This window comes from Microdochium trichocladiopsis (assembly GCF_020744255.1).
Source record: "Microdochium trichocladiopsis strain MPI-CAGE-CH-0230 chromosome Unknown B0I36scaffold_4, whole genome shotgun sequence".
Classification (NCBI taxonomy): domain Eukaryota; kingdom Fungi; phylum Ascomycota; class Sordariomycetes; order Xylariales; family Microdochiaceae; genus Microdochium; species Microdochium trichocladiopsis.
Window position 1 is genome coordinate 1032913 of NW_025763547.1, and position 230075 is coordinate 1262987.

At 56.2% G+C, this 230075-nt stretch overlaps 66 protein-coding genes and 1 non-coding gene across 67 annotated transcripts; 27 read left to right on the plus strand and 40 right to left on the minus strand.

The window, feature by feature from the left end:
* Window positions 1-1738: 1738 nt before the first annotated feature.
* B0I36DRAFT_361622 (Metallo-dependent phosphatase-like protein) lies at window positions 1739-3371 on the minus strand (the record flags this gene model as incomplete). The annotated part of the gene is made up of 2 exons (XM_046158508.1): window positions 1739-1768; window positions 2532-3371. 2 exons carry the CDS (start codon window positions 3369-3371, stop codon window positions 1739-1741), a joined length of 870 nt encoding a protein of 289 aa, XP_046013702.1.
* Window positions 3372-5472: 2101 nt separating this feature from the next.
* B0I36DRAFT_348024 (uncharacterized protein) lies at window positions 5473-6954 on the plus strand (the record flags this gene model as incomplete). The annotated part of the gene is made up of 2 exons (XM_046156638.1): window positions 5473-5593; window positions 5699-6954. 2 exons carry the CDS (start codon window positions 5473-5475, stop codon window positions 6952-6954), a joined length of 1377 nt encoding a protein of 458 aa, XP_046013703.1.
* Window positions 6955-8306: 1352 nt separating this feature from the next.
* B0I36DRAFT_240546 (MBOAT, membrane-bound O-acyltransferase family-domain-containing protein) lies at window positions 8307-10151 on the minus strand (the record flags this gene model as incomplete). Its single annotated transcript, XM_046149768.1, has 3 exons — window positions 8307-8333; window positions 8402-9878; window positions 9973-10151. 3 exons carry the CDS (start codon window positions 10149-10151, stop codon window positions 8307-8309), a joined length of 1683 nt encoding a protein of 560 aa, XP_046013704.1.
* Window positions 10152-11750: 1599 nt separating this feature from the next.
* B0I36DRAFT_101655 (uncharacterized protein) lies at window positions 11751-13971 on the minus strand. The gene is made up of 2 exons (XM_046147727.1): window positions 13487-13971; window positions 11751-13398 (listed from the first exon to the last, which is right to left on the minus strand). The coding sequence occupies exons 1-2, from the start codon at window positions 13549-13551 to the stop codon at window positions 11883-11885; spliced, it is 1581 nt and encodes a 526-aa protein (XP_046013705.1). The 5' UTR covers window positions 13552-13971; the 3' UTR covers window positions 11751-11882.
* On the minus strand, window positions 13497-14229 carry B0I36DRAFT_101660 (uncharacterized protein). The gene has a single exon (XM_046147728.1). It carries the CDS (start codon window positions 14063-14065, stop codon window positions 13586-13588), a length of 480 nt encoding a protein of 159 aa, XP_046013706.1. The 5' UTR covers window positions 14066-14229; the 3' UTR covers window positions 13497-13585.
* Window positions 14230-17141: 2912 nt separating this feature from the next.
* On the minus strand, window positions 17142-19251 carry B0I36DRAFT_320219 (Clp protease-domain-containing protein). The gene is made up of 4 exons (XM_046153524.1): window positions 18546-19251; window positions 18409-18427; window positions 18258-18283; window positions 17142-18171 (listed from the first exon to the last, which is right to left on the minus strand). Exons 1-4 carry the CDS (start codon window positions 18822-18824, stop codon window positions 17578-17580), a joined length of 918 nt encoding a protein of 305 aa, XP_046013707.1. The 5' UTR covers window positions 18825-19251; the 3' UTR covers window positions 17142-17577.
* Window positions 19252-19323: 72 nt separating this feature from the next.
* Window positions 19324-21245, plus strand: B0I36DRAFT_320221 (uncharacterized protein). The gene has a single exon (XM_046153525.1). The coding sequence runs from the start codon at window positions 19419-19421 to the stop codon at window positions 20979-20981; it is 1563 nt and encodes a 520-aa protein (XP_046013708.1). The 5' UTR covers window positions 19324-19418; the 3' UTR covers window positions 20982-21245.
* A 1679-nt stretch (window positions 21246-22924) lies between these two features.
* Window positions 22925-25596, plus strand: B0I36DRAFT_373433 (nucleotide-diphospho-sugar transferase; the record flags this gene model as incomplete). The annotated part of the gene is made up of 7 exons (XM_046160198.1): window positions 22925-22966; window positions 23031-23058; window positions 23124-23230; window positions 23310-23897; window positions 23950-24464; window positions 24531-25284; window positions 25360-25596. 7 exons carry the CDS (start codon window positions 22925-22927, stop codon window positions 25594-25596), a joined length of 2271 nt encoding a protein of 756 aa, XP_046013709.1.
* An 833-nt stretch (window positions 25597-26429) lies between these two features.
* On the minus strand, window positions 26430-28411 carry B0I36DRAFT_101722 (uncharacterized protein). Its single transcript, XM_046147729.1, has one exon. It carries the CDS (start codon window positions 28285-28287, stop codon window positions 26539-26541), a length of 1749 nt encoding a protein of 582 aa, XP_046013710.1. The 5' UTR covers window positions 28288-28411; the 3' UTR covers window positions 26430-26538.
* A 2284-nt stretch (window positions 28412-30695) lies between these two features.
* On the minus strand, window positions 30696-32567 carry B0I36DRAFT_240513 (uncharacterized protein; the record flags this gene model as incomplete). The annotated part of the gene is made up of 2 exons (XM_046149767.1): window positions 30696-32050; window positions 32129-32567. 2 exons carry the CDS (start codon window positions 32565-32567, stop codon window positions 30696-30698), a joined length of 1794 nt encoding a protein of 597 aa, XP_046013711.1.
* Window positions 32568-37448: 4881 nt separating this feature from the next.
* B0I36DRAFT_320239 (uncharacterized protein) lies at window positions 37449-38235 on the minus strand (the record flags this gene model as incomplete). The annotated part of the gene is made up of 2 exons (XM_046153527.1): window positions 38042-38235; window positions 37449-37943 (listed from the first exon to the last, which is right to left on the minus strand). A coding segment is annotated over exon 2 (268 nt), but the record flags the coding sequence as incomplete, so codon positions are not given.
* Window positions 38236-48410: 10175 nt separating this feature from the next.
* B0I36DRAFT_320244 (uncharacterized protein) lies at window positions 48411-49272 on the plus strand (the record flags this gene model as incomplete). Its single annotated transcript, XM_046153528.1, has 1 exon — window positions 48411-49272. A coding segment is annotated over one exon (398 nt), but the record flags the coding sequence as incomplete, so codon positions are not given.
* A 1041-nt stretch (window positions 49273-50313) lies between these two features.
* Window positions 50314-50830, minus strand: B0I36DRAFT_101828 (uncharacterized protein). Its single transcript, XM_046147730.1, has one exon. The coding sequence runs from the start codon at window positions 50722-50724 to the stop codon at window positions 50410-50412; it is 315 nt and encodes a 104-aa protein (XP_046013714.1). The 5' UTR covers window positions 50725-50830; the 3' UTR covers window positions 50314-50409.
* A 4128-nt stretch (window positions 50831-54958) lies between these two features.
* On the plus strand, window positions 54959-55930 carry B0I36DRAFT_101841 (uncharacterized protein). Its single transcript, XM_046147731.1, has 2 exons — window positions 54959-55098; window positions 55150-55930. Exons 1-2 carry the CDS (start codon window positions 55062-55064, stop codon window positions 55605-55607), a joined length of 495 nt encoding a protein of 164 aa, XP_046013715.1. The 5' UTR covers window positions 54959-55061; the 3' UTR covers window positions 55608-55930.
* A 641-nt stretch (window positions 55931-56571) lies between these two features.
* B0I36DRAFT_320254 (AhpD-like protein) lies at window positions 56572-58540 on the minus strand. The gene is made up of 5 exons (XM_046153529.1): window positions 58491-58540; window positions 58072-58434; window positions 57825-58002; window positions 57255-57394; window positions 56572-57186 (listed from the first exon to the last, which is right to left on the minus strand). Exons 2-5 carry the CDS (start codon window positions 58351-58353, stop codon window positions 57007-57009), a joined length of 780 nt encoding a protein of 259 aa, XP_046013716.1. The 5' UTR covers window positions 58354-58434; window positions 58491-58540; the 3' UTR covers window positions 56572-57006.
* A 402-nt stretch (window positions 58541-58942) lies between these two features.
* Window positions 58943-62031, plus strand: B0I36DRAFT_101876 (uncharacterized protein). Its single transcript, XM_046147732.1, has 4 exons — window positions 58943-59076; window positions 59202-59306; window positions 59376-60072; window positions 60136-62031. Exons 1-4 carry the CDS (start codon window positions 59053-59055, stop codon window positions 61767-61769), a joined length of 2460 nt encoding a protein of 819 aa, XP_046013717.1. The 5' UTR covers window positions 58943-59052; the 3' UTR covers window positions 61770-62031.
* A 1434-nt stretch (window positions 62032-63465) lies between these two features.
* Window positions 63466-65631, plus strand: B0I36DRAFT_241839 (hsp90-like protein; the record flags this gene model as incomplete). Its single annotated transcript, XM_046149866.1, has 2 exons — window positions 63466-63723; window positions 63790-65631. The coding sequence occupies 2 exons, from the start codon at window positions 63466-63468 to the stop codon at window positions 65629-65631; spliced, it is 2100 nt and encodes a 699-aa protein (XP_046013718.1).
* A 225-nt stretch (window positions 65632-65856) lies between these two features.
* On the minus strand, window positions 65857-68171 carry B0I36DRAFT_101902 (organic solute transporter Ostalpha-domain-containing protein). Its single transcript, XM_046147733.1, has 5 exons — window positions 67984-68171; window positions 67688-67835; window positions 67018-67570; window positions 66459-66878; window positions 65857-66265 (listed from the first exon to the last, which is right to left on the minus strand). Exons 1-5 carry the CDS (start codon window positions 68036-68038, stop codon window positions 66083-66085), a joined length of 1359 nt encoding a protein of 452 aa, XP_046013719.1. The 5' UTR covers window positions 68039-68171; the 3' UTR covers window positions 65857-66082.
* Window positions 68172-69078: 907 nt separating this feature from the next.
* Window positions 69079-72681, minus strand: B0I36DRAFT_320264 (uncharacterized protein). The gene is made up of 3 exons (XM_046153530.1): window positions 71910-72681; window positions 70924-71841; window positions 69079-70863 (listed from the first exon to the last, which is right to left on the minus strand). The coding sequence occupies exons 1-3, from the start codon at window positions 72413-72415 to the stop codon at window positions 69363-69365; spliced, it is 2925 nt and encodes a 974-aa protein (XP_046013720.1). The 5' UTR covers window positions 72416-72681; the 3' UTR covers window positions 69079-69362.
* A 1884-nt stretch (window positions 72682-74565) lies between these two features.
* B0I36DRAFT_101937 (uncharacterized protein) lies at window positions 74566-75677 on the minus strand. Its single transcript, XM_046147734.1, has 3 exons — window positions 75439-75677; window positions 75144-75354; window positions 74566-75077 (listed from the first exon to the last, which is right to left on the minus strand). Exons 1-3 carry the CDS (start codon window positions 75596-75598, stop codon window positions 74663-74665), a joined length of 786 nt encoding a protein of 261 aa, XP_046013721.1. The 5' UTR covers window positions 75599-75677; the 3' UTR covers window positions 74566-74662.
* Window positions 75678-75768: 91 nt separating this feature from the next.
* On the minus strand, window positions 75769-77319 carry B0I36DRAFT_320268 (glutathione S-transferase). The gene is made up of 5 exons (XM_046153531.1): window positions 77022-77319; window positions 76729-76953; window positions 76604-76661; window positions 76371-76538; window positions 75769-76305 (listed from the first exon to the last, which is right to left on the minus strand). Exons 1-5 carry the CDS (start codon window positions 77163-77165, stop codon window positions 76097-76099), a joined length of 804 nt encoding a protein of 267 aa, XP_046013722.1. The 5' UTR covers window positions 77166-77319; the 3' UTR covers window positions 75769-76096.
* Window positions 77320-77941: 622 nt separating this feature from the next.
* Window positions 77942-80056, plus strand: B0I36DRAFT_101969 (trimethyllysine dioxygenase). The gene is made up of 9 exons (XM_046147735.1): window positions 77942-78098; window positions 78187-78193; window positions 78299-78365; window positions 78442-78502; window positions 78576-78666; window positions 78729-78855; window positions 78954-79605; window positions 79674-79745; window positions 79808-80056. Coding segments are annotated over exons 2-9 (1152 nt in total). The 5' UTR covers window positions 77942-78098; window positions 78187-78191; the 3' UTR covers window positions 79888-80056.
* A 1049-nt stretch (window positions 80057-81105) lies between these two features.
* On the plus strand, window positions 81106-83107 carry B0I36DRAFT_348040 (Metallo-dependent phosphatase-like protein; the record flags this gene model as incomplete). Its single annotated transcript, XM_046156639.1, has 3 exons — window positions 81106-81280; window positions 81517-82106; window positions 82172-83107. 3 exons carry the CDS (start codon window positions 81106-81108, stop codon window positions 83105-83107), a joined length of 1701 nt encoding a protein of 566 aa, XP_046013724.1.
* Window positions 83108-84286: 1179 nt separating this feature from the next.
* Window positions 84287-84386, minus strand: B0I36DRAFT_t70. The gene has a single exon. It is a non-coding gene; the product is annotated as a tRNA-Leu (tRNA).
* A 579-nt stretch (window positions 84387-84965) lies between these two features.
* On the minus strand, window positions 84966-86845 carry B0I36DRAFT_320287 (ubiquitin carboxyl-terminal hydrolase). The gene has a single exon (XM_046153532.1). It carries the CDS (start codon window positions 86684-86686, stop codon window positions 85043-85045), a length of 1644 nt encoding a protein of 547 aa, XP_046013725.1. The 5' UTR covers window positions 86687-86845; the 3' UTR covers window positions 84966-85042.
* A 138-nt stretch (window positions 86846-86983) lies between these two features.
* On the minus strand, window positions 86984-88628 carry B0I36DRAFT_320288 (nuclear protein DGCR14). The gene has a single exon (XM_046153533.1). It carries the CDS (start codon window positions 88519-88521, stop codon window positions 87112-87114), a length of 1410 nt encoding a protein of 469 aa, XP_046013726.1. The 5' UTR covers window positions 88522-88628; the 3' UTR covers window positions 86984-87111.
* Window positions 88629-89704: 1076 nt separating this feature from the next.
* B0I36DRAFT_361643 (uncharacterized protein) lies at window positions 89705-90871 on the minus strand (the record flags this gene model as incomplete). The annotated part of the gene is made up of 1 exon (XM_046158509.1): window positions 89705-90871. The coding sequence occupies one exon, from the start codon at window positions 90869-90871 to the stop codon at window positions 89705-89707; it is 1167 nt and encodes a 388-aa protein (XP_046013727.1).
* A 919-nt stretch (window positions 90872-91790) lies between these two features.
* B0I36DRAFT_348044 (uncharacterized protein) lies at window positions 91791-92156 on the plus strand (the record flags this gene model as incomplete). Its single annotated transcript, XM_046156640.1, has 1 exon — window positions 91791-92156. One exon carries the CDS (start codon window positions 91791-91793, stop codon window positions 92154-92156), a length of 366 nt encoding a protein of 121 aa, XP_046013728.1.
* Window positions 92157-96383: 4227 nt separating this feature from the next.
* On the minus strand, window positions 96384-97769 carry B0I36DRAFT_320295 (uncharacterized protein). The gene is made up of 5 exons (XM_046153534.1): window positions 97568-97769; window positions 97514-97521; window positions 97289-97401; window positions 97044-97166; window positions 96384-96930 (listed from the first exon to the last, which is right to left on the minus strand). Exons 1-5 carry the CDS (start codon window positions 97602-97604, stop codon window positions 96654-96656), a joined length of 558 nt encoding a protein of 185 aa, XP_046013729.1. The 5' UTR covers window positions 97605-97769; the 3' UTR covers window positions 96384-96653.
* Window positions 97770-99239: 1470 nt separating this feature from the next.
* B0I36DRAFT_361645 (uncharacterized protein) lies at window positions 99240-111163 on the plus strand (the record flags this gene model as incomplete). The annotated part of the gene is made up of 5 exons (XM_046158510.1): window positions 99240-99294; window positions 99416-99573; window positions 99632-102406; window positions 102470-110422; window positions 110477-111163. The coding sequence occupies 5 exons, from the start codon at window positions 99240-99242 to the stop codon at window positions 111161-111163; spliced, it is 11628 nt and encodes a 3875-aa protein (XP_046013730.1).
* A 608-nt stretch (window positions 111164-111771) lies between these two features.
* On the minus strand, window positions 111772-113535 carry B0I36DRAFT_361646 (uncharacterized protein; the record flags this gene model as incomplete). Its single annotated transcript, XM_046158511.1, has 4 exons — window positions 111772-112064; window positions 112202-113177; window positions 113302-113339; window positions 113472-113535. 4 exons carry the CDS (start codon window positions 113533-113535, stop codon window positions 111772-111774), a joined length of 1371 nt encoding a protein of 456 aa, XP_046013731.1.
* Window positions 113536-114348: 813 nt separating this feature from the next.
* B0I36DRAFT_320307 (uncharacterized protein) lies at window positions 114349-120268 on the minus strand. The gene is made up of 3 exons (XM_046153535.1): window positions 116888-120268; window positions 114704-116826; window positions 114349-114633 (listed from the first exon to the last, which is right to left on the minus strand). Exons 1-3 carry the CDS (start codon window positions 119909-119911, stop codon window positions 114495-114497), a joined length of 5286 nt encoding a protein of 1761 aa, XP_046013732.1. The 5' UTR covers window positions 119912-120268; the 3' UTR covers window positions 114349-114494.
* Window positions 120269-120451: 183 nt separating this feature from the next.
* Window positions 120452-121666, minus strand: B0I36DRAFT_320308 (kinase phosphorylation protein-domain-containing protein). The gene has a single exon (XM_046153536.1). The coding sequence runs from the start codon at window positions 121546-121548 to the stop codon at window positions 120829-120831; it is 720 nt and encodes a 239-aa protein (XP_046013733.1). The 5' UTR covers window positions 121549-121666; the 3' UTR covers window positions 120452-120828.
* A 157-nt stretch (window positions 121667-121823) lies between these two features.
* Window positions 121824-123378, plus strand: B0I36DRAFT_320309 (MED6 mediator sub complex component-domain-containing protein). The gene has a single exon (XM_046153537.1). It carries the CDS (start codon window positions 122040-122042, stop codon window positions 123009-123011), a length of 972 nt encoding a protein of 323 aa, XP_046013734.1. The 5' UTR covers window positions 121824-122039; the 3' UTR covers window positions 123012-123378.
* On the minus strand, window positions 123376-124082 carry B0I36DRAFT_320310 (uncharacterized protein). The gene is made up of 3 exons (XM_046153538.1): window positions 123776-124082; window positions 123692-123716; window positions 123376-123632 (listed from the first exon to the last, which is right to left on the minus strand). Exons 1-3 carry the CDS (start codon window positions 123869-123871, stop codon window positions 123592-123594), a joined length of 162 nt encoding a protein of 53 aa, XP_046013735.1. The 5' UTR covers window positions 123872-124082; the 3' UTR covers window positions 123376-123591.
* A 194-nt stretch (window positions 124083-124276) lies between these two features.
* Window positions 124277-126705, plus strand: B0I36DRAFT_320314 (kinase-like domain-containing protein). The gene is made up of 5 exons (XM_046153539.1): window positions 124277-124774; window positions 124842-124923; window positions 124985-125087; window positions 125158-125554; window positions 125609-126705. Exons 1-5 carry the CDS (start codon window positions 124635-124637, stop codon window positions 126630-126632), a joined length of 1746 nt encoding a protein of 581 aa, XP_046013736.1. The 5' UTR covers window positions 124277-124634; the 3' UTR covers window positions 126633-126705.
* B0I36DRAFT_320316 (uncharacterized protein) lies at window positions 126706-128782 on the minus strand. The gene is made up of 3 exons (XM_046153540.1): window positions 128081-128782; window positions 127987-128001; window positions 126706-127885 (listed from the first exon to the last, which is right to left on the minus strand). Exons 1-3 carry the CDS (start codon window positions 128297-128299, stop codon window positions 126932-126934), a joined length of 1188 nt encoding a protein of 395 aa, XP_046013737.1. The 5' UTR covers window positions 128300-128782; the 3' UTR covers window positions 126706-126931.
* Window positions 128783-129218: 436 nt separating this feature from the next.
* Window positions 129219-131410, plus strand: B0I36DRAFT_265937 (uncharacterized protein). The gene is made up of 3 exons (XM_046151205.1): window positions 129219-130237; window positions 130306-130900; window positions 130982-131410. The coding sequence occupies exons 1-3, from the start codon at window positions 129444-129446 to the stop codon at window positions 131015-131017; spliced, it is 1425 nt and encodes a 474-aa protein (XP_046013738.1). The 5' UTR covers window positions 129219-129443; the 3' UTR covers window positions 131018-131410.
* Window positions 131411-132322: 912 nt separating this feature from the next.
* On the minus strand, window positions 132323-133396 carry B0I36DRAFT_241064 (Gcp-like domain-containing protein; the record flags this gene model as incomplete). The annotated part of the gene is made up of 1 exon (XM_046149817.1): window positions 132323-133396. One exon carries the CDS (start codon window positions 133394-133396, stop codon window positions 132323-132325), a length of 1074 nt encoding a protein of 357 aa, XP_046013739.1.
* A 2759-nt stretch (window positions 133397-136155) lies between these two features.
* B0I36DRAFT_361655 (enhancer of polycomb-like-domain-containing protein) lies at window positions 136156-138128 on the minus strand (the record flags this gene model as incomplete). Its single annotated transcript, XM_046158512.1, has 2 exons — window positions 136156-137802; window positions 137967-138128. The coding sequence occupies 2 exons, from the start codon at window positions 138126-138128 to the stop codon at window positions 136156-136158; spliced, it is 1809 nt and encodes a 602-aa protein (XP_046013740.1).
* A 2231-nt stretch (window positions 138129-140359) lies between these two features.
* On the plus strand, window positions 140360-141128 carry B0I36DRAFT_348056 (calcineurin regulatory beta sub-unit; the record flags this gene model as incomplete). Its single annotated transcript, XM_046156641.1, has 4 exons — window positions 140360-140387; window positions 140441-140493; window positions 140565-140638; window positions 140720-141128. 4 exons carry the CDS (start codon window positions 140360-140362, stop codon window positions 141126-141128), a joined length of 564 nt encoding a protein of 187 aa, XP_046013741.1.
* Window positions 141129-141470: 342 nt separating this feature from the next.
* B0I36DRAFT_240655 (HAD-like domain-containing protein) lies at window positions 141471-142295 on the minus strand (the record flags this gene model as incomplete). The annotated part of the gene is made up of 1 exon (XM_046149776.1): window positions 141471-142295. The coding sequence occupies one exon, from the start codon at window positions 142293-142295 to the stop codon at window positions 141471-141473; it is 825 nt and encodes a 274-aa protein (XP_046013742.1).
* A 600-nt stretch (window positions 142296-142895) lies between these two features.
* Window positions 142896-144293, plus strand: B0I36DRAFT_102300 (uncharacterized protein). Its single transcript, XM_046147736.1, has 2 exons — window positions 142896-143993; window positions 144072-144293. The coding sequence occupies exons 1-2, from the start codon at window positions 143190-143192 to the stop codon at window positions 144255-144257; spliced, it is 990 nt and encodes a 329-aa protein (XP_046013743.1). The 5' UTR covers window positions 142896-143189; the 3' UTR covers window positions 144258-144293.
* Window positions 144294-144731: 438 nt separating this feature from the next.
* B0I36DRAFT_361659 (uncharacterized protein) lies at window positions 144732-145241 on the minus strand (the record flags this gene model as incomplete). The annotated part of the gene is made up of 2 exons (XM_046158513.1): window positions 144732-145019; window positions 145089-145241. 2 exons carry the CDS (start codon window positions 145239-145241, stop codon window positions 144732-144734), a joined length of 441 nt encoding a protein of 146 aa, XP_046013744.1.
* A 610-nt stretch (window positions 145242-145851) lies between these two features.
* Window positions 145852-149607, plus strand: B0I36DRAFT_240759 (P-loop containing nucleoside triphosphate hydrolase protein; the record flags this gene model as incomplete). Its single annotated transcript, XM_046149789.1, has 2 exons — window positions 145852-146625; window positions 146659-149607. 2 exons carry the CDS (start codon window positions 145852-145854, stop codon window positions 149605-149607), a joined length of 3723 nt encoding a protein of 1240 aa, XP_046013745.1.
* A 1222-nt stretch (window positions 149608-150829) lies between these two features.
* Window positions 150830-151270, minus strand: B0I36DRAFT_320336 (uncharacterized protein). The gene has a single exon (XM_046153541.1). It carries the CDS (start codon window positions 151123-151125, stop codon window positions 150850-150852), a length of 276 nt encoding a protein of 91 aa, XP_046013746.1. The 5' UTR covers window positions 151126-151270; the 3' UTR covers window positions 150830-150849.
* Window positions 151271-152120, plus strand: B0I36DRAFT_102338 (uncharacterized protein). The gene has a single exon (XM_046147737.1). The coding sequence runs from the start codon at window positions 151479-151481 to the stop codon at window positions 151953-151955; it is 477 nt and encodes a 158-aa protein (XP_046013747.1). The 5' UTR covers window positions 151271-151478; the 3' UTR covers window positions 151956-152120.
* On the minus strand, window positions 151812-155228 carry B0I36DRAFT_320339 (uncharacterized protein). Its single transcript, XM_046153542.1, has one exon. The coding sequence runs from the start codon at window positions 154764-154766 to the stop codon at window positions 152244-152246; it is 2523 nt and encodes an 840-aa protein (XP_046013748.1). The 5' UTR covers window positions 154767-155228; the 3' UTR covers window positions 151812-152243.
* A 1350-nt stretch (window positions 155229-156578) lies between these two features.
* B0I36DRAFT_102353 (uncharacterized protein) lies at window positions 156579-157146 on the minus strand. Its single transcript, XM_046147738.1, has one exon. It carries the CDS (start codon window positions 156988-156990, stop codon window positions 156640-156642), a length of 351 nt encoding a protein of 116 aa, XP_046013749.1. The 5' UTR covers window positions 156991-157146; the 3' UTR covers window positions 156579-156639.
* A 2024-nt stretch (window positions 157147-159170) lies between these two features.
* B0I36DRAFT_320343 (timeless protein-domain-containing protein) lies at window positions 159171-163400 on the minus strand. The gene is made up of 3 exons (XM_046153543.1): window positions 163219-163400; window positions 160759-163162; window positions 159171-160706 (listed from the first exon to the last, which is right to left on the minus strand). The coding sequence occupies exons 1-3, from the start codon at window positions 163282-163284 to the stop codon at window positions 159484-159486; spliced, it is 3693 nt and encodes a 1230-aa protein (XP_046013750.1). The 5' UTR covers window positions 163285-163400; the 3' UTR covers window positions 159171-159483.
* A 324-nt stretch (window positions 163401-163724) lies between these two features.
* Window positions 163725-164825, plus strand: B0I36DRAFT_241441 (3-hydroxyacyl-CoA dehydrogenase; the record flags this gene model as incomplete). Its single annotated transcript, XM_046149845.1, has 3 exons — window positions 163725-163850; window positions 163927-164026; window positions 164095-164825. 3 exons carry the CDS (start codon window positions 163725-163727, stop codon window positions 164823-164825), a joined length of 957 nt encoding a protein of 318 aa, XP_046013751.1.
* A 2191-nt stretch (window positions 164826-167016) lies between these two features.
* B0I36DRAFT_102381 (uncharacterized protein) lies at window positions 167017-167829 on the minus strand. The gene has a single exon (XM_046147739.1). The coding sequence runs from the start codon at window positions 167677-167679 to the stop codon at window positions 167101-167103; it is 579 nt and encodes a 192-aa protein (XP_046013752.1). The 5' UTR covers window positions 167680-167829; the 3' UTR covers window positions 167017-167100.
* Window positions 167830-169432, minus strand: B0I36DRAFT_102388 (uncharacterized protein). The gene is made up of 3 exons (XM_046147740.1): window positions 169276-169432; window positions 168540-169213; window positions 167830-168474 (listed from the first exon to the last, which is right to left on the minus strand). Exons 1-3 carry the CDS (start codon window positions 169383-169385, stop codon window positions 167981-167983), a joined length of 1278 nt encoding a protein of 425 aa, XP_046013753.1. The 5' UTR covers window positions 169386-169432; the 3' UTR covers window positions 167830-167980.
* Window positions 169262-170436, minus strand: B0I36DRAFT_102395 (uncharacterized protein). The gene has a single exon (XM_046147741.1). The coding sequence runs from the start codon at window positions 170146-170148 to the stop codon at window positions 169354-169356; it is 795 nt and encodes a 264-aa protein (XP_046013754.1). The 5' UTR covers window positions 170149-170436; the 3' UTR covers window positions 169262-169353.
* A 3209-nt stretch (window positions 170437-173645) lies between these two features.
* On the minus strand, window positions 173646-175938 carry B0I36DRAFT_348064 (uncharacterized protein; the record flags this gene model as incomplete). The annotated part of the gene is made up of 7 exons (XM_046156642.1): window positions 173646-173779; window positions 173968-174060; window positions 174144-174294; window positions 174762-174936; window positions 175449-175466; window positions 175600-175657; window positions 175827-175938. The coding sequence occupies 7 exons, from the start codon at window positions 175936-175938 to the stop codon at window positions 173646-173648; spliced, it is 741 nt and encodes a 246-aa protein (XP_046013755.1).
* B0I36DRAFT_320351 (uncharacterized protein) lies at window positions 175892-176379 on the minus strand. The gene has a single exon (XM_046153544.1). It carries the CDS (start codon window positions 176128-176130, stop codon window positions 175963-175965), a length of 168 nt encoding a protein of 55 aa, XP_046013756.1. The 5' UTR covers window positions 176131-176379; the 3' UTR covers window positions 175892-175962.
* Window positions 176380-178116: 1737 nt separating this feature from the next.
* B0I36DRAFT_407461 (dolichyl pyrophosphate phosphatase) lies at window positions 178117-179766 on the minus strand (the record flags this gene model as incomplete). Its single annotated transcript, XM_046161842.1, has 2 exons — window positions 179144-179766; window positions 178117-178776 (listed from the first exon to the last, which is right to left on the minus strand). The coding sequence occupies exons 1-2, from the start codon at window positions 179291-179293 to the stop codon at window positions 178117-178119; spliced, it is 810 nt and encodes a 269-aa protein (XP_046013757.1). The 5' UTR covers window positions 179294-179766.
* Window positions 179431-182150, plus strand: B0I36DRAFT_287080 (RWD domain-containing protein). Its single transcript, XM_046151616.1, has 2 exons — window positions 179431-180403; window positions 180465-182150. The coding sequence occupies exons 1-2, from the start codon at window positions 179830-179832 to the stop codon at window positions 181967-181969; spliced, it is 2079 nt and encodes a 692-aa protein (XP_046013758.1). The 5' UTR covers window positions 179431-179829; the 3' UTR covers window positions 181970-182150.
* An 8469-nt stretch (window positions 182151-190619) lies between these two features.
* B0I36DRAFT_320360 (uncharacterized protein) lies at window positions 190620-191175 on the plus strand. Its single transcript, XM_046153545.1, has 2 exons — window positions 190620-190967; window positions 191063-191175. The coding sequence occupies exons 1-2, from the start codon at window positions 190674-190676 to the stop codon at window positions 191081-191083; spliced, it is 315 nt and encodes a 104-aa protein (XP_046013759.1). The 5' UTR covers window positions 190620-190673; the 3' UTR covers window positions 191084-191175.
* A 1882-nt stretch (window positions 191176-193057) lies between these two features.
* On the plus strand, window positions 193058-195208 carry B0I36DRAFT_361668 (NDT80/PhoG like DNA-binding family protein; the record flags this gene model as incomplete). The annotated part of the gene is made up of 3 exons (XM_046158514.1): window positions 193058-193917; window positions 193991-194353; window positions 194422-195208. The coding sequence occupies 3 exons, from the start codon at window positions 193058-193060 to the stop codon at window positions 195206-195208; spliced, it is 2010 nt and encodes a 669-aa protein (XP_046013760.1).
* Window positions 195209-196006: 798 nt separating this feature from the next.
* B0I36DRAFT_382898 (uncharacterized protein) lies at window positions 196007-197557 on the plus strand. The gene is made up of 2 exons (XM_046160938.1): window positions 196007-196319; window positions 196405-197557. Exons 1-2 carry the CDS (start codon window positions 196294-196296, stop codon window positions 197333-197335), a joined length of 957 nt encoding a protein of 318 aa, XP_046013761.1. The 5' UTR covers window positions 196007-196293; the 3' UTR covers window positions 197336-197557.
* Window positions 197558-197703: 146 nt separating this feature from the next.
* On the plus strand, window positions 197704-201729 carry B0I36DRAFT_265960 (uncharacterized protein). Its single transcript, XM_046151206.1, has 7 exons — window positions 197704-198694; window positions 198755-198900; window positions 198953-199041; window positions 199100-199942; window positions 200006-200318; window positions 200383-200512; window positions 200566-201729. The coding sequence occupies exons 1-7, from the start codon at window positions 197910-197912 to the stop codon at window positions 201353-201355; spliced, it is 3096 nt and encodes a 1031-aa protein (XP_046013762.1). The 5' UTR covers window positions 197704-197909; the 3' UTR covers window positions 201356-201729.
* Window positions 201730-205308: 3579 nt separating this feature from the next.
* On the minus strand, window positions 205309-207365 carry B0I36DRAFT_361671 (uncharacterized protein; the record flags this gene model as incomplete). The annotated part of the gene is made up of 4 exons (XM_046158515.1): window positions 205309-206364; window positions 206421-206797; window positions 206855-207018; window positions 207088-207365. 4 exons carry the CDS (start codon window positions 207363-207365, stop codon window positions 205309-205311), a joined length of 1875 nt encoding a protein of 624 aa, XP_046013763.1.
* A 683-nt stretch (window positions 207366-208048) lies between these two features.
* On the plus strand, window positions 208049-208720 carry B0I36DRAFT_430278 (uncharacterized protein; the record flags this gene model as incomplete). The annotated part of the gene is made up of 2 exons (XM_046162531.1): window positions 208049-208313; window positions 208401-208720. The coding sequence occupies 2 exons, from the start codon at window positions 208049-208051 to the stop codon at window positions 208583-208585; spliced, it is 450 nt and encodes a 149-aa protein (XP_046013764.1). The 3' UTR covers window positions 208586-208720.
* A 3460-nt stretch (window positions 208721-212180) lies between these two features.
* Window positions 212181-212859, plus strand: B0I36DRAFT_102553 (uncharacterized protein). Its single transcript, XM_046147742.1, has one exon. The coding sequence runs from the start codon at window positions 212280-212282 to the stop codon at window positions 212760-212762; it is 483 nt and encodes a 160-aa protein (XP_046013765.1). The 5' UTR covers window positions 212181-212279; the 3' UTR covers window positions 212763-212859.
* Window positions 212860-214982: 2123 nt separating this feature from the next.
* B0I36DRAFT_241354 (kinase-like domain-containing protein) lies at window positions 214983-216822 on the plus strand (the record flags this gene model as incomplete). The annotated part of the gene is made up of 2 exons (XM_046149836.1): window positions 214983-216472; window positions 216531-216822. 2 exons carry the CDS (start codon window positions 214983-214985, stop codon window positions 216820-216822), a joined length of 1782 nt encoding a protein of 593 aa, XP_046013766.1.
* Window positions 216823-222230: 5408 nt separating this feature from the next.
* Window positions 222231-223349, minus strand: B0I36DRAFT_361673 (uncharacterized protein; the record flags this gene model as incomplete). Its single annotated transcript, XM_046158516.1, has 3 exons — window positions 222231-222313; window positions 222381-222638; window positions 222731-223349. The coding sequence occupies 3 exons, from the start codon at window positions 223347-223349 to the stop codon at window positions 222231-222233; spliced, it is 960 nt and encodes a 319-aa protein (XP_046013767.1).
* Window positions 223350-230075: the final 6726 nt, after the last annotated feature.

Sequence of the window (230075 nt, forward strand, 5' to 3'; positions counted from 1 at the left end):
CATTGCATGGGAAGAAACACTCAACGGTGCTGCATCTTGCTTTGCTGCGTGTCTTGGATTTGCTTTTTGGCTGCTGCTGCTGCTGATGCCTCTGGCTCGAAAATGCTCCTGCTTATGGCAATGTTGGCAATGTTGGCACATTGCCGTCCATGTTCATGCTTTTTCCCCCCCTTTGGCGAGTGGGACTTTTCTCGGATAGTCACGACAGCAGCCGTTTCGCGGCGATCGAGAGAGAGAGACTGGCGAGACTCGAATAATCTCCCTTTGTAATTGTGTCGGACCGTCCCTGGTCATGCGATCGACCAACAAATTCCGGATCAGCCTGTGGATTACAGATAACTATCGCATGGAATAAATTAAGGGATGGCCGGCATTTCTCCCTCCCACGATTTTTTCGGGGTCTGACCCGCGCGTCCTCCTTGGCATAGGACTTGTTTCGAGCCGGGGTTGTCGTTTGAGGATCAGAGAAGGGTTTGGCCTGGAAGTCTTGCGTTTTTTTTTATGGTGAGTGGTGGTGGTTGGGGGCAAGAATCAATCTTGTTGTTCGCACTCTTGTTGTTAGTTTGATTTCAGGCTCTCGAGGGTGACAGAACTCGGAGGTTGAGGGCCAACAGATTGGAGGGCCATGCGCCGAGGAGTTCTCAAATGGGGGGACATCGGCGTTGAACGAGGTCAGGCTCATCAAAGCCCGGCACCACGACGAAGGTCAGGCTTTTTTTCCTTGTTCAAAAAAGTCCGCCAGTGGTGGCATCCACGACGGGAAAAGGCGGCGATCTGCTACGACACGGGATATGGAGAAGGGGGATATTATGGTGGTGTGTGGCCTAGTAGTAATTTTGTATAGAATCAGGAAAACGAGGTGGTGTGTACGTGATAGTAAGTCTGGTTGAGCAAGGGGCTCGGCTGGTCGGACTGGGGATTTTCTTTTTTCTTTTCGTCGTCCAGTCGCAGACAAATTCTTTTCGGGAGTTGTGATATTGGTCCCGCGGGGCAGAGTAGACCGTATTATTGCAAGAGTGTGCTGGTTGTGACCGCTTTGCTTCACCGCGCCAGATGCTGCTGCATGGTGATCATCGGAGATCAGAGAGGCGAACTTGCCAGATCATGGACAATCAACATGACAGGTTAAAAACAGATACCAAAAAAGTAGAATGTGGTATGGCCAAATAGTATACATTATTCGTAACGTGCGCGCTCAACGGACAAAAAAGCGCTCCATGTCAAAGGGGATGCATAGCAGTGAACTAGTTCCGCAATCTGATCATCAATAAATGTGAAGATTCTCACCAGAAGGAAGTTACGAGCTGGGCACTTGCTGATTCAATCAATCAACACTGCCTTGGCCAGCGCAAAGCCGTGTACCTTGACTTGTGCGTGGACTGATTCTTCCAAGGTGTTGTGTTGTAGTCACATCGTGGATATTAGAAGTCATGGCAGAACATCCCTCTATGCTTCTTGCTTGTTATTCCGTGTTCTTGGAGCGTAAATTCTGCTCGTGGACTCGACCAAAAAAGTTCTCGATATATTGCAGGGCCCGCCAGTAGACCGTCGCTGTGCCTTCCACTACGGTCAGATACCATTGTTCCGCCTTGTATACATTAATGTACAAAAATACCCACTGCCTTGGCTGCTTCCTTTCCGGCGCCTCCGTGGTACTTGGACACGATCGACTGCCGTTCCACAGCAGCCAAAGGACTATCTAGAAACGTCTTGAGACCCCCCCAAGGCGGTATGTTTCTTATATGACGTGCTTCCGGACCTCGAACTCCTGTTTTCCTCGTCATTTATCGCATTGGGACTTTGCTGGATGAATCGCCACGTAACAGAACAGAGCTGCCAATAATCCGCTGTTGTGAATATTACCTGGTCTCTGGATGGCCTTAAAAGGGTCATGGGTATTGTATAAACTGACAAATATCTTTCAATTATTTCACAGGGCAGCACGCAACTTGCCAGGCCAATATTGTGAGCTCGCCAGATCGTGGTTGACCGAGGGCTTTGGTTACGAATCATTGTGAGCTGAACGATGCTATAGTATGAGGCCATCCGTCCAGCGTATCGGACTCGTATGCAATTGATGTGAGCCACGCAATATGCAATATCAGGCAACCTTCTCAATTCCAGAACCAGGAGCGGTTACTAAAGGCTCGTCGAGCTTGTTTGAAATTGGCCGGTTTTGCTCTATTCTACTCGCATACAGGCAAATCGATGTCAACCACAATAGGCTTCATCAGCCGCCGTGGGCCTCGATGTGGGTAAGACCCCGACATGACGGCGCAGTTTACGATGCACGTCTCTGCTCGGCCTAACCTTCCTACCAAGGCGGGTTGGTCGCTCCGTGGCGAGGACGGATTCCCACCAAGCCCTTCCACACCGAGACCTGGGACCGCCACGCCACCACCACAACCAACAGCGGCAGCAATATCTTCAGCGGCACATGAACCTGGCTGTCCAGTAGTTTGCGTTCCCGATAGAGTTGCCCGACTTCCATCATTGTCTAAAGGCCTGCCGCCCTTTCTGGTCAGATCGACCAGGCAGATCTTGTTATTGCCAGCCCCCGGATCTTCCCAGAGTTCAGGTGCCGCCTTCTCTTTGAACTTGACGTTTGGGTTGTCCAGGTCCCACCGCACGCGCTCAGCACCACGACCCTCATGGATGTGACCGCAGACAGCGAATCGCGGGCGGACGCGCCACATGGCTTGCCTTAGGGCCTCGCAACCTGCAGGACCACCGCCGGAACCGTCTTGGCGGAGGTACTGCTCGTCTCTGTGGGTGCGCGCTGGGCCATGGGTGATGAGGATGTCCGTGTTGAGGGGAATATCTTGCCATATCCTGCGTCCGAGGTTGATGTCGCCGGCTTGGTACTGGAAGGCCCATTGGCCCGTCGACGTGCTCATCTTGGGCGTGTAGGGCGAGCCAAAGACTGAGAAGGTTGTTCGTGGGCCAGTTGGTGATGTGAGAGTTATCCTTGTGCTTGAGTGGTTGAGATATGTGATTCCAGGGGTGCCAAGAATGAGTCTCTCGCAGTCCTCTGGAGATTGGGGGTTGGTGTTGTGGTGGTAAAGGCCGTGCTCGGCGTAGAAGCCGCCATCTAGGGTCAGATCGTGGTTGCCTGCGACGACAATCTTGCACTCAAAGGTTTGCTTGGCCAGCCAGGCGAGCTGCTTCGACAGCTGGACGACGGGGAATATAGTCAGCGGCAGGCGATGGAACAGCCTCACTCGAGAATAACCAACCTCACTGTAGCTGCCCGTGTTGGTGAGGTCGCCAGAGTGAATGAGGACATCACCACTGGGCAACTTGACGGTAGCGTTGTGTGTATCCGACACGCAGACGAAGCGCGTCCGCCGGGTCCTGGGTGAAGCATCCATCGTGACTCGCCGCAGCAGTGAGTGGTACATATGACGAATTCTGAAGATATTGCTGCTGCTTAAGGCATGTTTGGGTGATGTACTGCTCGAGGCGCCTTACCCGTCCAGGCCACCCTGGAAACACCGCGACACATTGCTCGCTCGAGTGCTCATGTCGAAGTTGTCACGTCTCTACCAACATTTTTGATAGCTGCTGTATCGTCTACCCTGACCTAGCTTCGATAGCAAGGGATGGTGCTGCAGATTTTGGGAGGCAATGGCCAGGTGAGATCTAGGCAGGCAGTGCAAGTTATGGAACCCCCACCTGGCCTGGAAGGAGCTCTCTATCACGGCAAAATGGCAGGCAGGTAGACTGGATCTCCGCTTGGAACGCACGACCCTGTCCGACGTCGTCCGATGTCACCGTCTCTTTCTGCGCACCTGCAAGACACCTCGGCCTCCGCATAAGAGTACGTGCGCGTCCGAATGCATAGATCCAGGCACGTTGTGGGGGTCATGCTAAGCATGAACAAGAGCAAGATGGATGTCCCTGGTCGTTGTACGTGCGTGCGTGCGAGGCGTGGCCAAAGGGTCATACTGGATCGTGCCTCTTGGTGCAATCCGCAGATTCCCATTTCCATTCCCAAGCGACAGCACAGCACACACGAAGCTCACGCTCACGTCCAAGACGACTCGGTCGACGGGCAATCCTTGACCCATCATCCCAGAAGCCACCCAAGTGACTGGTAACCAGGCCGGGAGTTGTCCTGCCTGTGCCAGCCCTGGCCGGGAGGCCGACGCGTGACGAGACTGGGCAGGCCCCACGCGTTGTGCAGGGCCAGGGACATTGCGTTTAATTCAACGGTGGAAAAGAGGGCCAGTAGACGCGGTCGCGGCCCTGTCGAGTGGGCGGGCCGGCCGGGGGTCACCCAGGCTCGAGGCTAACGTGATTGAAGCCTCACCATCCCTGGCCGTGGAAAAAGTGCAGGGCGACGTTGTCAACAGCCAGCGAGTGCAACGCAGCGAAACAAGGCCCACGGCTATACGTGCTATGGCGATGATGAGCAAGTGATGGCAGGACTCGAGTCTATGCCCGAATGCACGACGCCTGCTGTATTTATGTGCCTGCTGGTGATGCGGCTGCGGACTCTTATCATCAGGGCGATTGAATCTCTCTCTCTCTCCAAGACGGAACGGCCAGAGATACGCAAGTGACTGCTCGCCCTGCCAACCCCCTGCCCGCAGGCGCCAGAGACCCTGCATCCAATTAGCCCAGCACACGGCTCGCCTTCACCGGCACACCTGCGCGCTCCCGCTCCACGTCCTCCAAACTTGTCCGCCCCCGTCTGGTCTTGCTGCTTCACGATCCGTCCTCTCCTTTCCTGCCGCCGCCCGCACGCTTGCCCGCGCCGCCTTGCTCCCTCGCCACCACTACTCGACTCCCGCCGTCCGCGACCATCTCCGCCTGCCTCATTGACGTCCTCACGTCCTCTGCACAACAACCTCCCCTTCTGTACCGCAACTGCGCCTCCCTCCCTTCGCTCGGCCCAGCCACCTTCCCTCCGCTGGTCAAGCCTGCCCATCTCGACGCACGACGAGCACCCGCGGGCTTTTCCCCCCTCCCTCTCTCTCTCATCCTCTCTCTCTCTCTCTCTCTCGCCTTAGCTTTCAGGCGAGCCGTGCTGGTCACCACCTAGCCTCTGATATAATTCACCACAACAAAGCCTTCCGCTACATCCGCCGAGACCCTTGTGGCCGCAACAAGAGATTGGCGTGGCACGAAAATCCAATCGTCCACGTGTGCAACCACCAGCTCGGAGCTGACCTCGAAACGGTGCCCACACGGTCGATTCTGTCTCACTTGACTCGATAGACAGTCCCCGCACCGCTCCACGCCCACTGTCTCACCACTTCACCGTCATTGTCGCCAAACACCACCTCGGAACTGACCTCATAACTCGACAGCCCCGTATCCACTGCTCACGGGTCGCGCTTTCTGCCGGCCAATTTATTTGCCGACAGTCTGCGCGGCTAGTCCATGTCTAGACTCCGAATTGAGCGTCTGGCCAAAACTACAGGGCTGTTCTAAGCTGTCAAAACAGTTAGGCGTAGCTAGGGCAAGATGCGCAATGATTATGAGGACGCAGCCCACCTGAACGGGTCGTCTCACGACTCGGCGGTGTACACTGGAGGCCAGGTCGAGTACGATCCGTACCGGGGAAGCGAGTACGGTGCGCTAAAAGGTGCGTAGCTGAGATGATGTTAACGGGCATATTCAAATTCTCGCTCATGTTGAACTCAACCAAGTCCTTTCCACAAGTGGACTGGCCCTTGCTAACGCTGAGTAGAGAACCAACCTCGGACAACACGGTCTGCCTCGGTTGCGGACAGCAAGCGCCCGGCCACGGAGCGTACTCAATCGGGCGACGTAGCAGAGCACTCGAAATGGATTCATCGGGACAAGTTGGCGAAGATCGAGAGCGAAGAGCTGCAGGCAGCTGGAATCGTGTTACCTAGGGTCAGAGCACCCAGTCGGCCTCGACGGGATCGAAGCCAAGACAAGGCAAGCCTCCAGAGGCGCGATACCGACAACTCTCTGCATAGCCACACACGCCCAACCTCTCGCAAGAACTCGGTTCAGTCGGACTGGACGCCGGAGGTCGAGGTGCCAAGCTGGGATCTGCGTCTGCCCGACGAGATCGCAGAGGATGCTAACGAGCAGTACTGGATTCAGGGCGGCACTGGTAAAAGCTCGAAAATCCCTGTTGCGAAACTCAGTCCGGCTCCGATACCAGCGGACTTTCTCGACCGTGACGCTCCCATGTCCCGGAAAGCTAGTCACGGAACACTTCTCGACGACGATCAATCCTTCTCCTTGTCTAAAACACGTACTGCTAGCGGCAGCTCGCACCTCATGGACGATTCTCCCAAGGGACAATCCGCGAAGAAGCAAGCAGGGGAGACCTCGCCAAAGAAGGCCGCCCAACCCCGCAAGTCTTCGGGTCCTGCCAAGCCAGTTGCACAGTCCCGGCCCAAGACTAGGTCCGGTTCGACTTCAAATGAAAAGGGTCGCAGCACTTCGACGACGAGGCCAACCACGAGATCAGGCGAGATCCGAGCCCCCGAAGGCGAACCGCCGTGGATGGTATCGGCTTACAAGCCGGACCCTCGCCTGCCACCGGACCAACAACTCCTACCTACTGTTGCGAAGCGCTTGCAGCAGGAGAAATGGGAGTCTGAGGGCAAGTTCGGCAACGTATACGACACAGACTTCCGGCCCCTGAATGAGCACGAGCTTTTGAAGCCCCCGGAGCTGCAGAAGCCCAAGGTCGCTCCGGAAGAGCCCGAGCAAAATCCAGAATGGCCGCTACGGGGAGAGGCTAAGAGTCCCACAATCGGCAGCCGGCCGGGCACAAGTTCATACTCGACCATGCCAAAGATTCAGGACAAGCCCCAGGTCAGCCCAATGCCAAGTCCGCGGATCGGCGCACCTCCTATCCAGCCTCAGCCTCAGCCAACGGCAGAGCAGCGACCGGAGCCGCTGGAAGTTGCGGAGGAGAAGAAGAAGAAGGAAGCGGGCTGTGGCTGCTGCATCGTCATGTAGTTCTGTCGAACGCCTAGGCGCCGTGATGCATACCTGCACACTGCCGCACTTTCGGGTGAGCTTCTGACGATACCGACTACGATGTTTGCGATACTTCTCTTTGGCCGGCTTGTACACAGCTTTGACCGCAGGCACTTTTCATTCATTTCTCAACCTGGCGTTCACGGAGCCATTTTGGGGGGGAGCACGCCCGACGTGACCAAAACAGCGAGGCGTTCAAAGTTCTTTCTTTCTTATACCTCATAGAAGTTTAACCGTGCCTTTGTGCAAAACTGCCGCATTAAAGTTCCTACCAACCTGCAGCGACGGCCTGCCACCGTCGTCCACCACTTACATCACTTCATAATACTCTTTTCTCGTTTGAGATACCACCGGCATAGCGTGCCCTTCTCCTTAGCATCACGCGCAATTACATGATTCCCCGTTGTTTTTATTCCTTCTCGAACATTTTTGGTCGAACTCAAAACAGCCGGCACGTGTTCACATTCGTCATCTCGCCAACATGGAGGCCGTGGACCGAAGGAAAACGGTGATGCGGCAATATCTTCCTCCCCTGTTCGCGATACCCCGGGCGGAGTCGTATCGACTGACCATCGAGCTTCAAATCATCACCGCAAAGTGTTTGGAAGATTCTTGTCGTTTAACCACAAAACCCCACAACACAAACAACAGAACTCGCTTGAGGAACCATTAGCCTACGTCGCTAGCCCCCAGCAGGCGTTTGGGAGTATGTATTGAATATAGCAAAAGTGACCACTCTGACAATGCGACTGACCTTTTTAAAAAGCAAAAACGTGGTGCACAGTGAAGGTCCGGTCCTGATTGCTTCCCATTCCAGATTATGCCCATCACCTTGAAGGAGTGTGGCCACTTTGTTGATTGTGCCCTGTGTCACGTATTCATGCTTGCACTTGCACAGACAGACAGTCACCAACCGGCAGTGTTTGATACCATGTTTTTGTCTAATCTAGAGGCGGACGACGGGCAGGTAATATAAGTGGAGAGAGGTTGACAATGTAAATGATGGATGGGGTATAATAATGAAAAAGAAAACAGAGAAACACAGTATGTGCTAGGACAGCGGTATGGTGGAGTACCACAAAGGATATCTGCAATGAATGTGAGGCAAGGAGGGAAAAAGAGAGGATGCGATGAAATATGTGCACAGCGTCGCGCCGCGCCGTGCCAAGGGACCACCTCTGATATTAAGAATACCGGCCCACGGCAACATCCATCATCCTTCCTTTCCGCTTCTTAGTTATACTCTCTTTTGTATCTATATTATGTGGAAGATCTGTCGTGATTTGGAGGATCAATCGCATATGCAGATCATGTGAAACCCCCTAACTACACTAGACGAGGACGTACAACGAGCAGATCTGCGAAAATGACAGTAGTGTTAGCATTAGACCGTCGAAAGAGGCAAAATACAACAAAGAATGCTCACCAGACTCAGACCCAAAATCATGCTGCACCAGAACAGCACATTATTGGCCGTCTTGTGCTTCCTGACAAAACGAGTGTTCTGGAGCATGACGATGGGCAGCTGCAGCATCTGGCAGATGAAGCCGTAACCTCTCAACTTCTTGGTGATGCAGGCCATGACAATCTCGTGGCCAAACGCCGAGATGAGGAACGTGATCAGAGTCGCCATGTTGCGCCCGATCTTCGGCCGCGATGTATGGTACACGTGCCGCCGCAGGAACCTGTAAACGGGCACGTTCCACTCGCGGCTGAACTCCATCCAGTCGGTGCTATTCCACCAGTCGCTGTAGAAGTGGCGATCGCCGAAACGCGTGATCTCAGCAAAAGCACCAAGGACGTACTCAAAGATGACCAAGAACACGAGGAGGAAGGTGAGCATAAACGGAAAGAGGAGCCAGGAAATAGACTCGGCGAGGATCAGTAGCGTCTCTCCGGCAGAAGGCTTTGCCTGCAGGCGCAGGTTTGAGTCTTGCAAAACCGGCAGGATGAACTCTTCGGAGATGATGGTCAACAAGAAGATGCAGCCAAACGTCGCGACAATCTTGGCGATGAGCGACGTCCAGTTGATCGACTTGGCGCGTGGGTATTCGAGCTCGTAGCAGAGCGTCGGGCAGAGCAGGTAGTCAATATAGTTGGACCACGTCAGGTTCTGTGGGTAAGTGACATTGCCGATCGGGCTCGTAAGTTCGCGCGCCAGATCCTCGCGGAGCTGCGCAAGGCCCTCACCCTCGTCACTGTCGGTGTCGATATCGAGGTCGGCGTGGGGGTGCCCGCCCTGCGGATTCTCGGCGGTGGGGTAATTATACGCCGGAGCCTTGGATGCCGCAGGGCTCTTTGGGTTGTCGAGGGCATGTAGGCGCTTCTCCGTCTCGGAGAGGTGACCAATGTAGAAGGCGTACGAGTGCATCTTCATGAGCAGGACCATGGTGTGCAGGAGGAAGAAGACCTGCGCCGTCCATGTCCACTCGAGTATAAATGGCAGAGCGACCCACAGCGCGAGCCAGGCAACTTGGTAGATGCTCTGAAACGCCATACCAGCCTTGTTCCAGGTCCAGGCGCTCGTGCTGGAGCTGCGACGAGTGAAGTTGTGGAGGGGCAGGCTGATGGCGGTGCTAGCGACCATGAGGAAGTCGGCAATGGCGAGGTGCCAGAGCTTTATGGGAAAGAGCTGCCAGATCTGTATGCGCAGGAGGCTCCCCGTGTCCTTGTAGTTGCGCAGCATGGTCGTGGTGGCCATGATGGCGAGGCCGATCCAGAAGAGGTTGAAGAAGCCATGGAAGTCGCGGTAGTCGGATTCGGGATCAAAGTGCGACACGCGCGAGGCGTACTCGATCGTTGGGAAGATGCGGCCTCGCCGCTCTGCGCGAACCTGCTTGCGCGCAGACGAGATTGCTTTCGTGGACTCGGGGGCGTTTTCTGGTATCGGCGTCGATCGACCACTGTGGCGCGAGTGAGAAGGAGCCGTGTCAGCCAGGGTACATCACAGCAAGACAAGATCCACGGGTAGGAATTGGGTGCGTAGGAGGTGCGAACCTAGTAAGGCCCGAGGCTGGATCTTCTGCCGTGAGCTGCGACGAGGCCGTAGAGCTGAGCTCCTTGACGAGGCCAGATATCTGGGAGTGCTGGGGCTTGCGCGGGCGGGGACGCAGGACATGGTCGTGATTGTTGGCGCCGTTGGAAGGGCGCAGGTCGACGTCGTTCGAGGTCGCCATGGCAGCGGCAGCAGGTGCAAAGGGAGGAATACAAAAAAAGGAGGAGGAGGAGAAGGGACGAAGCCTCAAAGACCGGGCGTAGGGTGAAAGAGGCCGAGGAGAACGAAGATAAGGGAAAGCGCCCAGAGTCAGGGGAGACGAGAAAGCGCTTAGGGACAAAAGATGGTGGTGTGAAGATGCAGGGTGATTTGAGCAAAGGGGACGGGTCCCAAGCAGCGTACGGCCCACGAACCGGCGGCGGACGGAAGCCGAGAAGAAGAGTCTGGAGAATGGCAGGTCTGGCGAAACGGCAGGGACGGCAGTGGGAGGAAGTCGCGAAGGAGGCAAAGTACACTAACGTAGATGCAGTGACGATGCAGGCCCCCAAAAGCCCCCGAAACTCGAGTGGGGCACTCGGGGGCCAGCCTCGGGTGGGTGCCGTTGCCACAGGAGGAGCTCCGGGAGCCACTCAGAGAGAGTCTCATCCTGGACAACAGCGACCTGGAACCTTGCCCCCTTCACCCTAAGGTAGTAAGTAGTACCTTAGGGTAAGTAGTGTACCTTTCTCTCCGCCAGAGTCTCTCGCAACCATAGAGACTGGACTGCAAGCTCCTCTACGCGGTTCCTATCAACCAGAGACAGCAGCTGCAACATGTGCATCGCCGTTTTGTGCTCGTCATCACTGCACTGACTAAAAGCACCATCATGGTTGTTGCCTGAAATACCACAACGACAGACCCATCCGCGAGTAAGCAACCCCAACCGCGGGGCAGCAGTGGGCACGAAATCGGCTCCGGTCCAGGCTACCGCGATTATCACTCGATGACAATGGATGATGTAGCCGCCCCTGTGACGGCCGCCCTATCCCATCCCAATTCCGCCCAACACAGCAACAGCAATTGCCGGTGCAGCCGTCCGGGTCACCTCCTCCCACTCACTCCACTGACCATCTCTGGTCAGATGGGAGGTACTTCAACGTCTCCCTATCCAGGGCAAATAGAACCCGCCGCAGCCGAGCAAAAGCTGCCCGATCGAGACGATGAGGGCGAAGAAGCTCCGGCGGTTCCTGGCATGTCAAGTGTGGACTGAACCGACCCCCATCTCGCGCCGTTTTCCCATAAAGGAACACTCGCCAGGGGTCCTTACTCGCACTCCTGCCCGCAGCAACATGGGCTAATGGGTTCGGCCGAGCTCCGTGACGTCATCCAACTATTTGGAGCTCTCTTCCCTTCTCGGAAAGCACAACGGTCCAGTCGACATGCCCACCACCACCACCACCACCACCACGACAAACGCCGTTGAAAGAGAGCGACCGCCGTCATGGTCGAGCAACAATGCGACCCAGATTACCCCCACATACGCACATGTAGATACCCATGCTGACAGTTGTCGCAGCCAATCAGAGCCTGGGTGCGGTGGTTTGACGTCAAAGACTAATAGTCGGCCTCTGGTCCAGGATGTCTGTGCGCACACGTCGGATGGCCCGTAATCTGACAACCGGGACAGCCTTGGCATATCCAATGGGGATGCGGCCCGAGGGCCTCGGCTCAAAATGACCTGACTTTTTGAGGATGTACGTACATTTTGGAGGTGCAACCAACCAAAACAAATGCCCGCTACTGAGGAGCTTGGCAACATGATTCACAAAGGGCAGCTATTTGCGCCGACATGGGTTTCATTCTTTGGCTCTCTCCATTTCTTCGACTCATATATTGAAAGATAGTTCAGATGCTGCTCACCGCCGCGGACTTCTTACAAGTTTAGCGATAGAGACTTTTCCAAAAGCGTGCTCACACAGTCCTCCCGCATCCGTTGTGCCTTCGCAACCCTCGCGAGATCTCCGCATTGCCGGCACCATTCTTCCAGCTTGCCGAGGTCTTCGAGGAGCAGTGCCTCCGAGTCTGTCCATCGCTCCAGGATCATGATTGCTTGCTCTAGAAAGGATACCGCGAGCTCGAGCTTCGATGGTGTCGACTGTGGTGAATATTGTTGGCTCGGAGAGCTGGCAATAGAGGCAGCTACAGAACTACTCGTCGGCGATACTGGCGACAACGATACACCATACTCCTGAGGTGCCAGGACCTCGACTATGCGCTCCTGAACCCTTTCCTGGTCCCAGAGTGTCTTGTTGAGAGCGGCTAAGCCCTTGTAGGCGTTGTAGGCGTAGTAGCCGCCCTCGAACTGGGGGTCACTGGCGCGCGCGATGATGGACGCACACAACGACGCCACTTCTGGGCTGAGCCAGTTGCTCTGATCACCAACCATGAGCAACTGTAGTGACTCGAAGAACGCTTCCTCTTCGGCCTGCACGCGTTTCATCATGGCAATCTCAAATGCCATCTCCTCAGTCTTGACGGACGAATCAGCGGGCGTTTCGGACGGGGTGGACAATTTTCTCTGAACTCCTCGAAGCTGTGCTAGCCGGCCAATGTCGCATCGCTGCTGGAGACGCCGATATCGCGGGTCGGTCGAACCATCCAGTACGGGAATCTGGAACAGGAAGGGATATAGTTGCGTGACGGTCGACGGAGGAAAGCCAACCTCATTTTCGTCGGAGATCAGGATGTGGTCGATGCAATCGGTCAGAAATTCTTGCCGCTCCGCCAGCCCGACCTGGTCGCCATCGAAGAGCTTCTCGATATTCTCCAGCAACGGCTTGATGGGCCCCGTGGCCTGGATAGCTCGGGCGTAGCCCGAGAGGTATCTCCAAGTTTCTTTTCCGATACCTGGACTACGCATGCGCTGTAGGTTTGTGACAAGGTGGCAGAAGCCTTCCAAGGTCGGGTCCAGGACCAAGTGGTGTATTGACCGAAATGAGCGCTCGCAGACAGCACCGCCTAATTTGGGAAGCCCCTGGGCGAATAGGCAGTCGGCATCATACATGTCGCGCAGAGCCATCATGGTCGGAGTTCCAACGTAGAGACCCTTTTCCACAATCCACGACACGCCTCGCCCGACTGAGGCTTGCCGTTTCCAGGCAAGATCGCGGAAGCACTGGAACAGCAGTTCTTGCAAACGTGCGTGCCCACTCACAGAGACAGATGGCGGCGGTGTAAGCTGGCGGATATAAGTAGGCAGCTGCCGTTGATCTTCGGGCATGGCGTCTGGAAGGTTGAGGGTATCGATGCCTTTGCGCCGCAAATACGCCTCGATCTGGACAGGCTTTCCGTGCCGTTTAAAGGTCGTCGTCTTGCCTGCAGCACTCCGTTGGCCTTGAACCTGCAGCATCGCCACAATATCCCGTTCACGATTGTTCTTGTTGAATTCCCTGTTCATGGTCAGCACGGATGTACTCTCTCTGCTCCGCCAACCTCAGTCCCAGAGGAGGCTGGCACGTATGGCGGTATGCTTCTTACCACTCAGCCAAACGTAGCTTGTACATTTTCGTCCTGTCACATAGCCGTTGATCAGCTCTGACCATCTCTGCGCAGACGCTCGACCTTTCAGGCGGGTGCTCACGTTGCCTTGAACCCTCGGGATTCCATAATCTTCATCACGTCGCGAAGCGGTCGACCTTCTTCGATGTAAAGCTTGTGGATGACATCTTTACGTGAGTCCCATTCTTGTCGTGAATGTCTCTCATGCTTCGATTTACGCGCTGCCGCCGGTGACACAAACTCCTTGAATGTCAACGGCTTGGGGGCTGGGGCTGTCCCTGAAGGAGAGGCCGAAGGCTGAGTGCTGCCCCTACTGCGAGGCGCGGTTGAATCTGGAGATGGCTGTTGATGATACTCGTGCGAAAACGTCGTCTTCGGACACTGTTCTGGATTGAAGTATGCTATATCGCAGAGTAGCGTTTGGTTCTCAAGAGGCTCGACCTTTGCCTGGCGATAGTCTGGCGATGGCGTTGGCCCGCCATGGGTAGGTCGACTTTGGACATTCATGGGGCCTGTTACTTGAGGTCGGACTGCACCAGGTGCTGGGCAGTCAGCCATAGTCGGGCTAGCCCGTCGGCATAGCACCTAGAGTGCGGGCTGGTCGCAGTTGACAGTTGGGTTCCGGCAGTGGTCAGCACAGCTGAGTCTCGAGACGGCCAAGAATGTTGAACGGCGTGTTGACGGTCGGCACCGACAGGTCCCGCCTGGTGTCTTTGGGGTGGGTGCGAGTCTGCGGCTTCTCGTTGTGGTGGTAGCGTAAAATGTGGAGGCCGAAGGCTTTTGCTGACGCACGTTTGTGCTGCGTTACAACCAGAAAGCCCGGGGAATAAAGACTACTACAAGGTCAGGGCAGAGAAAACCGGTGAGGAAAAGGACAGGGCGAGTATGATGGGCCGGGTGAATCAAGCAAAAGTGGTGGTGTCTGTACTATGTAATGCGAGGAAGTCGCCGGGGTTCTTGCCGCTTCGACAGAAGAAAAGGTTGGAAGCCTCCCTAGCTCCGGGGTTAACTAGCAGCAGCACCAGCAGCCCTGCAGGCTGCACCAGGACTGTATCTACCTTGGACGTGGCGGCCGGCGAAGCACGTGCGAAGAGCGGATGACGCTGCTAGAACAGCAATGGGGAGGTCCTGAAGCGAGATTAGGCCGGGTGTCAGGATGTCAAAATGTCTCTGTGGCTTTGAGTCGCAGTCGGGGTATGCAGGCATGCAGGCATGCAGGGTGGGCCACGATGGCTAATGCCCGCGGGCCCTTGATAGAGAGGAGGAGAGTGCCGCGAGGGCGGGTGGGCAGCACACCTCCTGAGCACCGGGCTAGACAGAGCCTGGGCAATCGTCAGTCATCCCCCCTGAACCTTGCAAGTTAAGACAGGCAGCGCAGATACAAGGGCTTACAGGCGTGAGGACGATCCTGGCGGGCTCTGCACCACGCGGGGGAGCGCTCTACGCGAAGCAGTGCCGGAGGGTGGATACTGTAGCGTAGCGCAGGTGGGCGATATGCTCGTGGGCGGACGCGAGTTATCGTGATGGGCCAGCCCCTGGGCCGCCAGTGCCGGCATCTGGCAGACTGTGTGCGTGTGCTCCGCAGCGCCGCCCATGCAAGTGCGGCTTCTTGTGCATACCATGAGGTACATTGAGAGCAGCCTTTGGAAGAAGCGTTTGGCGAGGGGCCTGGGAATAACAAATCGAGCCCCGAGACACCAGCCAACGCTAAACTCCAGCGGTCCCGCAGCCGACACCCGCCTCCGCAACCCTCTGCTAAGCAGCCAGCCACAGCGTGGTCCTGTCTCGAGCAAGTGCTCGGGTGTGGGGGGTTTTCAGGGGGCCCGAGGGGAACTCTTGCCTGCTCATGTCTCCGGAAGGGATGCCTGCCACGACGCGACCCCGGCGCCCGCTCTAGGGGCTCTCCCGGCGCTGTGGCGTCAGAGCCCTGCCTGTCGTTGGAGGTGCGGTCCTGTCTGTCGGCTTGCTTGCATGCCTGTCTCTCGTTTGGGCATCCCACTGCTCTGTGCTTTGCCCCAAGCCTCCGATGCGCGACACGAGCCTGTACACGGCACCAGAGGGACCAGTTGACGTTGCGCGATTCCCAACCTTGTGCTTCTTGCCTGTCAGCTGGTCGCCAAGTGCGCCTTCCTGATCCAAGGCTGGGCTCCGACAAAGGTCTCGCTCGACATATAAGCCCCTCGTCTCTTTCTCCTCACTCTCGCGCTCTCTCTCTCTCTCTCTCTTTGGCTGCAGGGAGGGCGGCCTGATCGGCCTCACTCTGAAAAAAATCCCCGGCGGATGCTACCAGAGCACGCTACCCCTGGCGCATACGAACGCAACGTTCCAGTCAAGCCTTGGGTCGCCTGCCGCCGGCCGTCGCACTCTGGCGCGGCTCCTGGTCCCCCAGTCCGTCAGTCATGCTTTCCCGTCTACCTTGGCCGGCTTGCCCTGCCCCGCCTAAGCCTGCCGCCTGAGTAGGTCGTCGAGCTTTCGTCCCCCGACGCGGCAACGCTAGCCGACCGACACGAATCACTGATCAAACGACAGGCCGCCCCCCCCCCATGCCTCATATCCCGGACTGCTGGGAGGCACGCGGCGCTTTATGTAATGTCAAGATACGGCGCACAATAGACTGTATCGGTGGCCCTAGCAGCTCCACTCCCAATCCCGTCGTCTACCAGTTGACATCGGCTGATCTCCAAGGCCCAGCCAGGATGACGTCCTCGGCAGGCTTGGCTCGACTTGTGATGAGCTGTTCCCCTCCCAGAGCTCTGCAAATACATCTTGCGAACAGGGCGGGGATGGATGTATGGCGACCTCATGAGCATCGCATAGGGATGATCATCTCTCTGTCTCTTGAGCCTTTGCTGCGCGTCTTGCGGTAACAGAGTGGGTCCTTTTGCCGCCCCTGTCGACGAGCCTCGATATTGAGGTTGAAGATTAAACACCCCTGGTTGCCACTACTGTGTGCAGAGCAATTTCTGGACAGCAGCTCGGGGATCTGTGTGTGAATCTAATAATATCACCAAGGCGCCAGGGGTCGTCTTGGAGGCTTGCGGACAGCGTATCTGGGATCTAGGTAATAGAGCCAGACAGCCGCCCCCTCTATAAGATCTGCGGCATGCATGAAGCCCCCCCCCTCTACATACTACAGCACAACCACTTGCAGGCATTGCCGCATGCACATCGAAACGCACTGGACCAGGCAGCTTCCATTTGCAGCACAAGCGTACCCCGGACTCCGGGTCTGCCGATGCAGTCATTTCCTCGCCGGCGGGGCAGTAGAGGCTCCAGGGCTTTCGTGCTCGGCGGATTGCATATCCCGCGCCGCCCCCGACCCTTGACGGGACCCATGTAGCAAGAGAAGGCCCACAAACTGATCGCCTGCACGGATCCCTGCGCTTACAGCAACGTCCTGCAAAAGACAAGCCCGACTGTGCCAATGCTATGGAATGTGTTGCCCCTTATTCATGCGTGCATCAGAGGAAGCCATCCCCCCTCTCATTCTCTCTCTCTAGGTGCGCGGTCGTGTCCCAAGATCTGCAGTCTTGATCGGTACGGCACAGTCAGATCAGCGTTTCCGCAAACGCCCACCGAGAAGGCCATCTCATCCCTACTGCCAAGCTGGATTGTCTGTGCTGTGCTGCCGAGGACCGGGCCGTCTTTCTCCTCGGCGACCACCTTCTAGAAACTGATGGCCTGCCCGCCGTTTGCTGACACCGCATGCCCTCTCTAGGGGTGGTAACGCCTCGTTTTTCGGCGCCAGGGGAGGATGTTTCATGTCTCTTGTGTGGTGTTACGACTAGCATTTCCTCTGAGCACTAGTGCACGCGCCCTGCATAGCCTTCGGGTCATCGCAAGCGATCAGCCCTCGGTGATGGCAGGCCACAATATGGCCCATTGGTCACAATCACTATTTCTGAATGTGACATGTGTCACGCGGCAAACAAGGGTTTGGCTGAGCTATCAGCACCACATCCATCCACCTGCCTCGCGCCCCGCCACCGTGCAAGAAACCCACACCGATCAGTAGAGATGAGTGCGTCTCATTCCATAATAACAGCCAGAATCAAGGGTAGTCATTTAGGCTAGGAAGTCTTGGCCGCGTCTGAACCAGTCGACCCTTCCGCCGCCTTGTCATCGTCAGGCTTTCTCTCGGGCCTCCGCGTCAGGATCTCGTCCACGATGCCCATCTCCTTGGCCTCGGGCGCCGTGAGGTACCGGTCCCGATCCATCATGTCCTCGACCTCCTTTGCGCCAAATCTCTCCCGCCCGGCCGACTCGTTCAGGTGCTTGCGGTAAATCTCGTTGACCTGCTCCCTCGTGCGCTGGATCTGGTTGGCGTAGATGAGTATGTCACTGGCCTGGCCCTGTGTGCCGCCAAGGGGCTGGTGGATCATGATGCTCGAGTGCGGCAGGGCGTAGCGCTTGCCCTTCTCGCCGCCCGTCAGCAGCAGCGACGCCATCGAGGCCGCCTGGCCCAGGCAGACCGTGGAGACGGGGCTGCGGATGTACGCCATGGTGTCGTAGATTGCGAGCCCCGCGGTGATGGAGCCGCCCGGCGAGTGGATGTACATGGTGATCGGCTTCTCCGGGTTGTCCGACTCGAGCCACAGCAGCTGCGCGACGATCGAGGCCGAGACTGTGTCGTCTATCGCGCCGTTGAGGCATACTATGCGTTCCTGCGTAATTCCCAGGAGCCAGTCAGTCAGTTTATCGTGAACAGTGACGGAGGTCGGTAGACTTTTGGAAGGTAATAACAACACACCTGCAAAAGTTTTGAAAAGATGTCGTCTGCCAGGAAAAAAAGGACAACGCAAATCGAGTCAGTAAAGTAAATCGGATCAAGGTTCTTCTTCTAGCTCGGGAAGACGGCCCAGCTCGTCGCCAAAACGGCGCGTGCCTGAACTAATACTCACATGTCCTCCAGCCACCAGACTACATCGCACGTCAGCAAATCAAGTTCAACACAAAATACCGAGGGAGCTCAAGGAAAACTGCATGCAGCGGGCCGCGGTCAAGTAGGTGTCGCAGGAACTCAAGGAGGATAACTGACTGTGACCTCGGTGATGTACGGCAGCGGCACGGCCCCTCGCGGCGGCGAGGCCGTCGGCGCCTGCTGAGGCTGCCCAGGCAGACCAGGAGGGGAAAACCCTGGGAAGTGTTGTGAGAAGTATCTGGCCGGCTGTGTCTGGAGGGCGCCAACAGTAGCAGCAGCAATCCTCCTCGAGAACGGTGATGGTGTCGGTGTTGGTGTTTGGCGCGAAGCAGTGGTGAGCAGTAGTCTTCTCCGCGCCTGTGCCCACGGAGCTGGGCGAAGCGCTGTGCAACTCATTGCTGTTCGTCGCGATACTCTATGCTCGTAGGGTTGCCTGATTGTCGAAGTGTAGTGTGAGTGCTCTGCAAAGACGGCAGAGAGAACAGCTTGAGGAGGTTTTGGCGGCCAGCTCTTGTGGCGAATGATTGGCTGGTTGTATTTGCTCTTCTTGCTGTCGGTCGTTGAGTAGCTGGTACGAGGCGAGTGTGGCTGGGTCGGAGGCAATGATTTCGGACTTGGATCTATCGCGAAGCACTGTTATTTGGAGGAGACGAGAAGTCTCTCTGTTGGGTGTGTTTCGCAGTAGTGGCGCGCATATGTGTGTGTAGAGGTTCGTGCCATGAAGCTATCCTCTCACTGGAGCTCCTCGTCCTTGCGCGCGCCGAGGCCGAGTTGCGGAGCTGCCAGCCCCCCCGCAATCCACACCACTGCTTATCGATTGTGCCTGTAACCATGACATAGTGCGGCGGGCCAACACTTGCTCGTGGGAATTTTGATCCGTCTGCACCACCCTTTTACAAGTTCACGCGTGCTCTTTCGCTTTTGTATTTTATTTTTCTATTTGGACATACAACACTCTCCGTACACCACAAAACATGCGGTTATGAGATCATGAACGCCCATACCTGCGGACCAACACGCTGTCTGCAGTGGTTAGCTTCTTCCCGACCCCGGCCTGCACGACGGCGACTACGAGCATGGCGCGATCCGCGATCGCCGGACCAGTTTCCGCACGGCGGACCGGCGGGAGTACGGACAAAGGCGACTAACCAGACAATCTCGGGACACGAAAGTAAAGGGGAGGAAGACACGGGCGAACGATCCAAGGCACAGGCACAAGCACAAGCCGACGCCAGCCACGAACACAATGACAGCAATGACATGCCCCTGCACGAATTTGACATCGACCCGAAGGAGCGCGAGATCAGAACCGCTGTAGGTACCATGCCGCTGTCACCGATAATGGACCCGACGTTCTGGGAAGCGAAGCAGCGATTCAAAAAGGCGAAACCGAAACCAGGGCAGGCGAGGGACGAGTCCAAGAAGGAGGGGAACAACTCCGTGGAGCGCCAGTTCCGCAAGAACCCGTACGCGATGGCGTTGGCGACTCCCATGAGGCAGTGCGGCATGACCAAAGTACGCTTGCCAAACTTCTTCCTGCAAGATTTCAACTTGTTGCTACATCCAGTGACGCAGCAGCCGTGGTGGGTGCCGCGGACGCTGTTGCTGCAGCAGGGCATTGCTGATATCCCTGATGGTGCTGCTACTCATACCGCGAATGGCGAGGGCTCGACCACGACGGGAAGAATACCTAAGACTGTGGCGGACGTCCTGGCGGATCCGGTGGATGTCCTCCTGAAGCAGTTCGAGTCTCAGCAAGGACCAGACGAGGGTGACGGAAGCGCGAACGACCTAGATCCTTTCGCGATGACCACCGCCACCACCAAGACCAAGCGAGCAGATAACCTCGAGCCATTGCTCGATAGGCCGGCCGCTCCGCCGGTTGCACAAAACCTGCCCACAATGAGCCCCGAAGGGCAGCTCCCCAATGGACCGAGCGCGTATCTGCTCGCGCGACGGGATCTGGTGCGCGCCGTGGGCGTGCCGAAGTCCGGATTCCATGAGCGGCGGCTGCCGGGCGCGTCGAGTTCACGATACCGTCCATCTAGCAACACAGCCTGGCGCGTCGACATGGATTCGGTCGTACTGGACCTCATGCGCCGCGGCATCCTGGCTGATCTGATCTACCTCGCCCGGCTTAGCGTTGAGGACGAAAGGCACTACATTGTGCGGTGCTTCGGGTGGGACGACGTGCAGTATAAGCACCGAGGGTCAGTCTTGTGGTTTGATCACCCCAAGCCCGAGGGTGCTTCGCCGAAGGATGTAAAAGCTGCGGTCAAAGAGCCACCCGAGCCTGGACCGTTTGCCACGTTCGATATCGAAAGCGTCACTTTCATCGTAAACGATCCAAAGAAAGAGAGCGTCGCGGTGCACAATCTGCCAAGACTGCTTGGCAAAGAGTATACGGAGCGTCTGAAGCGGGAGTCGAAGCCATTTAACGAAGGAGGGGAGATCTTCATGCTCGCCGGGAGGAGGACCCGCGAGGTCCAGAAGAAGCTGTGGAAGCTCCAGGGCTATATGTGTGACTGGCACGGACGACCCATGTGGGAATGAGCCTACAGTCCCTATACGGCCTCAGCCACTTGATACCAGGCTGTGAGCATATCAGTCAGATATATAATGGGGCACACATTCGTAACATGTCAGGCATAATATCCTGGTAGCATGACCTGCGCAGAATCTGCGTGTGCCAGCAGGAGACGTACCGGCGCCATAGTCACTACTGCGCGAGTTGTCAAAGTCGTTCTGAATCTGACATGTATGGTCCCTATAGCAGTCACTGCCACAGAACAAGTGACTGGAATAACATGATGCACGCTCCGCATCTGGGTGGAGCAGCAGACCACAAGCTGCGCAAGCAAGCACGCCCCACAACAAGCAACTAATTCTCGGGTGTAAATCAGATGGAGAGGCATCCTGGAAGGCCGCCGTGTGGAACTCCTTGGGCTTCATCGCTTTTGCTGGATTGTTGAGCTGTCCCTCGCCGAGCCTGGCTCGAGCAGGATCGCCGCCTCGAGTCCCTGCTTGTGGACAGCTGTGCGTGCGGGGAAGCTTTGCCAGAACTCGAACGTTGTCGTCATTTGGCTGATCTGTGCTGGTGGAGGAGGGGAAGATGGCGCACGGCGATGTGACCTTGCCTGTCGTGTATCCTGGTTGGCGATTACTCCCATCGTACGAGCGTGCAATTCTATTGCCGTGATGCCTAACTCGAAGCACCGGCACCACGCCGGGACTTTTCCCAACGACTGGCGTCGCCCGTGCCTGCTCGACGGCTCGGGCGTAATAGCTCGGGCTGCCGAAGGATGGCACGATTTGCCTGCATAAGCGAAATGGATGCAATTTCCCAGCACGAGGCTGGCATGCGGATTTTCAAAAACGTACTTCAAGTAGGCTGCCGTGCTACCGGGCTAGTAATGAGACGAGAAAAGTGGACGGCTTGTTAGCGTGAGATGCAGTGGCCAGGGGTCCTGGCCCGAACCCACTCCTGTGCAGCTTAAACTCGTCATTTGGCTGCATTCCAACGTCTCCAGGCGGCCCTAGTCGCAGAGGCGTTGCCCGCCGGGCACCGCGTGATGTGATCTTGCTGCCGCCAGTGGCACGAACAGTGAGTCTGTTCGGGTCGAGTCCCAACTTCTGGGGTGTGCTGCCGACGGCTTATTCGCAGAAGCCAAGCCGTGCCTTGCGTCGCAGACTCCTCGACTCGACGGGTGCAAGGAGCTGGCCGAGTGCGCGATGGTCCAGCTACAGGGACAACCCGCGCGGACTATCCCGCACTTTGTTTTGTGGGTGCCATCCTTGCCCCGAGAAGTGCCCACGGGCGAACCGGGTCGTGGAGGAACTGTCGGCGAAACTAAGAAAAGGCGTGCCATGGACATGAAGACGCACCAGGGGTCGCTGCCGAGTCGAGCTTGTGTAATCCCCTCATGGGCTTTAAGTGTCCTGACGAGGCGTAGAGCAAGACGCCGCCGCCGCTGGGGCGTGTGTCGTCGTTGGTGCGCTGCTCAGGTAGACGGGAGGGTAGGGAGCCCTGGAGGGGAGGGGAGAAAATACAGGACCAGACCAGGCTCTGCATGTCCCGCGCCATGCAATGCAGGCAAGCTTGGCCGGTCGCGTGCCCCACAGGAGCTCCAGCTCCAGCTCCAGCTCTCGGGCGCGCCTTCCCCAAGCCTAGCCCTGGAGGTGCATGTGCTCCGAACTGTCTCGCATCCCGCAACGGCCCTGCGCACGCGCTAGCAACTTACATCATCTTGCCGCTTCCCGCGGCGGTGGTGCGCCCAAACAACAACAACGGGCAGGCGAAAGTCTGCCACACCTCCTCGACGACACCGTCCTCATTCCTCACCATTTCCTCCACGTGAGACAAGCTGCTCGAGCTTCTCGTCGCCCAGAACCTCCTACGAGCTGCTTCCCCCCATCCCGCAGCTTCCTCTCGTCCTGCTCCGTGTCGCGCCGCGTGGGTCAATCGCATCTTGTGGTGCGAGTCCGTTCTGCTCACAATGGCTGCGCAAATTGGGGACGCCGACGAGGTCTACGCCACCGTATGCGCCCTTTGCCCCAGACTGCCAGACGTTTGGGATTGACTGACTGGTGATTTCTTGCTAGCTTTTGCTCAACGACACATATCTTCCTGGTAAGTTGCCCAATTTGACCACAGCTGTCGCATGCGACAAAATGTTGACAGTACGACTACAAAAGGTGCTCTGGTGCTGGCGCATTCGTTGCGAGATGCCGGCACCACCAAGAAGCTGGCCGTCCTCGTCACGCTCGACACGGTGTCCGCCGGCGTGATAACGCAGTTGCAGGTGGGTTCGCCCAAACTCTTGCACTCGGCCGGAAATGCGGCCTGTGTGCCTTTGCAGAGCTGACGACCAAATGCCTTAGACTGTGTACGACTACATCATCTCTGTACCTCGCATACGAAACTCTCAGCCGGCCAACCTCCACCTCATGAACCGTGCAGATCTGCATTCCGCCTTCACCAAGATCAATCTCTGGAAGCAGACTCAGTTTCGCAAGATTGTGTACATCGATGCCGACGTAGTAGCGTACCGCGCCCCCGATGAGCTCTTCAACATTTCGCATCCTTTCTCGGCCGCCCCCGACATTGGATGGCCAGACTTGTTCAACACCGGCGTCATGGTCCTCACTCCGAACATGGGCGACTTCTACGCCATGTTGGCCATGGCCGAGAGGAACATCTCATTCGACGGCGCCGACCAGGGTTTGATCAACATGCATTTCAAGAACACCTATAATCGTATCAGCTTCACCTATAACGTTACGCCGTCCGCTCATTACCAGTATGTGCCTGCGTATAGGCATTTCCAATCGAGCATCAACATGGTCCATTTCATTGGTGCCGAGAAGCCTTGGTTTCAAGGTCGAAATGTCAATCATGGAGGAGCCTCACCCTTCAACGAGATGACGGGCAGGTGGTGGGCGGTCTATGATAGGCATTACCGCAACACAGTAAGTTCTGAAGACCCTTCACGACGAGACCCTTTCAACTGACAGTCAACAGACACAAACATCGACCGTCCCAACAGCAACTGAAACAACGCCTGACAGATCGCAGCCAACCCCTGAGCTGGTGCAGTATTTTACCAAAGGAGAATGGCGACCGAAAGCCGCTGAGCCCCAGCCCACTGGTGAGCATTACGGTCACAGAGACCATGGACACGAGCCGCGGCAGTATCATGAGCAAGTCCATGGCGACAGTCGCTCAGATCACGATCACCAGAAATCAGATCAGTCCTCATCCCAGCCTGTCCTGGGATCAGCAGAGCCGCCGCGTAGCCACCACGAACACACTGTGGAACCGAGTGACCAGGCGGGCTCTTTTGTGACCGGGATGGGTGTTCCAGCCGTGACTGTGTCCACCTCCTCCTCAAACAACGTCGAGGGCGCTGAAACTGAGGCTCGCGAAGAGCAGATTCCCGAGCAGCAAGGGGCGCCAGCCACCCCAACGCCCGAACCGGAGTCAGAGCCAAAGCCAGCACCATTCCAGCCTACTTATTCCACCTGGGATGCGCAAAGGTCAGTTTACCCGAGTCCGGCGAGTATACCCTACAGAACAGTAATAGCTGACATGATTATCTTCAGACATGCTCCTCCGCCCGATTCGAAGCCCGAAGCTGTCAACTTCCCGGCCATGACATACGAGATGTCATCAGACTCCACGCCGTTCGTTCCGCCGGCACGCTATCCTAGTCCTCCAAAAGACATGTGGTATGAAGTTCCAAAGGAGCCTCCGGCGCCGCCCTCGCAGAAGCCGAGACCGATCTTCCCTTGGGAGGCTAATCAGGCTCCCCCGAGCCGCGTGTTCCCCGATGACGTTTCGCAGCAATCAGAAGAAAAGCCGCAGATGCCGACGTTGGATACATCCACAAGTGAGATATCCGGAACCTCAGCATCACGGCTGTCGACTGAGTCAATCATCACAGGCGCCTCTACTGTCGATCAAGACAGCAAGCCAAGCACTCCGGCCACGCCTACGATCCAGATCACCCCGTCGGATCCGTGGACGTCTTACACCCGATCAAACGCCTGGGACGAGATGCCCGAGATTGAGCGTTATGTCGATGCGATCCAAAAGCACCGCCGTTCGCGCAGTCGCAAGGCCCCAGGCACGATCGCTCTGCCAGGACCTGGCGCTGAAAATGAGCAAGGCCAAGGTCCACGACGCAGTTCGAGGCTGACCGACTTCCCTGGGGAGGACGAGCGGCCGAGTCTGCCCGTGACACCTGCACCTATACGCCGCGCAAAGTTCTGGGGTGTTGATGGCCCAGATCCAGTCGAGGGCGAGGGTGATCCGCTACTGCCAGCCGCAGAAGGCGTCCCCACGCAGACCGACTGGGTATGTTTGCATGGACGCCGTTGGGGGCCCGCAGACTGCCTTTGCGACCTGACTAATGTTCTGCGTTGTCACAAGGACCCTGTGGAGCAACTTCAGAAGCTCGCCAAGCAGCAGTCTGATATGCTGCTACAGAAGCTGGGTGACCAGAGAAGAGACAGCACTGATCTCCCGCCTCGCTTGCTACCTTTTGGGTCAGAAGACCTGACATCACCGACATATGTGTCTCCCGCGCCGCCGGCACCGGCGTCTGTGACGTCACCATCCGACCTTGATACGACCCCGCGAGCAACGCCTCGACAGAAAGTCACATAGCCACAGCCCGGTGCCTAAAACGACTCAGGCAAGCTTGTGCACGAGACAGGAGATCCCCTTAACGTCAGCAAGCCAGAATCTCCTGTGCACAACGAGCGACTAATCTAGGATAATGCAGCAGGTCGGTGAGAAGTCAGTGCGTCAGTGGACTGTGACCAAGGAGAGTCGTGTTTTGTGTTTTGTGTTCCTGCTTTTGGTGTGTAGGGTACTGAGCAGCCGGTGTTTCGGCAGGCCGCCCTTGAGCGGTGTTTATATACAATGTGAGGACCGTCATCCATTCTTGACACAAGCATCTTTCCGGTACCGTTTTCTTGCACTCTTCTCCTCAACTTTTCTGCATCATCATCACCGCTCAGCGCTGCATAAAGTCAGCATCCACATTTCGATTTCCTGTTATTTCTTTTGGTCTCTGCATTTGCACACGAAGCAACACGCATATCTGTCATCTGCATCGTCTGTATTTATCATCGATGAGGCATCGAGGCATCATTTTTATTTTTCATCCCGTGTATGTGGGCTTGTACTTTTCTTTGGGTTGCTTTATCATAATCATGGTTGGTATTGGATGGAACGGGGGGGTGTTTGTAGCCAGTGGGGAGTAGGCATGGGTTGTGTATATCAGTTTTCTTTTGGAAATATAAAAGCATATGTGGGATTTCAAGGCACCATGATCCAAAGGTTGATTGTCCAGTCCATGACAACATGCCTGTTCGGCTTGTGTTGAAAAAACCATGTGTGCCCTGTTTCCATCTGGAGTCTAGGAGGTTCTTGTGTGAAATATCGAGACGCTCCGCAGAGCTGGTCATCGAGGACCAGTTAACTGAGCAAAAGCCGAGGGCCAGCACCAAAGCGGGCGCCGTTCGTCTTCACGCAACGCGTACACATTTGATGGGGATACAAAACCTCAGTTTGTTTGTCAGACCCCCCCCCCCCGGCCCCTCTTTAGATTGTTGTCGTTGTCGTGATGGTCGGCCTCAGCACAGCAACGACGAGCCAGCGCTTCCGCTCCGAGGGGTCCTCGTAGCCCCGGTCCCAGGCCCAGGGGCGGGTGTTGCCGTCGCAGTCGCGCTCGTGGATGGACTCGACCTCGAGGCTGTTGGCCTGCAGGTGGGGCGAGGGTTGCAGCGACGACCAGCTGTTGTTGGTGTTGTTGTTGTTGTCGTCCCTGTGGCTGTCCATGGTGGTGGTGTCGTCGGATGAGGAAGTGGAGGCGGAGGCGGTGGGATCCGAAAAGAGGAACCCGCGCATCCCTTGTCTGCCTGTGTGGAAGCCTGCCACGATGAGCGCACGGCCGCCAGTGTCCTCCTCCTCCTCCTCCTCCTCCTCCTCCTTCTCCTCGTGTTTGTTGGTCTCATGAGAACTGATTGCACTGGCTGCTGCGTCGTCGTTGTTGCTGCTGTCGTCTGCCTTGGTTGACGGGCCTGTTGTGGTGCTAGCGCTGCTGCTGAGGCTACTGACATCGGCGATGACTGCGGATGATGATGAGGAGGAGGAGGACGACGACGACGACAACGAGGATGGATCTGCCGTGCTCTCCTGGTGGTGCAGTAGCAGTGTTCGTCGCGGCCGCGGCGAGCCGGGCCGGCGGAGTAGCCACGCGATGGACGCCGCGAGGTTTGCGTGCTGCGAGGACATCCACAGGCAATCGGCGGCCAGGACGCGGTCGTACGCGTGATGGTGGTGGTACTGCTGCTGCTGCTGCTGATGGCTTGCTGCGAGGTGGGAGAGCCGCGATGACACCTTGGTGGCGGAGGAGCCGCCGCCGCCGCTCCTGTCGTGATCGTGTTCGAGGGGGTCGCCGGCGTTGGCGGTGCCGACATGAGCAGCATGTTCCTCCTCCCCGTCTTTGTGGTGCTCGTCTGTGCCCGGCAAGACCCCCCACTCGTGGGCGAGGACTTGCACCGTCGCTAGTTTACGCTTGCTCTTCTCCCCCGTGTCCTCTGGCTTTGCTTCCGCTGTCGCTGCCGGGGAAGGCGATGCAGGTACATTGACCTGGTCTCCGTCCATCTGCGCGTTCTTGACCACCGGGTCCGGAGCAGCAGCAGCAGCACGATTCGAGCCGCCACCACGCAGCGACGACGACGACGACGACGACGACGTCAAGAGGGGCGAGAACTCGTCGCGGATGTTGTGCTGGACATTGCGACGCACCGTCTCGAGAAACTCGACACTCGGGTAGTCTGTGATGGTGACGGCGCGGGCGCCGAGCAGCGCGGCCATGAGGCTCGGCAGGGCAGTCCCGGCGCCGAGCTCGATGCAGTTGAGCCCCGTGATGTTGAAGGCGGCGAGGAAGTCATCATTGCCAATGCCTCTGTTCCCGACCGGGGCCTCTTCCCTCCGGGGAGCGGCATCACATTGTACTTGTTGTGGTTGAGCTGGTCCTGACGACTTCGACGACGGCGATAGGGGCACGCCGAGGGTGGCGCTCTCGAGGAGCTCGGCGAGCAGCAGGGCCGCGTTCCAGAGGTAGTGGCTGAAGAGGCGGCGGTGCTGCTCGCCCTGGGGGTCGGCGAGCTGGAGGAGCAGCGGCCTGGGCAAGTGCGGGGAAGCGTAGCTGAGGGCGTGGGCGGCGTCGCCGTGGGTGTTGGCGACGTCGTCCGGGTAGATTGCGGCGAGGGAGGAGCTGAGGATGTCCTCCGGGTCGGTCGAGGGATCGCCCAGCACGGCGAGCCGCGCAGTGAGGGCGGCCATCGCGGTGGGCGACGTCAGAAAAAGGAGTATCTCTGGTGGTGGTGGTGATATGATGATGCGGTGATGCGGTGGTGGCGACCGGGAGGCCGGAGCCGGAGACGGAGACGGAGGGGCACCCGGAAGGCGAAGAAAAAACAGCCCCCGGCTGCTGGCGGCGGAGGGAGGGGTTCGTCTCGCTGGGCTGGCGGCACGCTACGGCGGGCCGGACCGACCGAGCCCAGCTCAGGAACACACACAGCACCGTCCGTCATCGCCAGCCCAAGGCAAGCAGGGAAGCAGGCACAGCCTCGCTGCAAGTCAGTAACCAGCTTAGCAGCAGCAGCAGCAGCAGCACAAAGGGGCACCCTGACGCCGGTGGTGGCAGTGCCCCGGCACTTGCCAGACAGACAGACAAGACATAAGACAATGAGAGAACCGACGCCTAAAGAAGGAACCCCTCCTCGGCACCTCCGCGCGCGTCATGTCAGACCACCTCATTGGGTGTCTGGCCATCGTGACATTTCCCCCCGTCTTCACCTACGGTCCAACCAAATAGGACCGACGTCTGCAGGGGGTGGTCATTTGCCTACCTGCAGGTGCTGCCGGCCAGTGGGGAGGGGGTTCCGGGGACGAGGGGTCCCAAGTGGCTGGCTGGCTGCATCCTAAAGGTGCGTAATATTTGGGGGCGGTGCAGGCACGCCAGCGCACGACTGCCCCTGTAATCACCCGATCCGTCTTCCCGACGCTACGTGCTTGCATACCTCTGCATCGGCGGTCAGGCCTGGCAGGGCTGGGCTGCCCGGGAGGGGATGTAGGCCATGAAATGCCGGAGCACCAGCAGGACAAGGATGGCGATGATGATGATGGTGGTGATGCGGCATGTAAGACACCACCCTCACGGCGCATCAGGGATGCGGGGGTGTTCTAGGCCTTGAGCAGATCATTCATGCTGGTGGCCAAGGTGTCAAGGCAGCGAGCCCATACGAGGGAACAAGTCGTGGCCTGGAACTACAAGTCCAAGGGTGTTCTAGTAAAACACGAAAAGAAAAGTAAACCAAAATGGCACCGGGAAATCTTCACGAGGAAAAGCAAGCAGGGAATGGCCGGCCTTCTGTGCGCGTCCTGTAATTTTCCAGGCTCGGGGCACATGTCCAACAAGAAACAGAGGGGGGGGAGAAGAAAAAAGAAAAAGCGCACAGAACAGAAAACCCCCCGCGCACCCCAGGCTTCGAGAAGGAATCCGCAGCGAGGGAAAAAAAAGCAACTTCACCTAATTCCGTCCTCCCCCCTTGGTGGTCCACGTTACGTATTGAGGCATGGACAGTCCCGTTCTCAGGTCACTTGACATCGGCATTTCCGTTGGAGTCTTCTCGCCAAGCATCGTCGTTGTAGTCGTCGTCGTTTGTCGTTTCGTTCTTGACAATGTCATCATCGCTCTCACCTCACCCTCCCCCTGTCCAGCTGCAAGTCTGACATGCATATTAACCAGAATTTTCACCCAACTAACCATACATACCTTGCACTTCATAAAGGCCCTCAGAACTCTGTTTTTTGTTTTTCTCTTTCTTACTTAGCCACCTCCAGGGGTTTGGCAGAATGAAAGAGAAGGATGACCACAGCAAAGCGGCGTCGTCAGACACATCCTCATTGGTTCCTTTGGGAGAAATTATCCCTCGTCCTGAAATCCCACTTTCTACTTTCATGGGTCATGCATAGGGGGGGCTTTTTCGCAGATCAAGGTTGCGTCAGAGTCATCAAAAGGGTAGCACTCTGACAAAGAGCGTGCGTGTGCAACAGGAGGGAGCCCCCAAGTACCAATCACCAGGCATGCCACGAACCCCGTGTGCCATTGTGAAACTGTGACCCTGCCCTCGAACCTCTGGAGAGCTGTCCCGGGTAGAGCATGGCTGAATACTTTCACAAGTAGGCTGCCACTGGTGAATCACATCTGGACAAGCTTGCTAATCGAGCCATGTCACGGGAACCAGAGTAGGGCCAGGAGATGTACAAGCGGTAATGACAATTATAATTGTAACAGGGTATCGTTCACCAAGCCCAAGTGGTGATTTAACAAATGTGACGTAGCAAAAACTCCCAGATGGCTCCAATGCGCTCTCTGCCCCTGATGGTCCTCAGAAATCATGGGTGTGTATCATCCACCTCGAGAATGCCATCTCGAAGAACCAAAACAATGTACAACAAGATCTGATCAATGTTTGGCCGTCGCGGTCATTAAACAATCACCCCCTGCCCTAAACAACCAAGCCCTTTGCGCCAGAATGATGCTTTTCCCTCAGAATAGAAATGGCTCATCGCTCCGTAAAATTCGTCTCTGTGTGCGTTGTTGGGGTTTCTCCCCGTCGAGTCTTTGGTGGTTTGCGCATTATGACCCGTATTAAATGATGTATGGTTTTTTGAGTGCCCACGTATTAGTTCTGGCCAGACATGGCAAGCATGCGAGCCATGTCCTCCTCGGTGGGATCGTCAGAGATCCAAGGACCCTTCTCTTCCTCGGTGGCGGCGTGGAAAGCCTCTGCGCGCTTGAGGGTGTTCATGTCCAGGTCGGTGACGTAGGACTGGCCGTCGGAGAGCTTGATGCGCACCTCGTGTTCGGTAGACAGCATCATGTCGTCCTTGGCCAAGCGCCGAGGACCGTCAAAGACGGTCATGACGCGCTTCTTCATCGTCATCTGGCCCTTGTCGAAGCCCCAAGAGGAAGGGTAGTCGCGGCGGTTCTTGCGGCTCTTGCTCTTGGTGTGCAGAGCAGGGCCACCACCGCGAGAGTGTGTCATGCCGCGCGACTTCTGGACACCGCCGGCAGGGTTTGTGCGCTTGGTAGTTGTGGAGAACTTGCGGTTCTTTGAGTCCTCATCCGACTCGTAGCACATATCCTCATCCTCGTCCTCAGACATCGAGGTCGTCTGGGTTGTTGTGAGCGGCAAATGGTTCTTCTCGAGAGTCTGCACGACCTCGGCATCGTTCTCGACCTCGCCCAGGCGCTTGGCGTTGATGGCCTCAGCAGGGTCCTCCTGCTGCACAATGCGCAGGACACAGTCATCCAAGTGCTCGTAAAAGTCCTGGGCATTGGAGAAGGTGGCCGAGCAGGTAGAACACTTTCCAGTAGCATCGGGAGCGTAGCCGGTAAGCTTCTTGCTGCTGCCGGCAGATGACGAGCTCTTCTTTCGGCTGTTGGGGGGAGTCTGCTCGACGCCGTGCACGGCCGTCAGGTGGCGCTTGAAGACGTCGGCGCGGTTGAACGACTTCTCCGCGGCAGAGCCAGATCCGGGGCAGAAACCGCAGACCATTGTGCCCTTGTAGTGCGTCAAGGTGTGGCGGTTCTTGTCATACTTGCGCGCGAAGCCCTTGACGTGGTAGTCGCAGGTCTGGATGGGGCACTTTTCAGGGCGCTCATTCTGGTGTGTCAGCATGTGCGCCTTGAGATCCTTGAAGATCTTGCCGCAGTCCGGGTGCGGGCATCGCTGCTTGTCCTTGGTCTCGTCGGCGCCGTACATGTATTCGTGAGAGCCGTGGGACTGGTATGAAGAGAGGCTCTGGCGGCGCCCAGCTTGGGGAGGTGCGGTGAAGGGGCTGTATTGCTGGAAGCCTTGCATGTACGGCGATTGCGATCCTGGGCGCATGCCGGGAGCTGGTGACGTGGCGCCAGAGAGGGCGGGAGAGTGAGGGAACATGTTTTGGGGAGAGTGGTAAGCCGCAGCGGCGTCGAAACCCTGCTGCATATGGGGGCCCAAGGGGCCTCTGATCTCTGGGTGGATCAGGGAGGGATCTGTGGTTGCAGCAACAATTCCTAGTCAGCTTCGCATCGCCCCGAAGACATACTCTTGCCTGCTCATGCAGCACTCACCAACAAAGCCAGGCTTGCCCTCGAATTGCGGCACGGCGTATTCCTCCATGCCGGTAGGGTGGTACGCGTAATCCGTACCTGAAGCAAAGTACTCGCCGTGGCCAACGATGCCAGGGGTCAAGCTCAGAACGTGATGCTGAGGCTCGGGGATGTAGGCGATCTGTCCGTGATTTGAGCTTGGGGATCCGAGGGTAGAGGACGGCGCAGACGGGACCGAGGCAGTCGAGAGATTTGAGGAAGGTCCGCGGAGGTCTGCGTCGTCGTGGTAGAGGCCAGGGGACATTTTGTTGTTGTACATGTACTGGGGGGCTGCGTCCGTATATGACGGCGCCTGGTCGTATCTGGGCTGCTGAGTATATGAGTAGGCGTCAGAGTTGATGCTGAGGTCCATCTGGGATGTCGAGAAGTTCTGCTGCATCGCAGGCTCGGGATAGAGCATGAAGTCGCGCTGGTCGTTCTGATTTGGAAACATGTTGAACGAGGGATCTGCAACAACGGCCATTGCTCAAAGGTGCTGGAGGTCCTGAGGAAGGCTTGCTGCTGGTCCAGTGGACGTTGGATATGGGGAAGGGCAGAGGGCCAGTGACCATGAACAGCTGTTCCAGCGTGTTGTCGATGAGATGGTCTGCAGACTCTAGAGTCTCAGGTGTGATGCAAGTCGTTTGTGTGTTTGCGAAGTGTCTTGCTCGTTGGGGGCAGAAAGTGGCATGGCATCCGGGGATGGGGATGGGGGCCTCGAGGACTGATATAGACCTCTTGCATCTGGTGCCCATCGACTTAGAGATGGTGTGGTCCCAGGGATGACAGAGGACCTAGAGCCGCTCCTTGGACAGCACGCACGCAGAGAGGCAGGCGGGGTACGTACCGGCCGGCCTGATGCGTGGATCTCGTACCTGTAAGGCAGACTGGGCCTGCCAGAGGGGCGTGGCGGGATCACACCTACGCCCGCGAGGGCAGGGGAGTGCGAGACCACCGCAACGGAGCAGGGGTCTTGTCCACCTCCGGGGGAGGATGACCCTAAGAAACCTTGCACACACCGGGGGCCTCGCAGTGTGGGCGTGGGCTTTGCGAGGCGGGGGTGTGAGACCTCTGGGAGGGTGTGTCCTGGCGGGAGTGGACCGTGACCCTTTGGCTGGTGTGGTGGATGTGCGGCAGGGTGCTGGAAGAATGGTGGTGGCAGTTCTGCATGTCACTGCCATGCTTCACGGGGCCGGCGTCTTGATCCGTCCTGATCCAGGCTGCAAGGAGATGTCTAGCCCGATGTTGTTGACCGAACGTGAAGCATGCTGCCTGCACCAGGCACGACAGTCCTACAACTTGGTGCCATCCTCTCTGTTGGACAATTGGAGCCAGGGAAGATGGATGTGATGAGCAGGCGTAGCGTATCTGAGTGCGGTGCAGGCAGAGACTCGTGCTCTGCGATGAGCAGCAGGGAATCAGTCATACAGGCGCCCCGAGGAAGGCGCAACATGGCGTTCCTTCCGCGAGCCGCCCATCAAATGAGCACACGTCTTGATTACAGCGGCACTTGCGTCTTTTCACGATCATGGTAATTTGCCAAAGTCGCACGACTCTTGACGCGTGCCTTTCATCGCAAGCTCTATCCAACCAGCAGAGGATGCGTCCCGCATCTACTAACTACGATGGAGCCGTCTCTGCACCTCTTAGTCCCCAGTTCGTGGTAGAGTCGACAGACAGCCAATCACAGCGTTCCGCTCGAGAACAAAAGTACACTGCATGCCTGTCATGGATGCTCTCGATCCGCAGTCGCTCGCACTGCCCAGGTGTCCTAGAGCTAGCTAGACCGCAGGTCGTCAATTGCTAGCTAACGATTAGGCCCAGCATGTTGTCCGTCGTCCTCAGCTATCCGGCACCGCCGCCTTCAGTGCAGTCTCCTGAAGCATACGTTACAGCAGCCTCATCTTCATAGCCACGACTATGGCTGCTGCTAAGAACGCCAGCTCCCAGAATAGTACCGTTGCCATTGGCATATGATACTCTCCGGACGAGCACGTCGGAATGCTTCATCTCATGGCTGCGAATATGGGAGCTCGGCGCTTTGCCGTGGAGTCGACTCCAGCTGGGGGGATAGTTGCCATTGGTCTGACAGGGTCGAGACTCGGCCGGCCATTGCTGGCGTCCCGTTTCCAGCCAAACCGTGAGGTCGGGATCATCATATTGACTAGGTGCTGGACTCGTGGCGCCTCCCGTGAAACGGCAGCAGCCTCCTCTCCCAGGGGGGAGCTCGCCAGCAAATCACCTGCTGCCGGTCCCGAGAGCGTCCAGAGCAGCCGTTGGAGTATACACTCGAAAAGTACTCTGTGGTGCGAGATCCAATTCCATTAATTACAGCAAGACCTGGCGCGCACTGTTGTTGACTTTGGCGCCTGGTATGGTTGCGTCTCACGTTCCGGCAACAACCAAAAGTTTAGTGCCAGGCGGGACGAGCCCTCTCGACACACCATCCGACTCTGCACTGAATTATCGCCGGATCCCCTGATAACCTGCCTCCGCCCAACAGAGCCTGACGGGCTTGCCTGCCAAGAAAATGACAGTGCCCCGACCGCAAGCTGGATATGCCGCAAACTCCATTTGCGGATGATGAGTTATATCGGCGCTGCAGAGCATGGGGTGGTCGAGGCGGACATGACGGCGAAACCTTAGCGTACCTGCCTGCCGGACGGGCAACGTACTAAAACGAACAGCTCAGGGCATCTGTCAAGAGAGTCTAGGAGTGGGGCGAGGGCGGGGGTTCCTGTGGTCTGGACGGGGAGGCTCAGATCGGAGATTACTGGATTCGGTAAAAGCAGACGAGAAACCAACTGCCCAGCGGACCAGAGCGAGGACCCTGGGAAAAACGCCTAGGTGCGGGTCCCGAATCTGCCGGCAACAAAAACAGTCGATGCTCGACATGCTGTCGGACTGCAGGGCCCCCTGGGCCTCTGGACCCCCAGACGCGACTATCGCATCCGCTTAGGCGGCGTCCTCCGCCAGAACTTCCTCCATGTATGCTGCCCAAAGTCCTGTGCCTGTGTGCCCCCCTAGGGGGGATGGAGTCACGCGCGGACCTACTTCCGCCATGGAGACCAGCACAACAGGCATTCCGAGCCTCGGAGGAGCATGGTACTTGCTGCCTCACGCCGGTCAACGGAAATCCAAGGCCTCGGTTTCCCTGGGCCGACCCGACAAGGCCAGGCACAGAGTCATGCGCAGACGCTATCTGTGGTGCCATCGTCACGAACAATATTGAGTCACAAGGTCTCGCGGCAGGTTCTTGTTTGGGGTAGTTGGGCCGTTCCTGTCGTGCTCTCCGGTCGTGCGAGGGCTATGCTGTGTGACGGCAAGACAATGCGCGGGTGGCCATCTTGTTATGGCAATGGGGCTTTCTTGGAGATGCTTCAGGAGCGAACTCTGAATTGGCCATGGCAAACCATGGCAGGCTGTACCTGAAGACGTTGCCGTGGGCTGGGCCAAAACTGGGCTGATACTGGCACCGTAGCTTCGCTCGACTTGACTCGGACACATGCTTCCGGGGAGGCGTCCAGGAAAGGTCTAGCCTTGCCAATCACCCAAAAGCTTCGCCGTCATCGATGATGCTGAACGTACGAAATGCAGCAAAGCTGGCGAGTTTGCCATAACATGGCTAGTAGGTCACTTTGGGATTCAGATTGCCCATGGTCTCATGTATGCACACTTGCACCTAGATAACACGACTAAAGTTGTTTAGTGCAGCCCTGGGAACACGGGAAGAGAAAAAGTCCGCGGGATTGGCCAATCGCATCTTGCTGCTGCAAATGGCGACAGGCGCTATGGCCCAGGAACGAAACCCGTCTCGGTCTGTCTGGCTGGCATGCAAAGTGGTTGTGCGACAGAGCACACCCAAGGAACTCTTGACTGCACACGGGCGCCTTGCTCGTGGTGATCTGCGCTAATGTGTCTTCTAGTATTCCAAGGATGCACATCTATCTACCAGGATGCGGAACATGAGACAGGTCCTCCATAATCTTCTGTGTGTTGTACTCGCGGCCGGGGCAGGCGCCGGCCTGCCGCGAGGGCACCCAACATCATCCCAAACCAAACCATCCGTCATGCGCGTCCCGTTCCCCACGACCCTTTCCGCCCCTCCTCCTCCTCCTCACCTGGGGGCTCGTTCCAGACCACACCCCGACTCTCGGACGACAGCAGGCCCTGGATCAATCTTGGTGGTGACGGCTGCGTAGGACTAGATTGCCCATAGCGTCTGCATCTCGCTGTTGATATTTGTTGATATTGAAGGCCTTCTGCAGGGTGGACAGGGGGAGTGCATGGAGAGGAAACCCATCGAGGCTTCTCGTCTCCCCCCCCCTGCAGATCGCGCTTCTCGCACAAACGCTCACTCGCTTCATACACGAGCACACCATACAACGGTTGGTCACACCACTCGATGAAATGTTAGCATTTTCCACAAAGGGACGATGTCGAGCGTGCTGCAACCAACAGCGGATGGATCGCCCTCTTGTGGTTTCAGGGTTTCCTCTCACTCTCTGCCAAAGCAATAATGCAACTGTGCCACCCTGCAAAATTGCAGTCGAGATCGGAAGGTGCCATGGATGAGGTGACTCTGACCTGCTACACAGAGCAGGCCGTTCGCACGCGTTGAAGGGCAGTCAGGCAGGCCAGCATCCTCAGTCCCCCCCTCAACGAGAGTCATCGTTGAAAGAAAGGGGGAAAAAAAGGGCACATGCCGCTTTTACACTGTCCTGGTGTTTCCGACTTGGAGTCTGACACGAGGGCGCGGCGGGCCTTTGCTCTGCTCTCCTTACTCCTGATTGACACGCCAGAATGCGGGGGGGGTGGTGGTGCCCTTCCACTCTCTCTGGTGCCCCCCCCCCCCTGCGATAATGTGTACCTTTTGCTGCTGCTTATGCACACAGGGCCCTATTTGAACACTGCTGCGTTGTGACCGCGACTGGGCGAATCGCGAAAGACTAAAGCAAGTGCACGGAGCCCATTTCAAGCTGGCCAAAGGCAGCCAGTCGGACATGAGATCCTCAATATGAGCCCCAGAAAGCCAGGCCCAACGACACCCAGGGCCGGATCAGAAAGTATCAGAGCACATTTGCATGGGGGAGGGGGCTAAGCCACACGGGGCTTCTGGCGTGAGGGCAAGTTGCTGCTGTATGATTTGGCAAGTTTAGTCTTGCGGACGAAAACGAAAAGGAGTTGCGGCTAGTCCCCAAAAGAGAGAGGGTGATGGATTTTAGCGCGTGTGAGCCCCTTGGCTGTGGCGCGCGCGCGCTCTAGCCTGCTTGCCCACTTTCTCCTCCTCCTCATCCTAGCAGGCGAGTGAGAGTGAGAGTGGCGGGAGAAACGCCGTTGGGATTTATTAGATTCTAGCGCCGCGCGCCGGCGGCCGGCGGCCGGCGTTTTCTTTTTTGCTAAATTATCTCGAACGAATTTCTTGCTTTTGTGGAACTTCTGGGCGCGGAAATCCGTGGCGGCCGTTTTGTGCCTGGGCCTGGCTGGTCCTTGGATTTACTAGCGTCGCCCCGGCACACGGGAGAAGAGAGAGAGGTGTGACTTTTCTCTTGCGAAATTGCCCTCTCGGCCGAGAAGAAGAGGGGCCGTCCAAGAGCCGTCCATATCAAAGAGGAAAAAATAAGAGAGAGAGAGTGAGAGGGAGACACCGCGTGATGTCTCCAATTCTCCATTGATGAGGAATCAGATTTTGGCACCTTGTCATGATTTCGACATGGTTGACCCTGGCACGGCACAGAGCCATGGGCTGGCCTGGCCTAGCTGGCTGTCTTTGGGCCGAAGGGCTTCGGCCCGCTGACTAAGGGGGCTCGCAAAGCGCGCGGTGTTAGCAACCATGTCAACATCGTCTGCGTTATGGCCTTGAGGGTGGTTTATCATAAAGGAGGCTTGACGCACCACGGAGTTCAGGCCGGACTGAAGATAGGCCCCGGAGACGGGGGATGGCGCTGCTACTTCCGCGATGCGAGATCAGAGATATCAGGGTGGGCAAGGCGATTGCCCGTGGCCAGCCATTGTCGCGTGGTGGAACTTGCTTGCCCAAGGTCCCCCAGGCCCGACAGCTACAGGCGGGCCTGTCCAGGAGAGAGCAATATCGGCTACCCCACCCGCGGGCAGCGGAGATGGGGAACGGTGACGCCTTCTGGGCACATCATCTCGGGACGGCCTTGGTGGGGGGACGGCGGCCAGACCGATGAGCATGGACGGTCGATGATTGGCCCAGGTACGTCTTGGCTTCTCCGTGCTGATTGGTCAGAATTGGGCGGGACCATCGAACTCTGACCAGGTATCCAGGCGGCCAGACCTCAATCTAATTTTAGGCCTAGCCCCCCCCCGACAAGGGGCGGGTATCCAGCAGGGCGGTGCGCTGCAAAGCCGTGCTGTGCTGGGCGATTGCGGCCCTGTGCATGCATGTTGTTGTTGCTCCAAATCTCACAATGCACGCCGTGCACAACAAACAACACATACACACACACAGGCAACACACGGCTCGGATTCGCGCTGTCATGACCGACGCGCTGGCACTCGGGTTGCACGAGCCAAGCTGCTTGCCGCACCGTACCCGAGCGAGTAGCCTATCTCCGCCTGGGAAAGTAATCCAAACCCGAGCCAGGCGAGTTGGACGTCGACAGATGATGGCCCGGCCACGGTGCGCAGAGTCAGAAACCAAAGCACGCACAGCATCGGCGATTTGTATCAGGTGCTCGTATTGCCAATGACGCAGTGCTTCTCACATTGTGGTCCGGATGCTCCAATGATCAGACCAAAAAAGCCCAGCCTCCGCCATGGCTTGTCTGTCTAGCGTCGTCATCTCCAGAATGACACAATTGGGAGGCTCGCCCTGCGCTAGCGTCGTTGGGGCCTCATGGCAAGGCACAGCCTGGCACAGACAGACGGCTGCCGCTTCTCCCCCCATGAACTTGTCTGTCAGGTGGTGCAGTGGTGGTGGTGGTGTGGGAACAGTTGTGCGTAATAGAAGAGACACAGGCCCGACCCTTCAAGCACTGCATCATGGGGGGCGATCATCTTCCTCGCCGGGAAGCGCGCTAGCCACGGCCCAGAGCCGACCCGACGTGCGATCCATTGGATGGAGCCGGTGACCTCCCTGGCGCCTTCCGCCTCCCCGGGGCACGCATCGCGCAGAGAACGGCAAGGTCGATGGCGATCCTTGTGTCAAAGTCCACATAGGGCTGGTTCGTCCAAAACATACAGGACCGGTGTCTCTGCAACTGTTGGCATGCGAGATGACATGCCGTGATCAATTTCTCAGGCGCCACGAAGGCCAACACAGAGCCGGCAAAGAAGAGAGCCAACACCATCGACAGCGCTTACTTACATCATTTGCGAACCCTGCATTCCAGGACCGCATGGCTCTGTGCGCCGTGCAGGCCCTCCTGGCGAATAGCATCCCCGACAGCTTGCATGCTCCAGACACGACGACCGTCTCAACCTCATCAGACCAGTTGGGTACTGATAATTAGAGAAGCCCCCCCTTGCTCGCCACCACTCCTAGGCGAAAGTTTATCATGTTCGTAGGACTTTTTTCTTCTTCGCTTCGGTTAATCAAACGAGAAATGTTGAATAGTCCTCCGTGTGCTGCCATCAAGCTAGGGCGTCTTCCAAGAGAGCCTTGGGACGCTAGGTAGGGCTGGGGTTGGGTTGGAGGTGCACGATCGTCAGGTCCAGCACAGCCTTCAAGGGAAGCCTCCGCTGTCAATAGCGCCCAGTGCTAGACGGCGGCCTCCTTTTCCCCATCTCAGCTCCAGCCAGGCTTTCAGCCCTAAGAGCCATGAGCATTCGTTATCCTCGTAGGGCTGAAGAAGCAGAAAGTTGTGCCTAGGAGGAAAAAAGGCGGAAGCAGATCCTGCCACGCGCCGTCCTCGAAACTCGGTTTTTCGGGCATCAGTCACAGCCTTTCTGTGCGGTTGCACTGTACCGGGCGACCAAAAAGACATCGCGGCCAATGCCGACGGCAGAGAGCCTGAGCTTTTCTTAATTACCCGCCGACTTGAGGCAGGCGGCGGTTCATTTGCCGTCGAGGCTGGCTGGCTACTAACAGTTGACTTCGCCAAAGTCCCTGTTCACTGACTTGCGCCTGTCACGCGCCGAGCTCGTGCATGCACTCTTGGAGTGATGCAGCCTTCTACCTAACACGAAGTGTGTGGCATGCAGTATGGTTGAAAATCTGCCTTGGTGGCTGGCCCCCTTTTGGCTGCCTGCCCCCCTGTGACAGCTAGCCACGTTTTGGCGCAGACAAGCAAAAGTCCGTGCCTTTGGTGTGTGTGCGTGTGCGTGCGATGTGCTGGCTGCTGCTCGCCTGCTTACGTAGTAATACCACGGTGCTTGGAGAAGACGGATTTTGAATTCGGTGAACCTTATCTTTCTCGGTTTTCGGAACACAGAGCCTTTCGAAAGGGGAAGTCACCGCGCTAAACGACCCCCGTCTCTCTTCCCCCCCAGCTCCCCGAGACATACCTTTATGCAAGTGCTTGGTGCTGCGCATGTTAGGGCTGCGGGTTTGGTCATGGGTGCGTTTTTGTGCCTCTTTGTGGCCGCGGTGTTCTGTTGCACTCCTTGTCCGTGGCTGCTCCTTTCTTGGTGTTGGCGTTGCATCCAATGACACCACACCACACGCCATAGCCCTTGCCTGGTGCAAGCCTGGCGGAAAGGCGAAAGGAGGCGATGTAACTGCGGGAGTGAGCATGCCATCGGGCTAAAAGTCTACCCGATTATTGCATGGTGCTTATTTTACAGGGATACATGGGGTGGGCATGGCGGGTGCAGGAGAGTGTGTGTGGTCAAGGCCTGAACGATAGCGACCTAGGTGGTGACTTGACTATGGTGTTCATTGGCCCCCCTGGGTCCCCGGTGGCCTCTTTTGGGTGGTGAAACCCCCAGAGGCTGATCCCTTTCGACATGGACTTTTGTCCATGTCTTTTTGGCCTCCGCAGTCACCGGCGGGGAGATAATCACATCATGGTGCTGGGCGCTCTATCCAATGATCGTGGTGACAAGTGTCACAAGATGCTGTAACAAGGTAGAGGTGTCGTGCGTGACTGCTCACCGCAACCGTGGCTGTGTGCGACCAAAATATGGGACTGTCGGAAGGAAAAGACATGCCATGCTGCAGAAATTCTTGTTGTCGGTCACCACGTCCGGTGAAGATGCTCACCTCTGAAACCTCGTGCTGGGTGGCATTACAATTTTGTGTCCAGTTGTGCTATACAGTAACTATGCACAGTGAGTAGTGTGATTCTCACAGTATGTCGCCTGCTCTGGTGGTCCTGGTAGGGCTGAAGCTGAAAGCGCCAGGGCGACACGTTCGCCGCTCGTCAGCACGTCAAAGCTGTCAGGCCAGCCATTCAGTCAGCCAACACGCGGGTTGGCTGCAGACGTTCCCGTCCCATGCTTGTAGCACACCCAGGAAGGATGCCTGCTCGGGGAAATGAAGACGTCTCCTCTCCCGTCGACTGTGTGAGGCGTGGCCATGCAAGAACCTGTTGTTACCAGTCGGAGGAGAGGGAAAAGCAGACAAACAACAAAGGATACTGACCTACGTGCTGTACAGTGCAGTCCAAGCACCAATCGTCCAAGGTTGACTAACCGCGCGCTGCCAGATCATCTGAATGTCTCACATCCGCGAGCCGGGGTATGCAGGTCCTTTCTCCACCGCCGCCCACTGCCAACCACCACGCACGCGAACGCAAACGCCATAGTCTGCAACGTGCCTGCACCCACACACGCACTCCTCTCTCTCTCACACTTTTACAGGCCACCAGCTCACTTTCCCACCTCCAGCAAGCCAGCGCGCCTAGCGCGAAACTCAATCACGGACAACCCAAGCCACAGCCGCGGAGCAGCAGACCACGGCTTGACGCCATGTAGTAAGGAGGATGAAAAGGTCTTTTCCTCTGTTCAGGGTCCTTAAGCGGGGCGCCTCTAAGGATGTGCTTGACTGAGCCAGCGTCTGACCGAGTGGGCGTGCTGTTGGAGCAATCGTACGACATAGAGCGGGCACGGCAGCTATGCATCTCTTTCCCTTGCCGAAAGCACGTCCAGCAGACAAGCCGGGCAGATCATCTGCGATGCATGCTCGACGTGTGTAGGCGGCCGCCTGGCCAATGCGGGTACAGTACCTCAGAGTGGTGCCCCCCGTACGAGCCTGAATTGGGATTCCCATCGAGAGTAGACCCCCGTCATCGCTGAAGGTCATCTCCAATTTACGCGAGGCACGACGACAAAGGTACCGAAGATCACTGCAAGGACTCAGTCATTACATGAAGACATCACGAAACCCGGCCTGATGTACCCCCCCGCGTGCCCGCCATAGCCCGTTGTACGGCCACAGATCATCATCATCGTCAGAGCCGGGGTACGACTTTGATGGAGGGGCGGGACCTGGGCTGCCGATGAGATGCGGCTAGCACAGATCAGGAAAACAATAGTTGTGGGTAAACCATGGCCTGGCACACCAATCAAGCGATGCGACGCGCTCTCCTGAGCTTAGCTTATCGATAGTCCGACCCCCCCCCCCCTTCTGGCTTGCTGGGATGAGGGAGGGAGAGAGAGCGAGCAAGGATGCCTGACGGCACACGCCTCCACTTTTGTGTCAAGCACGCCTCTTGTGCAAGCCAGTCCATGCACGTCAACGAGAATTACCACACTTGGATCCCCGTCTGGAAGCACCGCAACAATCAACTTCGTGGTTTCTCTGCCAGATGCTACTCTACTTGCGCCCCCAAGGCGGGTTCTTTTTCAACCCCGTTCACAGCGGGATGCTGCAATACATCGCCTCACTATCGGTCACTCCACTCTCTTTTCCTTATCCCCCCGTGTCTCTCTCTCTGACAATTAGGCAAGATTGAGCAGATCGGAAAAGGACCTTGGAGGCAAGCCATGTGGGCTTGCGGGCTATCCACAACGTGGCCGCTGCCGCCAGCCTGGGCGGTATCCTCTGTATGGTACGATTATTATCAGGCGAGCAAGTGACTGGCTCCTAAATCACCGGAGTCCGACCAACAACAGAACCGAAGCCGTCGCTCCGAGAAGGGGGGGGGTTTCACTTCCGCTCCGCCCCCGGGGCGAGCACGCCCACGCCGATAGAGGCCGGCCGATGCCGCAAGTGAAACTGGGGCTCCCCATATCACGGCAGTTGTCTGCCTAAACTGCGGAAATGCGAGCGCGTGCTCGCTCGCGCCCTGTGAGTGACAAGAGTGCCCACAACAAAGACGCACGGAACACGGACACAAGGCCTGTCCCCCGTCCCAAATGACTGATAATAATGGGCAGATGCGGATGGAGCACAGTGGAGGTGGGTTCCAATTGGGGAAACCCCACGATCAACGGGCAGGACAAGGCTCTCACGCATCATCACTCAAAATCCTTCCGCGGTGGGCGGAAGGAAAACGACGCTGTGCCGGGATGGCAGGGGAGGGAGTGCGTTCAAGGAGAGAGAGCGAGAGAGAGAAGTGGGCAGTGTTGTTGGATGAGTGGTCCCCCGTCGCGCGGGAGCATGGATATCATGAAGTTGAGGTTCCGCAGACGGGACCTGGATCTGCCATGATGGGATATTTCGAGAGCAGGGAGATTTGACACGACGATGAACAGGGTCTCGAGGGATTGACGCCAGCAGGTGCAGGGCTTCTACGAACGGGCCAGTCAGAGGAAACAAGCTTGTCCCGATGCAGGCATAGTAGACGAATGTGCAGCTGGGCTAGTCCTCTTCCAGACTGAAGCCATCTCGCTGGCACTGGGAGTCGGACAAGGGTGCCATCTCCGGGACTAGGACAGGGGGATGCGGGAGGGTGACTAAGACGACTCGTACCGTGCAAAGATACAGTGTTGAGGCGGGGGGTGTAAACTGTGTCCTTGGCTTTGGGGGCCGATGGGTGACTAAGCCCCCTGAAACCACCATGCCCGAAAAGGCTCGAGAGATCCCTGTTTGCCACATGTCTGCCTCCCTGCACATCTTTCTCGGCCGACAGCCTAGGCACATCCGCAAGGCAGATTTGCATGGCCGCAGTTACAACCCCCAGCATCAGTCACGATGATCCGAGCGATCGTCGCGCTGCACTTCGGATTCGTCAACAAGACAAGACTGGGGCGCAGAACCGCCCTGACTCGTCGACCAGACCAGGTCCTGGAAGGGGTTCACGATGGCGGAATTGTCCCGACAGGGGATGCTTATGGCCTCCCCGACGGTTGTGTCATGATGATGGGCGGGTGCGATCTGCCCGCCACCGTTTAGAGCCGGGTACCGTTCCCGTCCTTTTACGAGGCCCCTTGTCAGCAACCAAGAAGCAGCATGCACACGCTAGCAGAACGATCTCCATGGGTGAATGTGTGCCCGCGCCGGCCCGGCCTGCATCATCGACATACAGTACAACACGCACCCTTCTGCTTGCCATATCGAGCCGGTCCTCTTTCGGATCCCTGGGCCGCAGCCTGCCGCCGCCCTGGCGCATAGCTCGCACCGCTATGCTTCTGTCCACGAGGCACCGAGAATCCTTCCCGAGCCTTGCAGCTAGGTAGTTCCTCGCCCCTGCCCCTGCCCTGGAGGCATGCATGCGCTGCACCTCCAAACCATAGTTCGCCATGCCTGCCAGTGGCACGCCCCGAGCTTGCCGCATCTCACACAAGGGAAAAGGCCTGCGGGAAATTGACAGCTCATTTTGGTAGGTTGTGTGGGTGTTCTAACCTCCAAGGACTGGTCATTGGCCCAGGATGAGGCCGGACTCTGCGACTCTGCCCAAACAGGAAAGGACGGCGTGCACCGTGGCAGCTGAGCTTATATGAAGGCGGCCAATCACTATCCATAATTGGTTTCACAACGTTTCGCCCGGTAGGTGCCGGTCGAGCGCCAGTCTCGTCTTGGAATCCGAATGTCCTACTGATCCATGCGAGCAGTGTCAATGCGGATGCAGACCCAACGCGGAAGGTTTCTGACGGTCAACAGTCTGGCCAAATCACCCAGCAGATCATGGTAGGTAGGACCCGTGTTGGAGGACTGGACCACCCCATGGTTGCACTTCTCGGACAACTCGTACTCGTGGCATCTCAACCCTCGCCATTATTCGCTTTTACAGGTCAGGCATACAGGCCTTGGCAAGGATTCGTTGGCCTTTCTTCGTCGGCACTCTGCGGGATCCCCAGGTATATGCCATGCCGCCTGTCGCCTTCTTTCCGCAAAGGGGAATTTTAAGAGAATAATCGATGTGCCCACATGTATGCCCTGCCACGATGTCACCGTCCTCCAAGGGTGGCGGCAACGGGGCGCCATTGTCTTTGTCTCAGATGGGGCTCGTGGCCCTTTCAGCCTGTGGAGTCGAAAGTGCACTTTTCCTCCCCCCGTTGATCCCTATTAGGCCAAGGACCCCAACACTCGCACCAGGCTGCATAGGACACGGACGGACAGAGCCCTTCCCGTGCTTGATCCCAACGGTCGGTCAGCCCAGACCGCCGCTGGAGAAGAGCGACGCCGTGGCAATTTTCGGAGTTCTTCGTCTTACCGTTCTCGAAGCGGGCCGCCCTGACCTGAGAGGCACCAACATCCCAAGCCGGCATCGCGCGGGCTGTCGTCGTCAAAGGGCCTTGCATAGTGATCACCTCGACAGGGATATGCGTCCCATATTATCTCGCTGAAGATCTCCTCAATAGGCATTACCGGGTGGCTGGATCCCCTCCGACGATTTGACAGGGCGCTTGCGGTAGGCGCCCACTGCGATGACAACATGCCCATGCCTATAACAAGGGAGCCTCGCCATGCACCAAGACGTCAATGATAGGCGAAGAGCAGGGCCACTCCTTGCGGACTTTTGCAACAAACCTGTGGTGACAACATGGGCTGTGGGCATGCCCCCCCGTGCTGGCAAAGAGCAAGCCCTTGCAACATCACCCCTGCTGGTGCTGGGAAGGCGCTGTGTCCCTCGGCACCGAAGCCGCCCTTCACCCTGGGCTGGATTGGCTAATCACAAATGCTTCCGCAGCCCCCTCAGACGAGATGACGGGCGCCTGGGGCGGGTAGCAGCCGAGCCCCTGGTCTGGTTAGGCGGGTGTGAGCCTGGGCCTGGGGTTTGGCTCAAGTTCCAAGGCTTCGCAGGCTGTGATGACGATGCTGTGTTATTTGAAATCATTTGTTGACTTGCACAAAAGTATGTTTAGCATTTGGCCGTAAATGATGCTGCGACATGAAGCGTCCCGGCGTCTGCAATGGACCGCCAGCACGGCAGCTCGTTTTCAGCCTTATCCTACGCCTCTGGCATCGTTAGGCGTGCAGCTAGCTAGCCCTGGACCAAGCGCTGAATGCACGCAGCACCAGAGAATTCATGAGAAGCTTTGTGTCATCTCAACTTGCAGCAACCCCCCTAACGCATACCGGAGCGTATTCGGGCACTACGAAGAAAAATGAAAAAAGCAACGCTCGGGCAAAAGCCAAGCCAATGCATCCCTAGGATCCCGACCGTCTGGATCACCAGGACATTGGAGCGACACACAAGAGGGGGAGGGAGTGCATCCACTCCTCCCCCCCCCCGTCCCACAGAGGAGGACCCTTAAAGAAAGCAAATATCAAGCCACGGGGGGGCCAGCATTCTTTGTGTAACCAAGTTTCCGGGTCCCGGGAGAGGCGTCACTTAGCTGCCTGTCACTATTGATCTGTGCTTGGTCTGGTACGCTTATGTTGCAAGGGGGGTGGGACGCTTGGAGCAGTCTTAAGCGGTGGCTTATCGAGTCGTCGAGCGAGGGAGGGGTTAAGCGCTTTAGGAATTGGAACCTTTTTTTTTAATATGGGACGATTGGGAAAGACGCGTCGAGAACAAGAGAGATGAGTATTTTAGAGTTTTCCTTAAGCGATGGGATGCAACTCTGTGATGGAACTTTGGCCTTATTACTTTTGCTTTTTCCCCTCACCCCATCGCCGATGACACACTCGCTCTGATATTACCCAGTCGCCTCAGGCGGCTCGCTGTGCCTTTTTGATGATACATGGCCTGTGTTATCCTTGTTCTGGATGACTTCTAGCGGCAATAGGCACGGTATGGCTCTCTCTCACACACTCTCTCTCGCAGGTGGAAATTATTGTGACCTCCGTGCCATGCCAGCCCCCCGCCGTCAAAGGGAGCAGCGCACTGGCACTGCGGCGATCAAAAACTCTTTGTATGAGCAAGGGACGATAAGAAGAAAGTCCTCTCTTTTAATGCCAGGCGAAAGGATCTAACCCCGATACTCTCCCCCCTGCTCTGGTGTTTGCTTCTTCTTCTTCTCCCTGGGCCAGTCCTGAGGATGTTCAAGTGATATGTAACCTCACCGCTGATCATCGTTCATGCCGGACTTTTTGCTGCTGCGATGAGGGGAGGGGGATGCGGACACGACAGGAAGAACCGTGCTCGTCGTCGTCAGCGTCAGCGTCGTCGCCGTCGCCGTCGTCATCCCCCCGGCCCCCCTCCTCCTCTCTCTTCCCTGCAGGGTGAAGGAAAAGAACGAATATGGTGGGCGGTGGAGGGTTTTTGATCCACGACAGGGCTGAAGAACAAGAGGGGGGGGTCTAGGCCCCAAGTCCCGGTGGGGCGCGCGGCGGTGGGCAGGACCCGGGAGACTGGTTTGAGTATGAGTGCTCCCTTCTCCTCCTCCTGCTGGCTGGGGGCTGTCTTTGCATGGTTTCAGTCCAGCCAGGGACGAAGCAAAAAGAAGAAAGCTACTACCTACTTACTTACTGCCCATGCGCCATGACCTCGAGGAGTAGTGAGCTTTCCTCAGGTGGTTTTTTCTTCGCCATGGGGATAGAGAGTTTTGCAAAAGCATAAGCGGTTTGGATCTCCACCGTCGGGGCTTTTCTTTGCTGGCTGCCGCCGCCACGCCACCACATACATGGTCTTGTGGTCCCCCGTGGTGGTAAAATGTGATGAATCGGACAGACCACGAATTAGGGCCATCATCATTAAGGATGGATGCATGGCCTCGTCACGCATTGCCTCTTTGAGTACGACGGGTGGTTATCACATAGACCCGAGAGCCTGGGTCTCGGCTCGGGAAGATGCCGCGCTTGGTATGGCTTTATTGTTTGCTTCCCACGGAACATTTGTTAGCCTTGGCTGGGCGTGCCTGCTGTGTGCATGTGTAATATAATCACGAGGCTTGCAGGCACAGATACACACACACGGACACACACCTACCTGCAAAGTCAGGAACGGTCAATGTCTCGGTCTGCGTGCACAGCGATTAGAACAACGTGTGCAGGCCCAAGCAACGTGGCGCAACACCGTGGTGGCGTGCATGAAGAAACTGCGTCTCTTGTCTCTCTACCTACGTCTGTCTACTCAGGCTATCTTTGTCCGTTTCTTCTTTTCGCTGGGCATGTATGTCTTGACGAACCAGTGCTCTTGCCTTTTGGTCGCCAGAGTGCTTAATGGACTTGGGGCGGCGGGAAGTTCAGATGGACGGGTATATCGTCAACGCAACTACGATTGGCCCCCATCTTCCGCACGCCGGGACGTTTTTCTTCTCAATCAAGCAAAGCCATGCAATGCAAATCATGGCAAGGACACGGCTCGGACTCTGCGGGGCCAAAATAAAACGCCAAAACCAATTGACAGTGCTTGTTTTTGTCTCGCTCCCCCAGTCCCCGCTCGCAGTGCCTCGCCTAAACAAAACTGTCCAAAAAAAAGGTGAGCGGTCCCTCTCTTTGTGTGGTTGGACTATCCGGCTGTCTCTCCGTGACGCTTGAGCGGATGAGGCTTAAGCAATAACTCGTTGCCCTGGCCTTATCATCGCCCATCGAACTTTTGCTCGTCGTATTCGCTGGGGGTGCTTGGAAAAGTCCCCCCCCCCCCTTTTACCAGGCCAGGCCAGGCCAGGCCTACCTGCCGGCCGCCCGCGTCTGCGGACTGGCTTCGAGGTTTCAATAGTCTCCCGGGCTTTTTGTGATTTCCGAAGAGCTGCAGGCATCCCATCGACTGCTCTGGGGAGAGAGCCTGGGCCTGGATGTGTGTGCATACGTGCACGCGGGGGGCGCGCGCGTGGGCGATACTGGGCATGGCCGCTCTGCCTCCCATGGTGATGGTGATGAGGTACTGGCTGCTTTCCCCCTTCGCGCGCGCCTGGACCAGTCACTGCAGTAGGCGAGAGAAGAATGAGGGGGGGGGGGGGTTGATCATGCGGCCGATGGCCGTAGGCTTTGAGTCTAGACAGAGTCGCGGGCCTGATGACGGGGCCGCTCACCATTGGCTGCTGAGGCCATACAAGAGTCTGTCTAGGCTTTTCAAAGACAAGGACCAGGGCCCGACGAAGTTCTGGAAATGTCTGGCCTGCTTGCTAGACGCCCGTGATGACCTGCCTGCTTGCTGCTGGATCCCCAGGACTTGGGGAAGGGGGAAGGGGGAAGGGGGGGCCTCGTGGAGGGGCCTTTCCTCGCTTACAGAGAACCAACCAGCGGCAGGGCGTTTCTGCAAGCCCCCTCCTCGGCGGCCACATTCACTGGGGCGCTCGCAATGGTCGGTTTTGGTGCGACTGGCTGCAACTGCAGGGACTAGAGGACAACAGAGTGTGTGCCTGTGGCGTTTTTTGTCGTGTGGATGGTGGTGGTGGTGGTGGAGGCGTGGCAGGGTCAGTCATGTGTCGTAAGCCAAACCACGCTGCTGGGTCGGGCTGTCAGGCCACGGGCAAGGCAAAAAAGTGAGTCTGGTGGCGTCGTCTTGTCTTTGGGGGCCTCGATGTATGGTTTCATCGCGGGGGAGGCGCGAACACACGACAAATTCCTTGTGATTCACATTCGCTTAAACCTCTTGCTTCTCCTTGCCTGTGGATCATGGGTGCTGTGCTTCATGCACGCGGGTTGGCTACATTGGAAAATGTTTAAACTCGTGGGCTAGACCGGCCTCCCATCCATCCAGATGGCTTGGGGGCTCCAGGCTATGCTTCTTTCCCCTCAAGGAGCAGATATCCAAGATACACAGAATCTCGGCGAGGAGGAGGAGACCACCAAACATGGCGGGGATTTTTGGCTCTCGGGCCGTGATGGAGCTCCCGTCGAGTCGGCTGTGGATTGCTAGTCGCGTCCGGGAGGTTGACGCCATCGCCTGATGTGACCAAGCAGTGAGTTTGGGGGCGGCACTCTGTGCAAGACGTGGGCTCATGTTGGCGCTGTTTGGGTCGTGTAAGTAGTTGGCCCTCGAAGGGGCCTAGACGACTCTGGCTCCTCTTGGTATGTGATTTTTGAGTTGGCTGCCCACTCGGGGGTGTTGCAAGAACGTTGGTGGAGGAGGGAGACGACGCTAGTCTAGGCGCCCGCTAGCCGGGGCAGACAAGACGATGGAGAACGGGAACAATTGGCCGGCAGCACCCAGCAAGACCGGCCGGGCGGCGGCGGCCACGGAGGATTCCCTTGGTGGAGGTTGATTGTGGTGGTGGTGGCTGTCGCTTCCGAGTGGAGTTGCCCTGCGCCGGGCGGCGGACCCTATCGAGGCGTCTCCTCCGCCCGGCTCAGGCGAGAACGGCGTCGGCGAAGACCGATACACTATCGAATGTGGCTTTGGAGGGCGGGGAGCCCACTGGAGCAACCACCTCCTGGTCGTAGTGGTGGTGACCATGATGGGTTTGGTCCGTCTCCGTCATGGCACCACTTGCCCCGAATCTGCGCTTTACTTTGCCAAGGCAAGCTCGACTTGCACATGCGTACCGAGGATATGGTTTTCCTGCTCTGGGACTCTAATCCACGGCGAGATCGTGATGGCATGGTTTTCTGCAGCTGCAGGTGCTATGTACAGTCATAGGGCAACTCGCTCCCACAGTTTCATCTCGATTTCTTCTCGTCAGACAATGAGGCACTTTACACTGTTGTCTGTGTTTGTTTCCCCACCGCCTGGCTGTCGCCAAGCGGCCGAGTCTGCACCATCTCTGATTGCCTCTCCGTCTTCGCTAATGACCTGTGGACGATGCACCGGCCAAACGCCTCTGGCTAGCAAAAGACACTTTGTAATTAGTGCCTGGGCGAGAACTCGTCTTTGCACTAGCCCTGCCCGAAGCTCGCGGCCCGAGATGTGTGGACTCTAAAGTCGGCAGCTAGAGAAGGCCAAGTTCTGCTCACTGGATAGAGGCTTTGCGTGAGCGGAGTGTCTTGTCTGTATATTCACGACGGTGCTCGTCCGTTGCAGAAAGGTAGCGTGGCTTTATTCTCGCCTTGCCCAGACGAGATCGACGCTTTAAAGTTTTGGAGGTTGACGACGCGACAGCCATCTTGAGAGTGCTCGATCATGAGACACTGTTGCGAGGAAGTGGAAGCAAGGACAGTCCCGGCATCGTTTACTGCCGTGTCGCGAGCTACATGTTGGTGGCAGTACTTAGACGCCTCGAAAATGCCTTAAGCGCAGACGAGATAAGGGAGAAATAGTGTACAGTGAGGACACCGATGTTGTGTCGGGCGGTGCCGCTTAGGTGTCAACGAAGCAATAGCTGAAGGGGAGAAATTATCGTGGGCCATAAGCCGTCTGCTTGACAGAAGTCGAAATTTCCAGCAAACCAAGACTCATCCAAAGGAGAAAAGAAGCAAAAGAGCAAACCCAGCCGCGACTTGCCTACAAGTCTTACACCGGCACGAATGCCATCTGAGGGGAATATAATCGTTCTGGCGTAGGTACATATGTCCGGCATTATTATTTAAACATGATTTATTAATTCATGGATAAGTGAAGGTCATACCGAGCGTAGATACAATGGTCCGAGAACTGATTTTCCATGAAATACACAACTACTCGGTGATGTTCGGTGATAGCACGCATGTTGGTAACTGCTGTAATGAGCTTTGTCTTTAAAATGTGTATGGCTTCACTTTTGGCATCTTGCAAATAGTAGACTTCATTGCCCGGAAGCAGACACGGTCGAGCATACCAACTGCATTGCCTTAAAAATGGCACCCAGCTAATAGCCCAGGGCTCAGATCAGACAGACTCCGAATTGTGATATATGTCTGCCAGTAAAACACAGCGCGTGCCACGAGTGGTCAAAAGTCAGCGAGGGAGGGCAGTTCACATTTGTTTGGTAAGTCGGATATTCACCAGTCCGTGGTGCCGCTACGGGTGTAACCACTCCAGCGAGTCTGGTTTTCTTATTCAATTGTTGTATGAATTACTTAGAAAGGATGTCGAGATGAAACCTCACAAGGCTATTTCAACATGGTCACCACAAGATGCCTTGTTCAGGCTCCTGCGCCGAGACAAGACACACCGTGTGGAGGCATGAGATGGCAAGCCATCTCATACTCGAACATACACACGCGCGCCCCGTCTAGCAGCAAGAAGCCATCAATTAGTGATTGGCCGTTCTCGGAGGTCTGTGCGGGAGACGTGGCACTTGCGAGCATGTCTCGTCTCGGCGCTCAAGACCGAAGCCGGCGAGAACTTGGACCGCTCGAACGGGACGCATCCCCGGGGCTGTATGAGACACTTGTCTTGGGATGGCTCACTTCTCTGTGGAAGCATCGTGGTAGTCTGAGACAAAAAGCCGGTAGAGATGCGTGTGGCAGGTCAAGCCAGTGGTGAGTTAGCCTCCCTGTCGTGGAGTGGACACTCTGCGAGGAACGACGAGAGCATGCACAGCAGCATCCTAGTTCAACCCCCTGGACCAGGAATCGAGTGCCGATGAGAGGCAAACAGCGTGGCCCTACGAGCCACTAGGGTCCGAAGGGAAAAGGCATACAAGAGTACATAGATAAGGCGGCCCATTCGTCCAACTTCCTTTTGCTGAGACCCTTCATGCAGTGGAGTTTAGAGGGAGAAGACAGTGAGTTCCTCGACAGTGCCCTGCTAATTAAGCCCCTTCCCGAAAGCATGGCCCCCACAAGCTTACACGTTACTGTCCGTGTGCCCAAAGCTAGGTGCCGCCACAGAAACGACATCTCCCAGTCATGATCTTCAGGGTCCAAAGGCCCAGTAACTTGGCATGCACACCACGCCTCTGGTATTAGGGTTCAGGCCATTGCGAAGGCCGCGGAGCGGAGTTGTCTGCCCGGGCGCAGCCTATCTTGTCTGAGACCGGAGTCTCGCCCGCCAGACAGATCTTTGACACGTTGGGGGCGGTGCTCCGAGACCTGGAGTCTCTCTTGCTTCCCCAAGTGAGACATGATCTCTGCCCTAGAGGGGACGAGACATCAATCAATCTCGCATGGCAGTGGGGAAGTATCGACATCTCCACTTGCTCGGCTCCGAATAGTGGAAACCATCTCCGTGCACAAGTCGCGATCAGGCCTCCTCACCATATTCGAGGAACACAGAGTCATATTAGTGTGTACGGCAAAGCTTTGTCAGTGCGATGCTCCACATCCCGGAGGTGTAGATCTAGGAAGCCATGTTGGATGATGGACGCTCTAGTCAAGAGGGGCAATGCTCCTATTAGCCTTGATCCGACCCCCGGGCCGGAACTCAATTCAGAGCTAGTACTTGGCTTGAGAGCTCCCCTCTCGTGTACAGGAAGAGCCCATTAGTGGTAGTCCAACCACTATACCGAAAATCCGAAGCTTGTTCTCCTCTCGGCATAGTGCTGCGTTAGTCAAGGTCGAACGGGTCATCAGATGGTCTTGCATGTGTTTCGCCAAAATGTGCCTTGTCAGGAGAGCCATGAGCCCTCTCTTGTTTCCTGCGAGGCAAATTGCGGCCGAACAGGGTTTCCTCCTTCCGACCCCGTCGCGAACCTGTTGTGTGTGGTCCTGTCACGGGTGTTTCGACCATCCCAACAGAGAGCCAGGATTTAAAGAGTCAATGCAGGGCCAGCATCAAGCGCGGTATTCCAGTTGCTAGTGTTATCAAGCCCGACCTCCAAGACCGAACACGGACACCCCTTTCCTCTGAGTCCTGTCTGCGAGCCCTATGGACACTGGCTAGTTGACACAAAAGTCTGGCCCAGGCGGAGTGATCGTCAGGCCACAATCCTGTTATGGCAAGGCTCTCCCGCGACTATGCGTCGGCCGAGCTTATTGTCCAACTGCCTCCACATGCCCGAGTGTGATACTTGGCGACCAGCAGTCGCGGCTGTGGCCCCCATGACCACGATTAGGCTTCCGGACTACACTGGCTTTTTATGATTACATCTCGGTACCATGCTCTCCGCGGCCCTTGCGGTTTCGATTCGGAAGCTCAACCCTCATCAATGAGCGAGAAGTCCAATGGACGTCAAATTGGTTTCTTGCCCGTGTGAGGAGCAGCAGCTCTAGCGGGCACAACCGGGCCTCGAGTCGCGAGCCACTCGAACAGTTCTGCGACCCCGAGACGGCCCTGTACCCATAGCCCCCAAAGGCGTGAGCTAAGCCTACGGTGCTCCGCCTGGCTTCGAGGGCACATGCAACAACACGTGCCACTTTCATTGTCAAGGTTTAAACCAAGCCCTGTGACCTCCAGGCTGCTGCCATGAAGAGGGGAGCTGCACAGTGTACGGCCCTGCTCCCCCGCTCCAGCGCCGAGTCCGGCCGTTTAGAGGTGGGAAGCTACTCGCTACCCGTCAATTTTAAATGTTTGGCGTGGTGTGCCAGAGTTGGAGTGCTCCTTGGCATTTCGACTCTTCCCCCGCTAAGCTCCTGTACTGTGCGATCTCTCTCTCAAGCCCCCTCCTGGACCTTCCGGTGTGAAGTCTCTTGTGAAGCCCATGCCGGCAAAACTTGTGGTGTGCTGGATGCGATCCCCGCTCTGCCTTACAAGACACACACCCTCAATCCTTGCAAGCGGTCAATCTGAGGTCAACAGCTTTTTTCTTGTGAGACCCTGGACCCGTCAACCAGAAGAATGAGAGACGGCCTCCTCCACAGTCTGAGACAGCACCGGAGAGACGCCCGCGCGTTTTCTTGGCTATTCTGGAATGGGGGCATGAGTGGAATCTGTCTCGGAGAATTCCCAATCGGTTGGTAGAGCGTGATCCAAGCCCTTGGAGAAAAGCTTGGATAATGAGGCTCGTGAAGAAGGACAAATTACTCTTGCCAAGTGAGAATCATCCCATCCTCGAGCCCCGTCAAGGTCACTAACCTGTCGGAGGCGCTTCTCCATCCACGGCACCCCGTCCAGAGATGCTACAAACGGACCCAGCAAGGTCAAAACTTATAGCAAGCCTTTCGTCTCCGATGCTTGGCGGGAAAGATTCACCGATACAGACGTGCACTAAGCCCTGTACCGAGAAGGTTCATTCGCCTGCACCCAAGTCGGGCACCAAGATAGAAATTATCACGCCAAAGGGACGGACACGGACTCGCAATCAATCATCATTCCCGAAATTCGATGCCGCACCCTTCCTTGACTCGGAGGAAATTGCTGAAAGCCATAGGACACCCTGCAACTGCCAGGGGCTCAGGAGTAGCCCACTCCTCGAATGCCCCATAGACGAAGCACGACATCTACTATTACAGGTTGTCAGACACAAGTCATTTCGACCGTCCCTGGTGTTGAGACTAACGACGCCATACGGTTTGAAGCAGTGTTGTGGCGCAGGCTTGTAGAGACCGTACCCCTGAAATACGGCCATGTTACACAAACGCACCAGGTATGAGGCCAAGCCTACCAAGACTTGAGGCAACCCAGCGCCGGGATCCAGGACCGCGCCACTGGATGCCGTCTCACGTCTGGAGAGCAGTTGAGATTGCTGCTGCAGCTCGTCTCATGCATCCAGTTTTCACTGTGCTCCAACATGCAGGGCCGGCACCAACCCTGATCCAATTTCCCCCCGCTGAGGGAACAGAGTTGGTGCCCGCTGCTTGTCCGTAGGCGTGCAGGTGGAGAACAAGACCTTCCCAACCTCGAAGCAATGGGGAACTTTCACGGGTAACAGGTACTGCAAGCTCGCTGAAGTAGGGGAGCGTATCTTCGATAAATCCGGAATGAAGATGCAGCTGGTTCGCAAGTGTTTTCCCCAACGGAGCTAGGAGGCCGCAAGATGGTCCTGCACTAGCCACGGAAGGCTTTCGCCTTTCGGGAAACACGATCCTGGTGTCTTCAATTCTCACTATCTTTAGCCCTGCATCGTGACCCAGCTTTACTGCTTGACTTCGTGGGGGGTTCAGCAGCTACCGAGGCAGACATTGCTGCCTCGTAGGGCTAGCCACATGCCATTGCCATTAAGGATGGCGGCGGGAGGAGGAGGCGTGGCTATATGGCTGCAGCCACCTCCAACCGCCTCCAAACCGTCACTGCTGTGGTTGCATTGCTCTGCAGGCGGGAGAACAAGTCCATGCATGAGGACCAAGCCCTGTAGAGAGCCATGATACTAGAGAAGCCTCGACCAACCAGGTACTGGCATGTCTGCGCCATGAGCATCCTTCATTTGACCTAGGGCTGTGGCAGTGAGGAATGCTGTGTAGCAAGAGGCGTAACTCTGGTAGAACAACGCTGCTCAGGCATGAGGGCTGCTGCACGGCGCTGCTGGCTAGGTGGCTATGTGAGACCAACAATAAACCGCGGAACGGCGACCCCGAGACTCAAAGTAACGTTCCCGATGCCATCACCATAGCCGACCCCCAAGCTTGTCAAAGTCCCACTCCTTCTAGATGTATTTGTCGAACAACGACCGTGCTCCCTCGTATGCCTCCAGCTATCTTTAGACATGTAAGCAGGATTACGATGGGGTGACCACGCTCCTGCGCCGAGACAATGACACGAGGCCGTAGAGGATACGTTGCTTGGTGTCGTGCTGGTCTCGTAGGCCAGTCCTGCATCTGCATGACGCAGCCCTACAGCCGCAGCTGGCTGCTGCCTCGTGGGGGCTGAGAAAGGGGCCCGTCGACCATGACAATACGATCTGTACGTAAGCGCTGAGCTGGAATAGTGTGACTGCAGGAGACTTTCTCGGTATGACTCGAGGCTCTTTGAGTTGCGTGCATAGTGACGCGGCCTCGGGGGTCGTCAGATGTCGGCAATCTCGTCGCGCCATCCGTGTTTTGCCACTGAGTCGTCGTCACGCAGACGCTTCATGCCGCAGGCCTCGCAGACCTTGATCGATGCTGCCCGCACCGCCCGCACTTGCTCGACGCTTGCCCCGAGGTTTATGGCGCCTCTGAGATGGCCTTTCAGTTGCGGGTTCACCTTGAAAAGTGATGGTTAGCTGGGCTTGGTGCCATTGAATGCTTCTCGCCATGAAAACAAGCCTTTACATCTTGTGGTATGAGACCTGCGATAAGGACAAATGAAGTCTCCATTGGCGTCAAAATGCTCGTGTTACTGAGCACATGGCCGTATGCCAGTCTCGCTATCACGCCGAGATCTCGTGTCCCGCATTGATCCATCTGCCTCACTGGAGGAAAAGCTGCGTCAGTCTCGTGAACGAATATAGAGCTCGACAATCTCCTTGATCCAGTGACTATTCGAGCCAAAGTTCGTGTCAGGTCAGTGCAAGCCTGCAATAAGCTACGGACAGGTCATGCTCTCTTTCTCGATTGCTTGGACTTCCGAGAAGAACTTTCCACATTAGAGGCGTGCTGAGTTGTCAATATCACCTGTGCCACAAAAGATGTTTCCAGATATGGGGGTAAGTCCCAAGCGCTGAAGTATCGCATTCCCCTCCTAGGCAGCCCACGTTCGAAGTGCAATACAGCTTGGGGCAAAGCACTGTCCACAATAGATGAGTAGTCGCCAAGGAGGTTGGACCAAGTTTCCAACTGTCGAGTTGGCGAGAATAAACTGGAGCGATCACTCTCGATCCACACGACGACAGTGGCACTTACTAACTCTTCTTGACAATTTCCCGTACAGCTTGTCAAAGAAAGATTGTCCGCGATACAAGATCTGCTCCTGTGATATCCGGCTGAGATCTTGAAGCCTCGAACCAGATGAGTAGACCGCTTCATCGTCCAGGAGTTGTTGTGGAGTGACTTGTTTGAGGCTCATGAGAGCGTTTATGCTCTGTTGTGGATCATCCAACATCAATATCAAGTTCCAAGCGGATTCATGTATCGCCCGGGGTATGGTCACCTTTGGTAGTCCAGCAATGGCCGAGGTTTTGACAAGACTCTCACGAATCCGCCTTGAGACTTCGAGCTTTTCCTTGTGGGCCCCTGGTCCGTCGCGAGAATGCTCCAGGTCAGATAAAGCATATGTGAACACCTGCTGTATTTCTCGAGGGCGGTTGAGGACGGCCAAGGTAGCGGATGCGACGAGATACCAAGCTCCATGCGGCATCGCCACATCTTTGGCAAGGGACGTCCAAAGTGCTTGCTTCAACATCGGCAGAGCACCCATGGAACTTGTGACCATTTTGGCGTGTCTGAATATCAGCAGGCCATAGTCAAGCCTCGTCTGAGGAGCGTGCGTCTAAAGGTACATCTCTCTCACAACCTAGCGACTAGTCAGGTCGAGACATTCCCAGCTCGGCAATAGATTATACAACCTACAATGATCATGTTCCGAAGTTCTGGGTGTCGTTGGATGTTGTGGTCAGAAGAGCCAATCAGCGCAGGCCGAAAAGTGGCTTGGACGTTGCGTGCAGGGTGGGCCGCCCGGTGGGGCGTCCGGCCGGAACGGGCAACCTTATTAACCTCTGGAAATCTGGCATCAATCACCTACCCTGGCTTACCTAAGGGCCTGCTGCGCAACGCATGGTGATCTACGTCAACTGCCCACCCGAGCTCGCACGACCAGGCCAGCTCCCAGCTTGACACGCCAACAAGCCCTCCTGCTGTGTTTACCATCGATCGCGACACGCCCTGCGAGACGACACCTGTACGGTGTATAGACGAACGATTGCGACAGCTTGTTCGGCCAGAGCAGCTCCGTCCCGGCACGGTTCTGCAGCAAACCACGCTGCGCCTGCCATCATCTACTGCGTCCCCAATCACTCCAAGAACACCCGATCACGGAAGCATGGCAACCTAAGACCACCTCATTCACTCGGCTCCTTCCGAATCGCAAAAACATACTTCAATACCGCACACGAATCGCAGCATTCAGGAAAGGATGAGGCTCATGTGGTATACGGGGGTAAGCTCCACCCTTGCGCCATCGCCGTAGCTCAATCGCTGCGTGTCGATTATGCCTTGGGAACTCGCGGAAGAGAAGCCAAGAGACCCTGCCGGTGCCGAGTACTGACCGAGATGTCATTATAGGCCTCGGCCGCCCTTGCGACAGGCGTGGTCGCCTATGCCTTCAACCAGCGAGCCAACTTTTACTCTGCCATGGTTTACTTGTCGCAGAACAACCTCAGTCTCATGGTATGTCGGTCAGGCTGCTCAACATTATCACTCTACCTCTGACATTCATTTGTTTCTTTCGTGGGCTAGGTGCTCATCAATCTGATCCTCTTGGTCTACGGATCATTCGTATGGGGACTACAACGCCTCTGCTACGGCCGCCTCCGGCCTATCGAGATCGAGCAACTGTACGAAAAGGCCTGGTTCGCCGTCACCGAGACATGCCTGGCGATGACGATCTTCCGTGAAGAAATCGGCGCGTGGTTCCTTGTCATGTTCACATCTCTCGTGACTGGCAAGGTATGGGAGTGGATAGGCGAGGGACGAGTCGAAGTTCTTGAGCAACAACCGCCGACCAACCCGCGGCTCTTCCACATCCGCCTCTGTACCTCGCTCGCGATCAGCATAGTCTACGACCTCTGGCTGCTTCGTTACACTGTCAACTCAGTCATCCAGCAGGCGAAGCCGACAATGATGGTCATGTTTCTCTTCGAATTCGCCATCCTCACCACTTGTACCTGCCGTACAGGATCCCGCTACATATTGTCGCTGGTCGAAGCGTCCATCGTCAAGAAGCAGACAAAGGAAAGGCTAGAGGCTCGACGCTGCGAAGTGAAAGAGCAGCGGATCGATATCCTTCGGCGCCGAGAATCCGATGATCCAACGGTCGCCGAAGCTGCTGCTCAAGAGGAACTCCTCAACGAGGACGACATCGATGAGATGGACATTGAGGTTCCCGGCTGGGAGAACAAGGGCCAATGGGTTCTCGCCCTTGACCTCTTCGCTGGTATGTTCCCGTGTGAGATATTGACTGGAAGGTGCCATCCTCTCACACTGACTTTGTGCATAGATTTCGTCAAGCTTGGCGTGTACTCTGCTTTCTTCGCCATTCTTATGATGTTCTACGGCCTCCCCATACATATCATGCGGGATCTCTTTATGACGGCCCGCTCCTTCATAAAGCGCCTTGGTGCATTGATCAAATACCGCAAGGCCTTGCAGGATATGAACAAGTATCCAGATGCGACGGCGGAGGATCTCCAGAGAGAAGACACCTGCATCATCTGCCGTGAGGAGATGCATCCCTGGGATCCTGCGGGTGGTGCTGTCGAAAGATCTCGACCGAAGAAGTTGCCTTGCGGCCACATTTTGCATCTTGGCTGTCTCAAGGGCTGGCTCGAGAGACAACAAGTATGCCCAACATGCCGACGATCGGTTGTCATAGACGGCCAGCCCCCCAATGGACGAGCTGTGGCGGCACCAAACAACAATAATGGCCCTGCTGCTAACAATGCGGGTGCAAATGCCCCGCAAGCTGCCAGGCCTGCCGGCAGGGACAACATGCGGGTGTTCCAGTTTGGACCTCTGCGGCTTGGCTTTGCGCAAGGCAATCCTCGCGACCTAAACATTCAGGACATGGCACAGCGTATGGCGATGCCACAGAACGCCGCCAACGCCCCCCCAACACCGGCTGCCGGTGCGGTTCCGGTCCAAACGCCAGCCATCACAATTCCAGGACACGAGTCTGCGCAAAGCCTGGCCGGTAGTCTCACCGATGTGCAAGCACAGCTCAACACTATATCGCAACGCTTGCAGCAAGAAGTGCAGTCTCTGCAACACACGCAAGCAGAATTGCAAACGTTGTATGCCTTGACGTCAGAACTTGCGCGCCTCCAGGAAGTCCGGAGGATCTCCCAACAACCGGGCACATCATCGCAAGCAGGCATTGCCATCACGAATCCTGCGGCCTTCCAAATGTCGCAGCAATTGCCCCTCCCAAACGCCTTCCCTCCGACATTTGCCAGTGCTCCGCCACACCTGGGCATGTCTAGCATTGTATCACGACATGGTGGAGCTTCATATTCGGCTGCAATTCCTGCTGGTAGCCCGGAGTTACCGGAAGGTGTCGTCATTCCGGCTGGTTGGTCACTGCTCCCATTACAGCGTCTTGATGGGCAGGCGGCCGCGGGCTCGTCGCAGGATGCACAGCACGGAGTCGGTCCAGTCGACACCCCAACGACCATGAACTCATCTGCAATCTTCCCGTCACATCTCCAGCAGCGTCTAGTAGCTGAAGGTGCTGGAATGCCGAGGAGCAGAGACGCGTCCCCGACTCCGGGCCACTCAGGTGTGTCTCGACAGGCAGAGCCGCCTGTGGTAGCAGCGCCAACGCCGCTGGTGCCAAACTGGGGCGGTGCGGCGCAGCTTTTTGCAAATAACGGTGGTCGGTTTGCCCAACCACCTTCCCGATCACCCTCGCGGTCTGCCTCGGAGCGAGTCCCGGAGAGTCACATTGCACCTGCTCCTGTCTCGCATCCTGTGCCACCTGTACCCGCTACTGCCCCGGCGCCGCAAAGCGAGAGCGAGAGTGAGGAAGACTCGGATGAGGAGAGGGACCAAGCAGGAAGCGGCCGCGAATCCACAAAAGGAGCTGCCAAACCTGTGACGGTCGAGGATGCCGAAGACGATAGTGACGACGAATGAGAAGCAGCCAAGGACATCATGGGTATTCTGTCGTATATGGATTGTAGTATGGTTAAGCAAATAGCATTCAGCAATAAAGGGCGGTTCCACTGTTCTCACGACGATTCACCTATAAATAATCAGGAGCATGTATGGTGAAATGCTCAGAAGGGATCCCTTCATTGCGTGAAGTGGGTGAGCATCACAGAGAGCCAGGCAGCCGAAGCCACGCTTATGTCAGCAGCCGACAGCCCATCGCCGCGATCATGGTGCTTGATGCCGTTCGACAGCCTCTGGCTGATTCGAGCCTCTGGCTGAACATGGCCGGTGCCCGGCAGAACCTATGAACTGTCCGGACTCTGATTTCACGAACTGCATAAGATCCTGAAGATGACCTGCTCCTCGACTCAAAGAGGAGAGACGCTCAGCGACGTCGGGAATCTATTATCGATTAGCGGCGTCGCCACCCTTGGAGGTGCCGTCGAGGGGTCTTCTGTTGGTGGGGTCGTGTAAGTGGCGGTGGGGACAATGGAAGGCAGGCTGATCACATTGATAGAGCACGACTCATTGGCCCAGAGTTCACGACCTCAAGCCTGACGCTGTCAATGGAGATTGCAAGGCGCCAATGCACGACTATGGGGACGCGCCGTGGGATCAGCAGCAGGTTCTGGCTTGGAGATGCCTCAATCTCATGATCTCATGAGAAGGCAGCAGTTGGTTGCTATGGCGGCGGCGCGCGGGATGCAGGAGGGCAGACAAGGCAGACCTCGGGAAGGTACATTGGCGGGCGGGCTGGGGGCGGGCTGTGAGTGGCTGGCTCTGGGCAGTTCCAGCAGGTTCCAGCGGCGGGCCCCTGCAGGCGGGATGTACCTGTCTGCCCAGGCACCCCACACGGCCAGTCCAGTGCCTGCGGAGCCTGAGCCGCCCGTGGAATCGCATCGAATTCCACCTCCTCCAGTCCACCACCAGCCCAGGGCCTGGCCTGTCTGTCTGCCTGCCTGGCCTGCTGCCTCGCCCGCGCCGCCGCTGTCTCATGAGTGCGCTCCCCGCCTTGCCGTGCCCGTTCGACTTACACTGCCTGCACCCCAGCAACCGCCGCAGCCCGGCCCTTCTTTTTCTACTTTTCGAGACCGCGACAGCACAACTTCTCCCCTCTTCCCTCTCCTTCCTCACTCCTCATCCTTAACAGCTTCACTGTCAAAGGCCTCTTGTGCATCTTCAAGAACTCTCTGGTAAGTTCCTGCCCCGTGCCCGCGCCGGGCTTCATCCTCCTCCTCCCGCTCAAGCCACCTCCCAACGCCCGCACAAGGACCAGGACGAGGGCAGCTTCCCCGCCGTCAGCCTTGCTCCTCCAACTGTGCCTGTGTCCCGCAGCCAGTCGCCTTCCACGGCCTTCTACACTAGCACCACGGAATTTTCTGGTCTTCCTCCAGCACCAGCCGAAATTCTCTGCCCGCTCCAAGCTATTTAGCTGTTTGGCCTCTCTTCTACCATCACCCAATCGTCACCTCCTCTCATCATCACCATCAACAATAATAACGACAACAACCATTCCCCTTCTTTGTGATACCCTCCATCCCTTCTCCTTCACATTGTTTTCTCTTTCGTGCCCAGCGACAAGAGACCATCAGGCCACACCCGTCTCGCTCCCTGGCAAGCCACTGACCGAGCGACCATCCCAACCAGGCCCAGATTCACACATATACCCACAGCCAAGATGTCGGAGACCTTCGAGTTTCAGGCTGAGATTTCTCAGCTCCTGTCTCTCATCATCAACACTGTCTACTCCAACAAGGAGATCTTCCTCAGAGAATTGGTGTCCAACGCCTCCGATGCGCTCGACAAGATCCGCTACGAGGCCCTGTCGGACCCCAGCAAGCTGGACTCCGGCAAGGACCTCCGCATCGACATCATCCCCGACAAGGAGAACAAGACCCTCACCATCCGGGATACCGGTATCGGTATGACCAAGGCTGTAAGTTGCCCAATTAGCCTCACGGCTCCCTCACCTGCGTAGCACAACTAACAATTGTTCAAATAGGACCTTGTCAACAACCTGGGTACGATTGCCCGCTCCGGCACCAAGCAGTTCATGGAGGCCCTCAGCGCCGGTGCTGATGTTTCCATGATTGGTCAATTCGGTGTCGGTTTCTACTCGGCGTACCTTGTCGCCGACAGAGTCACTGTCATTTCCAAGCACAACGATGACGAGCAGTACATCTGGGAGTCGTCTGCTGGCGGCACCTTCAGCGTCATTCCCGACACTGAGGGCGAGCCCCTCGGCCGCGGCACCAAGCTGATCCTCCACCTGAAGGAGGAGCAGACCGAGTACCTCAACGAGGCCAAGATCAAGGAGGTCATCAAGAAGCACTCCGAGTTCATCTCGTACCCCATCTACCTCCACGTCACCAAGGAGGTCGAGAAGGAGGTCCCCGATGAGGAGGCCGAGGAGACCACCGAGGAGGGCGACGACAAGAAGCCCAAGGTCGAGGAGGTTGATGATGAGGAGGAGGAGAAGAAGCCCAAGACCAAGAAGGTCAAGGAGACCTCCGTTGAGGAGGAGGAGCTCAACAAGCAGAAGCCCATCTGGACTCGCAACCCCCAGGACATCACCCAGGAGGAGTACGCTGCCTTTTACAAGTCCCTCTCCAACGACTGGGAGGACCACCTCGGTGTCAAGCACTTCTCCGTCGAGGGTCAGCTCGAGTTCCGTGCCATCCTCTTCGTGCCCAAGCGTGCCCCCTTCGACCTCTTCGAGACCAAGAAGACCAAGAACAACATCAAGCTCTACGTCCGCCGCGTCTTCATCACTGATGACGCCACTGACCTCATCCCCGAGTGGCTCAGCTTCGTCAAGGGTGTTGTCGACTCTGAGGATCTCCCCCTCAACTTGTCTCGTGAGACTCTTCAGCAGAACAAGATCATGAAGGTCATCAAGAAGAACATTGTCAAGAAGGCTCTTGAGCTCTTCAACGAGATCGCCGAGGACAAGGAGCAGTTCGACAAGTTCTACAGCGCCTTCAGCAAGAACCTCAAGCTCGGCATCCACGAGGACTCCCAGAACCGCGGCACTCTTGCCAAGCTCCTCCGCTTCAACTCGACCAAGTCTGGCGACGAGATGACCTCGCTCACCGACTACGTCACCCGCATGCCCGAGCACCAGAAGAACATCTACTACATCACTGGCGAGTCCCTCAAGGCCGTCCAGAAGTCTCCCTTCCTTGACGCCCTCAAGGAGAAGAACTTCGAGGTTCTCTTCCTCGTCGACCCCATTGATGAGTACGCCATGACTCAGCTCAAGGAGTTTGAGGGCAAGAAGCTCGTCGACATCACCAAGGACTTCGACCTCGAGGAGACTGACGAGGAGAAGGCTGCCCGTGAGGCCGAGGAGAAGGAGTACGAGGCTGTCGCCAAGGCTCTCAAGAACGTTCTCGGCGACAAGGTCGAGAAGGTCGTCGTCTCCCACAAGCTTGTCGGCTCTCCTTGCGCCATCCGCACTGGCCAGTTCGGTTGGTCTGCCAACATGGAGCGTATCATGAAGGCCCAGGCTCTCCGTGACACCTCCATGTCCAGCTACATGAGCTCCAAGAAGACCTTTGAGATCTCTCCCAAGTCTCCCATCATCAAGGAGCTCAAGAAGAAGATCGAGAGCGACGGCGAGAACGACAAGACTGTCAAGTCGATTGTCCAGCTTCTCTTCGAGACCTCGCTCCTCGTCTCTGGCTTCACCATTGACGAGCCCGCCAGCTTCGCCGAGCGCATCCACAAGCTCGTCTCTCTGGGTCTCAACCTCGACGAGGACATTGAGGCCGAGGAGGCTCCTGCCACCGAGGAGACCGCCGCCGCCGAGACTGGCGACAGCGCCATGGAGGAGGTCGACTAAGCGACTTGATTGAATTGGGCAAGCTTTGGGTCATGACGAAAAGTTCATATGGAGTTGGATGGTTTCGGGTCTCCACCTTTGTTTCCGGTTCACCCGTCTCATGGCATCGCATAATACCTCATACCCTCTAGAGATCAATGAGGTGTGATTGTCTCTTGGGCACTTGCATCTCGCACAGATTTCTCTCTCGTGTATTCTAGTTCTGATGCCTTTATGATTGATACACAAACAGCCAGGTGGTTGTTTAGACGAATGAAATGTTTAGATGAGACAACCCTTTGATTTCTTCCGAGTGTGACTGTTGTCTGAAATGTGACTTCCTAACTGCGACTGACTGCTCTACCTTGGAATGGGCAAGTCGCTGTGACGTGCCTCAATCACGAAGGGTGGTATACCTTGCACCGATCCAATAACTGCTGACTTTGAACGTCATGTCATCCGGGGGACCTTGTTACTTTGCCATATTTCCCAACGATATATCGTGGCCAACCTCTGTGCCGCTTTCGCTGCTGCCGCTGCTAGTGACTGGGCGCTTGCCATTCTCTCTCCTCTTGCCCCAGCAGAACAGCTTCCAGAACCATTTGTATCGCCACTTGTCCTCCCTGGCGCGTGGAGGTTGGCCTGTGTACCCGCCCTATATGTTTTCAATTGTGGTTAGCCAGCCAGCCACATAGCGCGTCATTTCTTTTTCTTTTGCCTGAGCTTTCCGCCCCATGCTGTACATTGTCCTTCGTGGGCGAAATTTTCCGATAAAAGAAAACAGTAAAAAGGAGGAAAAGAAAGGGAGAAAAGAGAGGTCGAAACGGAAAGAATTTTTTTTGACTCACCGAAGCAGCTTCTTCCATGTAGACAAAGGGGAACAGGAAGCCCTTGAGCATGTCGCCGTGGTTGAGCATCATCCACCATGCCTTCAGACCGAAGGGGCCTCCTTGATAATGGCGGCGTTGTTGTTGTTCGTGGTGGTGGTGGTTCGTTCCTTGGTAGGTGGTTGCTTCGATCTTGCCGAATTCTGCTGGTGGTGGTGATGATGATGATGCAGTAGTCGTGGCGGTCGTCGTGGGAGGAGCCGGGGAAGAAGGGATCCTGTACGGCGTCACGCTGTACGCCCAGCAGAAGAAGACGGCGAAGAGGACTAGCTCGCACGACGTCGCCATCAGAGGGACGCCGACCTCGATGTCGGCGGCGCTGAGCAGCGCTGTAGGCTCGAGGGGCGAGGGCCTGACGGCGTCGAGAAACATGTATATCACCTTTTTTTTTGTTGGGCTGACAGTCAGCGGGGGAAGGATCAGGGAATGCTTGATTGAACAAGACAGAAACCACCCAAGGAACGGGGTGAAGGGGGATTGGTTTCTCCGGGACGAACAGAGGAGAAAGACAGACACATACCTCGAGAATGATATAAAGGCCTAGAATGAGCTTGAACGAGAGCATCTTGAACATGGCGCGGTGCGGCCACAGCTCTGAGCGCAGGGTGCCGCAGTGGCGGATGGCCGTCCACATGCTCATGACCATGCTGGCGATGGTGGTGCAGCTGAGGGCCATGCGCAGCGCCCGCTCGTGCCGCAGCTTGCACGTGTAGGCGAGGGGCTCGACAATGTTGGTACACACTGCCACCAGCAGCGTCACCAGGGGCCCCTGCATGATGTACACCCAGTGCCGCCGGTACCGCTTCAGGGTCAGAGGCCGGCGGCGCTGTTTGCGGGAGAGGGCGACCAAGGGTGCAAAGAACAGGTCCCGGGTCTCTTGGGGGTGGTCGTGCCTCTCGCTGTTGCACGGCAGCCGCGCGGTGAAGCGGCAGATGAGGATCCAAAAGTTGGCGAGGGCGTAGCCCTGGCACACCTCGATCCAGGGCTTGACAAAGGGCCAGGCGTTGGCGTCGTAGACGGCCGCGAGGGTGAGGATCGCGTAGCACGGGATCAGGAGGGCTATCCTCATTATGCTGCCGAGTGGGCGTGTCAGTAGGCCTCTGCTCTCATCCAAACGGTTGTTTCTAACTCCACCATTATGAGCCCTTGGGAGAAGGCCCGGGAGACGGAGACGGGCTCTGTGGACGTACTCGAGCTGTTCTTTTGGGTTGCTCATGTGCGTGGCGTGGCACCACATGAGGCCCGACACGAGCAGGAACGCAAAGACGTTGCATGACCCCGAGACCATCAGGTTGAGCCTGTGGAACTGGATGTCGCCAATGATGGGCTCGGTCGGTGCTAGATGAGCGGCAGAACCCGAGGCGTCAGTGTTTGGTTACTGGACAGCGATGATGGCGAGAAGCTCCAACTCGTGGTAGATGATGATATGGTTCTAGAGCATGGCAGCTTTGGGGGCGCGGGATCGATCGAGGCGAGCAAGACTCACTCTGCACATAGCGCACCGTCAGGTTGCACTTTTGGCCCGAGTTGTTACCAAACATTGTGGCGGGCTGCTTCGTTTCAGTGGTTTTTGAGTTCTGCTCAAGATTGTCTCCTCGTCACTTTGACGATGAGTTTCCTGTCATGCCTCGAATCCGTCGTCCGATGCAAAAATCCAGAGTCTCTTCGCTGTCATCAAGGCGGACCCCTGTGGCTCGCGTCGTCGTGCTCGTTGTAGATGTAGTTGTGATCGTGGTGGTGGTGGTGGTGGTGGCCTGCTAAAGCTCAAAACATATATCGGACCGCCGAAATCAGGAAACAGTGGCAAATGGCTAAACGCAAGGAATGCAAGCCGAGACTCGTCCAAGAACGCTGGGCGAGTCGTCCGCTGCTGCTATTGCTTTCTGCTCCCGTGGACAAGAGGGTGTTAGAATGGAGAAGAATAAAACAAAAGAAACCCACAGTCAAGATTCCCAGAGAGACGGGAGGAGCCAACACAATGCCACGCCAAGTCGGCGCAGGCGCACACATCTTACTTGTTCTTCCAACCGGAACCGAAAGCGACAGCCGTATGGCTGCCCTTCACTCGAACGAGGGCGGGCGCTTAATCGCCGGGACCTCAGCCACAGGCACAGACCTGGAGGGGACGCCCAACACAGCCAGCAAACAGAGGCCGTGGCCCTTGAAAGGGGTTGTGCTGCCAACAGGAGAAAATGCTCGGCCAGGGTGGTGACAAGGTCCATCTTACTATCCGCAGCACTGCGAGCATAAGATCGGCTTACAATGGCAAACCCCGTGGCTGACTTGGGCGCTCCTTTGGTCATTAGGTACATACCGGTATATATCACCACGCATACCGAGTGGCGCAGCCACAAGGCACCCCCAACGACTCCTTGCCATTCCCACCAGCCTCGCCTGGGGACAACTTGGAGAACCTTGAGCCAGGCGCTCAACTTGTGCTTGGCTCGCGCGGGTGCGCGGGTGCCCGTTCGGTGTCATAGTAAGCCTGACGCTCGGCCATCCATCATTCCCCGTTTCGGCCATGTGGGCCGCCATTGCAGCCACTCACTCGACGCCCTGCATTCGCCTGTAATGTCTGCCATACAATGCAGAGCAAAGTGCTTGGAAACCACACTCCCTGCTAGAGATGCTTCATCATTTACTAGTACACGCTAACAATCTGTTTCTGCGCCTACCAACACGCGTTGGCTGTCATGCAGGCTAAAGCAGACAGCGGGACAACAACCACAAGTGGGCCAACGAGCCCAACTCAAAAGTCATCAAAGCCAAACCTGATGCGTCCCGCCGTGTCATGCCCGCACCCGGTCCCTCCCCAAAGTCTGCCGCCAGCCGTCGCTCTTTGCCATCGTGTGCAAGAGCATACGCTCATGCTTTGAATGCTTTGCTCCCAGTCACCAGACCCTTGCCAAACTTTGTCAAAGCTGCCCACGTGGGTGCGTACTGCAGCCCCTCATCGTACGCTGGTATAGTACCAGGTGTGTTGACGTCGGCCCAGTAGCATACAAGCCGCCCGTCCATGCCTGTGGTCTCGTCACCCCCCTCACCATCCCATCTCACATCAACCTCCCATGGCGTCTTCCAGTCTCGGCGATACAGGCCAATCGAGTTGACGCCATCCTCGGGCATCGCGGCGAAACGCTCATCGGGCTTGTTCGCACCTTGGATGCGGAATGTGGTAATGCGCTTGTCGAATGTCATGAGGCATGACTTCGTCTCCTTGGCATCCACCACAAAACGCGCTTTCGAGTCGCCCTCCGCTCGCGTAATGTTGACCGAAATCCAGTCGGCAAAGCCTTTCTCCGGAGGAATGCCATCGGACGCTCCAGGCACGACGTTAGGTGGGACGGCAGATCCGTCGTACGCACAGCTCGTGAGTCCGGCTCGCCCGCTTTGCGTGTAGTTGCGTGGCTTGCCCGCAGCAGAGGGCAGCTCGTCCACCACCATATCGACATACTCGCGGATGCCATTGTAAGTAACCTCGGAAGCGCCAGTATCAAGGTCGATGATTTGCTGAAAGTAGATCTTGGCCCGACTGTCCTCCGTGAACGGGAAGACCAGGAGGTTGTAGATCAGGGTTGCCACGAATACGAGGAGAAGTACGAGCGGAACATGATGCGAGATACGGTGGGTGAATGGGGTCACAGGCAGCACTAGCATGATGCTGAAGAACGCTGTCATGACATACGGTACGAGGAGGCTGGATCCGTCAACACCAGTCTGGCTCACCGAAGAAACAAGTAGCAAGCCACTCTGACCGATGATGATCACGAGGAATGGGCCCAGCAGCAGAAATTGCACGAACCACAGCCAGCTCGGGAGATTTGCTGACCAGGGCTGCTCGTGCTCGTACGGCTCCTTGCCATAGGCATTGTGTTCCTCGTCTGCAGCCGAGGGTGTGTGTCGCTGTCTGTACCCACCGCCAAACGTTGTCCCATGGTGGTTGTCGTTGTTGCCTCGAATCAAAGGACTACTTTCCGTGGGCTCGCTGGCATCTTCGGTGTCCTGATTGCCATCGGATGAACGCGGGTAATCACCGGCGTGTGGAACAGACTCCAAATGGTCGTCACTAACGTGATGGTCAGGATGGGATTGTAGTGCCCAGATCAACTTAGTGGGGAGCCCGAGTTGTTCCAGGAGAGCGAGTAGTACAGCCAAGAAAGCCGCTGAGTTCAGGAACACGAAGACGTATCCGCTGCCGATGTTGAACCTGTCCTCAAAGACAGTGTTGACGACCAAGAGCAGCCAGCTGATTGCGTATATCCACATAATGGCGTAACCGCGGGATAGTGCACTGGGTCGTGCAAAGTTGGCTCCAGCCATTATCGTCCAGAAGGCGAAGTAGAAGAGAGAAAGCATCATCGCCCATCTGCAGAGGTTAGCAGATTAGCAGTGGTTCTAACAAACTGTATAATGAGTCTAGACTTACACGGTGTATTCGTTGCTGTATACAACCAATGGATTGATCTTAGCAAGCAAGTACGCAGATGCCACTGTCAAAGCGCTAGCAACAATCAAAGCAAATGGGAACCTGACAATGCCCTTGAGGCCTCCAAGCTTGATCGGATCGGGAACTGAACCCTCATAGGCTAGAATTCGCGAGGAGAAGAAATAATATCTGTCGGAGCGAGCAATGGCATATGTCGTGACCATAAGGATGACAGGCCCCGCCACGAGCAGCGACACCGACCACGCGAAGAACGACTTGAGGTCAAACACTGCGAAAGCCCGACCGAGGATATCGAACCAGACTCCAGTAGTGCCCTGGCCATTGTCGACTTTGCCGGTGCCCTCTTCATTCCGCTCACCAATGAAGGTGTCGCCTGTGTCTCCCGAAAGAGCTTTCATGGTTTCCAGGGCATTGCTCATCATATGCCAAAGGCTGGCCCGCGAAGCGTGCCTGGCATCATCCTGGTTTGTATGATATCTCGCTCTTGGCTTGTAGAATGCCATATCCAGACCTCGAAGTCCGTAAGCGTCGACGAAGATGGAGAAGTCCGTGCCGCTCTTGATGACGCCGAGCCCGAAAGCGTCGGAGGATATGACCGTGCCAAAAGGATGCCGGACATTTTTGTAGGCGCTGGTCACTTCGGCATCTGTGGTCCGGAAAATGGTCGCCCGGCCGCCGGCGCCGGCTCCTTCGAGGTTCAAGAATGTATGGCAGAAGGGCATCATAGGGTGGTAGGCAAAGGCTTGCGCGCCCCACAGCCAATCCTCTTCGTTGTTGTTGAGCAACGCAACAATGCCATGCTGAGGCTGGTTCTCAGGGCGCGAAAAATAGTCGACCAGCGCAAGGACGGTAGCACAGCCCATGCCATCATCAGTCGCTCCAAAGCCAGTAGAAACGCTGCATACATTGTGAGGAGCTGCACATCAGACAATAAAATTGATGTTGTTGAGCGGATCACCACTTACGAGTCATAATGAGCGTTGAGAAGCACGCCACCTTTGCCGATCGTCTTGACCTCGGCAGACCTGGACACCTCCCACCAGGAACCCTCGGGGTCATCCTTGCCGCGAATGTAGACAATGATGTTGGTACCTTCAAAGTATGTCGCGCCACCCACTGTCGAGCCAACAGTGCGTTGGTAGGCCGTTACGTTGGACACGATGTCGTCGAAGATGACGAAGTCGGACTTTGCGGCGCCATTCCTCGCCTGAATAGCCTCGAGCTCCAAGAGGAGCCAATCGTGGAGTCTATCATTCTCGCGGCTATTATAGGGATGATACGCACGGGTCAGTTCGAGCAGGTCAGACCATGCTTTCGTCAGGTTCAGACCAGCGTATGCAACAGTGTCCTCTGGAGGCGAGGGCACTGTCTCATGGACAAAGATGAGCGGCACCAAGGCGGCAATGTAGACAATGGTCGTCCAGAAAGAGACCTGGAAGGGCCTAAAGCTGAGCGGGTTGTGCAATCTCATGGCTGTGTCAGAGGCTGAAGGCCTATGGATGCTGGCGGAAATGCTTCTTGAGAGCGCGCTGATGGACACTACTAGCCTCAACCCAAGAGGAGAGTGCAGGCCGCGTCGGCTGCGCAGTTCCGGCGAAGACTCACAACTGCAGATGAATGCAGAGGTGGATTTCACCTACGTCCATGGGCCGTCTGTGGAGAGGGAAGAGTCCGGACGAGGGCGGAAATGATGAGCAAGGCAGCAGGCCGAGTGATGCAAATGAAGGAGGAGGTGGTGCAGCCTAGGAGCTCAATCTCCAACGCGGGCAGGATTGGGGAAGCTGCATCGCGCCCGCAGGCGCGCTGCAGCTGTGACCAATGACGGCTCGACCCTGCTGCGGAGTCGTAATCCGCATTGTCGCAATGACAGCATTCCTGCCAAGTTCACAACTCACGTGAGATCATGCTGGATGCTCTGCATCAACCGAAGATGCTTCAAATCGAGAATGCACATTACAAATATCAGCCCCGGAGCGTTTTCGGCTGTTAGATAATCGCCAGGGGCAGCCATGTCAGCAGCTTTCGTACATGCGCACCGTCGTGTAGCAAGGACGTGGAGCAATAGTTAGTAAGCACGAGCACCTGAGCGAAATCTCCCTGTCACGAGGCGCCGAACATGTCTGGTATAAGACCTTCAATTTCTGTACACAACTATCTAAGTGCCTAGAAGTAGTAACATATCAATGATGGCATAGCTGCGCAGATAAATCAAATGTACCAGGACACGACCTGGTTATTATGCTACTACAAATGCCTTCGGTTAGTAGCCAGTGGTCAAGATTACCTTTTGTGACAGCCTAACGGCGATATGGTCGTCACAAGCAGTATTTGACATGTTCCCTCCTTTCTTCTGTTAGTGTAGATCCCTGGAGTCAACGTCGGTAGCCGTTGCACGGTCGGAAGTTGTCGCCGGGCTGTCTTCAAGCACCAGGAGGAGGGGGGGGAGGAGGTTGATCGCTCGGAGGCGGAGGAGGCGCGCCGTCGGCTGGCGGAGGTGGCGGCGGGGGCACGGCGCCATATCCGGGAGGCATCATACCGGCCATTGAACCTGGCAGACCGGGCGGTGCACCGAGACCAGGCGCGCCAGGAAGTCCTGGAGGAGCACCCATACCAGGGGGAGCACTGTATCCGCCATAACTGCCGTAGCCTGGATAGCTTGGGTAGGCAGGCTGTGCAGGAGGAGCTTGGTTCCAAGGGGCGCTGCCGGCGCCAGCAGAGGCACCATTGCTGCCGTTGTCGCGACCGCCGTTGTAGCCGCCATTGCCGTAACTCTGGCCACCACCGCCGTAGTAGCTGTCACCGCCGCGGTCGCGATTGCCTCCACCATAGTGGTCATTACCACCACGATTGCGCCAGGGTGCTGGACCGCCGCCGCCGCCGCCACCACCTTCGTTGTTCTGGTCACCGCCTTGATCGTTGTCGCGGCCACGAGTTCTCCAGGGCGCGGCAGCGCCGGTTGGACCACGTTGCCATGGCTTGGCCTCACGGTCACCATTGCTAGGAGCGGAGCCAGGCCCGGCCTCGATACGCGCGGGCGGACCGCCAGAGCCGCCGCCGAGTTCTTGCATGAATTGCTGGGAACATAATTAGTATATGTAAAGAAGGAATGGAGGGGATCCAATGCTACTCACATCGTACTCGCGGTCGGCATCATCGCCAGCACCGATACGGCCGGCGGTGCGCGGTGGACCGTCATTACGCCAGCTGGCACCCTTCTGCCGATCAGGACAGTCCCTCGCCATGTGACCAGCGTTACCGCAGACACGGCAGATGATGTTTGCGGTGAAGTTTTGTCGTTCGGGGCAGTCGTATTTCCTGTGGCCGATCATACCGCAGTTCTGGCAGGCTTGGTTCTCGTCGTCACGGAGCGTACCGTTGAGGGCTGCGAGCTCTCGTAACTGGTTACGCTTGAGTTCGTTCTGGCCTTCGGGGATGGAGGCGGCCTAAAGAGAGCGGATATTAGCAGAATGTTCAGGCAATAAACAGGAAAGGTGCGCTAGACTTACAGTCTCAATGACGTTGTGAATGAGCTTCTTGGCCTTGTTGACCTTCTCCTCAGTGTCCGCCATGATGAGGCAGTGCAGATCCTCCTCCTGGTTGCTAGCATGCGCAGCATCAGACCGGCCTTTACCCTCCTTGACGGAGCCCTTTCCACGAATGGCGATCTTGGCACCCGATTCTGTTTCCATCTTCTTTAGAGTGTTTCCACGGGGTCCGATCAGCAGACCGACTTGATTAGAGAGAGGTTAGTGTTAGTGCACGGCAATTTCATCACGAGCTTGGCAATGGTGGTTAGACAGCTTGCGGCCAGCCTGTTTGCACCATCTATCGCAGAACGACGTTGGTACTTCCCAGCTAGCTTCTGGATGTGGGGAGGGGAGGTGGTTAGAAAGGTTAGAGGGTTAGCAATCTCACTGAAGTTAATCTCCGGGTAGTCGTTCACCGGCACGTAGACCTTCTCCTGGGTCTTGGTCGGTCGGCGGTAGTCCTGAGGAGGGTGGTAGTTAGGAATGGTCTTCATCGCCTTCTCGATCAGTTTGTGGCGTTCGTCTTCAAGGCGCTTGCGGTAGCGGTATTCGCGTGTGTTGACACGTCGGCCGTGGTTATCATATTGGGGTGGCGGCGAAGGCGATCTGGGGGGAAGCACGTTGTGATTAGCATTAATGAGGCGCGAAAGAGGGCAGAACCAAGTCACTCACCTGTCGCCGTCCGCCGGCACAACATCGTTGATCCTCAGCTTCTGGCTGATCTCTTCGATACGCAGGTGGAGCGTGTATGCTTCGAGCTGTTCGCTAGTCATGTTGGCCATGATCGCGGTCGGGAGTCCCATCAGGCCAGCGGCCTTGTTCTCGGAGGCATCGCCCCATCTGTTGCGCTTCTTGCGCTGTCGAGGGCCACTAGAATCAGTGCCTGGATGAGTCGCAGTTGCGCGCGTTAGCGAGAGATCATATGATACACAAGTGTGCTGTTCGCGACGGCGTTCAGGCGACTCACGAGGCTCGGGGCTGCGACCACGCTTGAGGTCGCGGTCCTCGGACGTGAAAGTGCGAGCAGGCGACTCGTCTTTCACGGCTGGCTCATCACCACCAAAGCGGCGCCGGTTGCCGAGTGGGATGTTGTTGGATCCCGTGATCCCCTGGTTTCTCCACGACATGGCGACGGTGTTTGCGCGACTCTTGATGGAATTTGCGCCTGACGTGATGCCACTCAGAAAGGAGTTGTTGGTGTGTTCGTCGCAGGCACTTTTATCGAGTGGAGCGCGACAGGCGGCCCTGCATTTGCAGGTGGGCTCTGGAGTGGGGATCCACTAAAGCGACCTGCGACCTGGTGGCGTCCAAGGCTAGCGTCTAGGCTACAGTTCCAGATGACTCCCTTCGGCCTCTACTTGGGTTTGATTGAAATATCCTTCTGGTTGTCATTCAATCTTGATTTTGAGCCAGATGGTCAACAGCAGCGGTCAAAGTGGCAGACGCTTCAATCAACACAAGACACCAGTACAACGATTCCGTAAGTGCCCTTCATATGCATATGCGCGTTCAACTCCATTCATGCCTGCATGTGCCAAGACGCCAGAGTACTGGGATAGGCATTGGGCAATTCTTGACGGACTAGATCACAGATTCCGGTCTCGCGGTTTGGAACGCTGCTCGTCTCACTTGGCCTCCTCCTTCATCGCAGCCTGAATCCAGTTCCTCGTGGCCGCCGCCTTTGCGTCGAGCTCCTCTTCCGTCAGCTTGTACTGCTCAAGCGCACCATGCTTTGAGGGCACATTGCGGCCCTTTTCGAAACCGGGACGCTTGACGAGGTCGAACAGCCATTTCTTCAGCGTGGGGTACTCCTCGATGTCGACACCAGCCCACTCTAAAGGAAGTGTGTTAGCACAAATGCGTGGCATGATTCCCCGACATGCCCGACGTGAGACTTACTCGAAGCAGCCACCCAGCCCCAGCAAGAGATATCGGCAATTGTGCACCGGTCGCCGACGAGGAAGCCAGTCTTGTTGGCCTGTAGCTGCGTCTCCATGGTGCGGTAGAGGCGGCGGACCTCGCCCTTGTAGCGGTTGATGCCATACTGGATCTTCTCTGGGGCGTAACCTGTGATCGTTTGTCAGCATTCATCTGACCAATTGCAGTTGCTGAGGGCGTGGTCAAGAACTCACGATTAAAGTGGTTGAGCTGGCCCTGCATGGGACCAAGACCGCCCATTTGCCAATGGAGCTTGAGCAATGGTTAGCAATAAGGCCCGGATTATCCGGACCAGGTTTACGGCGTGGCATGAACTCACCCAGTTGTTGACCTCTATGTACTCCCGCGAATCCTTGGGGTAGGAAACCTTGTGTTCCGTGTCATAGCGATCCACCAAGTATTGGAGGATGGAGCCACTCTCAAAGACGCGGATGGGCTTGCCATCAGTGAAAGTGTCAGTCAGCGCCGGGATGCGGCCATTGGGGTTGATCTCCAGGAACCAAGGCTCCTTCTGGGTGTTTTTGCTGATTTCAATGTTTGTCGTCTTTGATCACCACGTCTCGAGTCAGATGCATGCTCGACACAATCAGGACTGCAGGATATGAGACGCACCTCGTACTTGAGGCCAAGCTCCTCCAGCAAGATGGAGACCTTGATGCCGTTGGGGGTCTGCGCCGTGTAGAGGTGGATATTGGAGTTGTCGGCGGCCATGGTTTTCGTTACTTGCGTTGCGATCTGGGCAATTCGATGGGTCATTGGGTGTAATCTGCTCTGTATATTCGAGGACTCCCCATCCAAAGGTGAGGCAGGTCTTAGCGGGGGTTTTTATGTTCGCTGCCGTCCGCGACTGACGCGCACAAGGGTGGGGAACGCGGAGGTGCGCATGCCGGTGGGTGTGTGGCTTAGGAATCAAACGTTAAGGCATCACGATGACAAAACGAGGCTGCGATCTGGCTACAGGTCCCCCTGCAACGGCCGGGGCCTCTATTGCCCCGGCTGATTCTATGCATTAGGGAAGTCACACGCGGTCTCCCCATGCAACGGCCGTCGAGTTGCTTTCATTCCGGAAAGCTGAGGACTTCAAAACGTGGACGTGGCGGGCTGGTTCGACGATGTTCGCTGTACCCACTCCGAGCTTGGAAACTGCGTGCGTGCCCACGCGGAGGTGGGACTTCTTCAGCCGAGGCCAGCTGGAGGCGACGCCCATTGTCCTCGAAAATGGCCTGACCCCAACATTGGCTGGCACGAGGGGGATCGTCATTGACCGAACTCAGTCACCCAACTCACTTGTACAAGTGCACCAAGCCTACAGGCAGATCTCACATCCAGCGTCTCAGTCATGCAACTCTGCGGACTCTCCCGGCACATCTGCCGGTTGCCTGCAAGGTACAGGAGCCACTCACAGCCAGCGCCCGCCATGCGTGTACCGCTATGCGTGTTGATCGTTGAGCGACAGGATATAGACCTCAAGTATAATGGCTGACGGTCCAGAAGAACACGAGTCGCTGCTGGTGCGGCCCGACTACAAACCTGCAGGATCAATATAACCAGCCAGCACTTCCACCGTGCGAGGGGTTTGGCAACTGCCTTCAAATCGGCTCTACCCAAGGCATCAGCAAATAAGCAGGCTGTCGAGTTTGCATTCCCTACATCGACTGCCGCTTCGAAGCCTGTCAAGCGGAACTCCCTGTAAGGACGGATGACGGGACAAATCTCGGTGACCAGATATAAAGAACAGCATGACTGACGAACCAATTCTTTGTTTTCATGGCTGAAGACCAAATGTATGGCTGAGGTATGTGCTCTGGTCATGCCTTAGCATGAAAATGAGCCAGTAACAGAGTGCTTGTCCTTTACATCTGGCTGACACCACGCCACTGGCAATACAGGGACAACTGCCGCTGCAGCTTCTGTATCAACCAAGATACCATGCAGAAGGACCTCGATACATTCGAGGTGCGTCCAATCGGCGAAAATCGTCGAGTGATTTGTCCACGGGACGCCAGACTAACGCAGATGGAAATCAATTCAGATACCACAAGACATCCAAGCTTCAAGCGTCGAGGAGACTGCAGACGGCCTCAAGATACGATGTAAAGCCCCTATAGATTGTACTTCACCAAAGGACACACGCGCAGAGCTGACGAATGGAGCCGAGAACATAAGGGTCTGGCACTGATGGTCATGAGAGTTTCTATCCTTGGGACTTTTTGAACTTCTATCTGGAGAATGACCGACGGCAGCCAGAGGCCGTAAGGTGAGACTCCCGAGCCCACACACTTCCAGTTGATAGACGGGCGTTATTCACATCCACATTAGACTCGAGAACTTCGGCTCCGATGGCCCCAAGAGCGTCAGACTCTCCTACGAGGATTTCTACCCTGGTCACAACGAGCTCAGGGGCGAAGAAGCGGACCGCGTCGTCGGCCGTCTGACTGGTCTCATTGTATGTCTCCACTCGTCGAATCGGCCAAATGGTTGAGCGACCACCTCACAGAAATTGTATTCGCTGATTATCAAACTCGTCATTGTGAATGAGCAAAGGCTCGCCACGGCCTCGCCTTCATCGACAACGTGCCCACCTCGTCAGCTGAGCCAACACAGAAACTCCTTGAGAAAATTGCCTTTATCCGCGAGACGCACTATGGGGGCTTCTACGACTTTATTCCGGACCTGGCCATGGCGGACACGGCGTACACCAACATCGCCCTGCCTGCTCACACGGACAATACGTACTTCAGCGACCCGGCAGGCCTGCAGGCATTCCACATGCTGTCGCACACGGGAGCTCCGGAAGGGTCAGCATCCACTGTCGATCTTGGAGGGCAGTCACTCCTCGTAGACGGATTCCACGCCGCCGAGATACTGAGGCGCGAGGATGCAGAGGCCTTTGAGGTGCTCTGCGCAGTCAAACTCCCGTGGCACGCAAGCGGGAACAGGGGCATCACGATTGCGCCGCACAAGCGGTATCCGGTGTTGGAACTAGCCAGTGAAGAGGATGGAGGGAGTGGTGGTGCAGGGCAGTTGCACCGGGTTAGGTGGAACACGGCAGATCGCGGTGTGGTGCCCTTCTCTGGCGATGGAGATGGCAAGACGTCGCCCGAAGCCTGGTATGCGGCTGCCCGCAAGTTTGATGGCATCTTGAGGAGGAAGGATGTCGAGTACTGGGTCCAACTTAAGCCTGGGACCCTGCTTGGTAAGGCAACCACTCCGTTGCAGCGCCCTGATCAAGTTTCAGCGAGGCTAACACGGGTCTACTCGCAGTCTTCGACAACTGGCGAGTCCTGCATGGCAGAGCCGCATTCACAGGCGTGAGGAGGATGTGCGGCGGGTACAGTAAGTCCCTTCGATAGGCATTGTGGATCTGATCCTGTGCTCACTATCCGTGCTATATACAGTCAACCGCGACGACTATATTTCGAGGTGGCGAAACACCAACTTTTCTCGGCAGGAGATCATGGATAGAATCGTGGGCTGAACGTCGATGCCACACCGCATGAGATGCGGCGACATCATTCTTTCCGCCAGTATTACCATGTCATAACACGTGATGCAGCTGGGTCCGAGTAACCGCAATCTCGGTTTGGCTCCTGACAGCAGAATCAAGAAGGATTTGCGTCCCACTTGGCTTGGGCGATTTGGTGTCGTCATGACTGCCCAGTCTTGAAGCACTGTCCTGACGACATTACTGAGCTTTCGACAGCAACCCTCGGGAGTATTGAGGTTGAAAGAGACTCCCAGGTAAGGCGAATACAGTTCATAGGAACATGCCTTCAACAAAAGATAGTTAGCTCATCATCATCTTCCTGACCTCCCATGGGATGCGCACTGCGTAGAACATTGTTTGATTTCTGGAAGCTCCAAACCGTTGCGGGGCCGCTAGGACGTCGCTGTCGACTTTGGTGGGCGGCCTCCTTTTTCCCATATGGACTTCAACAACGACTGTTTGGAAGCAATCCAGGTCGGCGCCCTGACACATCATCCTCGGGAGGGACAGGGTCTGTATACGAGCGCCTTTCTACTCGAAGCTCATGGCACAAATGCGTCACCGAAATTAGACCCTGCGCGCACATGCGCCAAGCGACGGCAAGCAGGTGAGAAGAAGAGGTACATGGAGGTACAAGATTTCGAGGACGAGCTGCCCCGCGCCAAGGACGTAGGACCTGGCTAGGCCGGGAGGGGCAGCTGGGATGCTGGCAAGAAGCAGGGCCCCTGTGGGGGGGAAGCTCCTCCACTGCCCCTCGCCAGGCCAATCTGGTCCCTCGAGCACAAGGGGCCCGAAGTCGTCCCAAGTACCCTGACCCGACCTGCGGTGTGTTTGATGGCCTGGCGTGAGCAGCGAGCAACCCAGACTGCCTGCAGGCGGCCCCCTGACCAATGGCTGTAGCCACTGTGCCGGTTTGCCTCCAGCGGCCCTTCGAGCGAAGTGCCCGCACTCCTGCACTCATCAGCTCTGCCTCCCATCCCCCATCAACTCTGGCCGCCGCCACCATATCTTTTACCCTGACCTCGTGCCCAACCTGCGCCGCCTTTGCTCCACGACAACCGCCCTGGTGCCAGCACTCCGTAGACAAGGTCCTTTTTCTTCGCAGCACTTTTACCAACGGTACGCTCCGACTTTGCTCCCTCGACTGCGTCGCCGCTTCCTCCCTCGCCCGCTTGACCCCCTCGCGGCTGACCACCGCCCCCCGCCACCATGGACAACGACGAGGGCACCGAGCCTTTCCCCTCAATGGAGGAGCAGACCACCGGCCAGAGCGACAATGCCACCCGCGCGATCAAGCAGAAGAAGCCTCGGCCTGAGATTGACTTTACAATCCACACCATGGAGGACGGCGCTCAGGTTAACACCCAGGAGCGCGTCTGCAAAGGTACATCAATACTTGTTCCTCTAGTTATTGCTTTGGCTTTGCGGACAAGATTCACCAGTCAGAGGCATCATGCTGCGGTGCTGCGTGATCTGTCTAGCTTCTTGCGCAGTGCGAAACTGCTTCAACAAGAGGCGACACTTGCAAAGACAAATTACCACGTTGACCATCCCGACGGGTTGTGCGACAGTCTTCTTACACACCATGCCTGAGCGTGCTGACCATTTCCCACTTCACAGATGTCCAGGCGCCAGCCATGTACAAGCCCACAGATGAACAGTTCTTCACCGACGAGACTCATACCAAGCCCGACATAGCGTTCCTTAAGCAGCACTTCTACCGCGAGGGCCGCCTGACCGAGGAGCAGGCCCTGTGGATCCTCAAGACCGGCACAGAAGTCCTTAGGCAAGAGCCTAACCTGCTTGAGATGGATGCACCCATCACAGTTTGCGGTGACGTGCACGGACAGTACTATGATCTGATGAAGCTCTTCGAGGTCGGCGGCGACCCGGCGGAGACCCGGTACCTCTTCCTCGGTGACTATGTCGACCGCGGTTACTTCAGTATCGAGTGTGTGTTGTACCTGTGGTGTCTCAAGATCCACTACCCCAAGACACTCTGGCTCCTCCGCGGAAACCACGAATGTCGCCACTTGACCGACTACTTCACATTCAAGCTCGAATGCAAGCACAAGTACTCCGAGGCCATCTACGATGCTTGCATGGACTCTTTCTGCTGCCTGCCGCTTGCGGCTGTCATGAACAAGCAGTTCCTATGTATCCATGGAGGCCTGAGCCCTGAGCTTCACACCCTGGACGATATCAGAAATGTACGTGGCGGGGAGTGCTGAGTCTGGTTCGCATGGGGGTACGAGTGACTGATTTGAAACCACAGATTGACCGCTTCCGCGAGCCACCGACGCAGGGTCTCATGTGCGATATTCTTTGGGCCGATCCGCTGGAAGACTTCGGGCAGGAGAAGACAAACGAGTTCTTCATGCACAACCACGTCCGCGGCTGTTCATACTTCTTCTCTTACCCGGCAGCGTGCTCCTTCCTGGAGAAGAACAACCTGCTCTCCATCATCCGAGCTCACGAGGCCCAGGATGCGGGCTACCGTATGTACCGTAAGACGCGGACAACAGGCTTTCCCAGTGTCATGACCATTTTCTCGGCCCCGAACTACCTCGACGTCTACAACAACAAGGCGGCTGTGCTTAAATACGAGAACAACGTTATGAACATCAGACAGTTCAACTGCACACCGCACCCTTACTGGCTGCCCAACTTCATGGACGTCTTCACCTGGTCCCTGCCCTTCGTCTGCGAGAAGATCACGGATATGCTCATCGCCATTCTTCACACATGCTCTGAGGAGGAGCTGCAGCAAGATACTCCGATGACCAACTCACCAGGCCCGGTCTCGCCGCCCCTGAGCAGTCCCAGCTCCACAAACCCACTCAACGACCCAGATTCGATCGAGTATAAGCGCCGGGCGCTCAAGAACAAGATCCTTGCCATCGGTCGCATGTCGCGAGTGTTTGGTGTTCTGCGCGAGGAGTCTGAGAAGATTGCCGAGTTCAAGACAGTTTCTGGTGGCCGTCTGCCCGCCGGCACCCTCATGCTTGGTGCCGAAGGCATTAAGAGCGCCATCACCAACTTTGAGGACGCCAGGAAGGTCGATCTTCAGAACGAGAGGCTGCCGCCCAGCCACGAGGAGGTGCAGCGGCACCGCACAGAGGAGCACCAGCAGGCTCTGGAAAAGGCCACCCGGGAAGCGGAGAACGATAAGAAGCTTCAGACTCTTTCTCGACGGTTGAGCCAGTCGTAAGTTTTGATGCCGAGGTTCACGTCTGCGCAACGTGACGCTGACGCGTGCATGCGATTTAGGGAGCGTGGACCGCGCAAGCCGTAAGAGCTCACAAAAGTGGACAATCTGGGTCTGGCGGGGCGGTGTGAATGGGACGAGTCTGGCGTTCTCTGCTACGGAAATCACAAGCAGTCTGAAGTTAGGCAATGACACCAAAGAGGATGGTGCTCTTGATAATCAGGACTGGCATTAGCGATCCGAATAGACACAGCCGTGACGTTGCGTGGAAGGCACTGCGTGGAGGGAGTAGGACACACGTACCGGAAGGATATACAGCCGTCCTAGGCTAAGCTCATGAAATACACAGGATACCGTCGACATTCTGCTCGACTGCCATGATAAAGGTTCTCTATGCGTGTTTGAATGTTGCTCGCAGGTCGTTGAACAGCGACAACCAGGGGAGCCAAAAGAAATTTCCCCCGTTTTCCAGGCCCGGCTCGATCTGTGCGCATACGTCATTGGCATTCTAAAATGATGCGCTGCTCAGGGTGCCTTGCCTCGTGGAAGGAGCCACAGACACGCCTCGATGTCTGCTTTACCAAGACACGGCTCCGCTTAGAGGAACGACTCCTCCGAACAAGAGGCATTGGAGAATATTTGACGACGCCACGAGTACGACTGTGCTGGATACCAAAGAGTAGACTAGGCGAGGGAAAGCACCGCCAGAGGTCCTCAGAAGTCCCAACATGAAACTGAAATGAGAAACAGCTGATTTAATAATGTCCTCAAAGGGGCGAAATTGTATTCGCCATTGTGTGCTTTCTTCGATTTTGCGCAAGAAAGTTCTAAAAAGAAAACATGTACCTGCGCGGCTGCTCATTGACTCGCAAAAAGTTATATTCCCGACACTCGGGAAAATGAATGTCAGGAGCCGTAGACGAGCGCTGGACCCCGGGGACTACAAGGGCCCGACTGAAAAATGGGAACCGAGGCAGGAATCGCAGCCAACGACCACCATTCATCCCTACGTACTTGGGGTATCCAGACAAGCGACCGAGCATCATCCCGAGAAAAAAAAGTTACAAGCCACCACCCATCATCACAAAAGAATACCAACTCGTCCGTCGTCAGCAGACTCCAAAAAGAACATCTCTCCAAGAGGGAGGGAACCAACAACAAAAAGGAAAAAAGTATCAATGATGATGAGGACGAGACTCGAACTCGCGCGGGTTGCCCCATCAGGAAGTAACTTGTTAAGGTAACCTTAACCTGACGCCATAACCAACTCGGCCACCTCACCCGATTGTTGAAAACGAGATGGCTTATGAAAATACATGTATGCTCTCATCCTCCCTGAATGCTTCCGTGAGTGAAAGTCCGGGACAAGTCAGAGAAGCTTCCCAGTATCCATAGACACAACTGAAGTAGCTATCATAAGTCCCAGAGAATCGGGTACTTTGGAAAGGTCTGCGGGGTTCAGAAGTCTAAATGCCGTCAGAACAAAAAAGCAACAATCCAGAGCTACCACCGACGAGGCTTGGTCAGCCCGACTCATAGAGAAAATATGTGTGAGGCTTGCTTACTTCTATTGGGGGTCTTTGTAGATGCCGGGAGATATCTATAATTCTGAACTCCACGCCACAACATGAACAACTTCTGGCTGCCTTGGTGTTGGAACAACCTGTGCCTACCGCTTCCAGTTCTAAGGAAGCTGGTGCGCGCCCAATAGAGCGGATGACAAGGCGTGGTTCAGGAGACAAGGGCTCGCAACCCAGTCGACCCGTCTCATATGAATGAAGCAACAGGGATCTCGAGGCGATATGACAAGCAAGACCGTGCAGATCATTCAAAAGGAACATCACTCTTTAGCAAAGATAAATGCAGGGTATCTCATTTTATTTCGTTCCATGTGCCGGGCAAAATTTAAATGCCATCTCTGCACTGCCACCGCTGTCATCACGACGCCCTCTTCTTCCCTGCCTTCGGCTCTCTCCGGCGCTCCCATATCTGCAGGTACGACTCGCCGAGGTACAGCAGCTCCTTCTGCGCCTGCTCAACAAACAGGTCCTGGCACACCACCCACGAGTCCGTCCCCTTGTCGCGCAGCTGGACCTTCCACGTCTTGCGCTCCTCGCCAGTGTCGCCGACGTCCTCTTTTGCCCGGACCGCCTCGTGCACCACGTTTGCGACAAGGTCATACATGATCGGCTCTCCGGGGGAGTGTTCCGCCGGGTTGGGCTCCACGTAAGGGGCCATGTCTAGCCCTACGCGCGCGTCAAAGGTGACAATGGTTGGGTTGCGCTCGGCAACAAACTTGTTGGTCGAGAAGCGCTTGATGTGGAAGATAAGGTACGGCGGCAATGGGTGGACGAGGCGATACCGCTTGCGCTGGGCGAGGTGTTCTTGCGCTTTCACGCCGTCGTATTTCGACAAGATCGTGGTCAGCGGGACCTGGGGAATAATGTTGCGCTCGAGCTCGTCCTGAAAGAGGGGCGTGGCCGGCAGGTCGAGTGTCAGCAGGAGAAATCGGCTCATGTCGGTCTTGACCTCGGCGGCTTCTTCAAAGCGCAGGCGGTCGTTGGCGTCGGCTTTGGCTGTGATGGCCTGCGACTCGACCTTGAGCTTGCCCTGGAAGATGCGCTGGACCATGCTAGACCCGGGCTTTGTCTTGCTCCCGCCCAGGCCCAGATGCAGGTTGTTAAGGAACCAGGACAAGAACTCTACAGGGTCTGACTGCGCCGTCAGAGTGAAGCGCTTATTGGACAGAAGTGCAATCTCCTGGAGCAGCTCGTGCGGGGAGACGTGGTTCTTGAACGCGCGCGGGTTCCATATCTTGCGGAACAGGATGCTGCACCGCCGCACCAGCTCCGTCCGCGACGAGAGATCCTCGAGCAGGAGATAGTTCCGCAGCGGCGCCACGTGGGACAGCGCCTGCACCACGACGTTGAGGTAGTCGTTTTCCTTGATGTTGTTCATCCCCACGTACCCGGGCGTGTACTCTTTCCCTTGAAATGTGAACGCCTTGCGCGGCTTGCGGTCGAGCTCCATGACCTCCTCGCGTGTATACCGGGGGTCCGACACGTACTTGATGTCGTCCAGCGATTTGCTCTTGACCTCGTAGCCCTCGGGCAGCACGTACACCTTTTGCGTTTGCATGTTGATGAAGACGTGGTGGCCCTCATCCAGCGCGTGGAAGTAGGCGTGTGATTTCGGCCCGCGCCCCTGGAAGTACTTGCCGCACACGAGGCACGCGTACACGTTGATGTTGGACAGGCTGATGGAGCAAAGCTTCTCAAAGTCAAAGTCGAGCACGTTGCGGTCGATCGTGTCGAGGTACAGGTCGTCGTAGCCCGCCGTGGGCGCGGCTTGTCGTATCGGCGCCTTGGCTGGCTCTAGCTCGTCGTCGTCGTCGTCCAGCATCGCTTCGCCCGAGCCCCCCGGCGCTATCGTGTGGTTGCCTTCGGGCGCGAAGCCATTGCTGAAGTGCCCGTCAGGCGTTGCGGAGCCGTTGAGGCTGTCTTCATATCGTGAGCGCTTCGAGGCCGGGGAGCCTATGCCGTGCAGCTCGTCCAGGGCTTCGGACGCAGGGCGTTTGGACATGGTTGTTTGCTAGTGGTGCCGCCTGCAACCGTCGCGCGTCTCTACACACAGTGCTCTGGTGGTCGATAGGCTCGAGTGGGCGAATTGAGGCTGCTATGGGTCCTGCTTGCTTCGCTGTGCGACCCTGCGTGTGCTGCGTCTGTGGTTGTCGTGAAGGCGTGCGGCTCAAATGACGAAAGTTGAAAAGCTCAGGTCGAAGCTCGACCGAAGCCTACAGCGAAAAGTGGGGCGCATGTGGTGGTGCCTCTTGACAGCAAGGCGAATCTCCCACTAACAATGCTACCACGAGGTTGACTTGATGCATTTCCTGGGCGTTGAACTAGTGTATATTTCATTCGCGAAGCTCGCCGGCCTCGTTGGGTATCATGTATCGCTATCTGTAAATCAAAATCTCGGTCCAGCCACCATTCCAGTCTGCAAGAACCTCACTTGGCTACCTGCTTCAGCTTCGATCCCTTGTGCCTCGGCGTCGTGTCGCCAAAGGGCGTCCTAGGCGTCATTCCACTTTTGCTTCCAATCTTGCCCCAGAGCCTCTGTGCGGCCGGTGTAAAATTACTGCCAACCCGAGGGCTGCTCGGAAACTTGGGCACGGGCGTCTTATCCACCTTGCCCGTCATGCCGGCCGTTGACGCGCTGCGTTTCGACTGGGAAATCCTGTCCACCATGCGGTGATGCAGTGCCTCACGGCGCGGTTGCGCCTTGATCATGAATGGGTTTGGTGTGTCATCGCCCGGTCCAAGATCAATCTTTGGGAGCGGTTTCTGCTCGTGAACAGGCTCCTCGTCGTCTACAAACGAATATCCGTTGACTCTGGGCGTCTCGCTCCCCACTGCCGTAGACGTGTTCCCCCGCGGCTCAGTCCTCTTCCCTGCAATCGCATCTCGCACTGCTGACAGCGACGGCGAGGACGGGACCGACTCCCCCTCTGTACTACTGATGTCTGGCTGCGGTAGCCGCGTATTCTGGTAGTTGATTGCTCGCGGTGGCGCACGAGATTCAGCCTCGGCTTTCTGAAACGTTGTAGTGGCGACAGTGTCCTCTACGCCGGCCGGCGCGAACATGAGCGCATTGTCCGGGGCAGTCTTCCACGTGTCGCACTGCGCAGGGCGATCGTCCCCGTCTTTGATAGCCAGGCGATCTCTCTTGAACCCATCGTCCACGAGACTACCGCGTGCCTCGAGCAACCGGACCTCGACTTCTCGTTGCTTCAGCTGCATCCGGGACGGCAGCTTGTTCCCCATCCACAGCCAGGCATACTTTTCTACCTTTTTCGAGTTTTGCCGGTCGAGCAACTTGTAGAAGCTCTCGTTGTCCTCGCTTGTGTACTTGGCCTGGAATGCCCCTAGGCTCATCGCAGTGTCTACATCAACCTTGTCTGCACTCGTCATCGTGGTTGACGCGGCAGAGACGGCAGACACAACAGACACTGGCGTGTCCCCAACGAATGTCCTCGGCGTCTGCCCAGATATGGGCGTCAGACCCAGCGACGTGCCCCTGCGCCCATGATTGCGCTTCCTGCCAGGTGTCATGACATGTTGCAGCCGCCTCCCCGCGCTGGCGATCCATGCTTCGTCCTTTGACTCGAGCGCGTCAAGATACTCCTGCTGCGTCTCGCTCTCAAGCAGCCCCGGGAAAAAGTCCCGCGCGATGATGTGCGACAGCGCCTCGGTGTAGCTGTCCTCGTCGATGACTGTCTTGGGCCGTTTGATCCGTTTCGTCGGTGGGGGAGGGGGCATCAGTTCGAGATCGGTCGTCCGTTTGCGCACGAGGGATGTCGATACAGCCTGCGGCGGCGCAGGGCCGGTGCTGGGACCTGCGCCAGTGTTTTCCGCCATGATGTGTCGCGGGGAGATGTGGAGTCCGAATGTTGTTCTTGTCGCGGAGCGACTCGAGCTTCTGATAGGGGCAAGGGCGGCCTTCGAAGTTTGAAGTTGGTGGAAGGTCGCTCTGGCAAACCGATGCAGAAGGTCGACGTCAGGCAGATGCAGGGCCTAAGAGACTGGGTCCACTTTTTCTCATACCGGCGACAACGACGCCAACAACCTTATTTGCTCCGGCCTGGTAATATCGCAGGAACTAGCACTTGGAACGCTGGGACCATGAATTGAAGAAGTCAAAAGTGTATTGTCCATGTGTTACAGCAGAGGCCCAAGGACCGTCTTTACGGTTGAAAAATCTGTACGGTGGGCAACCTGATTGTCAGCTCGTCATAACTGTCAATTCCCCTCCGACAATAGGTCAACTTGTCCACCCTGATGCATCTGACACAAGGAATACTTCTTTGTGCTCCGGTACTCGTCCCAGACCAAGCATGTCCGCGTTCTTGAGGAAACTGGAGATCAAATAGTGCATAGTAATGGTCGGCCTTCACAAACCGACCATGGAAAATGACCAGATCATGCTTTCATCAGCACCCGACGTCTGCACGTGCATCAACGTCGCCCAGTACCCAGTCGCTAGTATCCTGTCCTTCCACAGTTAAGCTCACCATAAAGAGGCGAGAGAAAGAATGACTGTGGACTCGAGGTCACGAGCTAAATGAATTTCGAACTTCAATCAATCCATTGTGAGATGCTGCTCTAACTTGTTGGACGGTCCCACCAGCACAAAGGTCCAGTGGATGCACAAGACAAAGAGCATTGTTGGCGGCCTGTACACACCGACACTGTGGACGGTTGAGATTGTGCAGGGAGTGAGATGGACCACAGTTTCTTCACCAACACCCAATCTGCTCATCACTTCACACTCACTTTGAAATCACGGCACAGACACAGACTCGTTTTTGGAAGAAGTTCTTTTTTGAGAATGCCCTTCTTCTCGATGCACAAATACCCAAGATATTTGTACATGGCGATCCACGGGCAAGAATATGTATGTGCATCAAGAAGCGTAACCCGCAGAGCGGTCATACAAAACCCTAAACGCCAGAGGCCGGTCCTCTTATTCCCGGTGAAACCAAATCTTTTGTCCTACGTCAATCCCATTTTGTACAATTGATCATGATGAGTGAAGCACCATCTAAGCACGGAAGGCGCGGACAACGCGCTTGCCATTGATGGCGGCGATCGAGAGTGCTGAGGACTGGCCCGTCTGGCAGGTCGTGCCGCCAGCCACGGCCATGGCAACTGACCAGGTGCCAGAAGCGCACTGCTGGAAGGACTTGCCATCAATGCAGTTCCACTCACCCTCAGTGCTGCAAGCACCAGTGAGAGCAGATCCTGCGGCCGGGGGAAGGAGACCACCAACGGGAGGGTTGGAGGGGGCAGTAGGCGTAGCGGCAGGGGGCTCGACAATGGTCGAAGTCGGGACGGCAGCCGGGGCGGAGGGAGTAGGGGCAGAGGGAGCCGAGGGCTGAGGAGCGGGAGAGCCGGCGCTCGGAGGCACGGTGATGAAGACGCCACCGGGCAGGGTCGCAGTAGGCTGGGAAGCAGCAGGGGAAGACGGCACAGGCGCAGGAGCGCCGCCAGAGCCGCCATCGGTACGCTTGCAGACAGAGTCGCCACAGCCAGCATCGCAGCAAAGCTCGTGGGGGAAGCCGAAAGCGCCAATGTTGTTCTCGACGGACGCACCGGGGTTGGCGAACTCGACATCGTTGCTCTCGACGGTCTTGGCCTTGCCCATGATGTTGAGAACAACCATGTCAGGAAGAGCATCGAAGTTGGCCTGGGAACCGCCAGTGCCGGTCAGAGTGATGGGCGAGCAGAACTGGTAGAACTCGCGGTTGCCGATACGGTTGACCCACGACCAGGAGAAGATGGCATCACCAGCGGGGATGTCGGTCGGGATGGTGAAGTCGTAAGTGTCGGGGTTGGTGGCGGATGCACTGTTGCCTTCGCGGTTGCCGTTGAGGCCACGGGCGGGCATGCCACCCTGAACAGTGTGGATGACCTTCCACTTGGTATCCTTGGAAGGGCTGAGGTCGTAGGTCATGGAGAACTGAGCAGAACCGCCACCGTGGACGGCAGTGCCCGCAGTCTTGAGCGTCTGCTTCGAGCCAAGGGCCCAGGTGGTGCCAGCACCACCAGTGAAGAACTGGGCATTGGTGGCCTGGCAAGGGAAGTTGCTACCAGAGTCCTCAAGCGGAGAGGAGATGGTGCCCGGGAAGGGAGGAGGGTTGACCATGTTCTGGTGGGCCGATGCAAAGGCGACGAGGCCAGCGAAGACGGTAATAGCCTTGGCGAACATGTTGACTGTTTGTGATGAAGAAAGAGTGCAGAGACTTTGAAATCGTTCCAGACGAGATGAAAATCTGAATAGGTGACAAGACCTGGTTTTTGGTGCGCGTTTGCAGTGCAGAAGAAGCCGTCAGAGTCAATCTGAGTGGCTTGTGATGTCGTAGGAGACGGTGGTATGTCTAGGAGTGGTAGTTGGTCAGTTGTGTGTTCAGAATGCTGGAGCGAGACTGGCAGTGCAGTCTTGCAATAGGCCTGATATACGGCGAGCAGCGTGGAAGGCACGGCCTGAGGAACGAAACTCGGAGTGGGAAGGAAGCCAGAGCTCGCTCTGGACTTGGACACTCCGCTCGGAACCATCGCAGTTTGATCATGGACAAGTCCATTCATTCTCTTTCGGACCTCGTTCCTCATGCCGAAAGAATCCAACAGATTTGATCAGACATTTTACTCACCGGATGGCTGGCTTTGATGGGACGAGAGGACAAAGCGAGCTATGCACGACAGCGGTCTGGGACGAGAGTGATTCTTGTCTTTGTGAGGTGAGTGAAGACTCGAAAGATGGTACTGCGCCAGGCGGATGATGGAGCTTGTCAAAAGATTGGAAGCAAGAATGACTGAGAAGGACCAGGCCTTTTTGATGATGATGTTTCAGTGAATGAATGAGATGACTCTTTGTCTTCTTCGTGCAAACGATTGTCGTCGAGACTGAACTGCCGCAGGCGGGTGGAGGAGAGAAGGAGGAGGGCAGGAAACGAAACACCAGCACGACCAGCGACGAGCATCTTATAACCAGACATTCAGACGACAGGCAGCACATGCAGAGACAAGCGTGCCAAGGGGCCTGGTCGAGGGGCCGCCGACAGGCTGGCGAGCGCCCGTCCAGCGCGGGCACCGTCACAAGGGGGGGCTGCTGCAGGGACAGCCGCGCGATGCGGCACCCTCATTGGGCGCAGCCCCTGGGCGCGAGCTGCAGGGCCCTCTTGCTGGGCCCTTGGATGCCTCCAAAACCTCCAAGACAGGGGGAGGTTGGAGGGATGGACAAGGCCGTCCGCGATGGTGAAGCGAGATCGCCTGCTGTGGTCCGTACGCCCTCCCAGGAGCGGGCGCGACAGGGGGGCCAATGGGGAGGCCTAAGCGACGATCTCCCACGCGGTGGCTTTTTCGCTCCTCCGCCCCTTGCCCATTGTCCTCCCGCCTCTCGCCCGGAGCACGAGCCCTGGCGCCCTCCTGGCGCCCTTGTCCCCAGCCAGTCAGGTGCTGGCCCCGGGATGCGCCGCGCGTGGCACGAAGCATAGCGGCTCACTGACATGTTGCCGGACTGGCCTTGGCAGGGATCCTCCGCCAGGCAGGTCGGTGGCCCCGCCATCCGGAGGCGACGCTCGCGACGCTACACTGCTCGTACTCGAGCCTGTCTGCTCGTGGCCTGACCTCCGGGGCACGTCTGACAATAGCCCGTCGCTGAGGTGCCGATACTCAGACGAAAGAAAGGGCTTTCTTTCAGGCTCATGCGTAACCACACCCGGCTCCAGATGATTTGGCATCGGCGACAAAAATACGACATGGTCATACCACCTGAGCACACAGGCATTGTCGGAAGAGGCGCAGCTGTGAGGTGCACGACAAAGTCGCCTTGCGCATTGACTCCATGGATCGTGTTGACGAGCTGGCAGGGAACTCCCCTGCCGCCCACCTACCTAGGCCGTGGGTTCATGCGGAGGCAGCCTCAGCCCTCTGCTCGCCGTGTCATACCGTATTCACAAGTCGATGTCGATCTTCCGTGAAGGACTCCTTCATCACGAGCAAGCCTCGTCTTCGGCAGCGCAGCCGCGCGCTCGGCTGATGGCGTTGGTGTACCGCCACTGGCTCGAAAACCCGGCCAGTGCAACGATCATGCCCTCAACTATCGCATTGATGTGGACTATGCCCTGTCGCCACTTGTACCACCATGGAGCTTTGTGCCTTAGTGCCACCTGCTATACGGTTGCACTGCAAAGAGACTGGGCGGAGCCAGACAATGGCAGCGGGGAGGACCTGCTTTTTCCCCGTTGGCCTCCACCGCCGGTCCACGAAGGTGGTTGGGACAATTGGTGTCCTTGACTGCGAACGAGCCACGTCCCGAGCCCTCATATCGCCAGAAGACAATGGAAATGCCGCATGGGTGCTTGCCTGTGGATTGCACATCATCTCCTGGTCGCGAAGATCACTGCTCGACCCAAGGCCTTTGTCCGAAGCTTGGCCTTGGGCGGAGCCAACCAGACTTCGCAAGGACAGAGTCTCTCTCACGCGGCCCGCCCGTGATCGTCAGGGGGGCCTGGCGGCCGTTTGCGCGTACACAGTCATGGCTGGCCATTGTGCATGAGACCACAGCTGCCGGTCTTGAATCGCTGCACCAAATGCATGGAAAAGAAAGAGTCAGGACCTGAGACCAAAGCATCCGGTCTTCCTGGCGCGCGCATCACTAGTGGGATCTGGCAACTCGCCTATTGTTCTGGCGCCCTTTGTCCACATCAGCTGTCCTCCCCAGATCGCTTGCGCGAGCTAACAACGGGCCTATCCAAGCTGACTTGAGCACTCTGAACTTCCTATTCTCGACGGACGGCGTGGCAGAAGTGGTCTCGGACAGGCCTCCCATTGGCAGCAACGCGAGACCCAATGAGAAGACGTAGACGGGTTCTCCTGCAGGGGCACTCGGGCGCCATCCCTGCTGCGCTGGACGTTCCCCTGCCGCGACGCTCTCTGACGTCCGCGCTTGTGGCTTCGTGGTGGGGTCTCGACTGGCTCTGGCCCTGTGGCCCGGCGCCGTCGAAAGTTCTGAAACGAGCCAAGTCTGAGAACCCATCCAGGGGGTCAGGAGTGCTTTTCCTCATGCGCTGCTCAAAGTGGGTTAACAAAGTGCCTGCCGCTCCGTCTTGTCTTGCCAGCCAACCATGTCTGAACTCTGCAGCTGGTCCAGACGTTCAAGACTCGCCTAGTCGCTTCGTCACGACACTTTCCTCACCCGAAGCGACGCAACACCACGGCCGAATTCGGTGTCCGCTGCTGGCGCGGTCCTCCTCTTTGTGCTGTTTCGAGAAGTAGCCATGTGACGAAACTTTGCGCCAATAGCCTGGCCATCGTCCGAAAGGCGCTGCCGGAAGCTGGGGCTGATCTCCATTGCGCGCTTCCATGTCGCAGGCACACCGTCAGACCGCGCGAGGTTTGTCCCGCAACCAGTTGTCAGTCATATCCACGGGCGTTGTCAAAGTTGAGACCACCAGTTATCGTTGCAAATGCAGTTTAGATTGAGTAAAAACAATCTCCCTGCGCGTGGGATAAGTGATAGTTCATCCCATCGCCAGCACTCGCTAGAAAGATCACAAGACGGGGGGCGGGTTTACGTTGCCTTGCATGCATGAAACGAAACATCCCAAGTCTCTCCGTACGGCCTCCTCCACGCCCATGCAACCCTGCTTCTCTCGTCGTTCCTCGAGGTAAAAATCAGTACCGGGAAGGAGAAGGTGTGAACACCAATAACATATCTTGAAACAAGACCATATTGTCCTTTGTTCCCTGCTTGCTTGTTCTCAGGTCGGGCGCTGGGGAAAGCAGGGGTTGGAGAGATCGCCATCGGCGGCGGCGGCGGCTACAGGACCAGCAGCCCCGTGCACTCGAGTACAGTCTGCGGGGACACTTACGCATGCAGGCATGCCATTCAAGGCAGGCATCCTTCGTGTGCCTTTCCCACTTGTATGAGTCTGGGGGAGGAAGGGGTTTCGAAATCACGAGAAGCTTAGCTCGGTGAGACCTCGCGATTGGACAGACCATTGTCGCTGCCAACAGCCTGTGCCTAGTTTACGCTGGCTACGAGTCTTCCCTTACTGCGCACGCGGGTCCACGGAATCATGCAACTATCAATAAAGCGGACAACAGCGAGGCAAGACGAAGACATGTTGCTAACCCGTCATGGGCGGACTTGGTCTCAGCCTTTGTCGAGAGAGGGCTGCTCTATTAAAGGCCCTGAAAAGACCTGTTTCCTGATCAGGAAATCACATGTTTTGGCACAACTTGTGACATGCTTAATCTCCGAGCCGTCGCCAGATCTCCCAGGATTTCGTTCCTTTCGAGTATTTAGCTATTTGCGGCCACTCTCACATGACGATTTGATTCGGTGAAAATCCCCCCCGCTCTAATATTAAGAAGAATGCGTAATATCCTGATCGGCTACAGAGCGTCTGTGCTGAGTCTCTTAGCGAGGGATGACGACGGAGCAGCAGCTTGGCGACCAGCTCGTCGCAGGTAGATCGCCGTGATCCACTCTTTCCTTCGTGCTGTATATTGCCATGTTCATGATCTTGGCTGAGCCCCTCGAGACCTGAAGAATGGCATGTGACGCTATGCTTGAGGCTCGTTTGTCCTTGCGGCCGTATTGCCTAGGAGCTATTGCTGATGAAGAAAAGCAACTTTTTACTGTCCGGTCCGAGACTTTGGACGGTAATGGCGATGGCTGTTGGTCTATGCTCGGATTTTCTCTGAAAATCTGAGTTGTGTCGAGGATCACGAGAAATTGGGCAAGAACACCTTGGCGGTTGGAGTTCCTGATTCTCATTTTCACCTAGTCATCCAGAATCGTTGTGGCTGGCCCAAGACAATCATTATCTACGGGACAATGGCATAGTTGCACCAAGCCCTTCAGTCAAATAGGCAGGGATAGGCCCCAGAGGATTGTGAAGAAGGCATGCCATTCACGCGACAAGTCCATGTTGATGACAAGTCCAGACTTCTCTCGTTGAAAAGAAATCGAAGTCAAGAACGCAGATGCCGCAGCAAGGCAAACTAGAGCCTCGGCAAAACCCATGGCCTTCTTTCCACGAGACTAGCGTTCCACTTACCCAGTCCAGACCAGGTGCCGCCAACTGAACGAGTTGGCCATTGCAAGAAAGTCGACTCCCATATGAGTCCTTACGGCACCAAGTCCATGGCCACCATAATCGGATGCAACCCGGGACCATCGTGAATTTTCCGTGCAGCGTGCCACTGCGACTCGGGCAGCGTGCCGGAGTAGTGTCAGAGCGTAGTGATATGCGCAGAGTTCAGGCAAAGTCGGATCACGGAGCCTATACAAGACAATACTGTTGGCTCATTGACCATCCTACACTCCTGAACAGTAGTGGCGGGAACACTGTTGCAATCAGGTCGATTTCTGCACCTTTTCGGCCAGAGCGCACACGTCTCGTGATGACTTAGGCACGAGCCGCCCTGTACGCGCGCAGATGGCTGGTTGCTTAGGTCTGTGCCGAGAAGAGCATGGACCTCGGATATATGGTTGTTTCCGTCTTGCTACTAAGCATGGCAAGCTATTGATTTACATGATTATAATTGCCGGTATCACAACAAGCGTAACATCAAATGATGTGCATGTACTGAATGAGTTGATTCAGGAACCATGCAATACAATCGCTCTCATCTAGAACTAGTCTACCGGGAGTGACGAATGGGGATGGTTGCCTGATCATCATGATCTCGGTAGCAAATATTTCTCAATAGCTATTTATACATGCAGGTATGAGGCTGTTCTGTCGACACCTCGATAGCTTCGATATCATTCGAGGTCGACTGACTAGATGGCAGTGATGCCCTGTGTTAAGACTGGGAACCCGCATGCGTTTGTACAACTTATACAGCTAACGGTCGGTGGTGAGTCTCGAGTTTCTATCGTATTCTAAGCAGTAACAAAACATCTAATGACAACCTCTACAGCTGAAGTACCACCGACGAGAAGCTTAGTCTGTGCACTTGATGTGGGTAGCAGCAGGTCAAACAGCCGCGGCCACAGCCTCGTCCTCAACCTCCTTGGGAGCAAAGTGGTCGGTATCCTCAAAGCCGTAGTCCTCGCGCGTCCACAGCTTCATCCGCTGCGTGCGGAACTCTTCAAAATCCCACTCCCGGTCCTCGAGATGCGCAGGGTCCTTGTAGACATATACCTCGGTCTCCACCACCTCATCCTCCGCCTTGCCGTTTGACTCGCCCTCCTGGCCCTTACTGCCACCGGGCTTAGGCAGGAGGCGGACTTTCACGGTCTCACGGACGTATCTGGTTTTCCGAGAACGGCTCGATTAGTGACATGCCGAGCAAACATCATCCTTTTCTAATTGGCAAGAGCATGGGAAGCGATGTTCGGGATGACAAAGACGAAGCAAACTTACTCGTCTCCCTCAAACTGATCGAGCTTGTACATGTTGGCCGCCGTCAGGCCGGTCACGTACATGCCGCGTACCTCGTGATCCGCATCTGCTGTAATGCCAGGGTAGTCGGCATATTTGACTCTCCTACGGTAGCGTGTTAATTGCAGGGTCTCAGGCGATCAGGCCCCGAAACCGCTCTTGATCTAAGCTATAATCACAGCTGTCTTTCCGGTCCGCGGAGAAATGGGCTCATGATAGACACGTACCGTCTGCTGTAGCCGGGCAGTATCGCCGGGTGGAAGTCATGAAGGCTCTTCAGAACGGCGACATCTTGGGTGGCAGAGCGGTAGCACACAGTGAAGAACACCTCGGGTGCCATCTGTAAAGAAGTGAGGTGAGCGGCCTGTCTCACTGAGCCCTTGACAGCGGCCGAGCATGACCGTGTAGGAACGTGGAACGTACCAAAGTACCTGTTGCACTGTCAGGATTGATAAAGTAGTATGTGGACGAGGTCATGCCGGAGCTCCACTGCGAGTAGGACTTACCGTAGAAGAAGGCCGTGTGCGTCTCGTCAGAACCCATTGTGTGTGTGAGTTTCGACAGATGGTCCTTATCGCGGTTGCGTCACACTACCTCAACGACCAGAATACGGGCGGCGTTCAGAATCACCACACGAACAAGCCTGAAGAGATTCGATGCGCTGGGACAGTGGTTGGCATCACGCAAGGCAGACTGACCCAGGGGACCGACCGTTGGGAGGGAGTGACGCCCACCGAGCCGTTATCAGATCGGCCTGACCCCACCTTTAGGGGTGCCCGCTCCGTCTTCGGCTTGGGGGACTTGCAACACACTCAAAGTCTGGAGCCAGGCACATGGCATGTTCTGCTGAGGCTCACAATGGACGTCAAGAACACCTGCCAGGCCGCGCCTCTTTCTTTTTCCATTTAACATGCCAGCTTCACACGGTTGGATGTAAATGTCACCGTATCCGTCCCTTCCCTTTCGCGTGCAGCTACGACGATAAGACGACGGGCTAAAGTAACGACTGGGCGCGTGCGACACTCATGACACCGACAAAACTTCATCATTCACGCACAACTCGCCTCTCGTGGCAAATGATGGGATCTTTGCATCACAGCTATCTGATACGCATCTCAGCCGGAGGCGCGAATGCCCGCCTCTAACTGTCGGGGGCAGACTTGCAGTACTCAACTAGCTGCAAAGAACTTACCATGCGAGTGCTGCTCGTGGAGCTACTTTTTTGGTCGAAACCAAGTGATCTGGATCTGTCGATTGTCTTGCTGCCCCAGTGGAAACGCCAGATGCAGCGATGGCTGACTACAACAGTACGATGCGTGTGACTCCGTAGCTGTCAGGATAGGCGGACGGGGCAGCTCCGATCATGAAAATCCCCGAATGCCACGCGGTATATGCACAGTCGTCGGATGCGACGTCACCTGGGGAAGTCCTTTGGTCGGGAGCGTCTTTCGCGTCAACCACAACGCGCCCAGCACTGGGGGCGGCTCTGCGACAACTGGACACTTAAGCACCAAAAGAGTTTAGCGCAGGGACATGGGCCCGGCCGGGGTGCGGCGGGCCCCTGAGCCAGACAAAGGCTTTGATTGGCCCAGTGGCTGGGGGAAGGCGGCCCTAGAGCTAGACAGATATGGCCTAGCGCCAAATGATTTCGCGACGGCAGGCCCCAGCGACTCGAGCTTTCGAGGTTTCTGTCCGTTCTCTGGTCTTCGAAGGCTTCCCTGTTGGTCGCAGGCTAATTATCTCCATCCCCCCAAAGCACCTGGGTCTACACTTCGACGTCGTCGTCGTTCTTGCCGAATTCCACGATACCCCCAGCAGTTTTTCTGCATTAATCAACCTCGGCTCACCCGGCGACGGCGCTTCCACCCTGCGTGATAACCTCAGCACCACCACGATACCCACCAAGCTGAACGTGTTTCTCCCTGCGTGCCGTGCCCCTTCGAATAATCGCATCGCCATCCCACCTTTCCCCCGGACGCGATTCCCTCCAGACGACTAGACCACACAACCACGTCTACGCAACCGACACAGCGTTTTCGAAGCATCCGCCCGCACCCTCGACACCAGCTTGCGACCGCGACATGCTTTCAAACGGATCGGCACACAGATAGCGCTCCTTCCCGGCACTTCGACTCTTGCTAGTGGTGCTCGTGGCGCGCATGCGCACCCGCCATCGCCATGTCGGGGGCCGCGCTCGAAGATATAGTCAAGCGGCTGACTATATCTGAATTCGGTACGCAACATCCCGCTCGAGCCATGCAAGACCCTCGCTGCGATTCGTGTCCAGCGCTGGCCATCCCTCTTGCTCGAGCTTGTACCGATTTGCTTGGAGGATAAACTGACACCGTTCGCAGAGCCCAAATCGAAACTCGAAGCGGCCATTTCCCTTCGGGACAGCCTCGACCACTACACAAATGGCCCTAATTATGCCATATTCCTGAAGAGGGTGATGCCCACATTCATCAACACTCTAAGAGGGCCATGCGTGTTCCAGAGCACGTCGCCGGAGCAGGTATGTTGGCATCATTGTACGTTTGAGACTTCCTGTGCTGACGAGCGCCTCGCCCTAGAAACTCCGGAACTGCACACTCGAGATCCTCCATAGATTGCCGACACACCAGACACCGACAGAACCCTTCGAGCCGTATGCCGAGGAGATCGTGGAGCTTCTCATGGGTCTCGTGCGCAACGACAACGAGGACAATGCGACGCTATGCGTGAAGATCGTGTCCGACATTATGAGGCACCAGCCCAAGGTCCTCCACACCAAGGTGCAGGCGTTCTTGAACCTGATCCAGGAGCTGTTTGAGCAAATGGAGAAGGTCGTCCGCGAACAGCTCGATAACACGTCGACCACGAATTCTACAGGCCCGCCGTCTACACCAAACAGCACGCAGCCGAACTTCCAGTCTCCGCGCCCAGGGTCGCCGGTGGCATCCGTGACTGAGCTCGGGCAGGATCCGCAACAGCAAAACCGACCTCTTCTCAAAGGCATGCAGTCCTTCAAGGTGCTGTCTGAATGCCCCATCATTGTCGTCTCAGTCTTCCAGACCTACCGCACGATAATACAGACCAATGTCAAGGCGTTTGTACCACTCATCAAATCAGTCCTGTGCCTCCAAGCCAAGGCGCAGGAGCAGGCGCACGCAGAGGCCAAGGCCAAGGGCACGATATTCGCCGGTGTTAGTCCGAACATCAAGAATCGTGCGGCCTTTGGCGAGTTCATCACTGCACAGGTGAAGACGATGAGCTTCCTCGCGTACCTGTTGCGGCAATACTCGAGTCAGCTTGCGGACTTCCTCCCGACCCTGCCGGAAATCGTCGTGAGACTGCTCCAGGACTGTCCTAGGGAAAAATCTGCGGCTCGCAAGGAGCTTCTGGTTGCCATTCGCCACATTATCAATTTCAACTTCAGAAAGATCTTTCTTCCGAAAATCGACGAGCTGCTGGAGGAAAAGACACTGATTGGCGATGGCTTGACTGTGTACGATACTATGCGGCCTCTGGCGTACAGCATGCTCGCTGATCTGATCCACCATGTCCGGGACTCTCTGTCTCCCGAACAGATCCGGAAAACGGTCGAGGTTTACACGAAGAACTTGCAGGACAACTTTCCCGGGACTAGTTTCCAGACGATGAGCGCAAAGCTGTTGCTCAACATGGCCGAGTGCATCGCCAAAATGCAGAACAAGATGGACGCACGCCATTACTTACTAATGATACTTAATGCCATCGGCGACAAGTTCGCGGCCATGAACAGGCAATATCCTAATGCCGTCAAGCTCTCGAAGCTTTACGCTCAACAAGCTGAGAACCAGGTCCAGGAGACTTACTTGGCAGACAAAGAGCACCCACCGGAGTGGGACGAGACCGACATCTTCACGGCGATGCCCATCAAGACGTCGAATCCTAGAGATCGAGGCGCTGATCCCGTGGTGGACAACAAGTTTCTCTTCAAGAACCTCATGAACGGCCTTAAGAACACCTTCTACCAGCTTCGCTCGTGCAATGCGGCGCTTCAGATCGAGCCACAGAACGCGCCACCACACTGGCAGGACGTCTCGTACGGCTTCTCGGCAGAAGAGGTAAAAGTCATAGTCAAGCTTTTCCGCGAAGGTGCCTACGTCTTCCGCTACTACGAGATCGAGAAACCGGCGGCCGAGTCCCAGTACGCCTCGCCCGTTGAGTATATGGCCAACTTCTACATGGTTTCTAGTAGCAAGGAGGAGAAGGACCTGCTCGAGACGTTTGCGACCGTCTTCCACTGCATCGACCCCGCCACCTTCCATGAGGTTTTCCAGCAGGAGATTCCGCGCCTGTATGAGATGATTTTTGAGCACACGGGATTGCTGCACATCCCGCAGTTCTTCTTGGCTAGTGAAGCTACGTCACCCAGCTTCTGCGGCATGCTGCTGAAGTTCTTGATGGAGCGCATCGACGATGTGGGTTCAGCAGATGTCAAGAAGGCCTCCATCCTGCTGCGACTTTTCAAGCTCGCGTTCATGGCCGTCACACTATTTGCCAACCAGAACGAACAGGTCTTGCTCCCACATGTCGTCGATATCGTCACCAAGTCCATTGAGTTGTCTACCAAGGCCGAAGAGCCGATGAACTACTTTCTCCTGCTGCGTTCCTTGTTCAGGAGTATCGGCGGTGGCAAGTTCGAGCATTTGTACAAGCAGATTCTGCCACTCCTCGAGATGCTTCTCGATGTCCTCAACAGTCTGCTCATGGCAGCCAGAAAACCGGCCGAGCGCGACCTGTACGTCGAACTCTGTCTGACAGTACCAGCTCGTCTCAGCAACCTTCTACCACACCTAAACTTCCTCATGCGGCCCCTTGTCGTTGCGCTTCGTGCAGGAACGGATCTGGTGGGCCAGGGCCTGCGGACACTTGAGCTTTGCGTGGACAATCTTACGGCAGACTACCTGGACCCCATCATGGCGCCTGTCATTGAGGAGCTGATGAATGCGCTGTTCGAGCACCTCAAACCACACCCCTACAGCCACTTCCACGCACACACTACGATGCGCATCCTTGGCAAACTGGGAGGGCGCAACCGCAAGTTCATGACCGAGTCTCTACCCGTCAGCTACCAGAAGTATGCCGACGACCCCTCAAGCTTCGATATGCGCTTGATAGGATCGAAGAAGGACCGCGCCTTCCCGGCCGAGCTTGGCATCGATCTGTGCATTCGTAAGCTCATGGAACAGCCTAAGCTCACAAAGCCTAATGCACCAAAGACGCACGACGCCTTCTACAAGAAGCACGCACTGCATTTCATCAAGGCTCAAATCAAGATTCGTATTGGCCTCGACAATCTCCCCGATGACCTGCCTCGTCTTGTCCGTCTGCAATCTCAAGACTTGCTGGCTCGTAAGCCGGCTGCTGACTTCCCATTGTTCGAGAAGTCGATGCGCCAAAAGTCAGTCGTCAAGAAGGACGAGCAGGACGAGATTATGAAGCGCCTACTCAAAGCCATCATGTTTGCACAGTCCATTGAGGAGTTCCGGGACGACGCCGATGTTTTCTTGATGAATATCTGCCGCCACTTCGTGATCCTTGAGATCGGGCGGTCTCTGGTCGACCTCAAGAAAGAGATGAGTCCCTTCGATCCCAAAGCTGGCGAAGGTCCGCTGTTCGTGGATGCTCGCGTCCTCGCAGACGCGATCCTAGAAAGCCTGGCGTCAGACCTGGCCGAAGTTCGAGATGCCGCCTTCCGCGCTATCCGTGCCGTCTACGACTCCACCGCCACGATCTTTGGCTCTGAGACGCATGTTGGCCGTCTCCCTTTCTTCAACCACTTGAGCAAGACGTTCTGCCACGCCTGCCACGAGGAAGAGTGGTTTACCAAGACTGGAGGAAGTCTTGGTATCAACTATCTCCTCAGCGGCGTCGATATGGGCGATGCTTGGGTCACAGCCAAACAGATGGACTTTATGCGCGCTCTCATGTATGTTGTCAAGGACATGCCCCAAGACCTGCCAGAGAAGACGAGGAATGCTGCACAGCAAACACTCGAGTCTCTTTTGAAGCGAGTCACAAAGAACGCGAAGAAGGAAGACGCGCTGTACGTGCCAGCCCCACCTGGTCAACCGCAGGCAAAGGCGCCACGCCTGGCCCAGATCTGCGTCTTCTTCAACGACGAGCTTTCACACATGAACAGGCATGTTCGCATCACGGCGAGACGCTCGTTGGAGATCGTTGCGGGCGCGACCAACGCCGAGATACATGAGCTTCTCGAACCTTACAAGGACAGGCTGCTGTCGCCTATCTACGCCAAGCCGCTGCGTGCTTTGCCGTTCTCTACTCAGATCGGCTACATCGATGCCATCACCTACTACATGGGCCTCAAGGCGGATTTTGTTTCGTTCGATGATCACCTGAACCGTCTGCTTATGGAGTCGCTGGCTCTTGCTGATGCTCAAGACGAATCACTGGCAAACAAGCCAGGCGAGTTCCGGACGCATGAATCCATTGTTAGCCTCAGAGTCGCCTGCATCAAGATCCTGAGCAAGGCGATGAGCTTCGACGATTTCCAGAAGGGTCCGAGCAATCCTACGAGGACGAAAATCGTCTCGGTGTTCTTCAAATGCCTCTACTCCGAATCAAAGCCCACAATCGAGGCCGCCAACGAGTCGCTAAAGGGAGTCTTGTCTCACACCACGAAGTTGCCCAAAGACCTGCTTCAGCAAGGCTTGCGTCCCGTCCTAGCAAATCTTCAGGATGCCAAGCGTCTCAGCACGCACGGCCTCGATAATCTCGCCAGGCTCTTGCGTCTGCTCACCTCCTACTTCAAAGTAGAGATCGGTGCGAGACTGCTTGACCACATCAAAGTCCTCGCAGAGCCAAACCTGCTGCAGCAGTTGTCATTCACATTCTTCGAGCAGAACAGCCAAATGAAGGTTATCGCTGCTGTCTTCAACATCTTTCATTTGTTGCCGCCGCAAGCGGAGCAGTTCAAGGAGCGCCTTATTGACACTTGTCTCGAGCTGGAGGACAAGCTCCGGCGCACTCATCAAAGCCCGTTCCGCCCACCCCTATACAAGTATCTCAACAGGTACCCAGCGGAGGTTTGGACCTTCCTCGTCAGCAAGCTTGAAGACCTGAGATACGGCCGTTTCTTGTCCCAGGTTCTGCTGCACCCAGACAGCAAGGTACTGCGAGATTTTGGTTCCGCCAATGTGGAAGCACTCATCGCTGCCTGCATCCAGATCATCGGTGCTGGCAAAGAGACACGCTTCATTGCTGTGGTCAACACTGTCAACATCCTCAACTCTCTGAGCCAGCATGCGCACTCCCAAGGCTGGATGGAGCGAAAGGACACCGTGGGCTGGCTACGGTCCGTTTCAAAAGACCTGGAGCGTCAGTTGAGGACGGGCCAGATGCCTCCGAACTTGCGTCTAGCTGCCGACCAAGCTGCTGAGCAGATCATGGGCATCTTCACTCGGTCACTCGCCCTTGCACCAAAGGACCTGGACTCCTTCTTCACACTCATCGAAACTGTCTCCCGAGATGAGTTCCGCGCTACTCCCGAGCTTTTCTCATACATCTATGAGCACGTTATCTGCAAGGAGTCCATAGAGGACTGGAAGGCTATCGTGCTTCGCTGCTTTGACGTCTACGTTGCAAAGAATACATCGCAGAAGACCAAGTGCTTCATCCTGCGCTACATTGTCAATCCGATCGTGGCCAAGGACATCATGTGCCACTGGAACCGCCCAGGCAAGACACAGAAGTTGATGGATCGCTCGATAATCGAGGCTATTAACAACAAGATCTGGAAAATCAACTCTGGAGACCAGCAAGAAGATCTCGCTCAGCCTGGTATCGACCACACACGCATGGAAGTTTTGCAGCTGTCTGCAATGCTAGTCAAGTACCACCATGCCATGCTTCAAGATGCCAGGAAGGACATCATCAAGTTTGGCTGGACTAACATCCGACTTGACGACGTGATTAACAAGCATGCGGCTTATGTCGTCCTGGCATACTTTATCGCTCACTACGAGACACCGCCAAAGATCGTCACCCAGGTCTACTACTCGCTACTTCGGACCAGCCAGAATGAAGGACGAGCGCTGGTGACGCAGGCACTTGAGCTCATGGCGCCAGTGCTCCCAATCCGTTGCAATGCTCCTCCTGGAGACCGTAATGCCGTGTGGGCGATCGCACCCCGGCGCATCCTTGCAGAAGAAGGACAGAATGTGCAGCAGATGACAAGCATATTTCACTTCCTTGTTAGGCATCCGGATCTGTTCTTCGAGTCTCGCGATAAATTCGCCCTCCTCATCATCACGTCTCTTAGAAAGGTTTCCTCGCCGACGACGACATCCAACAACGAGAGTAAGAGGCTAGCCTTGAACATGATGTGGCTCATCTGGCGGTGGGAGCAACGACGCGTGGAGGGCAAGCTGGCCAGTTCGCCACGGGCACTTTCAGCGTCACCCAACTCGAAGAAGCGCAGGTTGGACGGCGAGATGGTCACCTCATCACCTCCCGCAGTCCGTCAAGGTGCAGCAGGCGACAAAGCGGAGTTCCAGATTCCTGCTGCGTTCCGCCTTAAGATGATTAAGTACCTAGTCGAGTTCATTGCCCAGTTGAACGAAAGGTATCAGCTGCCCTCGGCAAAGCCGCGCGACAATGCCACGCCTGCTGGTCCAGCCCTGCCAGCTCAGCCCTCTGAACTCTGCAAGAAGGCTATGACTCTCTTCTACAATCTGATCCAGCCTCAGTACTGGGGCGACCTGGACGTTGATCTCTTCCCAAACATCACAGACGTCGTGCTGGCGAGCGAGAAGACCACAAAGATCTTGAACGCCGACCCATCCGATAAGGACAATTATGATGAGAAATTCATCACCAACATCATCAACACTCTCCAGGTCGTGCGTATCGTACTCAACTTCAAGTCAGATGACTGGATTGTAAAGAACATCTCTTCCATCCAGAAGATTTTAGAGAAGTCGCTCAGATCCGAGAACGCCGAGCTGCAGGACTGCCTGCATTACTCGGGTTCTGAGACAGACATCGAACGTGGGCTCAAGTCGACTGTGCAGAGAATTCTGGAGGCTGCACCGGAGGACGTGCCGATGGAGGATGCTGATGCGGAAGGAGAGTCCGAGGTGACGACATCCGAGATTATCACGTTCCTATCGAACGTAGCAACCGAGACACTGGCCGCTTCGAATTATGTCTCTGGAGTCAACATTCTGTGGTCTCTCGGCCAGCGACAACCATCCACAATCGATCCTCATGTCCCTGCTCTCATGAAGGCACTTCAGACAAAGCTCGCACGTGAGCATGTGCAGCACTACACTAGTGTCGCAGCACACCAAATGGCCATGACTGGGGTGAGATCTCAGGATCCCAATGCACAAGCTGGCGAGATGTCTCCATATGACCTCACGGTGCAGACTGATCTCATGATCAAGGCGATCCAAGTCACCGCTATGCGCATGGAGATCCTCGGCGACAACCGCAGGCCCTTCTTGAGCGTGCTCGCCACCCTCGTGGAGAAGTCGCACCACGTCGCACTCTGTGAGAAGATTCTCGAGATGGTGGAGGCATGGGTATTCCGATCCGAAGGCACCTGGCCCACGTTGAAGGAAAAGACGGCAGTGCTCCACAAGATGCTGTCTTTCGAGCACCGCAGCGATCAGACAATGCTTATGAAGTTCCTTGATCTGGTTCTTCGCATCTATGAGGACCCCAAGATCACTCGCACAGAACTCACTGTCCGAATGGAGCATGCGTTCTTGATCGGAACGCGCGCACAGGATGTTGATAGACGCAACCGCTTCCTGGCAATCTTCGACAAGAGTCTCTCCAAGACGGCAGTTGCCCGCCTGCAGTACGTCATTACAGCTCAGAACTGGGACACGCTTGCCGACTCGTTCTGGCTCGCACAGGCCTCGCAGCTTCTTCTTGGAGGAGTCGAGCTCAACGCCAATATATCGCTGCACAAAGAAGACATCCAGACACTCCGTCCCTCGCAGCTCTTTGGCCCATATGCAGAGGACACAAGGGAGCCTGCAGCCATCATTGATGACAAGTACGAGACGTTCATGTCCAATCATCGCCGTTTCGTGGCCGAGCTTGGCGACGTCAAGGTGCGCGACCTGATTGATCCGCTGGTCCAGCTTCAACACGTCGACAACAACCTCGCTCAAGAACTCTGGGTCACACTTTTCCCAATGTACTGGGCTGCGGCAGCCAAGGACGAGAGATCCGAGCTTGAGAAGGGAATGGTCATTCTGCTCACGAAGGACTTCCATTCGCGACAGATTGACAAGCGGCCAAATGTTGTGCAGGCTCTGTTGGCAGGCGCTGCCAAGGCTTGGCCCGAGTGCAAAATACCACCGCATGTGCTCAAGTTCGAAGCTAAGACGTACGATGCTTGGTACACGGCTATGGTGCAACTTGAGAACGCTGCCATCAAACCCGATGTCGACTCTGCGAACGTTCGGGAAAGCAACTTAGATGCCCTTGTCGACCTGTACGCGAGCCTGAAGGAAGACGATCTCTTCTACGGCACGTGGCGCCGTCGGTGCCAGTTCGTCGAAACCAATGCCGGCCTGTCCTATGAGCAGATGGGCATGTGGGACAAGGCGCAGAAGATGTATGAGGCGGCGCAGATCAAGGCCCGCACTGGAGTCATTCCTTTCTCACAGGGCGAGTACATGCTGTGGGAAGACCACTGGGTTCACTGTGCAGAGAAGCTGCAGCAGTGGGACATTCTTCAGGACTTTGCAAAACACGAAAACCTGCAAGATCTTTTGCTCGAGTGCGCCTGGCGCAACATCGAGATGTGGCAGACTGCGGAGCACCGTGAAAGCTTGGACATGCTCATCAAGGGTGTCATGGACGCGCCTACACCTCGCCGCGCTTTCTTCCAGGGCTTCATGTCCCTGCTCAAGTTCCACAACAAGCAAGAAACTCCTCAGGATTTCCAGCGAGTATGCGATGAGGCGATCCAGCTCTCGATCCGGAAGTGGCACCAGCTGCCGAAGCAGCTTACGACCGCCCACATTCCTCTCCTGCACAACTTCCAGCAGCTTGTGGAGCTCCACGATGCCAGCGTGATCTGCCAGAGCCTGGCGACCACGACACAGAACAACCTTGACGTGAAGTCCGGCGAGCTCAAGCTGCTCCTTGGCTCTTGGCGTGACAGGCTCCCCAACACGTGGGACGACATCACCGACTGGCAGGATCTCGTCACGTGGCGCCAGCACATCTTTGGTCTTATCAACTCGACGTACTTGCAACTGCTGCCGCAGCAGGGGCAGAATGCCAATGGTGCCTCTTTCGCATATCGCGGATATCACGAGACTGCCTGGATCATCAACCGATTCGCGCATGTAGCACGCAAGCACAGCCTGCCCGATGTCTGCATTGCTCAACTTAGCAGGATCTACACGCTTCCCAATATTGAGATCCAGGAGGCGTTCTTGAAGCTGCGCGAGCAGGCACGCTGCCACTACGAGAACCCGGATGAGCTGACGAGCGGCCTCGACGTCATCAACAACACCAACTTGAACTACTTCAACAACCAGCAAAAGGCAGAGTTCTATACGCTCAAGGGCATGTTCCTGGAAAAGCTCAAGCAGAACCCTGAAGCCGATTCAGCATTTGGCACCGCGCTGTACTACGACATTAGTAAGGCTAAGGCGTGGGCGGAGTGGGGCTACTTCAACGATCGGAAATTCAAGGAGGATCCGACGGACTGGAACTCTGCTCGCCAGGCCTTGACATCGTATCTGCAAGCCATTGGTAGCTACAAGAGTGGCAAGGCGCGCAAACTGATTGCTCGTGTGCTCTGGCTTCTCAGCTTGGATGACTCTAAGGGCACCATCGCAGCGGGCTTTGATGACTACAAGGGCGAGACGCCCGTCTGGTACTGGATCACCTTCATACCTCAGCTTCTTACGGGACTTGGCCACAAGGAGGCTCCCAAGGTACACGCTATCCTGCTCAAGATCGCCAAGGCCTATCCGCAGTCTTTGTACTTCCAGCTGCGTACCACGCGCGAGGACATGCTGTCTATCAAGAAGAACCAGGAAGCCAAGGAGAAGGCTCGCCAGCAACGAGAGCGGGCACAGTCTGCGGCGTCAGCAAACAAGCCGAGTTCTTCCCCATCCGCGGTCAAGCAAGAGAACCCGCAAGCCGCCAAGTCCGAGTCGAGCTCACGCCCACAGACCGCAAATGGCGAGGCGAGCGCTCAGCCCAAGACCGAAGGCACGGAGGGTGCTGCCAACGGCAGTGCCAATGGCGCATCGGGCATGCCTGCCCCTGCAAATGCCACTACACCGGCAGCTACGGGTGAGGCTGCAACAACGACGCCTGCTCCTGCTGCTGCTGCCGCCACAGCCTCGACCACGACCACGGCCGCGGCAGCTACACCTGCAGCAGCCACCGCCGCCAAGGAAGGCTCCGCTCCAGCTGCTGGGCAGAAGAAGCCGCCGTGGGAGCTATCTGAAGAGATTATGTCTGTCCTGAAGACGGCATTCCCCCTACTGGCCCTGTCCATGGAGACGATGGTTGATCAGATTCAGAAGTACTTCAAGTGCCCACCAGACGAGGATGCTTACAGACTCATCGTCGCTCTGCTCAACGACGGTCTAGCATATGTTAGCAGGATGCCATCCTCTTATGCGAAGGATGTCAAGCTGCCGTCTGCGACCGAGACTAACATTACTCGGTTCGCCGAGACGATACTTCCTGCGCACATCAAGTCCTCGTTTGAGGCCGACTTTGTCGCAGTCAAGCCTACAATGTATGAGTACATTCACAAGCTGAGAAAGTGGCGTGACAAATTCGAGGAGAAGCTCGACCGGCGAAACCCGAGAGCATCACTTGAGACTTACTCTAAGCACCTGAGCGAGTTCCGCTACCAGAAATTTGATGACGTGGAGGTGCCCGGACAGTACCTGCAGCACAAGGACAAGAACCAGGACTTCATCCGCATCGACCGGTTCTTGCCCAACGTGGATCTCGTCCGGACAATCGGCGTGTCGCACAGACGACTGAAGATCCGCGGCCATGACGGCAGCGTGCACAGCTTCGCCATCCAACACCCAGCTGCTCGCCACTGCCGCAGAGAAGAGCGGATTCTGCAGCTGTTCCGCCACCTCAACCAGACACTTGCAAAGAAGAAGGAGAGCCGAAGACGTGATCTGCAGTTCACCCTGCCGCTGATGGTGCCGCTTGCACCGCACATAAGAATCGTGCAAGAGGATACCTCATACATCACGCTCCAGGGGATATACGAAGATCATTGCCGCCGCAACGATTTCCTCAAGGACGAGCCTGTGCTGTTTACTATGGACAAGCTTCGCGGGTTGATTGAGCCTAAGGGATCTGTAAGTAGCATAAGCTCTCTGTCTTCGTGTGCACCAACTAATCGTCGTCCACAGAAACAACCTGATCAGGCAGCCTCGGCGCGCCTTGAGGTCTTTTCCGCCATCCAGGCCAAGTGGGTTCCTCACACCGTGGCACTCGACTACTTCCAAGCCACCTTCCCCGAGTTCTCGGACTTCTGGCTCTTCCGCCGGCGCTTCTCGTACCAGCTGTCGGCACTCACCTTCATGACATACATCCTGTACATGACTGGGCGTTATCCGCACAAGATTAACATTGCCCGAGGTTCCGGCAAGGTTTGGGGCTCAGAGCTCATGTCCTTCATGGCGCCCCAGAAGCCATACTTCCACAACCCGGAGCCGGTGCCCTTCCGCCTGACGCCGAACCTGCAGACCCTCATGGGGCCGCTAGCTACTGAAGGCATCTTCAGCCCGGCTATCATGGCGATTGCGCGGTGCCTCGCGGACCCGGAGTTTGAACTTGAGCACGCTCTGACGCTGTTCGTCCGCGACGAGATGATCTTCTGGTTTACCTCGTCCCACCGCGCCGTGCATCTCAACGAGAATCAGCTCCGCGAATCGGTCCAGATGAACTGCGACATGATTGTGAAGCGCGCCGTCAGCCTCGCACAGAGTCCCGTGGGATACCTGCCTGCGTGCCAGACCGTCATCGATCTCATCGCCAAGGCCGTGAACCCCGTCAACCTGGCACAGTGCGATGCATTATGGATGCCGTATCTGTAGAAAAAGCGTAGGGAAGAAGGACTTGGCAGATCGGAATCCCGCAGGGCCCAGGGTCCTTGCAAAGCGCCGACGCTGAAGTGCGATCTCATGCGGGGGAAGCATCGATGATGCATGTTACAACATCAAGACCAACAGGTTTCACAAAGGAGAACCAAGGCACTGGCTTCGATCTTCATCATAAGGCGGCGTTATCTATATGTGATTCTATCTTTGGAAAGCAGTGTGATGGATCAGAGAGCGGAAGCGGGGGCATTACACGATTTGTTTCCTTCTTTTTTTTTTCTGACACCGCACTGAGGCGCGGCAATTTTTTTGTATCGTTATACCATGCCTGAATATATTCATATGGCTATTTCACATCCCTTGACGATGCAAAAGTTGAATGCCAAGCACGAGGGGAGAAGGACTCGTACGCCACGACGACTGACTAGGGTATGGTCACGTCTATACAACGAATGGTTCTGGATGGGACAGTCGCATGCCGTACACTAGAGTCATGTTTGAAGCCCTGCTTTCACACTTTAATCCAGTGCTGTCCACACGCTTTCATCACGATTGTCCGAGGCGCACCTCTTGTCTTGGGGATGACAGCTTGCTTGGCTCTTCATTCATTTGGACTCGTCCTCCTCCGCCCGAGCCTGCACGACACCCTTCTTGACGAGCGGGCTGTGCTGCACCTTGTCCCAGTCGTGCAGCATGCGCGTGTTCATCTCGCTCAGCCGGACCTCCTCGCCTGCCCGCGTGCGCATCTCGGCTTCGTACGCATCGATCAGTTCTTTCTGCTGCTGCTGCGATCCACCTTCTCCTGCTGCTGCTGCGGTAGCAGACGACGACGACGACGACAGAAGCTTGCACAGCTCAGCTGCATCGGCAATGGCGTGGTTGAGACCTTGGCCACGGTCTGGAGAGAATAAAAAGCCACGTTGGGGGTCCCGAGTCAGCACGTGCCCCCGAAACGACGAATTTGTGAGAAGACGGACAGGGCAAAGCCATAGAAGAAAGTGAAGAGGGAAGATAGAGAGAGAGAGAGAGACTCACGGTAGGTCATAGGATGCGCAGCGTCGCCAACAAGAGTGACGAGGCCGCCACGGTTATCCCAGACGTGGCCCTCGGCGCTGGGGTCCCAGTTGGACACACCGCCGTAGAATACGCCAACGCTGTCGTCGCCCTGCCCGTCCTGCATGCGCTCCTGGAGCCAGTCGAACGCGCTGCGCAGGGGCTGGCCGTACACGGCGCTCTTGGCCATGACCTGCTCCCACCGCGCCTTCTTGGTCGCCATACCCTGCTGGGCCGCCTCGGCGTCCTGCTCTTCAGGGCTCGAGGCCCAGGAGATGTAGAACTGGAACACCCAGTCCTCTGGCTTGTCCGGGTCGGGCGCGTCGAGCAGGGCCAGCATGCCCACCATGCCGTGCGGGTGCAGCACCACGTTGAACAGCGGGTGGTACGAGCGCAGGAAGAGAGCCTGCTCGCGAGTATACGAGGCGGCGATGAAGGTCGCGGCAAAGGGGAGCCGGTTGTTCCTGGAGGCCTGCGGGGAGGAAAGGAGCAGGCTGCCGCGCACGAGGCTCTTGCTGCCGTCGGCGCCGACAAGGAGACGTCCCTCGACAGCTGTGCCGTCGTCAAAGATGGCCGTCACGGTGTTGCTGCTGCTGCTGGTGCCGCTCTGGTCTGCGCTCTTGTCGTTGATGTCGAAGCGCACGAGAGTCTTGCCGTGCTCGACCACGACCGGCTCGGCCAGGAAGGCCCTGAGCTTGCTGCGGAGAAACCGGTAGATGCCGTGGAAGGGGAACTCGTTGACCGTCTCTCCCGTCGCGCCGTCGAGGATCTTGACGTAGTCGGCGCCCGGCACGGGCAGCGTCGGGTCTGCCTGGGCCTTGAGGACGTGCGGCCAGCGGTCGGGGCCGACCAGCTGCTCGAGCATGGGAGCCGCCCAGTGACAGGCTAGCGCCCAGTCACGGCCATGCCGTAGGGTCCCGGGGGCTTCCCTCTCAAAGATACGGTAGGGAATTCCAGCCTGGTTGTATTTGGTCCGTTAGTGGGGGGAGCCTGGCTTGTGGAAATGTATGATGGATAGCAGATCTTGTCTCGAGGAAAGGAAAGAGAGAGCCCTCGGGATGTGGCCTCGCCAGTCCACTCACGTTCTTGAGACCGTTCGCCAGAGCCAGGCCACAGCTGCCTTTGTGTTGTAAGTGGCAGATTGCTTGTCAGATTCACAGGGCCATTATTTTCGAGTGACTGGTGGTGGTGTTGAAGGGGGCCACATGCAGGGTCTGGAAATGCCAAAGAGGGGGGCCTTATTCCAACGTACCTGCACCGATGATGAGGACCGGGAGCTGCTTCCCGTCACGCTGACTGGCGATTGAGCTGCTCATGTTGGCGGGCTGACGCTTAGCACAACTTCTCTCAGGCGATCTCGGTGGTCAACGATCCACCGCCAGGGTCTGAAATGATTGACGGAGAGAGTTCGGGTTGATGTTAATGCTGAATCGTGCCGACCTCCCTTCTTTTTTCAGTGTTGTGCACCTTCTCACGCGCCTCGGATCAAGTCTGGGTTAGAGCTAGGCAGTCAGGGCATGGAAAGCGACGGGAGGCTCGTATCTACAAGTCCGAGAGTTTGGCACTTGGGCAAGGGGTACCAAAGCAACTCAAGGAAAAGTCCCTGAACGCATCGAGCCTATCTGCAGGTGCTGTAGTAGCCCCCGTAGCTGGCTGCCTGGGAAACAGCCCCAAACCTGGAGCCAAAAGCCCCCTCGTCAGAAGATGAGCGCCAACTAGAGGAGTGGCGTTGGGGGAGGCTTGGCCTGGCCTTGACCCTTGCGGGCCGATCCGTGTTCTTCCTGTTCGAAACTCTTAATCAGCCTCTTCCTTTACTTTTCGCTCGACGAGCGGGGCAGCATATGTACAAGTTGTATTAGTCCTCCTGGCTGGGCTGCCACTTGAGCTTCTATCTATTTGCGGATATGTGTAGCCGCAGCGGTTGGTGGCGGTGATTATGGCTCCTTCCAGGGTTGTCTGGGGCTGGTCGTATCATGTCACACGCCCAGCCTGCAGGCCGGCAAGTTACCTGGAGCCACCCCCTCAATTCGCGGCAGGCAATATCGCTCAAGTGGACCACGTGGCTGGGGGCCTTCTCTTTGGGTAACGTCCCGGCAACTCGGTATCCGGGACGGCCCCGACGACCTCAGTTCACATGCCATCAAATCATCCTCTCTCATTGTCAACCACTACGGCGGCTGTGCAATCCCCGTCTATTGTCCAGCTTGCAAGACCAGTGTAAGTACAGGTTTGGGAGTCTCTTCTACAAAACACCTTCCGTCATCGTCTACAGACCTCATCGCTCTCTGTACGGCGGCGGAGCTCCTGCTGCTGCTGGCCCGGCACCTGAGCCGGCCGCAGCCATCCCCGCCGACATCACGTACTCATTCGCCTTGGCCATCATGCGCGGGAAGTACTGCTGCACAAACGACTCACTGTAGTGTCCCATGTTAGTGGTCCGTCTTCGCAAGGATGATCAGGCGTCCAATGGCCAACAAAACTTACGTGTAAAAACTGTGGTCTGAATTGTGCGGCTTGACAATGTTGTGCGAAAGCTCGTGCGCCAGCACAACCCACCAGTACACGGCCGCCTCGGCCCGCCCGGGTCCACTCCCCGCCTTGGGGCCGTGAAGCTGCAGGTAGAAGCGCAGGTTGCAGAATACACTGCCATCACGGTTAAAGGCAATCGTGTTGCCCGTCTCGTCGTAGAAAATATGCAGCGAGGATGCAGGGATCGCGTACACATCGCCCACATCCCGCAGCAGCACAGCAAACGCGTTGATGTCCCGATGGTGCGCCTTGAGCAGCTCGCCAATGCTGATCGTCACATCCCGCGACACAAACACCCGCATGTTGTTGGACGACTCGGCGGCAAACTCGAGATCCTTCCCTGCCGTGTCGTCGCAGTACGTCGCCTGCTCCTTAACCTCTTGCGTCGTCGGCGGCGAAAACAGCTGGGACGAGTCATGTGCTCGTGTCGATTTGATGGCATTGAGGAGGTTTTGTTGCACCACCGCCGGGTTGGTCACCTTACCGTCCGGTGGAGGCTTGATTCCAGAGCCAGAGGGTCCAGCGGGTGGCAGCTTGGCGGGCTCTGGCGCAGAGTCGACAAACTTGTTAAGGCTGTCTTGTGCATCGCTAGAGGTGTCGAAGCCGAAACGTTTCGAAAAGCTCTGAAAAAGCCCTTTTCCTTTCGGCCCCGAGGTAGAAGGTGCTAGCATTGGTGGCGGCGCCGAATGCAACAGGTCGTCTGGTGAATTGTGGAATCCGCCGGGCATGCGAGGGGGCGGCGTCTTGTTCTGCTCCCTTGACACAGGAGGGGCACTTTGGGTCTGCTGTCTGAACTCTTGCTCTCTCTCACGAATACGAGCCTGTTCTTCGTCAAGCGCCTTGCGTCTCTCTTCCTCGGCGATTCTAGCTTCGGCTGCCTTAGCCCGCAGGATACGGTCGACGTTGTATCCACGACTCCGAAGGTCCAGGAGATCGAGCTTCAAAAACGGCTCGAAGAAGAAATAGGCTTGCTGGCCGGGACGATTCAGAATAAGCATGCAGATTGCCTGTCCGACTTGGTACATGTCTGGGCGAGACGTTTCGGCTGCCACGTATAAGACATAGCCATTCTGGCTCTTAGCGCTGGCGGCAGATCGCTTCTCTGTGTGTGTTTGCCCTTGTCCACGAAGCGATCTGCGGAGAGCAATTGACCGCACGACTTCCACGCTCAAGTTCTTCTCAAGCCATTTTGCGTCCCGCCTGATAGCATCGGGCGTGTGTCTGGAATACTCGTGGATGAACAGCTTGGCACGTTCAAGGACGTGCTTACGAAGCCAAACGGCCCCGTCCTGCTTCTGGCTCAGACCACCGATCTTGAGGTCCTCCTGAACTGTGCTTGAAAGAGCAGGACAGCCTAGGGCGGCATAAAATGACTCCAGCTTGTCCTCCTCAGGCGCACACATGAGGTGGTCCTTGAATAAGCGGTAGCTGATGTAGTCGTCGAGGATCACAATCTGCGGTGCAGACGCAAGCTGATAATGACGGATCGGGGCCTCCTCTTCCTCAGCCTCAGCCTCCTTCTCCTTGGACACGACATTGATCTCCTTGAACGCAAGCAAGAATTGAGCCGATTTCATCTTCCTCCACAGGTCCTTGTCTCGCTTGATGGTTGCCATATCCTCAGCCAAGAATCTCAACAAGTTGAGATATTTCTCTGGGCTCTGAAGAACACTGAGCAACTTGGCCGGCTCTTCAGCTGCCAAATGGGCAATCTCTAGCTTGGTCGGCTCCGTCTTCGAACCGCACTTGTAGAGAAAAGTGTTCGCCGTCGATCCAAAGTCCACGAAATCAAAGATCTCGCCATAGACCACGGAATTGCCAAGGTAGCAATTTCGGGGGCTAAGGTGCTGGACATCCGCCGCCTTCGTGGCGGCACCTCCGTCTGAGAGTCGGTTCCGTCGAGCGACGGGGACAATGGGAGCATCACGCAGCCTCACAACGAGGTTGTCACTCAGTTCGTTGAGCCTTGTGGAAAAGTAAGTGAAGAGCACGGTCGCATCTCCCTGGGTCTGCGGGGGGCTTCGCAGTAGTCTGCCACAACATTCGGCAATCGGGGGATCTGTCGCCACCCCGAATTTCTGTTGAACCTGTCAATACGTGTCCATGTGTGGATCACACGGATCTCGATATTCGGCTTACAAGAGCATGGGGTAGTAAGTCCCGCTTTAAAATATCGAAGCCTAGGACAGCCGCATTTGCGTTTGAAAAGCAGGCAGAAGGCGCCGCCACCTTCTTTGGGTTCCCCTCAATAGGTAAGAATGCCTTCGTGCTCGAACCGATGTTGAATGAAGCATAGCCATTCGTGACATGAAATTTGATGAAATAGTTCATCGCTCGCTCGCGAAGTGACAAGTCCGATGACGCCATCATGTCAACGAGTTCCGCAGCTGTGGGATACGGCCGCAGTCCTAGGCGGGTTAGAAACCTCGCCTCGGAAGAGCCTGGTCGTAGACCACCACTCGGCCACTGCAAGATCTTGACGTCCAGCTCTCGCAGGGGCGCACGTGGTTCAAAGAGCTCAGAGACTCTGTAAAGGCGAGCTCCAGGTTTTGCAGACTCGCCACCCACTGCCTCGCCTTCAGCTGGGCAGATGCGCGACTCTGTAAGCTTCTTTAGGTCATCGCTGGGAATGTCGGCTTGCACGGATGCAAGGTATTTGATCAGCTCCACATGACTCCAGCGTGCTTGGCCGGCGCCGTCGGCGTCTTGAGATGGATTAAGCAGCCTTTTGAAGATGGTATCAAGGTCCACTGTCTTGCGAACACCAAGCGCAGTCAGGAACTTGTCCTTCAGGCTTGAACATCCCTCAATAGTGGGAAGATCGTCGAACAGTTTCACCGACTGGAAGAAGGACTCCGTCGGTCTTCTCATGCCGAGCTTGGTCGGCATGACTGTGTTGGCCTGCAGCAAAGACACAACTGTTGCCTTGGAGCTCTGACTTAGGTTGTCCCAGCCTTTGGACAAGACGTTGAGAATCTGGATAGCGAACTTGGGCGATTGCGTGAGATCTTGATCTACTGAACGGCCTGATCTAGTCTCGATGAGAAATCTAAGCCACGGGACCACTTCCAGTGATTCCCAGCCGAGGGCTTGAAGCTCAGTAGTTGTGCATTTGCTTGTAAACTCGTAGGGGATCGTGGTCGGAGGTATTGGGAGCCCTGCAGGGATTTTGGTAGGGCTCAAGTAGTTTCTGATGCTGCCGAGCGCGATGATATCGCCTTGGGAACCTTCACCATCACTTATCACAGCGACAGCAACATCAAGCAATCTGTCTTTGCTCCCCGGATCCAATTCGCCCACGATTGCCTTGCGTGCTGCCCATTGAACAAAGTTGACTAGCTGTGCTCCGTTGAGAGGCTTGTCGGCCAGCTCCAAACGTACATCATCGACTGTGATATGTGTAAGCAGTGCGAATTCGGTCAGCTTGTGCACAAAGCCACTGTCTCTGAGCTCGGTCGGAATGATAGGAATGCCGTCCACAAATGAAGCCAGCTCAGGCGTCCCCAACCGGACCTTTGTGGTATAAAGTACACCTTGAGTACTATAGACTTCAATATAGGGCTTCTTGTATGACGTCCAGAACGCCTCCTCGATGATTTGCGAAACGTGGCCACTTGGTGTAGAGTCCCCAAAGGTGAAAGCATTCAGGATATGCTGCGCTTCAGGCATATACTTGGCGATAATATCTGCGCTGAATTTTGACTTGGTGGTAGCTTTGAGCGCCCTTTGCAGCTTGTGATTGAGCTCATCCATCTCATTCGCGAAGGCAAGACGAGTCATGATTCCAGCTGCACGGAGCATTTCAATATTCCACGTACGAACCCAGCGTGCGTTGAGGTCGATAGCTTCTCTCTCGACTGTAGGGATGACCGAAGGAGCCGAAATGTGCATACCAGCTCCAGTCGTCTGCGTAGTAGGAAATCCGATGAAAATGCGTCCGCCGGGCTTCTTGCTTGGCAATACGGAGGCGAAGACATCAGTAGCTTTAGCCACCGCAACTGAGTTATCAGACTTAGCAGAGGCTTGTGTCTCGTCGTACGAGGACGTCAATATGGACAACTTGGCGACCTTGGGCGGTGGCTTTTTGGTGGCCCGCTCAAGCTCGGCAGAGAAGCTTGATGTTACAGATGTCTTGATGGCTGCAGTAGTCACCCGAAGGAAGATCGTGGCGGTAGAAAGCTTTGTGATGTCTTCTGCAATAGCTTCCTGGACAGCCTTCTCCTCCTTCGCTACTTTGCTCGACTTGGAACTCGCTGAATTCGTAGTCAACCGCGAGAAGAAACTTCTGAGTGATGGCATGTCTGAATTGCCAAAGCCGTAGGATTCGTTGCCCTTCGCAGCAGAAGCCACCTGCGGCTTCCATCCGATCGCGCTCATGTACGATGCATCAATCTGAGCACTCGAGCGACTCACGCTCTGGACCTTCATGAGCCTGTCTTTCGTCGTGGTTTCCACATCTCTCGAAAGTGTCACGTCGCTACTTGGACTGGCCTTCTTGTCGAGCCCAAGGATTTGGTAGTCATCTATCCAGAACTCTATCCTCTCCAACGAAACAAAGGTGAGACTTGTTGCGAGAAACTGGCTGACGGACAGCAGGTTCGGCAAGGTGGTTGTCGTGTTTCTGTAGTCGAGGACAAAGGCTGTGTTCGGCGTGCACTCTTCGGGCGGGAGTTGCAGCTTTCTTGTGAATAGAGCATTGCCCTTCCAGTAGAACGCCATAGCCTCGCTTCCTGAGCTGACAAACGGATCTTCGCAGTCGGCAAACACGCTGTAAAAACCGACACCAAATGCTCCGATCTTGGTCTCATCAGGGTTTCCCTCGGCGATCCTCTTGAGTCGGCCCCAGTCCGTCTTCGTGAACGGCTGGCCATTATTTTGCACGACCAGTCGTCGCAGAGTGTGGTGTGTAAGGATGTGCTTGAGCAGTTCGGACCTTTCTGTCGTGGCCGGGAGAGGAACCTGTGTCGATGGGAGGGTCTCCCACTTGATCTTGACTGTTGTTGCCTGGGCGTCGGCGGCGTTCTGTATGAGCTCTCTGAGAGTAGTCCATTCTCCAGAATAGCGGGCAAGGACCTTGTCGATCAAGGCACGAGTGTCGACTGTCACAGCTTCCTCATCTTCGCCGCTACGGAGGGCCGCAGCCCGGAGCTTGGCGTAGTCCATGGCGGGCTTCCGCAAAAGTACCGTTGCGACTGCGACCGGATGGTAGTCGATTCACTTGACAATCAGACGAGAAGACAAGACTTTCGTTGCTTGAATGGTAGACCAGTTGCTGAGTTGGGCGTTGAGAGAGAGAGGCGATCGCTCTGGCTAATGCACCGACGTGAGTCGAAGGTGATCTTTGGGGATGTCTAGCTGTCGAGCTGTTGGCGGAGCCTGGAGAGGCGTCGAAACAAAACCGAAAACCAGTCGCTTGCAGTATGCCGTGTTGAGAAACCAGAAAGGGAAGCTGTAGGCAGCCGGATGGCGGCGTGTTGTGGCGTGGAAGCCGGTCGACGGCGATGGTTGTCCGTGGGGCGGTGATGGGGGATGATGATGTCGAGCTAGCTCCTAGATGCTGGACCCTGCTCCAGTCCAGGCAGGCACGCCAGGGGTGCTTCAGGGCGGCGTGGTGGCGGCTCAGGGCCGGCTTGATGGGGCCTCCTGCCTTAACTCCGGCAGCAGCCCCGCGATCGGCTCTGAGCAACCTTGGCGGCGCCCACAAGCCACTCCCTGTGGCAAGTGAGGACAATGTGCCTCGCTCGGTGAAACATTTGACATGTGTTGCTGTTGACCTCAAGGTAGTGATTACAAGCCCCCTGCTGGCACGATTCCTCGATCTGGGCTATAGATGTTGCCGTTGGGACTGCATTCGCGCATCCAAGCAATAGCACATGCTGCTATTGAGTCTTCATGCCTTATAAGCTATGCCAAAGTACGAGCACACGTGCGTTTAGGTACTTCTAGGGAGAACCCATCTATTACAGTATCATTATATGGCCGAGACTGCAGCTCGACGTTGTGTTATTTCTCGCGACGATCATGATGACTGTGTCCAGTCCAGGGACTGCTAGCCTGAAAGGAACTCCAGCTTTTCCGTCTTAATCGCGACCGCCTGTTCTATCGCCTGTTCTGCGCTCTGGCCGCTCCCGCTCCCGGTCATGGTCCCTAGGGCCGCGTCGCCTTTCCTCTCCGTGCCGGTGGTTGCGGTCTTCTCGACTTCGGCTTCGTCTTCTTCGGTGATCCCTTCCGTCGTCTCTGTGTCTATGAGAGCCACGCCCATCGCGGTGGTCGCGCCTCCTTGGAGACCGTTCCCGGTCTCGGTCGCGATCTCTGTCCCTACTGCGACTCCTATCCCTATGTCTCCTGCGGTGCCGCCTTTCGCTGTCCTCGTGGTGTCTGCGGGATGGTCGGTCGGCCCGATCGTTCTCCGCCGATTGCGTTTTGGATGTTGCATCCGCAGCTCCAGATGTGTCGCGACTGCCTGGTACACTTATGGCATTGGCGCCCGTTGCGTTCCGCGGTGCTACAGGGAGTCCCAACGCCTTGGCTAGAGCATCCTCCTCGGCTTCTTTGATCCGCTTGATCTCCTCTTTCCGTTCGCGTGCCGCCTTCTCTTCTGGCGTCTCAGAACCGTCGCCTTCTGTAGTCTCGCCTTTGGCATACCAAGAAAGGTCGCGGCCTTGTTGCCATCGTCCGACGGGGGCCTTCAGACTGTGTCCCAGGTAATTCTCCCGATGCTGGGAGGTGGCGACGTCATCCCAGCTGAAATTGACACCGCCTCGAGATCCGGACTTGCGGATGCTCGACACCAAATCCATCGTGCCGCAAGTACAAGGCGCTACAGGAAAGGCGCTTCAGATGCAAATCGGTGAAAAGTGGCGATGGCGAATGTTTTGGGTAAAAGCTGGCGCAAATTGGTGACTGGGCGGCGTTAGGTTGTTGTTGAAATGGAAAAGGACGGAAGCCCCCTGCTGATGCAACCGCGCTAAGGTGCCTTTGACTACCCCTGTCGTGTGGGCCACAGCTCTCCACAGCACTGACGACAGGCTTCCAAGCGCGGAATTTGGTGCGACACGCGCAACCTTTGGCCAACCACCATCTGTACCTCCCATGTCCGCCGTCACTCATCGCACCGACCCCAGCTCAGCATCGATTGGCGTATCAGGCCACAACTAGCTGCCTACGGTGTTCCTTAGACCTGTTCGCTTAGCGATCAGTGTCCCCACCGGCATTCAAGTCTCACTGTCCAGCGCCTTGGTCAGAGGGAATCTCGTGCTGTTCCTTGGGAGGCCATTGCTTCGAGACCGCAATGTCAAACCAACCTCTCGACGAGATACAATGGCGAGCACCGCAGATAGTTGCAGCCATGCCCGGCGGTATCCACTCGAACACGGTTCTCTATTACTTTGCGGAATCGCCCTTCTTCGACAGAACCTCCAATAACGCCGTACTCGTCAGCCAAGGCAACTACATGCCCAACATCCACAAGGCGCTCCAGTCGCGCGACACCTTCGAGGCTCGTCTGAAGACAATGTCTGGGCTCGAGTTCATCGTCGCCCAGGAACCAGCCGAGACGAGTCCACACGCAGGCACGGGTGTCTGGGTGATACACAAACAGACGAGAAGGAAGCGGCCAAAGCACGAAGACGAAGTGACGATCCATGCCGCCTACTACATTGTTGGCGATTCAGTCTTTATGGCGCCGACCATGGCCGACATCCTCACCTATCGCATGTCCTCGATTGCCGCCGGGCTCAGCAAGATGTTCCCAGCTGCCAACTCGGCCCGGACATGGTCGCCATCCGTAGGACACAAATACCGGCAACCAGCGCCAACCAACCAAGTATCAAAGAAAGCCTTTGAGTCACGCGGTGCGACTCCTCTCCCAGAATCTCAAAGTCAGACAGCCAAGAACGGCACTTCTATAGAGCAGAAGAAGAGTACAACAGACGCGGCATTGGAAGCCAGGTTACTAGAGAGGACGATTGGCGTACATATGCAATTTGGTGGAGAATACATGGACGACAACCCAATTGCTGGAGTGCCAGGCAACTTCCACCTGTCGTCCACGGGCAGACGGGATATGAGCAAGCTTCAACTGCCACTAAGTACATCGACAGCGAGAAATCCCGTCTCGAGCACCGGCTCAACGGCAGGCTCCACACCAGCAGGCAAGAAGGATGAGAAGGGCCCGAAGACACCAAAGACGCCTTCTGGAATGCCCTCGAAGCCGAAGCGGAAAAAGACAAAAAGTGCAGCTGCAACCCCGACAGCCTCGTGACTTGTGACTTTGCCAACAGGGATAGTTTCAGCCCACTTGCTACAAATGATACAGCCGATGCGGGCATATTGATCACGGACCGACGATGTCCACGAGCTGGTTGCGGAAGTATCGCTCTCTTCGATCTGCCGCCATGCGTGCTAGAAGTCCTCACAATTAGATAGAGCAATGATACCCCGAGGAACCGCCGAGCTTTGGCCGCCCTGCTTGCGTGCACGTTTGGGTTGGAAGCATATTTACATCCAGACTGGATGATTGTGCATCATCATAGGTCAAGCACTGAAACGCCACAGGGTCACGACCACCGCGACCATACGTTACGGCCCAGCACTGCAGACAGCCAAAATCAAAAGCCAATAGCGACTGCATGTGAAGTAATCTGCTTTGATTTTTTTCGTGAAATGAAGTCCAACGCCGTAGTATATTGACATAATCTGTGCCTCGATCGGATGACCTGAGCCGAGCCCTTCTATCTGTCTTCTGCGATTTCGCCTGCTGTAATAGATACCCCGTCGTCATCGACAGGCCTTGTTGTTGACTAGACCTCGCTCGGGAGTCGCAAACGGTACAGTCGTCGTATTCAGTGGTCCCAAGGGTGCTTCCAGCCCATAAGGACGGCACCTGAAAGTCAATGTCAGTAGTCGCCCTGGTTGTAATTGTGTCGCTGCGGACTGTCATACCATCCTTCTTCGCCCGGTACATCAGCTGCAGACATTGGTTAGCGCCCAGCGTTCCAACGTCGAGTTTATCACCAATCTACTCACGAAGAACCACATGCTCGCACCGAGGGCGGTAGCAGTGTATCTGTAGATGCCAGGGACGTGAGGCCGGAGGCCGTTGCCGATAGGTCCGCCAGCCATTTTATCTGTTCTGAGCACGCCGGGACGGGTGTCAATGCGACGGGTCGCAGGTGGGTGGTAACTCGGCTTCGAAGTCGAAAGCAGTCTCACCTGTGGGAGTCGCTGTCGAAACGGAGCAGTGGACGTCGTCGATTGAGCCGCTCAATGCTGGTCGAGCGCGGTTCTGCAAGCTTGAGCTTGGTTGGTCGTGATGTCGACTGCGTGGAGTTGACGCCGCTACTGCACCCACCGAGGATTACCCAGTCCAATACCGGCAGCATCATTGGACGCCACACTAGAGTTCTTGAGCTGATGAGTCAGCCACAGCCTCGACCTCAGCCACTCCTGCTTCGAACCCTGGGAGAGCTGGAGGCGCCAAGAAATAATTTATTGAATGCCTTGCGCATCAGGCACCAACTTCTTTCGACGCCATAGCGGAGCAGCTCGACCCCAGTCAATCGCGAAGCTCTGTCACGCAGCACGAGCGTTCCAAGAGCGGACGCCGTGACGAGCAGCCCAGGCTCAACTCCCTCCATTTCATCACAAGCATTTCCCACCCGATGCGTCCATCGTCGACGACCTAGCAGCTTCTATATGGAAGTTCTCGGCATCGATACTACGAAACCCTACCCGTTTACCAAAGCGTCTGCCATCATCCGCTGCTGCAGATGGTTGCCATCGAGACTGTTCACTTAACGGATCGGCTCTGGCTTGAAGGACTGCCGGGAATTATACGAAAGGGCTGCTCAGCCAAGGCCCTACGAGCCATTCACTAGCGACAAAAATGGCGTACTCGACCAGCAGCAGGGCGCCTTCCCCACGGTCATTTGCCATTCAGCACCAACGGCCGAAGGATAGCTTCACGGGTTGCTCCAGAATACACGACTATGAGCTACTCCAGAAACTTGGCGAAGGAACCTTCGGGTACGTTACGGACAGGACCACACTACAGAAGTAGGATAGCCGAGCCTAATACGCAGCACAACCACAGTGAGGTTCACAAGGCACGGTCGAAGAGGACTGGTGCCCTGGTCGCCTTGAAGAAGATTATCATGCATAACGAAAAGGACGGGGTAAGTGGTAAGAGCAACTACGTTCGGCGTAGCTAGCGTACTAACCTGACTTTGCTCTCAGTTCCCGATCACCGCCCTACGCGAAATCAAGCTTCTCAAGCTGTTGTCACATCGAAATGTCCTAAGGTTAGAGGATATGGCTGTTGAGCACCACAGCAAGTCGAGTGAGTCCCCATCGGTGCTCCGTCCAAGAAAACGCACACGTGCTCACAGCCGAGCTTTCTTTCCCAACAGCCGACAAGCGGAAACGACCAATCATGTACATGGTTATGCCGTACATGGACCACGACCTGTCAGGCCTGCTGGACAATCCCTCGGTACAATTCACAGTGCCGCAAATCAAATGCTACCTCCTTCAACTCCTTGAGGGTCTGCGCTACCTGCACGATAACCACATTCTACATCGAGACATGAAGGCAGCCAACCTGCTCATCAACAACAAGGGCAACCTCCAGATTGCCGACTTTGGTCTTGCCCGGCACTATGATGGCCCCGTGCCAAAGCCAGGCCAAGGTGGTGGAGACGGTCGTCGGGAATATACGAGTCTCGTCGTGACAAGATGGTACCGACCGCCAGAGCTGCTCCTACATCTGAAGAGATATACCACGGCTATTGATATGTGGGGTGTGGGGTGAGTTCTGATCCGTGTCGCGCTGCTCGGAAGCCACAGCTGACCATTAGATAGGTGCGTCTTTGGTGAGATGCTTACAGGAAAGCCGATCCTGGCTGGAGAGAGCGACACCCATCAATTGGAAATCATCTTCGACTTGGTCGGCACCCCGACCGAGCAGTCAATGCCAGGCTGGAAACAATTGCCAGGCGCTGAAGGCCTCATACCTCGGCCACGACCGCCATCGCTTCCCCAACGATTTAGAGAACACGGCCCCCAGGCCGTCTCTTTGCTTACGGAGCTAATGCTGTTGGACTGGCGCGCTCGTCTTAATGCGCATGATGCCCTGGAGCACCCTTACTTCAAGACTGCGCCGTACCCTGCTCGTCCAGAAGACATCCCAACATTCGAAGACAGCCACGAATTAGATCGCAGGAAGTTCCATGACCGCAGAGCGGCTTTGCCACCGGCTCCACAGGGAGGTACCGTTGGTGTAGCAGGGTTCGAGGGCTCGAATGCCTCGTTTGGCGCTGGCGATGGATACGGTCACAGAGGTAGCGGGCGCCATCACAATAACCACCACAGAGATCGCCGGGATATGGACGACGGCGGGCGACGGCCGACCTGGGCTCGCGAGCAGCCTCGACACGAACACCGCCTCCCACCGCGCCCGCCGCCACCAGAGAACGGGTGGGACTCGCACGGTGACAGTAGGGGGCTCCCACCACGGAGTCGCGGCCCTGGCGCGGGACCTCCGCCGTCCTCGATGGGTCCAAGACCAGGGGCCGACGTGGACACCTATATACCGGCATACGGCGACCGGCCGCCTCCGCGGGCGGACCGTCCTCCACGTGGAGGAGGGCCAGGCGATCCGCCACCTAGGAAACGGGACGACCGGGATGATATGCGACGGCACGACTGGGACCGCCGGGACCGAGATCGCGATCGCGATCGCGATAGGGATAGGGATAGAGACAGAGACAGGGAGATGCGGGATTACGATAGCGGTGGCCGCAGCCGTGCCAGCAGGACGCGTAGCAGGAGTCGCTCGCCGCCAAGAGGTGGAGACTCAAGGGACCGGGATGTATACCGCAGATAGCATCGATGGGACCATCGCCGGCACTGAAGTACATATGGAGCTTGTGTTACTGGTATAAAGCTATCGCTCGAGGCAGCCGCTCACGTTGTGTGGTTCCTTGTGCAGGTTCCCGTGCTATCATCGCCTTGACGAGAATGAACAGGCCATCAGATTGTCAGATGATGTCTGGCTTCCCTTTAAGTGCGGCAACTTTCGACACCACTTATTCCATTCACTATGATAGGGGGTGCTCCCTTTTTTTCTCACTCGTTTGCCGGGTCTCCTCCAGAAGTTGAAGCATACCACGCAATGGCCTTGGCTCAAAGAGACTCGGTTTCACTGCTCTCCTCATGGATGGTCTGGCTGAGCAACATTCCTCTGCGACTACCTCCTGTGCCAGGGACACCACTGCTCCCGCCGCCGCCGCCGATGCGTTGCTTGGCCGCGCGGTCGAGCGAACGTATGCGCTTCCACTGCGTGTCGAGGAGATCTCTGTGTTCCTGGAGGGGGTCTCTCATGTCTCTCTTTTGTTGTTGTTGTTGCTGCTGCTGCTGCTGCTGCTGCTGCTTTTGGGAGTGTATCGAATCGTTCCTCTTTTTGGATTTGCTCTTGCCTTTGCCCTGACCATGGGACGGGTTGGGACCCGTGGCGATGACGGACGAAGAGGACGACAACCAATCCTTCATCGCGGACTCACGGTAGCTCTGCTCGTCCTGGGGTGGCAGGTCGCTGAGCTCTTGTTCGTCTTCTTCATCGTCCTCGTCGTCGACTTCGTCATCGAGGATGAGTTTGCCGCTCCTCTGGCGCAATAGGTCTTCTCCACCCGAAGAGCCGCCGCCGCCGCCTCCTCTGCCGCCTGACGGAGAGAGGGCTTGCGTGGTGCGATACGATGGCGGAGGACCGGGCCAGAGGAATGACGATGACGAGCCGCCAAACCCGCCGAGGGCGCGGCCGAGGAACGATCCCTTAGCAGTAGCAGCTGCCGAGCCTGACGCCGAGGACGAGGTCGGTCCGCCGCGGGGGAATCGGTTCCCGGCGCCGGTGTCGCTGTAGTTTGTGGAGGCGCCGCCCAGGCTGAGAAGCCGGAAGATGCGGCTCGGTTGCCGTTGCCGCTGGAGCTTGCTGTGTAGGAGGCGATGCTGGCGGCGACGCTCGGCCTCCAGGGCGGCCTGCTGGTCACGCGCAGGCTCGATGCCGAGCAGGATGAAGACGAAAGCGCTGGTGCCGTAGAGCATGCAACCTGTGGCGATTCCTATAAAGGCAGCACACGCGAGCTACGGTCATGGTCAAGGAAATCAGCAATAGCTCGTTTGCCATGATCTGCGGCGCTCTGACGCAAATGCAGAGAATCTGGATAAAGGAACGTCTGCCTTACATATATATACAGGAACTACAGGGCACGTTCAAACTCCAGTCAGTCCGGGAGTCGTCTTCGGGGAGTCGGCGGAGACGGGGAGGCGTAGACTTACCTTGAGCTTCGCGACCAGGGCAAACGCGAGGCCAAGGACGGAGCGAATGCCTGCAAATACATACCACACTGGCGAAAGGAGGGCAGCAACAAGTCTGAGGATGTAATAGGCCGGATAATGGAGAGGTATGGTGAGATAGTATGTCGCAGTCCAAGCAAAGGCAGCCGTCCAGGACAGGGCTGTGGCAGCGCCTACAAGAACTGGCCACACCTTGTCCATTGCAGCAAGCCTGGAGTACACTAAATACTTCGCAATTGGGGAAAGTTGCTGGGTTGACGCGCCGTCTGAAAGCCGCAGGCGACGAGGAGCGGTTGTTCACGACATGGTCCCTTCGTGATGCGAGGTCGCAGGTTTCACGGACACCACTGAAGATGAAGTTGTTGGGGAGCGTGTCATTGCTGACTCTCCCTCACGTCACAGCTGCAGTGCAGGGAGCCAATCACAAGGGCCGTGGAGACCAGTCAGGCATGTGGTGCGGGACGCACCAAAGCCACAGCTGCCAGAGACGTGCTCAGCCCTGCACACTTGGTCCTCCATGACTTAGGTAATGACTTCCGGTCGAACCTGGAAGCTAGGAGTATGCAGAAGTGTAGATCGCAGCATTTCCAGCTATATGCTGGTCGGCCACCAGTCTGCGGACGTTGGACCCAGATCAAAGATGCAGGTACCCTACTCGGGCTCACAAGTACGTTAGCGTACGCAGGTGCCTACAGGGGATGTGGGTGCTTCTTGGTGTACATGCCCAGCTGCAGCTTCCACAGCTGTCCTAGCATGGGCGACAGCGGCAGCAAAACGAGGATGATGAATTCCGCTTGCGACAGGCAGACCCTGCAGATGCACGTGGGAGGTGAACATCTGACCAGGCCCGTGAGGTGATTTGATTCGAGTTGCGACAACCAGGCAGGCCTGGCCCTGTGCCCTGCAGGGCTGCCCAAGAGACTGCGCCGGTGGTGGCTGGCCGGGCCTCGCACAGCGGGGGCCCCCCACTGGAGCTGGAGCACCTGGAGCACCTGGCCGGGCCCCGCCCCCCGCCGCCAGCGAGACCCCACGTGAGCGACCCGCATCCCACGCTCGCTCACTCACTCGGCACGGCTCCTGCTTGCGTGCGACCAGCAGAGACCACCACCAACCACCATCCCACACCCGCTCATCGACCGGCTCCGCGTCGCGACGCTCCCTGGCCTGCCGCCCATCCTTATTCTGACAGCTCCGCCGCGTCACGCGAGGATCCAGCGCCGCCGCCTAGGGGTCTGTCCCTTTCCCTTCCCTCCGTGCCCGGTCACCCCACGCCGCACGCACGCTCGCCTCGCCTCGCCTCGTCCCCGACCCCTCCCCGCCACGGACGGGCGGTCGTCTCGTCAAGATGGGCAACTCCCCCAGCAGCAGCCGCGGCGCCACGCCGACCTCTGCCTCCCATCACGGCCACCAACACACGCCCTCGTCCGGCGCCGCCTCCGTCGCCGACTCGCCCCGTGCCTCCAAGAAGGAGCCAAAGAGCCTCACCTCCCTCCAGCACACCCAACGCTCCGCTGCCTCCCCCGAAGCCTCCGTCGTCCAGGCCACCGGCTCGACCATCTCCAGCAGGACATCCCAGTCCCGCCCGCTCTCCATCCTCACATCCTCCTCCCCCTCGACAAGTGTAAACCACACCCCGGCCAGCTCCGGCGCCCCGTCCCGCTCGTCAGAGTCAAAGTCGCGGCCCGTCTCCGAGTTCCGCGCCGAACCCTCAAAGCCGGTAGACGTGCCTGCCGCCCACTCAGACGCCGTGGCTTTTACCGCCCACGAGAGCCACTTCGGCGATAGTGGTCTCATCTCTGGGCTGGGGTCGAGTAGTGTCCAAGACATGTCATATATCCAGCGCCCACCTCGATTGCCGCTGCCCATCGAGGAAGAGATACATACCCCGGGGTCACCCATCATTGCTGCCGAAGACATCAGAGACGACATCGATGCGGCCCCTCTCGACAAGGAGGTGAATTTGCCGCGCCGGGCGTCTGGCTTGAGCAATGCTACCGATGAGGACGACTCTGAGGAGCTGCGTGTGGACAAGACACGGCCAACTGTGCCGACGAGGGTGGAGTGGCTTGGTGGTGGTCAAAAGGTCTATGTCACAGGAACGCCGTTCCAATGGAGCCGCAAGCAGAGACTGAACCCGGTGTAAGTGTTGATATGGCCAATGCGACCGATCCATCATTACATAATGCTGACCATCCTATCGCTGGCAGGCCTGGGCGTGAAGGCGTGCTCGAGACAGTCATCCCCGTGTTTCCTGGTACACATCACCTCAAGTTCCTCGTCGATGGCAATATGCAGACCTCCCCGGACCTGCCCACGACAGTCGACTTTGGCAACAACCTCGTGAATTATATCGAAGTCAGCGGCGAAGACGCTGCTGCAAACGACGTGGTGGTGGATTTGTCCGTCCCCAAATCGAGCAAAGAAGCCGCAGACCTGCCCAGTCGGTCCGGCTCCACCGAAGGCCTCAAGAGCGGTACTGGGGCCGGCGAGAAGAAGCCACAGCTCAAAGTCATCGAGCCAGCCGACGTGTTCACGCCAGCCCTTCCCAGTTATCTCACGGACTTTGACCAGCCCGAAGAGAGCGCGGCATACACCCTAGCCATGGCGGCGCTTGACAAGCTGCCTATGCCGCCCGCGCTGCCCGGTTTCCTGAGCAAGCCCATCCTCAACAACACGACGCTCATCAAGGACGACAACAGCGTGCTCAACATGCCCAATCACACCGTGCTCAACCACCTCGGGACTTGCAGCATCAAGAACAACGTCCTGGCCGTGTCGGCGACGACGAGGTATCGGAATAAGGTGAGTCATGCTGCCCAGGGGCCCTTCCTTTCGACTGACCACCACTTGGGGCTGTATCGTTCGCTGACACAACGAATGCAGTATGTCACAACAATAATATACAAGCCGACAGACTGATGTGCGGAATGAAGAGGAATGGCGGAAGAGGGAGACGAAAACGGAGATGGGCAAATATGTCAAATCAGGAAAGAGATCATCTCTCGAGTCGTGGCTGTCCCAGGCGGAACCCCACACACAGGAAATAATGTAAAAGCCGAGCCCAGCGGCCAGGTACGAGCTTGAAAGTGAACGCACAGGTAGCATTTAGTCGCAAAGCACGGAACTGTGGCCACACTGAGCCTTTCAGCCCTCTGGCATCTATGAAGTCTCTGGCACTTATAACATATCTGCCGCCTCGTGGTTGACCACAATAATGTGCTCAACCGTGAGCAGAAATCAGAGAGGCATGGTTCCAGAGGACAAGGTTGAAGGCGTGTTGGAAATCTGCAATCAAGATTGCCAGTCTTGGATTATATCAATGTCTGTTCATGTATATTACTGCGTGACATAAGTATGTTATGTGCTCTAATGATGTGTGTGGTGCTCGAGGTCCATGCCACAAGATGAGTGAGCGCAGGGGACGCGGAGTCGTCGTCGTCGTCGCATCTCGAGCCATGTCAAAACGCTCGCTCCCCCTTGTACACGATTTCCTCAAAAGCCACGAACGAACTGTATTTTCACTTTTCTTGCTAAACCCCGAGTTTCCCTCCATCCCTCCAAGGGGATCGGAAAGCTTCCCCACGTCTGCTGGTTTGCTGTAGCATGTAAGCCTTTCCACAAGTTTTGACCCCCACACGAAAATTGTCCTTCTCGACTGTAGCGTTGTCCTCGGCTTCCAGTCCTCATTTTTCTCTACTGCCCTTCCCCATTTATCTCGAGGGGAAAATCGCGAAAGCGCAGAAATTTGAATGGAGGAAGTTCGATATTCCGTAGCTGCTCCCCACAGTATTGTTATTTGCTGGTGTTGAAATGGCGCTCTGGAGGTTTGCCCGGTGTAGCCTGTGTTCCTGGCTGCGGCTAGCTGACCTGCCAGCCCGCCGTGCAGAGCAGGGATGGCCGTTGCCTGCCACACGACCCTGGATAATCTGGGTTGTTACCTCTAAAGGATTGAGTGTGTGCAGCATCACAAAAACCCATTGCAGCTTCGAATCTCTCAGAGAGAGCTTGGCGTGCGCGGTTTGGACCCGGCCTTTGCACCTCGTGTCAGGGGATGAAGCAATGATCGGATTGCGCCCTGCGGCCTTGAGTCTTTCATTCCTGTGCCAGACCGAGCCGCCCGAAATGCTTCATGTGTTGATGCTTTCGCTCGCCTGGAGAAGCCGAGAGACAGTCCAGGATCAAACACCGGGACGCTTCATGGGGCATGTCCTCGTTCATCGCTGTTCAGTCCCGCCATTTCACCCACACCTCGTCTGTCCGGAAGCGCTGCGTGCACGTGCTCTCCTCGAGCGGCGTCGTGCAGCCAGTTTCGTAGGCAAGCAGACCCGCGTGCGCAATCATGATGCCGTTGTCGATGCAGAACCGCTCGTCCGTGGCGTACACACTGCCACCGCGCTCCGCAGCCATGGCTCCCATCATGTCCTGCAGCCGCTCGTTGCAGCCCACGCCACCGACAATGAGCACCTGGCTGGTCCCGACGTGGGCCATGGCGCGCTCCGTAATCTCCACGAGCATGGCAAACACGGTCTCCTGGAGCGTGAAACACAGGTCCTCGGGCGTGATGATTTCCGACTCGGGCACGTCGACGCCGTCGGCGATCTGCGCGTGCTGTGCGCGCATCGCAACCGCAAGGAGGTCTGCGGCCCCCAGGATCCCGCTGAAGGAGCAGTCCATGCCCTTGACTGTGTACGGCAAGTCCAACAGCTTGCTCCCCTTCTTGGCCAGCTGCTCGATATTGTAACCGGGTGCAGGGTCGTTGCTGATCTCGAGGGTGCGCGCGAAGCGGTCGAGGCAGTTTCCTACGGCTATGTCGAGCGTCTCGCCGAAGATGCGATATCGCTGCTCGGCATAGGCAATAACTTGGGTGTTGCCGCCAGAGACGTAGAGGACAACAGGGTTGTCGGCGCCCGTGATCTCACGACCCATCTCGATGTGCCCGACGCAATGGTTCACACCGACTAGGGGCTTATCCCACAGAAGGCTGAGTGTGCGGGCCGCCACCGCGACGCTTTGTAAAGGCGCGCCCATGCCGGGGCCTTTGGTGTAGCAGACACATGATAGCTGGGATGGCGAAATACCAGCGTCTTTCAGAGCCTGGACGGCGATTCTTGTGAAGTAGGAGCGGTGGTGCTTCGCCGTGTCCTTTGGAAGGAAGCCTGTGCCGGGCGGGGAGACGAAGGTGTGTCTGATGTTGGAGAGGATGGTCGAGGCACCGGTTGCCGGATCGTGGGCGATGATGCCGATGCCCAGCTTGTTGGCGCTGCCCTCGCAGCCCAGAGCATAGAGTGGTTTCGCCATTGCAAGACTGCCGTCGTTTGTCGAGCTTCCACGAGGGCCTTGGTGATCAAGCCGCGCCGATCAGCTATGAGGTTAGTCGTGGGGTAGAGATGTCGTCTCGACGATAAGAAATGACGATAACGGCGGGGTAGATTTTTGGGAGCCAAAATTTCCGACGATAGTGTTGAACCCGCCCAGCTCCAGCCGCCTGCCCGCTAGGGGTCGCTGACCTCACTGACCAGCGGGAGTCTCCACAAACGCTGAGAGGACCCTGGAGGCTACTCCCGAACTGACAAGGGCTTCCCGCCGTGATGTGGATGCTTCACAGCCACCCGCGGGCATGCCTTTCTGGCAGCAAGATGCGCCGCCATGTTTTGCTTCCCTGCTATGGAGTGCTGCCATCTACGAGGCTGCTGACAAGTTGTGGGAGACGTCGAGACTATCCTTCACTCTTTCAATGTCTTTAAAGAAAAGGTCAGTAATCTCAGTGAAAAGAGGCACACATAGACGGGTCCCCATCAAATGCAGCGAGTATCAACAGACACAGCAATCCCAGCTCTGGCTAGTTCGCAGTCGTCTTATGCCAGTGTGCATTGGCACACATCTGAAATAGCATGGCAGATCATCATGGTAGGTAGGAATAGAGTCAGCCTGTCCGCGGGAGGACGACAAGGTGACCTTGGAAGGAATGCTGACAGGGCCTCGCGCCCAACGTTACAGTGCAGGGCGGGAGGTGTTGCTTTGTTGCCAGAGTGTCCGCTCGCTGAGCCTCACGCATCACAACTCCTGGCAGCCGCATCGTCACAGTCGAATTCGCGTTGGAGGAGTTGAGGAGGTTGATCTCTGCAGTTCTCACAATGTCGAGGTATGCGACAAGAAAAATATGTGGATGTGCCCACCTGCGACCCCACACGTCCGGGCACCATGTGACTGCCGCCTTAGACACGATTGCCCTGCTACGAGCAAAAGTGAAGCGGCAGACCTGAGCGGTCAGAACAGAGGATCTGCTGAAAGATCGCCGATGTGCAGATCCGTTGCGTGAGCTGGTCATGGTGTGCCAACTGTCAGATTGCCAGTCTGCGATGCGCCAGTATACATGGATGGTCCAACGCCCAAAGTCTCCTGAACGGCTGGAAGCGCCAATGATTTCAGGGGCCCTGTAGCCGTTGCCAGGACTGGGCTCAAGAGACCTTTGGGGGTTTTCCAAAGCACACAATAGCAGCAACGGCCGTGTGCACCAGAGCATAGCATCTCTGCCTCATGACCGGACCACGGAAGGACGACGGATGAATCCCAAAAAGGCACGTGGGAAGTCGGGATGAGGAGTTTTGGAGCCGAAACCCAGCGTCCCCGCTTCGACGTCGTCCCTTGGGTGGGTCCACCAAACCGAGCATCGGGACGCAATTAATATTGCCTGTCTCGTCTGGTTGCGCCTGCCGCCGCCGCCCGCCAGCCCAGCCCAGCCCAGCCATATCACTGCTCGGCACTTTGCCTGCGGCTCATCCGTCTTGCGACAACACACGCACTCTCTCACTCCCCCTCTCCTCTCCACTCTGGCATCATGCTGAGCTCAGATACGCCGCTCCATCTGTCTCCGGCTCTGGTATTATACCGTCCATTAAACGCCGGAGACGCCTCTCATCATCCTCTCCCATCTGACATCACTTCTGCGTATCCTGCCGCCCTTGCGCCATCGCCGCCGCTACGCAGTCAGGCTCGTCTGACGATTGCACCTCTGGGAGACAAGACGAGACAGAGTAGCAATCTATTTGCTTCATACCATCTTCCTTTTCTCGCGGGCGAGAATGATCCCCAAACCCCGTTCTCATCCAGCAAGCCCGTCGTGGCCCCGCCCCAATTCTATGCCATGTCAGCCAGCGCTCGCCATATAAGGTTCTCGGTCGGCGCCCATGGACCTTCGTTTCAGCGATCCGTCGCACGACATGTCGCAGACTGCACGGATGGTCGGCTTACCGCACTTGCGATGATGTCTATGGCGTCTATTGCCAGATATTTCTACGCCGCAGCAAGACTATGAGCTCGGAGCTCTGACTCAGCCTCATATCAACCCCACAGTGCTTCGGCAGAGATTTGACGCAGTCGCCAAACGTCTACCTACATCACCTGTCTACGGCCTCTCTCGGACTCTACCTTTTTGCAGGCAACTGCGCAGACGAGACCTTTCGACTTACGCTGGTGTCGCGCTTTTCTCCAGGTCCGACAAAGGCAAGCCCTGCTGAGGCGTGGGAAATGTTGCCGACTCTGGCCCATATCGACACCGAACCACAGTCAGACAACAGCTGCCTGGGCGATTTGCACAGATCATCCGAGAAAGGGGCATGGCGGATCTACAGATTATATCCTCTGTGCGGCATGCGATCCGAGACGTCTTCGCATTGCCGCTATCCTTCCCGAACGATCACCCAGTCCGCCGCCACGCACGCACAACTCAGCTCGACGGAAGATAATATGAAGAGTGTTTAACATTTTTATTATTATTTTCAGGGTGACTCTGGTCGCCCTCGAGTCTGAATTCCGAATCGACAAAACCGCCCAGCCCAACTCCACTGCTATGCATATGACCGTCCTGGTATACATCGTACAACAAACACCCCGAGCAAATATATATCAAAAAAGCAACGCTCCTACTTTCGCCGCTCGCTACATTTTGTTCACCCATATGTGCGGGCTAAAGTATATACAAGATTATGCGGCAAGGGGGGTTATCGACCCAAGGATGTCATGGGCGAGCCCGGCAGTTTTCTCGCCAGGATCTGTCTTCAGGTGGATGACTTGACGGCCGGCGCCGGAGGAGATTGAGCGGAGATGGATTTCGGTGGAGATGAGGCTTGCCCATGTGCTACCTGAGCAGCATGCGCTTTGGCTGCGATCAGTTGCGCAGACGACTGGCCTTGTGCGAGAGCCTGTCTGTTGTTTGCGGCGGACTGCAGAGCGGCAGGATCAACCTGTCTTCGGGAGAAGAGCGGAAGAGGGATGGGAATGATGGACCTGTACTTCATCTGGCGCAAACTATACGCGTCAATGTCGTACGTGGGAACATCACCCTCTTCGTCATCGTCCTGGTCATACTTCCATTGGTCACTGTTGCCAAAACTCGCCTCTCTTGGTGGACTCTTGAGTCCAGTACGGAGAGGCCGGCGGTCTACCCACAGACGACCGCCACGACCAACACGACGGCGGAAGGCATAAGATTCTTCTTCTTCCGAGTCGGAATCGGAAGGTATGCCAGTAAAGACGAAGGGTGTCGTCTCCTTCACCGCTTGAGGCTTGGGAGCTTCGTCAATTTCCATCGAGTCAGAAGCAGAAGCAGGAGGAGTCATGAGCTGCTGGGTCTTGGCTGGCCTGAAAGCGGCAGCCTGCTCGACTTGGGGAGGTGGTGGCAGCGGTCTCGCAGTCAAGTCGACGTGATTCAGATTCCACTTCTTGTGGTTCTGCATCTTCGTCTCGATGTCTGCCTTCAACTCGTTCTCCTTTTCGGCAAGCTTGTCAGACAGCAGAGTGAGATCAGGCTGCTCCACAGTCTTGCCATCGGGCCTGACCTGGATGCGCAACTGCGTCTGAGGTCCAGCACGAGGTTGAGAGGCATCTGTACGGGGGCGTTTCTGCGGCTTGGAATTGATGAGGTCATCATCATCACCTTTGATGTTGAGGCGGACCTTGGCCTGCTTCAACCACGCGCGCTTCTCGAAAACGGCACGGTCTTGCTTGAGCATGTCTCGCTTCAGTTCTTCACGGCGGAGAGCGAAGTGGACGAGGCGCCGACCGTCTTCCAACTCTGATCGCAGCTTCTTGAGCTTCTCAGCGACCTGGTTGTCGCGAGCTCTTGTCTTGCGAGTCTGCCGGACTTCACGTCTCCGAAAGCAGACATACGGGTCCATGTCATCTCGCTCCTGGTGTGTCTCAAACTTGAGCTGTGGTTGCAATGGTTTACTGCCAGCTTCCGCCCGCCGCGCTTTCCAGTACTCGTAAGTGTTCTTTCCGTGTGCCTGGATCACCTTTGTGTTTATGATGCCTTTCAGCCTCTCGAACTCGACCAGCATCGGCTCGTACGCAACAGCTGTGCCGTCGACAGCGGCAAAGGGTGCTTGCTCTTTGGAGGTGTATTCAAACACCTCCATGATGAGTTCAAAGTCATCCTCCGAGAGCTGGTCGCGCTTTGGCTTTTTTGTGTTGTAAGTCTTGAGGAATTCGTCATCCTCGGTGGTCATGTAGTAGGGCGCATCCGGCCCCAATGTCCCGAGGGTGTCCTCTACCGTTTCCGAGAACTTGAGATAGTTTCGCGGCTCTACGTAAGTATTGGGGTACAGCTCGTCGTAGCTAGCCTCACTCTTTTGCGGCGGTGGCACCGGGATCTCGTTTGTGACCGCGACGCCATTGCCCTTAAGAGCTGCTTGGAGATGGACTTCCTGTGATGTTGAAGACTCGAGTTAGTCACGTGCTACTTCCCAAAGGAGGCAAGATCCAAATTTGGACTAGCGCCAAAATGGTGAGCAGGAGAGAGTGCGGCACCGCGGTGGCACGCGGTGTGCACGGGCCACATCTCAGGAAAGAGCGGTCACATCAGACTCACGTTTTCCTCGGCCTGCTCGACGCCAGTCGCGATCTGGGACTCGGTGGTGAGAGACTCATATTCGCTCGGGTCGACCTGATCTTCGCGAAGGATTGGTAGGAGGGTTTTTGCGTTGAGTTTCTTGACCCTCACGCGTCTGTTGGCCGCGATGACTGCAGCCATAGCGGTGCCTGGGCGGGGGCGAGAGGAGATGGGAAGAAGGGGGGGGGTGACGAGGTGAAAGGAGGCCAAAATCGCCCGAAAAAATCCGGGGACCCGAGAAATCAGATCATGAATAAACGATTTACGCAGTTTTCGGGGATGAAAACGCGTGGTTTGGGGGTGATCTGTGATGGTGATATCTGGGCGTTGTTTTGGCCGTGCTGCGAAAATTCTGCTCGGTATGCGCTCTGGAGGCTGATGCGCAGAGCGGTGCCCGGAGAAAAGTCTGCCTGCTTGGGTGGGAGCGGAGCGGAGCCTGGAGCATGGCATGCACACGCACTGAGCAGGCAGGAGTGGTGCAGTGGTATGGGCGGCGGGCAGTTGTGCTGTGCGCGTGCAGGCGTCAGAGGTTCACGCTGGGGCAAATGAGATTGCGCCGCCGCTGGGCAAAAGGAGGGGCCAGCCAGCCAGCCAGCCAGCCTCTGAAGGGCGGGGGGTCGAGCACGCCTCTAGCTAGCTGCACTCGCACCAACAGTAGCAGCGTGCGCTATTTCTTGTGGGCACGCACAGCCACCGCCCCCCCTCTCCTCTCTAGAGAGGACCGCGATCACGTAAGCGCAGCACTTTAGCAGGCCAGGCTCTGCTATCTCGGAAAAAAGGGGCAAAAGCCAGGCCGCTGGGCCTGATGCGACCATCAAGGCATGGCCAGGAGCAGGACTGCACTCCTCGAGATGCGCGGTGTTAGATCTACAAAAGCGAAAACCTGATTTCTCCAAATCTGCATGCACACTCTTGCATTCAGATGATTTTCAGCATCTCTTAGAGATCGAAAAGCCTGTGTCTCGCAGTGTTTCGTTGGAATGTAAAACCCCCAGGTATGCTCATCTTCTTGTTTGTTCCTCATGTGCATGCATACCAGGTTCTTCCAAGAGCGGCTTCCTGGTGTCTCACCCCATGAAACTTACCTGGGTCTCACCTTGGGAAGTGCCCGTGATACTACTACCTCAGCTTAGCACAGGTGCACACCAATGCCGAAGACACTACGAGCATCGCCCACTAGGAAACACGAAGTGACCCCACAAATCAACCTCGAGACCTGGACACGGACACGGTGTCGTCTTGCTCGTCCAAGAAGCAGAAGATGGCAATGGCCCAATAGTAACGACCCCGGAGGCCTTGCGCAGATAAGACGGCGCAAATTCAGACCAGCCTTTGAAGTCCACCGGCGAGCTCCAAGGGCGACAAGGCTAGGACGAGAGCTTGCTAGTGGGAAGCTGTCTTGACATCATGACCATGGATAGGCGTCGGCGCCATGTCCTGAATGTCCAGTCCTAGTAGTGGCTGGCGTGGTGGCTTGCAGCAGAATGCGATTCTTCTTCTCAAAACCCCAGACACCTCCATCAGGGCGAGTCATGGTCACCCCTGTCAAACATGTGCATGGCGCTGCATGCCGATGTCGTGCCTTGTTGATTGGCCGATTGCGATTCATGGACTTGGCGATTTATCTCTGTGAGAGGGACAAATGGATCGCTTTCAAGACTTCTGTTGATAAGAGATTCGGTTGGTAGAACCTGAGTAGACACCACGTCTGTATCACACATTTGGTGCTGCTGGAAAGGAGATCAGAAGAAGCGGGTATGCTCAGAGGCAGCTGTGTTTCTTCTTGTCCCGAGCTCTACTTGGCTGTTCTCATTCTCCTCAAAGCTCCCCAAGGCAATTCTTAAGCACAATCTCGAAAGAGTGAACGCAGCGAGCCATTAGGCAATCATTGTCCTATGGATCCTCGTCGGCCGAGATGCAAAGCTCCGGATCGTGTAAGTGAAATAGCTAGGCCTGTGGCTGTCACTGTGGCTGTAATTGTGGCTTTCATGTAGCCGGCTGCCTCACGATTTCCATGTCATGGCAAGGTCGGGTGACGAGTGGCTTATGTAATGAAGAACCCAGGATCCTCCAGGACTGCTTGGGCGGCGGCCCCACAAATGCAACTGACCCGTTCCTCGAGTCCCTACCCCACCATGCCAGAGAAGGGGTCACTTCTGGTCACCTCTACCACTGCTTCACCATCTCGACAGCGACGACCACCTGACCCGGCCCTACCGAGCAGAATATTTCACGGTATCCTATTTTGAAAGGAGGCTTCGAAGCTCGTCGAACTCTGGAGGAAACATCGACAGCTCTCGACGGCACTTTTTCGCTCCAGCATTTGCGATCGTTGTTACTTGTGACCCACGCGCCACACGACATCCGCCAGAATGGATAACATTGTCTCTGCCACGAACTGTACGACGAACCCCCACGAAGAGTCTTCAGGGCCATGCTTACCATGTGAATAGTCGACCGCGAAGAGGTTGACCGGTTGAGAAAGAGGTTTATGAAGTTGGACAAGGTACACTCGAAACATTTCTTGACGGACGTGGATTGAGATGAGCTGTTCGCTAACTCGGCGTCGTCTTTTAGGACAACTCTGGAACAATCGAGCGCGAAGAGTTCCTGAGCCTGCCTCAGATTTCTTCGAACCCCCTGGCGACGCGGTACGCACGAGCACTCCTGGCCTCGGAGCCCTGTTGGGACGCAACACGACACTGACCATAGCAATTTTTGCCTTCCCACAGAATGATCGCCATCTTCGACGAGGACGGCGGTGGCGACGTTGACTTTGAGGAGTTCGTCTCTGGGCTTAGCGCGTTCAGCAGCAAGGGCAACAAGGAGCAGAAGCTCCAATTCGCCTTCAAGGTATACGACATTGACCGCGATGGCTACATCAGCAACGGCGAGCTCTTCATCGTGCTCAAGATGATGGTCGGCAGCAACCTCAAGGACCAGCAGCTCCAGCAGATTGTCGACAAGACGATCATGGAGGCCGACCTCGACGGCGACGGAAAGATCAGCTTCCAGGAGTTCCAGAAGATGGTGGAGAACACCGACGTTAGCATGAGCATGACCCTGGGTGAGTCTTTTGCCAGTTTTGAGGCGTGGATTTTGAGTGTCACGAGCGGCCACATACTGACTTCCGTGATCTAGACCAATTTTAGAGAACTGCATACATACTGTGGCAGGATACCGTATATAATGAATCATGAGACATCACACGCAGCTCGCTCTATGTTTTGTATCAGTGGAGGTTGGGTTCTTTGTATTCTTGAGTGACGAGAGAGATGCCGCGGTACCCTTTGCGTGTGATTTTGCTCATGTTTCGTCGACGGTTCCACTGCTGTTAACCTTGATCAGGCAATTTCAACACACATTCTCGACTTCTGGGCATGTTCCGCTCCAGAAGCTCATTTGTTGCAGATAACGAAATGGCATCAGGATCGCCTTGCCAATATCTGCGCACCTGATGACCGGCACCCCAAATCAAGTCGTTCAGGAGACGAACATGCCGTAACGGGCGTAAGGGAAGTTCTCGAGCGACGGTAATTGTTGCGCCCAGCCATCGCCTGGCTGCCCGAGCTGCTCTTCGTCTCCGATCGGGACCAAACCGATTCTCCCCGCAAGGACCTCAGACTCTTGACCGTGGTACTGCGCTGCGATTTCTGCGTGCGGTACCCAGACGACTTGCATACCCGCCCTCCTGCCAGCCTCGACACCAATGACGCTGTCTTCAAAGACGAGACACTCTGCCGGGGTGATTTGTGGGACATCGCTGGGAAGAGTGTCGTTGATAGCCTGCAGAGCCACGAGATAGATGTCTGGGGACGGCTTGCCTCTACCCTTCGGGACCCTGGGATCATCCCCGAGTACTCGGTGCCGCAGCTCAATCAGGTCCAAGACTGCTCTGGTGGTCGGGTTCGACGTCTTGAGATTGAAGTTGTACGTCTCGCTACTAGTCGCAAGGGCCATCTGCATAGGATACCGGCCATCCGTGCCGCTCTTAGCCGTGCGCAGGGTGGCGAGCAGTTTCTCAACGCCCGGTAGCGGTCGGCACTCGGGAAAGTGCTGTTCTTGCTGCTCGCGCTGCTCGGCGGCGAACTGCTCGCGTGAGATTGGTAGCTGCGCCCACGCGTGGAAGAGGTCGCCGTTGGACGAGCCCGGCACTCCCATCATCTTGGCTTTCAGGGACCAGGGTAAAGGTGGGCGACCGTGGCGAAGGAGCACCGTGGACGAACATAGCGTGTACAGGTCTTCTGTGTTGAGGAGCAGGCCGTCCATGTCGAACAGACAGGCTCTGATTGGGGGCTTTGTGCTCATGGTGATTCCTGATGATGCTACCACAATCGTTCCTTTTCAGACTACGGGGGGCATGTGCATTTGTTGCCTTGTTGCTGGGGTTGATTTTGGTGAAACGTGGACGTGTCGGTCAACGGGCAATTCTCACGAGCAGAATGAAGCCGACTAGATTGTGGAACCTCCGTCAAAGCGGAAAGTTGTCAACGCTAACTGGCTGGCACTTTCCCATTGGCTCATTGGAGTCCCACGTGGAGAGATCCATATCTCCCAGGTTGAGTCCATCCGGGGCAGTTCCACAGTCGTCCCTCTCTGGGGTTCAGTACTTGTCACTTGCACAGTCGAGCAACTAATATTAATTGCTCGCGTACCGGCCCGGCGTGAGTCATACCAAGCTTGTACAAGACAATTCTGTAGCCGCTCACCTCTGCAGCATGCTGGATGTTGTTCCGTGTCTACCAAGGTGTAATCATCTCCGCCGATAGCCGTAGGCATCGGAGCTCTGCCGGAGCTCCCAGCTCTGCCGGAGCTCCCAGCTCTCCTAGGTGTAACGACGGCTTCCGCTGTGTCCTGCGGGGTTGAACTTGTATCTCCGCATCGGTCAAGTGCGCAAGTGCAGATGATGCTCGTTATGGTATCGTATTGCTGTCGTGGCTGGATAATTTGAAAAAGAAAGTACGTCGCTATCACAATAGAGCGCCAGCGTACATTCGATAGGGACACCCCGCTTTCCAAGGTTGTCTTGATATAAGTGCAGCCAGACCCGAACAGAAGCTCCCGCAACTTTCGTCTTACCGACATAAGTTTTATCGGCTTCCATATAAGCGCTCTCCTGAGTAGTCACAAAGCCCCAAATATTTCCTCCTTCCACTATAAGCTACCGATATCGTGCGTTCTATTATCTTCTACTGGATCGCCATGTCTGCTACGAAACTCGAGCTCCGCACCGCGTTGGGCCCAGTATACCGCGATGTCCTGCCCCATCCGCCTCGTGACTGCACGGCCGAAGAGATCCCCATCATCGACCTCGCGCCCATGTTCTCGAACGACTTGGCCGACCGCAAGATCGTCTCGGACCAGATCAGAGCCGCGGCAGTGAACAATGGTTTCTTCTACGTTAAGAATCACGGCATCGCCCATGCCACCATCAGCACCTGCAAGCAGCAGGTCCTCGACTTTATGCGGCAGCCCCAGCACCTCAAGGACCAGGTCGCCACGAGGGTCCACAGCAAGTACCACAACGGCTACCACGGCGCCAAGACGACGCAGATATCACCCAGCGAGACCGCCGACGTCCGAGAGTCCTTCTCGTTCCGGTACTCTCCTGAGCTCGACCCGGACCACCCCATGCCGCTGTCCAGCGTGCCCGAGGAGGTGAAGCCGTGGATCCGCGGCGAGGAGTTTGTCTGGGATGGCACGGCGCACCTGCCGGGCTTCAAGAGGGACTGTCTCGCTTACTGGGCGGCGTGTCTGCAGCTGTCGAGAAGGCTGGTGCGCATGTTTGCCCTCTCGCTCGACCTGCCCGAGGACTACTGGGACGACAAGGTCACTTTCCCTGGAGCCGACGGGGTGTTTAACTACTATCCGCCGCGCACGGAACACGAAATCGAAGGAGGGTTTGTTGGGCTGGGGAGTCACACGGACCTCCAGCTTTTTACGCTTCTCTGGCAAGACACCGTTGGTGGATTGCAGGTTCTCAGCAAGGAAGGGCAGTGGATCAAGGTGAGTACAGAATGGACGTCCGCCTTCGGGTGAAGAATGTCGTGGCTGATCTTGTTGTCACCTTGGTGATTAACACAGGCGCCTCCCATCGAAGACACAATCGTTGTCAATATCGGCGACTTCCTCATGAGGCTGTGCAACGACATGTACAAGTCCACGGTGCACCGAGTCACCAATGAGTCTGCAGTAGAGCGGGTGTCAATGCCGTTCTTTTTTGGTGTGTTCCGTGCTTCTTTTCCCCCCTCCATTCTTGGTCTTGGTTGAGACACGAAACCTGTCATTGCCCCGCAGTAAACCATATCTAGTTCTTCAACTAATATATTCAGGTCTCAACTTCAACTGCGTCGAGGGCGTTGTGCCGACATGCGCATCCGAAGCAAATCCTCCGAAATACGAGCCGATCTCGTGTGGTGACTGTGAGTGGTACCCTGGTACATATGTACCGTGAAGTGATCATGCCTTTGACTAACGCTGGTGCAGGGTGCCAAATGCGGTTCGATCAGGCACAACAGGACTTCTTAAAGAAGCAGGAAATGGAGCGACTTGCGCCCAGCGGCAAGGTCGTGAAGGCATAGACCGTCACAAGCCTACGTACTCAATGACTGTACAATATCTCCAGCCTAGCTGTACCTTCTGGGTAAAATATGACCACCGAACGCGTATCGCCAAAAATAGCTGTGCAAGGACAGTGCTGGCGGATGTCTTATAGCCCTGACGGCGCACCTCCCCACGAAGCTCTCATACCATGACTTTTTGCACAAGCTCTATCACGTCAAAGAAGGCCTCGCGCTCTGGCTTGAGCTGTGGTATGCCCAGCCCGACGACGAGCATCCGCTTCTCTGTGCTGTCTCGTCGAACGATGTGGCTGGCTATCTGCACAGCATAGAGCTGCCCCAGAGACTCGCGGTCCTCACCTCCGCCACCGAGCAGAGTCTTTGGCGTAAGATGGGTCAGGGGCAGCAGACTCGCATCCGCAAGGGCCATGTCCACGCTGGCTGCTGACGGCGCGGAGAGCGGTACTTGGATCTGTTCACAGTTTGTCAGCATGCCGGTGGCTCGTATGATTTCAAGTGCGGCTAAAGCTTTGGAACTCACCCATTGTGAGAGGCTGCCGCCTTGTGATAGAGTTACCAAAATTTTGTCTTCGAAGTAAAGAACTGCAGCTTCCGTTGGGATCCCGTCGATGTTGCCCTGCACCTGATTGGACTGAGCCGGGAAAGCTTCCGGGATGACTTGCGGTTCTTCCATGGTTGTTTTTCCTGGTTCCCAGCGTCTACAAAGTTGCCAGGAAGTGTTTGAGCGGAGTCAGAGGAGACGGACGGCGGATACTTCTGCTTCGCCCTTTCGCTTGTGGTTGAAGGCCGAGATCAAAGTGCTAATGCCGATTGATTTGGCTGAGTACTCTCGCTGCAGGTGAGCAGAGTTGGAAAGGATACGGTGAAGCAAGTCCCGCTGGTTTCGTCCCGTCAAAGTAATGCTCATGACCGGAGATCGGTCGCTGGAGAGTCTCGGGCGTCGGACAATGGGAGCGCCGTTCAGTGGGGGGTGCCCGGGCGGGTGGGGCTGCCTGCTCCGGATGAGGTACATCGGCATGGCGCAGCAAAGGTGCATAACCCAAGGTATCCTGGCCCGTGTGGACCCGGCCTGCCGCGCCCGCACCCCGCGCTAGCTCACATCGGGCTTATCGCAGAAAGTTCTGCCAGGGCGGTCAATTTTTGAAAGAGATCCAGGGTCGCTCTCACACACACACTATGCTACGCTGAGCGCCAGGCGCATCGATAATTGGGAGCTTGTGCCGTCGCATCTCTGCCTCGTCGGAGCTTTTTCTTTGACGCGCCAATCCACACAGAGAGTCAAGATGGCCAAGAAGTTCGTGCCCCGGCAGAGGAAGCACAAGGTCCTCGCCCGGCAAAAGGCACAGCACGAGTCCACCTCTACCGCTGAGGACGGAGCGACGCTCGATCCGCATGCCGCTGCGGCCGCCGAAAAGCAGCCTGGCGACAGCAATGCGCTGGAGGTCCTCCCGGAGGTGCAAAAGGCCGCGCAGGAGGCCCGGCGGGCCCAGCTGAGACAGCAGCTCCAGGGCGACGCCAAGATCAGCAGCAAGAAGGCCAAGAGGCTCGAAAAGTACATCGACACGAAGCTCAAGAAGGACGAGAACCGCGTGCTCCTCGCAAAGCTCGCCGACCAGAAGATCGATACTAGCCTGTACGCCAGCAGCAGGAGCCTGGGACAGACCAAGGAGACGAAGCGCCAGGCTCTCAGCCGGGCGTTGCGGGAGCGCCAGGCAGGCATCGCAGGCGAAGGGAATGACGAGCTGCTCTTCGAGACTCGTGATGAGGCTCCGTCCGACTTGTCCGAGGAGGAGGAGCAAGGGGACGAACTTCAGGGCACCGTGACATTGAAGAACAATAAACCGGTGGTATCGCAACAAACCAAGGCCCCAGGAGCTGAGAAAGCTACGGTCGAAGAGCCCCAAGCAGACCCGTCTGTGGCAACGGCACCATCACTAGGATCTGGCCTGAAGCGGCCCCTAGACCTAGACGATGAAGGTCGGCCGGTACTTCAGAAGCGTCAGAAGAGAGGCGGCGTCAAGTCAAAGGTGTCCTTGCGATCCCAACCCACACCGCCCGTGGTGGTCACCCAAGCTGTGGCCCGACCAGAGCAGTCAGCTTCTGAGTCCGAGGAGGAAGAGTGGGGTGGCTTCAGCTCCGCTGAAGAAGAAGAGGATGTGGATATGTCAGAACATAGCGGCTCAGACGATGCCTCGGATGCTGAGGCTGGCTCATCCGCCGAGGGGGACACATCTAGTGAAGAAGACGACTCATCTGGTGAAGATGATGACGAAGACGAAGACGAGGACGAGGCCCCAGACACAAAACAACGATCGTCCGCATTCAAGGCGTGGGCGCATGAGCAGCGCAACGAAGCGCTCGGCTACCAACCTGTAGAGAACGGCGCTGGTGTGCTAGATATTCCGGTGCCGAAAGACTTCAAGCCGCGACCAATCGAGCAGGACCCCCTACCACAAGAACTTTTGCCAACTCAGAACACTGCGAGAAAGGCATACAGCGTCCCTGTCGTGAGAACGCCGGAGATTCAAGCTGCGCGCCTCGAGCTTCCCGTGGTCGGCGAGGAACAGAAGCTCATGGAAGCGATTCACAACAACAATGTCGTCGTCGTGTGTGGTGCGACCGGTTCTGGCAAGACGACACAAGTGCCGCAGTTTCTGTTCGAAGCTGGATATGGATCTCCAAACTCCCCTACACCCGGTCTGATTGGTGTCACTCAGCCCAGGAAAGTCGCCGCGGTCAGTATGTCCAAACGTGTTGGACAGGAACTCGGAGACAGATCCGATACTGTCGCTTACCAGATCCGTTTCGAGGGAACGACGGACGACAAGACCGCCATCAAGTTCATGACAGATGGTGTCTTGCTCAGGGAAGTGGCGAGCGACATCTCGCTCATCAAGTACTCAGCCATCATCATCGACGAAGCCCACGAACGGAGCGTTAACACGGATATCCTCATTGGCATGTTGAGCAGGGTTGTAAAGTTAAGAGAGGAGATGGCGGAAGAGAACCCCAAGATCAGCCCCCTCAAGCTCATCGTCATGTCTGCCACCTTCAGGGTAGACGATGTTACGAAAAACCCCATGTTGTTCCAAACTCCACCTCCGATATTGAACGTGGAAGGCAGGCAGCATCCTGTCACTGTCCACTTCGCACGCCAGACGAAGCACGACTACGTGGAGGAGGCTTTCAGGAAGATCACAAGGGGACACCAGAAGCTTCCCCCGGGAGGTTTCCTTGTGTTCCTGACTGGCCACGACGAGATTGTGAGACTGAGCAAGAAGCTGAAGCAAGCATCCGGCGGACTCAATCCAGTGGCATATCCGAAGGTCCGTATCTCTGCGACGGAGGCGCCGCTCGAGGTAGAAGACATTGATTTCGGCGAGGTCAACGACTTCACCGGCGCGGATGACGATGGCGTTCCGTTCGACTCTGATGCAGAGGATGAGGACGAAGACGACGGCATGTTTGACATTCCAGACGAGACCAGTGGTGGTCCTCTCAAGATGCACATCCTGCCTCTATACTCGTTACTCCCGACACGAGAGCAAATGAGGGTGTTTGAGGAGCCACCAGAGGGTAGTCGGCAGATCATTCTCGCCACAAACGTTGCGGAGACGAGTTTGACAATACCCGGCATACGCTACGTCTTTGACTGTGGCAGGGCCAAAGAGCGCAAGTACAACCGGGACAATGGAGTGCAAAGCTACGAGATTGGCTGGATCAGCAAAGCCAGCGCCAACCAACGGTCTGGTCGTGCTGGTCGTACAGGACCTGGTCACTGCTACAGACTGTACTCATCCGCAGTCTACGAGCGTGACTTTGCGCCCTTTGCCGAGCCAGAACTCTTGCGCATGCCCATTGAGGGTGTTGTGCTCCAGCTGAAGGCCATGCGCCTCCAGCACGTCGTAAACTTCCCGTTCCCGACTCCACCGGACCGCCACAGCATTGCGAAAGCCGAGCAATTACTACAATACCTGTCTGCGATCACAGATACCGGAAGTGTAACACAGATTGGCACGACCATGTCCAAGTTCCCGCTGCCACCGCGCTTCGCGCGGATACTGCTGATCGGGCACTTGCACGACTGTCTGCCTTACACTGTTGCGCTTGTTGCTGGCCTTTCCGTGGCAGAGGTCTTCATCCCGGAAAGCCAGGCCATTCCAGCTATCGCGCAAACCGAGGATCGCCTGCGCACAAATGAGGACATTGCGGCAGAGAACCGCCAAAGCCTTGCCCGCAAGAAGTTCAATGAAGTACACCGCAACTTCAAGTCGCTGGACGACGCATCAGATGCTATCAAGCTTCTCCAGGTTGTCGGCGAGTTTGCGCACGATCCGACCGAGCAGTGGTGCGAGGACCACTTTGTGCGGTTCAAATCGCTCCAGGAGACGCAGAAACTTCGCAAGCAAATCACCAGCCTCTTGCAAAAGGACATCCCCGCATTCGCAAACCTCACCTACAGGGACAAGCTCGACCGGCCGTCCTCCAAGCAGATCACGGCGCTCAAGCAGATGGTCGCGGCGGGCTTCATAGACCAGGTCGCGATCCGCGCCGACCTGGCGCCCGTGCCGCCCGAGGTCCACCGCAAGCCGAAGCGCGCCATCGATGTCCCCTACCTGCCCCTGAAGCCGCTCGAGGGCAGCTCCCGCAGCGACGACATTGTCGACAAGGCCGTCTTCATCCACCCGTCCTCGTGCCTCGCGCACCAGAGCCTGCAGGAGCTCCCGGACTACATCATCTACTCGAACCTGCAGCGCGCGGCGCCGTCGCCGGAGATGCTCAAGAAGCCCAAGACGCGCATGATTGCGCTGACGGACATTACGGGCGCGCAGCTCGCGGCGCTGGCCAAGGGCACGCCGCTCATCGAGTACGGCAAGCCGATCAAGGAGGTCAAGGTGGAGCCTGGGCAGACGACGCGCGAGTGCTGGGTCGTGCCGTACCTGCGGTCGGAGAGCGCGGGCGGCGGTATGGGCTGGCCGTTGCCGGCGAGGAAAGTCAGGCAGAAGAAGGTCCCTGGGAAGGGTTGGGTTGTGGAGTAGTTGTAGACACTTTTTGAAGGCAGGACGTTAATGATATAAGTGATACCACATATTTTGACATCGATTGTTTGACCCATATATGAGGACAGCATTTTGTCCATACCGTGTGCGACATGAACGGAGCTGGGATATGAGGATGCATGATGGTTGTACTCGGAACAAAAGCTCGTGCAGTGTCCGGCTCTGCATTTTTGTGTTACCTCCACCACAAGCACAAGCGTGTATCCCCTCGGTTTTATTTTCCTTAAAATTTCTTCAATGTACGCATGTATGTCTCCAGCATCACTGTCGTAATGGCATAAATGAAACATGGTTCTCCCTCATAGTGACTTCATTCTTCACGCTGTGGTATAAGTCGGCAACATGAATGTAACAAATACCCTTTTTCGCCTTGCCTGCCTGCCTTTGGACTGGCGAGTTGCTTCTGTTCTTCTCTTCCTCCGTCATATCTGAAGATATGGCTATTTGAAAAATATCTCATTCAAGCATATTTACATAACGGTGTAAGCACATGAAAAGCGCTAGTTAGTCGAGAATTGATCGTTGCCCAGTGCGCCACAATTAGAGACTGGACAGTCTGGAGTCCGTCCATTGTGTCATTCCGAAAGGCAATTCACAATTCCATACTGAGTGTATGCATCCCCACAGGGCTTACTCGGGACTGGGCCAGCCTCCGCAATCACATAGTTCTGGACAACTCGGCCGGACGACCGGAAGACGGGAATAGAGTATCAACGCAGTCCCACATGTCAAAAAGAGAGAGTTTGCTAGTATGCAGCTAGGAGTTGCGGCTACATTGGCACTAAGAGTTAGAGGCAGCAAGCCACGATAGACGAAGAAACCAGCCCGCTGTGAGTCACAAGCAAGCAGCCCCCCGATATCGTAGACTTACCAGCGTGCTCGACTCGAGAATGACGCGAGGAATCCCCAGAGTAAACAGGCCGCAAAACCATGCCCACATAGTCTTGACGGCACGAGCATGCCGCAGTGCCATTCGCAATCCACGGCCCGAGAACCGGCCATGTAAGCCGAGGTGAAAGCCCACAAGCAAGCCAGACACAGACGTCTCATCACACATCATGCATGCACGTCCGAGACCTAGGCAGCCTAATTACATCAGACATCCTGTACCATGCCGTTTTGTCCCATCATCTTTCCTAGAGAATTTCAGCCCGTGTAATTCCGTGAATTAAACATCTCATACCTCGGCTATGCATGAACACCACCAGTCATCATATCATATCACAAAAACGCACAGCAGTTGGCGCTCCCACCACACACACACACACACACACACACAGCGGATAAAAGGGAGTCAATGGTTCCACAAAAGTACCGCCCGAACTTCAGAAGCACGACGACCCCGGAACCGCGTAAGTAGCCTGCCATCGAGCCGAGGAGTTTCCCCCCCTCGGTCATCTGGGCACGTGCAAGACACATACAGCTCCAACACCCGGCACACAATGTGAGCTTCGTACCCAAGCTGCCGCGCCACCAACAATCCTGCCGAACGGGCATAAGGCACAACGATAAAGGGGTAAGGCAAGTAAGCTCTTGCCCGAGAGCCCAGCATTGTGATTGGGGCCTGCCAAATGCCGAGCTGTGTGTGTCCTTCCCCCCCTTATCCACCTGGCCGGCACATGCTACCCCCCCCCCCCCGCCCTCCAAGAAATTCAGTCCTATCCTAGCATCATCCTCTGAAAGGGGGGGCCACTCCCCAGAGCCGGCTGCCGAAAAGCTGGGGTAGCCGAGAGACCATGCATGCATAGCCGAGTGACGGACCGCCGGGCCCCAAGTGGAGCAGCTTCTTCCCCTGTGACAAGGGGGAGAAGGGATGCGTCACACCAGACAGCAGCCTCAGCTGGGAGCGCATGTGTTCCCCGGACCCGCCGCCTCCTGGCCCCGGTTCTCCAAACTGGCGGCGGCGGTGGTGGTGGTGTTGCTTGTGCGAAAGGCCCGAGGTCGGCTTGGCGAGCCGAAAGGCACAGGGAAGCTTCTTGCCGTGTTACCATTGGCTGCAGAGGCCCTTGCCCGGACTATTCCGGAAGGTTGGGACTGCCGGGGTGTGGGGCAAGTTCGTCCCCCCACATTCACTAGATCACCAGATAGATGGTGTCGATAATCCAGCCGTGTGCTCACTGGTAGACGACTTCACGGCGAGATTGACACAAAGACGGGGAAGCAATCAAGGAAGCAATCAAGGATTTGAAAGGGAAAAGATCCCAAGATGGCCAGCTTCGATTGAAAAGGCTAAGATTAATATGTATATCGAATTGGGCTGCTTGAGCCCGTCGCGTCCGGCAGCAGATCGCGTGAACCCTCTATGCTCCCATCTATCCAACACCTGAAAAGCCTCCCCTCTCTATAACGCTGCGCGCGGTTCGCGCGTCACCCCCTTTGGCCTAATAAACGTGTCAAACGTTAACAACTGGGATATCGTAAAGTGGCCAAGCGGTGAATCATGTCTCGCCCTCGGCCGTCGTGTGAAGTTGCACAACCGAAGTGCCACCCTTTCCTCAAACAGACTTTTCCCCATCCAAATACAAAAAGCCGACGCCGTGAACAGCAATTAAAAGCCACCGCGCAGAGGACGGGTAGGCACAAACACAAAAGAAGCGCTTGCTAGGCGGATTGGCTTACTTGAGAGGGTCGTAGATTCTGTCCTTGATGAACTTGGTCAAGGCCACATCACCCCACTCTTCCCACTCAATCCACTGTTCTTCCGGAAGCTCGCTGACACCTTCTCTGCGGGCGGCCTTCATCACTTCACGGGCGACAATGACGCTGGCGTCGCGCACGCGGTCAATGTTGGGGTAGATGAGGCCCTTCTGGATCTCCTGAGCGTTCAAGGTTTCGGCGAGTGCGGCAGCCGAGGTGTAGACCATCTCGTCAGTGATGCGAGTAGCCTTGGCAAGGATGGCACCCAGGCCGAGACCAGGGAAGACGTAGACGTTGTTGCCCTGGTTAGGCCAGTAGGTGATGGCCTGGTCGCCAGCCTTGACGGCGAAGGGAGCAAAGGGAGAACCCGAGGCAAAGATGACGGTACCATCAGTCCATTGGACAGCCTGCTCAAAGGTACACTCAGCCTTGGTCAGGGGGTTGCTGAGAGGGAAGAGAATGGGGCGGCGGTTGTTGCCACCAGCATCCACAGAAGCCTTAAGCGCGCGGACAACGGACTCGGTGAAGACACCAAAGGTGGCAGTCAAACCAACGAGGGCCGACGGCCGGACGTACTCGATGACCTCCTCCAGAGTGCGGAACTGGTGGCCACCGTTGTCGGTCCGGGCAAAGTACTTCTTGTGCTCGGCGAGCTTGTCACCACGGTCCAGGGTCACAAGACCCTTGGTGTCAACCAGCCAGAACTTATCCTTGGCCTCCCTCTCGGTCAGGCCACGGCGAGTGTAGTACTCGACAAGTTGCTTGGCAACACCAACGCCGGCGGAGCCAGCACCCATGAAGACAAGACGCTGCTCCTCGAGGGGAACGCCGGAGAGGTTGACGGCACCAATGTAACCACCCAGGACGACAGCACCAGTGCCCTGGATGTCGTCGTTGAAGCACTTGTACTTGTTGCGGTAGCGAGCAAGGTAGTTGAAGGCCTTCTCGGTCTCGAAATCCTCAAACTGAACAAACATGTTGGGGAAGACGTCGGCAGCAGCCTCCATGAACTCGTCCATGAACTCCTGCTGAGTGGCGACAGAGGGGCGCTTGGAGCGCAGGCCGAGGTACAGAGGGTCCTTGAGGTTGGTCTCGTTGGCGGTGCCACAGTCGAGCACAATGGGGAGCGTCTTCTCGGGGTTGATGCCGGCAGCGCCAGTGTAAAGAGCAAGCTTGCCGATCGAGATGCCAACACCGTTGACACCAAGGTCTCCGAGGCCAAGGATACGAGAGCCGTCAGTGACGACACAGATCTCCGGGTTGGGGTATGGCCAATTCCTCAGAATAGTGCGAATCGACTTGCGCTGCTTGATGGAGATGTAGAGGGCCTCGGGGCGGGTGTAGAGGGTCGAGTACTGGAGACAAACATCGCCGATTGTAGGGGTGTAGACGAGGGGCATCAGCTCGCGGACGTTGTCGATGAGGACACGGTAGAAGAGGTCCATGTTCTGGCTCTTCAGGTTCGACAGGTACAGGTACTTGTCGATGGGTGTTTGTCTGGTGTTGATCATCTTCATGCAGCGGGCAACCTGAGTCTCGACGTCCTCCATGGCGTGTGGTATTAAGCCGGTGAGGTTCTTGCTGACACGCTCCTCTGGGGTGAAGGAGAGGCCCTTGTTCCACGCAGGCTCACGCAGAACCTGGTAACCTCCAGCGGCGTCGCTGGGGACGTAGGCGGTAGGGTGGTCTTGGTGGACTTCACCATAGTGATCCTGGGCATAGCCTCTGAGGCCGTCAAGGGCAGCCATTTTCATGCGTTCTTCGATAGCGGCGATGTCGACCGAGGACATTGGGTTGAGAGAGGAAGCTCTACGGCTGATGGAGAGGGACAGGCGCTTGGAGGTGGCCGAGGAGTGAGAGGAGCGAGAAGTATGACCAAAGGCAGAAGGGGAGGAGCGTGGAGTTGAGGGATCAGAGCTAATTGACGAGCCCGTGCTATAAGTACTGTTATACGCCATTGGACGGCGGGTGGCAGCAGAGCGGAGGGGGGCGGCCGCAGAGCCTAGGCCGGAGAGGGATGCGAGGGTCGGGCTCCAACTGGCGGAGGTCGCGTGGCCGGGGTGGTTTAGCTGCGGGTTCTGGACGGAACTAGAGGGCAGGGTTGGGGAGGCGCTGGTGGTGCTGTAGCCACTAACAGACCGGCTGCTAGCTCTGCTAGAGAAAGTCTCGGAAGGCCACCTGCAAGGTTCGGGGGAGGGTGCAAAGTCGACGAGGTCCCGGCTGCTGCGATCCTGCGCAGGTATGCTGTACGGGGTGGAGGGGGAGCTCGCGGCGCTGCTGCTGCTCATAATCTCACAACCAATTTGCCGGCTCGTACGACGAGAACCCAAGAGCGTTGCAGTAGGTGCGGATGCGGTAGAAGCTGCCCGAATCAGTCCCAGTGCCGCCGAGGGCGGCGGTGGCCTCTTTAATAGGCAGGACGAGCAAGAGGCCAGGAGCTGCGATGCTGGAAGACGGGACGAAACCCGGAGCGTGGCAATCTTGGTGATGCTGGCAGCCATGGCGAGACAGGGTCTGAAGGGGGCTTCAGGAGACCTGTGTGCGCGTGGGCAGTGGAGGACGGCGGCGGTGGTGATGGCGACTGCTGTTTCGGGGCGGTTTCAGCACACAGCTGGGCCTGGGCAGGGCAGGGTTGCGGGCTTCCGCGGGATGTTTGGACTCCTGGGACCAGGCTGATCCCTCCTGGGTAAGATTCGACGTTGTATCGGAAGTGCTGCCCGGCAGTTTGGGATGGGCCGTCCTGGTCATGCAAGTTGTTGAGGAAGCACCGTGCTCAGTCAGGCCAGGGCGTTGTTGTTGTTGCTGCTGCTGCGTAGCGCAGACTTTTTTCTCTGGCCCTGGGAGTTGTGTTTGGCGCTTGCGTGCTCCTTCCTCAGCTCAGGCGGATTGTTTGTGCTGGACGGGATGTGCCTTCCCACAGCGGCTAAGCGGACGAGGGCAGTGGCAAGCAATCTCGAGCTTCGACAAAAACCTTGGACGGCACCGTCCTGCACCCAACACGACGGGTTTCCCAGTATGTACCCGTGCCAGTACGCCGGCATCGCAGGTGAGCAGCCCATGCGACAACCGACAATCGCCCTAGCTGTGACTCGACCCCCTGTGCGACGGACGGAGGCAGGCCCCGGTCTTGCCCTGCCTTGCAGCGTCCGCGCAAGGGCCGCCATCCGGCCCCCATGCAGGACGGTTAGGGATCCCTAGAAGGGGCTTAGGGGCCCCCCATGCAAGACATTCTCACCCGGTCCTGCCCGACTGTCCCCTCCTTCGATCATCGCCGTTTCCTTTGCGACCCACGACGGCGGCATGCTCCTGGAGGACACGGGAGCATCGCGTTGAGACCACTGCATCTCAAGCCCGGCTGGAATATGGCTGTGGCCTATGAGCCTGCCAGGCGGATTGACAGCATCACAACCTGCGCCCTCAAGGAGCCTGGAAGACCTTCCTGGTGCGCAACCCCAACTCTCACCCGTTGCGGGCCTGCGGGTTGGGGAAAATTGGAGACGCTGTTTGCTTTGCTCCAGTCCACGCATCGCTTGGCTGTCCCATCTCATCCATGTATCATGGGGAAGCCCGGCCGGTTCTGTATTGGCGAGACTCGACATGACAGGCCTCGCACTCAGTCCCGCATTCGAGGCTCCCAGTCTCAAAGGAGAGACAATTCTTCACACGTGATATCGGCACAAGCATTGGCATCAGGCATATGATGCCACGCGACTGATCTGCAATCACATGGAGACGTTCTGTTGGGGCAGTTTGGGGGCGTCGCCAGCAGTTGCGGAGAGACATGCAGAGAACTGGTCGGGCTCACTGTTCTGACGACCACATCAGAGCGTCAATTTGGAACGGCTGGACAGGACTGGAGCGCGTGCTGCACTTCGAGTCACCTCAAGGTCCATGGGCATAGAGTGAGCTCTCTTCAACACTTCACCGACAGCAAGCCACATTCCCCGGCCAAGACAAGCTGCGCCGATCACGCTAAGCATGGCCAACCAATTCCCCAAACCCTGATAACCATTACATGAGAAAAGCCGTTGGGGTAGGTGGCCAGGCACACCAAGCTTGCGATAGCGCAAATGGACGGAGCTGCTTGCGGTCGGGCCAGGATGGGTCCTTGTTGAGCTGACGACTCTGTCTCTTGGTCTGCTCACTGGGCCTACGAGGATTGGCCGGAACCCATCGGACCATGCAGCAGCTCGTAGGGCTCAGGGCGGTGCTCACGCGACACGGCACAAGAGCAAAGGATGATCACAGCTAAAGCTCCCTACCTGGAATACTCTACTTTCCGAGACGACCGTACCCAATCCAACGGGGTCAAACAAAGATCATCTTGAAACAATGTTTGAGCGCAATCGGCCAACAGGCCACGACTGCGCATGTTCAGACGAAATCGATCTGACTGTGGTCCATGACCCTGCCAGTCCAGGACAGTATGGCCTCATGACCCTCGCGCATCACGAAAAAGGCATGGCGAAAATTTCTGTTCCGCATTGGAGTCAGGCGTGGAGAGGACCCCCGGCGGCTCCACGTGCGAGAAGTCCCACTATGATCGGGACTTCTCTTACTACCGATACGTACTCTGTCAACACGACTCGGAGGTGAGACGGAACAAGGAGTCATCTGAGATAAGATGCTGGAGAGGGGCAAGTCACCAACGACCAGAACACGTTTTAGCATTGCCACAACCAGTGCAGACCGGATCTCCCAAAGCATTCGCCTCTGCCGCAGCATTTTGACGACTCAAATGCCTGACCATCGGGTATTTGCTTAAGAGGTTGTGGGACTCATGTGGATCCTTCAGGTAATGACCAGTGCCCTATCCCGAACGAGTCTGACGGGACAAAGTCTTGGTTTGCGGAGCAGCCGTGGTGCGCGTGCCGGGTCCTGTCTCTCGGTTTGTTAGCTTTGATCCTGGGTTGCCAGGAACCGAACCGACGACGATCGAAGGCCGACCAAATCGTGCGAGGCGTGGCTAAGAGCCCGTGGTGTTGAGCAAAGGCGGCACGTCCGACCACGGAAAATCGTTTCTCAAACCCCCACTGAATGGGTCCGAAGATTGAGCAAGCCCCGAGGTCTGGGTGCTTGCCTATGGTCCAAATCGTGGTATCACTTCCACGCACGTCTCGGTCACTAGTCTTCCTGCCCGCCACGGGCCTCGATCTCGTTCACGAGCATGGAAGCAGCAGATACAGACCGACCCGAACATCTTTGCCCCCGCGGCGCAGCCGCCTGAATGTCAGACAAGAGAGTCCCGGTACGAGGCATACAAACCCGCAGGACCCGTTCAAGCTTAGGCTAGAGGACTGCGCGGCGGAGCACAAAGGGGCTCCAAGCTCCAACAACCCAAGCCACTCCGTGTCTCGCAGAAGCTCCGACTTCACCCGGCCTCCACATGGGATAGACAGCGGGCCCTTCAAGGTTGGCATTTCTGGGGCCGCCCTCCGATCAGGGGTCGGTCGGGTCGGGTGGTCCAGCCGTGGACCCCAATCAGGCAGTCCCATAGAACAATCAAGCCCCCCTGCTGCCGTGCTATGGAACCGCCCACCTCACGATGAAATTGGCCGCTGACCGAGAGCACGACAACTTGCAAGGTTTTTTCCACATCCAAGCTCCCGGGCGGCCCGAACAGCTGCAAGTTTCAAATTGCATGACAAGGGCCTTCTCTTTGCTTTTGTGCTCCTGACGCGGCCCCTCGTTTCGATACGTCCCCGATCGTTGCTGCCCAAGAGCGGTGGGTTCTCGGTGAACGGCAGGATTACTCCGTCAAGGTCTGCAAGACTCGCTGTCCGTGTAGGTCGGCCCAGGCGGCGGTTCCCCAACCCAGGCCCCACTGCCTCAAGGTCAGACAATAGATAGCAAACTCCGGGCTAGCGTTGCCGGAACTCCACCACCACTCTGGCTTGCTTGCCATGGCCACACAGCATTACAACTGTTGCTGGTAAGATTGATAATTGATAGGAGGATGGATGTGACCTCACCTTTTGGTTGAGTGTTCCAATCTTGTCAAAAATGCCCAACCACGTGATATGATCGGCCTGTGGCGTACTCCATATTAATCATACAGCCGAGCCGAATCCGGATGTGATTCCTTTTCTGTCGTATGCCGTCTTCGACATCAGGCCGACGTAAAAGACAAATGGGCAGACACGCACGCACCTCCTTGACTGCGTGGTCCCTTCTCCTGGCACAGCACTCGTGTGACAGACATGCCTCATGGCGCCTAAATGGTGGAGTATAACCACTAATTGAATCGTGGAGTTTGGCAACAATGTGTTCCGCTCACTAGCATGCTTGGCATAGCCGATTGCCTGGGTCGTCTCCCTGCTTGCTAAGTCGATCAGACCGGCCCCCATCATCTGATCGCAAGTCAATCTGAAACACGTTGGCTGTGTGGCCTCTTAGACAGAATAGGACAGAATAGGGTGGAGGGGGTGGTGCAGTGCAGGATCGACATTTGTGAAGTTCGTCACTCATCGTTGGCCATGGTTAAATTCAGCCCCGTCCTGAAACGCATCTTGCCTACCAGAAAGAATGAAATACGTCCGCGAACATGTGTTTTCTGTCTCGCTGTCGTGACGCGCCGCGCTTGAAACCGAACCACACGCTGATCATCCCGATCAATACAAGTTTCAAGCGCGAACAATGTCCCGTCTCGCCAAGAATACCGGGAGCACGGCCAAGGTTGATGCCCAGATCGTTAACGGCTCACTTCTGGAGCAGGTGATCCTTTTGTTGTTGGCCTTTGGTTTTCTGTTCCCTCTTTTTTTTCTTTTTCTTTTTACCTCCTTTGTTACACAGGGCTTGGTACCTGGTGCTCGGTGCTTGCCGTTATCCTGCGTTCAAGCCAGCCAGTACGATGAGCCATATCCTCTGAGCTACCACACAACAAAGGCACGCATCCAGACTCAGTCGCCAGCCTCAACTTTACGACCACCCTTCATATGTAACCCGGCAGTGGATCTGGAAAAGAGCAGTTGCAAAAGCTGAGATTTCATTTCCATAACTTCCTGATCTGTTCATGTCCCTTCGCTATGATTCACGGTATAATGCAAAACAACAAGATTGATAGGTCCCTGATCCGGCCGTGCCCATTTCTTCCCCATCCACCCAGCCAGCTTGCTAGCGCTCCTAGAACAACAGTTTGTCAGGGGCGATTCTGATGACCTCGCGCTCATCCTCCACACGGCAAAGGCGAGTCCTTGCTCCACTCCGGAATCATGGCGCTCATTCGTCATCACTGCTGTCGTCCACGATGAAGCCAGCCCGCGTCCTAGCTCTTCTCTTACTAGCCGCGGCGGGGATGACTGGCACGTCTTCATCGTCGTCCTCGTCGCGCATGGCCACATCCTCATCACCAGGCGGCAAGACCGCTGGTGATGAAGTACCTTCGCCATGCTCGTCATCCTCGTCTACTCCTGCAGTATGAGCGGACAGGGTCTCAGGCAGCTTGGCTTTCGCTGCCTCAAGCATGAGTCGACGGCGCTTTGCGCCGCCGTCGCTGCCTACGGATCCTACACGCGCTGAGTCCGAGGATGAGAGCGGTGTCTCGCCTGTCTCGGACGGTGACGAGGAAGACATGTTATCGTCATCCTCATCGTCCGAAATCTGCCGTCGGCGGCTCTTCTTGGTCTTCTCCCTGTTCGAGCGCACCCGCGGGCTCGAAGCTTGCGAGTCCTGAGACGCGAGCATGGCATCCTCTTCCGCAAGACTCTCATTGGTATCGTCATCATCATCATCGGATAGCACCGTCGTGGCCTTGCGCTTCTTCTTGCCGACATCTGCCGTCGTGGTGGTGGTGGTCGTTGAAGCAGCCGCCGTTGTGGGATTTGATATCCCAAGGACCGTATTGGTTTGCCGTTTCCGGATAGCCTCTTCGTTGGCGTAGAACTCGGCCCAGCGCTCATCGTCCGACTCGTCATCGCTCGCGTGCACATAAATGTCACTCTTGAACCGGCGCGCCTTCTCTTTTTCCTTCTCTCTCCGGATTCGCGCCTTCTCTGCTAGCTCTTCCTCGGTCGGCTCTTCGGCGTTGCTGTCGCGTCTCCGTCTTCGGCGTATTATCTGCTTCTTTGCCTCCTTCTCCTCGGCAGTAGACTTCCTCGCTGTTGGCCCGCCAGCAGGAAACAAGAGATCGTCATCGTTGTCTGGTAGCACATCGTCCTCGTCATCGAATGCAGCCTTCTTACGTGGGGCTGTCTTGCGGCGCAGCTGGTGTTCTGCAAGCAGACCATTTTCGAATGTCGGAGGCTCGAATTCTGCTTGGCTGATATAATCCAACGAGTCTTGCAAGTGGTCCGTTTCGACTGCACCCGGAATAATCCAGGCCGACCCAAGTGTCTCGTCGACCAGTGGTGCAAGCCGCTCCATACCGACCAATTTCATCAAGAGTCGCAAGTGGCCATTTTTGAAGACTGCTGTTTGCCGAGCGTCGTCTCCAGGTTGCACGGCTTTGGCGAAAGTCAGCAAAATCCAGCAGAGAATGAGCATGGGATAACTTACTGAATAAAGGTGCCTCTTTCTTTGTGGCGCTCTCTGCTGGCTGTGTTCCTTCTTCTACGCCTTCCACTGCTGCTGAAGGTGTTTCTGTAGAAGCCATGGCTTTATCTGCAGCCTCCCAAGCCTGCCGCTCGCTAAGCGCGCTGGACAACTGCTCCTTCACCCATTTGATGTGGTGTGCCAAGTTCTTGTCGAGTAATGTCCCTACCACAATCCCAATCTGCTTATCGCGTTCGGAAGCTGTCTTGAACTCGAGCTCTGCAGCAGGCTTCACTTGTGACGTCGATATCGTCTGCTTTTCATGGCCAAATTCGAGATAATGCACAGTGGCGTTGATCTTGGAGAAGAGCATCTCGATGATGAGCTGCGGACGATCCTCGATCTTGCGCATACACTTCCTCAATATCTGCTTCACCAACTCCTCCCATTCCTTGTATGTGCTGTTGCCCTTGTCTAAGGGCTCCGGGCCTTTGATCATGTTGTAGAGCATGTGTATAATATCCACACGGAAGAGCATCACGCTCATCTCTTGCTTGAAAGCCACTCTGTAAAAGTACCGATGCGCGCGTTTGAGTTGCGACTCGTTGAGGTCGTGATAGAATTTCGTGAAGCTGACAAAGGTGTCGACAACACCCTGGGTGACGAATCGATTCGCGAATCTGGCGAATTCGAACTTTCGTTCTTTTGTCTGACGCTCCGCGTGCGCTCCGTCGTTCTCAGAATCATCCTCCACGTCCGGCGCGATGTCATCAGCGCCGTCCTCACCCGCAGCTTTGGCCGCCTTCTTCTTCTTCCGTACTCTCCGCCGAGATCGTATCTGCAAGTCTGTGTTTTGCTTCGAATAGGCTTCGAGCACGCGCATATAAGTATGTGTAAGCTCGATGCATGCGTCGAGGTACTCGAAGTCCTGATCCTTGTAGCTCCGCGCGAGTTGTGCTACTCTGTCGTGGGTTTCTTCTTCATAGAAGATGCGGTTCAGAATATTGTCTGCGATCTCCTCGTCGTCTTCATTGCCTGACTCGGACATGTCTTGAACGGTAAGGAGAATCTGCGTGAAGCATCTCATGGCTGCACTGAGTTCATGCCATCGCTTGCCTTCAATTGCGTCAGACATCGATCGGTTCAGCATGACAAAGGTCTCCTGGTTGAGGACACTGGCCACTAGGTTGTAACTCCTGACGTCGGACTCTCCTTGAGTCGGTTGGCTCGATTTAGAAGCCTTCTTGCGGACTCGCTCAGCCTCGAGGAACCAAGAGATCAGGTAGAAAAACTGGCGGTAGTGATACTCGAGAATGTATTCCCGCTGTTCCTCCATCCTCTTCCTTATGAGATGGAATAATGGGTTAAAGCCGGAGTCTAGGAAGTCTTCGACGAAACCACGAAGCTGCGTGCGCGCCCGAGTGTTCAAAGATACTGGCGGGCCAAGCTCACGGGGCTCCATCTCGTCTTTGCGTGCTCGCCTCGGAGGTCGGAACACCTTTGCACTATCCATTTTTTGCTGCCTCGTTGCCGCGTCAAGGAGTGCGTCTTGGCCTGAGACGACCGACATTTTGCCATCGCCTCGGTCCATCCATATCATGGTGCCCCACCGGTTGTGCCTGGACGGTGCTCTCCGGTTGTAAGGTCGATGCATCGCGGCCTCTTTACTCATCATGCTAGCAAGCTCGTTCGCCTTGGTCTTGCTGAGCTCCTTCTCCTCCATAAACAGCTTTGTCACGTCGACACGCTTCACAAGATGAAAGATGATTTCCATCACGATCACGCACTCCTGGTTGAAGTCTTCGCCCATATTGGAGGCCAGAGTGAGAATTGTGAGCAGGATGTCCTGGTACGAAAAGGCGTCGAGAAGCGCTGATCGCGATATCTGTGATTCGTCGCCGTCGTACTTGACGTTGGGCGGTGGAGCAATCATTGCAATGTTCCGAAGGAAGAGGAGTACGAGCTTGATGATGCCCTCATCACGCGGGGTCCGCTCGGTTCGAGGCAAAGCCATGGACGGAAGCGCCGTCCTGACGGCGGTATGGAGGATCTGGGCGGCGTCGAAGTTTATGATAAGCCGCTTGTAGTTGATCTGAGCGAGTTGCAGGACAGGCATGTGTCGATGGTGGTTGACAGTCATTATCTCAACGTCGCGATCGAGGGGCCAGGTCATTGGCACGAGGATTTCGATGCAGGCCAATGCTGCTCTGGACTTGAACTTGTTGTCTGTTGCGCTTTCCGGCCATGACGCCAGGATGTGCAGGAGGTCGCCTTCGAGGACATTCGCGTCGTAGAGGCATCGGGCGACGTCCATCCGGTTCGTCTTCTCATCGTAGAATCGTATCCATTTTTTCAGGTCGCGGAGGACCTCCAGGGCAGAATCACCCAGGACGTAACGTCCATCTTCGAAGGTACTAAAGCCTCCGAGCTGTCGACAGGACAAGTCAGCGACGAGCTCCAAGGTCCTGGGCTGTGAGCACTTACCGCAGAGACGAGACTGTTGATGTGTGCCCGCACCTCCGGGTGCACAATATCTTGAGACTCGTCCATGGCGTCGGGGTTGCGCACTCTGCTTGTGGCTCAGATGTCCATAAAGACTCGGCAGGACTGTCGGCGGCTGCTTCAAAACATCGAGTCCTACCAACTGTTTGGAGGGTCGAGCGGTGGCATAGCCAATTAACGCGGTGTCGACAGGCGCGTCTCAGGTTAGGTCCAACGCGTCTCGCAGGGCCCGCCCAAAGGGGCAGCCATTGAACAGGTACGGAGGTACCTGATAAACCCCACACACAGCTCTTATCGGGGCACGCCGCTCGCGCCTGAGGTCCCCCACACTGAGCTATGTAGGACCCCACATCTTGCACTCCGAGGTTAACCGTCCCGGCCGGCTCTTCGGCCCTCTGGTGGCTGCAGACCAGACGCAACCCTTTCTGCGTGGACTCCGCTGCTTCCACATTCTGAGCAGACACACAACTTTGATCACAACGACAACAATGGCCAGCCAACTCGGTAGGAAGGCGGCCGCGCAGCTTGCGGGCCAAACCCGGCTGTTCAGCTCGAGTGCAGCCCGCAATGCCTCGCAGGTCAAGAGTCTCGGTGTAATCGGCGCCGGGCAGATGGTGAGCTGCTTTGACATGTGATACTCGCTCAGAACCACGAGGCAACACCATCTAACCATCCTGCTGCTGCTCCCAGGGCTTGGGCATCGCGCTGGTCGCTGCGCAGAAGGCTGGCGTGCCCGTCACGCTCGTCGACTCGTCGCAGGCATCGCTGGACAAGGGCCTCGGCTTCGCAGGTTAGATTTTCCAAGCACAATCCAAGGGTTCGCCAAACGCCCAGCAGATCCACTGACTTCTGGCACAGACAAACTTCTCTCCAAGGACGTGTCGAAATCGCGCATCACCCAGGAGCAGGCCGACAAGGCCCGCGGCCTTCTCAGGCCAACGACCTCCATTGAGGAGCTCGGCGGTGTCGATTTCGTCATCGAAGCGGTACCCGAGATCCCCCAGCTCAAGTTTGACATCTTCGCCAAGCTGGCCGAGGTCTGCCCCAAGCATGCCATTCTGGCAACCAACACCTCTTCAATCTCCATCACCAAGATCGCCGCTGCCACGACCAAAGACCCCAAGGACACGTCTGCCAGCTCCCGCGTGGTCTCGACGCACTTCATGAACCCGGTCCCCGTGCAAAAGGGTGTCGAGATCATCAGCGGTCTGCAGACCAGCGCAGAGACGCTCGAAACGGCCGTCGAGTTCTGCAAGGCCATGGGCAAAGTCACATCAGTCTCGGCTGATTCGCCAGGCTTCCTTGCCAACCGCATCCTGATGCCATACATCAATGAGGCGGTCATCTGTCTCGAGACGAACGTTGGCGACCGCGACTCCATCGACGCTATCATGAAGAATGGAACAAATGTTCCCATGGGCCCTCTCCAGCTCGCCGACTTCATTGGCCTGGACACTTGCTTGGCCATCATGAAGGTCCTCCACCAGGAGACGGGTGACTCCAAGTACCGGCCCAGTGTCCTCCTTGCCAAAATGGTTGACGCTGGTTGGCTCGGCAAGAAGAGCGGCAAGGGCTTCTACGACTACTAGACATAGATGCGCAAGCTATTCTGAACATTTACTGCCCATGAGCCCATCGGGTAGCGAAAAGTTAAAACCGTGGCCCGTACGCAACAAGTCTCCCTGACAGATCTGATGAACCTCCCAAGCACAATCCACAGCAGAAACAATATGAACCAAACAATTATACATTCAAAGGTGTTTGGACAATTTTAAAGACCCGGCCATGGCAGTAATAACGCACAAGGAGCAGGGTCTGTGAATGGACATCAACACGAATCAAGATTGCCAAGCTACGCGCCACTACTCACGTCTCCAAAACTCCATCACCTCCTTGACCAAAATTGTCAATATGCCTTGGTCAGCCTTACCAACACGGCTAACTGCCTCAAACCTAAGACATGGACCGATGTTGCAGCCAGACAAAGCTCCGAGGCCGCGCTTATTGTTTGTGCTTGTGTCACCAATGTCACACTAGAACTTGGCACTGTGCTGGTGTCCAAGCTTGTCGTGATAGTGACACGCCTCATGCCCGCCTCCCTGGGTCACGGGCCGCCAGGGCACCAATAGCGAGTACTAGCATTAGCCAGGCGGGTAGACTAGCTGAATGTTTCATGAAATGTACCCAGCCTTGTCTCCAACAATATCAGGCCACGCGGATGCACGTATGCGATGCGCAATTAGTTGCAGCCTGTCAGGGCTGGGAAATTTGTCCGGGCTTGGGCTGTTGACCTATCATTGACTTTGGAGGGCGGCGACAATGAAACTGGCTTCGCTCGCCAGATATGAGGAAACTGCAAGACAATGCGGCTGCGCTGCCGCTTGCCGCTGTCCCGGTATTTCAGCTCTCGTCCTCAAAATAGTCACAGTGTCGGCGAGTCACCCTTCAGAAGAAAGCACAACACGGTCTGGTCACATCACCACCCATGTATCATCCGCAAGGCATACTCGAAGCTGGCGGATGCGTGGTGCCTCCTTGTGGCAGCTGCCCGTCGAATGCATGCTTCCGTTGGAGACCTTTTCGCGGTGCGACGGACATGGATGATAAGATAATGACGCTTCTAGACTCATGAGCTACTTCTTCAAAGTAATTATGCAATGGTCAATCGCCATGGCTTAGCCAGTATATCGCCATCATTGGCGTCGACCAAAGTTCTGCTCATCGAGGAGTACAACTTAGTATACCTCACCTAGGTCCGACAGGCTCTTCACACCAACCATTTCCATTCTGACTTCCCAAGTCTTACTGTCAGCCCAGCGACACATCCTGCCCCAGTCTGGTCGCACAGTCACTCAAGCCGCTCGCCTGGAGCTCAGCCACTCCACGTTGACCACGATATCCCTGCTTGACGGACAGCTCCTCATGCGCCCTCCTGGCCCCCAGCCCGGCCTCTAGCCACCCCCCTTCCCATATGCATACACACATACACCGATGGCGCCTTCAGAGCTGGATGCATGCAAGACCGTTATCTGACATATTTTAAGAAATCTCGCGGTCTGCGGCCTACCGAAATATATGTTTGCTGGCGGCTCGGCAGTGCTCATGCGGGGGTGGCCTCTCACCCCCATGCCGACGGGAAAAAGCGAGGGTTCGTCTCAATGACAGGTTTGATGCGTCCAAAGAAGGCCGGTGGTTGATTCGCCCAGAGCTCTGCCAAGAAGGAAACCGACGTGAATTACGCAGCTCATGTGGTAAAAGCTGCCAAGTGTACTTTCTGTTCAAACAAGGTTGTTGTTGTTTTCTCCCGGCTGAACGTGGACGGGGGCTATTGCCACCACCCACAGTGCTCTCACACCTTGGACTTCATGAGACAACACCTGCCCTCCCGAGACCCTCGATGTCTAGTGTAACTCAACTGCACTCCGCAAGCAATGCCATTCCGGGGGGGGAGCTTGCACCGGCGTTCCTCCCTTCTCAGGCCCAGTCTCCGTATACTGATTTCTGCCAAAACCCTAGAATACCGCCCTGCCATCATACCTGTGTGGATGACGAGTCTTGCCATGAGATGCAACAAACTCATACTGCCTCCGGGTGGCGGGCGTCCTTGTCGTGCACGGAGGCGTTTCTCCTTGGCAGTGACAACAGAAACCAGGATTACCGTCCAGGGTCGATCGATGGCTCGTAATCGCCCTTGCATGGTGGCGTACCCGCAGCAGCAGCAGCACCACCACCACCACCATCAATATGTCGTGCAACTACATGTGCCTGCCCATGTCCCTGAATATCAAGATGAGCACGCCACTGAGGGAGAGCAGCACTGACATGGAGCCACTGTGAGGACGTGCTTCCCAACCTGTGGCCCCGTCAACTCCCCCACACGCAGCCAGTCACGACGCGTTTTGTGTCCTTGAGAAATATGCACGCGGCAAAGAGAAATGTTATGTATTGCTCGAGTCCAAGGATGAACCGTCCCTCAAAGACTATCCCTAGCGGCAAAGTCTTGGAGCAATGTAGATATAGCTCTGTAATGTGCTGCAAAGTGCAATAAACCCCTGAAACTATCGGAAGAAGAGACACAAGAAGTGAAGAAGGGCACAATCCGCAAGCTGCACGCACACCGCCCCTGCACAGGAAACGAGACACGAAATGTTCGCAAAGCGCTCGAACCCGAAAGATGAATGGAAAAAGTCCCGCCTTCCCAAGAATTTTCGATGTAAGGTGTGATAAGAAAAATGCGATGGCTCTCTTCGGAAAAGAGAAAAGACCTCGCTTTTGGTTGACTTCTTTTTTTTGTCGTCTTGCTGTATTGATGCTGTACGACTCTGCGTGTGATGACCAGATACTTGCGGTGCTCCAACGTGGGATACAACCTACATAGCCACCTCCGAATGAGTCGCAAGCTGTAGAAATGAAAGAGTTCCAGCCCAAGAAAAATATGTGCATGCGAAAACCGAGTGGTACCAGCGGCCGGCAAACTGGGAAACCCCGAAAAGTTCAAACGAAAAAGGAGTCGACAAGACCTGGTTGTGCGCCAAGAGGGATGAACGTAAACAGTCCGCGCCGTGAGAAATGGATTTGAAGGAGCAGCTTGGCTCTACTTGAACGCGTGCGGCCAAAAGCGCAATGGAGTATTTGTGAACGGTGCTGCCTGTACAGCCAAATGTTGCTAGACGGCATAGAGAAGTGCCTGTTGTATAACACAAGGGCTGTGTATGTGCCAGCCTATCTGTGTAACACCTTGAAATCAGACGTGAGTCTTGGCAAAATCGTCGGAAGCTGCAGCAGTGTGCTGACCACCGCTAAGATGGCTGTGATTGTCAAAGGAATCCCTCATAGGGGTTCTGGTGCTCGCCGCAAAACCACTGCCAGAGTGCATCGCTTGGCCGAAATCGGGCGGCGGAGCAATCGGCGCGCTCATCTGGGGAAAGGAGTAGCTGTCAGCACCAGACGTGCGGATTCCCGGCGTTCTCGGCTGAGTATAGTCGACCGGGGCAGTCAATGGCGCAGATGGGAAGCTGCTAGAGCTGCCGTAAGGAGCAGTCGAGCTTGATCGCTGAATCATGGCAGAGTGCGGCGGCTGCACACCCTGGTTCCCAGCCATGGACCTGTACTGGTTGCGAAGATCCAGGCCAAGCGGAATAGACGCTGTTGCAGCCCGTAGTCGAGTCGACCGACTTCGCTGCGGCTGGTGCAGCGACGGGGGTGGAACGCTCGAGTAGTTGATGTTTGTGGAAGATGCTGTCAGGTTCACGATGGTCAGCACAATTTCATTGAGATCTTCGCACCGGATTCGCTCAACTCACGAAGATAGGAGCTAGTCTCGTAGTGATCCGCTTGGTACAGTGGCTGCTGGCGATTGGGGCCACTAGGGCTACCGGGCCCGACAGAATACGCGTTATAGTCGATCGAATCCCCTTTCCACGACATGCTCGACCGAAGAGGGGACTGGATGGACTCAGATCTCGCTCGGGACAGAGTTTCGCGTAGATGAAGTGGTTGCAGCGAGCGCATCGATTGAGGACTAGTCTGCAAGTGGCCCTCGCTTTCGGGGCCAGCGGCACGTCCGTATGGATTTGAAGTTCTTTGCCCTGCGCTCAAGGGGCTTGTCATCTGGCTGGAGAAGTATCTACGTTCGTTGGGTGAAGTCGACAGAGGCGAGGGCAAATCTGCCGGGGGTAGCGGCGTAGTCGATTGGTATGCACCAAGGGCACCGAAGCTGGAGCCTAGTGCTCCTGGAGATAGTCCAGTATCTCCTTCAATCCGGCGGCTGGGATCGGCCAGGATTGGCCGCATCATGGCGTGATCTCCATACGATGGAGTAGCAAAGGTGTTTGGAGATACCATCGGCGTTCCCAAGCCATGCACCGCTCCATATGGCGAATGCAGTGCTTGAACATTGTCGAAGTCATCGGGCACTGCGCGCATCTTGATCATACGGTCCCGATCGTCCGCTGTGAGCCTCTTGATCTTGGCTCGCCTTTCAGAAGGTCAGCAAAATCAGCACATTGCATGAGTCGGTAAGGAAATGTGGAAACATACCTATTCTGAAACCAAACTTGGACTTGTCGGGGGCTCAGGCCCGGGATCTCGCGCGAAAGTCTTTCTCGGTGGGCAGCATCAGGGTGGGGTTGTTTTGCGAACTCGCTCATGAGGAAACGTGTTTGCTGGTGCGTCAACCTGGTAAATGTCAATATCCAGCGGCAGGAACGCAGATAGAGAGGTTCGGTGTACTGACCGGAACCGCTTCATCTTCCTCCGGGCTGCGGTACGCTCAGCTGCAGTCATCGGTCGACCAGAGACTTCGCCCTCCACATCGAGCATATCATCGTCGTCATCCTCACCAGCGTCCCCATCTTCCTTGGCACGAGCCATCTCACTTTCGTCGTCTCTCCTCGATGACGAAGCCATTGGAGGGGCATGAGTGCCGGGGGTGCCATGTGGAGCAAATGTGCTCGGCATGGTGGTCGGATGGCGCCTCGCAGAGCTCTCGTTTGACGACTGAACGTCGACGGTTAAGCCATGCATGTCCCGCTCTGGTCGTCTTAAGTCTTGCATGTCAGCTCGCGGCTGCGACACGCCTAGTGCAGTAATTCCTTGCGCTTCCGCGGCTGTACCGACGGAGCGTGTAGGCTCTGCAATCGTAATTTGGGGCAAAGCGCCGAATTGGTTGGCATTTTGCATTCGTGAAGTCGTGACATCGTGAATACTTCCTCTGGTGGCTGGCTCGCCAGTCGGACCGTAGAGATCGTTCTCAGTGTTGGTGACAGTCGAGATGTGACCGCTCCAGCTGGACTGCAACGACGGAGAGCCGTTGTAGTTCGACATGCGTGAGTAGTTCGATTTGCCGGACAAAGGATCAAACTTGCTGGACCAGCGATCCTGATCTGATGCGTATTGCCTGGCCACGAGCATTGGAAATATTGACCTTGTACTGCGTTGGTAAAATTCGCCGACTTGGTCAACCAGGCGGTTTCGAGGGACAATAACAAGGCAGCTGCAAGATCAGATTGATGGTGCCGATCTTTGGGGCCAAGCCAGAAGAAACAGTGTGATGTGTGTGGTCCGGCAAGCAAGACGGCTGTAAAGGATCCGGCAGGCGAGAAGTGTATAGTGAAGGAAAGAAGCAAAGGAGTGTGTATGTAACAAAAGAATGACGATGCGGTCGACGCCCGTGTGCCTGTTGATAAATTTGGACTGACAAGAAGGTCAACCTAGTGAAAGGAAGGAAGGTTCAGAACGGAGGATGGAAGCAAAGCAGCCGCACTGATAGATGCAGACTGGTGGTGTAGTGGTCGGATGGGGCCAAGTCGCTCCCGGCAGTTTTGAAACTCACTGACAGGAGCCCACCCTTGCAAATTGGCGGAGACAGTCTTGGTAGGGACAGCTCTACACGGCATTCAAGGGCCCAGGGAGGAAACAAGCGCGAGAGGACCGAGTTGCTCAAAGGTTGCGAATCAGTGGACCTGCTGCCTCACGGTGCCTTGGTTATTATGGGTGATCTATCTGGACTGGGTCCTCGTCGAACCATTCCCGTGTTGCCAGCCGTGGACGGACCCCTGTAGGCCACTTTTTGGTGGTGTTTCTTGTCGCTGCGTTGCTGCCGCCCTGGGAAGAATCTGGATCACGGACGATGACCAAAACGCGCTGGTGGAACCGATCGGAAACGGCCTGCGGATAACGAAAGATTGCTATAGCGGAACTTGCCTGGTAACAGCGCCAGGAACAGCAAAGCAGCCTTACAGCATGGATCAGAAACGTACTGTGGGTGTGCGGGGATAACGACACGGGGGTTTGACATTATCCAGAAGGATGACAAGTGATCTCCACTGGGGCGTAGAGCTTCCGTGAATGTGATGAGATCTTGGGAAGGGACAGTCGGAAGCGCAGTTGCTTTGTTCGATGATTCCTGCTGCATGCGAGGTTTTCAGACTGCGGATACCCTTTGAAGTCCGCGTTTATATGTCGTCAAGCGAGGCGAAAAGCCCAAAGCATGCCTTGTGGCACTGTCCTCGCCTCGGACATCATCAGCATGGGGGGTTACATGGACTGGTTGAGCCGTCGAGGTACTTGGAAGAGCGGATACCCGCTGGTACCGCTGTCCACAAAGGGTGGTGGGCTATGTCTACGCAGAACAGACAAGTCACTTGGAGGGCGAGACTGTAGCTCTACAAGCATCGCGACGGCTTATGCAGCAGGATCTGGAAGGGGGGTTGATATGACGATGCAGGTGTTCCTGGGCGTGGTGAGCTCCACGATTCCACTAGCCTCAAAGAAGCCGCCGGTCCTTCGGAACATCGTATGGCCGTCTTCACCACGCTTGCCTTCGAAGTGCTCGCGGCAGGGCCAAGCTGCTCTCGAGGACGCGCTACATGAGGAAAATGAGTAACCGGCAGAAAGACGGGTTACACACCTTGCCAAGTTGACAGCAGTGGTGAGGAGGATGGCGTCGAGCAAGAAGGCGCGCGTCCACAGACACAGGGTTGTATGATTGCTGCTGGGGGTCCCCTGGGAGTAGGGGGTGTGTGGAAGATCACAAAGATCTTGCTTGTCGGGCAGTCCTTGTCACTTTCCTCTGGTCTTGGCGGAGGACCTGGAGGAGCCTGGCTGATCCGATTAGTCCGCTGCCCAAGCATGATTTACCGTGCGCCCGCGGGATCCACCTGCCCCAGCAAAACCGCATTCTCAGACAACGGCGGCTCACTGTCGAGTCGAATCTCGCCAATGGCTTGGGCCCAGACCCCGCTCGTCATGGCCATTGAAACCAAAGAAGGACGGTTTCAACACCGAGTGTTCTGGCAGGGAAGAGGAGGCAGGCCCGCTGGCCCGGATCCTGTACTGCCATTCGAACTTTGACGGACCTCGAACCGGTATCGCATTGTGCAGTAACAAGCTGTACCTGACAAGCGGCGCCCAACGAGCCCGTCGCGAGTACCTCAAGGGCCAGAATTGCAAAAGAATCGCACGAGGAGTGTACACTCGCCAGGACTGTCGTTTTCGTTGTCCTGTTGGCGGACAGCCAGCATCTTGAAACGGTCGGGTCGAGGCAGATGCCTGACCGTTGCTGGTCCGCAGGAGCAATGTGTGGCTCGGTCAGGTCTGGCCATTGCGCGTCAGGCAGCTGGCGAGAGGGTGCCAGCACTGTGCCCGACCGAGCGTGTGGCCCCCTCCCCTCCAGGTCGGCGAGTGGTGTTGTCGAGGCATTTGAGTCTTGTCCAGACTGGAGGTGGTCAGGCCGGGACGAGCTGGCTGATGTCCTGGTGAGGCAGGTGTAGGAGCAGGTGGCGCGATGCGACAGGTCTGCGGCAGGCGCATCCATGATCCATGGCTGTGGGGTGGAAACACACTCCCAGCCCATGGTGCGGTGGGGCCACGCAGGTCCCCTTTCATCAAAGCTTCAATGCTTGACATGTTGCAGGCTGTCACTCGTCCCAGCCAGTCTCTGCGTCCGTGCTGTGCCGTGCCGTGCTGTGCTGCGCTGTGCTGTGCTGCTGGCGGCATGGCGCTTTTCGAAGTGGGCGGATTCGTTCGTGGCGGCGACTAATTAGGTACGCGTACTCCCCCGGCCCGATCACCAGCTCCCCGAGAGAGCGACGGCCAGGATGAAGGCTCGTTGTGCCCCAGAAGTCGAGCTTATTCCTACGGCGCATGGGTTCATTACTCGCGCCCCTACATGTTCCGCGGCATATGCTAGTCCGCCCTTCTGAAAGTCCCAGCACATCAAGGGCAGAAGATTCGGGCGGGACTGCCGCGACTCCCACACAGCTTTGCTCACCTACGAGCAGGCCATCCTCAACGGTGTTCTGGGGTTTCCAGAATCACGATACATGATGTTCAAAGGCCTCGATACCTGTCAAAAGTGCAAGATGCCTATTCTGGCCAGCGGAGATCACCATCCAGGAACGCCGCCCCTCTTTGCCGGCGTGGCCTACCCGAATGTAACCCTGGCTCCGCCATGCCACGCCATGTCATCACAGCCGTCATCACCAGCAGCCGACCTGCGCCTCGCGTCATGGGCGTCACATCACATTCAGCGAGTAGCTGCTGCGGTATCCTAGACAATGACTTTTCCTGCATCGCACGGCCACGCGCGCAGCCAAAGGTGCTATCACCCGAAGCTGAGCCAGAGATTCATCGTCCTTCTAGCGCATGCCATAATTAGGACCACGCTTCGACAATCATGCTCGGCTGCATACCACCCAGCCTATCCTGATGTCCAAGTGATTCGAGCGACTCAAACTCGAATACGAATCGTCCAGAAAAAAGCAGACCCAACAGGCGAGGGATGGCCATTGAGTGCCATGTCTACATTTGCTAAGCCACGCAATTTGCCAGCGGCCTGTCAGGCCACAGACCCCACACGCAATAAGCGTACCTTCAGGTACTTTGCACTTCCCGTGCTCCCGGTTAATCTATTCACTCGACATTTGGTACGCATTTTGAGGTGGAGAAGCACGTTCTGGGCCAGCAGCGACAACGAGCGAGGGTCCTTGGGTGCTCATTCTACGGTTCTTGAGTACGTAGAGTACACCGGGAAGCAGATTCGCTTTGCAGCTTACCAAGAAAGAAATGAACACCAGGATCCTCGACGCCCCACTATTCCAGGTACCGATCAGCGCAGTTCACGAAGCTGGGTCTGGAGTTTCAACTGGAGCATGTGGGGCCGCTGTTTCGTAACATCCTCGTGGTTTCTCTGTCTGTGCACCTGCTCTCACTCCTGTCATGTATCCTTACCTTGGCTGAGTCGTCGAAGGTCAGTGCGCTGACGAGCAAGAGTTCGTGCGCTTTCCAAACGGGTATCGCGAGGATGGACCAGAGAGGACAGAGCTATTCAGAGTAATGCCGGTTGAACATCACAAATGCTGGCTGATGGTGAAGGAGCGACAGGAAAGTTGCACCAGCGCTTCGACCTCGACGCGTGGTTGCGCCAAACTCGCCATGGCTTGGAGTTCTCATGAACGAGTCTCGGCTCTCCAATTCTGCTAGATCGGCAATAGCAGGATCAGCGTCGGCCGGCTGATCCCATGGTGAACATGCGGATTGACACTGATCGGGACACGACTAAGGTGGCCGATTTCAGCCTCAAATCAGGCCTGACTAGAGATGGCGGTCAGCCGGCATATTTGGTGCACGTCAGAGCCTGCCATCATCCATCTGCCTTTGCATTTGGGCTCAACGAGTGGCTGTGCTGAGCAGATGCAAGCCCACAGCGGCCGATTTCGAAAAAGTCGCCGGCGAGTGCGGCAGGTAAACCTCCGAGCTGCAGGAATCAGATCGAGACACTGATGCCGCCGTCAGCGGATCTGACAAGCACCACCAGTCCCCCGCCGGATCTCGAGATCGTCGAGCACGCATACAGAACAGCCGGACAAGCACGCGGCTTGCTATTGCAACTGCCGGAAAAGGCATGCTCAGATTCATTTTACCCCGCGTAGCATCCTACGTCAACTCTAATCGAGCACACATGACGCTATCTATAGGCAAGGTACATGCAGCATACATGCAGCCTGCTGGGGGCATGGACACACCTGGCTCACTTGCTGAAGAAGCGGCCCGTCTATGCCGGCTGGTGGTGGCGACGCCGTCAATGTTGATGCCAGGTCTGGCAAACGACTGCCCCTGCCACGGAGTAGTGCAGTTGGATGCTTGACCAAAGACTTCAGGACATCTGGCGCCGCCTCTCGAATACGATCCGAGCACAGCCTAGTGTCGCATCCGAGGAACAGGGAGCTTGACGTCAGTGCCGCTACTTGGTCTTGTCGCTTGAAGAGAATTGGAACATGTCCCTGATGTGGAGGCGAGTATGCTGGAGAGGTTGGTCTTGGTTCTCCAAGCCGGAGTGGCTAAACTGGGAATGCTTGCTTGATTGCGATGCATATTATGGCGATGGCAGCTTACGTCAACAAGGGTCTTGTTGCCTCTGCACCTTGGCATGGCCCCCATGGTAACCCTGATCCCCCCAGGCGCAACATTGCTTCGATTGGGCCCATGAGCCAGCTAGATCCCAACATGCCGAACGGACTATCGAGGTGTCATGCTCTGGCATAATGAAGGGCATCGCCGTCGGCGGGTATCACATGAAAACAAACATGGGACGAGATACACGAGACCGCTCAGCCGGGCACTTAGACCGTCTTGGAGGAAGGCAAGCGGCGACGCAGGGCAGACGGGACAGCGTGCTGGTGTGGCCTGGTAGCGGCGTGGATGAGACGTACCAAGTCTCATCCAGCAGCCTGTGCGGCATGCATTTCATGCGCGTGTCTCTCTCCAATGCCCTGGCCTCTGGGTAGGATTTGGGGGCATGATTTAAGGTATTCTGCTGTCTGAGCACCCGCGCCCTGCCCGTCGCGGCGCCACCCCACCCACCCATCCGTGCCAGCGACTAAAAGCTTCGCCCAGGCACCACACGAGGCCAAAGGAACGCCTACCGAGAGGTAATTGTCAGTGCCCTGACCCGCAAGCCTCCTTGGGGGCCGATTTCCTCGCTCAAAATAGCTTCTCGTAGCTAGTGGCCCATAACCTACGCGTACCGAGTGTACCCTAACGTACCTAAGCGCACACAGGTGGCCGGGATAACCAGTGACGGGCCGTACCAAGCTTGCCAAGGTCGCGGAAGACGCCCGCACCCACACCGGGTCCGTGGCAGTTCTGCATCGCCTCCAACTTGAGCTCCCGCATCTGGCCACTCCAGCAACACGGCTGCATTACAGAGTGTGGGCGGCAGTTCCCTTAGTCGGGCCCGTTGAAACAACCCCAGAACCTCCCCTCTTCGCTCAATCGAGGAACCGCTCGATATGGTTGCACCCTGCTCGATGACAGACGCTCTGTGCATTCCGAGCAGAAGCTGGCGAGTTCTCGGGAGCCCCGCCCATGAGTGACCGCCGTGGCCCTTCTCATCTAAACGGCAGTCCAACAGATCGGCCTGTGCTTCGACCGGACCAGCCCAGCTTCCGCGCCATTGTGGCATCCCGGGACAGCACAGATGGAGATTTCCGGAATGACAGAAGATGCGAGGGCATGCTGACAGCTTTGTGCAGCCATTTACACCGATGGGATCCGGGGCGAGCGAGTCCGGTGGAAGCAAGAGCGTTGTGGGATGGTGGTTTTCGAGGGTGCTCTCTTTGCAGATTTGCCCTTTTCTCGGCATGTGGTATGTCGTGCCAATGATAGTTGATTGCTGGTGAAATGCACGAAACCCTCGGAAGGGGAGCAGCATCTCGCAATGCCTACTGTGCAAGTTATGATAACAAGCGATGTCCTGCGTGATTGTGCGTGCTTTGTGACACGCGTGAACTGTCACATGAAGCACGCCAAACGGCCGTGGTTATGCCGACATCTTAGTCCCTGTTACTCATCACCACTCCAGGCAGAATCTTGGGAGCTGTGATATGTGTCAAAACATGTCACAGAAGGGCATCAGGTTCCTGCGGATTTAGCCGAGCTAGCACATCCCATAGCCCGTTCCATCCGCCGTCCAGAGTTCTGTGGCTTGGGACAGAGTCGAAAGTTCATCCCGATTGGCAAGCCTTAAGCAAGGTCCTGTGTTGTCGGATGGGAAGACCAAAGGTTTTCCACCTGTAGCTCTTTCACTCGAAGCGGTGTGAAAAGACGACGAATAATCTAGCTCTCTCTCTCTCTCTCAGTCCAGACTCTTGGCCCTTTTCCCAAGAACAATTGTCTCCTGACCAGTTTCTCCTGGTGAACCTCAGTGTCAACTCCCACGTCTGTTGTAAACTCGTGACGGAAAAATGTGACTGGTGCGGCAGGGTTTCTGTGGGTTTCAACGCCTCCTGTGTTAGCAAAACACGATATAGCGGTCACGAAGGTTGGTTGACGAAACAGGTTCTTCTATATAAGCCGTGGTCTGTTCGCGTCAGTAATGGTGTGGCCTACGCTCATGTCGTCCCAGTGAGCTTGTCGAGATCAGGGAGACGTTGTTGTCATAGCCCGGTGAATACTCTCGTTACCGTGACGCCACAAAAGCCGATTCAAGTGGGATTCTCACCATTTTCCGATCAGCCCGGGCATTACAATGGATGTCATCTTCATAACGGCGCCAGCCGTAGAGTTACAAGCAGTAGCGTATTTGTCTACTCGTATTGTTCAAATCTTACCCTAGGCATGTGACGAAATCGTGCTCTGTTCAACAAATTTTTTTTTTATTTTTTTTTATTGAAAAATTAGGAAATTTGAAAGAAAATGGGATTGTAAATAGTTTGTTAGACCCTTTATCTTTATTTTCGTTTGGCAGCAGTCTCGAGCTGTACTTCATGTCGTGGCCTAGACTTGATTTCGTAATCTATCGCACGCTGGCGTCCCGCGATCAAGCCTGGCACTCTTTTCAACGAACCATGAGCCATTCCCTATGCCAACATGCCCAATTCCCCTCAGGCTCCGCGACATCGCGGCCTGCCACTCATACATGAAACTGTCGGGTGCTGAGAGCCTCAGCGTTGTGTCCGGGCCGCATTCGACACTGAACATCGGGAGGAATCGGTCTAAGCGTTGGGTAATTCGCACTTCTCTACCAAAAGCTGCTGCTGTAGTGGAGATGGCCTCGTGTGCCTGGCAGAAGACCCTCCTCTTCCTCATATCATGGATGGTTCATGACGTTAACGGATCAGCGACAAACAGGCCAATGGCGAACCTCGCAGATCGCGGCGAGAGGACGCGTGCCGAGACATCTTGATCCACAGGACAAGTCCTGAACAAGGACGAAGGCACCCGACCTATATCAGATTCGTCCTTCACTTGCCTTGCGCTCGATTGATGCAGCCAAATTGGCCTTGTGAATATGTCCTGATATGGCTATCACACGGGGGGTATATTGCGTGCTATCGACAATTTCATGCACGGGCTTCAACCGACATTGTACATGCCGGCTCAAGTCTCCTTCTTCCCTTTCCTTGTCTGCAGCTGAGCTGTTCTGCGATCGTCCCACTTCTCCCAGCCAGCTTGGCAGAGGTCCTCCTCCAAACACAAGTCGCGCACGCGAAGCCAGCGCGCGGGTGGCGAGTCCACGAGCCAAGCCACCCATCCTGTCCGGCGGGCAATCTCGGTGATCAGAAACCAGGCCACGGCGCTGACGGCACCAGCAGCACTGCCGACGACGACCTGCAGCTCCGTGTGGTAGTTGAGGTACACGCGGCTCCACGCGACGGACGCGGCCATGAGGAGGCACAGGAAGCCGCCGATGGCGCGCTCGGAGAGGGTCATGGGCGTGTGGTTGCGGCGGGAGACGCCCGGGTGCGGGGGCTGGTGGCGGACGAGGAGGAAGAGGCACATGGACACGGCGAAGAAGGCGACAAACTGCGCGTGGCTGCTGGGCATGCCGTAGCCCTTGCCCTGCATGCGGACCGGCCGCTCTTGCTTGAGGATGCGCTTGAGGACAAAGTTGAGCGCCTCGCAGGCCAGCTGGCCCGCGAAGAGCAGGGCGACCTCGATCTCGCGCGTCGACCAGATGAGCGTGACGTAGACGATACAGAGCCCTTGCGGGATCAGGGCCAGCCAGGCGCAGAGGTACGAGAGAGGGTCGGTCGGATCCTACGGAGGCGGGTGGTCGCGATGGGTCAGTGGAGTGGTCGTCGACGAAAGCTCGATGGCGGCAACCTCACATAATGGACATGCGTCAAGGACAGAGATGCCAGAGGTCTCGGGTCGTCAGCCATGGCTGCTGGTGGTGATTGGGGGCCAGGCGCTGGTTGGGCGCGACCAAGGTTCTGGGAAAGGTGTTGTCGTGTCGTGGGGCAGCCCGAGTCAAGGTTGTCGATGCTGCGAATATTCCATGAAGCTTTGTCTCAATGTATTATGTAAGCATCATTGTCTGAATGTTGTCTGAGTGCGTTTTAACAATCTAGCATCCAAGATATGACAACTGGCACAGTATATATTCATTATACAAGGAACTAACCACAACCTTTCGCACGCCATGCATACCATGGAATTTCTCGTGGTCCATTGCCGTGGATGATGCGCCGGTACGGCAGTCTGTACCCAACCAGAAGTCGAGGATAGCGAGGTTCTCTACGTCCAAACAGTCTGCACAGGGGTGAATCTCCATGGATAGCCACCGGAATGGTGATCCACGACAAATAGTGACAGCTTGGTTGGACGTTCGTTCCTTCCAGGCCTCGAGATGGTTGACGTTGACGTGCTGGCCAGGCCAGCTGAGTCACCCCGCCACTACGCCACCCGGCAGGACCCCACAGCTTGTGTCAAATGCTCGGGACCATCACCACGAACAGATCAAAAAACTTTCCCGGCGTCTACATTTGTCCAGGCTCTGCGTGGCACTTGCATACTTGGAACGAAGCGTGCTCTTCAAAGCATCCAGCTCCTAGGGACACGAGGCCCGTCGCAGCCATTTGCCAGCTGTATCGCCTATCTCATATCCAGCTTACGAGACCAGCCATCACCATGACCCCAAGCTCATAGCAACAGCGTCTGCAGTACACGACTGCGACCAGGCTCTTGCTTCGCAATATTACACATCGCCTTGCAGCGTCCGTGACTGATGAGCCTCGGCAAGACCTCGGCCTGTGGCACTCTTTCACATGAAGGTTCAAATATTAATAGTCAGATTGCACATCTTTCGCCATGGACGACGATGACCCAAGAACCCTCGAGCTGGAGACAATCACAGCCATCTATCCGGAGCTCCAAGTCGACGACAAGGACCAGTTCACAGTGTCCATAGATATCCCAGTCAGCCTCGACAATCCGCTGACGGTCTTTTTCCCGGCCTCCGGCGTTGGTGCGCCTATAGGCACAACGTCACATGCTCCGGAAGCATCTTCGTCAGTGGCAGTTGACTCGCAAGCTCTGTCCAATCTCCCTCCGCTGCAGGTCAAGATCACCCTCCCGCCTGGGTATCCGCAGGACAAGCCCCCAGCCGCCAAGGTATCTACAACACCACCTTGGCTCGCTCCTGGCATCCTCCGCAAACTCGAGCATGATGCCGAAAGGCTGTGGGAAGAGATCGGTCACGACCAGGTCATCTTCACTTACATAGATGACCTTCAGCAGTCGACAGCCGACATTTTTGGCCTCGTCAGCGAGAAGGGTACCCTGGAAGTCAGTCCCGAGCATAAGATCGCCATTCTCGACTATGATAGTGCAGCTAAGCGGAGAGCTTTTGAACGGGAGACGTTTGATTGTGGTATCTGTCTAGGTAAGTCTGCAATTTAGTCCCTCCTCCCTTGCAAAATAAAGTGATTAATCCAATTCCTTAGAACCCAAGAAAGGATCTGCTTGCCACAAGATGCTGGATTGCGGTCATGTGTTCTGTGTACAGTGCCTGCAGGACTTTTACAACAATGCCATCACAGAAGGCGATATAGCGGCCGTGCAGTGCCTCGAGCCGAGCTGTGCGAAAGAGCGTGGCACGGCTCAGATGCAAGCGGCGAATGCAACAAAGAAAAAGAAGCCGAAAACATTCATCAGCCCCAGCGAGCTCTTGCAGATTCCTCTCGAGACAGAAATGGTCAAGCGCTACGTGAAGCTGAAGCACAAGACCGAGCTGGAGTCGGATAAGAACACTGTATATTGTCCAAGATCATGGTGCCAGGGCGCTGCCCGGTCGAAGAAGCACAGGAAGCCTGAGGGCCTCGAGTTCTCGAACCAATCTGACGACGAGTCTGAGACAGAGGAGACGACGGGTACCGCCAAGAATAAAACTGCCGCAGACTATAGGAATGATTTGTTGGCAATATGCGAGGACTGTGGCTTTGCTTTCTGCAGCCGGTGTGGGCAGTCATGGCACGGCGAGTTCAAGTACTGCATCCCAAAAGAACGCAAGGAGGCCATTACAGAGGAAGAGAAGGCGTCTCTCGAATACGTCAAGATGCACACGACGCCGTGCCCGACGTGCGCAGCGCCGGCCCAGAAGACCCAAGGATGCAACCACATGCTGTGCTTCCGCTGTCAGACGCACTTCTGCTACCTATGCTCTTCGTGGCTCGACCCCTCTAACCCGTATGGTCACTTTAACACCCAGGCCGACGGCAAGGTCAACAGCTGCTACATGCGATTGTGGGAACTCGAAGGAGGAGATGGTCAAGATGTGGGAATCGGCTACGCGGGCGGCAACGCTCTCAATGTTCCCAACGGGGAGCCTGCCCTTGAGCCTCACGAGGTGGCGGCCCTGATGGAAGCAGAGGAGCGCATCGTCGGAGACCGACCGGCTGCCAATATCCTGCCTGCGATCAATGATGTCCAGGGTAACCAGGCACAGCGGGCTCCGCAAGAACGAGTGGAGGTTGCGCGCGAAGGGCCTCTCGTGCTTCGCATAGGAGGGGATGCACCAGGGGCCGCGCCTCGTAACGCATTTGGGGCGGAACCTGCTGCCCACCTTGGGCCAGCTCGGATTCAGCACGGCGGCAGAGGAGCCGCACCACCAGCTCAAAGGGGAGTAGGCCGCGGAAGAGGGAGAGGTCCTGAGCGGGGAAACCGTGGAAATAACAGAGGGGGGGGAGCAGTAGGCGGAGGGGCCATAAATGCCAACCGACAGCAGGCCGGAGCGGCCGGGCGTGGACGAGGAAGACATGCGAGGAATCAGCCACGAGGTGCTAACGATCAAGCTGCCGCGAACCGTGAGCCGCACATGGAAATTGGCAATATACTCAGGCAGCAGGGTGAGCTTGATGAGGCCCAGCAGGCGTGGATCCGCCAATTTGTGCAGCTTGCGCTCAATGATCAGGAGGACCTGGTCGACTGGGATAGTGGTGACGAGATTTAAGGAAGCATATAGCAGAAGATCTCATTCTCAAGATCAACGTGATTGTCGGATTCCGACATGGAGCATCGGCAGCGGCGTTTTCTACAAGGTTTTTCAAGTTTATTTTATTCTCGAGATTGCATTCCTCAAAGAGCATTAATTGAAATATCACCCAGGCAGTTCTTTGCCAATAGACAGTGCTGCTGATTCTTGCTTGACGACGAAATGGATGTCTTCATGATCAGGAGCTTGTGTGCCCTGAATAGTTGAATTTTGTCGACTCAGCACAGTCTGGCACGATACCTGCCAGTAAAGTCAGACTTACGAGCGTAAGTCGATGTACCCAACAGTCACAAACCATGGCAGAGTGACCCTCATTTCTCTACAGGCACCACGTCATACAGGCCGTGTTGGCCTGGGAAATGCTACTTCAACCGCCCAGCAAGTAATCTCCTGAACGCCTCTCTCCTCATCAGCAATACCGTAGACCAAAAAGCCACAGCCTGCAAAAGGCAGTGTAGGTAACTCGCAGTGCTTTACAAAGCTCCAGTTGATCTACGACCTCAGCAGCAGCGCACAAATCCAGACGCCCAACACGCAATCTGAGCACTGACATGCGGTGATTTGAAAGGATTTCTTGGGGGAGGACAGGCACGTGCATCCTACGAGATAAGCGAGCAACCAAGCCCCCAGGAGCTCACTCGCAGCAGCAGTGGCAGCAACAGTGGCAGCAGCACCTCATCACCCTCTGTCGTGCATAATGACCGGCAGTCCTCTTTTCGATGAAGATGTTTCACCAACGTACTTTTGGGTCGTGAAGGGCGACGACGTGCAGTACCAGATGGCACCGGGGGGGCTTCGATGTCACGTAATTACCAGACACATTTTGTCAGAGCAAGGGACCGACCGACCCGTTAGCAATACCACCGGGCGGGCTCACACACACAGGGTACGAGGCGGAGCCAGCCAGCCAGAGAGACAGAGAGACCGCCGTGGAAGAGACATTTACCGCAGGGACCTACGTTGCCCTACGAGCTCTGGTTCCACGAGTGGCGAACGGGTAAAGTGTCCTTCGAACGGGGAGCCGGTTGCTGCCCAATGCGGACACCATCTCGTGTGCACGCGAGCCGGATGACTCGTTGTTATCCGAACCATACACGCACACACACACACACAGTTCAGACAGAAACATGCCACGATGGTCGGATGTTTCGACCAGGCTCTTCTGCTCGGGAGGTGTGTGCCCGGTACAGAGCCCCGACGCAGGCAGTGTGTCGCGTCCCCCCCTTGGCTGCTGCCGGTGCCCTCTCTTGTTTTGCCCCCGGCGAATCAAGAAACAAAGCCATGAGTGCGAGGAACCCACAGTCCACGTAGCCATCGCCGAGGCCAGTCCTGCCAGATGTGATCCGAGGTTGGTAAAACACCCCCCGTCCCCTATAACGGCCCACACTCCTCCTCCTCCTCCTGTCCCCTTACCCAAGAGGCCGGGCCCGAAAGTCGACGATATCTGTGCGCCCACACCTGCCGGGGGAGCTTTGAGCCCGCAGATGTATAAGTTGCCATCGCTATTTACTGCGCGAGCAGTCTATATAAGAATGATCTTCGGCCGGCACATCCCGGACCTATATGTTCCCCCACGCAAAGAGCCGGGATTCTTTCGTTTGACACATTGGGCCTCTCTCCTCGTCTGTCCTTGTCTCTGTATCTCTCTCTATCTATTTGTCTCTCCGCCTCCACGTACGAGTCCAGACGAAGCTTGAAACACGGGCTGGCAAGGAAGCCGGACGCAACCCATTGTGGCTGCTGTCAGAGCTGGCCTTGCTGACGGGAGGGTGCCAAACACGCCCAGACGATGCGAAACATTGAATCACTAGATCTCCCCCTCGCCTCGCGCCACACACAAGGCCTCATACCACTGTATAAGTTCCTCCCTGTTTGACATGATGATGGTTATGCTGAGGACGCCCGTGAAAACGAGGGCAGGCAGGACAAAATCTCAGGGCGTGAAGTGTAGGAATGGGCTGGCAAGTGGCTGACAACGACGACCGCCGGCGAGACTGTGCCCTTTGCAAAAGGCCCACACCACTCACTCGCTCACTCCCTTCCTTTTGTTCACCGCCATCAAAAGAGTTTCCGGCTCATGTTTTGCAAGTGTTTCTGCATGTCCGATACTCTGCTTGCTGCCCATGTTCCGTGATTAGTTGTTGCGTGCGGCGGAGACTACCATAACTCCGTGCGGTATATCGGCCGCAGAAACAACCACAACAATAATAATCACAACAAAAAGCAACAATCAGCATCCTAGACCACGCGCAGAAATTAATGAAAGGCATCGGAAATCAGGCGTTGGGCCGAATATCCCCCGTCCTTTCTCTGCCTTAGCTCTCTTCCTATCAGTCTCGTTCGTGCATTGGGGGAAATCGCATTGCGTGGAATCTTCTGCTTCCTCCATGTCCTTCTGTTATTATTTGCGTCCCCCTCCGAGGACCCAGAGTCGTGAGAGAGAGAGAGAGATAAGTCCTTATCAGTGATGGCATGACATGTGAAGAGTGCCCACGCCATGAAGGTGAAAGGCACATGAATGGGACATTTTATTAGCATGAACGGACAAGGAACAGTAAAAGTGGGCTCTTATATTGTCAAGCAAATGCACAGTCTGCTCCAGGCGGGGACGAGGCAGTGAGTGAGTGAGTGGTAAACAAAGGGACCGAAACGGGTCCCCGGAGACTCCTCCGCCCGACGTCCCCAGCTCTCGGCAGCGAAGAACGCGTTCCGCCATGGTCCCCAAGCATGAAACAGGCCAGGTCAAGAGCCCAGACCGAGAGACTGGCGTTTTTGTGTGGTGCCGCTCGGAAAGCGCAACCGCTTATTAATGGAGGTGCTGGCACATAACAAAAAATCCCCGAAGGCAACGGTATAGTGAGGAGCAAGTAAGACCCTCATTCATTTCCTCTATCAGGCGGGGTGTTCCAGGCTTGGCGATTGTGTCGTTGTGAGCGTCTCGCAAGGCGGCAGTCCGCCCGCCGCAGCCACCACCGCCGGCCCGCCGCCTCCACTTTCCGCGCCGCTCCCCTTTGAATGCAGGTCCTTTCCCCTCGCCCCTGGATGACTTGACGATGCTCTCGTCAGGATGGGAAACCGTTACGTTCCTCACCCCCACAAAGCAGCAGGGGAGCTCAAAGCCCCCCACTACTGCGACAGAAAGCCCTTCCGAGTGAATCCTGGACGTGGATCTTCTTTCCTCGTCTGGTCTCGACGACCACGACGAGACTTCACGCGACGCGGTGGTGATCACTAACGGGCGGCAGTGGGCCAGGGCGTGGGCTACCATAGTAGGGTGGACACAAGGGCATCGCACCAGTGTATATGTTATAGGAGGCGCTTACGCAGTATGGTCGTTGAAGAGGACACAGAGCCAGGTGATATACGTAGTCATGGCAGGGGCGTACGTGTAGAGATTGTCCCTCCTCGAGGACCGCCTGCAATGTACAGTGTGCGCGGCGCTCGGGATACCCTCAAAGACCACACCACGTTAGGTAAACACTTCGGTGGACCACATTGACTTTCGCGGCGCAAGCTTGGACTGCTCGTGAAAGCTGGACCAGCAGTTCCGGTCATTATCGCCCAGCTCTGTAGGAATGACGGTCAACTGAATGATCCGAGACCACGGTCAGGCCTCAGGTTATCGCAGCCTAAGCCAACCATAAGACGACGCACGGAGGAAATGGCTGACCCGGCCGTTGCGTGCACCCGGGGGCACGGGTCACCCATGCATCCGCTTGTTCCTGTCTTGCCAAGCTCGCGCTGGGCGGAGTGATCCTCGTCGACGTTACGACGTGGTGATCTGTCAGTTGTGAGGCGACGATACACGGCGATGACGAGTCTTGGTTCCCGCCGTTACAATCGCGCCACACTCGAAGCGACATCATGCCTGTGATTGTGCGTCAACTCAAGTTTTGGGTCGTTTCGGCCGATGACAGGCCACCGTCGATCCGGCTGGTGTTCCGCAGCCATGGAGCATGATGATCGAAGTGGGTTGTCATAGTAGCTCACTTCAATTACGGCACGCTCGCATGATTAGAGGCCACGCGAAGCAATCTTCCGAGAGTAGCAGAAAACATGCTGGCTACCTGCCTGGATACCATAGTTCTGGTATTAAAACTGGACGCTGTCGTGAAGCGGAAATACTGTTTATCGCATCTCAACAACCACCGACGCCCTTCTGGGAAGGATGATCGCACCAAGCGGTGATCCATCACATGGGTGTGCAGAAAGGCCAGGAACTTCACGCTGGCAAAGTACGCTAACTAGCGCTGGGGCCAGCCTTGCCAGCAGATGAGCGACGGCATGGATCCGTCTTTGGCACACGATCTGAGTAGCCATGGCCCTGGTCCACGTAGCATTTCCCACGACAGTGCATGCTGCATTGGGCGTTTGGCTGTGCGGAGCAAGGTTGCGTGGTGTGAACAAACACGCAAGTACCGGTAGATCAGGGGTAGGCAGTGCTTTGCCAGCTGCGAAGATGCCCCTTGCGAGACTCGACCACCTTGAATGACCTACTCGCCAGGAAGCCTGTTCAGATCCTTGTTCATAAAAACAGGCAGGATCCTGGCTGCGATAATCGGCTTGAACTAAGGCCTGTTTAGCAAGCGTTTTAGCGTGTGGTGGAGGCTTAGAAGATCCCATTGGACCCCTGGTTTTTGCGCCTTCACATGTTCGCTCACATGAGGTGGTGCCATTTAGGAGACATCCTCTTGTCGAATGTACAACTTGTTGACTGGGACTTTTTGATCGGATCTCTTCATGTAGCATGTCTTGTATGTCGTCCGCCTGCTCGGATTGTCAACACGTCCGCGAGTCGAGAACAAATGCCTGGGAAGTGGAATGGTGGGGACAGACGCGTGTTGCAGACTTCGTCGTTGGGGAGTCAAGAACGCGCTTGGGCCTAGTTCAGGATTGTAGTGTCAACCTCTCGCACAGTTGTCGGCCTCTTTTGTGGTTTGGTGAGCAGATCTCGCGGGCTTGCAAGGGCCAAATCCGCCAGGGATATCTGGAGGATTGACACGCTGGGCGGAAAGGCTCGATGCAGCCACGTTCGGGGAGCTTGTTGTGCCGTCAATCGTAGACTCCCGGCCACAACCTGGATCTATGCAAGACACGTCATAGTGCAATCATGGCGGTGGATGTCTCATTCGACTGATGGATTTCTTGTAGACTTGACGAGGCTTGATTGAGAATTATGCTGCTTCAGCAGCATGTCAAGTGTCATTTGGTCCGACTTTTGTCACAGGTTTTGCCCGGCCAGACAACAGACAACAGTTTGCGAGAAACACCCAATAGGTTGGCCCCATCTGTCCATCAGGCAGTTACCTGGATTGTGCGGCAAAGACAGACCATAGAGCGCGTGCTGGTGACTCGTACAGATTTCTTGCGAGACGTTGAGCTTAATTGCCAGGAAACAGGCTCCGATTCTTTCGCCATGTCATAGTAGGCTGAACCCCACCCCCCCTTATGCCTTGTTCGGATCATGCAAGGTTGATCGCCGTTGCGGAGGTATACTTCGCTGAACTATTGCAGCTGCTCATTTCACCAGAGTGTGGAGGCCACACTCGATGCCAGAGCGAGCGCTAACCAACGTGCGTAATTCGGATCCGAGACTGTACGTTGACCAGCCATAGCGCAGACATTTCGCACTGACCACGAGGGGAGTGCTGGCAGTGAGTCGCGGGTTGTGGGAATGGAGACATTCATGATTCGCGCCGACTGGCGCTTGTTCAGCAATGCATCTATGCATGAGCCATGGTCTTGAGCTTTGTCGGTAACAATATTTCGGCTTGAGGTACTTTTGCGGGATAACCAAAGCCCCACAAGCTGCCGCACTGAAGCCAGGAAATTGCAAGGTCGACGTCAGTTTCTTGACTTGACACATGTGTCGTGAAGACTAGAACTACTCAAATGTTCAGGTACTGTCAATGACGTTCTTGTCGATCGACAGCTGCTCACGCGATGCAGTCCGGTCGCAGAAAGTGATAGGTGGTGATTCTAACGACAAGCGCCATCGTAAACTGGTCGGGTGTTAAAGAGACGATCCCAACCCCTGCGTTCAGAGCTGTGGAGAGCCAGCCACGCTGCACGTCGGCTTGTTTTTCGGTCGAAGTTGCCTGTCGCTGTGAGCAGACAGCGCAGCTAGCCTATCATCTTCCTGCAATCATGCTGCATGCAGTCCAGGACAGGGGGGGTGAGCCCAGTACACCCATGCGTCACGTTACATCCAGCCCCGGGAGTTCTCAAGGCACTGAGGGATCAAGTGAGATACACACACGCCATGTGCGCAGAGAGCGAGATGCCAATGTCGTTGCTGCCGTCACACGTGGTTATGTTGCTGAGCGGTGTGCTGAAAGTCATCCTTCATGATGATCTTATTGAGTGTGTGAGCCTCTCATCTGTGCTGCAACATAACGTAAAGTTGGGCCTCCGTGGCGGGTAAATATGACCAGCATGACTGGACTCACCCAGAGCTTTCGATGATGCGGCGACAGGTCAGGGTTGATTACTGACGACTCTCATGGGGGATCAGTTTCAGACATGTGAGAGCAGTTAATCTTCGGCCTGAAATCTGTCCAAACATGCTACGTGCAGTAAGCATGACTGCGTGAGATGTTGTTGCTAATTGGGAAGCTCAAAAGACGGCAGCTTGATAGCAGCATATCGGCAGGATAAGACAAGACCACTATCTGTAGCGACTGCTCAATTCGTTTTTGCGACAAGGGCAAGCACCAGACCAGCGACAGGGATCGTGATCGGAGGGTGGTAACCCGCACCTGGCAGGCGTTGAAAGGCTGGGGAAGTGGGAAGACGTTCCTGTGACTTCGATACGTAGAGACGGCAGCCCTGCGCCGCCGATGCATCTCATTAGTAAGTGCTGTGTAAAAAGTTCTAGGCCAGGAAGAACCTCGTGACGTTGCTGTCTCCCAAAGAGAGAGGCTGTCGATATTTGCGGGCCATCGTTTCCTGGGGTGGTGGCAGCTTGTGAGCAACGAGGTTCTGTCGCAAGTGATGCTTTTGCAAACCCGTCTGAATTGTTGCCTACTACGCTGCGTTTCCACTCGCATTGCACAGAGCCAAAAAGGCAAACAGCTCGCGTCTCGCTGGAAGTATGGGAAGCCAAGTAAGAGCCCACGGCCGCCGCCGAGAGCCCTGGCGAGCCTGGCTGTGGAGGTAGCTTAGGAGCCACGGGTAAGTCGCGGGACCTTGTGCCCCGATCTCACAAAAGTTCCCGGCTGCAACTAGACCTGACAGGGTTGTGAATGGCCTGATCACGACATCATTGAGATGATTGAGCGAAATACGTGGCGCTCTTGCCATCCGTCCTAAACATTCAGATATGGCGATGGTTTTGCTGAAGAAGCCTGGCCTTGCTGAATGCCCAGCTCCTCGCCATCTTGTGGTTTGAATATGCGTCGTTGCCACTCCTTCATCGAGCCGGGCAGTGTAGCTTTTTGCACGTTTCAGTCATGATCGATGCTTTAATGTCTTGACTCTGTCGAACCTAAACTTCGTGATGCGACAGCAAAGTCAACGGCAGGGCGGCCACTTTATGAAACGTAGAGAGTCCTTCCCCATCTCTAAGAGTCTCTTGTTGCTGAAAGATGTGCCTCGTGAGCCATTGGTACCGTGGGGCTCATCCAACGGGTTCTCGGCCCTGGTGCTGGGGCCTGCTGGGGGTGCTTATTCAACAGCGACCAGGAGGGCAGGAAGAAGCCAATCAAGTCAAATTGCCTTCGGGCGGCGCTTCTATACGGAGTATGGTGTGATGAGCCCCTGCCAGGAGTGTGGAGATCATGAGCCGGGGGTGTTGTGACTGCCGTACAAATCAACGGATTTGCGTCTTCTGAGCAGCAGCACCTGAGGCATGGGTGGCCGGCTGTTGGCCGCACCAGGATGGCCACCTGGACAGTTGGAGCCCAACTTGGCCAGGCGCCGAGGGAGCCGCGCAGGGCTCCTGGTTGTTGATCTTCAGAGCAGAGTTGCACTGGCGGCCTTGGAGGGCGATCTCAAAATTGTCCGGTCCGACAACCTGGCAGGGAGATCCATGTACCCTGATGAGCATTAGACGTTGAGTGGCGCCTGAAGCTCGCCGGCTCTCAAGCAGCTTCACTCTTGCCTGGCAAGACGGTGGCCAGCGATGGGAGAGTAGACAGCTGGGCTACGCGAATGCCGAGTGTGGTGAGCCATGGCCTATGGAGACCGAACAAGCCATAGAGGCATGCCCCCCTCGCGTGACAGGCGTGAAGCTGCAGCTCGTAGGTTTGTTCAGGGTGGCTGGCGGTGGTCAGTCACATGGCAGCCTGACGCCAGCGCTTGAGGTGACAGAGCTGTGCGATGGCTCTGAGGAGAACCACAATGTCTCAGATGTGGTTGTTGTCGTCGTTGCTCGGCCCTGTGTGAAAGACAGTTAGTCAGCTCAGAGAGTGAGACTGGTTGATCCTGCCTGTGCGTGTGTGCGGGACCTCAGGCGGGAGGACTGGAGCTCCCGGGGTACGAGGTACCTCCCTTGACTCGACGCCGCTGCATCCTTGGAATTCTTCAGAGGCAATCGCGGCTCGAGGGGCAGGAACCCTCGCCTTCGCGCTCGCCCTCACCTTCAACGGCAGTCTCCACGCCATCCTCCCGCATCCACGCCAGACCGGCACTTTGCCCATTCGCGCGCCGGTACTTGGCTTGAATGTCACGCCACGGTGCCATTGGTCTCGTGTCCCCCAGGGCATGCCTCGCAGCCCGGGCGGTACTCGTCCGCCCTGGGCTTATCAACACTACCGCCCGCCCTAGGGGCACTCCGGAGGGCGGCAACCACCACCTCTGCCGCCCGCGCGACCAGATGCTCCAGAACAACCCCTGCCCGAGGCACCTCAACGGCTTCGTCGACTTGGCGATTCATGGACAAGGATCGTCTGACGGTGGACCTGGCCGCCAAGACACTTGCCCCAAATTAGGCAAGTCGTCCTCAGAGGCAACCATGGTGCGTCGACTGATTGATGCAGCAGCAGCCCGGTGCATCCTTGAGGCACCTCGACACACTGCGCGCTCCTTGCGCTGACAGCGGCGCGACGCCAGGCGAGGCTAGGATGGAGTTAAGCGATCTCCCGCTCACCCAGGAGCCTGCCCGCCTAGGCCGAATTAGCACAGCGGGAGCAACAATGCGATTGTCTCGACGATGACTCCCGAGCCAGATGTGACCGGCTCAGGCGACCCCGGTCCCGACTTAGGCCAAACGTTTCTCAATTGTCCAACCTCGGATCAGCATGCCTATCCGATGGACCCTCGGGTTCCGCTTCCTCAACTAATGCTCTGTGCAGGATTGTCCTAGTTACGCATGAGCGTCGTCGATCGACTGAAATTGTCCTTCACGTGCGGCGATGTCTGTACAATGCGTAGGTGGCCGTTGCTGGCCTCTCCGTTGTGACTTTATGCATAGTCTCTGTGCCGGGCATCCCTTCCCACAAAGCAAGTAAATCTCCGACGGGTAGCGCATGTTGTACGTGCGCAGGTCGCACACAGCTATGCGCGCTGCGTTCGGTCGCGCTGCAGGGCTCTAATCTAAATCCCCATTCTTCGAGCTAATTTGCCCAGAGGATAGCTTGAAGAGCCAACCCCTAATCATCTTATCACGATCATGCTTGAAGCGACGACGGGAATCGCAAATCCAGTCCAACGCCCGGGAGGGGACTGTCCAAGGAGGGTGGGGTGGACGAAATGCTCGTGAGTGTATTGGCTCGGCACTTGATCTCTCTTAGCGTCGTTGCATGCAGCGCGACAGAGAGGATTCGCAGGCGCCTCCGTGTTGTATGGCCCGCCAGACCTTCCCTTCGACTTACCGGTCGACACAATCACGGGCTATGTAGTAGAAAGTCTCCCACAAGCCGACAGGACAAAGGACAAAGAACCCTGTTGGGGGCCAGGGCGCTAAACATACACCACACCGTAAGGGGCACAGCAAGGACAAGTTTCCGAGTGGATTTTACCAGCAGCTACTCCATAAAGTCCACCCCCTGTTGCTGACCCCCGTGTGTCTAAACAACCTCTGGTCGACCTGCCTTTCGCGTCGTTTTACCCGCACTGCCCGCAGAAGGCCACAGAGAGGGGCCTTTGCCATGAAGACCCTGCCAAAAGTTCAAGGCCGTGACCTTTTTGTTCCCCGCTCCATTCGACTGCCACCCCCCCAAAGCCTGTTCTGATGGATATGCATACGGGTAGACCAGGGTCTGATGATGAGCCGGCAGATGAAGAAGGTTGCCCACGGGCAGCCCATGGTGTGCAACGGCGCCCTTGAACCCCCCAGATCCTCACTGCTGGCATTCATCACTGTCACCAGAGTGTTATACCAACAAGAAGCGAGCGCCTGTGCTAATGGCGAGATTGCCCTCATTCGGCTCAGCGACTGAGCAGTGGCCTCGTGCAAGGCTAGGCTCGTCTTACCGAGCTCTCGCAATTCCAAGAGCTACACTTTAGCCTACGAAACAGGGATTGTAATAGTTGAGCTTGTGGATTGATGGAACTTCTGAATGCTAGGTATCCCCTCCTGTCCAAAGGACCTCCACTCCGGCCACTTCCTAGTTCGGCGGCGCATATCATAACAAGACCAGTATCACTGGGCACCTGCCAGCGGTACTTGGCCAGGCTCGCTCACTTATGGCCAGGATCTTCGGTGCCATACTCGTTCATTGTGTTTCCCCCCATTCCTGCAGGGATCGAGCAGCACTGATCCTGGCAAGCACTTCTCCCTCTGACTGGCCACACAAGCTCGCTTCACGTGCGTATATACAAGTACTTGCGTTTGCCGCGCATTCTTTACGAGTGTCCTGCCCTCTGCCTGTACCATCACGAACCATCCAACAGCTTGAGCATTCCCCAGCGACTTGGTGCAACACAGCTGGAACGCGCAAGCGATACCTCACAAGTGCGACGGGACTTCTTGCAGTTGGAGTGCAGCACCAGAAGCGAATCGCTTACGAAAGGCACCTCGAGGTTCGAGTCGCAACCTGACCATCGACACACGAAACCCTGCGACAGAGTTGCTCCATGTCAGCCACGGCAGTTTTGACGGCGACCATGGCAGAGTTGAAGCCAGAGTCCACCCAAGGTGGCCTCTGGTCCAACTACGGTGCCTCTGTTCCTTTATCAGCTCGTTTTCCAAGCGCCGTAGACAATTTGTTGACGCATCCATCGTCCAACCCATCCCAACATGTTGGCCGCTCGAGAGCCCATCAGGGCTCGATAGACCACTCCTATCCCTACTCGAGATATCAGCCAGAAGAGCACGACACCTATGCGAGACAACAGCAACCACAGCATACATTGGCCCCGCAGCACGGCTATCACAACTTGAAACGCCCCTATGATCATGTCGACCAGCCAGCGTACCAGGAAATCGTTCAGGACCTCAGAGACGACGGCTCCAAATTGACAGTCAACCACGACCAAAAACTCTTGTCCTTCCGCAAAGTGCAAGACAAGCATACCATCGTGGACCAGCACGGAAGAATGCAACAACTCGAGTTGTCGGCGCAACTGCACGGCATGTTCTTTCTCTCAGAGATGCCTGCTTCCACAGGCGAAGGGTCGATGCTGCAGCCCGAGTTGACATGCTATCGGAGGAATCTGTTTCAGATCAGCGGCTCTCTAGTCACCCCGAGAGGCCAGTTGTCCGTGATCTTGGCCGAAAGTGGCGAGACTGTCGCAGTCACCAGCACCGAGGTCACCATCTCGGCGATAGAGTCTGTCGATGGCAACCCCGTCCGACTGATTGTTATTCCTTGGAAAACCCCGCCACCAAACTCTCAGGATCTACCTCAATCCTCAGACCAGGAACCGCCGCCTCTTCCCCTTATTCCCTTCTCGGACGAGGGCCAGGAGATCGAAGGCGAGTTGGCGATGTATCCAATTGGTTGGCGACGACTACAGTTTCGCATGTAAGTTGTGCCAACAAGGCTTCGTGCCAGGCTCAGACAGGAAATGAACCATGCCTCTAACAATGAACTGTAGTGCAACCGCGAATAATGGACGAAGGAAGGAGCTCCAGCAACATTTCGTGCTGCACCTGAAGGTGGTCGGGACCCTAGCCAATGGGACCAAGGCCGTGCTCACGGAGTCGCACACAGCCCCTATTGTAGTTCGCGGTCGTAGTCCGCGCAACTTTCAAGCCAGAAAGGAGATTCCACTATTAGGATCGAGTGCGGGCTCTCGAGGACAAGCGTTGGTCGAGTCAGGCATTGGCATCGTCGCCGGTCCTCTGCCGCTGAAGCCACAAGATCCGAAAGCGCGAGGCTTGAACCTTGAACTACCTCGCACAGCCTTCACATTCAACGCCTCAAAGCTTCCTGGAAGCCCTATGAATATGAGATCAAAGTAAGTAACATTCGAAGTCATAGATCGGGAGCTTCCTCGGGCCAGCAGAATCTAACAGACAATGTTAGCTCCTATCCCAGCTGGAACCCCTCCAGTCACTTGCCACTATCACAAGGACCGGTGCCGGCAAGCACGGCCTACCCGACGTCGTCCGCGGACTCTTACCACAAACTACCTCTCTCGGCTGCGCCCGCATACTCTGCAGAACAGCAGGAGCTTCCTTTGCAATCACCCTTGCAGCCAGTCGGTTTGAACATGGCTGCTAGCGATCACAATTCGCAGCAACAGCCTCACACGACCATGAGAGCAGCATACAATTACACCCACGCTACTTCGGCACCGCCTCCGCTTTCGATAGCTACGACGGCTCTGAGCGGCTCAGACCACGGCCTAAATGTGCCGCGGTACGTTGATTCGAGCTCCCGACCAGCCAAGAGCCCTCGGCATCCAAATCAACAATCCGTACACAGCATACACAGCAGTGGTGCACTGAACAACGACAGCAGCTCCGAGTATCGCTTCGGCCCTTCATCTTATGTCCAAGTCAGCACCGGCAGCGCCGCCGCCGAGTCTTACGGATCTACCGACAACTCGCACACGCCCAGCCCAGCTGTCCCCCATCCTCCAAGCAGGGACTTCTATCCCCCCACTGCCACATGGACGACATCTGCCGGCGAAGCAAACAACACAACTGTTTCTTCGTACACCAATGTCTTGAGCGAAGCGGCAAGACCCTATGGATTCACCGCCGATCCATACAAGTCCAGTACGTCTGCACAAAACAAGAACGACCACGCCAGCAGTAGTCACTACAGTGCCGGCATGCACAACTACTCATGGAGTCCCACTCATTAAAATGGTTCGCGAGCCTCTTTATCGCTATTGGGACCGTCGCGCATTCGGAATATACCCCTACCGTAATTGTTAAAGTTGGTCATCTGGAGGGTTCTGGATCGAGACACTGGCGAAAGTAACAACGATCTCGACAACATGATCATCGCCCGCACCACGTACATATCGAATAATTCTCCCCACAGGCTCGGGCTCTTCTTCTTTTTTTCTCCTTTTAAATCATCGAACGGACAAGGTTGGTGGTCCCATGCAGGAGGAGCGGGTGCAATTTTGGAGCGGGAGTTGTTGGCACTCGTCTTTTCATTACAATGGAGGTGTTCCCATTTTTTTTTGGATCTTTTTTACTGGGTTCTTCTTCATCAGAAGTGCATCCTTGGAGTCGGTCTTGTCGTCATCTAGTTATTGTTGTTGTCGAGATATGATCGGTGGAGTGTTGGGTTTGTCCATGCATGGTACGGTGCGGTGCTGGGTCCTGTAGGCTGGTGCACATATACAGAAGAATGAGTCAATGAAGAACAGTAGAATAACGACAACCATCGAGACCATCCTTGTGCCGCGCTTCTTTTGTGCATGTATTTATGTACAGTTCGTGAGGGATCCAGTCATGCCCTTGTATCAGAATTCACCATGATCCGCGGATTGGCAGTCGTGAGGCTGGTGGTGTTCGAAAGCTCTGGAGTCTTACTAAGATGGCAGCTTGCTTGTGCGCCTGTGCCGTCTGTTCTGCCCCACATTCGGAAGAGGACAGGAGCGTGCGTGCAACTTGGCGAGCTCCACTGGAAAAATAGACGATGCGTTTCCTGTGGAGCCTCCATCGTCTCCATGCTTGCTTGCTTGATCTTGACCTCATGATTGATACATTGGAGTGATTCCCAGCAGGTACACATTCAACGACACGGTTGGCTCGTGTTCGTCCTGTTCCATTCCACCCCCGACCCAGCCTCCAAGATCTCCCAACAGAGCCTGGGACAAGTGATACCGTGGTACTACGACGTCGGTGGTGGCGCAAGAGCCCGGAGCATTCTGGACAATCGGGGAACCCTATCGATACAACAGGCGCGCGTGCACGCGTGTGTGCTCGTAAAAGCATGTTTGAGATCCCGGACGCCAAGCGGTAAGTAAAACCCAGCTGATCTTTATAGACGCAGTCGAGGATTCGTACTTGGAGCTGATCGCTTTTGTTCTCCCCACCTCCAAAGGGTGCGTCGGGAGGACCTGTACGAGTCATCTGCCGGCGGCAGCAGTGACGGCGAGGATGGGGCGAGGGACGTGGAGATGGATGCGGCCCTGCGCAGCAAGTTGAATGCCCAGCTCGCGGACCTCCTGGACGTGGACTTCTCGGTACCAGGGCCAGCTTCAGGCGGAGCCGCAGAAGCCGAGCGGAAGCGAGGGCGGCAACCACGGCAACAACAATCGCACGAAGCCGGTAGTGATGATGACGATGATGATGATGATCACCACGAAGACGAGACTATGAGCGATGGCGACCGGCAGCGTGGAGAGCAGGATGAAGACGACGACGAGCCAGTCGAGTTTGCGTTCCGGCTGTTCAGCGGTGAGGATCCCGCTGCGCACAAGGTGGTGCTCGAGAAACAGGACGATGCCGCCGACGCGGCTGGCGACGGCGGAGGGTTTGTGGTGAGCAGGAGGCCGGCGTCATACTACATCGCAGCTGAGCCCTCGCCGGATGACCGCGAGAGGTATAGAGCGGCCGCAGTCAGCCACGAGTACCTCCTCGCAGACGCTGGACGGAGCAGGTGGGGGATCGAGAAGCCCTGGAAAGTCACAACCATCACAATCACCACGAAGAAGACCAAGGACGGCAAGGAGAAGCTGATGGGGACGGTGGCTGGGAACCAGCCCAGGACAGGCCGCAGGACGCGGCCGGGCAAGAAGCGGCGAATCATCCTGCGGACACGGGAGAAGGCGAAGAAGGAAAAGGAGGTTGTGGCTAAGCAGCAGGCTGTGGATAGGGAACAACATCTGCTCGAGAAGAAGAAGAGGCTCAATCGACAGAAGAAGTTAAAGAGACGGGCCAAGGCTAAAGGGCAGAAGAAGGAGGGTGTAGACGCCGGTGGTGAGGGAGATTCCGACGATGAGGAGAACGGAAAGAGTGTTGCGTCTGATTGAATGCTGAGATAGGGCTTCTGCATACAGATCAAGGTATGGCCACAGCCACCATTTGGGCGGACGTACTTGTCTGGAAGGTGATCTCCTGTGAATACCCTAAGTGGAATTGTCCTATTCAGCATTTACTCTCGTGTCTACTAGCGCAATCAGCCGATCCATAAAGTACCGATGTGTAAGGCAAGGTATATGTAGGTCGCGACCTGGAGAATGAAGCAGAGCCGCGCCTACTGCACATCTCTAGCGCAGGTCTTTAGCGCCCTCAGCGCGGCAGACCGCTCCGCGCAACACGACCCCTGCCAATCTGCACCATGTTGGAGCTGGGCACCGCCATCCCACTTCACCACCTGCAGCCTTGCTGTTGGCGAATAGCTTCACCTCTGGGCATCCCACGCTCTCTGCCGACAACCACGTACCGAGCATACTCGCCAGCCCCGGCTTCGCCATCGCCACGCACCAAGCCATCGTACTTGACACGCTATCTTTTCGTCTGCAGCATCAAAGCCCAGTCGATACCGCTATCGATAATGCTCTCGTAGCTCCTGCGACACCCCGCCGCCCCGTCGATGAAGACAACATGAACTCGCTCTGGCCGTCCAAGGCCGCTCCCGACGGAGCAGAGACCTCCAGTGCCGCGCCCACCTGCCCAAACGATGCCATAGACAATGGCATAGCCGATGTCGGTCCCAGCGCCGGCGCCGGCACGGGCATCGAGGCCACACCCATTGCAGAAGGGTCTCAACCTGGGCCGCCCCAATCTTCTGCCTCACGACCTTCCCTACAGCGCGACCAGGCGACGACAGGTACGCCTGGGACACAAACGCAACCATCAGCCGGCCAGCCTGCCGACTCACTCTCCCTCGCTCAGCTCAGACGGCTAGTCTCTGAGCTGCCACGAACCGAGACCGCTGCCTACGACTTCGAGTACACAGACACAGGACCGCACGCGGAAGAAATCGACGAGTGGTTTCAGTATCAACTGAGGCAATGGATGCGGCTAGACGCTGCGCAAAAAGATTTCGAATCGAATTGGGACGATGAGATCAGTGCCAAGTACGACGAGGTGACATGGGAAGAGGCGGCCCCAGAATTACGCCTGCAATATGTCAGAGGACTTCTCGCAGCTGTCAACTCATCTCCGAGCACCGCGGCTCGTGCTCAAGCCATCGCTCGCGTGCTGTACATCGTTCTCGGGAGATGGTCGGAGACAGCGCGCTCTCCCACGGGCGACAAATCCAGGCTTCGAAGCGTGGCGTCCCAAGGTCAGCTTGCCGCCATCAAGTCTGGCGTGCAGATCCTGCACGAGGCTGGGGGCTTGCCTGTGGTGTGGGAAGCCTTTCAGACTGCCGTTGCTGCTATCTGGTATGTTTCCTGTTCGACAAGTTCCAGTATCAAATTTGATCCTGACTATACCCGTGCTAGGGTCGATGAGCCTCTACGAATACAACCGCCAAACGTGGCGCAAGAGGCTCAGGATGTGCTGATGAACCTGATGACAATCATTTACATGTGTGTACAAGAGACGATTAACGATCGCGAAGAGATGGAAATGGTGGCCGACACACTCGGTAAGTTGAGTTGTCTAGCAGAGTTCTCCCACGCGACTAACAATGGGCGTAGTGTCTTTGGAGCCAAGTATCGCAACGTATATGGTCGGGGTATGTGCCAAGATCAGGTGGCAGGAAGCGCCATCACTGCCGATCACACAGGTCAGTCATACAGTGCTGCTAGGTGGTGGCCGAGCTGCGTTTCTGACCTCTTCTACAGACTCTGCTTTTAACGTGGAAATCCATTCTGCTCGTGTTCGGCGGCACTGAAGATATCGAAGAGGCCAAGCGTGCCCTCAAGGAGAAGGCAGACAACAAGGACAAGGACCTAATTATGGCTTCGCCCCTGGACTACCATGTCTTCCGACAAGAGATCACGTCAAAATATCCATCGTATGTACCACCGCGACCACCGATACCTCTGGAAGCAGACAACAGTTCATTGCTGCCTCACCTCCGAAACCACCCCACACGAGACAACGGATCAAATGGTATCATACCTGCACCTCCCGGATCGCAGACCGGAGGGGCATCCATTTTGCACCAACCAGTTCATATCGCTACGCCGGCACCATCGCCTCCACCCTCCCCAGCTGCTGGTGGCAAAGGCGGTAAGAAGCAGAACTACCAGACCAACCAGAACTTTCCGTTCATGTACCCGCCGCTCGATGCGACGAGCAACAGCGCTGGCGGTAAAGGCGGCGCCGGCCTCCAGGAGCTTCTTGTTGGACGCAAGTGGGAGGGCAGCGACGTGCCGGCATCTGTGCTTGAGGCCGGAGAGCTTTTCTCAAGACGTGTCAGGATGACTCGAGCCACACGGCAGCTCTGGGAGGAGCGCGAGAAATTTCTCAAGTTCGAAAGAGGATGGGATACATCATATGACGACATAGATGCTTTGGATCTGGATGCGCTTGAGGTCGAGGATGAGGTGGACGACGACAAACTCCTTGAAGCGATCGAGCAGAGGAGAAGGGAGGAACAGCAGAAGGAGATTGACTTTGGCCCTGATCCCAACCTGGATGAACGATTCAAGCAGCGTTTACAGACTGTTGAGATGTTCTACGTAAGTCTCCAAACTCATTTGTCCTGGACGTCAGTGTTAGCCTGCTCACCAGCTTCATTACAGGAGTCGACGTTACCACAACTTCAGTCTATGATCATAGTGCTCATGAAGGGCGTCCTGAACCATGTCACTGCCTGCCTTTCTCCTCCCAATGGCCAGCAACATCCAGGTGTTCCTGGTGCGAATGGTCGCGTCAATGGTGGCCCCATGCCGAACCGGCTGCACGATAATGGCGTAGGCATTAACGGGACTGGTAATGGCGATTACCACGAGCTTTCATCGCTGGAGGACCTCGACAGCATACGGGCGCGAGAAATTGAGTCGAAAGCCACGACAGGAATCATACTCTTGCTGCTGAAATGGCTAAAGATATCTCGTGCGTCTCTCATATCCCATAGTCACTCTTGCCGAGCCCAATTTCCACTGACACACCCTTTTAGATGTCCTGAAGTTCGAATATCTCACTCAGCTACTCCTCGATTCTAATTACTTGCCACTGGTGCTGAAGCTGTTCGCGCACCAGGATGTGCAGCAGGTTGTCGACAGCAAGACCGATCGCCTGGAGCACAGGTAAGTTTGTACCGAACGCCGGTTTCTAATGCGTGCGGCGCTAATTGCGATAGCTTCTTCCACTTCTGCAACTCCCGAGCATTCCCTGGCGATCGCATGCTGGTTGAGCCCACGGAGATCGACGGACTAGACGACGACAGTGAGGACGATGCAGCACCTCCGCCGATCAGACGACGAAGATCCCCAACAAGGACGGCAGCAGAAATGGTTCCCTTGCCAGATGCCTCGCAGAGGCAGGACAACCAGCTTGCCATGCGTCCAGAAGTCGATGAGCTGGGCTACCCAATCAACCCGCTTCCGAAGGAGCCCATCACCGACTTCTCCCGGCGGAACTTCTTCTCACTCATCAACTACCTGCGCATCATGCAAAAGATTTGCAAGAACAAGGCGCACCGCAATTTGCTATTGGTGCAGTACAAGTCGTCCAACATTATAAGAAAATCATTAAAGATACCCCAACCAGAACTGCGACTCTACACGCTCAAGCTCTTCAAGAACCAGGTACCTTACTGCGGCAGAAAATGGCGACAGAGCAACATGCGTGTCATCACCGCGGTGTACCTGCACTGCCGCCCCGAGCTCCGAGACGAGTGGCTGGCGGGCAGCGATGTTGACGCAGAGGTTGAGGAGGCATTGCCACTCGAGCAGGCCCTCCGTAGTCTGACGCACTGGTTCAATGTCAGGCGGTACCCGGATCAGATGGCGGTCGAGGTCCGCGAGGCCCTGAGGGAAGAGCAGGACTTTTTCAAGCGCGAGCTGGATAAGCTTGACTGGGATGAGATGCCAGGTGAGAGTGTCAATGGAGACTGGGAGCAACAGGCTGGAGGTATGGCAGGATGGTGAGCGAGTTTGGGTCCAGGTGATGTCGATGTTGATACTGCATAATCATGCCACCGTAGCGAGCGGCGAGGCTTTCGACCACGACCCAGCAGTGACTGGTCACCTGTGATCGGATTGCATTGCTCAAAGTCCAGGGCTGAGCGCTCACAGCCACGACTTCATGCTTGTTTGACTGTATCTACCTTGTGCGAGGACGCATGATCGTCTGGAATAAACAAGACCTTTGTCACAATGGATTGGCGGCGTCTTCTTGTTCGGGAAGCTTTGTGCTGCGCAAAACTGTTGTTTGGTGTGTTTTGTCGCAGTCAACGTGGTGAATCTGTCAACCATTGGACAGATTCAAGACTTTGGCAAGCGACACACTCTATTGCATGTTTGCACGGCCCTCTCTCCCTCATTGTGTAGGCGTCAGTATCGATGATAACACTTCCAAGACTGTCTCCCCCCCCCCCCCATGGAAGCGACCTGCGCGAGGTGTGTGTGTGTGTGTGTGTGTGTGTCGCACAGACCCGCAGTGGTCGTTCTGTTCCGAATATATTGCTCAGCAGTCTGCGCGCGCAAGAGAGAGAGACAGAAACGGATAGGTATGTGTGTGTGTGTGGGGCAGTGGATTCGTCTGAGGTTGTGTCCCAAAGTTGACCCCAAAACTCTTGGCTTTTTGTTTTAATGCGTGTGGTGCTGTGTGCTGTGTGCTGTGTGTCTGTGTGTGTGTTCCCTAACTATCCCGTCTCTTGTCCTGCACTGCCAGCTACGTTTCTTTATCCACACACACATACACACAAAACACTTTTTGTCTATACTCGAGACACGGGAGAGCAAGAAAAAAAGAAAGTTTCCGGCGGTTTTTAAATCAGACGACCCAACATGGCGTGGACGGTGGCATGACGGCATGAACAGGAGCTCCCGCCCCTCCCCCCCATCTCGTCACTTTCGGGGAGTTTCCAGGTAATTAAGCCTTTTCTGGAAGAACATTAGCATTGCTGTGCTATGATGCGTTCTCGTTCATTACCCCTCTCTCTGTCCCTGGCGCTGGCGCCGACGGCGGCGGTGTAAGTTGGGTTGGGTCGGTGGCGGGGAGTTTTCGTCTGGTCAGTTCAGCTGAGGGGCGCGCGGGGGCAGTGATGGTTAGTTTGTCTGGGATTAGGTAGGATGAACCCAATGATTATGCGGGAGGAGAGTCTATGTTCTTGGTTTTCTGGAACTGAGTGCTTTGCTGGGGCGATATGGGTGGTGGTGGTGGTGGTCTTTGCTTCATTATGGCCAGAGAGTGTCCCTTTTGACTTTTCCTCACAACACGCAGACATTCCTAGGTCTGTAGTGAGTTGAGCAGTCCACTGCGCACGAGGTCCAAAGATGAACAAGACAAAGCACCCGAGACTGGCCAGACAGACGCAGCAGCAGCACTGTGAGATGACCTCCTGTCGCCGCGATAACCCTGCAACCAGGAACGAGGGAATGCGAGGTTTTCCCCGGATGTCGTATGGTGTAGTTTCTAAACCAGAAGACGACGTTGAGCATGGCCCTGGATGTCATATCACAGTGTTCCCCTCGACCCCTCGACGCTTTCTGATGGGATGTGTGCGTTGCGTGTTGTCTCCCGCCACGAGATGATGATTATTCATGATGGCCCCAGCGCCAAGAATTGCTCAAGGACAAAGCCGGCAGTTGCAAGGACGTTGCGTGCCGTGCTGTGCCTCCTTTTCACTTGTCCATCTAATCATCATAATTATACAATAATCTGTGCTTTTCGTGAGTGAGCTGGACCTTGAAAGGGGGAGAGAGGGCGGGGGCCTTGGTTCAGATAGAGTGTGTGGCCTGCCAAGTTTTCCCCCCTAAGGGTCCTTTTATGTCGTCGTCTGTCGTCGTCGTCGATGAAGGTTTGCGCGCGCCACCCGCGCCACCTCCCGCCGCCCAGTGACACAAGCCCTCATTATCATGCGGGACTGCAGCCTCGCCCGTTGAGAAAAAGAGGAGTGCCCTATCTCTCGCTGGTTCGCAGTATGCCCTCCTCCATGGTGATTATCAAGATGATCAAGGAGCAGGGTGGAGGGAGGGAGGAATGGGCCAAAGGCTCAGAAGAAGAAGGAGTGGATAAGGTCTCGGGAGGACCCTTGTCCGCCCCGAAACACGTGGCTGGCGGGGCTGGTTCTGCAGTTCCATCTTCAGGTACCCGCGATTCAGCTGCATTAGCTCCCACGCACGCACTCTCGCGGAGCATCAGCCGGTGTTTGTCAGCACTGAGGCATCAGCGGGGAGAGGGAGGAGGGGGCACAGGCGAACCCACCATGACCAGACCATGGTGGTGGGAGGTGGGAGGCCCATGGCAAGCAAAGAAGAGGCGTTACGTAGATCGATCCAGCCACCACCACCAGTACAGCACCGTCTTCTGGCCCGCACGGAAAGAGCCACTCCCGACTTGGATCCCAAATTGGCCATGAACCCCTGTAGGATGCAGATACCAGCTGCAAGTCATGGCATTCTCTGTCCAACCTGGCCTTCCCTCCCGCCTTCCCGCATGGCCACTACATGGTGGACGAGGTAAATATCTCGTGCTATATTCGTTTAACGGTAGCAAGCAAGCAAGCAGCACAGTTACCCATCATCATCATTATCTTCTCCTTCATCATCGTCATCATCACCATAGCAAAGTCGACCAAGGACTCTCGGCCGTATCGGACTGCTGCTCAAGTGTACCAGGGGCCGCACCCTACAAGGCGTGGACTATCTTCAAAAAGCCCGTCAGCCAAGTCTTATCCCGCCCTCCTCCCCCCGGTTCGTACTGTTCTTGGCCTTTCCAGTTTCAGGTTCCCACCGCGTCGTCGTCGCGCCGCCCACTTTCCCCCCAAATCCATGACCAGCTAGGGCTGATATGACGAAAAAAGTGTTGAAACAGTGGCGACTGATACTACTCACTTTAGGGGGGGGGGGGGGGGAGGAAGATAGAGAGAGAGAGGGAGAGAGATAGGCCAAGTCCAACGTGTCTCGGCTCCTCGTCCCAAGTGTCGCCCGCCTCGTCACATTTCGTGGCTTTGCACGAGACATTCTCTTGTGTGGGTGGTTCCCTTTCATCCCTCCTTTCCCCCTCCAACCCCTCCATTTCAGCTGGGAACATGCCTGCTCATGCTGCATGCATGTATGCATGTGTGCAAATCTTGTCGGATGGGAAATATGGTCATTTGAAGGTCTGATATGAAGGAGGAGTAGGAGGAGGTGGTGGTGGTGGTGGTGGAGAGGAAGGGTTCATCTGATTCCCCGGTTCCCGTCCTTTCTGTCTGATTGTGCAACTGCCTACACGGGGTGTGGTCCAGCCCCTTGTGTGTGTGTGTGTGTAAGGCTTGGCTTGGTCCATCAGACATATCTCTTTTCTTCAATCTGCCAAGGTCGTCATGGGTGTCTATCTCGCGCTTGCCCCTTGAGCGCATGCATTTTTGGGTCAGTGGAATATGGTTCGTGACATGATAATGAATTACTACGTCCTATCAGATCCCCTGTGACTCCTCCATTATTCACTGCGCCGTGCTCAGTTCCTCATACAGCCACAACCCCGGAGCCCCCTACCAGGGTATTCTCTGGGCGGCTGTGTGCTGCTACATACATGTCCCTACTATGGAAGGGGAAGTTACTGCACATGGAAAGAGATGAGTAACAAGAGAGAAGTAAAAAGGATGAATGACAACGATTCTCTGTCTACACGTGCGCTCCCAAAGTCCTCGCGGGGACTTGCCATAAAAGTGAAACCGGGACGGCCAGGCCAGGCAAACAAGGACTCCCTCAAAGGCCATGATCTGTACACAATGAAAGTTCCACTAGGAGGACGTCCATATACACGCGAAGCGAGTAGCCCACCAGCTCTCTTCACTCGCTGATTTTACCACAAAAGAAATCCGCTAGTACAGTGCTGAAAGGCCGGCACGTGACGAAAGAAATGTTCAAAGGCAAAAAGACACCTGCCGCTCTCAGATCCAGGCACTGGTCAGCGATCGGCTTTCTGAGCCGCCCCGAACACGCAAGGGTGCCGGCACAGCTGTCTCCTCGACAGGAGAAGGTCCTCGCCGTGGCAGGTTGAAACCAACTCCACGAGGGCTGACTGTCTTTGTCGGACTGGCAGGCTTGCGTGTAGGGCTCACTACCACGGGAACAGGAGGCAGCACCTTGTCGGTGTTGGTGGCGGCGGAGCTTCGGTTCGCATCTCGCGAAGATGCCAATGGGCTAGGGCGCATAGCACTGTTTGTTGGCATGGCAGGCATAGCAAATTGCTCCGCTACTGCCGAGTCCCTTGTCTGGCGGTCGGCGATGGCTCGCATGTCGTCCACGTTGGATATGCGGAGGCCTATCCTCACGGTCGCCGACGAAGCTAATGATGACGCACGGCGATGGCCGATAACACTTGGCGGCGGTCGCAGGAAGTCGAAGCCTGGTGTCACGGGAGACACCACCGCCTGTTCCTGGTTCGGGTCATAGGTCGTGGAAGGGAGCAGGCCGAACGACTGTGTGCTCTCGATCCTGTTCGAAGGATAGGTGGGATATGCAACCGACTGCTGTTGCTGGACTAGCTCCGGCTCTTTCGGGGGGACAACGTAGGATACTGGAGCCGTGGTCTGGGCAGCCACAGCCGCGGGCTGAGCATTGTGTACTGGTGCTACGATGTATGTCGCGGGCGGGTTGTCAGAGGTGGGAAGTGGGGCCTTCTTGATACTGTTCAAGCTATCCGAGCTCTCCATCCACCTCATGTTGGCGAAGCCGGGTACAGGCTGCTTCAGGTGGTCGTTGAAATCGACTTGCTGGGGTGATCGCGCTTGAATTTTGTAGATCTGGTCATCGACATCCACAAATCGGTGGCCTCGGGGGCTGATAGTCGCAAGACTGCCGCGTCGGAGGAAGAGGTAAAGGGCTCCATTGAGCACGCCCGAGAGATTGACAACAACCATGACGACCATGGCGAGGGTGTTGCCAGGTTCCGTCTGAGCCGCTGAGCCAAAGGTCAGGTTGAAAAAGAATGGAATCATAAAAGCCTAGCCATCTTTCGTTAGTAAACATGCTGGAAGATAACCGTGCGGCCAACACTCACATTGGAAACAGCTCCAAGAGCGAGGAAGTACACCATGCGCGATCCTTCGATGCGTTGGTCGTTTTCAATAAGGAGATGTCTCGAAAGTTGACGAAAGAGGGTCACAGCCGAGATGGCTAGAACGACGGTAACAGTTGTGAGGATCACAAACGCTCCCACTGCCCACCTCGCAATAAACCAGGGCATGGAAGCAAAGCAGATTGGCTGAGCTGGGAGGATGACTGATACACTGCCTGTGCCGACAACAAGGACGAGGATCAAGACGATGCACTTCAAGGCAGCGAACTTTCCCTTTGGCCTGAAGTTGGAACTTCTTACAGCACGGCCGGCCGCTTCGAGGCCCAGCACCATCTGGGTGTACGGGACGATGAACCAAGCTAGGAGAGAGGGTTAGAATATCGCTTTGGAGCAGGGCCTTGTATTCGTGCACTCACCCAACCATACCACACCAGACAGTTCGGGGCACTTCTGCGCCAGGTAGACGCCGTTGAGCCCCTGCGCCTGAACGACTGCGAGCATGACTGCTTGGCATATGATGCTGATGGAGAGGACGAATGGGTAGAGCTCTGGCCCTCGAATGCAGTGCAGCACAGCAATCCTGTTCCAAGTCAGCATACCGGGCTTGCGACAAAACGTCCCTGGCCACGCTCGGGAATCTCGGACTCACTTGGGAGCCATCACTTCTCTCCTCCTGGCCGCCGCCATGTAGCAGTGTACAAGGATGCCGATGATGACGATAAGGCCCGCTGCGCCATTGAATGCCGACAAGATGATGGTCGATTGTCGCATAGACTTGGCGGCGAGAAGCTTGAACTCGTTGATGACGCTCAGAGTCGAGTTTGTGAGGACCATTTGGTTCGTCATGTTTATCGGCAAGCCGGCTTGGGCGCCGTTTGGCATGATGTAGAAACCATTCTCGCCATTGTAGCCGGGGATGCCACTCATTTTGATGTTTGAGTCCTGGACAAGACGCGCTCGAATGAAGCAGGGCGGGACACTGGCGCCGAGCCGAGACGTTGGTCGTCTTTACTGTCGGACCATCTAGTCGTCGATTGTCTGTTGGCGAAATCGGGTTGGATGCGAGAAAGACGTGAGCGCGCACCGGGCGAAGGCGGGTATTTGGAAAAGCTCGACCAGCAAGAGCAGCGGACAAGAAGCGAAAAGCAGCGATCGAGGTACCAGACCCAGACGTGCTTGCAACACAAGAAGGACGGCAAGAAGTCTGAGCCAGCAGATGGGGTGAAGAAGGGAAAGGTAGCGTCGCTCACGAGACGAAACGAAATGGTTGGACAAGGAAACCAACCCAGCGGCAAACGAAAAGAGCAGGTGTGAAGACACCGGCTGGCCGGTCTGGTCTGAGTAATGGGTGGAGGAGGGGAGTAGTCGTGAAGAGTCTGGGGCTGGTCTGCTCCTGCCAAGCAGGGCAGGGCCCTGGGCTCGATAGTCTGGGCCGTGGTTTCGTGACGACGAGGTCCAGGGTGTGTGTGCCCGCTGGGGCGTCAGCCAGTCGTGCCGTCTACCGTCTCGCGTCCACACATACATGCCTGGCTCTGCTCCCTGTCGGTGGCCCGGCCAGGTCGCCGGTCTCCCCGTCCGTCAGTCAGCTACGCAGTAGACATGTTCCCTACATGGCTAGCAGCATCCCCTTGTGGGGTTCAGTGCAGCAGGTAGGCAGGCAGACCAGCGCGGAGGACGGACTGAGGAGGTCTCTTGGTGAGCAGGCAGGCACGCCACGGGGAAGGGCGTTTGGCGATGGAGGTGTGGTGATGCAAGTGGGCAGGGGCAAGGGTGCGGACCAGGCTCGAAGCACATGTGTAACAACTCCTGGTTTCGGGACATCGAATGATGCCGGGCGGGGCCCCGGCGGCCGGGAAAAGGTGGGGCCCGTCCCTGGTGGGTGGCCGGCAGAGGGCGGGCGCCCTTCAGGTACCGGTAGCACCTGCACACTTGGGGATCTGGGCACCTAAGGTACATACGTAGGTACGTACCTGCGCAAGTTCAGACGTTTCTGGCAAACTCTACGCAGAGCTAAGTCCACACTACCGGCAGTCCAACACGAATGGTTTCGCCATCAAGACACGCCTCTAGGCACCATTGGCCTGTCTGTGGCCCTCGCCCGGGGGCACGGTGGGTGGTCGGAGCCATTCATTCGCTGCTTCGGCTGAAGAAGGAAAAGTGTCCAGGTACACTCCTGCCTCTGGTGCGACGAAACAACATCGTCAAAGAGGCAGGCCATGGATGCCGCTCTAGAAAAAAGTAACTCGCTCTACATTCACCATGTCCTGGGTCCATTGGTCCACCTACACTTGTATACTTAACGACGAAGAAAGTCGTGTCTGCGCCGGATAGTCCTATCGCAGGAGCATACGTAAGGTTCAGCGCTTGCAGCCTTGCGCATTGAACTATGCATCGGCACCAAGAGCAGCAGAATCCAAGCCACTGGGCAGCTTGGGCTCTTTGCAGTCACCGAGAGCAATGCCGACGCATTTTGAGCCAGTGAACGTCATGGCTGTAGGGTCTTCAGGGTTGGCCAGGGTTGGCCAGGGTTGGCCAAAAAAGAAATCCCGGTACTTCTCTTGTACGCGAGTGTGAAAAGATCGACCGCACAGGGGAAGCACGGAAACTTCCGATTTCAAGCAGAAGCATCCAAAGGAAAGCATCCGAACCTGTCACTAAATAATGCTTTTGCTTCTTCTGTTACAGCCAGTACTATAGCCAAGTACAATCCATGCAGGGCAGGGTTGTCGTTGATCCTGTGAGCCCCATATACACGCCATCAATGGAACCCTTAGACCATATGGACACATCCTGCCAGTGGTGGTATATGGCGCGAAGACATATCACCCGCATTTGTCCCTGAGTGTCGCGTATAAACGTTTGGATATGCTTCGAAGCTCGTGCAAACTTGTCGATCGCAACCTTGCCCGATTTCGCGCGAGCTTTGGTCAGTTCGCTGAACAACCTGAGAGAAGAAGCGGGCCAGTTACGAACCCTTAGTCAAGAACTCCCGATCATCCAGCATCTGAGACGCCAGAGCAAAGGAAGTGAGTGTCTCTTCACCATGTTTCTTTTTTAGCAACCCATATTTGTTACCAGGCACGAGGGTCTGCGCACTTCGATCAAAAGCGCAATGGCGGTATTCGACTCCACCTTTAGTAGTTGAAATTTCTCGGTACACCTCGTGGTGGAAGTAATTGTGCCTTTTTGAAGATCTTGTTGGACGTTTAGTCAGTATCGTTTCAGCAAGAATGATGGAGTCCGCCTGGGTACAATCAGAGAGGCGATTGAGAGTTCTACGTTGGTAGGATAGAATAAGACTGTAAAGCTCATTATAACGAGTCGGCCAATGTCACTCCTTCCTCCTGAGTCTCATGGAGCAAATAAGTGTGTCCTGGATATTCAAGATAAAGAGCTACGCTGTGAGGCAATATTCGACATTCCATCTAGCAGCATGTGGATGAGTTTGCCCCCAAAACTTGATTACTTCGAGCACATGAAGTGTTGACTAGTTAACGTTTTGCTTGCCAGAACTGGTGGTACGTTTCTATTAACCATAGGGGCCTCAGACCACCAGAAGGTAGCCTCCTTACTTCGGCTACTGATTTCGACTCTGCATTAGTCGCTCTGCTGCCGGGTCTTGAGTCCACGCATTAAGCTCCTAGCCACAACCTCGTTAAAATATTTGCTAAATGCACATCGACTACTGAACTTGATATTAGCCATCTCAACACGCCTTCGTCTCGGGGAGAGCAACGTTCAGTTTGCACTTACGGATCATCAAAAAAAAAAAGGTACAGTGGATGTTTGCGAGTTTGCCAACCGCCTAATGATTAGAACATTTGGACCATGCTTGGGCCTCTAGTCCGGCTCCCCGGTGAGAGAGTCTCAATGATCTATGAGAGCATGAAAGAGCTTCCTCTCGAAGCATACAGCGGGGCCTGACGCTCATTTTCTCAATCATTTAGCCGGACAGGAGTAGAGAAGACATGCTAGATCGCAGACCAATGACGCCTCTGCCAAATCCTATGGGGAAACTATCAGTCTAATGTTCGCCTCTAACCTCAATCTCGAAGGATCCGTAGAGAAGCTTCTCCAGTGCTCTCAGCATGGAAAGACGAGGCGCCACTCTGGTTGGCGAATTATGATGATATTTGAATTGTTCCATTGTTTCCGAATGCTAGGGCACATCCAGAGAAACGCGGCGAGAAGAGGCAGACTACCCTCTTGGCATCTGCAATCGGTGGGCAGCTTGAAAGTGTCAAGCAGCTTGTGGTCAATGGACGCTATAACGTGTATGTCAAAGGCAAACGAGGTAGAAAGGCTTTTACCTGAGCAGCTGGGAATGGCTACGCTGAAGTCTGATACTTGCACGCTGAAACCTAAAGACAACTATCGATCAAATCATAGTCTGGGGGGTAAGGACACGAATGATTGAATCCGGATAGAGCAGGCAACTCGGCAAGACGCCCCATGCATGATTGAAGTATTGTACAACGCGAGTGCCAGAAATCTGGAGAAGAATTTTCCCGATCCGTGCCGTCATGGACCGTGGAGCACGGTCATTGAGTGGTAGTCAGGGTGCTCTAAGAGCATCCATCCAAGGACTACTGAAGATAGATCACCCTCTGCACAGTCCTAGGTAAGGATTGATCTCGTCAACGAGCTTTCATATGCTCTGAGCAGGAGGGGTCCTCCAAGCTGGTTCTGTACAACGAGGCGAGGGTGCAGGACTTGAGGCGGCCTGAGCAAGACAATCAAGACGAGACTAAAAGAGCTTTCTGACTATACTTCCCAGTCACACTGAATACCGCACGAGCACGTTTGTGCAGTTGGGTTTGTTTCGCTTGGGCATGTGATCCTACCTAGATTGCCATCGAGGCACTATGGCGGGTGGTGTCAGAATATCGCTGGTCAACTCTGGCTGTGCACCTATTTTCTCTTCTCTTCTTGTTCATTTGATTGTTTTCTTTTCTTTCCAGAACTACACCATAGCCATTGACACATATGGGCATGTAAGCGACTCCGGACGGGCGAGTCATTGAGAACGTACGTCAGGTTGTTGCTGATTGCAGTGTCCATTTTAAGTTGGAGCTGACCCACCCGGCACTGGGTGGGCTTGTCTTAAGTGGCCCGTGCCCACTGTCATGTGGCTGGTCCAGATGCACACCTCTGGCGATCATTCCAACCATTCTCTAAACCACTCGATGCGCAACCGCAATACCCCGACCTCGCTCGGTTACGCATCAACAACGTCGTCGCCTGGTCAATCTTGCATCAATCGCCAGCCATGTATACCTGAAAGAACGGCGTACCCGCCATATCACGGCAGAATTTCGACCCCTCGCAGCCATGATCGCCCCGCAAAGTCGCGCACCTACGCCACGGCCAATACCGCGCGTATAAGGAGCGAGGGCTTTTTCCCCCTTCGGACTGTCTAGCTACCAGAGTGCTTGGTTCAGCTGGCGGTGTACGCATGCCGAACACCAACGTCACCTGAGCAAATGCTCTCACCTGCGCACAGGCAGAGGTCTCGGCTCCTCGAGATATTCGGCGCATGCGTATGAGGCAGTGGATTTGAGGAGCATACGCACCATACCACGACCGCGCTTGACCATGGCAAGTCCGTGAGCAGCATGAACAAACCCCCTTCCTTTGGGACATGTTAGTTGCTGAAAAGCAAGCCTGGCACGATCTCAATACTCATAGGCTGCCATCATGAAAGGAAGGTGGGCTGTCCGAGGTCATGGCTCTATAGCACTTGTCTGCTTCGATACACATGGCTGAGAGTTTGCTTACCGCTTCTCTGGCGGTCGAGTCCTGGCGCGACATTTGCACCAACCTGGAGCCTTACGGCGTCGCATGCATGGGCATATGCCTGCTTCTTCTAGTTCTTTCCGGCCTGGGCACACTCAGCAGTGTTTAGAGCGTCTGGCTCACTACAGGTACTTGACTTGGACGATTACCAAGAGCAAAAACATCGACACTCGCGATCGGGCTGGTCAGGATTACCTCGTGGTTGTCGTCTGTTGCTGGTTGGATCTACATAAAGGGTCGATAATGCGAGCCGACGGTCGTCAGCTGAAGGCAACCTTTAAAGCTCACAACCGTGTGCCGCACGAAGGGCGCGTTGCGTTTGTCACGCGATTCTGCGGAATGCGGTGCAAGCGCATTCCATCCAGCGACTCGAGCGCTTATTGCCCAACCACAAATCTCGTGGCATCCGGAAGTACCATCTCACCAACTTTGACTGGCACGTTGGGGCAGAGCAGTGCGGATGCGTTCTCTGAGTGGGCGCCACAACTTGCATGGGAGGGTCATGGTTTAGATAGATTCTTGAGATAGTCGTTGCACGTCGGGACGTGTCTGTCCTTGGAGTATGCTCATCGTCCTCCACTCTCCGAAGACATGGATGGCTGCTGGTCAACTTAGAGACTCAGCGGCGAGCAGAGGCAGACGGGAATGCTAGGGCCTGACCCAAGCTCACGTTCGAGGGTATATCGACGGCGCTATGGAGGTGAGAAGGGACGACCTCCAAGCTAGCTGTTGTTGAGCCGCGTCTGCTTCTTGTCCAACAGCGTGGCTTTTGGTCGGAGGAGCTGGGGTGAGAGGAGCTCTACGACGGGATGGGTTGGCTTTTGTGGGGCCGGCACGATGCACGACCAGTGAGAGTCGCAGTCGCCTACTGTTCTTGCCAAGGGACCTACGGCACCGCAGTACCCACCTCCCAGGTAGCCACGCCAGACCAACGAGGAAATCGTCGCCGCGCCCCGAGCCGCTAGCATCACCACGACGCACCGACGACGTACTGGAGAGCAACCAGAAGCAGCAGCAGCAGCCGCAGCAGAAGCAGCAACACCACGTCTGCGGTCTCGACCTAGCAGCCCCCTTGCCACCGCAGAAAGCAATCACTGCCCAGCTTCCAGAGACAGGCCCGAACACTCTCCGCGACCAGCACTGCGAGCTGTCCATGTCGCGGCAAGCGAGACTTCATGCCTCCGAGAGGTACTGACGCCAAAATGAGTGGCTCACGGCAAGACTATCGGCACGACACTTCGCCTCGACGCAGGGGCTCGCCATCTCGCTCCAGCACGCTTCCCTCCCGATCCGCAGCGTCGCGAGACTCAGGCACCAAGCGCGACAGAAGCCCACGCATGGAAGATCGCAGAGGCCGTGGCCATCGAGGAGATCATGCTCGGCGAGGCTCTCCCCGAGGCTCGTATCATCATCGGGGTCGATCACCGTCGCCTCCACCCCGGCCGAACAGAGATAATCGCGGGCGGGAGCTGTTTGAGGACAAGCTGAAACAGCCATCAGCAGAAGCACCACCTGGCCGACCAGGAGATCTGCCAGAACGACCGCGTGGACGTGGTGATGGCCGACCCTCAAGTCCGCGCCGACCATTGCGATCGCCGCGACGAGATTTTGACGACTTCGATGCTTCCCACACCCGACAAGGCGGTCGGTCAATCTCGCCCGTTTCCTCAGCATCGAAACGCCAACGGAGTAGAAGTCCGCTACCATATCCGGATTCGAGGTCTAAGCGATCGAAGCGCGAACAGGACCGTGATCGCGATCGCAGTCGTCGGCATCGCGCCGAGAGGCATGGCGGCCAGCGTGTGGAGCCAGGTTCATCACGGCATGAACATCCACGTTCACCACGCAGCTTCCGGTCGCCCTCCCCTCGAGAACGTGGGACCCGCGGGGATCCAGCCGTTCGGGAAGATCTGTTCGATGGTCCCCGCTCGCGCCGATACAGCCAATCTCCCAGGAGAGCGCCAGAGCGGCGGCGAAGCCGCTCACCACCTGCAGGCTCTCGCCGGTCTTCACGGGATCCAGGGGTCCGTGCCCAGGGGGGCTCTCGCGAGCGTGCGCACTCATCCCGTCGCTTTTCACCCTCTCGTGGAGATTCCCGCAAAGACTATCCTCCACCTTCACCAAATGGCAGCAGGTCAGGCCGGTCTCGACCCGGCAACAGGGAGCGTGAAGGCCCGAATTCCGGATACCCATCCTCGATGACTGGTGCCAATAGCATCAATGTGAACCCAGCCAGACGAGCCCTGGATAGGGGGCATAGCCAGGAACGTACATCAGAGTTTCCTGGTGGGGGCAGAGGTCAGGGCAGAGGTCATTCGCCGTACCATCAAGTCACGGGTTCGTCAAAACTTGGATCGCCACGCTCACGCTCGCCATATGGTAGCGATATTGGTAGTCATGGACCCAGACGTCGACAGTCGCCGCACAAGTAAGCTACTGATCCATGGTTGTGTAAAGCTAGTGAGTGCCCTGACAATGCTAACATGCAATTTGTTCTGCAGTGCCCAAAACGTAATTGAAAGGCGGAGTGGTGGAACGGAACAGCCGTCTCGTATAGACAGGTCCCCACCACCACCACTATCTCGGGGCTTTTCCAAGAGTGCCTTTAGCGGTGGAACAAGGTCTCCCGGTGGCGCTGGCGGTCGCCAGCGCGGAGACGAACTGCCCCGGAAAAGCACACTTCAGCCTGACAGTGGAGAGGCACGACCGCATGGTGACCACGATGATTCACACACGACATCACTGCCGATGAACGCTGGACCCCCTTTGGCTCGCGACGATGATGGAGCCAGTGCTTTGAGGGGCGAGAATGAGGTTGGAGGTGCTGAAACACAGGCCAGCGTTGAGAACAGGGCGCAACCACCAGCTAGTAGTCCTGCCACTTCGACTTCAAACTCCAAGTTCAGCTTCGCCTTCAAGGCCACGAGCAAAGCTCCAGTGACGGCACCGAAACTGGAAATATCTCAGAAGCTTAGCGCCCCTGCTAAGAAAGAGCAGCCGCCTTCGTTAGCCGATGAGCGGTATCGAGAGCGCGATCAAGGTCGACTCCACGAGCGAGAGCGCGAACGGGACCGTTATAGAGATCGGGAGAGAGAGCGCGATCGGGATCGCGAGCGAGAACGCGAACGCGAACGTTTCCGTGAGCGGGAATCAGACCGAGCTGTCGACAGGTCACGCGACATACCACGGGACGCTCCCCGGGGACCAGCTTCGTCCAGGCCACAACCGCCGTTGCAACCTGAGAGACCGCGCACACGGATGGTGAAGAAGATCGAGCGCAGACTCAAGCCGAAACCTCAACTACCAGAGGATCTGCGCACCTCGTGGTCGATTTTCTTCCGCAAGCAGGGCAACGAGTCTGTCATCGGCTCTGGCACGTATGGAAAAGTTTACAAAGGTGTGCATGTCTACACGAAGAAGCTTGTCGCCCTGAAGAAGATCCGCATGGAGGGAGAGCGGGATGGATTTCCTGTCACCGCCATCCGCGAAATTAAGCTTCTTCAATCGCTCAAGCATAAGAACATCGTCGACCTGCAAGAGGTCATGATTGAGAAGAATGACTGCTATATGGTCTTCGAATATCTCTCACATGACCTGACTGGCCTGCTCAACCATCCATCCTACACACTTGATCCTGCACAGAGAAAGCATCTGGCAATGCAGCTATTCGAAGGGCTCGACTATTTACATCAACGCGGCGTGCTCCACCGCGATATCAAGGCAGCCAACATCCTAGTCAGCAGCAGTGGCATCCTCAAGTTTGCCGATTTCGGCCTCGCTCGGTTCTACGCCAAACGGCATCAATACGACTATACCAATCGTGTCGTGACAATTTGGTATCGCTCGCCCGAGCTCTTGCTCGGCGAGACCCAGTATGGAGCAGCCGTCGACATTTGGAGTGCTGCTTGTGTCATGGTTGAGATATTCACCAGGCACGCGATTTTTCCTGGCGATGGGAGTGAGATCAACCAGCTGGACACCATCTATGCCGTTCTGGGCACGCCGAACAAGCAGGAGTGGCCTAATCTGCCTGAGATGCCCTGGTTTGAGCTCCTCAGACCGGGCTACAGGCGTCCCAGCGCCTTTGTTGAGAAGTACCAAGAGAAGCTGCCCGCTGCAGCATTTGATCTTTTATCTCAAATGTTCCAGTACGACCCTGCGAAGCGTCCATCGGCGGCTGAAGTTTTGCAACACGCTTACTTTACCACCGAGCTCCCGAAAGCCAGGCAGGCCATCGAGTATGTTGTAACTTTCACGCCCTCCCATTTTGTGCACCACGTACTGACATCAACGCAGACTTGAGAACATTCAGGGTGATTGGCACGAACTTGAGTCCAAAGCCCTGCGACGGGAAAAGGAGCGCCAGGACCGTGAGGCGCGAAAAGCCGCTGCTGCTGCCAAAGACGCCGCCAACAGCATCGCCAGCGCTGGCAACATGCCAAGCAAACACAAGGAGCGCAAGAGGCCACCAGACGGCCATGATGCGCAGCGCGAGCCGAAGAGACATCACGTGCAGCAGCAGTTGAGTGGTAATGGCGGCGCTCCTGCAGCCGGCGCAGCAGAGGAGGGACTCGCTTCTGCAATTTGAGACTAAGCGCTTCGAGTAGCAGGGCCAATTCTGTGTGTGCAGGTAGCCATCTGAGCAGGAACCAGCGGGCAGCTCATTATCCAGGCTTATCCAGCCAGGAATGCGGCGTTGGAGATCAACTTATATAGTATCAGGCATGGTCCATACAATCAAAAAGACACGACGTTGTCGGCCACGAAGATTCGCGATTCTCTGTGGGCGCTATTGATTGCTATGTAATGTTTCTCGACATTGCTGTCCGCGGTTGGGCCGGTGCATAATGCATAACGCACGGCGCTTTGCGTTAATCGTCACCAGTGAGCGTTTGTCTATAGCTGAACAAGGAGTGGCCATGACAGGATTCTTTCATCCGCATCTGCATCTGCTCATGTCGACTTGAAGTTGTCCGTGCCCGACTCCGATTACCATCATCTGAGAAATGGCACGATCGAGAACAGAAGGCAAAGTGCAGCGTGTTAACTAGCTGCTATCGGGCTCCCAAAACACCATCGGAAAAATACCGTGTTTGCGGTGATTAGAATTCCGTGCTGCGGACTAGGCGCCTTTGTCCACATGATCACGAGCCGTCCAAGACATGATCCACTTCTCAGAGATCAGGTATAGCTTTTGTGTCTCTTCAAAATGACTGCGATGATCTCGGCGAGCTAAGACATCCCGCTGGACGCAAGGCCGGGCCTGCACGACACAACCTTGAATCGACAATCATGTGATACCTGCGTCACCGCCTGCGCGCGCCCGTGTCGCAGGTGGATATCTGTTGATCCGGTTGTCACGTCACGTCACGCCAGAATCGCGGGCTGGAGTCCAGTCCCCCGCAAGGTACGAACGACCGCCACCACCGCCAGAAGTTCCAATCGATGCCGCGCATCGCAACCACCCGCAGACATTTCGCACCTGTGGTGGTGGACTTCGCGTGGGATTTCCCCCAAGAGGTGCATCCGCCTCATGCCCGCGACTAGTCAACAAAGTCTGTGTACATACACACACACACACCTCTCCTGGCCGCGTGGGCGTGAATCTGACCACACACCCCCTTAAACCCCTGGTGCTTTTCTTTTTCTTGGGCCATGGCTGAACCTCCTCCCCCAGCTTCAGGGAACCTGTGTGAGGCTGTGTGGTGGCGCCTGTCACGGGACAATTCCATCCTGGCTTCGCATTTCCCAAAAGCCCCCAACCTTGGGAAAGTTTAGAATCTGCTTATTCTTCAGCTGCCCATCCTTGTGCGCGGCTCACAGCCACACCGCCGCGGCAAAGGTGCCTACCTGTCCACCCTCGCTCGGTAGTAACCCCCAAACTGGCCATATGATCTCCTTTTTAAGACAAGCTTGACGATGGCTGACGTCTATTTGACAGCCTGGGAGTCCCTTGTCGTCTTGGAAGTCCCCTTGTCACCTTGGAGGCATCATGAATGAGTTTGTTCTTTCGCGACCTGGGGAACCACCCCCCACCCCCGTGGTGGTGGTGGTGGCGCAGCTACAGTACTATCTATCTATCCCTGCATGGGAGATCCGGCAGGCTGGATCTTCTGCAGATCAAGCCGGCACTTGGGGGGGCGCGGGCATCGGCCTTGTTTTGTCTTGCCTAGTGGCATCTCTGAGTTGGTTGCGCAGAGCACAACGCTTGAACCGCGCGGTCCCGTTTTTGTCCGGCTCTCGACCAGCAGGCTGGGGCCCGAGGTTCTGACGGGGGGTTTCACGCTCTTGGACGGTCTCTGCTCTATGATGAGAGTCGGCATGTACTCTCTTTGCGCGGCTCGGCTTTATGAAAGGAAAAAGGGCCGCACGAAGCGGCGCAATGGCAGCTTCCGTTGCATCACAGGGGAGGGGGGGCTCACACTGACTGACCACTAAGGTTTACACATCGGACGAGGCCTGCTGTGTGATCGCTGTCCAGGATGCCCGTGGGTAAGTCAGGCGGGCTGACCTGACTGACATCGCCCCGGGGGTCCGGAATTACAACACGATCCCCTGGTGTGGCATGATGGCGGCACGGCGGGTGCGGTCGGCAAAAAGTGATATGTCACCGAACATTCATTCCTTCACCAACCTCCATGTGCGTGTCCGGTGTTGGAGAGAAAAGAGAGCAAAAGGCTGGCAAGGTCTGCTTTTGGAGGTCATGGGACGACCGGGCTGCGCCGTGTGCTCAGCCAATCTGGTACTTCGAAGAAAAGAAAAAAACAATTAAACCCCCCAGGAAGTCGGACGTATCTGCTTTTTTTTCGTCCCTCGCAAACAGGGATAGCAAGAACCACCGCAACGGGAAGGACACATGACTCATTCACTCAGAAGGTTCCGAACGATAGTGTTCATGCTCCCCTCCCCCCCCTGCGCTGAGGTACTAGCTGGATTGCTTGTTCGTGAGTCTATTGACAGATAGAAAGGCTCACTGCAGCCGTCCCTTTGGCGACTTATGCTGCCGTGTGTGCGTAAAAGATGCCCCATTGGTGAGTAGAGCCGCTAGAGAGTGTGCGCGACCAATCAGAACTGCCGTGTCAAGGTTGGCAGGTTGGCCTCGCCAATCAGCGCAACCCTGGCAACCTACAAAGGGCAACTCGAAAAATAGCAACCTGATTGGCGCGCAATTGTAGCTTACACGCCTCCGAGTCTGGCGTTGCTGTGGTTTAACGACGTAATTGACACTACATTCATGAATGAGCTGAGAACCCAATTAATGATGCACAATCAAATGGCCCAAGGAACATATCTGCACGACCAGGCCCGTAATTACTGTCACTGCGACTGTGGGGGCTCGTATCCCAGTCACCCCCCCAAGCTTTGGGCTCATTATTGGATTTCGGGTGCTTATGACATGTCGGACTAAGTGAGGGCAGGCTCGTGCCCGAACTCTTGGAAGACAAGCGCAGATGATAGCAACGGCGCAATTCATTTGTAATCATGTGATCCTGTCAGTATCACGTAGCATCAGGAAGAAGAGCCTGATCTGGGTCGTGGGGCCTGCTCTTGTCGTTGAGGCTCATTGGTGCCCAAGGAGGCGAAACCCGATCCTACTTGGTGTAGTCCAACCCCAACCATGACAAGCTCGCAGTGCAACAACAACAAGACTTCGCCACAATCCACAGACTTGGGCACTCCTTAGAACGCCTTTCTCATGACTGATGACGCACTTAAAAGTACGTTGACGCGCTCGCCTTCGTTGCTGCCCAAAATCCTGTGCTTGATCTTGTTCACACTCTGCACACACACACACACACTGCATGTCAGCCAGAACAAGTCCGCTTTCCAGCAGCTAAGCATCTGCAGAACAGTGTAGCACCCTCAATGAGATACCCTGTCGTCGATCACACCGCCAGGCATGACATTTTGACACGGCGCGCGCATGCATGGCAGCTTGCTTGCTTGCTTTGGGTAGCACGCGGAGTTGCCGCCGACGTACAGCCAGAGGTCGTCCCAGCCTCCTCGCGCAACCCACCAAAACCAAGCAAGCGAAACCAGCAAAAAACCCCTGTCACAAAGCACTCAACCCCCCCCCTTCTCTCTCCCTTACCCCCCCTTGACCCTACATGCATCACACACAGACACACACATGCAGGAGAGGAAATCCGATCAAACCATCCCCTTGTCTTGTGTCCACGTCGTGACGACATTGTGCCTGGGTGCTGGGTTTGACCAAGCTGTTGGTTGACAGGGTGTGGTGCCATGTCGCACAGGATCCTGGGTCGGGTAACTTGCCGGGTGGGTGGGCTTCTAGGCCGGGGTTATTTCATATGTGCACAACCTAGCTAAGGGGGCAAGACGCCCAACACTCACTACTCACAAGCAATCCACTGGCAACAAAAGGACTTTTGTATGTTTGGCAAAAGTGAAGAGAGTGGAAAACCACATATGTCTCCTCCATTCGCCAATTCCTGCCCAAGCCTCGCCACTTTTAACCAAAAAGTGGACCTTGATCAGGCGCCGGCTGGAAAGGACTAGCTGACCTGTCTTGTCTGTCTGTCGAGTGCAACCGTGAGGGGAAAGACATTCTTCCGCCGGCTGGTGCTTGGTGCTTGGTCGGGCCTCAACATGGCTGTGCCCACACAAGCGACAACACCCTGGCGCTCCTTGCTGTGGGGAGAGACTTTCGCTTTCAAAAGGATCGCGCTCGGGGGGGGGGGGGGGGGGATTTTGGAGGACGTGTTGTTTCCGAAAATGGCCCTCTCAGCAGCCCGGCTCGGCCAAGTCAATATTGGTCTGTTGAAAGCCAAAAAAACCTGGGCCATTCCACATCATCATCGCGCTCCAATGAGAGACTGCGAAAAGTCCGCCCAGCGACAACGCAATAATTTAGGGTTGCCGGGGCCCGGTTATGTCCCTTTGTTCCGTGGCCGCCTACTTGCCTGTCCGGCAGTGGTTGTTGCCCCGGTGGGGGGGGGGGGAGCTCCAAGGCTCAGGGTCCAGCCCGTAGCCCAGCCAGCCGCAAGCTAGCCAGCCTCGCCAAACCATCCACCCTTGCCACCTACAGGGTCCAAAGGGAAAAGGCTTCCGGGCTCGGCTCGCCCGAAGTTTTCTGAACCACTGGCCAACAACCAGGGCAGGGTGTGCGGCATCAAGGGTAAAAAGGAAAGGACAAGAGCTAAACAAAGTAACAGCAAGCAGGCCGGGGTAACTTGAGCACAGGTCCCGTCTGGGCCCCCGGCAAGGGTTCATGACGCGGTGACGGCGCGTGCCCGCCCAGGCCTGTCCTGTGCCGGAGCATCCGGCGACAAACTAGGGCAGACATGCGTGCGTCTCGTTATCCAACCATGCTTAGCCACAGGGATCAGGCAGACCCGCCTATGAATCGACAACAGTAGAGAGCCATGGTCATGTCTATTCCCCTAGTCCATGTCCAGACCCGACCATGCATCCTTTCTATGCTGATAAACATTATGTTTCGTTCGCCCGTCATGTCTGACTCCAAATGGGGTATCCGTAAAGAGAAGCCATCACATCAATCCGTCCGTGCAACCGTGCACGCCATCCACCCAAGCTCCCAAAACACCCTTGTCCCTGTCAATTGAGCAGCCCTTCCGCCTCGTTTCGCCCATTCATGTCCACCCTGTCTAGTAAACATTGAGCCCCATGACCCCGTCCCGATTCCCAGAAAAAACAACGCTCGCTGGTTCCCCAGCGTAAAGACCTCTCACCATGACTGGACATTACTCCGTCCAAGGCTCATTCGGAGTATCGCCCGGGTCGAACTCAGTGTTTTGGATCCAGTCGTGCAAATACTGTGTCCACCCGGGAATGCCAAATCGTATATGAATGCTGATTGGGGCGTACTGCATGGAATGTTTGCGGCCTTGGGAAAACTTTGACGCCGTCTGAAGTGCCGATAATGTTGTACATGAACCAAGATTTGATCAAAGTTCGTGGTTTCGAGGACCGGCTTTTGTACAAATGTGTAGTTCAGATTAGGTCCCGCTTGTCTCAGCGGGTTGCTTGTGTAGGCGAGGCGCCTGGATCGGCGTCCTCAACGTCGCCCTCAAGTAAGTCGAGGCAATCTTCGAGGGCTATATGAATCGCAATTGTCAGCAGTTTGTCATGTGCGGTGCTTGGTGCGAACGGTGACATGCTTACCCTCGACAATCCTATCCTCCCATACTCCATATTCATAGTCAACAAGGCCGTGTCGTTCTATGCCATCGCACAGTCGAATAAGCTCTCTACCCATACGCTTCAGCCCATCGACCGTCAGTTTGGACTGTTCTTGCTGCAATGTATCGTCGGCCTTCGTCATATCTTTTTGTTTTTGTAAAAGGGCAAGCCAGGCATGGTTGAATTCGTGCCAAAGCTTTATCCTGTCATTGTGCAACGACTGATTGTCTGAAGCGAGTCCTAGACAGGAGGAAAGCATTGTCAGTCCTGCTTGAGCAGAGGAGCACCAGAAGATAAGAAATCATAGCCAGGTGCTTCGAGGAAGAACTTACCAAGCTCAATGACTTTGGTCAGCAGCCAGTCCGAGACATTGAGTAGAGACTCGCTTGCCGCTTTTAAGTTTTCACGCTGGACGTTGGTGAAAATCTCCTTGAGGGCAGTCTGATACTGTTCGTAGGCCTCGCCCATCTCTGCCGAGCCAGAATAGTCCTGTTCCTCCAGTGACTGGTCCCCCGCGGAGCCCTGGGCCATTCCCCCCATCGACGCCATGCCAGAAGGGTAGCCTGGCATCAGAGATCGCTGGTCTCCAGAACCTTGCTGATATATGTTGGAAGCACCTGCTGAAGACTGCTGCGCCTGAATCCCGGAAGGCCCCGCACCTGGCCCAGCCGCCTCGTTCGGAAAGTACGACGTCGCGACCTCGGCACCCATCATGGGTATACCTGCACCCTGCCGCGGCTGGAATGGCTGGCTTGCATCGTAAACGGCTCCTTGTGCATTTGATTGCGGGACGTTGTACATCATGGATGGGTTGTAGGTTCCAAAGCCTTGTGTTTGCCGCCCGTCTTGTGCGTACTCGGACTGGTATGGCAATGCACTTTGTGGGAGATTGGTCGCAAATGCCGCGGATGGCTCCTGGTAGTACCCACTGTAGGCTGCCGCGCTCGCCATGCCTCTTCCCGCCGAAGGAGAGGAACCGAGAGACGTTGGCCGGTACCTATCAGAGGCGGGCTCGGGATATGACCGCCGTGGTGCCGTCGTGTCTTGTGCAGGATATCTGGGAAGCGCCATCGCATTGTAAGGCGCTTCATTCTGCCTCCTCCGACGAGCGTTATCATCCATGTTCTGAGCAGCCGAGATGTGCAACGGCGGGCCCAGTCTCTGCGCGCTCGGATGAGCCACTGAGTTCGAGATGAGTAGGGCCACTTTGTCTCGTGAGGCCGTCTTGAGCAGCGGCCTCTTCTTGAATGTGGTCAGGAGTCGAAATCCTTTGCGCCGAGCCAAGTCGTGACGCGAACGGCCGCCTGTTGCGGTACCCGATGCTTGCTAGAGAAGTCTACGTGTGACGGGGACACCTGAACACGAGATCGAATGGCGCCTGGCGCGGAGAACACACTGGTGGCCGACTTGTTGGTTTTGATCACTGGTATACTTCGCGTAATAGGCGCTGCTGCTGGGATGGATAAGTGACGTTGCGCAAGGTGGAGGCAGAGGCGGGTTCAAGTAGTTGGGTATAAGCCAAAGCTCGGCTTCTGCGTCGGAGCCCGGGGGGTGTGGTTGGCTTTAAAGGGCGTGAAGAATCACGATGTAAGAAGCTAAGTACTTTCGTTGCACGAGCTTAGCCACTTACACAAGAGGAAGCCCACTCCACGTTGACGCCGGCCCGACGTAATGAACGGCCCTTTGGCGGGTAAGAGCCTGGAGAATAGCTGCCAAGCTGCGCGCTAAAGTGCTTTGTTAGATACCGTGCTCAATGCAGACGCGGCCCAGGTGCGGCGACCACTGCTGCTTGGACTATCACGCCTCGTCTGACAGGGCCTGGAGGGGTGTGGGAATGTCATGGGGTCCTGAACCGACCTTGGTTTCCCCTTAGCCCGACGGCTCTGGCTGGATCTGGCGTCCGTGGCTAGTGGCGTTGGTGCCAAATGGGGGAGCCGAGATACCAAACGGTCTTGAGGGGGGATCTGAAGAATTCTAGCTCGGACGTGGTGCATGGGTCCCTGACCCAACAAGTCCAAGCCAATGGTTGGACCGCTGAGGTGGCTGTCCCGCTACTAGACGACAACCGAATCCCGCATGACTGAGTGATTGAGCCTGAACCGAGGGGTTTGGTAGCTTTGTGGAGGCTACGAATGTGCAGAGTAGGAGGGAAAGTCGACAGTGGCCGTCGCTGACGAGTGTCCTCCTGGATTGCTTGGGCCAGGTTGCACGCTGCTGCTTTGACGTGCAAACAGTAGGCGTCCAAGTGCTCGTGTTCGAGCCTCCTGCAGCAGCTGCAGTAAGCCAGGGTTCCAGTGACAGAGCGCGGGATTGGACATGTTCGGCGTGTGCGATATAAGTGTGGGTGCGCGTAGGATGACTTGGTCAGGGCGCCACGTGCATGGGCAAAGTAAGGCTCTGAGGATAAGCTGGAATAGGAAATGACATCTTGCTGCCAGATCGTGGAGGATCTGGCACCAGGACCCATGGTACGCCAAGCACCTCACCACCATATGCTCGGTTTTCTGCATCTTCTTGTTATTGACGGAGCACCTGCACGTCAAGTCGGGGTTTGCCCAAGGCGCAGCTGTACATTCTCTGCTGCCAGGCATTGCGAATCATGGTCAATCCTGCGCCCTGCGCCGGCGTCATCAACCAGTCCTTGCTGGAAGCGCGGCGGGGTGCAAGCACGCCCGCGCACCGACAAGATTTCTCCGTGCCTCGTGTGCATGCATGATGCCAGATATTGCAGGGGCCAGCTAGTTCGAGCTGAGATCGGGCCTTGGTGGAGAGCAAGAATGAAGAACCCCTGTCCGGCCTACCTCATGAACCTTGCCTTGTGGTCCCACCAACCATCCCTGCAGGTATGCATGCACGCCTAGCTTTCTTTTCTGGACCTGCATCAGCCCTGGGGGAAAGTGGTCGGGGTCTGTGTTGCTCGCAGCCATGTACCAGGCAGTCGCGTCGAAGCAGAATGGCTCGAGTCCAGTCTCCTTGGTGGGAAGGATAGCTCCAGTCGTGTTGCGATGATACGGCCTCTCCTCCAATGTCTCGTTATGTTGACTTCTGTGGACCGTTGCACAGACACAGATGCACCGCTCCTGATCTCTGCCAGAGAATTGGACGCGCCATGTCTCGAGGCATCGTGTATGCCCGGTGGGCAGCATAGCAGTGGACGGGTCGGGCGGCGCAGTGCGTGTCGCGCATGGAGAACAGGATGACACATGCTGCTTAGCGGCCCTTGGAACGCAACAGGCCCCAGAGATTGGGTATCGAAACCCTCGTGTGGGAGAACCAAGCACGGCACGCTAAAAGGACGCACAGGCCCAGCTGCAAAAAACAGACAGAGGGCGTCGACATAGCGAGGCCTAGCCGAACGAAAGGGCGGAGAGTTTTGGGGTCCGTCTGCATGGCGGCGAATGGCGTTGCACATGCCGCCTTCTTCTCCTCATCATTTGGTGTGTCGCATGTGTGCAGGGCGCTCGCGGCTTGTGCTACCCCAAGGCACCCGCGGGACCCTGTTTCTTGCTCAAGCACGTACGATGCAGGAGAGCTGCACGCCCGCCACTAAGCTATTCCTAGGTGCCGAGCCTCCTCCAGAACGCACCTGGTGGTTTCGAAACCAGCGTGCTTGGCTGTGAGCAATTTCGCTTTTAGTTTTCCGCACTCGTTCGAGACTTGCAGATGGAACAAATCGAATTCGTCGTGACCAGAGCATCCCTAGTGCAAATCGCATGCGGTGGCCCACTGCCAGGTGATTGACGTGGTGAGGAGGGGTACCTCATCCTGGCCGGTTAGGGTAAGCTGGGTCATGGCTGCGAAGTGTCTGGCTTCGAGCCTGCAGTGTCCTTGATCGGACGAAATGTTGTTCATGGGACAAATGGCGTGTGCCGGGAACATGGTAGTGGCCTCGAGAGATCGGGGGGTGCCCAATCTCCAGGATCTTGAAGATCGCCCACGATTGGGCTTTGGCTCGCGAACGAGGAGAAAGTCTCTACGCCGCCAATGAGGATTGACATGTGCTGGATGACTATACAGTGGGATCGTGTGGTGCGAGTGTTGGAGCCTTGAGGAAGACAGCTGATTGCAACGAGTACTGTTGGGTGTCATTGTCTCCCCGCTGGATTTTCCTGGTAATGTGTAGCCGAACCTTGTGGTAGCAAGTCGGCCAAGTGGTGCGGGGACTGTTGGGCATTCTTGCCACCACGATCGCGCCTGCTGCGCCTTCAATCCAACGCTCCTTCCTTGTTAGCTCAGACAGATGTTGCGGCCCAAGGCAGCATAACGATCGGTCTCTGGAAAGAGACAGAGAGCGAGAGAACGAGATAAAAGCATCATTGGTTTGCCACGTCCTTCCTCATGTGAAGATCAGGTTGCGGTCGTGCCGATCAATGCGTTTGCCTAATATGCAAAATGCGAAGTACAGTGCGGTGGCCCACGATCTTCCGGACCCTACTCAACGCCGGGAGTGGGCATCACCATCAAATACCGCCTTCACCATTCCACGTGCCCCAAGCGGGAGAAGCCGACGTATCGCAGAATCAGGGGCGCGTTCGGAGCATGCGGCTCAACTTCATCTCCAGTTCGTTTCGTCAGAGAGTGCAGGTTACATCCCTGAGGTACAGCGACACGGAATGCACGTAACCTTACGTGCATCATGGGTGATCGTCAGCAGGATGTATGCCGCTCACCCGGCCTACAGCAGCGAATCTTGCAGGTGTCGTCTCTTGCTTTGGGCGAAATACTGTTGGTGCAGCTGCTAAGATTGCGGGGTCCTCCCAAGTCAGAGCTGGGCTGTCAAAAGCTGTGGCTGGGGTTTGTTGGCGACAGAGGTCGTTGAAATAAGAACCCTGAACCATGCGCAAGAGGAGTCTTTTGGCAAGGGCAGGCTGCGTTGCCGGGGATGGATGCTTGACGATGTCGTCAAGGCGACCTGCAGGCGACCCGCTTCTGCGCACTCTGGTCCTGCTCCAGGCTCCAGAAGCTCGACGGACGGTCTGCCTTCAGGTAGAGGTCTTAGTCGACGGGCTGGAGTCTCTGCACAGCATTCCAAGTTCGCCGGAGCCATGAAGAACTTGCCCAAGCCACCTCGTGTGGGCCACATGTGCTCGAATGCTCCAGCATTACCAGCATATTCCTTGAAACCCTAGAGGGCCTTTCAGGAACATCCGGCTAGGGCATTCCGGGTAGAAATCGACACTTCCGATGAAGATGGCGCAGCTCCGCTCCCATGTGAAGACACCATAATCGGGATTTTCGGGGCACTTGTTCGGAACAATAAGGTCGGAGACTGGGATATGCCGGCAACGAAAACAACTGGCGAGCAGGATCTCTTTTCCACACGCCAGCGCACTGTATCGACAGCCCGCAGGGCCACACCCGCCCTGACGACACAGTTCGCCCTCAAACCTCCTGCTCACGCCATCCTGCAAAGAGCTGCAGTCTTGGAGATGCAGGAGACGAGCATGCATCACGGCCCAATTAAGGTTTGAAGTCGAGGCTGTCTCGCGATCGACTAGTTCGTCCTACCACTTTCTCGACACCAGCAAGTTCCGTCTTGTCTTGCATGTGCATGGGCAGTCAGACCACTATTGTGGGGGCGTCCTCTGGTCTCATTCTAGTACAGGTGCTGTACTTTTGCTGGGTTGAAGCCTGTTGGCCACTTCGCTGGCGCTTCCTTAGCCTAACGGTTTGACCAAGATCCCCGTGACCCAAACAGTGGGTGCACCTAGCATCACACAAAGCTGACCAACCTGGCAGATGGCCCAATCATCCAGAGCGTGGCAGACGACAACGCGCTCAGCGCAGAGTCGTCCATTCCTCCGTCGCCGAGGAGAGGCAGGCTGGGCCTCGTCCTTGCTGATTGCATACGTGAGGATCACAATGGCATTGTCGACGACTGCACGCAGGGCGGTGCGCGTGCTAAGCCGGGACAAGCAGCCAATGGGTTTCGCATACATACGTCCACCTCGCGACATGTGTGTCTTGGAGGCACCTGTTGGGTGCGCGGCAAGACCATCGTGCTCTGGGAACCGTGCGCCGCCAAGGTCGCCGACAGGCCAAAAGTACGGCATGCCACTGCGCTTGCGACTCCCGTGGCCGGCGGCCGGCGATGCTGAAACGGCCATGGTCTTCTGGAAGTCTGCAGGAGTGCCGGACCGCGTCATTGTGCAGCGCGCCAAGTGGGTGCCCATTTCCCAACCGCGCCAGAAGGGCGCTAGAAGCGTCACGAAGACCACCAAGTCTGTGCGCCGCCGTCGAGGCACAGGCTCGCAGCTTTCGCCCTTTCTGGAAGCTGGCCGCCTCAGCGTGCAAGCCTGCCCTAAACCAGACCTCTCATGCGTGCCTCCAGCGCACCACTGGCCGATGGACGCTTGTGCGTGTCCTTGCTACACACCGCAACACTTTGTCTGGGTCAATTACTAACCTTCTCAGCCTAGGCGACAGGCTTACAGTCATTGCGGAGCTGGGCATGACCACTGTCCCCATCCAAGACCACTTTTCATTCCACTCGCCCCTGGCCGTGGTGCGGCTGTTTGACATTTCCCCACCAACAACAGCTCGTCCCCAGAGCGAGCACTGTCACACGCAGAGCCGACCCGGAAAGGGCCTTGACGCTATTTTGGCGTTGAATGTTGGCTATTTGGCATTTAATGCAAGGCCTGCCACCATCGGAAGTGCCGAGAGTGTCAGGATAATGCAGGCAGGTCTCGGATGATCATGTGGTGTTTGCTCTGTTCCTTCAATGTCGGCCTGCTGCAGAGTACGTCGCCCACGGTCCGCTGGACAACCAGCGGCCTACTTCTGAGCTCTACGATTCAATCTTGCTGAATATCTCTCGCTGGTACGAAGGACCGGTGCGTCCCCGCACAGCTTCTTAGCAGGAAAATCCCGTGATGGCATGTGATATTGTGGGCGTGCTCTCTTTGCTCGACCCCGCTGTTGTGAGATGAGATCGAGTGGCTGAGCAATCATTGACCACTGCTTGTCGCAGCGAAGACGAGCCAGATCGCTCGTCTAACTGATACCTGCAGAGTCTGTCGTCTCTTTCAGTGATGACGTGCGGTGCAGACGGCTGAGTTCCTCAGTGCATTTGCAAAATGCAGGCCTGGTCGACCGAGACAACTACTTCATTACCACGGAACAAATAAACGGACAGAAAACAAGAATGCGGAAGAATATTTCAGGTTCAAGTCACATTGCAATGTGAAATTGTGAAAGAATTCTTGATTGGAATTTCGAAAGGAGCACTCGACAACTGATATGATATTGGTGGCTGGCAAGAAGCCGATACTTTCTCAGGAACGCCTGATCCCGAATCGTCAGATGATAAGTAACTTAGAGCCATGGAGTCTCAAGTTGATCCCCTGGTCGTCGCCCCGTTTCGTTGAAGATCATTGCAGGTTGGCTACTGCCCCCCCCCCCCGAGAACGACGGTCTTCCCGGCATATGCTCTGTACGACTGGATGTGACTGTTTGCAGGTTATTGGGCTGGTGTTGCGTCCCAGCAAGATGCATGCAGGTCTGTCCAGGTCACTCCATGATCCCGCCTGGGGATCTGGAGCTGGGGATTGGAAGGCATGATCCCTGCGGCTGTATCTGCAGGTCATAGTCTGCATGAACCGGGATGGATCCTTCACGATGGACAGTTGCGTCCCGCGGTGTTCGAGATGTCAAGCGCGGGGTGAGCTGGGATGC

Coding starts and splice junctions, on each gene's coding strand:
- B0I36DRAFT_101722 (XM_046147729.1), bottom strand. CDS start 28,287: ATGGCCGCCCTCACTGCGCGGCTCGCCGTGCTGGGCGATCCCTCGACC.
- B0I36DRAFT_265960 (XM_046151206.1), top strand. CDS start 197,910: ATGAACTCGCTCTGGCCGTCCAAGGCCGCTCCCGACGGAGCAGAGACC. Junction 199,042..199,099: donor CATCACTGCCGATCACACAG/GTCAGTCATACA, acceptor CCTCTTCTACAG/ACTCTGCTTTTAACGTGGAA. Junction 200,319..200,382: donor GAAATGGCTAAAGATATCTC/GTGCGTCTCTCA, acceptor ACACCCTTTTAG/ATGTCCTGAAGTTCGAATAT.
- B0I36DRAFT_102395 (XM_046147741.1), bottom strand. CDS start 170,148: ATGCTCGTGGCCAGGCAATACGCATCAGATCAGGATCGCTGGTCCAGC.
- B0I36DRAFT_320254 (XM_046153529.1), bottom strand. CDS start 58,353: ATGGTCACAAGTTCCATGGGTGCTCTGCCGATGTTGAAGCAAGCACTT. Junction 58,003..58,071: donor CCATTGCTGGACTACCAAAG/GTGACCATACCC, acceptor GATCCACAACAG/AGCATAAACGCTCTCATGAG. Junction 57,395..57,824: donor GAAATTGTCAAGAAGAGTTA/GTAAGTGCCACT, acceptor CTTTTCCTCCAG/TGAGGCAGATGGATCAATGC.
- B0I36DRAFT_101841 (XM_046147731.1), top strand. CDS start 55,062: ATGAGGCTCGTGAAGAAGGACAAATTACTCTTGCCAA. Junction 55,099..55,149: donor GGACAAATTACTCTTGCCAA/GTGAGAATCATC, acceptor AACCTGTCGGAG/GCGCTTCTCCATCCACGGCA.
- B0I36DRAFT_101902 (XM_046147733.1), bottom strand. CDS start 68,038: ATGTTTGGTAACAACTCGGGCCAAAAGTGCAACCTGACGGTGCGCTAT. Junction 67,836..67,983: donor GACGGTGCGCTATGTGCAGA/GTGAGTCTTGCT, acceptor CCGCTCATCTAG/CACCGACCGAGCCCATCATT. Junction 66,266..66,458: donor ACATGGAAGAAGCTGCTTCG/GTGAGTCAAAAA, acceptor GAAAACATATAG/GGCGGGTACACAGGCCAACC.
- B0I36DRAFT_102300 (XM_046147736.1), top strand. CDS start 143,190: ATGTCTGCTACGAAACTCGAGCTCCGCACCGCGTTGGGCCCAGTATAC. Junction 143,994..144,071: donor AGGAAGGGCAGTGGATCAAG/GTGAGTACAGAA, acceptor TGATTAACACAG/GCGCCTCCCATCGAAGACAC.
- B0I36DRAFT_101655 (XM_046147727.1), bottom strand. CDS start 13,551: ATGGTCAGAGCTGATCAACGGCTATGTGACAGGACGAAAATGTACAAG. Junction 13,399..13,486: donor AAGCTACGTTTGGCTGAGTG/GTAAGAAGCATA, acceptor GACCATGAACAG/GGAATTCAACAAGAACAATC.
- B0I36DRAFT_101876 (XM_046147732.1), top strand. CDS start 59,053: ATGAGGCTCATGTGGTATACGGGG. Junction 59,077..59,201: donor GGCTCATGTGGTATACGGGG/GTAAGCTCCACC, acceptor ATGTCATTATAG/GCCTCGGCCGCCCTTGCGAC. Junction 60,073..60,135: donor CGCCCTTGACCTCTTCGCTG/GTATGTTCCCGT, acceptor CTTTGTGCATAG/ATTTCGTCAAGCTTGGCGTG.
- B0I36DRAFT_102388 (XM_046147740.1), bottom strand. CDS start 169,385: ATGAGCGAGTTCGCAAAACAACCCCACCCTGATGCTGCCCACCGAGAA. Junction 169,214..169,275: donor CAAGTTTGGTTTCAGAATAG/GTATGTTTCCAC, acceptor ACCTTCTGAAAG/GCGAGCCAAGATCAAGAGGC. Junction 168,475..168,539: donor CGAGACTAGCTCCTATCTTC/GTGAGTTGAGCG, acceptor TGAACCTGACAG/CATCTTCCACAAACATCAAC.
- B0I36DRAFT_320343 (XM_046153543.1), bottom strand. CDS start 163,284: ATGGACGAGTCTCAAGATATTGTGCACCCGGAGGTGCGGGCACACATC. Junction 163,163..163,218: donor TCAACAGTCTCGTCTCTGCG/GTAAGTGCTCAC, acceptor TCCTGTCGACAG/CTCGGAGGCTTTAGTACCTT. Junction 160,707..160,758: donor GAAAGAGGCACCTTTATTCA/GTAAGTTATCCC, acceptor CTTTCGCCAAAG/CCGTGCAACCTGGAGACGAC.
- B0I36DRAFT_320339 (XM_046153542.1), bottom strand. CDS start 154,766: ATGGCTGCCAGCATCACCAAGATTGCCACGCTCCGGGTTTCGTCCCGT.
- B0I36DRAFT_265937 (XM_046151205.1), top strand. CDS start 129,444: ATGGGCAACTCCCCCAGCAGCAGCCGCGGCGCCACGCCGACCTCTGCC. Junction 130,238..130,305: donor AAGCAGAGACTGAACCCGGT/GTAAGTGTTGAT, acceptor TATCGCTGGCAG/GCCTGGGCGTGAAGGCGTGC. Junction 130,901..130,981: donor CGACGAGGTATCGGAATAAG/GTGAGTCATGCT, acceptor CAACGAATGCAG/TATGTCACAACAATAATATA.
- B0I36DRAFT_320295 (XM_046153534.1), bottom strand. CDS start 97,604: ATGGGTTCTGACGAGACGCACACGGCCTTCTTCTACG. Junction 97,167..97,288: donor CTGCCCGGCTACAGCAGACG/GTACGTGTCTAT, acceptor ACGCTACCGTAG/GAGAGTCAAATATGCCGACT. Junction 96,931..97,043: donor GATCAGTTTGAGGGAGACGA/GTAAGTTTGCTT, acceptor TCGGAAAACCAG/ATACGTCCGTGAGACCGTGA.
- B0I36DRAFT_102553 (XM_046147742.1), top strand. CDS start 212,280: ATGCATGGGCATATGCCTGCTTCTTCTAGTTCTTTCCGGCCTGGGCAC.
- B0I36DRAFT_320310 (XM_046153538.1), bottom strand. CDS start 123,871: ATGGCTGGCGGACCTATCGGCAACGGCCTCCGGCCTCACGTCCCTGGC. Junction 123,717..123,775: donor GTGCGAGCATGTGGTTCTTC/GTGAGTAGATTG, acceptor CAATGTCTGCAG/CTGATGTACCGGGCGAAGAA. Junction 123,633..123,691: donor GTACCGGGCGAAGAAGGATG/GTATGACAGTCC, acceptor ATTGACTTTCAG/GTGCCGTCCTTATGGGCTGG.
- B0I36DRAFT_320288 (XM_046153533.1), bottom strand. CDS start 88,521: ATGGCGGAAAACACTGGCGCAGGTCCCAGCACCGGCCCTGCGCCGCCG.
- B0I36DRAFT_320268 (XM_046153531.1), bottom strand. CDS start 77,165: ATGACCCATCGAATTGCCCAGATCGCAACGCAAGTAACGAAAACCATG. Junction 76,954..77,021: donor AGCTTGGCCTCAAGTACGAG/GTGCGTCTCATA, acceptor TGGTGATCAAAG/ACGACAAACATTGAAATCAG. Junction 76,662..76,728: donor ACATAGAGGTCAACAACTGG/GTGAGTTCATGC, acceptor CCATTGCTCAAG/CTCCATTGGCAAATGGGCGG.
- B0I36DRAFT_101660 (XM_046147728.1), bottom strand. CDS start 14,065: ATGGCTGACTGCCCAGCACCTGGTGCAGTCCGACCTCAAGTAACAGGC.
- B0I36DRAFT_320314 (XM_046153539.1), top strand. CDS start 124,635: ATGGCGTACTCGACCAGCAGCAGGGCGCCTTCCCCACGGTCATTTGCC. Junction 124,924..124,984: donor TGCATAACGAAAAGGACGGG/GTAAGTGGTAAG, acceptor CTTTGCTCTCAG/TTCCCGATCACCGCCCTACG. Junction 125,088..125,157: donor TGAGCACCACAGCAAGTCGA/GTGAGTCCCCAT, acceptor CTTTCCCAACAG/CCGACAAGCGGAAACGACCA.
- B0I36DRAFT_101828 (XM_046147730.1), bottom strand. CDS start 50,724: ATGGTCACCACCACTACGACCAGGAGGTGGTTGCTCCAGTGGGCTCCC.
- B0I36DRAFT_102353 (XM_046147738.1), bottom strand. CDS start 156,990: ATGCTGCGGCAGAGGCGAATGCTTTGGGAGATCCGGTCTGCACTGGTT.
- B0I36DRAFT_320264 (XM_046153530.1), bottom strand. CDS start 72,415: ATGAGATTGCACAACCCGCTCAGCTTTAGGCCCTTCCAGGTCTCTTTC. Junction 71,842..71,909: donor CTCAACGCTCATTATGACTC/GTAAGTGGTGAT, acceptor CAATGTATGCAG/CGTTTCTACTGGCTTTGGAG. Junction 70,864..70,923: donor TACAGCAACGAATACACCGT/GTAAGTCTAGAC, acceptor TAACCTCTGCAG/ATGGGCGATGATGCTTTCTC.
- B0I36DRAFT_101937 (XM_046147734.1), bottom strand. CDS start 75,598: ATGTCGTGGAGAAACCAGGGGATCACGGGATCCAACAACATCCCACTC. Junction 75,355..75,438: donor TGGTCGCAGCCCCGAGCCTC/GTGAGTCGCCTG, acceptor CGACTCATCCAG/GCACTGATTCTAGTGGCCCT. Junction 75,078..75,143: donor GTGCCGGCGGACGGCGACAG/GTGAGTGACTTG, acceptor GCTTCCCCCCAG/ATCGCCTTCGCCGCCACCCC.
- B0I36DRAFT_382898 (XM_046160938.1), top strand. CDS start 196,294: ATGTTTGAGATCCCGGACGCCAAGCG. Junction 196,320..196,404: donor GAGATCCCGGACGCCAAGCG/GTAAGTAAAACC, acceptor CCACCTCCAAAG/GGTGCGTCGGGAGGACCTGT.
- B0I36DRAFT_320316 (XM_046153540.1), bottom strand. CDS start 128,299: ATGGACAAGGTGTGGCCAGTTCTTGTAGGCGCTGCCACAGCCCTGTCC.
- B0I36DRAFT_101969 (XM_046147735.1), top strand. Junction 78,366..78,441: donor AGGACCTCGATACATTCGAG/GTGCGTCCAATC, acceptor AAATCAATTCAG/ATACCACAAGACATCCAAGC. Junction 78,667..78,728: donor CGGCAGCCAGAGGCCGTAAG/GTGAGACTCCCG, acceptor CATCCACATTAG/ACTCGAGAACTTCGGCTCCG.
- B0I36DRAFT_102338 (XM_046147737.1), top strand. CDS start 151,479: ATGTGTTCCCCGGACCCGCCGCCTCCTGGCCCCGGTTCTCCAAACTGG.
- B0I36DRAFT_320219 (XM_046153524.1), bottom strand. CDS start 18,824: ATGAGTTGCACAGCGCTTCGCCCAGCTCCGTGGGCACAGGCGCGGAGA. Junction 18,172..18,257: donor TCTTTTCAAAACTTTTGCAG/GTGTGTTGTTAT, acceptor GGAATTACGCAG/GAACGCATAGTATGCCTCAA.
- B0I36DRAFT_320287 (XM_046153532.1), bottom strand. CDS start 86,686: ATGTCCAAACGCCCTGCGTCCGAAGCCCTGGACGAGCTGCACGGCATA.
- B0I36DRAFT_320308 (XM_046153536.1), bottom strand. CDS start 121,548: ATGGATTTGGTGTCGAGCATCCGCAAGTCCGGATCTCGAGGCGGTGTC.
- B0I36DRAFT_320307 (XM_046153535.1), bottom strand. CDS start 119,911: ATGGACTACGCCAAGCTCCGGGCTGCGGCCCTCCGTAGCGGCGAAGAT. Junction 116,827..116,887: donor ACTTACTACCCCATGCTCTT/GTAAGCCGAATA, acceptor CAGGTTCAACAG/AAATTCGGGGTGGCGACAGA. Junction 114,634..114,703: donor TCAGACCACAGTTTTTACAC/GTAAGTTTTGTT, acceptor GGGACACTACAG/TGAGTCGTTTGTGCAGCAGT.
- B0I36DRAFT_320351 (XM_046153544.1), bottom strand. CDS start 176,130: ATGAGAAGGGCCACGGCGGTCACTCATGGGCGGGGCTCCCGAGAACTC.
- B0I36DRAFT_320360 (XM_046153545.1), top strand. CDS start 190,674: ATGTCACGCCACGGTGCCATTGGTCTCGTGTCCCCCAGGGCATGCCTC. Junction 190,968..191,062: donor CGTCCTCAGAGGCAACCATG/GTGCGTCGACTG, acceptor GCGCGACGCCAG/GCGAGGCTAGGATGGAGTTA.
- B0I36DRAFT_320309 (XM_046153537.1), top strand. CDS start 122,040: ATGTCAAACCAACCTCTCGACGAGATACAATGGCGAGCACCGCAGATA.
- B0I36DRAFT_320221 (XM_046153525.1), top strand. CDS start 19,419: ATGAACGCCCATACCTGCGGACCAACACGCTGTCTGCAGTGGTTAGCT.
- B0I36DRAFT_102381 (XM_046147739.1), bottom strand. CDS start 167,679: ATGCACATATTTTTCTTGGGCTGGAACTCTTTCATTTCTACAGCTTGC.
- B0I36DRAFT_287080 (XM_046151616.1), top strand. CDS start 179,830: ATGGACGACGATGACCCAAGAACCCTCGAGCTGGAGACAATCACAGCC. Junction 180,404..180,464: donor TGATTGTGGTATCTGTCTAG/GTAAGTCTGCAA, acceptor CCAATTCCTTAG/AACCCAAGAAAGGATCTGCT.
- B0I36DRAFT_320336 (XM_046153541.1), bottom strand. CDS start 151,125: ATGCCCGTTCGGCAGGATTGTTGGTGGCGCGGCAGCTTGGGTACGAAG.